At 41.7% G+C, this 288358-nt stretch overlaps 4 protein-coding genes, 1 long non-coding RNA gene and 3 pseudogenes across 9 annotated transcripts; 4 read left to right on the forward strand and 4 right to left on the reverse strand.

Moving 5' to 3' along the window:
* Nucleotides 1-21218: 21218 nt before the first annotated feature.
* Nucleotides 21219-102488, forward strand: PPP2R2A (protein phosphatase 2 regulatory subunit Balpha). Of its 5 annotated transcripts, none has more exons than XM_015145008.3 (10): nt 21219-21536; nt 23385-23459; nt 70528-70625; nt 86293-86458; nt 91922-92034; nt 92726-92903; nt 94243-94407; nt 95295-95464; nt 97886-97977; nt 101488-102488. In XM_015145008.3, the coding sequence occupies exons 1-10, from the start codon at nt 21530-21532 to the stop codon at nt 101765-101767; spliced, it is 1344 nt and encodes a 447-aa protein (XP_015000494.1). In that variant the 5' UTR covers nt 21219-21529; the 3' UTR covers nt 101768-102488. The 5 variants fall into 5 exon arrangements, with proteins under 5 accessions (XP_015000494.1, XP_015000495.1, XP_077799408.1 ...); XM_015145009.3 differs by having other exon boundaries at nt 70531-70625; XM_077943282.1 differs by lacking the exon at nt 21219-21536 and adding an exon at nt 22925-22996.
* A 7441-nt stretch (nt 102489-109929) lies between these two features.
* LOC717921 (protein SDA1 homolog) lies at nt 109930-112371 on the reverse strand (annotated as a pseudogene).
* Nucleotides 112372-112453: 82 nt separating this feature from the next.
* LOC144330758 (uncharacterized) lies at nt 112454-113234 on the reverse strand. The gene is made up of 2 exons (XR_013397209.1): nt 113108-113234; nt 112454-112591 (listed from the first exon to the last, which is right to left on the reverse strand). It is a non-coding gene; the product is annotated as an uncharacterized LOC144330758 (long non-coding RNA).
* Nucleotides 113235-113796: 562 nt separating this feature from the next.
* Nucleotides 113797-148692, forward strand: BNIP3L (BCL2 interacting protein 3 like; the record flags this gene model as incomplete). Its single annotated transcript, NM_001037284.1, is given in 7 exon segments — nt 113797-113953; nt 121899-122082; nt 125877-125949; nt 132347-132450; nt 132572-132721; nt 134710-135032; nt 148673-148692. Coding segments are annotated over 6 exon segments (660 nt in total).
* An 8196-nt stretch (nt 148693-156888) lies between these two features.
* On the reverse strand, nt 156889-157723 carry LOC100424561 (dnaJ homolog subfamily B member 6 pseudogene; annotated as a pseudogene).
* Nucleotides 157724-234920: 77197 nt separating this feature from the next.
* On the reverse strand, nt 234921-241272 carry PNMA2 (PNMA family member 2). Its single transcript, NM_001257697.3, is given in 3 exon segments — nt 234921-236543; nt 236849-236982; nt 241118-241272. A coding segment is annotated over 1 exon segment (1095 nt). The 5' UTR covers nt 236056-236543; nt 236849-236982; nt 241118-241272; the 3' UTR covers nt 234921-234960.
* A 60-nt stretch (nt 241273-241332) lies between these two features.
* On the forward strand, nt 241333-242491 carry LOC144330573 (uncharacterized). The gene is made up of 2 exons (XM_077942766.1): nt 241333-242173; nt 242366-242491. Exons 1-2 carry the CDS (start codon nt 241628-241630, stop codon nt 242489-242491), a joined length of 672 nt encoding a protein of 223 aa, XP_077798892.1. The 5' UTR covers nt 241333-241627.
* Nucleotides 242492-275050: 32559 nt separating this feature from the next.
* On the forward strand, nt 275051-275866 carry LOC712431 (proteasome activator complex subunit 2 pseudogene; annotated as a pseudogene).
* The last annotated feature ends 12492 nt before the right edge of the window (nt 275867-288358 follow it).

Here is a 288358-nt window from a genome sequence, read left to right on the forward strand (position 1 = left end):
TCCAAATAAAGAACACGGTGTCATCCATTATTCAGGTAACTGTCAGCTAGCTGCCTTCAAGGCAGGACCTGAATGAAGCTGCACCTGGATCCTACATACATGTGTCACAAAATGCTAAAGGGCAGGGGGGTGGGGGTGGGGGATGCCGGGGGACGCACCCCCCCCACAGGGTTTTGTTTTTATTCAAGGGTAATCTCTACTTTGGTGATAATAGGACCAATTTAGATTCACAAATTAGGTAAGAAACCTGAATTAACTCCCTGGGGTTGTTTGACTTTATTCCAGTGCTGGTTTTGTTTGTTTGAAGACAGGGTGTCACTCTGTCGCCCAGGCTGGAGTGCAGTGGCACGATCACAGCTCACTACAACCTCGACCTCCTAGGCTCAATAGAGTCTCCCACCTCAGCCTCCTGAGTAGCTGGGACTACAGACATGCTCCACCACGCCCAGCTAACTTTTGTATTTTTTGTAGGGTTTCACCATGTTGGCCAGGCTGGTCTGCAACTCCTGGGCTCAAGCGATCCTCCTGCCTCAACCTCCCAGTGCTGGGATTACAAGTGTGAGCCACCGCATTCAGCTCCAGCAATGGCTTAACACATCTTTTAGACTGATGTCCCAGGTGGCCACTGGCCTGCCTCTTTGCACCTCAAGTGCTAACTAGATAACAAAAGGTCACTTCTGCACCCTCATAGATATATTTTCTCACTCTCCCAGGTCAGTGTTTTAGACTTGATTGTACAACTGTGCAGGCTGGGGAAGAGGTTAGGGATGGAGGAGGGAAGTGGGTCTATTTTGAACTGCATCAAATTCCCTCCCAAGTGACTGGGGGAGGAGCCCAATGGAAAGCTCTAGAGAGTCTGCTTCTCTTAGTGGGGAGGGTGGGGGCCAAGGGAGAGTCCGAAATATGTGCACAAAGGACGACAAAGCCTGCAGGCGGACGCACCGCCAAAGACGTGGATGACAGCCAGGCACAACACCGGCCAAGTCGGAACGGGACAAAGGAGGCGTTGTGCTCATCTGTTGAATTATCCCAGCGTGTTCATAGCTATTCTTTGTTTTTCTTTTCTATTTTGATGGAAAATGTTGCAGTTTTTTACCTTGTCACTGAACAATAACAAACTTGTGACATTTTATAACACACAGGCGATTTAGTAAATTTGTGACCATTCTAGGGTGTTTCTGACACTTACAGAAACATGTTTTGGTCTTGTGGGGCAGCAGGGTATTGCTTGTCTGCCTTTCCGTGTCCCCATGCTTTGTTTATGTCACTGTGTGGCTTCCGGTGCCAACATGGCCAGATAAGATCAGTTACATGGCTGCAAGATCCCCAAGGATGGTCTCTTTGATGGCAGTGGAGGGCATAGACTTCAATACTGCTGCCCACAGGGCTTCCCGAGAGCAGCTTCCTAGCAAGTCACTGGCAGAGCAATTGCCTGCCACCCAGTTGCAGGAGAAAGCTCAGGATTTAACAGTGCACTAAGTTACAAAACTTTGGCTGAGGGAAACAATGAGACAGGCACAGATACCATGCTTTCCGTCCCTTTTTAGATGCTGGAGTGATAGGATGGAGATCACAGATATTTTGAATGTGTCCACAGAGTTTATTTCTCTGGAACGGCCAGACATTTGCCCTGAAGGACATCCAAGTGCCTTCCACTTTGAGATCCAAAGCTGCAAAGCGCATTTCCACACGTGGCCTAGAGGAGATGGCTCCTTCTGTAACAAGGAGGACTCAAATTTAGATGGAACTATTTCTGCAGGGCCCACGGATGGGGATGGTATAAAAGGACACAGGTTTCATGATGGTACTTGCAGACTTTCTTCAGAGGGATTCAGTCCAATCACAAGAAGACTGGGGGTGAGACTGGGCATGGTGGCTCACATCTGTATTCCCAACACTTTAGGAGACCAAGGCAGGTGGATCACTTGAGGTCAAGAGTTCAAGACAAGCCTGGCCAACATGATGAAACACCATCTCTACTAAAAATACAAAAATTAGCTGGGTGTGGTGGTGGGCACCTATAGTCCCAGTTTCTCAGGAGGCTGAGACAGGAGAATCTCTTGAACCCAGGAGGTAGAGGCTGCAGTGAGCCAAGATCACACCACCGCACTCCAGCCTGTGTGACAAAATGAGACTCTGTCTCAAAAAAAGAAAAAAAAAAAAAAAGACTGGAGGTGAGTTAGTCTTCCAGGTAAAACAAAAGCTGATTGCTTGTCATCATCAACGTGTAAACCAAAAATAAAATTCTAAGCGGCTCAACTAACAGACTCCTCTCGGCCAATGGCATTCGAAAGTTAACCTGAAACACTGGTTCAGGCCATAACGGGATAGGCCGGGGTGTCGAACTTGCCTCATACCCTGTTCCCTTTTGGAATTCAGGCACAGTTGACCAGCATTAATATTAACACAGAGATCTTAAGACTGACAAGACACACTCTTTATAGCACTAAGATACCCCCAACATGAAAGAGAGCAGGCCCTGAAATAAATCGAAGCATTTTACCTCAAGATATATTTCTTTAATACATTTAGAAATGACCCTGCCAAGCTGTCTCATGGGGAAAACCTGCATTCTGTAGAGAATTCCTTTCCCTTTCTGGGTCATTTTCCTGGTCCGGGAGAAAATTAACTGAGTCTGGCACCTTCTAAAGTCTGATTAGAGACATTTACTGGCCGGGCGCGGTGGCTCAAGCCTGTAATCCCAGCACTTTGGGAGGCCGAGACGGGCGGATCACGAGGTCAGGAGATCGAGTCCATCGGCTAACACGGTGAAACCCCGTCTCTACTAAAAAATACAAAAAAAACTAGCTGGGCGATGTGGCGGGCGCCTGTAGTCCCAGCTACTCGGGCGGCTGAGGCAGGAGAATGGCGTAAACCCAGGAGGGGGAGCTTACAGTGAGCTGAGATCCGGCCACTGCACTCCAGCCTGGGCGACAAAGCGAGACTCCGTCTCACCAAAAAAAAAAAAAAAAAAAAAAAAAAGAGACATTTACTATCGGTTCCCTCTGAAGCCTGCTACCTCGAGGCTTCATCTGCATAATAAGATGCATAATAAGAACCTTGGTCTCTAAATCCTTTATCTTTTTTTTTTTTTTTTTTTGAGACAGAGTTTCCTCTTGTTGCCCAGGCTGAAGTGCAATGGCACGATGTCGGCTCACTGCAACCTCCCCCTCCTGGGTTCAAGTGATTCTCCTGCCTCAGCCTCCCGAGTAACTGGGATTACAGGCATGCACCACCATGCTTGGCTAATTTTGTATTTTTAGTAGAGATGGGGTTTCTCCATGTTGGTCAGGCTGGTCTCGAACTCCTGAACCTCAGCTGATCTGCCCACCTCGGCCTCCCAAAGTGCTGGGATTACAGGTGTGAGCCACCTCGCCCAGGCTTACAACCCCTAATCTTAACCCAGGCACTCCCTTGTATTGATTCCAAGGTCTTTAGGTAATAACTTAACCCTTTCAACTAACTGTCAATCAGAAAATCTTTGAATCCACCTATGATCTGGAAGCCCCCCTCCTCCCACCACCCCTTCTTCCTACTTCAAGTTGTCCCACCTCTCCGGACTGAACTGCGAACCAATGTACTTCTTACGTGTATTGGTTGATATCTTACGTCTCCCCAAAATGTATAAAACCAAAAGCTGTAGCCTGACCACCTCGACCATGTTCTCAGGATCTCCTGGGGCTATGTCACAGGCCACAGTCACTCATATTTGGCTCAGAAAAAATCTCTTGAAACATTTTACAGTTTGACTCTTTTCATCAACAAAGGTTTGGAGTAACAGTATCACTTTTCTTCAAAATCATGTCATCCTTGGCCACTTAGGAAATTGTTCATGTTCTCAGCAGCAGCTTTGCAGTGGTGTGATCATGGCTCACTGCAGCCTCAAACTCCTGGGCATAAGTGAGCCTCCTGCCCCAGCCTCCTGAGCAGCTAGGACTACAGGTGCACACCGTCATGCCAAGCTAATTTTTTGAATTTTTTTTTTTTAATAGTAATGAGGTCTTGCTATGTGGCAGAGGTTGGTCTTGAACTCCTGGACTCAGCGATTTCTACCACCTCAGCCTCCCAAAGTGCTGGGATGACAAGCATGGGCCACCACATCTGGCCTGGCAGTAACTTTTAAGTGAGGGGAAAGAAGCCCTTTGTAAATAAACAGAACACATTTCATTGCATCTTATTCCAGTTCTCTCAGCTGGAGTGTTGTCACCTTAATTTATCCAATTGTATTGTCATCCTAAATTTCTAGCCCAGTAATAATGGTAAGGAGGATGAAAGGTGGCACTTCCTCTGCAGCAGTGACATTTTTTCAAAACATTCATTACCCTTTGGCCAGCCTGTCATCTCACTTTTGTGATGTTTAGTTAAGGATGGACCCTGGAGTCAGACTATCCAGGTTTGTATCTGATGTATCTGGATTTGTATTTGATGTCTATTACTTGAGGGACCTTGTAGAGTGCCTTACACTCTCTGTGCTGGTTTCATATTCTTCCCAGGAAAATGAGGGTGATAGTACCTACCTCATAGGGTTGTTTTGAGGCACAAGTGAGAATGTGCGCGAAGGGTTAGATGTGCTAGCACCGTTAGAAAATGCAAGGGAGTTTTTTGCTGCTTGTGTTGCTGCTGCTGTGATTCCCAATCCACCTAGTGAGCACCAGGAGCAAAAACTGGCCATGCTGGGCCAGTCACGGTGGCTCATACCTGTACTCCCAACACTTTGGGAGGCCGAGGTGGGTGGGTCCCTTGAGGCCAGGAGTTCGAGACCTGCCTGGCCAACGTGGTGAAACCCCGTCTCTACTAAAAATACAAAAATTAGCCAGGTGTGATGGTACGTGCCTGTAATCCCAGCTACTTGGGAGGTTGAGGAACGAGAATCTCTTGAACCTGGGAGGCAGAGTTTGCAGTGAGCCGAGATTACACCACTGCCCTCCAGCCTGAACAACCGAGCAAGACTGTCTAAAAAAAAAAAAAAGAAAAAACTGGCCATGCTGATGCTTTACATAGCCCACCTGTGGGATAGGATGGACATATTAATCCTATTTAATTAGGGAACAAAGTCTAAGAAAAATGCAACACTTTACTGCAAGTGAACTTTTAACAAGGAGGACTGATTCACAGGGACTAACCTTAAAGGGCCAGTATTCTACCAATACAAGGGTATTTGCCATCCCAAATACATTATCTTATATGATTTTTCTCTTTCCAGTAAATCAGTGGTTCCTAATATTTTAGGTCATGGACTCCTTTAAAAAAATCTGATGAAGCCAGGCATGGTGGCTTATACCTCTAGTCCTAGCTACTTGGAAGGCTGAGGTGGGAGGATTGCTTGTGCCCAGGAGTTCAAGACCAGCCTGGGCAACACAGTGAGAAGTGAGACTCTCATCTATTACCCACCCCCTCTCAAAAAAAAGTTGATGAAAACTATGAACTATGTGCCCTCTGCTCAGAACAGTGCATATTCACATATGCACAGATTATTTTGCATGCAATAGCATGAGGTTCACTGACCTCAAGTTAAGATCCCACCGCTATGGACATGGGAGAAGTAGAAAAAGAAAGTTCAGGAATGGACCTTCTTTCCAAAATTCTTTGAGGCACATCTCCATGGTGGTTGTTTCAAATGTCAAGTTCTAGGGCCACACTTTCATAAGATGAACCTTGGGATTCAATTATTTTTTCCATTACTTTTAACTTACTCTCTTGCAGTGGTTCTCAGCCTTAGTTCTATGTTAGAATCACACATAGAGATTTTTTTTAAAAACCCCAATACCCAAGCCACACCCTAGATCAATTAAGTCAGAATATCTGGAGGATGGGACCAAGGCATCAGTAATGTTTAAAGCTCCTCAGATGATTTGAGTGTTCAGACAAGGTTGAGAAACACAGCTCTACTGCCTCTCCTTAATTAAGAGAATAATTCAGTGGATCTGGGCCTTCCAGCCCCCTACAAATCCCCGTTTTTCTTTCCAAATCTTTTCTGTGTGGGGTATGCCATATTTCTCTTTAAGCTAATAACTGGCTTTCATCTCCTGTTATTTAGTATGTCACAAAGACGTGTATTGTTCAACTACCACTTAAGAAAGACTTCGTTTAACTCCGAGCTTATGATGGGGAGAAAAAGAAGCAAAAGGAAAAGCACATGCTGCTCAGGATTGTTAAACCCCATCCAATCTCATAAGTATGCTTTACCAAAAGAGCCGAAGACAGAGAGGAGGTGGTGGCAAAAATAAATAAATAAATAAAGATGATTTTGAAGAGGTAGATGACCCAATGAAAGCCGCACGAGTGGAGAAGTCCAGAGAGACGAGGCAGAAATATCTAAGGAGTGATGTTCCTTTCATCATAGGAGGTGAAGATTGAATAGGTGGGATTTGAGTAGCCCCCAAATCAATTCTTTTTTCTGGTAGAGTCATAATTTTAGAGGCAGAAGAGACCACTGAGATACACGAGTCCTGTTTCTTTCGGTCCTCTTTATCCCTGCCCTAACCAGCTGAGGCCTCAGACAAAGACATCACCAACCTGAGAAAGCAATCCAGGTTGGTGATATCTCTGAGGTCTCGGCTGATTGGGGCAGGGATAGCGGCAGGCATAGTTAGGTCTCCTGAATTTAGGGTGTTCTCCCACCTTCCACAGTGATAGGCTGACAGAGGCTCCTATGGCTAAGAGACACTAGGTGAGCAGAGAAAGCTAATAGAACATATTAATAAGTTGACCATAATTTTTTGTGTCTAAACCTAGACACTTTTAAAGGTAAAGGAGATGTGTTAGTTCATTGGGATGCTATAACAAAACACCATAAGCTGGCCAGCTTATACGCAATAGAAATTTATTTCTCACAGTTCTAGATGCTGGGAAGTCCAAGATCAAGCACTGGCCAATGTGCCATCTGGTGAGGGCCTACTTTCAGGCTTATAGATGGCACCTTCTGTGTCCTCATATGTAGGAAAGGGCTAGCTAGCTCTCGGGGGTTTCTTTCATAAGGGCATTAATCCCCTACATGAGAGCTCCACCCTCATGACCTAGTCATCTCCCAAAGGCCTCACCTCATCATACCATCATTTTGAAGGTTAGGATTTCTGCATATGAAGTTGGTTCTGGGTTGGGGTGCAGAGAAGGGACACAAACATTTGGACCATAGCAGGAGACAACAGGTAAACCTGGACTTATTTCTCTCTAAAATCCATTTGCTGTCTTTCTTCATTTTTACATAATCGGTCACCTCACTGATACTTCTACCATCAATACTACTTCTATGAAAGAGTGACTCTTAGTAGCTGTACAGTGACCTTGAACTCACCTGTGGGTTCTTCCAGGGGAGAATTCTGAGCTGTCAATCAAAATAAAAGTGTCCTGGTTCTGACTCCCGTTACTTTCCTCTCCATTTCCTTGCTTCCATCTGGATCCAAGCATTCTTATATGGTAGCAATATGGACTCTTGGGAGAAGGGCTTCACAAACATACTTGCAGTGGTATTAAGGTCTCAGATGTGTGTGTTCTGCCCCCTCTCCACTTTCTTCCTTGTGGAAGCTTTCTGCTTGTGAACCTCCATTCTGCCTGGGGCCTCTCTGAGCTGACTTCCCTCTTTCCCAGACAAGCGGTGTTGCTTCCCAGGTGAGCACAATATTTCTCCTTTCCGCAATAGATTTTTCCTTGTTGAAAAGGCAGTGCTTTGATTTCTGTGACTTTTTTGCTTGTTAAAAGACAGGTCTGTCCTCTTTTCACACAGGGTCCAGTTTAGCTCTGACTGGATTTAGTATCCACCAAACGTTGATCACCAGCAACAATGGCACCTCTAGTCAGTTTTCTGTAGGTGCTGTTCTTAAGTTCTTGTGTTAACAATGTACTCTTCTGGAACCTTCTAAGAACAGAGTATCATTTCTTTTTCTTTTTCTTTTTTCCTTTTTGAGGCAGGGTCTTGCTCTGTCACCCAGACTGGAGTGCAGTGGTGCAATCATGGCTCACTTGACCTCTGGGCTCAAGCAGTTGTCCCACCTCAGCCTCTCAAGTAGCTGGGACTATAGATGCACACTACCACGCCCAGTTAATGTTTATATTTTTTGTGTAGAGGGGGGTCTCACTTTGTTGCCTAGGTTGTTCTCAAACTCCAGGGCTCAAGTGATCTGCCCGCCTCTGCCTCCCAGAGTGCTAGCATTACGGCTATAAGCCACCGCACCTGGCCTGAGTAGCATTTTCTTAAATGAAAGGAATGCTGTTTCCAAATGGGCTAGTTAAACATCTCTCCTGTAGCACCTGTTTTTTTCCCCAAGGAGTGCAAGGTAGTTACCAGACTCCAAGATACTTGGTAAGCCCTTTTATGATTCTTCTGATATGAAGTGAATTCCTGCTATAAAACTCTTGAGATAGTGGTTTTGGCGACTCCATTTCCAAATCAAAATAGGGACCAATCAGGAACAGGATTCAATTAAGGTTACACAATCCCTATGACATGTATATATTTCAGTTATCAATACTTTCCTATTCACTTAAGCGATGGCTACTTCATCTTCAGCTCTCCTAACATGGCAGCTAACTAACTCAATCATCTGAGTTCTTTGTGGCTTACTCACCATTGGCACTCCTCGGTCTGCTGTCACTGTAGGCTCTTGTGATGTGGAAGTACCTTATGCCCATTTATTCTTGGACGTGTCGGTACCTGAGCTACAGTACTGTCTCCCCACTTCAGTGGAAATGTTACTGCCTTATCATGTGGTCTTGATGTTTATTAATCTCCCGTCCCTTACACAAAGCAGTATTTTCCCCTGGATAACTTTCTTGAGGCCACGAAACCTGTTGTGATAAAAGAGGTTACATTATGGAAGTGGGTACCCGTGTCAGAGGGAAATCTTAGCTTTGGAAAGAACTCTGGCAGGAACATAGATGGGACACTCTAGAGAATCCTCATATGACCTTCAAAAAGAAATCGTACATTTTTCCCTCTGCAACTTGGTAGGGACTGAGAACTTTGCTGTGGTGGAGGAGGTTAGCTTGTGGAGGTGGGTGCTTCAAATAGCATTTGCAAGGTGGTGTCTCATCTAATTTCCCTTGCTGAAAGCAACTTGAAGTCTAACTTTTGTTATAGCTTTATTGTCTTCCAAATTAAGAGGTTATTACATTTAAATTTTTATTGCAAAGCTACCATGTCAGAGAGGTTTCTGCAGATCTGTTAGGCGTAAGCTGGATTTGATTCATTAAGCTTTCAATTTTCTCTAAGGCCGTGTTCAAGTGTTTCTGGAAGCATTCATAACCTTTTTTTCGGGGAGGGTGGGGGAGTCTGTTCTAAAGATGAGGGTACAGTAAAGTCATACTAAGACATTTGGGGTCCTCATGGGTGAGTTTACATATTTCACCCCCAAGGAATTTTTACTTTGCCAGTTATGGTTTATTTTTAAAATGTGTTTGAAGACACGTCTTCTGGATCAGAGTACAGTACAAAGATAAACGGTATGGAATAAGCAGCTTGGTGGGATAATGTAAGAAGCATTAGATTGAGTGGATTGAGAGCCAAAGACTGGCTCCCAGCTCCCAGCCTCTCCTCCATTTAGCTGAATGAACTGCATGCAAGCTACCAGCCTTTAATAACAAATGCCTTAATCTCTTAAAACCCCCATTTCCTCGTTTCTCTTATGAAGGTCTTTGAGATCATGCACATGACAAACAAAGTTAATATACTGGCCAAATGCAGATTATTATTGTTGATTTTGTTGTAATAATATAATATTTGAAACCTGAATTATGGTAGAAATGGAAGTGGGCAGGGCTTTGGCTCACTCCAGAATTTGGAAGACGAACTGAGGAAGCTCTGCATTGACATCCCTTTTCTCCATATGTCCAGGGGCTTCCAGTGCTCAAGGCAGCCTCAGTCAACGTTGGACCAGGCTTGGTATTCACAAGTGCTGTGGTTGAGATAGGCCTTTGTGAAGTGTATGCCAACATCAAAGGCTAATTCCCAGACGGTTAAGTGGCCATTGAATTTTTGTTGCTCTGAGGGGTCTAGAAGCAACATGGGCTGAACTTGGATATGATGGAACAAGATGCAGTAATCCATATTAAAGAACTCATAGGTTCTTGAGTTTATCAGATCCAATAGCTAGTGCAAAACTGATTTAGAAGGTCAGCAGAAGCACATCATAGAATCTAGTATTTAGGATTGAATGCCCCATAGCTAAGACTGTGTGTACATAAGGTATTGGGGGTCATGGAAGTATTGTTTCATCAGTGTTGTCAATGAGTCCAGTGGAATAATGAAGGACAGTGCAGAATCTCCAGTCATGGGGCACTGAGGAATTGCCCATGACTTGCCACAGAATGCCCTGAGCTAGACATAAGTGAATAATGGCAAGATACAATAAACCTAATGTAATGGATGTCCAAAATGAGGTCAAAGCACAGAAACAATAGTTTAAGTAAGTCCCAAAGTGCATTATCAAGCATTGGGGCAGAGCTGTGGGCCAACTTCTAGGGGAAATATGGGAGCAAATACTAGCTGGCAGTACAGTTAGAAATGCAAGGAACAGTCTGTAGCATGTCCAAATAGATCTTCATTGCAGCTCAAAAGCAACCTTTATTTGAAATCATAGATTTGTTTTGATGTCGGTTGGTTGGTCTTCATTCATGACTACACATATTCTAACATCACTATTTCAACATCTCAATAGGAAAAAGGTTCACAACCAATATACAAGCATATTTCAGGGAACATCCTAAAATTGAAATTTTAAAATAAAATGGTTAGAGTTATCATGGAAAGGAAGGTCATTGTACATGGAACATGTCAATGAGAGGAAATGCTTTAGGGTAAAAATACACTAATTAGAGAGGAAGGCTGATATAACTGTGGGCAGAGATTTATGTATGTGGAAGTCAGTGAATCCACAGGTGGTAGTGTGCTGGTAAATGTTTGATAACCAGCTTTCTGGGAGTGTGGGGGACCCCCAATTTCTAGTATTTGTTGATTTCTGAGATATAAATGTTCCCTTTGTAACCAATTTCCATCATACAGATATAATAGATGTGAATAACCCAAGAGCATAGATAACAGTAAAATATAGTAAAATAATTAGTGATGAGTTTTGAATATTTATTACCTTTGTTTATAATATAATTTAATTATAAATTTATATAATTTAATCTGTATTAATGTCTTTTTTTTTCTCTTTTTTTTTTTTTTGAGACAGAGTCTCGCTCTGTCGCCCAGGCTGGAGTGCAGTGGCCGGATCTCAGCTCACTGCAAGCTCCACCTCCTGGGTTCACGCCATTCTCCTGCCTCAGCCGCCCGAGTAGCTGGGACTACAGGCGCCTGCCACCATGCCCGGCTAATTTTTTGCATTTTTAGTAGAGACGGGGTTTCACCATGTTAGCCAGGATGGTCTCGATCTTCTGACCTCGTGATCCACCCACCTCGGCCTCCCAAAGTGCTGGAATTACAGGCGTGAGCCACCGTGCCCAGCCTAATGTCTGTTTTTAACAACAAACTCACAAAATTCCTAAAAATTTCACAACCATCTCTTTTGAGCTAGTATGAACTAGCTCCAGCACACGACTGCCTGTGAGTGAAAGGACATCGGAGCATCTTTAGGGAAAGATGGAAAGGGAAAGGGACCAGGTGTGGTGGCTCACGCCTATAATCCCAACACTTTAGGAGGCCAAGGTGGGTGGATCACTTGGGTTCAGGAGTTCAAGACCTTCCTGGGCAACATGGTGAAAACCTAGCTCTATCAAAAATATTTAAAAAATTAGCCAGGCATGGTGGTGCTGGCCCGTGGTCCCAGCTACTCAGGAGGCTGAGGTGGGAGGAGAAGTTGAGCCTGGGAGGCAGAGGTGGCAGTGAGCTGATATCGCAGCACTGCACTCCAGCCTGGGTGACAGAGTGAGATTCTGTCTCAAAAAGAAAAAAAAAAAAAGATAGAGAGAAAGGAATAGCCATGAAATATTTTGTTACTTACAAGGAAGAACCAGAGAAAGGTGGGTTCAGATTCTTCTTCATATAAGTTAATGCATAACTGTAGAATGATTTTACTTAAATAATGCTCATTAATGATCAATGTCTTTTGTCCCACAGGCATGGGAAATGCTTCATATTATAGCTCATCTGCCGCAGATTTACCATGTACATTAAAAAATCACATAGTGAAGAATCTGTTACGCCTAGTGTTGCCCAACTTTTTTGACTGTAAAACCCTTTATTCCCCACAGAATACTTAGTATCTCGGCCGGGCGCGGTGGCTCAAGCCTGTAATCCCAGCACTTTGGGAGGACGAGACGGGCGGATCACGAGGTCAGGAGATTGAGACCATCCTGGCTAACACGGTGAAACCCCGTCTCTATTAAGAAATACAAAAAAAACTAGCCGGGCGAGGTGGCGGGCGCCTGTAGTCCCAGCTACTCGGGAGGCTGAGGCAGGAGAATGGCGTGAACCCGGGAGGCGGAGCTTGCAGTGAGCTGAGATCCGGCCACTGCACTCCAGCCTGGGTGACAGAGCGAGACTCCGTCTCAAAAAAAAAAAAAAAAAAGACTTAATGAATCAGAATCTTCAGAGTTGGGGCCCAAAAAGATCTCTCTTTAAAAAGTTCTTCCCATTATTCAGCTGTGAATATAAAATAAAATATGTTAAAAAAAATTCTTCCCATCAGACAAGGGTGCTACTACCCATAACATTTTTGGCAATACTTTTTTCTAATAATTTGTCAATGTGTTCTGAAAGAGTGCAAATTGATTGATTGATCGATTGAGACAGAGTCTTGCTCTGTAGTCCAGGCTGGAGTGCAGTAATGCAATCACAGCTTACTACAGCCTTTACCTCCCTGGCTCAAACTATCCACCCACCCCAGCGTCCCAAGTAGCTGGGACTACAGGCACATGCCACCATACTAATTTTTAAAAATTTTTTGTAGAGATGCGGTCTCCCTATGTTTTCCTGGTTGGTCTTGAATTCCTGGGCTCAAGAGATCCTCCTGCCTCTGCTTCCCAAGTTGCTGAGATTACAGGCATGTGCCACCGCACCTGGCTGCCTATAAATTTTTCAGCATGTAGTGTGACTGATATTAAATTGGGAATTCAGGAAACTTTAAATATAAGACCTTATCAATATTTTAAGATTACATATTTGAAATCCTCTTTTTTTTAATAATTTTTTTTTTTTTTTTTTTGAGACGGAGATGGAGTCTCACTCTGTCGCCCAGGCTGGAATGCAGTGGAGCGATCTCGGCTCACTGCAAGCTCTGCCTTCCGAGTTCATGTCATTCCCCTGCCTCAGCCTCTCCAGTAGCTGGGACTACAGGGGCCTGCCACCACGCCCAGCTGATTTTTTTATTTTTAGTAGAGACGGGGTTTTACCGTGTAGGCCAGGATGGTCTTGACCTCCTGACTTTGTGATCTGCCTACCTCAGCCTCCCAAAGTGCTGGGACTACAGGCATGAGCCATTACACCCGGACTTAAATAATAATTTTTTAAATTTTATCATAAAGACAGGGGTCTCACTATATTGTCCAAACTGGTCTTGAACTCCTGGGCTCGAGTGATCCTCCTGCCGTGGCCTCCTAAAATGCTACAATTACAGGCATGAGCCACCACGCCCGGCCAGAAATTCTCTCTCAAAAAACATTTTGCCACTAAATTTTAAACTGAAGTCATTAATTCTCTAGAAAGAATTACAACTACATGGCTTTTTAGATATTCTGTACAAATTGTTTATATTGAATAATAAAATCTCAGTGATGAAGGAAATAATACAGAATAACATAAAACTTTATCTGTGTTTGTTCAAGTATTTACCAAGTTCCTACTATGTTCTGGGGACTATGTATCCATAAAAAAAAAAAATATGACCTATTGGGAAAAAGATTAGAGAGATGTGTGTTAACAGATGTGCATGGGAAAAGACTCGATCGAAATATAGGGAGGTGCAGTCTGTGTGTCAAATCCAAGGAAGTCTGGTTTGTAGAAGAGAACAGGTATAATCATCAGGCCTGCATCATTATATTTAGTTCTGGGTATCACTATTTGAGGCATTTGGAACAAGTACACTATATGTAGAGGGTATGAGATACAGATGAGATACAGAGATTAAAGATGGGCTGATAAACAAGCTTGGAAAAAGCTCATTGATTATTGTAAAGAAGAGAAAACTTGGGAGATGTAGTTATATTCCAAGATCTAAATGACCTTCATGTTTACACTGAAGAGGGCTCAGATGGGAGAGCCAGGGTCTGCTGTTTAAAGTTGCAATGAACATTCATACCATGATATTCAAGGTATTCATTTCTGTACAATGTACAATGTAAGGCAGAATTACTCTGTGATTATAGCTCTCTAAGAACAGAATGTGTCTTAGTTCTCAGTTACTTGCAAGTTTTAAGCCTAGGCTGAATGAGCACTGAAGGACATGTTAAATAAGGAATTTAAGTATCCATTATGACAATTGGGTTAGTTAACGCCTGAACTACCTCCCAACCTTAAGCCTGTGTGTTTCTGTTATACATGCATAAAACACACACTTGTGTCATGGCTAATAAACTCAAATGCCACCTAAAAAATCTGCAGCATGGGCCTAGTGTGGTGGCTCATACCTGTAATTCCAGCACTTGGGGAGGCCGAGGCAGGTGGATCACATGAGCTCAGGAATTTGAGGCCAGTCTGGGCAACATGGCAAAACCCAACATTTATGAAAAATACAAAAATTAGCTGGGTGTGGTAGTGCACACCTTTGGCCCCAGCTACTTGGAAGGCTCAGATAGAAGGATCTCTTGAGCCTGGAAGGTCAAGGCTGCAGTGAGCCATGATTGTGTCACTGCACTCCAGCCTGGGGGACACAGTGAGATCCTATCTCAACAACGACAAAAAATCTGCAGCATGGACATACACTCATTCTTCAAACAAATAGGCTATTTCGATAATAGTTTAAAATTATAGGACATTTATGATCATTCAGTAAGCAACACTGAAAATACATTTCAGAGATAATGTTTACTTTCACAAAGTTTGCATTTTATACCAAAGACATATTCAGGTTATATATTTACAGGATGTACCTGCCACAAAAGTATAATACAACATTTTTGGTTGCAATTTACAAACAGAAGGTAATTGCATGAACTTACTAATGTTTCCTTCGTTAAAAGACACTGTTGCAATGTACATTGCAATGTAATCATGAAGTAATTCTGCCTTACATTATACACTGCACAGAAATGAATACCTTGAATATCATGGTATGAATGTTCATTGCAACACTGCACACTGTTAAAAGACAAAGACAAAATGTTTCTCTATTTTATACTAAAACCATGGATTAAGTCACATCTGTGCATACAGTTATAATGGACTACAACTTTCACTTTAAGGTAGAAAATCGGTAGCATAGATGTTATCAAGCTCTAATACCAGCATTAGAATGAATTTTCATAATTAAGTTTATTCTTTCCCTTTAATATATATTAATTATAGAATATTTAGAGAAACGCAAGTGTCAAAGGAGAAAAAATTACCCATTGTGTCACTTTACTGAGAACACCTTGGTGTATTTCCTTCCTGTCGCTTTCAGCTGTGCATATTTTGTGTTTGTTTGTTGTACATACTTGTGATCGTATTGTATCTATATTTTGTAGCCTGCTTCTAAGGCACAAGCAATGTCCTCTGTTTTTACAAACATTTTACTACATGGTAATCCACCTGGTAGATTCTTCGTTATTTTATAATGAGTTCTATACCTTGAATATCATGGTATGGATTGTCTTTATTGTCTATTGGGAAACTGACTTCCAGGCCAAATGTGTAGCTATTAAAAAAGTAGGCCAAGAACGGTGGCTCACGCCTGTAATTCCAGCACTTTGGGAGGCTGAGGCTGGTGGATCACTTGAGGCCAGAAGTTCGAGACCGGCTTGGCCAACATGGTGAAATCTGTCTCTACTAAAAATACAAAAATTAGCCAGGCGTGGTGGCACATGCCTGTAATCCCAGCTACGCAGGAGGCTGAGGCAGGCAAATCGCTTGAACCCCAGAGGCAGAGGTTGCAGTGAGTCAAGATTGCGCCACTGCACTGGGCAACAGAGCAAAAACTTCATCTCAAAAAAAAAAAAAAGTATATAAAAAACTGACAAGTGCTTATAACTTTCCCTGTAAAGCCCTTGCAATTGCTTCAGGTGAGAAGGCATAGCTATGGTGGGTTTGTCAAAATTCTAAACTGCAACCATTTTTAATCAGGGACCTCTCCTCTTTCTCTTGAATTCATGGACTTTCCTGGATACCCCTCGGTCTAACTACCTAGAGGAGAAAAGCAGCTGAAAAGTGCCACTTCTCATTTAGTGTGTGTGGGGGTGGGATGGGGGCGTGGGTTGCGTTCCTCTCAACTCCAAACATGCTTCATCGAGGAAAAGAGTAACTTTCAAATGTTTCTTCTTTGGTCATCTACTATACTTTAAAAAGCTGTCTTGCAGTAACCCATGGCTAAGTCCTGCTGGCTCCATCCTGCTGGTGAGATTGTGAGGGTCTTTAGTACCTTTCAGCTCAGACCCAAAGCAGAGCACTTCCAAGACAAACAGTCTGTCTAGAACCTCACCAGGAAATTCCAGAGGGAGTTTTCCACCTGTTTGTGCCTAACCTGAACTCAGTTCTGCAGGAAACTTGAGTTTGTGCATCTTCTATGTGGCCAGGTGTTGAAGTTCTGGCTAGAGGCTCACATGAAAGAAAACTGGGATAATAGCACGTGGATGAGGGAATGGTGTCCTATGGGATCCTCTTGGATAATATGTATTCAGGAGACAAAGGACCAGGTGGAAGTAGTTGGGATGAATCTATCGGTAAGCAACTTACATATTTGAACAACTGTTGCCTGACAAATGTAGATCGGGATGACTGAGATCACTGTAAAACATCTTTCTTCCAGAGTTGAGGGTGAGTGACAACATTTATGATATGGCAAGCATCGAGGAGTCAACATTTCAGTGCTTTTCTTTAAGCCAGAGAGATTTATTCATTCATGCATTAATCCCACAAATTATGTGGCTGGTGATATGGGAATGAATGGCATACTTCCTACGCTCAAAGAACTCAGTGTAGTAACAGACAAATATTTAGATAATTTGAGTGTGGTCCAGAAAGACAGAAGTGCATTGGATTTTATAAGAATATTGAGTAAGGGTGCCCAGCCCAGCTTAAGGTGGGTAGGAAATGGAGAACAATGTCAGAGAAGCCTTCCTGGAGGAAGTTACATTGGAATTGTTTTTTAAAGAACAGTAGTTTTACTGGCTGAGAAAGGAAGAAAGATGGCTGCGTGGGAGTGTTGGGGCGGGGGTGGCGGGATGTGTGGGAGTGTTGGGGTGGAGGTGGTGGGGTGAGTGGATAATGGTGCCCAGGAAAGGGACAGCATCAACCATGGTATGGAGGGGATATGGAATCAAGACTTGTGCCTGGCAGCACTATGTTTGAAACGCTAAATGGACATCTAGAAATGTCACATAGGCATGTAGAGGTGTGTGTCTGCAGTTCTGGGGTGAAGGCGCAGCTGGAGATCTAAATTTAGCAGTCCCTGGTATATACATGGTATTACATGGTATTTACGTAAGACTAAATGAGGTTGCTCAAAGAATGCGTAGTTACACAAGGGACCCCAGTTTGGAGGCTGAGGAGACAGATCACCCTAATATTTATTTATTTATTTATTTATTTATTTAGAGACAGGGTCTTGCTGGGCTGCCCAGGCTGCAGTACAGTGGTGCGATGATGGCTCACTGCAGCCTCGACCTCCTGGGCTCAGGTAATCCAGGTAGCTGGGACTACAGTCACGTGCTACCACACCTGACTAATTTTTTGTACTTTTTTTTTTGTAGAGATAGGGTCTCCTTTTGTTGCCCTGGTTAGTCTCAAAATCCTGGGCTCAAGTGGTCCTCCCACCTCAGATTCCCAAAGTGTTGAGGTTACAGGTGTGAGCTACTACTCCTGGCCACTACTCTAATATTTAGAGGGTAGTCTAGGAGGAGCCAGCAAAAGAAACTACAAGGAATGACTAGACAGGTGGATGGGTTGGGGGGGTGACAACAAAGTGTCAAGGGGAAAAAAGAGTCTCAAGAAGGAGGGATTGATGGATAGTTTCAAATGCTGCTGGGAAATAGAGAAAAATTAAAACAGAGAAGTGACTATTGTAGTAACGTAGAGATCATTAATGACCTTGACAGAGGCTATTTAAGTGCAGTGGTAAGGTCAGAGGACAGAGTGGAAGGTAGAGCTGCGTGTGGTGGCACATGACTATAGTCCCAGCTACTAGGGAGGCAGAGGCAGGAGGATCACTTGAGCCCAGGATTTTGAGGCTGCAGTGAGATATGATCATGCCACTGCACTCCAGACTGGGCGACAGAGCTAGACTGTCTTTAAAAAAAAAAAGTTTTTTTTTTTTTTTGAGAGGGAGTTTTGCTTTTTGTTGCCCAGGCTGGAGTGCAATGGCTTGATATCAGCTCACCACAATCTCTGCCTCCCTGGTTCAAGTGATTCTCCTGCCTTAGCCTCCCAAGTAGCTGGGATTACAGGCATGCACCACCACACCCGGCTAATTTTTTTATATTTTTAGTAGAGACGGGGTTTCTCCGTGTTGGTCAGGCTGGTCTTGAACTCCCAACTTCAGGTGATCCACCTGCCTTGGTCTCCCAAAGTGTTCGGATTACAGGCGTGAGCCACCGTGCCCAGAAAAAAAATGTTTTTTTAAGTGGAAGACAGATAAGGAAGTGAGATGGACAAGAGCAACCCCTGACTCTGGGCTAGCGGGTGTTCTGGCCCCTCCTCCTAAAGGTCATTCTGATGAAAGGGAGGTGGCTTATGGTCCTCTGAAAGGGCTGGCCAGGGCCCAAAAAGAGCCAGGTCACTTATACCAGGGTGCCAGGGTGCACTGGCCCTTGATTATCAGACTCATGTCAGCCCATTCCACAGGCATGCAGTACCCTCAAGGCTCCACATAATGTTCTTAAAACAGCACCTGGCACATAGTTGGTGCTATATAAATTTCTGTTATAATTATACCAGTTTCTAGGCAAGCTTTATCGGCTTCTAAGAACAAATCATTTATGTAAACCAAATCATTTTCAGGGTATGTAAAGTCTATATTCTCTTTTTCTGTCTTCCTTTCTCTCTCTCTCCTTTCTGGGTTCTGGTTAAGATGGAGAGCTCTCCCTGGAGAGTCTGGGATTGAACCACCAAAGAAGGGTAGAGCAAACAAAAAGGGAAATAAATGAAGGCATATCCAGAGAAATACATTTATGGAAAACACCAGCATTGAAGAAAATACAGCATGCAGTGCATTGAAATTTTGTACCTGTTGTACAGGTAGCAAAAGATAACAGATAGAGGGTGGATTTTTAGTTTTGGTTAATTCATTGGTAAAGTGGGAAATATTCATGCAGAAATGGAGGAATGATCATGCAGTACTGCAGTGGTTCCTTTGGAGGAATTTTGAACGTTGCATTACAGTTCAACTGTCCTGGAAATAAAAAATATGGTAGAAAGCAGAGATGGTGGGGAGGATGTGTAAATATCTTTAACTCCCCCTTCTTGGTCTCCAAACACCTTTATCATTCCATTCAGCCTTAGGCCAAATTCTGGATGCTTTTACAGGTGTTTTTCATGTGTAAAACGTGCATATCTATCTCCTAGGAGCATCGTGGAGATGGAATGAGATATGTAAATTATGCTGTATATAGCAACTGCATCATTAGAGCATCTTTCAACAGAAGTGCACATCCCCTCATGGCTGATGACTGGCATTTCCTGTTCATTTTTTTCCTTCTACCTCTTAACCTTACTGACGATGCTTTCAATACAAATCTAATAACAACGGCAGCTAACATTTATCATGTGCTCAAATTAAGTCATTTCATCTCCCCAACAATCCTATCAGGTAGGACTGTCATCTTCATCTCCTGAGCTTTGGAATCACATTAGGCAGCCTGGCTTCAGAGTCCAGCACTTTTTGTGTTTTTGTTTTTGTTTGGACAGGATTGCATTCTGTCTCCCAAGCTGGAGTGCAGTGGTGTGATCACACAGCCCACTGCAGCCTTGACCTACTGGGCTCAAGCAATCCTCCAGCTGCAGCCTCCTAGTAGCACTATAGGCACGCCATCATACCTGGCTAATTTAAAAAAACTTTTTTTTTTGTAGAGATGGGTCTCCCTATGTTCTCTAGGCTTAACTCGGAACTCCTGGCCTCAAGCGATCCTCCCACCCCGGCTTCCCAAACTGCTGGGACTGCAGACGTGAGCCACTGCTCTTAAACGCCCAGCTCTTAAGCACGCAGTACACCACGTTTAGCTGGAGAGACGCCAGGTCACTTCTTGGGCCATACCCTTCTCATCACAAACTCAGGTTTCTCTTACAAACCACCCTTAGTGCCTGCAGTGCCCAGGACTCCTGCCTTGGTTCCTGGGGCCCACGCGAAGGTGACTTAACTTACCTAGATGGAACCAGCCCAATGGTGTCCCTCTGAACACCGTGAACTTTCACCCCGGCTGAGCAGTAAGTCTGCACCGCTCTCCCTTTCTTTGCGGCCTCAGGGCTGACCCAAAGTGACAGCCCTTTTTACTTACTTTCCTAAGTAGTAGTGCGAGTATTTTTTTTTTTTTTTTGACGCGGAGTCTTGCTCTGTTGCCCAGGCTGGAGTGCAGTGGCGCGATCTCGGCTTACTGCGACCTCTGCCTCCCGGGTTCAAGCAATTCTCACACCTCAGCCTCCCTCGTGGCTGGGATTACAGGCGCACACCACCACACCTGGCTAATTTTGTATGTTTTTTTAGTAGAGATGGGGAGTCACCATGTTGGCCAGGCTGGTCTCGAACTCCTGACCTTGTGATCCGCCCGCCTCAGCCTTCCAAAGTGCTGGGATTACAGGCGTGACCCACGGTCCCCGGCCCTGGTATTCCTAAAAGACGTAGGACCCCACGAATCCCTGCAGGCGAGGACGTAAACTGGACTGCTGAGCCCGCCCCAGAGCTCCCGCGCTAGTGCGAGAGGCTGGGACACTGCCAGGTGCATACAGCCGCGGCCTGGCGCAGGCGGAGCGGGCAGATGGGGTGCCGTGGACAGACGCGGGAGCGGCGCAGGCCCCGCCGGTCCGGACGCGGAGGGCGGGGCACGAGCGCAGCAGGAAGGGGGCGTGGCCAGGAGCAGGCCCGGCCGCTCCCCCGCCCCTCCCCCTCCGCTCTCCGCCCCAGCCTGGCAGCTCCGCCCTCTGCGTGACGTCACTGGCCAGGCCAGCCGGCGCCATTTTGAAAGTGGAGTCGCCTACCCCTGCCGCTGCCGCCGCCGCCGTCGCTGTCGTAGCCGCCGCTGCCGCTGCCGGAGAAAGAGCACGAGCGGGGAAGCCCCAGAGTGAAATCTAGCATCCTGCCGGCTGGTCTGCCCGCCCCTCCTTCCTTTTCCCCCGGCCCCCGTCCCCTCCCCCCGCAGGTGCCATCCGCCGCCATCCGCCCTCTCTACCCCCCCATCCCCAGGTGAGGGGGGTGAGTTCAGGAAGCGGAGACCCCGAGGAACCCAGCAGGGTCACCATTTGCAGCGCAACATGGCAGGTAAAGGAGAAATCCCCCTCGCCCCCTGACAAGGCACCGCTTCCTCCTTTTTCCCTCCATCACCCCCTAGCGACCGCCCGCGCCTCGCGCGGAGCCATAGGACGCCCCTCGGGTTTGAGGGAGTAGGGTCCAGAGGGGTGGGGTGGGGGCGGGGAGGGCTCCCAGGAGGCAAGTGGTCACAGTGAGAGTCACTGGGCTTGGAGAACGGGGCTGGCGCCGTGGCGGTGGTGGGGGTGGGGTGTGCCGGCGAGCTTGGGGTGAGGCGTGGGTGGGGCGGGGTGGGGGCGCGTGCAGATTTGTCCCTCTCGCTCGGGAGCCTGGTGGATCCTCTCCCACCTCCCCACCTCGCCCCTCGCCTTTATTTTTTTTTTCCTGCAGGTCTTCATTTAATTTGTATTTTTTCCCCTGCTGCAAGTCTTCTTGGGTGTATATACACATTTATTTTGCACCGAGAAGGAAGAGCGCTTTACAAGTTAAAATACAATGGGGGCATATGTGTATTTTTCCCCCCACTGTGGATGCCAGTATTTTTGAGACTGGAAGCCTAAATTTTTTGTTTCGAACCATTTCGTTTCCGTTTCTTCCCTCTTACCGCCGAAGAGTGCAAGGCCTTTCATGTACAGCAAGTTGCATGAAAATAATTTAAACTTTCCGTTTAGTATGTTAGCTTTTTTGCAGATGTCCTTTTCCCAAAAGGGTTTGGTAGAGTTAGTTAAAATAGTTGCGGAGTTCAGAGATATAAATAGCAAGGAGGAGAGAGATTTAGGTAGAAGCTTTGAAAGGGAGGGGAAAGGATGTAGAGAGAAAATCAGTTTAGGAATAAATTTAGCAAGGAATAGGGGTGATAGGGGAGAGAGAAGTAATGTAATTGCTTTGAGAATTCTTTTTGTACATGTTGGTGTTGCTAAATCTTTTCCTTCATGTAGTAGAATCAATTCCGGATTTAGATTCAGTTTCTTTCTCCCTAGAGCCCCAGGACATTTTCACGATTTCGACCTCAGTACTTGCACGTGAAATAGAAACATTCCGCGATGAGACCAGTTTTCCGTGCTATTATATTCATTATTTAGATAATTAAACCTTTTGAAAAAGTTAACGTGTCGGATTGACTTGTTTGCTATAAATAAGTTGCTTGTTGGCCTTGTTGAATAATGAAATGAGATTAAAATTGTTTTGCACGAGATGACATGTTAGCGAAATGAATTCTTTGCCAGGTCCTTTGGAGTCGAGAGATGAGGTGAAGGGAGGCAGAACAAGCTTCCTTTGACAGTCTCTTTAGCAGCATTCATTTCGGTTTCTTTTCCTCTCTGTCTGGAGCCAGTGATTTGCTGGTAATGAATGCAAAGAAATGGGTGTAGTGTTTGCTGTGTGTGCACTTTGGTGATAGGGTTCATATGAATCATTACTTCTTACCCAGGCAGTAATGTTCCCGAAGTTTTCTCTTCGTTCTATGTTTCATGGTAGTTAACCTTATTAATTCTTCTGCAGGCTTTTTGTACACTTAAAAAGAAAACTCTTTAACTCTTGGTATTTACTTTTTTTCTGGTAGGTCTTGGCTGAATGTAAGGCTTTTACTGTATTTGAGAGGAGGTTTGTGAACAGATGTATAATGACCGTAGATCATGTGCCTTTAAATAATTTCATACCTGGAATGTTTGTTTTTTTCTTTTTAGTACAGTACCAACTATTGGGGTCTCATCTTTTTCCAAACTGGTGCTCTTGGTGGTAGTTGTATGTGTGGGCAGAACTAGGCTGTTAGTATCATGCCAACCATGGATACCATCTCTGTGTTTACGAGAGTCAACATAAGCAGAACTCGGTTTTAATTGGTATGTTTTCTTTTTCCAGGAGCTGGAGGAGGGAATGATATTCAGTGGTGTTTTTCTCAGGTGAAAGGAGCAGTAGATGATGATGTAGCAGAAGGTAAGAAAGCGTTTAATAATGCAAATTTTGGATATATAATTTTTTCAGAAATGTTTCCTACTGAGGGATTTCCTTGAAGCCGAAACTACTATAAATTCAAGATGATTTTGTGTTTATTGTCCAAGAAATGTAAGAACAGTTTTAAAAGTTACCTTTCTGAGAAACAGCCTTAAATTTCATTTATTTATGCCTTGTTTTTATTATTTTTTCCTCTGAATTTATATGAAAGGTGATGAGACATACAAAATCCTCACGTGAAAGCTGTGAGCTGCATTTAAGGGTTTCTTTGTTATGTAAATTCCACATACAAATAAATGGCGATGCGTTTTTATGTTTGTACATTGTTTTAGATAAGTAAATTGAAATAGGTGCCATCAGCATTTGGTTCAGAAACATTCTTAACAGCGTCTTTGATTTTTATGGGAAGATTTTTAACTACTTTTGAATTTGTCCACTTTGGGAGTGTGATGCTGATTGGCATATTCTGTGAAGAAATGATAGCTCAGGTTATTCGTTTTGTTGTCTTTCTAGTATTTAGGTGGATAAGACAGTAACAATGCTATGCATATATTGCTTGTCTTCTAGGAAGCGTTATTCTTGTGCAGGTAGAAACTGTGTTTGATCAGTTGAAGTGCTTAACGTCTAATTTTCTCCCCATATTTGTTTACTAATGTGTTTCAGAAGTTTAAGTTTTGGAACTTCAAGGTTTTGCATTCATTTGAGATGGTCTTAGGCAGCAGAGGCATTTCCCACAAAGTTGTTGCATTGTTTCATTCCTCAGAAATGTTGACGTTTTTTAATGGTATTGTGTGTCTTGAATTACAGTAGGAATTTTCCAAACAAAACTCATAAATTTAAACATGTACTTTTGAATTTTAAAAATTTGGTGAAAATTCATAAACCTTTTTTCCCTAGATTGTGTTGTCCTCATATTTCTGACCTGTCTGTAGGGTACTCTTTTGGAGGTTTTTTTTCAGTTGGTGGGTGGTAGCCGAATGCTTTTATTTGCTGTGTCAGTGTCATTCTTAATGAAGTGTCTGTTTTAGAGTGTGGTGAATCCTATGGGAAGCCAACTGGCACAGGTTATACTTGTCATATTTTACAGAGCTCGCTCACGTTCCTTTTCTTTTGAATCCTTATCTGTTTCTTAGATGAGAAACCAGAGACAAAAGAGACTGACTGATGGTCATGCAAATAGTGTAAATCAAGGTTTTCTGATGAAGTCAGTAGTGTTTGACTTGTTTAGAGAAATAAGTCCTAACTTCAAGGGAGGAGTTGTGTATTACTCATGTTGTAACTATATTACCTGTTGAATAGTAGACACTCCAGTATTGGATCATTAGTTCTGTGCAGTTGTGTAACACTCACCAAGTTATGAAGGTGCTGTATACTTGGAAAATATTCTTTGGTTGAATTCCATTTATTCCCTTAGGAAAGTTCCCCTAAATGCTGAGCACTGAGGGTGCTTGGTGTCTAGAACATAAACTCTGCCCACAAGGAGCTCATAGTCTGCTTGTTAAACATTAGGCAGAAAGACCACATGGCTTTATTTAATGAGAAGAAATTGATATTTCAAACTGAAGATCATTTACCTAACTAAACCAAATAGCTTGTGATATACATTAAGTCCTCCCTTAATGTTCTGTGACTTTAAGCAAAGAAAGCAAGTTCTATAACAAAAGATGCTGAGCAGAAAAAAAAGTCAAAGTTTTCAAGAACATATTGAGGTGAAGTTAGGAGATAAATCAGTTATAGTTCCCCTTTGCTGATACTTAGTAGGTGCATTTTTCTACTGATTCATTAAATAATTTTCTTTAGAGGTTAAATATTTTAACGTAAGCATATTCTTAGCATCCTAAAACGCTGATCCTTTGTATATATATTTTAGTAAAATAACATATAGTAAAAATATGACCTGTTCTAATAGGTATCATTATACAAATGTATTAAGTATAAAAATCCAATTTTCAAGTGACACCACTTTAATTTGGGCTTTTCTGCATACTAGAGTTTGAATATTATAGTCTTGTTTGTTTTACTAAGGGAAGATTTGCTTTTCTGAAGTAAAATAAGATTATTAACACATTGCCTACCACCCTACGTTTAGACTGATTTCTTAAACAGGTTACATGTAGCTCAACTTTTACTTGCCTGTTTTCTGTTAATGATACATCTTGATTGTCTCCATATTGCCTACCTTTCTCCCGTCTACATGCGGTCAGCTGCCAGGGCATACCATTTTTACTCTGTAATGCCTTAATATTCTTTGCATACCTGCTTTCACCTCTGTTCAGGTTTCCACTCTCCCTCATCCGAGTTGCAGTAAGTTCCTAAATTATTCCCTGCTTCTTCATCCTATGTTTTGCTTGAGAGTTAATCTTAAATGCAGTCCTAGTTTTGTCGTTTTCCTCATAAGTCCACGGTGGATCACTGTATCCACTGGATTAGGAATTAAGTTCAAACATCTCAGTCTAGAATGTGTGACCTTTGTCCAATATGGCCTCTCCTTCTCTCAGTTTATTTGCTGCTATGGCTGATGACCCAGCTAAACAGATACTGTTCTTCAAAGGCGTTCTATGCTGTCTTACTTTAGGGTCTTTGTTTTTGCTGCTTCCACCTTGCAATGCCTGACAGTCCTCCCACAGTTCTCTTACCAGGATCCTGTTCATCCCTCAAATCATGCCTTTAACCTTTTTGCTAATTCTGTCTTTTGGAAATACCTGTTTTTAAAATCTTCCTTTATGGCACTTTATTACATAGATATCATATAGTACCCCACATCTCTACTGTTACGTACTACAAAGTTTAGTGCAGGACTGATTTATCTTCGTACCTTATGCAGGCATGAAACTGCTCTGTCTAGAACAATGCCTGGCACACAGTAGTTGAATATTTGTTTGAATGAAGGAACATAAATATTACTGTTCTTAGGTTTTGAAAGGGGATGAGAAGTGGTAAGAGGATGATTGAGATGTACTTCTAGCAGTCATGGATTTAGTTATTTGGTAGGCTTTTTAAAATAAAAATTTAAAACGCTGTCTGCAGAATCATTGGTAGGCTTTTTATAACCAGATTGATGATATACAACCGTATAATACAAAGAAATCAGGAGACCTTGGGTTTTTACCCTAGCTCCAGCACAAACTAGTGTGTGTCACTGGGGATAAGTACTCCCCTGGGTTTCTGTGTGTTTAGTAATGGAATAATAAGAATGGATTAGGTGATTTCTGCTTTTCCTTGTACTTTAATCTTGTTAATTTCCAAAAGCATCTAAAAACAGCCCAAATTCTTTTTTTTTTTTTTTTTTTTTTGGTGAGACAGAGTCTCACTCTGTTAGGCTGGATAGCAGTGGCGCAATCTCGACTCACGCATCCTCCGCCTCCCGGGTTCAAGTGATTCTCCTGCCTCAGCCTCTTGAGAAGCTGGGACTACAGGCGCACGCCACCATGTCCGGCTCATTTTTGTATTTTTATTAGAGATAATTTTGCCATGTTGGCCAGGCTTGTTTTGAACTCCTGACCTCAAGTGATCCACCTGCCTCGGCCTCCCAAAGTGCTGAGATTACAGGTGTGAACCACCAGCCACAGAATTATTACTACTGATAATTAATACTACTGGTATTATTTGAGATGCTGGACTCTCTAGAGGCCTTAAAAATAAATTATTGCTAGTAATGTATTTTATATTTTTAATTTTTCTTTTATTGAAAACTTTCTGTCATGAGACAGTAGGTAAAAGCACAGACTCAGGTGCTAGGCTACATGGTTTGAATCTTGCTCAGTCATTTATCAGTTGTGTGGTCCTCTCTTTGTGCCTGGCTGCCCTCTGTAAAATGAGGATAACAATGAAACCTGTCTTTTTTACAGTGTTGTTTTGATGATTAAATGAGTTTATACACATAAAACAGAACAGTACCCAGCACAAAAGAGCCTTATGAGGATTTAGATATTATTACTTGAACCTTCATATTATTGTTACTTTGGAGGAAGAGTCTTTGGAGTATGAGTAAATTGGGGATTTGTCTTTAAAGCCTACTAAAAATTTCTCAAAGTGAAGGAAATAGCATGTATGTGTGTTTTATACATACTCTTTGATTCCACTAATAAATTACCAAATACATTCAAAACTAACCTATAGATTTAGAGACACATATGAAGCTGGTAAAACTATGAAGAAAAGCTATGAAGTAAAAGGAAAAAAAGTACTGTAAAAAGTACTATGAAAGTCAGTATAGTGGCTACCTTTAAGCTGTTGGAAGGGGGTTGTGATTGGGAAGGGTAGGGGAGGCCCTTGGGTGCCATCTTGACTGGAATGGTGGTTGTACAGATGTTTGTAAAGACTAACGTGGGCATTTTTGTTTCAATTTTTGTTTTTCTTTATCTGTTAAATTTTACAATAAGAGGATTTTAGAAATCTAATACAGTACTAAAGGGTTTAGGATGGAAAATGGCAGTCCCCTACCTCCCCACTCCCTAATCCCTAGTCCATCTCCTAAGAGCAGTTGTTCAGCTCATCTGCTGGATTCCTTGGTGCATCATTTCCTTTTTGGGTATAAAATGATATTTCTGTATCTTGTCAATTTTAGCATTTCCAGCTGACTTGCTCATCTAGTAGGTGATAACTAAGCTGTTCACATTATCACCCCCATTTCTGTCCCTATTGTGCCCCAATGTTACATCACACACTATGATTAAATTGGACGTCAGTGCTTAAGTTGTTATGACCGTGCACACGTTCTCTACTGAACCAGTAGTGCTCTGCAATGTTTATTTCATCCTGAAGGTAATACAGTAATTGCTTGTTTGTTAAGTTGGCTACTATTTGTTTTTTTAAAAAACTTAATCTGGAAAGTATGTGGAATAGTATAATGAACTCCTGTCACCCATCATTGTCAACGGCCAGTGCTGCCCCATTTATGCTTCCATCACTTGACCCTTTCCCATCCTTTTGTTATTTAATAATGTAATATTTGTTTTTAAAATCTGGATTTAACAAAATAGAAAGCAAGTTCATTTTTTAAAGTCAAGCAGTAAGAAATTTTTTCTAATGATTTTGATAATGTGTTTAAATTTTGCTTGTGGAAATATTAAAGATTCAGATACATGTGGATAATCTGAAGTGTGTAATATTTGGTCAAAATAATGGAACAGGCCAGGTGCAGTGGATCACGCCTGGAATCCCAGCACTTTGGGAGGCCAGGCAAGAGGATCTCTTGAATCCAGGAGTTTGAGACCAGTCTAGACAACGTAGTGAGACCTTGTCTCTACAAAAAATAAAATATTAGCAGGGTATGGCGGCGTGCAACTGTAGTCCCAGCTACTCAGGAGACTGAGGCTTGAGCCTGAGAGGTGCGCTATAGTTAGGCTGTGATTGTGCCACTAGACTCCAGCCTGGACAATAGAGTAAGACTCTGTTTCAAAAAAAAAAAAAAAAGGAACAACTTAACCATTCAAGATAGTTATTTTAATTATTTTAATATACATTTTGATTGTTTAGTAATCTTAAAATATCAGATGTTATTAAATATTTAATAATGAACCTCATCTCCATATTTGATAGTCTTAAACTTTCATAGGAAATTATTTTAGGATGTTATCTTATAAAGTCTGATTTTATGAAACTTGGATCCAAGTGCATTGTGTGTTTTCAACTGTTTGCTTTCTGTTTACTGTTGGTAGGATTTAGCCTTGTGGACTGGGTCTTGAAAAATATTTTTTAAATGGTAGAGGCTAAAATATGCCCAAATAAGGACATAAGTAAAAATTTGAGAAATAGTCCATATTTTGATATCACACACAATTTAATGGTTTTAGTCCATACCATATGTTTAATGCTATAATATGAACAGAATTTAAAATCATGTCTCTTCTGCATCTTTTTTGTTAAAGACAAAGTCTTGCTATGTTGCCCAGGCCGTCTTCTGTGTTTCTTAGAGTAGTATGCATGTTAGATTTAGGCAGTAAGGTAAGTTAGTAGAAAAAAATAGTAGAACCCTGTTGTTTTGTGGATTTAAAAATAGTGGCACATTAGCTGTATTCCGAAACCTAATGACCTGTGGTGAAGGTCTTAGTTAATATCCTTACCTTGTATGACATGTGACACTTCTTTTTCTTAACACTAGCATTACTACTGACTGAAGTCTAGTAGACCTCACTCAGTACAGTCACTTAAAGTAGTAGTGTCAATTTACCCATTAAATACCATGAATGATAGTATCTGTTTAGCATAAAATAGTTTTCTTGCTTTATTTTAAAATACTAAGTTTTTTCACATTCATTTGACAAAAGATTATGAGAGATAAAGGCCATTGAAAACATACTGCTGAAATTTTGTCTTGTTATTAAAATAAACCAAAAATTAGTCTTGGATGTTTCTTAGTACTCTGTAATAGTGAATGACATATTAAAGTCAAGTTATTGAAAATTGTAGAATAAGCAGAATGATGAGAGGTTGAAGCAAAAATTCATAAAATCAGTGAAGAGGTTACAATATGTTACATATTTACATATAAATGTTTGCCTAGTTTATCTTAAAGTTGAGTTGTAGGAAGAAAGGTAAGTTTCTTAATGCTGTTAAATAGGAAAACTGAAGGACTGGAAATAGCTAAAAAATTTTAGCTAATATCCTCAACTATAATCTTGTTGCCCTTTAAGGCGATGATGGAAATTATAATTAAGTAATCAAGTATCCATAAGGTGCTTCCTCAGCAGACAGAAAGAAAAGTAAAAGCTGGCCGGCCGTGGTTGCTCACGCCTGTAATCCCAGCATTTTGGGAGATGGAGGCAGGTGAATCACAAGGTCAGGAGTTTGAGAGCAGCCTGGCCAATGTAGTGAAACCTAAAAATACAAAAATTAGCCAGGTGTGGTGTCGTGTGCCTGTAGTCCCAGCTACTCAGGCTGAGGCAGAAGAATGGCTTGAATCTGGGAGGTGGAGGTTGCAGTGAGCCGAGATCGTGCCACTTGCGCTCTAGCTTGGACAACAGAGCAAGACTCCATCTCAGAAAAGAAAAAGCCTGGGTGCAAATTAGATTTTCTATAAATACACTGCTGTATAGTCATTGTAAGGAAGGCATGGCCATCTTGAGTAACCTAAATCTTTTGAGTGCTTAACTATGTACCAGGCATTGTTTTAGGTGCTTTACATCTATTAATTTACTGTTCTTCACAAAAACCTTGTGAAATAAGTAGACTGGTGGGAAAGTTAATTAACAGTATAATCTTGAGCAGGTGATGAAGCTGGGATTCTTACCTCAGACCTTTCACTTTTCCTAATATAATTTTATTTCAAAACTTGATCTCCTTTTAGTTCAGGTGAAAGTGTTTGATGTTGTTGAACTGCAGCTCTTGTTTATAACAAGGTTTATTTGTAATGCCTAGTAGATAATTTTTATTTTGAAGTAATCAAATATAATTTGGAGATTTATTGAATTTTCTGCTAATGGCATTCTTTTGAGACAGGGTCTTGCTGTGTCACCCTGGCTGGAGTGCAATGGCATGATCACAGCTCACTGCAGCCTCAACCTCCCAGTATCAAGTGATCCTCCTGCCCCAGCCTCCTGAGTAGCTGGGACTACAGGCACAGGCCACAACGCCTGGCTAGTGTTTAAAAATTTTTTGGTAGAGACAGGTCTCAACATGTTGCCCAGGCTGGTCTGCTAATGGCATTTGTTAGCTGAGATGTGCTGTCTATAGATCGGTTATAAGGGCTTTGTTAACCCTCTGATGTGTGTGAAATTGTATAATTGTACATATGTGCATTTCTCTGGTCAGAGTCCATAGCTGCCATCAAAATTGATATCATGTAGTCCAGTGGTTCTCTAAGTGTGGTCTGGCAACCCCTGAACTCATTCAAACTGTCTGTGAAGTCAAAACTATTTTCACAGTAGTACTCAGATGATACTTGCCTTTTTCAGTACACTTTGCAGTAGTGGTACAGAAGCCATCTTAGCATGAGATCAAGACAGTGGCACAAAAGGGTACTTGTAGAGGTAATCATCATCACCATGTACTAGCAGTTTAAAAAACTGTCAGTTTTAAGAATGTCCTTGAAGCAGTAAAAACTTAATTTTATTAAATTCTTCTTGAACACATATCTGTTCAACGTTCTGCATGACAGAATGGGAGGTATACCTAGAGCACTTCTGCAAGGGGGCAAAGTACAGTGGTTGTCTGGAGGAACAGCATTGGTGCAGCTGTTTGAGTTTCAACTGCTGTTTTCATGGAACATCATTTTTATTTGAAATAACTGGTAAACTATGGTTATTCGGACTTGGATATTTGGTGGACGTTTTCTCAAAAGAACAGTGAAACTGTTGCTTCAGTAGACAGTGTTTGTTGCCCATGATGAAATTTGAGCTTTCAAGCAAAAATTAGAATTTTGGAAAACACGTATCTGTAATTGTGAGCTCGACAGCCTCCCAGTACTTAAAAGATTTTTTCAAGTAAAATCAGTAGTCATATTAATGAATGTGATTTTTTGATAAATATGTCAACATTTGGAAGATCTGTGGAACTCAGTGAATCAGTCTTTTACGAGTGACCAATGCATGTGATGTTAAACAGTCATATATCAGTAAAAGTGCATGCTAGAGCATTGAATTTTAATGTGACAGACTACCGATATGTTTTCACATTCCACAAACCTTTAAGAATCTACCACTGAGGAGTTTTGGTGTCGTATCAAAGGTATATCCATAACTACCTGAAAAACCTATTAAAATGTTCCTCCCTTTGTAACTACATTGTCTGAGTGAGGCTGGATTTTCTTCACATATTTAATCGACAAAGCATATTGTGGTACAGTATATTGAATACAGAAACAGTTAAGAGAATCTTCATTCTGTTAGGCCAGATATTAAAGAGATTTGCAGCAGTGTAAAGCAGTGTCATTAATTTTGTTGGTGGGGAGGTGGGGGGTATAGTCATTTTTCATAAAATTTTTGTTAATGTGTGAGGTTTATTGCTATTTTACAATGAAGAAATATTTTAAAGTTTAAAAGCTCTTTGTTGTTCTAAGATTGTAAGAGTTAAGGGGATCTATCATTCAGAAAATTTGACAGTTGTTGGTTTAGTCTGTTCATAGATTTCATTTTAGTAATAATGCTTTACAAGTCTCATGAACCACAAGATAAGTGATCAGAACAGTGTACTGCTTTTGTGCATGAATGTCTTAAAAAATTGCATATGAAAGTAGTTTCTGTGACTTGAAATTGTTTCAGTCCCCTCCCTCCCTGTTCTTTTAGATACCAAATTAGATCTGCCTTAAGCTCTTTCAGCTGGTGATCTTGGTGAAGGAAGAATACCTTCAGGACGTTAAAGTATCTATTTTTAAACTTACTCTCCCTTACAGAGATTAAATACCAGTAACAGATTTGCCAGAATAAAATAATTTTTTACGGTTTTCCTCACAGTGTCTGCTCAGGTTCAACTATCAGGAACACTGAAATTCTCACAGCCTAATTTAGTGCCATCCTGGGTTGCCTGCCTCGTCATTAGAAGTGAGTTGGTGACCTTGACATTGTGTTTATTTTGAGCCCAACATGTAGCAGTTTGGTGATGTGTGGTCTGTTCTAGGAAAGAAGGCATAAAATGGGCTTGGTAACTGTTTCCCAACTTAACATTAAAGGGAAGTGAGAGAGGGAACAATGTTTTTCTGAAAATCCTAAAGTGAACAACATAATTCCATTTTAAATAGTTAAATTTCCCATTCTAAAGATGTAATATCAACTATTGCTTAATATTTTCAGTATTTTTGTGGCTGTTTTCTATGCTTGAATGCCAGAGCTTGTAGACTTTAACAGTTTTCTGTCCAGTTTTAAACACAATGTAATTTTAAAAAACTCAGCAAATTTTAAAAAATTAATGTGAATGTTTTTAGTTAATGTTGGCAGTAGTTGATTACAATATTATCTAGATCTTTGCTCTTGGCAAATGTGGAATCCTTGGCAAGTCGTTGAATACTTCTATATAGCACATTGCCGGGAGTTACACACTTGCAGCTTTTAGTTTCTATTGGTTAAATCCTCTCTGTATGTTCAAATACCAGATGGAGTTTTCTCTTCTGGAATCTTTGAATGATCTCTTTTTATCCAGTTCACAGGGTCTGTGGACCAGTGATCTGGTTTAAGAACTTCTGCTCTAATCTTATAGTTATGCCTATGTTTACACACTTACTGAAACTTATTTATTGGACTCTAAATTTGGAAGAATCAAGGATATTTGTATGGTAATAATGGTGTTTAGACTATTCAGGAGGGTATTTTTTCTTATCAATCCTCTTATTACTTTTTCCTGAGATGATATGGGAGGGATTAATCTTCTCTAAAATACTGGACTTGACAGATTTAGTGCATTCTCATCTTTTTTTTTTTCCCACCCTTTATTAAAAACTGTCTCTCATTGGTAAAAACATTAGAGGGATATATTGGATTTTGAACCAGTTGCTTATTTTATACTTTAATCAGAAGGAAATTTAAGTTCTTCAGTAGCTTGTGTTAAGAGAGAAATCAAAGTAGGTAAAAAGGATTGGGGGCAACATTTTAAAAATTTTCTAAAGATCCAGAAGAACATGGTTAGATCTGAAACAGTGTTACTTTTCATAACCTGCCATTGCAGGCTCGTCGTAGGTCTGCTCTGCATGAAAGTAGAAATAGTACCTTTTTTTGGTGTTACCCTGTGTGTCTGTTTTTTCCTGCTTACCGCAAGGTAAGATTCTTAAGGGTAGATGACTTTCTAAGGTAACATAAGAGGAATCTTTCCTTTTGGCTAATAGAGTGGGAAGACTCTAATTCAAGAGAAACAGGCTATTGTAGGCAATAAATAGTTCTGAACAAATTTCTTATCAAGGCATGCAACATGCAAAAATGGTTGTTAAAGGAATTGGTAGTAGCAAAGGCATTGCTTGTTCTGTCTTTTTTCTCCTTGACATAAAGTGAGCATTATTTTTTTTTCTAGCAACAGAACCAATTTTTAGTGAAAATTTTTAGCTACCTAATGTTTTTATGCATATTATAGAAAACACATAACATAATAAAATTTACCATTTTAACTGTTTTCAAATACACCATTCAGTAGTGTTAACTCTAGTCATACTGTGAAACAGATCCTCAGAACTTTTTCATCTTGCAAAACTGAAACTCTATACCCATTAAACAACTCCCTTCTTCCCCTCCCCTCAGCTCTTGGCAGCTATCATTCTACTTTCTGTTTCTGCAAATTTGACTACTTTAGATTCCTCCTCCAAGTGGAATTATACAGTCTTTTTGTGACTGGCTTATTTCATAATGTCTTTAGGGTTCATCCCTGTTGTAGTATGTGACAGGATTTCCTTCCTTTTTAAGGCTGAATAATAGACCATTGTGTGTATATATCCCTTTTGTTTATTCATTCATCCTTTGATGGACATGTTGGTTGCTTTCATGCTTTAGCTCTTGCTTAAAGCGAGCTCCTAGTCTTTTTATATATATCGGGTTCTGTGGGAAGGAACAAAGTAGGTACTTTCTGTAATTAATTTGAGTAGTCTAGGTAGAACATTGAAAGTGTCAGTTTAAAGGATTTGGACATTAGTGTAGTTTTATTTTTAAAACTCCTGTTTGATTGAGTCTGCATCTCTGATTTTTATGGGGAGGGGATAGAGCTAAGGTGAGACTTTGTTCAGCCGCAAGTCAACAGGTTTCTGTTGAGTTCCCAGTGCTGTGGAGAATGTGAAGGAGATAGAAGATATTGTTCCTTCTAGGTACACTGGAGGTCCATTTTATTGAAATAAACATTTCCCATAGCACTTGGCTTTTGGTATTACTCCTATTTATGGTACTGTGAAAACCTCTAATCCCATGTAAAAATTTTATGGATAATACTAGAGTCTGAGTAGTAAATTACTCTCCCTTTTCTAAGTTGATTTTATGCTGCTTGATATTGAGATGGGGATTTAGTACAAATATTTACTTGTTTCTTGGAGTTAAATTTTTAAAAGTCCCATATTGCAGGTCTAAGACCGTAAATTTGTCTTTTTCTGCTTTCGAATAGACATGAGTTGGAGTTTTCTAATTAATATTTTTAGAGACTTCTTTAGGTGAATGTTTATGGTAGCCTCCAAGCTACCATACTGTGATTTTTACTGTTCTATTAGTACCTTAAACACTGAATTACTTTGCAACCCAGCAGTTCTACTCCCAGGTGTGTATCTAAGAGAATTGAAAACATATCCACCCAAAACCTGGTATATGAATGTTGCTAGGACCCTTCCTCACTCATGATAGCCAAAAAGTGGAAACAGTGCCAAGTCTCCATCAACTGATGAATGGATAAAGGTGGTGTATCCATACAATGGTATGTTACTCAGACACTAAAAGGAATGAAGTGCTGGTGATATGTTTCAACATGGATAGATTTTAAAAACATCCTAAGTAAAGGAGCCAGTTACAAAAGACCATAGAGTTTATGATTCCATTTACATGAAATGTCCAGAATAGGCAAACCTGTAGAGACAGAAAGTAGATTAGTGTTTGCCAGGAGCGGTGTGAGGGAAAGGGAGTTGAGAATAAGGGCAGTGATTGCCATTGGGTGCAGAGTTTCTCTAAGGGGTGATGGAAATGTTCTGGAATTAAATAGTAGTGATGAATATATTAAAAAGCCACTGAATCATGCACTGATTTTGGAAAAAATACTAGTAAAACAAAAATTAAATGGGAGAAAAGTGGTAGGATTTACTCTTTTCTTAAAAATGAATTTCTAGGCTGGGCACGGTGGCTCACGCCTGTAATCCCAGCACTTTGGGAGGCCGAAGTAGGTGGATCACCTGAGGTCAGGAGTTCGAAACCAGCCTGGCCAACATGGAGAAACGCTGTCTCTAGAAAAAATACAAAAATTAGCTGGGCATGGTGGCACGCGCCTGTAATCCCAGCCACTCAGGAGACTGAGACAGGAGAATTTCTTGAACCCGGGAGGTGGAGGTTGCAGTGAGCCGAGATCATGTTACTGCCCTCCAGCCTGGGCAACAGAGCAAGACTCTGTCTCAGAAAAAAAAAAAAAGAGTTTCTAGCCTGGGCATGGTGATTCACATCTGTAATCCCAACACTTTGGGAGGCCAAGGTGGGTGGATCGCTTGAGGTCAGGTGTTCGAGACTAGCCTGGCCAGCATGGTGAAACGCCATCTCTACTAAAAATACAAAAATTAGCTGGGCTTTGTGGCGCTTGCCTGTAATCCCAGCTGCTCAGAAAGTTGAGGCACAAGAATTGCTTGAACCCAGGAGGCGAAGGTTGCAGTGAGCCAAGATCGCACCACTGTACTCCAGCCAGCCTGGGTGACAGAGCTAGACTCTGTCTCAAAAAAAAAAAAAAGGTTTTCTACAGCCAATAAACTGCATTTACAAAAGAAAAACATTCATTTTGCAGCACTATACTTCTAAGTCACACACAGACTACATTTACATCTAACTTTCCCCACTGTATTAATCAAATCTAGTTTGTACATCTGTTTTACAAACCAAATATAGGTAAAGGTTTTTGTTTTAATAACTAGGTTTAAAAAATCTAATAAAGGATGGACATGATGATGCACGCCTATAGTCCCATCTACTCAGGAGGCCAAGGCAGAAGGATTGCTTGAACCCAGGAGTTCGAGGTTACAGTAAGCCATGATCGTGCCACTACACGCCAGCCTGGGTGACAGAAAAAAAAAATTAATACATATATAGAATGGTAAATCAAGAGGAATACAGCAAATGTATGCTTCCCTCTTCTTTGTCCCAGTTTCTTTGTCCTCTCACCAGAGATGCCATCACAGGTTTCTTATATATCATCCAGAAGTGTTTTATTTTGTATTTGCATATGTTTTTAACAGCACATCTTTATCATTTTGGACTTGAAAGTAGGAAAATGTATTCTAGGAATCCATGAATTATTAGGCAAGGTCTATAGGCCCCACCTTAAAGAGGATCTGATGAGTTGCCTGAGAAATTAGCATTTTCTTTTAACCAGTAGATTAAAACCATACAGATTTCTATGTGGAGAGTTACTGAGAAGGTTGTACACATTTGAAATTTACATCTAGATGTGCAATTAGTGGACTCTAAACAAAGCTAAGTAAAATCTATAATGTCTAAGATATCCAAGTCTTTAAAAATAACAGTTTGGGTTCATAGATAACAGTTCATAGATAACTTTAAAAATAACAGTTTGGAGTCTTTGGGTTGTAGACCTCAAGTCTTTCTTCTTTCTCCACTTGAATCTGATTGTTCCTGGCAGTATGTAAAGTGACCGGTTCATTTTGGTGATTTATTTGATTAAGACTATACTACACATTATAGAATAGGCTAGATCCTAAAAATATAATGTGTGTTCTTAACTGTTCAGTTAACACGTAGGCCTTTTTGGTCACTTGTCCACCATGTCTAATTCTCAACCTAATTTCTTGGGAGTTTTGTTAATATTCCTTAAAATGCCAAAACATCATGATTTGTATACTGCTCAGATTGTATACTGCTCAGATTGATTAGAATAAAGCTTTGTTAAATTTTTGCTCTGCAAAAGTTTTTTAATCTTTAAGAATTTTTATTTGTTAAAGGAAAAATAACTGATTATAAATGAGAAATTTAAAAAATAAGTGCTCAAGAAACTGAGCTGCCTATGTGTATAAGTGCTTTATATGTATTATCTCATTTAATCTTCTCACTGTAAGGATAAATTATTACTTTCATTTTATAGATGAGGAAATCAAGGCTTAGATAATGTAACTTGCCCAAGGTCACGTAGTTGGAAAGTGGGGGAGTGAGGTGTTGAACGTTGTTGGTTCTTCTCACAGCCCATGTACTATATGTAAATGAAAAAATCAAATCAAATACAGGCGTACCTCAGAGATATTGCTGCTTTGGTTCCAGATCACTGTAATAAAGCAAATATTGCAGTAAGATGAGTCACAAATTTTTGGTTTCCCAGAGCACATAAAAGTTATGCTTACACTATCCTGTAGTCTGTTAAGTGTACAGTAGCATGTCTGAAACAGTGTACATGACAATTAAAAAGTACATTATTGCTAAAAAATGTTAATAGTTGTCTGAGCCTTCAGCAAGTTGTACATTTTTTGCCCCTGGAGGATCTTGTCTTAATGTTGATGGCTGTTGACTGATCAGGGTGGTGTCTGCCGAAGGTTGGAGTGACTGTGGCACTTCTTAATGAGTGCCAAATGAAGTTTGCTGCATCAGTTGACAAAATATTTCTCTGTAGCATGCAATGCTCTTTAATAGCATTTTACCTGCAGTACAAGGTCTTCTAAAATTGGAGACAATTCTTTAACCCTACTGCTGCTTTATCGACTAAGTTTATATAATATTCTAAATTTTGTTTGTTTCATTTCAACAGTGTTCACAGCGTCATCACCAGCAGTAGATTCCATCTCAAGAAACCATTTTGTTTAATTAAAAAGAAACTGGTCATCTATTGATGGTATCATGAAATTGGAACAATATATCTTTAGGCTCCATTTCTAATTCTAGTTCTCTTGCTATTTCCATTACATCTGCAGTTAACTTCCTACGTGGAAGTCTTGAGCCCCTCAGAGTTATCCATGAGGACTGGAATCAGCTCCTTTCAACTCCTGTTTGTATTGATATTTTGACATCCTGACATGAATCATGGATGTTCTTAATGGCATCTAGAATGTTGAATTCTTTCCAGGAGGTTTTCAGTTGGCTTTGCCCAGATTTAAGAGGAATCACTGTCTATGGCAGTTATAGCCTTACAGAAGGAATCAATGTCTATGGCAGTTACAGCCTTACAAAAATATATTTCTTTTTGTTTGTTTTGGAGACAGTGTCTCACTCTGTTGCCCAGGCTGGAGTACAGTGGTGTGATCATGGCTCACTGCAGTCTTGACCTCCTGGGCTTGGGTGATTCTCCCGCCTCAGCCTTCCAGGTAGTTGGGGCTTTAGGTGTGCACCACTGGCTCATTTTTTAATTTTTTGTAGAGTCGGGGTTTCAACATGTTGCCCAGGCTGGGCTTGAGCTCCTGAGCTCAAACGATCCACTCACCTTGGCCTCCCAAAGTGCTGGGATTACAGGAGTGAGCCACTACGTGCAGCCTGTATTTCTTTAATAATGCTCACAATTGTCTTGTAAGTCAGAATCACACCTTGATCCGTGGGCTGCGGAATGGATATTGTGTTAGCAAGCATGTAAACAACACCTCCTTGTCCCTCTCTATCAGAGTCCTTGGGTGAGCAGCAATATTTGGAAATGAGTCGTCTTTCTGAGCAGTAGGTCTCAACAGTGGGCTTAAAATGTTTAGTAAACAGTGCTGTAAACAGATGTGCTCTCAACTAGGCTTTTTTCTAGAGTGCAGGCAGAGTAGATTTGGGCCCTAGAATTCAGAATGGTCAATGAGCATTGGCCTCAACTTAAAGTCACCCAGTTGCATTAGCCCCTGACAGAAGAGTCAGCCTGTTCTTTGAAGCTTTGCAGCCAGGCATCAGCTTCTCCTTTCCAGCTATGAGAGTCCTAGGTGGTATCTTCTTCGAATACAGGACTGTTTAGTCTACTTTGAAAATCCATTGTTTAGGGTAGTCACCTTTATCAATTAAATTATCTTCCTTTCACTTGAACACTTAGAGGCCCGTAGGGTAATTGGCCTGATTTCAATATTGTATCTCCAGGAGGCCGGAGGAGGGGGAGAGATAGGGATAGGGGAACTGCCAGTAGGTGGAGCAGTCAGAACATACAGCATTTTTAAGAATTACATTTGCTGTCTTATGGAGGTGCTTCATGGCATTCCAAAACAATTACAATAGTAATATCAAAGATCATTGATCACAGATGACCATAACCAGTATAGTAATGATGGAAAATTTGAAGTTTTGCAAGAATTACGAAAGTGTGACACAGAGACACAAAGTGAGCACTTACTGGAAAAATGGTGCATTTCCGCTGGGCGCAGTGACTCACGCCTGTAATCCCACCTCTTTGGGAGGCTGAGGCGGGTGGATCACGAGATCAAGAGATCTAGACCATCCTGGCCATCATGATGAAACCCCACCTCTACTAAAAGTACAAAAATTAGCTGGGCATGGTGACACATGCCCGTAGTCCCAGCTACTCAGGAGGCTGAGGCAGGAGAATCATTTGAACCCGGGAGGGGGAGGTTGCAGTGAGCCGAGATTGCGCCACTGTACTCCAAGCCTGTGTAACAGGGCAAGACTCTGTCTCAAAACAAAACAAAAAAAAGTTCCTTTCTAGCAAGGTTGCCTCAGACTGTCTTCTTTTTTTTTTTTTTTTTTGAGACATAGTCCCACTGTGTTGCCCAGGCTGTAGTGCTGTGGCGTGATCTCGCCTCACTGCAACCTCTGCCTCCGAGGTTCAAGTGATTCTTCTGCCTCAGCCTCCTGAGTAGCTGAGATTACAGGTGCCGACCACCACGCCTGGCTAATTTTTTTATATGTTTAATGGAGACGGGGCTTCATCATGTTGGCCAGGTTGGTCTGGAACTCCTGATCTCAGGTTATCCGCCCACCTCAGCCTCCCAAAGTGCTAGGATTACAGGCGTGAGCCCCTGTGCCTGACAACAAACTTTCAGTTTATAAGAAACAGTGTCGGCTGGGTGCGGTGGCTTGCGCCTGTAATCCCAGCACTTGGGGAGGCCGAGGAGGGTGGCTCACGAGGTCAGATTGAGACCATTCTGGCTAACATGATGAAACCCTGTCTCTACTAAAAATACAAAAAAAATTAGCCGGGTGTTGTGGCAGGCACCTGTAGTCCCAGCTACTCGGGAGACTGAGGCAGGAGAATGGCGTGAAGCCAGGAGACGGAGCTTGCAGTGAGCCGAGATCGCGCCATTGCACTCCAGCCTGGGCGACTGAGCAAGACTCCACCTCAAAGAAAAAAAAACACAGTGTCTCTGAAGCACAATAAAAGTATGCCTTTATAATCTCACCATTTTTATGTCACATCTGTTAATATTTGGGTATAGATCTTTCCAGCATATAGTTCTTTTTCCACTGCAAATATATATTTTCAAAATTGTTATCAGACATACAGTTTTGTGTTATGTTTTTTTGCAGTTAACATATGTGAGAAGAAGATAAATGGCTGTATATTTAATTGGATCTCTAGTGTATTTCATTTAGACATTTTGGTTGTTTATAATGTTTGCTATTATAAAGATCATGATGAACATCCCTGTGAGAATCTTACTGCTTTAGGATACATTTCTGGAAATGGGATTGCTGGGTCGAAAGGTGTGATTTTTTTTTTCTTTTTTTTTTTAAATGGCTTATGGTATTTATTGCCAAATCACCATAGAAAGTTGGTGTTGATTTTTCACTTCCTCCAATAGTGAATGGGAGTGGCCATTTCCTGACCTCTTGACAATACCTGGCACAATATTCACCATTCAGAAAAATCTTTTCCAGTTATTTGTTTGAGCAAATAACTGTGTTGGAGCCTTTTTGTGTTCTTTGTCTAGTTTTCTTTGGTGATGCTTTTTAAAATTTATTTATTTGTAGTATCACAGCCCTTTTCCTCTTTTGAATCATACATCGTAGTGGAGGAACGTTGGAGGGAAGCTCAAAGAAGAAATAATTTGGATCTGCATTACATGGGAAAGACTTCCTAAATGAAGTGGATTTTTTTTTTCCTTTTTCTTTTTTAGACAAGCAAAGGAAACCAGAGAGTAAGGAAACAAACATTTGAGAATTGCTGTGTTTTAGTTTTCTTATCTGTAAATGGGAATAATAGTACTTGCCTTTTTGTTTAGAGGATTAAATGTACATGAATGCTTAGTTTTGGCACATAGTAAGCCTCAGAAAATTTAATTGATATAGTTATTTTGCTGTCTGATGCCCGATTAACAGAATTAACAGTTTGACAGCAGAAGAATAAAAGCCTGTTCCAGTCCACAAATTGAGATCAACTAGTTTTTGAGGTTTGGGGCACATTTTAGGCACTTCCAATAAATATACGTTACATTAATGACTAACAGTTCAGCTTGGTTGGGTTAGGCATTTGGCAAAAGCTAGGGAGAGATTAGTTTCCCAGCTTCGTCAGAATTGGGATTAGTTTAGGGTCTGGCACTTTGACTATTAATTTGACTAATTTAAAATTATTGTGCTGAGCCGGGCACGGTGGTGCGAGCATGTAATCCCAGTTAATTGGGAGGCTGAGGTGGGAGGAGCGCTTGAAACCAAGAGTTCAAAGCTATTGTGCACAGTGATGCCTGTGAACAGCCACTGCACTCCAGTCTGGGCAGCGTGGCATGACCCTGTCTCTGAAACAATGAACGAAAATTAATGTGTGGCAACAGAAGTTCAAGCTTCTTTTTTTTTTTTTTGTCTTATTTTCCCTTTTTTCTCAAGTTCCTCCAGTGTTTTATTCTTCCCTATAGTTATATATTCTGCATCTTCTCCCAAGAGTAATATAATTGGGTGGGGTGGGGTGCACCTAGAACATGCAGGAGGGTCCAAAGCACCCTTCCCTGTTGGTGTCTGTTTCTCATAGCAGGAGGGATGGAGTCTGAGAACATCTGAAGGGATGGTGTCAGGCACACTGAAGGCTCTAAAGCATCCTGTTATTGGCTACCCTTGCTACCTAGGGCCACGTTGTAAATAGTATATTCTTTATGTTATAAATATTTTCTCTTTCTCCTCGTTCTTTTACTCAGTTGTTTGTATCATGATCTGAGTCTTTTATCAGAGTCTCAGGTAGGCTGACAAATATATTTAGAGCCCTTGGAAAATTCTACAGAAGTCTGAATAGAAATAGAAAGCAAATGTTATTGTACCAGTGAACACGCTTAATTCCCCTCAATTCCTTATTCAGAAGTATGCTGTTTTGTTAAAGAAGAGTTGTATTGGCCTGATATCAGCACTTATCTAGCTTTATGTGCATATGAATGTCCTGGGCGTCTGGTTAAAATACAGATGATGATGGTGCATTTGGGTCTTGTGGGGGAGCCCGTGATTTTTGCATTTCTGATAAGCTCCCAGTGATGCTGATGTTGCTGCTGCTGGTCCCCAGACTACACTTTGAGCGGCAAGGCAGCTTATAGCCTCTTTTTAAGGGTAAGAGAGACCTAGTATCTTGATTTTTTTACTCAGCATTTTTGACAGAATAGATAGATCTATTGTGCTGTTCTCACATCAGTTAACGTTTGTTCTGTAAATGAATTAAAACACCTCCTTGGGAGTTTTGCACTAGCTCTTAAAAGAGCAGTTTGCGTCATACTGCTACATGTTAGCCCTCTCTAGTTGTTATTTTAAATTTGTATTTGAATTTCAAGTTTGGCTCAGGCTAAGACCTTACTATACTTAGCAAAGGTGTGCTTTTTGCTAGTAATTTGCCTTTAAATTTTTATCTTTGTCATTTTTCTGTTTGGTTCCTTAGCCTTGAGGCACCTGTTCATCTCAGATCAGGATTTCTCTCCCTTACCAGCTATCTAAGTTTAACGTTGTTTTAGGTTGATTTTTATTTTATCCATGTAGCTCATGTATATAGTTTTTTAAAAGTCCGTATTTCAAAATACTTGTAAGGAAAATGAATTTTCTGTTTCTGTCACCTGTCCTCATCTTGAATCCACTTTAGCTATTTCTTCTGGTATTTTTTCATATTTCTTTTTTGAGACGAAGTCTTGCTCTGTCCCCCAGGCTGGAATGCAGTGGCACCATCTCGGCTCACTGCACCTCCTGGGTTCAAGTGATTCTCCTGCCTCAGCCTCCCAAGTAGCTGGGACTACAGCTGTGTGCCACCATGCCTGGCTAATTTTATGTATTTTTAGTAGAGATGTAGTCTCATTATGTTGGCCAGGCTGATCTCGAACTCCTGACCTCAGGCGGCTTGCCCGCCTTGGCCTCCCACAGTGCTGGGATTACAGGGATGAGCCACCATGCCCGGCCTATTTTCATATTTCTAAACTAAGTGCTCATACAGCTCTTTTTAAAAGCAATCCACAGATGGTAGCTAAGAACTAACATCCCCTAGGCTCTTCCTACTGCTCCTCCCAGCGTTCTCAGTATTGTTACACTGTGTTGATTGTTTAAGCCAGTGTTCAGAGTTGTAGTAGACTGGATTATGGCCCCAAAAGAAATCCGCGTCCTAATCTCTGGAACCTGTGACTGTTACCTTATATGGCAAAAGGACTTGCAGATGTGAGTAAATTAAGGATTTTGAGATAGGGCGATCATCCTAGGTTATCCTGGTAGGCTGTAAATCTGTAAGCACAAGGATGCTATAAAAGGGAGGCAAGAAAATCAAAGGGAGGAAACAAGAGATAGGAGTGATTGCAAGGAAAGGGTCACAAGCCAAGAAGTGCAGGTGGCCTCCAGAAGCGAGGAAAGGCAAGAAAATGGATTCTTCCCTTAAAGCTTCTAGAAGGAACCATCCCAGCTGACGACTTCACCTTAGCCCAGTGAAACTGATTTTTGACTCCTGGCATCCAGAACTGTAAGAAAAAAAAAATTAATGATGTTTTAAGCCACCACATGTGCACTAGTTTGTTACAACAGCGATAGGAAATGAACGCAGGAGTGGACATTGTGCATATGGCTGCTGTATAATAAATTCTGATTTTTTTTTCTATTATAACATTGTTTTCTTTAGGGTTAATAATTACTTTATTCATTTGACTTTTAATCTCCCATCACTGTTTTCTCTCTGCACCTTTCAAAAGCCTTCTAATGTAGTTTTCCACATGATCAGGAAGAATCAGATTATGTTCTTCATGGAGTTCTCCATCATGTTTCAGTCTGGAGTACTTCGTTTCGTTTTCTGTGAATCTATCACTAAATCATCCTCAAATCCTCTTCGGAGAGTAAATCCCCTCTTAATATATTGAAGCACATCAGATGTTCTATCAGTTTTACTTTTGCCTTAAGCTATATCCCTCCAGCCTCTTGCCTCAGTCTGGGCAGTCTGTAAGTCTGGTGCACAGCTGTTGTCCTGGGATTTTCCTTCATCATCATCATCGTGATCATCATCATTGTGGGAATTCCTTTTGCCTCTCCTATGTTGGAGCTCCTTGTTCTTGGATCCCACATCTTTTTCTTTCTTGTTTCATGCTGTTATTTTGGGATGGTCCACAGTGTCCTGTGCTTTATGGGAAAGATTTCATAGGAGGTAAAATTTTTGAGATCTTACCTGCCTGGAAAAGATGTCTTTATTCTACTTCACACTTTCAGGTTTGGCTGGTTAACATTTTCCCTTAGAATTTGGGAGGTGTTTCTTTTGTCTGTTACTTCCGGTGTTGCATTTGAGAACACTAATGCCCTTCTGTTAACTGATTTTTCCTTTCTGGATGATGTGCTTTGGTGTGGGTCTTTTTTATTAATTGGACTTGTACTGATTGGACCCTTGCAGCTTGTAGATTCATTTCCTTCCGTTTTTTTCCTTCTCTGTTTTATTTGTTCTTTCTGGAACTTATCTGGATCTTGAACTTTTTGTGCTGGTCCTCTTCCCCGCCCACCCCTCCCCCACTATTTTCCATTTCCTTTTTGTTTTACTTTCTGGGGGAGTTCCTCAGTTTTGTTCTCAACTCTTTCATTTATTTTTACTATTGTATTTTTAAGAGCTCTTTTGCCCTTTGGAAATAGTGTGGATGGTGGTAGTTTTAAGCAGCCCTGGTTTTATAAATGGAGTATCTTGTCTTTGAGAAGATAAATAGGTTTTTGGGTTTGTTTTCCTTTTCTAATCTGAGCATCTATTTCCTTTGAGTTTCTTTTTTCTTATTCATATTGGTAGACTTTGGTATCTGGTGATCCTTGGTTGTCTGTCTTAGTTCTTAAGAATGAGGTACTAAAAGTAAATTAGAAGCTTTGTGTCCACTGGCAGAGATATTCAGCTTCTCTGTAGGGTGATGAGCCAGGAACCCACAGGTCAATATCTCAAGATGAGAAGGAACTTCTAGTGTCTTATCTCAGGGGGAGGTGGGGAGGTGGGATGGGTCACATCTTAAGCCTGGCTGCTGACATTCTGGGAGCCAGTAAGATCACCGAGCAACACATGGATTAATATGCAGCCTTTCACTTAATCTTATTTTTAATTTGACCCCTCACCACCAGCTTCCTCTGAAATTGATACCTTTCCTAGGTCAGGTTCAGTTTCTCCAGGAGGTAGTCTTGTTCTCTATTTTAGAGTCTAGCTTCTCTGCATCTTGCATAGATATTTCACCCAATAGCTGTTTTGAATTTCATGCCTCACTGCAGCCCTCCAAGGTGCCTGGTGCTTCTGTGTCCTGACTTGGCAACCACTTTTGCATGCTCAGAGGTTTCACTTTATTTTGCTGAGTTTTTTGTTTTTCAGCACATTGTTGTTACCTTCCTTCTGCTGTTCCCTTGCATTTTCTTTGTTCTTATTTTAGACTGTTTTTATTAGTTTAGTGTCATTTTAGTGCAATTTAGAAGATAAATGCATGTTTTACATCTACATGTTTAACAAGTGTATCAATAAAATGTTTATAGTTTCTTTTCATTCATGTCTAGAACACTCGGTAATCACTTTCTATACAATAGAAAAGGGGAATTCACAGAATTTATATAAAAGTAGATTTGTTTTCTTAAATCTAAATTCTGATATTGTGTACTTTTCTTTTTTTTTTTTTTTTGAGACTGAGTCTGGCTGTTGTTGTCCAGGCTGGAGTACAGTGGTATGACCTCAGTTCACTGCAGCCTCCGCCTCCTGGGTTAAAGCAGTTCTCCTGCCTCAGCCTCCTGAGTAGCTAGGATTGCAGATGGCTGCCACCATGCCTGGCTAATTTTTTTTTGTATATCTAGTAGAGACGGGGTTTCACCATGTTGGCCAAGGTGGTCTTGAACTCGTGACCTCAGGTGATCGACCCGCCTCAGCCTCTGCGCTGGGATTACAGGCTTGAACCACTGTGCCCAGCTTGTGGACTGTTTTTAATGGCCTTTCCTTTCTTCAATTAATAGCAAAAAATGATAAAAATTAAAATAGCTTTTGTCTAAGATACTAACCTGCATTTTTAGACCTAAATTTCAGGCAGGAAGCAGTCAGCCAAAAGCAGTGAGGTTTTAAACAACTTAATATATCAGAGAAAACTTTAGCTTTCTTAGATAAAAATCAGTTTATATTTTTTTACTCCTGAAATAATTTTAATTAATACATACGTTTGTCTTAGAATGAAGACATTTGTCATAGACCTTTTGGGCTGCTGTTAACAGAATACCACAGACTGGGTGGCTTACAAACAAACAACAGACATTTGTTTCTCACAGTTCTGGAGGCTGGGAAGTCCTAGATCAAGGTACCTGCAGATCTGGTGAGGACCTGCTTTCTGGTTCAGATGTAGATGTAAAACAGCTGTGTCTTGACATGGCAGAAGGGACAAGGACTTTCTCTTAGGTCTCTTTTATAGGGACACACTTATCCCATTCATGAGGGCTCTACCCTTATTACCGGATCACTTGCCAAAGACCTCCCCTCCAAATACATCATATTAGGTATTAACGTGTGAATTTTGTGGGGGACGAACATTTAGTCCATAGCAACATAAGGTAGAACATAAGATTATAGTCAGTTACTGATTGCAGGGCAACTAAAATATCAATTTTCTATTGGGAAGATCATTTGTCTTGAAACTAAAACACAGGATTAAGGAAGTAAGCTTTCTTTGTTTTTCATCAGGAATACTCAGACCCTGTTACTAGTAATATAACATTTGTATTGTAGATTTAGTACTATGCTCCCTCTGCCTACCCCGCAGGTCCTTCCTGTCATTCTCCCCTTGCTCGCTGGTAGGTCTAGCCACAGGAGCTTTCTTGAGGGCTTTGAACTTGCCCCTTTTATTCTGAAATAGACCTTCCTTCGTAATCTTGACTACCCTGTGTAAATTAACTCATTTCCATTCCAACCCCAAAAGAGATGTACATTTAATGTTACCTGTTTTTAAAATATCTTTACTATTATTTGAAATGATCTTATTTATTGTTTGCTTGCTTATTGTATGTAGGCTTCTTTCTCTCCAGTTTGTGAGTTTCACATATGAGGAAATCCTGATTTTTTGTTCTGAGATTTTCATTCTTAGCATCTGTAACATTTTTAGGCACATGACAGTATCTGGCATTTAGTGGGCATTTGTTGAATGGATAAATTCTGCAGTGTGTCATTTCATTTTAAAATATATGATAACTTAGTTTTTTATTTCACTAAATGTACACTTTGTTGTTTAAAATAGGGAAATGGATTAAGCTAACAATTAGTAGCGCTTCCCAGTTTTTTGAACCAGTAAAAGGAGATCCAGACAAATCCCTACAGTCACACAAGCTAGTATATGTATTATAGACCAAACTACTTTAAAGACCCGCATACATAGTGGTTCAAAAAATTAGCTTGTTTCTTTCTCATGTGACCATCAGTGGTAGAGAGGGGTCTGAAGTGGATAAGCTGCTTTTGCCAGAGATCACCCAGGATTGCAGGTTTGTTCTGCTCAGGGTCTGGGTGTATTGCTCTTGTGTGCATGGTCAGATCTGGCTCAAATCTGTGTTCTAGCCCATGGGGCAGAAAAAAGAGAGAAGGGCAAGTAGCTACTTTTTAAGGATGTGACAGAAATTTTATTCACAACCCATTGTTTAGAACTTGGTATTAAAGAACCATGCAGCCTCTAATTTCCTGTTAAAACTCTGTGTATGTGTGGTTTTTTGGGTTCTGAGGGTGAAGGTGCCAGGATGTACCATTACTAAAGGAGACAGGGGGAAATGGCCACTCTTAGGGACGATTAGTCTCTGCTACAGCTAATAATTCTTAGAACTTATACTCAGGACTTTGTTCGATCCTCTTTCCTTCCTCCTCCCAATGTTATTATAAAAGCCTTATAGGATCCTAATTCAAATAGTTTAATGTTTTTTTATGACATGAGACAATTGGAAATTTGAACAGTTACTGGATATTTCATATTAAGGGAGTGCTTTTGAATTTTTCAAGGTATGGTAAGGGTGTTTGGTTATATTGAAAATGGTGGTCTTTTAGAAATCTTTCCTGAAATATTTATGGGTGAAATAATTTGATGTCTGGATGTACATGAAATAATGTGGCATGGGTTTATAGATGAAACAAGACTGGCTGTGAATGTATAATTGTGGAAGCTGCATGATAGGTACACAGGAATTCCTATGATGCTCTTCTACCTACTTTTGTATATGACTGAAATACTCTGTAGTGAAACTTTTAAAATATCAATTTATGCTGATACCTCCAATTTAAATTGATACCACGGGGTTATTCCTTACTTCCCTCATTCTGTATTTGTGCCTTTTGGCTCTCACGGTGAGAACCTTAGTTCCCAGCCCTGTAACTATTTTTTGTCAGAATATTAAGATGGACAGAACCTGGATATTTGATAACATTAAGCCAGTGAATTAACTAACCCTGGGTTTATTTGCCATACCTTGGGACTTTTTATGTGAGATGGCAGTTTTTTTTATTGTGGTAAAATACATATAAGGTTTACCTTTTTAAAGTGTATAGTTCTGTGTCATTAAGTGCATACAAATATGTTGTGCAGCCATCACCACCATCTATCTCCAGGACTCTCTTCATCTTCCCGTACTAAAACTGTATACCCACCAAAACATTAACTCCTCATTCCTGTCTCCCCAGCACCTAGCAACCCCCATTCTACTTTGTGTCTCTATGAATTTGACTCCTAAATATTTTATATCAGGAGAATCCTATGGTATTTGTCTTTTGTGGCTGTTACAGCGTATGTCAGAATTTTTTTCCTTAAGGCTGCATAATCTTATGTATGTACCACATTTTGTTCACTCATCTGTTGATGGACTTTTGGATTGCCTTCACCTTTTGGCTGTTTGAATAGTGCTGCTATGAACACTGATCCTCAAGTATCTGTTCAAGTCCCCGCTTTGAATTATTTTTGGTATATACCTAAGAAGTGCATTTAGTGTAGCATATAGTATTTCTATGTTTAACTTTTTGGGAACAATCATACTGCTTTGCATAGTGGCGGCACCATTTTACATTTTCACTAGCAATACACAAGGGTTTTAATTTCTCATTAACACTTTCTACTTTTTTGTAAGAATTTTATGCTTCTAGGTCTTTAGCTCTTTGATCCACTTTGAGCTAATTTTTAGTATGATGTAAGACAAGGGTCCATTTTTTTTTTCTTTTGTGTGTGGATAACCAGTTTTCCTAACACCTATGTTTTGAAAAGACTGCTTTCCCCATTTGTTGGTCTTGGCAGCCTTGTCCAAAATCATTTGACCATATGTGCAGGGGTTTACTGAGCTCTCTATTCCTTTGATAGAACCCATTAGGGGGGATTTTTTTTATTTATACAAAAAGTGCTTTAGGGATTTTGTTAGGAATTAAGTCTTCCAATCCATGAACATGGAATGTCTTTTCATTTATTTATGTCTTTATTTTAGCTGTGTTTTATAGTTTTAAGTGTAGAAGTCTTTTGTCTCCTTGGATTAATTTATTCCTTAGTATTTTATTCATTTGAATGCTACTGTAGATGGAATTGTTCTCTTAATTTCCTTTTTGGATTGTTCATTGTTAGTGTATAGAAACAACCGATTTTTGTGTGTTGATTTTATATCCTGTATCTTTGCCAAGCTAAGTGATTTTATTAAATAAGTGCAGTGCTAAAATGTTTTGAAAATTGCCTTTCTTTCAACACCTCACCTGGAAATCTGGTGAGATCAGGTTTGACCCTTAGGCACTGTGTCTTACATGTGCTGTACAGGATAGCTGTTTGTGTTGGTTATATCCTGTACAGTCATATGTGGTAGACGTATGTGTGTGTCAACTCTCTTGTTCTCTTGAGTATTCGTCAGCAGAAGACAAAAAAACAGAATCCTGATTATTTGGCAGAGTCTACACTTTGTACTCCAGGGTATCAGATCAGAAAATATGTTGCTGCCTGATTCAGTTTTGGTTGATTCTTCCACTCCAATATCATCATTATATGTTCTCAGGAGATAGAGTGAATAAGCTATTGGGAGACGGTAAAAGAGATACATGATGTAGGGTAAGTTTTTTTAATTGTTAAACCAGGAGTGGGTATATTTTGGTTTGTGAGTTAAAATACTGCTGGTATTCTAACTTATGATTAGTCTTTAAGTATTATGTATGTTCCACAGTGCCAGGTGCCCACTGCTGGGCATGCAGTTGTAGGTACTTCTTTATAATTCTTGTTAGTTTATCCTCTCTGTGCGATTAGTTCCTACTGCTGAGCAGCTGTGTCTCCCTGCCTTTTGAGATTGTAGGTATATTGTTAGTGTTGCTGTGCTTACTAAGTTTTCTAATGTTTTAAACGGTACCAAGTTTGGTGGCATTATTACTTTTTTTTTTTTTTTTTTTTAAAGAAAGCAGCAGTTACTTAAATTAACATGGTAGAAAATATCCTGGGGATTGATGGTGTAGATTAAAATATCTTTGTTTTACCCAACAATAGAATTGAATTATATGGCTAGAATGCCAACAAGCACTTCCTGTCACGTTTATCAAAACAGTCTTTTAAAGAATGTGTAGAGGGCCTTACTTAAACAAATAGCTTGTATTGACTTTGGGAGGAGGATGGTTACCTAAGCCCATGTGTTAAAACAGACAGATGACACACTGAAATGACCAACGAGCATAATAAGGAGAATTCAGTATCCTTGGAAACCCTGGAAGGGTGCCATAACTAAACTAAAAAAATTTAGCAGGAAACAGTACAAACAAGAAACATTGTGAGGGAGGTCCTTAGTGTTCATTTCTGTGGTTGTGAAGCACGGGTAGGAGTAAGTGACAGGACCTACTTTGAATAGCCAGAGTTAGAATTGAAGGGGGAGCCACTGGACAGTTTTTTCATGTATTCTGTACTTCGAAACTGGGATTAAAAACTAAATGACTCTTACCAAGAGAAGTATGACCAGCATAGAAGGAAGAGACTGGACCATGAAGCACAAAGTTGAAACTGCCCCCAAGCTGCCTTCTTTGTCAGGCAGCCTCTTAAGGTGGCCCCAGTGATCCCTGGCTTCTGGTGTTTATGTCTCTGTGTAACCTCCTCTCTCTGAGTGTTTCTGGACCTCTCGTGACTTGCTTCCACAAGTGGGGCAAGATGCTGGGATGCTGCTTCAGAGGTTAGGTTACAGAAAGGTTTTGGCATCCATGTTGGGCTGCCCTGTTTCACTTGCTGAGGGAAGCCAGCTACCATGTTTGTGTGGTTCCCTGTGGAGCTCACGTGTCAAGGATCTGTTGTCTCTGGCCAACAGCTAGTGACCTGACATCTGTCAGCAGCCAGGTGCACGAGCTTGGAAGTAGATTCTCCTCCTCCAGTCAGGCTTTAGGATACCTGCAACTTTGTGAGAGACCTTGAACTCAAGGCCCCCTGGCTGAGTCACACCCAGATTCCCAACCTGTTGTGAGATAATAAGTGTTTGTTGTTTTAAGCTGCTAACTTTGGGACAATTTTTAAGGCAGCAGTAGAGAACTTATATAGAAAGTAACAATGTCAACATTTCCCCTCCTAGGTCTGAGATTTGAACTTGGTTCTAAATGTGTTTTCTGGTTGAACTCAACACAGTTCCCAACATTACATAAACAGGCCTTTTTCTTTAAAGATGCATACAGAAAATGATAGACACATACAGACTCAGTAGGTACTGTAAAAGAAGTTGACCAGTGTGAGCAATAACTTCCCATGAAATAGACTTAGTGCAGGAAACAAGAGAAACTGTTGAAGTTTAAAGAGCAACTAATTAGTTGCTCTGGGAAACTGATGAGCATTTGAAAGAATCAGAGAGCAGGAAGGAGTTCTTAAGTGAAATCTGTGACTCTTTGGAGTGAAGTAGCAGCAGGGTTTTAGAAATATTCCCTCAATGCAATGGGGAAAAGAAGTTGAAAATTGTAACAAAAATACAAGGAACACAGCATTTGTTTTCATTCATTTTCTCAGTTGCATTGTGCACATTTCAGGTGCTCAGTAGCTGTGTGTGACTAGTGGCTACTGCACTAGACAGTGCAGAATGGAACATTTCTATCATAGGAAGTTTTGATGGACAGTGCTGTGGTAGAGTGTCTTCCAGAGAACTCTGAGGAAAAAACTATGATAAACTAAGAATCCTAAATGGATGAAGTTATCCTTTACATAGGCAGTGAAACAAGATGACTTTTTATAGGTGTGCAGGAACTCAAAGTATATCACTCTGACTACTTGAGGGGGGAAAAAAAAGACTTAAACACACCTAGCTGAGTAGTTAGCATCTCAAAAGCATGATAAGTCAACTTCAGCATTGTGTAACTCTGTATCCTATTTCCCAGAATAACCCAACAGTTACGTATAAAAGTAGGGGAACATCTTCATCTTTGGTATCTGTTGAGAGGATGCCCTTCATAAGCCAAACTTCACACTGTCAGAACGGTGGTTTCAACTTAGTTCAACTCCAGAGCTTCTCCTCTCCTTTTGACAACGATAAAGCCACAGGAAGCAGCAGTTTTTAAAGACATTAATCCATTGAAACCACTTTTGCTGAAATCACTAAAAAGTCTCCAAGTCACCAAAACCAAGTTTCATTCTCAGCCCTCACTTTACTTGATCTTTAAGTACCTTTGGATGCAATTCATCACTGCCTCCTTTTAAAAACACAGTCTTTGCCTAGCTTCCAGAAAACTTCTTCCTACTCACCAGTAGTTCCTGTGCAATCTCCTTTTTTACCTGGTCTCAAGGCTTAATCCTTAGCCCAGACCTCCGGCTTTCTTTATCTATACTTATTCACTAGGAAATCACATTTAAGTGTCATGTGACTTTAAATGTCTTCTCTGAGCTGATGATACCCTAATTATATCTCCTTTTCCCTAATCTGCTGTCAGATCAATCTAGCTGACTATGTAGAAAACACACACAGTTTCTTGCACAACACACTTCTGACAACATATATTAATACGTAAGTTTTTCTCTGTACATCGAGCAAGCAATCAGTTTTGCAGCAGACACTGGCTGGATGTCCTCCAATTCAGTTCCAACACTGTCTACCTGGAAATAGCATCATATTCCCCAGGTTGAGGGGGTTCAGTCCCACAAGACTGCCCCCACTTTTTCCAGTGCCAGTTGGAAGCCCCAGGTTGTTTACCTGTGCTTCTGACCAAGTGGCCATACATAGAGGTTACCAAGACCTCCTTCTTGGGTTCGATTAATTTGCTAGAGTGGCTCACAGAACTCAGGGCAAACATTTACCACTTTATTATGAAGGGCGTTTTAAAGGATGCAAATGAACAGCTACATGAAGAGATATGTAAGACAAGGTCTGGAAGGGTCCTGAATGCAGGAGCTTCCATCCCCGTGGAGTTGGGGTGCACCACCTACCCAGCTCCTGGATGTGTTCTAGTTTACCTTCCTGGAAGCCCTCCAAACTCCGTGGAGACTTCATTATGATTAAGTCATTGGCCATTTGTGATCTGCTCTGTCTTCAGCCCCACTCCCTTCCGCTTCTCTATGGCTACCACCTGAGTTTTGACTCTACTTTTTCTTAGGCTACTGCAGTAACATAGGCACCATTTCTTCTTTCTTCCAGTTTTCATACAACAGATGTAGAACCTCTCCAGTGACTTCTTATCACATGTTAGGACAAGTCCACTGCCCTTCTACCGTGGCCTACGAGGCCAGTGCCACCATTTTTCTTACAGATTCTACATTAATCTTACTGACTTTCTTGTTTGCATCAAGTTTGCCAGCCTCTTTTCTCATTAGACCAGGCCCTCTGGGATGCTTTCCTTCAACAAGTTTGGATGGCTTATTCCTATATCTTCATTTTGGTTTCTGCCTGAGTCACCACCTCAGAGAGGCTTCTTTGACCACCCTACCTGAAATAGTATTCGCCACTCCATTACTTTTTATTCTCTTTTAGGGCTTCATAGTTTTAGACCACTGAGCACCACCATATATATATATATATAAAAATATATATATATATATATATATATATATATATTTTTTTTTTTTTTTTTTTTTTTGAGACGGAGTCTCGCTCTGTCGCCCAGGCTGGAGTGCAGTGGCCAGATCTCAGCTCACTGCAAGCTCCGCCTCCCGGGTTCACGCCATTCTCCTGCCTCAGCCTCCCGAGTAGCTGGGACTACAGGCGCCCGCCACCTTGCCCGGCTAGTTTTTTGTACTTTTTTTAGTAGAGACGGGGTTTCACCATGTTAACCAGGATGGTCTCGATCTCCTGACCTCGTGATCCGCCGGCCTCGGCCTCCCAAAGTGCTGGGATTACAGGCTTGAGCCACCGCGCCTGGCCCACCAGATATATTTTATTTATTTGTTTATAGTATATGTTCATCATAAGAATGTAACATCCATGGGGGCAGGGATTTTTGTTTGTCTTACTCTTCTTGTACCTAGAAATAGTGTCTAATACAGCTTCCACATGGTGTTGAGCCTGTGGGTGCACAGAAGTCAAGAATTGAAGTTTGGGAACCTCTGCCTAGATGTCTGATGTGTGGAAATGCCTGGATGCCCAGAGAGAAGTTCGCTGCAGGGGCAGGGCCCTCATGAAGAACCTCTGCTAGGACAATGCCGAAGGGAAATGTGGGGTCGGAGTCCCCACACACAGTCCCTACTGGGGCACTGCCTCACCGAGCTGTGAGAAGAGGGCTACCGTCCTCCAGACTCCAGAATGGTAGATCCACCAACAGCTTGCACCATGCACCTGGAAAAGCTGCAGACAGTCAACGCCAGCCTGTGAACGCAGCCAGGAGGGAGGCTGTACCCTGCAAAGCCACAGGAGCAGAGCTGCCCAAGACCATGGGAACCCACCTCTTGCATCAGCATGACCTGAATGTGAGATCTGGAGCCAAAGGAGATCATTTTGGAGCTTTAAAATTTGACCGCGCTGCTGGATTTCAGACTTGCATGGGCCCTATAACCCCTTTGTTTTGGCCATTTTATCCCACTTGGAATAGCTATATTTACTCAATACCTGTACCCCCACTGTATCTAGGAAGTAACTAGCTTGCTTTTGATTTTACAGGCGTGTCATAGGCAAGAGAGACTTGCCTTGTCTCAGATGAAACTTTGTACTGTGGACTTTTGAGTGAATGCTGAAATGAGTTAAGACGTTGGGGGACTGTTGGGAAGGCATGATTGGTTTTAAAATGTGAGGACATGAGATTTGGAGGAGTTGGGGCAGAATGATAAATGGTTTCGCTGTGTCCCCATTCAAATCTCAACTCGAATTGTATCTCCCAGAATTCCCACATGTTGGGGGGTACCCATGGGGAGGTAATTGAATCATGGAGGCTGGTCTTTGCTGTGCTATTCTCGTGATAGTGAATAAGTCTCATGAGATTTGATGGGTTTATCAGGTGTTTCCACTTTTGCTTCTTCCTCATTTTTCTCTTGCCGCCACCATATAAGAAGTAACTTTCACTTCCCACCACGATTCTGAGGCCTTCCCAGCCATGTGGAACTGTAAGTTCAAGTAAACCTCTTTTTCTTCCCAATCTTGGGTCTGTCTTTAACAGCGGCGTGAAAACGGGCTAATACAGTTGTATTCCCTGTTTAGATGCTGTTCAATAATATTTCATGTAAGATAAATATCTGCCTATTAATGATATTATGTGCATTCAGCTGCGTAAGTACCTGGACATTATTCTTGGCTATCGTCTGTAGCTGTCCACACTTTATCAATTATCAAGCCTTGTTTTATGTACTTTGGAAATGTATCTTAAAGTTTGTTCATGTATGACCCTCTTTGGCCTTGGCACTTTTCTTTATTTATTACATGGGTATATTGATACAGCCAACTTAATAGGTTTGTTGTGATGATTAAATAACTTACATATAGTATGTAAATTTTACTAATTTTTATTTTTATTATTATTTTTTGAGACAGGGCCTCACCTTGTCACCCAGGCTGGAGTGTGGTGGCATGATCTTGGCTCACTGCAGTCTCAGTTTTCTGGGCTCAAGCCATGGTCTCATCTCAGCCCCACAAGTAGCTGAGACTACAGGTGTGCACCACCAGTGCCTGGCTAATACTTTGTATTTTTTGTAGAGATGGGGTTTCGCCATGTTGCCCAGGCTGGTCTTGAACTTCTGAGCTCAAGTGATCCTCCCGCCTTGGCCCCCCAAAATGCTGGGATTACAGGTGTGAGCCACCATGTTGGCTTGTTATGTAAATGTTACATGTTGCTGTCTAATAATAACCATATTTTACTATTACTGGCTCGGGTCACTATCGTTGCTAAATCGGGATTTCTGGAGTAACTCCAGATTGGTCTCCAGTTTTCCCTTTGCTTAGGTTCCTCCCAGTTCTCAGTCTCCTTCACTTCAGTTTGAGCCGTCTAAGGTGTATGTCTGACTAGATTGCTTTTACTTAAAATTCCCAAGTGGACTCCTTTTTGACATTGGAATAAAATCTGTAAAATGTTTTGTAACATACCTTGAAGACTCCAACCATTTTCTCTAAATATTCTGCCTCTTTGTTTTCAGTTTGTGGGTGCACTGGAACAGTTCTGGTAGGAAATAAACTGTATTGGATGTGACTCTACCAAGACAGATGGACAGTGAAGTGCTTTCTGATTCTTATAGCATGGCCATAATAATCATACTTTGTAATGATTTTAGGGAGATACTGATAGCCAGATACCCATTCTAATTATAAAAATACCTTAATCAGGCATACATAGATGCAAGAGTTTCATGCTGTACTACATGTTTGTATAATCTCCTTGAGAAACTGTTTACATTATACTTAATAAGACCACTGAATGAGGTGGTTTGCTTTTGTGAAGTTAGTTAGCCAGTTGGGGAACATCTAATGAAGATGATAACTAATTTGAAGTCCAGAATGCTCAATGTAGAGCTCTTCTTTCTAACATATATAACAGTTATATACCAAGGCTTATTGTCTGTTTAAAAAACCACAATTCTAGACTAAATGTATTAGCAACTGTTTATCTTTTTGTTCTTGGTTACAGTAGGATATGGTTCCCTTCCATTTTATGCAAACAGGATATCAGATTATCCAGGAACAAGTTACAAAGAAGGGAAACTGGTTCCAGTACACGTCTTTGGAAGTTACCTTGTGGACCCTGAGAATGTGTTACAGGTGTGCCAAGATCCCTCAGCCCTTGTTAGCTGGTGCCTGAGTGGGGTGTTAGGTGACTAGAGTGCCTGGGCAGACAAGAGCAGCTCCGTCTTCTCTTTAGAGTGTGTTACGTAAACATGAAATCGAGGGTGTGCCGTGACGTGAGGAAAGTAGAAGCTCACCTGCCTACTGCACTCACGTAATAAGCGAGAGGGAGCATTTGCTACTCCGTGTCTACTGCCTCCCTGCCCTTCAGCCTCAGGTTACAGAAATAAATAAGTTAATTAATCCCAAGTGGGGAGAGAGCGTTTGAAGAGTATTGAAGGGAGAGGAAGGAGTGGTTGGAACCTGTTCAGTCAGGAACAGATGAGTAGGTCAAGCCTTATTCACTTTTAAGGAGGAAGGGATTCCTAAAGGACAAACTGCACTTGCTCTTCAGGGCGTTACAGTGAAACGTTCTTAAATCCTGAATATCACACATTGCTGGGAGGAGTGTCCTGCCCTTTGGGAAAAATAGCAAGAACTTCAAGCTCCCTCTAGAGGCCAGCGGTGATAAAAGAGCGTCATAGTGGTCTGTAGGGAAATGATTGTACCTAAAGCTAAGCTACCTTTCAGCAAGAAACTATCATTTTATAGATGTATTATCCAGTAAAATGTTTTCTTGTATTGGGAAGAAATTGGTACCTTTGCAAAGAAATTTGGGTTAATCATATTCTAATTAGCTATGGGGGACCAATTGTAAAGTTCATTTACTGTGTAGAAATACAGCTGAGAAGATCATGAAGATGGGTCATGTAACCTAACAAAATAGTATATTCTAACCATTGAAACAAACCAGATCAAGATGAGAACCTGATTGCTGTGCTGTTTTGGGCCAGAATGTTTTACAGTAGACCCTTGAATTGAACAGAGGTAAAGGTGATCTGTAGTACCAGCTGTGTTCTCACCTACTCCTCCCCTTCATCTGAACAAAACCAGTGAGTACCAGAAGATTAATATTAGGAAATGCAAGATGCAGGCATATGTTAAAACCTCTGAGTAAGCTGACATATACAGTTTCTTAACTTTTTTAGAGCCTCAGTTTACCAAATGATTCATCTATTATTGCAGGATAGACATTTTAGTCATAACCATGTATGTCAAGGAGTTAGTTATGGGTTTAACCCTTTGTTGTATTTAGTCCTTTTGTTCTCAATATATTTATACTTCTTTATAGAACTCACTGAGAGAGTTCAATTCTAAAAACTTAGTATGAACTATAGAATGACAGAGAAGTGATTTTGTGGTAATATTAATATGTAAGAGTTGCATTCCCAGCAGAAATATGTGAAAGTAATTGCCTAATACCTGCACTAAGTATTGCCTCTTTCTAAAAAATCTTAATCATTGCAGTGGTGTGTAGTGGCATATCATTTTTCCACCTCGTAGAAATCCATCTATTATCAAAGTTTCCATGGTTACTTTTATGCATATGGCTATCACATATCTGTTACCTGGTTTCTCTTTCCAAGTTCTGGTAACTATTCCGTAATTCCTTGATTGTTTTATTTAATTTATACAAACGGGATCAAACGTGCTTTGTAACTTTTTAAAAACTCGGTGATACATCGTGGACTGTGTTCTTAGAGATCTGTTATTTTTTTTGTACTAGGCATGTGCAAGCACACATGGCCGGACAGCAGAGGAATATTTACTAAAATAATAGTGATTCCCTCAGAAGTGGGGCTAAGAGTGATGATTATCCTTTTTCTACAAAGTAGTTTGTGAGATTAAAAAATGAAGTTAATTTTAATTAAAAACCTATGTTACGATAATCTCATTACAACAAGTGATCTTTAAAAATCATATTGTATATAAACACATCTGATACATAATTTGCAATTTGCATGAGTCTGCTAAATGACTCTTCCAGTGGTGGGATTTCAGGGTTTCTTGCACTTTATTTTTTGTGAGTTGGTTAGTTTATAGTGATCATCATATCATTTTTTATGAACGTAATGCTATCTTATTTACATATTTAGATTCCTATAAAACTTTTTAAAGTACCTTTATTGCAGTACTAATTTTAAGGTTACTAAGTGGTTGATTTAATCATTGGCTGTTAATCTTTAGCTATTTTATTGTGGTTAGACAGTATGGTGTTTATAATTTGATTTCTTAGAGTTTCTCTGTGACTCGGTGTATGTATTTAATTGCATACCTTTTTAGAAGAAGTTTATACTTTTAATTTGGTATAATTTTCCTGTGTATTTGTCAGTTATATTTTTTAGATGTTTATCCCTTCTCCCTCCCAGCTCCCATCCCTGTTCCTATCCTGTCTTCTACTACATTTTTATCAGCTCCTTATTCCTAGTAACCCTGAAATTGTTAAAATCTGCGTTGGGCATTGGGCATAAAAATTTATGACTGTTACATTTTCACCATACCTTTTATCTACCTACCTACATAATATAAAACCCCTTTTCCTGTTTAATTCTTTTTTAAAAAATTGGACCAGACACTAGGGACATCATCTGTATCTATTAGGCATGGGCCAAGTATGCTAGCTATTTGGCAGTTTGCAGGACAGTTTTGAACAAGAAAAATTGTTCCATGGTCTGCATAGCTTAGAATATACTGCCAAATATTCATGATGCTGGAAAAAAGCTTGGTTTTTTTCAGGGGATAGAGGCCACAACTTTTTGTACCAAGGGTTACTATGTAAATCAAGGGAAAGTTATACTTCGAAGTTTTGGGATTTTTTAAAAGAATTCTTCAAATTTTGCAAAATCACATCACTACTGCAATGCTGCTAATGGATTTTGAGTTGTGGGTACTATATAACCGAGTAAGTCTACATTTATCACTGAACCCTTCGTGTTGAGTACTCTGCATACAGTGTCATCATGTCTTGAGTATTTACATTTAGTCATCATGTTTTCAAGTAGTCCCGCCCTGCCCCTTCCCAGGACTGCAGTGATAGTTACGTTAGAACACTTGATGTTATCCCACAAGTTAGGTCCTGGTTACTTTTTTCCTCCCTCTCTTTGCTTTATTTTGTTTTGATTATAGGGTAGTTCTTCAACTTCTTGATACTTTCCACTACAGTATTTAATCTGTTAGTCCTAGCCAATGTATCTTTCACTTCAAATAATGTTTTTTATTTTTAGTCACATTTTTGTCTTTCGTTTTTTATTTCTCATCATGTTGATTTATTCTTTTTTCTTTTTTTGAGACATAGTCTGGTTCTGTCGCCCAGGCTGGAGTGCAGTGGCACAATCTTGGCTTACTGCAACTTCCTCCTCCCGGGTTCAAGCGACCCTCCCACGTTCAGGCAATCCTCCCACCTCAGCCTCCTGAGTAGCTGGGACTACAGGAGCACACTACTGCGTCTGGCTAATTTTTTTTTTTTTTTTTTTTTTAGTAGAGACAGGGTTTCACCACGTTGGCCAGGCTGCTGGTCTCAAACTCTTGACTTCAAGTGATCCACTCACCTCAATGCTGGGACTGCTGGCGTGAGCCACCGTGCCTGGCCGATGATTTATTCTTGATTATACGGAGCATATTTACAAAAGCTGTTTTTGGTCCGTGTCTGCTAGGAGCTTAATTCTTTCATTTTTGTCACTTCTGGCTCTGTTTCCATTGGTTTTTCTTCTGATTATGGGTTGTATTTTCCTGCTTGTTTATATTCCTGGTAATTTCAGATTGGAAACCAGACAGTGTGAATTTACATTGTAGAGTGTTGGATTTTGTTCTAGCACATAGTTAAGATACTTGGGGTAGATTTGATCCTTTCTAAGGATCAAATGTTTGTTTTTAAATGTTGTTAGGACAAGTTTAGTCTTTAGTGCTGATTTAGCCTGATTACTAAGGTGTGACACTCCTGAGAACTCTGCCTGCTGGTGGGGATTTCTCTTCTATGGCTGGTGGGGACCCTAATTTTTCAGAGCCCTCATATGTCACTTCATAGATGCCCAGATCAGTATTCAGCCAAAGATTCTAAGTGAGCTGCCTGTGGATGCCTTTTTTGGGGTACTCTGCCTTTACCTTTTAGCTGCTTTAACTTTCTGGCCTCTGGATTCCTCATAACTCTCACTATGCTGTCTTGGTCCTTCCAGTCAGTAAGCAAGAGCTATACAGGGATCACTTTCTTTTCCTTTTCTAAGAGTTAACAGTTCTCCACCCCACACATCATCATTGTCCGTTGTCTGAAAACCAGTTTCATATACTCTTTTCAGTTTTCTAGTCTTTCAGAGCAGGACAATAAATTCAGGTTATCTTAACTCCTTCGTGGCCAGAAACAAGACCAGTTACCAGATTTTTAATTTTGATTTTTGTCTTTAACCTCTTGAAAGTAGTAGTAGTAAAAATTACACTTTTTAATTGGGTACTTTTTCTGTGTACCTTTGTTTATATAGTCTTAGTGTTCTTTGTTAATTTTTGTCTTTTTACTGAAATATGACAAAAAGTAGAGGAGACTGATTACCTCGTAGAGCTTTTTGGGAAGTCAGATGTTATTTGTGGAAAGATAAGATACATTATAGCCAACTTGATAAGAGCATTTCCTTCCAGGTATGAACATTTAATTTCTTCTTAGAATACTACATTGGCAGCCCCGTTTGTTTGCAGATACTTGCTCTTTACACAAATGCAGCACTTTGTGACTGTATTTGGAATACAGAAATTTAAGAGATAGTGGTTACTCATAGAATTTTCGCGAACCTCATGGTTATCTTAAGATTTATGCTATTTTGTGTTGCATGAAACAGATGTTTCTGGATTTTCAGTGTTCTTTATTTGCTACAGCAATGTTTAGAGTGTTTTATGAGTTTTAACCTTTTAAATTGTTACTGTTTCACTGTAAAGCCTAATCATATTGAGGGAAATAACAGAATAGGGTTTGTCAGCATCTTAAGGAATGGAGCCTAGATCAGCTGTTTCAAATGGCGCTTTCGGGAATCTGTAAATCAATAAATCAAATGGTTAAAAATACTTAAAACAGGTCAGACGCAGTGGCTCATGCCTGTAGTCCCAATACTTTGGAAGGCTGAGGCGGGAGGATCACTTGAGGCCAGGAGTTCAAGAGCAAGCTGGCCAACATAGTGAAACCCTGTCTCTACTGAAAATACAAAAAAATTAGCTGAGTGTGGTGGTGCACACCTATAATCCCAACTACTCAAGAGACTGAGGCAGGGAGAATTGTTTCAACCCGGGAGGCAGAGGTTGCAGTGAGCTGAGATCCTGCCACTGCATTCCAGCCTGGGTGACAGAACAAGACTGTCTCAAAAAAAAAAAAAGGTACAAATTGATATCAAAGTATCTTTTGAAAAAAGAAAAAAATACTCAAGCAATTCCTCTCAGTTGTTTCCTCCCCTCCTTTATTTTTATTTTTTAAAAACAGGCATTTACATATTGACTTGGTCTTTATGTCTTGTAATTCATGCTGTAATTGTTTATTTTGCCTTAGGATACTCTTTGGTTTTCTTAAACATTTACTCAATCCTTTATTGGTTAATGCTTCATCTGTAGGGGTTACAATGTTTTCTCTTAGCCACATTAGGGGTGGAATTTAGAATGTGTATCACCCAGTGCCTTGAATGTAGCAGGTGCTGAATAAATATTTAAAAGTTTGGTTATAGGGACAAGCAGTAACTGTAATGTGGTCATTAATAAGTAGTATAAAGTTGATGTTGTTTGGCTCTAAATATTTTACTTGACACAGACATTTTGACAATGAAAAAGAGGCAATAAACTGAATACTTACACATTATCCCTTTTATTCATCATCCAGAGATTTATAGAATTCTGTGCTTCCACCTTATCCCTATGGTGCTAAATTTGAACCCCGAGTCTGACAGTTGATCACTGTGTGATTTTTCTTGGGCAGGTTAATCACTCTAATTTGTTCTTCTATACATTCAAAATGATACGCATATTACAGTGATGTTATAAGGATTAAGAGAATAAATGCCCACTTAGCACCGTGTTCGGCACATTTTGGTTGTAACCTCTGTATATGCTTTGGCATTAGTTTGATATGACTTTGTGTTATTTTAATGCCGGTATCCAGTTAATATAAAGCAGAGTTTGGCAAACATTTTCTGCAAAGGGCCAGATAGTAAATATTTTCAGTCTGTGCCGTCTCTTCAACTTATGGGCATGGCTGAGTTCCAGTAAAGCATTATTTACAAAAACAGGTGGTGGGCCATAGTTTTCCAACCTGTGACTAGAGGTTACTTTTGTATTTCTTTGTCTTTTTTGTGTGTTTTTGTTGCTGTTTTCATTTGGCAGCTTTGGTACAATGTATTTCTTAACTAGAGTATTTCAAATACCTTCAGCTGTATTTAAAAAAATATAGGTAATGCAGTTATAACCCTCTTTGCACTAACTTTAATTTCTTTCAAATCACTTGAGACATAGTCCTCAAGCGGAATTATGAAATCAAAGAGAGACTCCATAAAGTACCTCACAACACAAGAGCTGAGGTATTTAGAGAATGCCAAGGCTACTAAAATTATTAATTACATCCATTTATATATACTATTTGAATTTCCCCTTGCTAATTTTTATCCTGAGAGTTACATTTTTGAACCTTTGGCTGTATGTGTTCTGTTCTGTTTATTATAGTACATAAGAAACAGAAGAGAGGTGACAATAAGGAAACGGCCTTATGAAGTGAAAACCGACCAATGACACTGTTGTCATTCCCACTACCAATTGCTCTTCCACTCACAAAAGAAAGCAATTATTTCACCTTCTGAGAGTGAAACCTGCCTGGTTGCTGACAGTTTAGAAAGAGGAGGTGGAAAAAGTCAGAATTTCATGCTGTATAATTACCAATCCCTTGATTTGCATTAGTAGTGTATAAATAAAATTTAAGAACATTACAGTACTTTTTTTTTAACAAAAAATATTCTTATGCGTTTTAAATACTGCCTTTATGTTGCACAATTTGGAAATCAATGTGTGTCTAAAATTGCTGGGTTGACTTAATGCATAGTAGGGCAGTGGACTAATATTCTGAAAGGTCATTCTTTTTATTAACTATCAGAATTTCTTTTGTAAGATTAATACAGGCATTTTTCATTGTAAAATAACATTGTAATTGGTTATAGGACAGATTCTTTTCCTTTTAAAGAAGTGGTTTGTTCTTTGGCGTTTTTGTGGTGGTGGTTTGTGAGAATATAACTCAACTGAGGTACTATATACTAAGCCATGTACAAATTCAGTATGATAGCTCTGACAATGATGTCAGTTTTTACTTTTAAAAAACATGATAGAGTGCATTGTTTAAAGGTGCAGAATTCTCTTAGTTCCAGCATTCTTGGGGTTGCAATAAAAGTCAGTATCCAGCTGGGCGCGGTGGCTCACGCCTGTAATCCCAGCACTTTGGGAGGCCGAGGCAGGCGGATCACGAGGTCAGGAGATGGAGACCATCCTGGCGAACACTGTGAAACCCTGTCTCTACTAAAAATACAAAAAAATTAGCTGGGCATGATGGCGGGTGCCTGTAGTCCCAGCTACTCAGGAGGCTGAGGCAGGAGAATGGCATGAACCCGGGAGGTAGAGATTGCAGTGAGCCGAGATCGTGCCACTGCACTCCAGCCTAAGCAGAAGAGCGAGACTCCATCTCAAAAAAAAAAAAAAAAAAAAAAGGCAGTATCCACTCTGTAATGTTTTAGACTTGTGCTGTCCAGTCTGGTAGCCGCTAGCTACATATGGGTATCAGAACATGAGAAGAATATTTTCTAAGAGTAGATTATTTTCTAAAACCTGGATACCAGTATTTAGCCAGCCCTCTTTGGGTATAGCATGAAATGGTACCCCTGTTTGCAGGACTATGCTTCCTCACTTTTTGCATGTCATGGCATTCCTAAAAAGCAGTGATGTTTGTGTGGCACACTGGGATACACAGCGGAGGGTGCTTATAACTAGGGCTTACAGATCTGGGTGCTCTGCAGCACCAGGTAAGACCGTACCTCATTCTTGGCACGCCAGTATGCAGTGGCACATATGGTACAAAGCTGCTTCAGAGTGCTCCCTGTAACTCATTCCTGGATGTTTTTCTTGGTCTATGAGCGGAATTTGAATGCATTCTCCCTTCTTATTTCATCATTTTTATATGTCATATTCCCATTGAGACTGTGAGACAATGGCATTTCACAACTTAGAAAACCTTTCAAAGCATCATCTATAAACTTAGAGATTTAGTGAGTAGCTGTATATATGAGCTTTCTTTTCTTCTCTTTTGTTTAAGGGAGAAAGGAGGAAGGAACACCATGATGTGGTGACATATTTAAATTCTGTTTTACAAACCAGGAAAATACTTTTCCTACCAGAAATATGGTTACATTAAATATATGCAGTATAAAAATCTCAGCAAGGAGACCATGAATCTGTCCATCTACCCCTCCCCGAAATAAAATTACACTGTTCAGATAAAAAGTGACTTGGTTGGCTGTTTCTAAAACTTTCTGTTTATTGGCTTTTGGCAAGATAAATAGTAACAAACACCAGTGTCTTAAGAAAATCTAAAAATTGGTAATCCATTCACCCAGTATTTATTTCCCTCAAGGATTTTATAGTGAGTTGACTTTTATTGTGTAAATCTTTGGTTCTTGTCCCTTTCCTGATGTCCAGCCACTTGCTGTTTGGGCCAGTTGTTTCTAGGATTCCGCACCCTTACACAAGGGCCCCTCTTAAAATTCTTTACCCTTGCTACAAAACTAGTTCGCTGCTAAACACATACCACATCACTTTACGCTAAAAATGTCATCATAAAATAATTGTTCCTGCCATAAGAAGTGATACATTATTGGAGCAAATGTCTTGTTTCTGTTGCATCTTGCAATCAAGTCTTTTTCTTCTCCCCATACACCCTTCACCTTTCTCTTCCATTCGCATGTTCAGTGATTACATTATAACTGGTTGTGTGAGTCCTGTCTTCAGTTTGGAATATTGTACCTACTGCTTTATTACTTGATTCTTGTTCTGTCTTATAATAAAATTGTTAAGGGCAGGGTGTTGTGTTTTGTGGTTCATACCTGTAATCCCAGCACTTTGGGAGGTCAAGGCAGGAGGATCGCTTGACGCCAAGAGTTCAAAACCAGCCTGGGCAACGTGGCAACACCCTGTCTATAAAAAATTAAAAAAATTAGACTGGCATGGTGGTCCACACCTGTAGTCCCACCTACTTGGGGAGCTGATATGGGAAGATTGCTTGAACCCGGGAGGTCAAGGCTGCAGTGAGATATGATTGAACCACTGCATTCCAGCCAGGGCAACAAAGCAAAACCCCATCTAAAAAAATAATAAATTGGCATGGGATGTGCCTTCCCACCCCACCCTTCAGTCTGAAATCTCAGTTGTTTTACTGTAATGCTGTCCTTACTGACTTAATCATCTCTAGGTTTTCTGTATTCAGTTCACTTAAGGAATATTAAGATTTCTTCCTTAGTAGAAATTGAGCCCAGCTAGGTATGGTGGCTCTTACAAACTTCCCGCAGTTTGGAAGGCTGAGGTGGGAGATCACTGGAAGCCATAAACTGAGACTACCCTGAGCAACATAGCAAGACCCTGTCTCTACAAAAAAATTTTTAAAATTAGCCAGGCATGGTGGTGCAGGCCTGTAGTACCAGCTATTCAAGAGACTGAGGTGGGAGGATCACTTGAGCCCAGGAGTTCGACTTGATTGTGCCACTGCACTCCAGCCTGGTGAACAGGCCTTTTTTTTTTTTTTTTTTTTTAAAATCCTGCACCAAACCTACCCATCTAACTTTACTGCTTAGCAGAGAGCATAGTCAGGCTAGTCATGCCATGGTCATTGACATTTCCCTTACTAAGTGATAGTTGTAACAGCTCATCAGCCTGATGAGGAGTTGAGGTTAATTTAAGTGGATGCAACAACTTGGACCTGGGAAAGAGATAAAATAAGTAATGGGCAACTCGGCCCATTATTCCACTGAGTTGAACAGGAGAATGAGTCTGGTATTGGTTTCAGATGTGAGCATTTCACCAAGCTGAGAGCATATTCTAGAGATCAAAGATAGGTATTTTTGGTACAGCATGGTTTTATATTCAAATTAACTAGTTCATTTGATGGTTAGGCTGAAAAACAGCAAATTATCAATGCTGTAGGGAAAATTGTCTGAGCTGTACTTACGGGAAAGAATTTGTGTCTTCAGAGTGTCTGTGTGAGGGATTTGAATTTAAAGATAATCTTGACTCTGTATGTTTGTATTCTTTGATTTTTTTAATTTATTTATTATTATTATACTTTAAGTTGTAGGGTACATGTGCATAACGTGCAGGTTTGTTACATATGTATACTTGTGCCATGTTGGTGTGCTGCACCCATCAACTTGTCATTTACATCAGGTATAACTCCCAATGCAATCCCTCCCCCCTCCCCCCTCCCCATGATAGGCCCCGGTGTGTGATGTTCCCCTTCCTGAGTCCAAGTGATCTCATTGTTCAGTTCCCACCTATGACTGAGAACATGCGGTGTTTGGTTTTCTGTTCTTGTGATAGTTTGCTAAGAATGATGGTTTCCAGCTGCATCCATGTCGCCTAACACTCAAATAAAATTTGATTCAGTATTTTTTGTCTGCTACTCTTTGCTCCTACTTATCTCCCCAAGTTGTACTCTAATGTGCTTTAAGTGCAGGGAGTTTGTATATTTTTAATCCTTTATTTGCTGTAGAAGTCAGTAGTACAGTACAGAACTCCTAATCAAACGACTTCTCAGTACTTACTGGTGTTTGCTTTACTTACTAGCCTGGTATATTCAGTTTTACGCCTTGTGCGTTAGGTAAGCAGTGAACACATTAAGTTTATTCTTTCCTGGTAACCACTGTGATGTAGCCAGGGGTTTTTTAACCTGGTGGTGAGGTATTGTCCAAACAGTCTGAGATAATATGCACATTTTTATGAGCACTTAAATATGTGCAGTTTCGTGGGAGAGCATTTGTAACTTTTGGTAGATTCTGAAAGAGTTCAAAAAGATTAAATGCCTTGGACCTAAACAATGGAGGAAGCAAAGAAACCTTTTCAAAATCTGAACTTTAAAAAATTGCTAAAAGAAAATTATGAAATGCAGTGCTGGATAGGTTATTGGTAAAATACATGTCAGTAAATTTAAAATTTTAAAGTATATATATCGTCAGATTCTTAAATTCTTAACAGTAAGCTACTGTAGACCAAAGGATGGCTGTTCTCTTATAAAACTGACTTATTTTAAATGTATATGATAGGAGCTTTTCTAATTCAGCTTAAAGCTTTGTAGTGAAGAACTTGTTAATAACACAGTGATGAATTGTACCGTGTTATTGCTTTATCTTATGCCCATTTCTGTAATTTAGACTTTTTTTCCTTAGGAAAAGGGCTCTAGTGTGAAAAAGCAAGAAAAAAACCTGACAGTTTTATTTGATTGTGACTGTGAAGTCAGCACCGAGTTGGTAGAATCCATGTGACATGCCTGATCCTAGTGGCCCTGTAGTGTGGTGGAGCTGGAGGAGCCGTGCACATTGCAGGCACATAGCACGAAGCATTTCTGCTATCAAAAAGCGGGATCCATTTGCAAACATTTGTTTGAAGCCACGATTTTGAATTTATGACTTAAAATTCCATCTGAAAGTATTTATACATTTAAAATTCCTTCCCCTTGTTAGTAATATGTGCCTTTATTATAGATGATTATTTGCATTTGCATAAACAAGCTTATCAAAAGTATTTAAGAAAATTAGGATGATGTTTAAGGGTGCTATCAGAATGTTTCACAAATTGTTGATTTCTTTGCATTCACAAATTTAGTGAAATATTAATAAGCTATTATTATTTGTTGTATTCTCTGCTAAAATAGTTTCATACTGGTTTATTCTGAGGAGAATTTTTTTAGTGGATCAAAATATGAAAGAACTTTAGATTCATGTTATTTCTGATGGGTGGTTGATGTACTTCAAAGATACACTTCATAGACTTGGAATGTTTGGAAAACATGCTAAGTTCTGAAACTAGTGAGTCAGGAAAAAAACTAATATCTTTTTTGTTTTGTCTCAATTATACAGCAGATATAATTTCCACAGTAGAATTTAATCATTCTGGAGAATTACTAGCAACAGGAGATAAAGGTGGTAGAGTCGTCATCTTTCAACAGGAGCAGGAGGTAAGTGTTTAAAGTTTATTGTCTAAATTTCGGTTTGATCGTGGGACTAGAGCTTGGGTTGCACTGGAGAATCTCATCAGAGGATGTTGGAATTTTTAAAGAAGTGTGTGTTTATTGAATACAATGTCCAATATATAGACAGCTCTGGTTCTCTTAGCTTTGTATGTGTGCATGTGTGTACATGAGCGTATGTTGTTTTGGTTTAAAAACATAACACTAATTGTAAAAATACTTGATTAGAGAAGGGGGTGGAAAGTGATGGAATAATCCAAGATTTTAACGGTTTTGAAGTCTTGGCCCTTCATTATAATTTTTCCTTTAAAACTCCGTAAAGCAAAGTTGCTTTGACTTCTTCTCAATGCTTGGTTTACTTTGTACAATTGAGGGGTGAGAGGCTAGTTTAAAGAAAAAGCAGCTCAATTTTTTTGATGTCAGTTCATACTAATACTGTTACAATGATTGAAATGTAAAGGTTTAAGTGACAGTTGCATGTACATGCATGTAAAGTAATTTAAAAATGCAGTGTTATCTTTTTGAAGAAAGAGAAAATTGCAGAATATGTAATTAAAGTGGGCTTTTGTTTTGTTTTTCTTACAACTTAGGCACACTTCTAAATTTAATTGACCAGATTTCTCACTAAAAATTTTTTGCTAAACAAAATTTGTCACACTTGGTTTTTTCTTATTCATTCTCTCCTTCCATTTGTAGATCAGAGTTTAACCATTAAAATCAGTTGTTTTGAAACATTCTGCCCCTATTTATAATATATTTTAAAAGTTTAAAGTAATGTGGATAAATTGCAGGGTTTTACAAATACATGTCTAAATCATAACACGGAGTTAGGTTTTAAAGGATTGTGAAATTCCTTAAATAAGCAAAGAATCTAGTAATAATACTACTACTTTGCACTTCTATAGCGCCTTTGACCTGAGGATCTCAAAGTGCTTTACAAACACTAATGAATTAATCCTCACAACACCCCAGTGAGGTAGGTAATTTAATTTTAAAAGAAATGGTTAATAGTGTCTGATTAGAAGATGCACAAACACTAAATATGTCTTTTATTATTTTTTATTTTTATTTTTTGGTTGGAAGAAAATATGAAAATAAGACTCAAGCTTTGCTTGACAAAGAATGGTCTCGTGGGAAGGGGGGGCTAAATCAGTTTTCTGTTTTTAAGTAGCCAAAAACTTGACCATAAGAATCTTGACATACTTAGAGTTGACATGGAAGCTTACATTAGAATTTCATTATAATTTCCCTTTATTTACTAACGGGAAAGCCAAGATATAAATAGATTATTACTTAGTGGCAGAACTAACAAGCAGCACCCAGAACTTTTGACATGTCGTTTTTCAGTGTTCTTTGCTGTTTTTCATGCTGGATAACCAAAATGTGAATGTTTTTATCTGGAGTTTAGCACAGACCTTCCCATAGGTGTTCTCTGCCCTTGAATGTATTTTTTCCTGAAAGTTAATGACTCTCCACACTTTACTTTTATTTTAAAGAAAAGTATTTGAGAAAAACTTGTAAAAATTGATTTTGCCCTAGGCATAACATTCTGAGGCTTTCAGAAAGTCTTCATTTTTAATGAGGGCATTGTATCATTGTCACAAATACAAGTGTGTCAACTAAAAGCTAATTTGGAAGTATTTTACCTGAGAATGAAGTCATTTTCTTTTTTTTTTTGAGACGGAGTCTCGCTCTGTCGCCCAGGCTGGAGTGCAGTGGCGCGATCTCGGCTCACTGCAAGCTCCGCCTCCTGGGTTCACGCCATTCTCCTGCCTCAGCCTCCCGAGTAGCTGGGACTACAGGCGCCCACAACCGCGCCCGGCTAATTTTTTGTATTTTTAGTAGAGACGGGGTTTCACCGTGGTCTCGATCTCCTGACCTTGTGATCCGCCCGCCTCGGCCTCCCAAAGTGGTGGGATTACAGGCGTGAGCCACCGCGCCCGGCCATGAAGTCATTTTCATCTCCTGTGGTCGTTGTTGTCCAAGTCAAAATCAAGTGTGGGAAAAAATGGCTGAAAATTTTTTTAATTGAGGGAAATGTTTGCTTTAATATGGGTTTGGTAATGTAGTCAGAGTATTAGTATTTAGTATTTTCCTAAAGGCTGTTAGTAATACATTAATTTGGAATTAAAGGTCTAACATATAGTTACTGAATTGCTCATTTTACTTGTATTAGAAAATAAGACAAAATTATTTTAAAGATAATCATTTCCCATGATTCTTTTCTGAAATCCCACTGAAGATTCTAAAGTGCTAGTATTTTAAATACATATTCTTGTAAGGAGAAATGAGCAGAATAACTGTTTGAGAAGGGCCATTGGTAGGAAAAAACAGGACCTCCTTTTCATGTGTCATTCTTCTTAACCATATTTAAGAATTCAAAACGGAGAATTTTGTAAAAACTCAGTAACATGTCTTTTGAGAATTACTTAGTGGTGTAAATATCAGTATGTTTTTAAGTGATAAAGTAAGAATGATGGTGGTGATTGACTTTTCACTCCTGAAACCTGATCTTGACTATGAATTTGGTGTGTTTTGCCTATTTAATTTTCTACATTTTAAAGCCCTGTCTTACATTAGAGCTTCTGATATAGTGTTGTCTTCAGGATCTATGTCACTGGTCATAAATATGTATACTTTACACTTAGAGGCACCTTTATTTCAATACCTAATGTAATTGGATGAGATTTTATGAATTCACATCTATGTATCTATAAGATAGTGTTACAGTTTGAAAAGTGAAAAATAGTCTTTTCCTAATTTGTAGATAAAATCTCAGAAAAAATTATTTAACAAAGTTATATTACTTCATTTAGTAGCAAAAATCAGATTAGGATTTGGGTCTCTGATTTTCAATCCAACTATTATATGTTCATTCCAGAGTACACTGGTGCCTAATGTTTCTTAGACTCTGATAATGGTGCTAGCCTTGTTTGCAGAACACACTGGCATTTGATCTATTGTAGCTTTATTCTCTTACATAGTGGCAGGGTTTCTTCTTAAACTTGACTTTACTGGGGACCAAAATATCTCCACCCACTCGTTTTTATTGTCTTTACTTGGAAGAAGAAAAGATCATATAACAGCAGGAGAGAACTTGGTACGTCAGACTTTGACATCTGTAAACCCTCATGTCTGCTTCATTTATTTTACCCTTCAGAAGTAGCTAGTCTCCTTGCTGGGATCCAGGCGGGTATCTGTGTCCTCTTGCTGCCTGTCCATTTATTCCCCAATCATAACATGAAGAAACTGAGTAGTCATTCAGAGGCTCTTCATTTGGTTTGAGTATATTTGAGACTGATAATTGTTGAATATTTTTAGCATCATTTAATAGCATTTTTTATAACTAATATATTTGTATAGGTATTCTGCTACACAGAATCTCTGTTGTAGAATCAGGGCACCTAAAGAACTTGAGGCACAAAAGTAAAGTGATTTTCCTGATGTAATCACAGCTATCATGTGGTCAGTAAGACTCTAAAATTCTGATAACAAATCCAGTGTTCTTTATAGCATGACCTGCTATAAGTGACCCATGTTATTTTTACAGCTTCTAATAGCTTTCGACCGCAAAGTGAATGATAGGGTATATTCTTTTTGTTAATGAAAATATTAATACAGGGTTTTGAGGGGAAGTCCGAACAGCTATTAAAGAGGATAATGATGTTCTCTAGGTTTTAGGGTCTTTTGTTGTTCCCATGGGTGCTCAAATCAGGTGATTAGTGGTTGTCAAAGTAGCTGGTTTTCTACTGACTTTGGGTTGTTCAGACCTTCAGTTTCTCTGAGACTTTGTGATGTACCCTGTAAGGTAGTGTGGGGGCATGGGTGCTCCGTTAAAGGGACAGCTAAAGCGTAAGGTGAGGAGGGAGGTTGTACCTCTTTCCACTTCTTCTTATAATCTTTCTAGATTGGTATGGGGCCTTTGATTTTTGTTTTCTAGGGCTGCTGGTAAGTTTCTTGGATTTCAAACCCTCGGGTTTTTTTTATTCTTAATGTGGTATTCCCAAAACTCCTTAACAGGATACAGAAGAAACCTTAAAAAGCATGCTTTTCACAAAAGAATGGATAGTATTGCTAATATGATGGTATTCTCTTTCTAAATTATATAGGGTTCAAAATGTTTGCATGTATTTAAAATGCAGATTCTGGGTTGGGGGCCACAGCTGATGCCTGTAATCCCAACACTTTGGGAGGCTGAGGCGGGTAGATCACTTGAGGGCAGGCTGGCCAACATGGTGAAACCCTGTATCTAATAAAAATACAAAAATTATCTGAGCCTGGTGACACATGCCTGTAATCCCAGCTGCGTGACTGAAGTATGAGGATCACTTGAACCCGGGAGGCAGAGGTTGCAGTGAGCCGAGATGGTGCCTTTGCACTCCAGCCTGGGAGACAGAGTGAGATTCTGTCTCAAAAAATAATAAAAATAAATAAAATGCAGATTTCTATCCTGCTCCTCAAGAATGTGTATGTATATGGTGCATTCATAGAATGTAAGAGCTAAAATTTATAGGGCTTTCTAGGGATTCTTAACTTTTTTTGTTGTTGTTGTCCCACGAATTCCTTTGATAGCCTGGCAAATCCTGTAGACTTCTCTGAATGTTTTTTGTTTTGTTTTGTTTTGTTTTTGAGATGGAGTCTTGCTCTGTCGCCCAGGCTGGAGTGCAGTGGTGTGATCTCAGCTCACTGCAACCTCCGCCGCCAGGGTTCAAGCAGTTCTCCTGCCTCAGCCTCCTAAGTAGCTGGGACTACAGGTGCACACCACCACACCTGGCTAATTTTTGTATTTTTAGTAGAAATGGGTTTTCACCATGTTGGCCAGGATGGTCTCGATCTCCTGACCTCATGATCCACCCACCTCAGCCTCCCAAAGTGCTGGGATTACAGGCATGAGCCACCGTGCCCTGCCAGAATGTTTTAATTGCATAAAATATTTGAGATCATAAAGGTTGAAATAATTTACCAAAATATTCATAATTGAGTAATGTATGTTTTAAGCGGATAACAGCTGGATTATGATATTAAAATGTCATTTATGTGTGACAAAGTCACAAGAATTGCTAATACTGTATGCAGTTTGTTACCTGTGCCCATAATCAAAAGAAATGCTGAAATTTAACTGGAAGTTAGTGAAAATACATGTGTACATTCTCTGCCCTCCCCCATCCCCCACCTCCATCCAGGCTTACAACATCCCTGGGTTCTGTCGTTGGACCCTTGTGTCCATGAGCCCCCAAGTTATAACCCCTGGCAGTGCAGTTTCCTTTTGCCAGCTGGGGGCCCAGGTACCAGATTACCCATCCAAAGTCATACAGTTAGTAGGGAAGTGATCCCCTACTGCAGAAGCCACATATCCTGATATCCACCCCATGGCTTTGCGCACTCTGACCTGGATATAGTAGCAGCAATTTTATGTGCTAGACCCTCTGCCAAAATCCCTTAATCTTACTTGTCACAGCAAAATAACAAAGATGTTTGTATGTTTACTATATCCTGATGTATTACAAATTTATAAATAAAATGAGACTTAGAGAGGATACATAACATTTCCAAGATCACCCTGCTAGGTAAGTGGGTAAAAGCTAATTTTGTATAAATTGAGATGAGTATCACAGTGCTGGCTATTGATTTTAAAATGAAAAAATCTTTAATCCTGTTTGGTGTAATGAGTCTAATTGTTAAAAATCACCCAGGAAAATCAGTCTCATTACTTTATACCTAATGAGGAAAGTACATGATCTTTAGACTTTTTAACATGAGCTATTAATGAGTGATCTGTTTTCTGTCATAGGCATTAGAGGGGGAAATGGACTGAGAGTTGAACGAACCGCCTTGGTTCTAGTCTTGGTATTCATTCATGCATTTGCCCAGCCATCTCTTCTTGTTCAGCCTAATTTTAGTGTCCAGATTTCTGTCCAGACTGCCATCAGATTCTTGTCAGCTACCTGTTAATCTTTTGGGGCTCCTTAGGGTATTACATTTTCCAAAAGCAAAATGTCATGTATTTTAAATATTTAAAATACCTGCTCAGTGGGTACCTTTTACCCGTTGAGCAGAAATCCGAATTAACCGTGTTTCTTGTACAGGTTGAGTATCCCTTATCTGAAATGCTTGGAACCAGAAGTGTTTTAAATTTCAGTTGTTTTTGGATTTTGGAATTTGCGCATGTACATAATGAGATATATTTGGGGTGGGAACTAAGTCCTGAACACAAAATTCATTTGTTTCATATACACCTTATACACATGACCTGCAGGTAATTATACAACATTTTAAATAATTTGTGCGTGAAACAGTTTGGACTGTGACCTATCACATGAGGCCAGGTGTGAAATTTTCCACTTTTGGTGTCATGTTGACAGTAAAAAGTTTCGAATTGTGGAGCATTTTGGGTTTCAGATTTTCAGATTAGGTATGCTCAACCTGTCCCCAAGAAATTCTCCACCAAAAACAACTCCAAATCTATGAAATTAATAATGGCCAGTGATTTTGGAATTAATTATTAAATTAATTAATAAATTTGGAATTTATTTACCTTTCCTCCTTCTTCCCCTGCTCTCCCTAGCCTCACCCATATAAAACATTTCATTGTATTCTTCTTCTTCTTAATTTTTCCCTCTTAATTATAAATTCATTATGCTTGATGTGGATAAATTAGTAAATATGGATAAGTGGCAAAGAATGCATGTATAACTCTGCCAAACAAAAATAAGAACTTTTGATATATACCAAAGGCGTATCTTTCTAAATATCTGATTATAAATTTAGGGTTGTATGATTTTTTTCTCACATACTGTATAGTGAATACCTTTTCATGTCATTAAATTTTCTGTATCATCATCTGTGCAATGAAATGACATGACGTAGTTGTTTATTTGATCTCATCTCTGTTGTTAGATTCCTAGATTGTTTATTTCTGCTTCTTTTTTCAGGGTCGGGAGGTGAGAGACTGCCCCTTGCCGTTACTGTGTTTTTCCCTCTTTCTAAAGAAATAAAAGTAGCAACTTGGTGATTGAAAATACATTATTTCATTGGATTTTGGTTTTACTTTACCCTTTAATACTCCCAATAATTAAAGCATCTTGTTCTATTCCCTTTTTTTCTAGTGGTATATTTATTGAATTTGGATGGGCCACATGTTGTGAGAGAGAGCGTCAGCTCTTCTTCTCAGGCATTATGTTTTTCAGCTTTTTTGATTGGCTGCCTTTAAATTTTATTTTACTTTTTGTTTTTCTGCCCACAGGTTATTTAAACATTCTTTTGTTCCCTTTTAAATTTATTATTTAGTTAGACTTTATTACCCTAAGTCATGTGATGAAGTGATTTTCTTCTCTTCCACCTTCCCCACCCATTCTCAGATTGCCAGGCAGGTTATTGTTAGTAGTAGTAGTAGTAGTAGTAGTAGTAGTAGTAGTAGTAGTAGTATTTTATTTTTAGAGAGTCTCGCTCTGTCACCCTGTCTGGAGTGCAGTGGCACGATCTCAGCTCACTGCAACCTCCGCCACCCTGGTTCAAGTCATCCTTATGCCTCAGCCTCCCGAGTAGCTGGGATTACAGATGTGCACCACCATGCCTGGTTAATTTTTGTGTTTTTAGTAGAGGCAGGGTTTTGCCATGTTGACCGGACTGGTCTCAAACTTCTGGCCTAAAATTATCTGCCCGCCTTGACCTCCCAAAGTGCTGGGATTATAGGCTTGAGCCACTGCACCCAGCTGGTTATTACATTATTTATTTAAATTTTTTCACACAGATTTAAAATGCTCATTAGATCAGTCTCTGCAGAGTTGTGTCTAGACTTCACTGTGTTTTAGCTTTTCAAAGTCTTATTCAAGGATAATGAACTCTACTAGTCTTTCTACTTTATTTGTCCCTTCTTACAGTTGAGTTGTAGATAAGTTTTGAAATGTATTGAAATTGGGTTCTTTCTCAAATATGTCTCTATACCCGTTCAAAGTAAATACTTGATCAGAGTAGAGGTTGTTGCAGGTTTCTTAGTATCTAGTTATCAAGGATTTGACTTGTGCCTTTGCAAAGGGGAATTTTCTAGCGAACTTCATCTGTAGTCAATTTATCGGGGGTAGGAAGGCCTTTCTTATTAGAATGTTAACCAGTGGAAAGGACATTGAAGACCATCTGGTCCAATCTTATTTGTTATTTCTCCAATTTGAGGCACAGAAAAGAGTCTGAAATCGGGCGCCTCAAATGCCAGGGCGTCATGCATTTACCTGCATCATGTTGTTTCTAAATGATAGAATGTGCACTGATTGGGCTTGATCCTTGTCTGAAAGAGAAATTAATATTTGAACTTTACTTGCTTTTGCATTAAATTCCCAAAACTATCCTGTCCTGAGAGAATAAATTGTATTTAACGCATGAAGAAAACAGGATCCAGGGGATTGTTATATTTTATGAACTTCAAAAGGAAAGAGACACAAGTAGTAAAAAGACTTTTTGTTGTTGTTGTTGTTACATCTAATACCATTTGGGGTTCATCTGAATCTTCTGTCAGAGAGAAACCAACTCCTTAAGGGTCCAAGTTACATTGAAATTCCATTTTGAGAGAAACAAGGTTGGAGAGCCTTGAGATCTGCCTCCATTCCTTGGTTGCTGATAGAACTGGGAAGAGCACCAGCATCTGAGCAAGGCAGTTTTCGTGTGGGGTGTTTGTGTGTGTTCACGCGCATGTGCATGGAGGGTTTGTTTTTTTTTTCCATTCCTTTCAGTAATGTGTAAAATGTAGAATAAGCATTCCTCCTATGTAACTTTATCACTTAATCTGTAGCATTGTCTGAAACAGACATTCTAGCTAGTTTGATAATCTGAGTGAAAGCACATTAACAACTTTAGGTTTTAAAACATTATATTAGTTGTATTTTATGCATTTCCTTTAAATTTTATTTGACTGTCTTGTAGACAAATAATAATGCTGTTGATTTGATTCAACCAGGTATCCTTCATTCAGATTTCTCTCCCACTATATTGTTTTTTTGATAGGGTATTGTGACTGATATGCTTCCAAATTGCACTTAGTATATAATACATAGTAGGCACTCAGTGAATGAGTATTAGCTTACTGAATATAATTTATAATAAGGCCTTGCAAAATCTTGAAGTGCTCCATGACTATCATTAGTTTAGAGAAAGTTTTGAGATTTCTTTTCCGTTTATTTCATCGAATGACTTGTGTTTTGCTTTATTCTAGAAAGTTCCCCATATTTTCTGAATGTGTTGAGAGTAGTTATCAGCTATCATTTAATTTTGTTTTGTACCATTTCTGCCACTATCCCTGAATGGCCATTTCACAAAACACTGACTCTTTTAAAATACTTTTATACTGCTGTAAAATATAAAACAAATGACTGCTTACACTACATAGAAGATGAACATTAATAAACAGTAAGTTTTAGTAGGGTTCTATTTGGAGGCTTAAAAATATTCATTTATTTTCTGTTATATGAGATCAAAGTAAAATACATTTAATATTTTCTTAAATTTTTAAATTTTTTTCATGGAGCAAAGTAAATATGTCCTACATTTTTGCAGAGTTTCATTTAAGGAAGGAGAAAGTTAGGACAGGTTGAACATTCCTAACCCCAAATCCAAAGTATTCCAAAATTGGAGACTTACTGAGTGCTGACGTGATACCACGAGTGGAAAATTCCCCTGGCCTCATGTGATGGGTCACAGTCAAAACTTTGTTTCATGCACAAAATTAATTAAAATGCTGTATAAAATTACCTTCAGGCTATAATGTATAAGGTGTATACAAAACAACTGAATTTCATATTTAGACTTGGGTCCCCTCCCTAAGATAATATCATGTATATGTAAATATTCTAAAATATGGAAGAAAATGTGAAATCTGAAACACTTCTGGTCCCAAGCCTGTAAAAGCACAGTGGAGTTACTTACATTTAGAAGTAGCTGTTGCAAAATGTTAAGTGAAATTTTTTCAGAAGTTGCCTTTAACTCTTGACTATTCTTAGTATGTTTAATGTAGAAAATATGAAAAATGTGTATCATTTTCCACAAAGAATAAAATCAAAATCATCCCATAACAGGAATGAAGAATGAACACCTGTGTGTGTGTGTGTGTGTGTGTGTGTGTGTGTGTGTGTGTGTGGTTTTCTCAGGGATTTTTGTTTTGTTTTACAGAATGAGACTCATGTTGTACATATCACTTTGTAATGTTTAGTTTTATGTACTGTCTATGTTTTCTCAGGTTGAAATATTGCCTCCCAGTCAGGGAGATGAAGAGACTATTGGAACCACTGAGTAGAAAGGGTTACTTGAATAGTTGGGAAGAACATATTCCATCTTATAACTTAGGTGACAAGGTTCAGTAAACTTTTGGCTTGTGGGAATAGCTTATACTTCTACCAGCAGTATGTGACTTTGTCTTTTTGTCACTAAAACAGTGGTCATTATCACATTTTTAATTTTTTGTTCATTTAAGAGGAAATATTATTGCTTAGTTTTGGTGGTGGGGGGGGAATGTATGTATGTGTGTGTGTGTGGTTTTCTCAGGGATTTTTGTTTTACAGAAGGAGACTCATGTTGTACATATCACTTTGTAATGTTTAGTTTTATGTATTGTCAGTGTTTTCTCAGGTTGAAATACTACCTCCCAGTTAGGGAGATGAAGAGACTGTTGGAACCATTGATTGGGTTACTTCCACCTTTTGGCTCTTGAGAATAAAGCTGTAATGGACGTTGCTGTACAGACACCTCTCTGAGGTCCCATTTTTCAGTTCTTTGGGATAAAATCTGGAAGTGGGATTGCTGGATTATATGGTAGTTCTATTTTTAGCTTTTTTGAGCAATCTCCACATTGTTTTCCGTAGGGGCTGCAACATATGTGTGGTATATAGTTTTAAATCTTTATTTAAATATACACAGAATAGTACATAAAACACTAGCAGATTATTACATAGCACACATTTATTTAGGTCAAGAAATAGAACTTCCCACGCTTCCACAAACCCTTCTCTTTTCCCTTCCTCTCCTTTATGAGCCTGTCTTCTTAAAATTATTTTGGCCTGTAGTTTTAGAACTTTGAATAAATGGAATCCACAGTTTATCCATTATGAATAATGCTGCTGTGAACATTCTTACTCATGTTTTTTGCTGTACAGTCATGAGTAGAATTATTGTGCCATAGGATAGGCATTCACTGTTAGCAGACATCACAGTAAAAAGTTCTGCTAATTTTATTCTTGTGAACAGTATATAAATTTTATGGCTGTTCTACATCTTTGCCGGTGCTTTGTGTTGTATTATCGGTCTTTTAAAATTTAACACTTTGTGGGTGTGAATTAAGTTTGTATTTACTGTTTCTTTTTTTGAGACTAAGTCTTTTTACTTTGTCACCCAGGCTGGAATGCAGTTGGTGCAATCTTCGCTCACTGCAACCTCCTCCTGCGATCAAGCGATTCTCCTGACTCAGCCTCCCTAGTAGCTGGGATTACAGGCATGCACCACCATGCCCAGCTAAATTTTTGTATTTTTAGTAGAGACAGAGTTTCACTATGTTAGCCAGGCTGGTCTCGAACTCCTCACCTCAGGTGATCTGCCCGCTTCGGCCTCCCAAAGTGCTGGGATCACAGGTGTGAGACACCACATCCGGCCTCATGCTTACTTTCATGATTCACATTGAGATTGAGTTGTTGTTGTGTTGTTTTGAGACAGGGTGTTTCCGTGTTGCCCAGGTTGGAGTGTGCAGTGGTACGCTTACAGCTCACGGCAGCCTCAAACTACTGGACTCAAGTGGTCCTTCCCACTTCAGCCTCCCCAGTAGCTGAGACTACAAGCATGCACTGCCACACTTTGACTAATTTTTTTTTTCTCTTTTTTTGGTAGAGATGGTCTCACTGTGTTGCTGATCTTGAACTCCTGGCCTCAAGCAATCCTCTGTCTTGGCCTCCCAAAGTGTTGGGTTACAGGCACTCGTGGCCAGAGCTGCTTTTTATATTGGCTATTTGGATATTGTCTTTTGGAAGTGACTGTCGAAATCTCTTATAATTTTCTACTGTGTTGTGTGTCATTTTTCTTACTGATTTGTAGACTTTCTTCACACTTTTTGCAGATGAACTCTTTTTCAGTTACATTTGTTGGAGGAGCCAGGGGCAGTGGCTCACTGTAATCCTAGCACTTTTGGAGGCTGAGTTGGGCGGATCACTTGAGCCCAGGAAGTCGAGACCAGGCTGGGCAATAGAGCAAGACCCCATTTTTTTTAAAAAAAAACACACACATTTTTTTAGAAGTATTTTTCATTCTGTGACTTGCCTTCTCATTTTTTTGAATAGTATATTTTTATAAATAGAGATTATTAATATAATACAGTTGATCAGTATTTTTCTTAGGGTTACTGGTTTTTCTGTCCTGTATAAGAAATACTTTTCAACTCCAAGGTCCGGGAAATTATTCCCATTACGTTTTAGAACTGGATGATTCGTACTGTAGCCACTAGATCCATGTGGCTATTTAAATTAATGGGGAATCGAGTCTGTTCTCTCTCCCCCGCTGCAAGACCCTGTTGCAGTGGTCCCTGTCTCCATGGCCCTCTTTAAATAAAGTCAGCCTTACCACCTTATAAATAAATAAATACATTTAAATTGTTAAAAATAAATTGTAGAATTAACTTCCTTAGTTGCAGTAGCCACATTTTCAGTGCTCAGTGTGTGCCTAGTGCTCAACTTGACTAGTGGCAAAACCATACTGGACAACACAGATACAGACGATTTCTATCATTACAGAAAAGTTCTCTTGGGTTGTGTTATCCTAGGACTTGATTATTGTACCTTCACATTTATATCTCTTATTCATCTGTAATCACTTTACGTGAGTGGTTTAGGGAAGGGGTCGAGCTTCATTTTATTTCCTATGAATAGTCAACCTATTCACTAGTCAACACCATTTAGTGAAAAGACCATCCTTTCCCCATTGCCCAGCAAGGCAACCTTTGTCATCATTTAGGCCTGTTTCTGGGCCATCTGTTCTGTTTCATTGGCACATTGGTCTATCCTCGTGCCAGTACACAGTCTTTATGACTTTGCTTTAAAACTTGGTTATGATGCCCTTTAGTGAATTCTCTTTGCATCTGTGTTGAAAATGTGTGATACTGGTTTTGTGTCCTGTGTTTGTAATGTATGTAAAGTATGTGACATACCTCATTCTAAGTCCTGCTTTGAAAATCTTTATTGAATGCCTGTTACATGTGCCAGGTACTGTTATAGGTGCTGGGGAATAAAGCACATCTAAACTTACCGTAGAAACTTTCATGCAAATAGATTGTATGGTTAGGAAGATGATTCTCATAGTGATCATAAAGGCAAGCAAGAAAAGAGAGGGAGATGAAAATGCTGTGCAGGTAAAGCCAGTATACATTGTTGAAGGATGTGTCACAATTCTGTATGACTGTAGGAGAGGTTTTTAAAACAAAAACGTTGTTTGATTTTGATGCATTCTCATTTGAGTGGCTCAGTGTTGAGTATCTGGTTATGTTTCTTTTATTTCAGGCTTGCTCACTGTCCTTTGTTCGTGTGGGGAACAATGCTATCATGGTCATTATAATCTAAACATCCCCTCCCAAAGTGTTAGGGAAAATCTGTTGCAGCTTTCTGCAGTCTACTGTCAGTTACCACTTGTACCCATGTTTTATAGCCTCTTCTGTTTTGTTACTGCTGCTGTCATTTCTGCCATTACTCTTTGTCCTGTGGACTTGTTTTTAAAAGTTCTGTTATGATAATTTTAGTAAAGTTTCAGAGGAGAGGGGAGGCTAGTGCATGTGCTTAGCCTGGCATCTTGAGCTTTTTAGACAGAATTTTCTCCTTTTATGATACATATATTTATTTCCTGTTGCAAAGAGATGGAACTTCTTGCAGTCTATTGAAACTGCCATATATCTCTATGATTTTGTTTTTGGATTCTGTAAGAGATCATGTTTAGTAGACTCATGTTGTTGTCCATGAGTCTACAGGAAGATGTTCATGTTCTGTTTCAGAAAATATTTCTGTAGTTTTGTGCTTTTCTTAACTCATCAAATACAATGTGTGGCTTGCCCTTGGCCCTTCATACTGCTTACCTTAATTGTGTAGACCGTAACCAGTTTCCACTTTGACTGAAGTTTGACGTACACAGGTCACTTGAATGTGGGGATTCTGTCTATCCCTCTACGCCCTAGTGTACAAGGTGCTATATACTATAGTCTCTTTAAGTGTTAGATGAAAAACCAGTCTAAAACGCAGGGTTTATATTAAAAATCGAGTTGCCTGCTTAATGGTATTGTGTTTTCCTTGTAAAGTGTAATGATAAACTTTGTGAGACTGGGTGAGTCATTTTAGGTAGAAGATATGTGGAGCTTTCAGGTGACACTGGAGTATTTATATATGTTAATGGAATAGGCTGTCTAATTTGGTGTGTGGGTATGGTGATGAGACCAAGGCTCTGAGTCTGATTTTTACCCCTTGTGTGTCCCCAGTATGTGGATCGTTTTGTGGGACACTGCATTCTTAACACTGGCAGACTTGCCCTCTAATAACTGATACTGCTGTCCAAAGGTTTAAATACAACCATCCATGAATGAACAACCCAGATCGTCAGGCTGCTGGAAAAAACAACCCAAAACGTAGACTTTCAAGATGATTCGGTGAAGTTTCCTTTTGATATGGAGAATAGTAATAGGCTAAGAAGTCGTAAACATTTCACTGGATAACTCACTTTTACTTAAAATAGTTGACAATAATAATCTCATTCTTTTATTTAAACTTTTTCCATAGGTGGTTCTCTGAACTAGTTTTAAATTTTTTTATGAAAATGTTTTTAATCGTGTGCTAAAAGATGAAATTCTGAATATTATAATTCTCACTTTTGCTGAGATATTAATGCTAACCAAAGTAGTTCATAAGTAGTCCCTTTACGAGATAGCTTAAATTATGTTCTTTCAAAGTAATACTAAATGAAATTAATCATCAGTGTGTGCCAGGTTCATAAGATGAGAAAGCATATTAAAGGCGAGTAAGTAGTAGTTGATGGGGTGCATGGGGCTATTGCTGGGTGGTGCTGAATATGGACTTGATTGGTGACAAAGCTGTCTGGAACAGCAGTCTTGGGGTGGGAGGCAGGGGTCAAATGGGATCCCTTCATTTATAAGAGCCCTTTTTTTAAGCTTTCAGCAGCGAAATAACCAAAAGGCAGGCATCAGAAAGGAAAAGGAGACAGTACATCATATTAAGTAACAGATTGGGGAGTTGACCCTAAAGTGGGCAGAGAAAGAAGGTGTGCCTCATCTAGCTCTTTCTGGGCAAGCCTTTCTTTAGTCATTACTCTTTAGATGAACTCCCTTATTATGGGTGCTCAGTTTTTTTCATTGGTATGCCTCTATACCATCAAAGCAATCAGTTGATCCATATTTAACATCATTATTTCCCTAATGAATCGAGCTTATTTATTCAGTGTTATTTAGCCTTTTTTCCCCTTTAAGTTTTCTCATTTAATCCTTGAAGGCCTTTAGAAATATAAAAAATAGAATATAATTGTATAAAGACACAGCTAATGGGCTATCGAGAATTTGCAGGGTCCTTTGGAATTGATTACATATTTGATTATTTTGAAATATTTTTCAACAATGGTCCATATATTTTTGTTTTCATTTTAGAACAAAATCCAGTCTCATAGCAGAGGAGAATATAATGTTTACAGCACCTTCCAGAGCCATGAACCAGAGTTTGACTACTTGAAAAGTTTAGAAATAGAAGAAAAGATCAACAAAATTAGGTGGTTACCCCAGAAAAATGCTGCTCAGTTTTTATTGTCTACCAATGGTAAGTATATGTATTTTCTTTCCATGTGCCCACTGTGTGTACTTGTTGCACATAATCCTGTAGACTAGGAGAGGAATCATTTAACAGAGATAATTTTAAAAAGGACTTTTTTTCTATACAGAATATAAACTCTACTTTTTTACTGTTCACTTGCAGTTTTTAGATTCTCTGAAAGATTCTCAGATAGCAATTTTTTGTTTACTACACCCCCAATTTGTAGCGAAAAGAATGGGCTGCTATACCATTGGATTTAGGTCAGGTACTATTTCTGCTATTTCTCAGTCTCCTAATCTTGGGCAGGTTACTAACACTGAATTGAATTTTCCTCAGCAGCGAAGTAGAGATAGTAATTTTTTATTATAGTATTATGAATATTAAGTAACTCTTCACATATGTCGTGAGTGCAAGTGCTCAATAAATGTTAATTTATTCCTCCTTTTTAAGTGTTCCTGAACTCTACACAGAGTATTTCTAACTGCAGATACAAAATAATACTCAAAGGATGGTCTCCATTCAGAGCACTCTTCTTACTTGACTACCTATTAGCATATTGCCTTCTTCCCAGCAATCCACATCGCTGGAAGGAGATTCCTCTCCTACTGTTTTACTTGCCCAGGGAGAGGTTTTTGTTGTTTTTTGAGACAATGTCTGTCGCCTAGGCTGGAGTGCAGTGGTGTAATCACAGCTCACTGCAACCTCGATCTCCCCACCTCAGTCTCCTGAGTAGCTGGGACCCACAGGTGCATGCCACCACACCAGGCTAATTTTTTTAAAACATTTTTTGTAGAGATTGGGTCTCCCGATGTTGCTCAGGCTGGTCTTGAACTCCTGGGCTCAAGCAGTCTGTCCCCCTCCTCAGTCTCCCAAAGTACTGGGATTACAGGTGTGAGCCACCATGCCTGGCCCAAGAAAAGTTAAGTGAGGATTAAAAGTTAGTAATGACTCTACCAGAATTTGAAATCCTTTATGATAAGTTGGGTTCTTTTTCTTTGTTCTTATAAAAAACTTTTCCCATGAATTGTTTGGACTTCGTTGGAGTCTTGAGTCTGAAGGGAATCATTAGAGTGACTGAGGAGATACTTTAGTTTCTTGGTAGCTGTAGTCTATAAAAATGTGTGATTAAAACTTTTTTGAGGTTGGTGCTAGGGTGAGGGGAAACCTCCTCCTATTTTCTCATTCCCTCACTATTAATTTAAAAAGCAAATTTTAACACCTAGACCATAACCATTTGCAGAATATAAACTTAAATGACTTTGGGGATGAAATAGGGGAAGAAATTCAGCACTTCCTCCATCTAATTGATGCCCTTGGTCCACAGTATGAGTTCTTAAAAATGCTGTTCACAAATGTCTGATGCCATCAGTGTTGGCCGCCTCTTGGATGCCCAGTTTTCTGATCATGAAAGCTCTCCCCAGCCAGTCCATTGGGATTCGTACCCTCTGCCTTCTCTCTTTCCACAATAAACTGCATTCCCCTCTCTTGTCCTTATTAGAAGAACAATAAACAGAAGTAACTATTTAAAGCCTGTAACTCAGCAGCATGGGTGGAGGGAACAGTTTACTCCTATCATGTGCTAGCTTCTAGTCTGGGGTCAGTTTTAATTTATATGGTAAACTAAGTTATTTCAAATAGCTTCAAATATTTTGTTCTTTGACATCAGATGATACATAACTAAACCATTTATATAATTTCTACTTATAGAATAAATGTTCCTAGGGAAGTGTGTTGTTAACATTTTATATATTGGAATGTTTCATGGCAGTTTATTTCTTACAGGGCTATGTCAGCTTTTTTATAAAGAGGACTTTTTAAATGTAGGCTGAGGTCAAGAGAATAGTATAGTGAAGCCCTGCATGCTCATCATCCACTTCCGATGCTCCTCAGTTCACGGTCAATTTGTGTCTCAAATCCTTCTCCTCCTTCTTCTCCTCGGTGTTATTTGGAAGCAAATCCCATTTCAACTTGTGTGGATTAAATCTTATTTAAAGACATTAGAGAATGCATTGTAGATTTTTGTCTTTTGTTTCTTAACACTAAGTAAAATACAACTAACTGGGGGCTGCATTTTTTAATGCTAAAAATAGTGCTTAATAATAGGGTCCAATGTGGAAGGATAGAGCAGATTATGACAATCGTAGGAACTGTTGTGTCTGGGTATGATGGGAAAAGGATGGGAGGAGTAGGACTTTAACTATATTTGAAAAACTAGAAGGAAATTTAGAGAAAAATGTCAACATCTGTTGATTCTGAGTGATATCTTTTATATTTTGTGTATTTTTCTCTGTGAGTTTTTTCTTTTCTTTTTTTTTTTTTTTTTTTTTTTTGAGACGGAGTCTTGCTCTGTTGCCCAGGCTGGAGTGCAGTGGCGCGATCTCGGCTCACTGCAAGCTCTGCCTCCCGGGTTCACGCCATTCTCCTGCCTCAGCCTCCCGAGTAGCTGGGACTACAGGCGCCCACAACCGCGCCCGGCTAATTTTTTTTTTTGTATTTTTAGTAGAGACGGGGTTTCACCGTGGTCTCGATCTCCTGACCTTGTGATCCGCCCGCCTCGGCCTCCCAAAGTGCTGGGATTACAGGCGTGAGCCACCGCGCCCGGCCTCTGTGAGTTTTTTCTGTAAGCATAGTACCAGCACCACCCTCCGCTCCGCGTCCCGCACCTCCCCCCTCCACCAGTGTAATGGGGTCTATATAAAAACTACGACTACCAAACTTTCCAGGTTTGATTAACCAAAATTAATCTTATAAAAATCTTTGCATTGGCAATATAAAGTACACTCATAAATAGGATGTGTCTTAACTGCTTGATAAGAAGTTTTCAGGGTCTTACATAAAGCTGCATTCCCACAAAGGAAACGGCAGCGTGGTTTTCCCTGCTCATACCCTCTGCTTGTGGTGAGAGGAACTCTCTTCTGCAGCTTCTCCAATGCCTTTAGTTATTATTGTTGATAATTCAGGGGAACACCACAGAGTGGTCGTTTTGGAAGGAACAGATCTTGAGAATCTAATAACCCCTCCACTGAAAACTGTGTTTTTACATAATCTTACATACAGTTTTATGGAGTTTGATTATTCTCACATACGTTGTCTTACGAGCCAGTAAAACATCACTGCTATAGAACATAAGGATTCAGATTTTTTTTTTTTTTTTTTGAGACGGAGTCTTGCTCTGTTGCCCAGGCTGGAGTGCAGTGGCGCTATCTCAGCTCACTGCAAGCTCCGCCTCCCGGGTTCACGCCATTCCCCTGCCTCAGTCTCCCGAGTAGCTGGGACTACAGGCGCCCACCACCACATCCGGCTAATTTTTTGTATTTTTAGTAGAGACGGGGTTTCACCGTGGTAACCAGGATGGTCTTGATCTCCTGACCTCGTAATCCGCCCGCCTCGGCTTCCCAAAGTGCTGGAAATACAGGCATGAGCCACTGCGCCCAGCCTTAGGATTCTGATTTAAAATTTATGTCATATTTGTTAACATACTAATTTATTTCCTGCCTGCTTTGTCCCCCCTGTACTGAAAAATGTATCCTAATTCGTTATGTGTCCTGTGTTTGTGTTAATGGAAAAAATATTTTTTAAAGAGCTTTCTTCCTGTAAACAATATTAGGTACCACAAACCAATTTCATCTCATCTGAAAGTTTCATAAGTACATTGTGGTTTCTTTATTTGGATCTTTAATAAGGAGGATGGATTTAAACAGGCCACAAGACAACTGGACGAGGGGGTGGGGGTGTTGTCATCCTCATCACAAATACTTTGCAAGTCTTTAGAACAAATACTTCTCAAAATACAGATTTAGGCTAGGCTCATATCTATCTATAAATTGTATACATATATAAACTAACACATAGAACATGTATGACTGAAGTACAAGAAAATTATAAGCAAGATCACATAGGGCTTAGAAGAAATAGTAGATTACAGATTATTAAAGTTAGCAGCTTTTCTCTGTTTACATTTCAACATTGGGAAGGGCATCCTTAGGGGCAACTATCATTCTTCTCTACGATACAGAGACTACCAGGCTAGAGTCACTGGCATCTCTCTGAGTTGTTTTTAACTGTTTTTATAAAATGGCTTTATATACTGTTTTAAACAATTATGTTATACCATTTTGCTTATGAAAGATCATTAGGAATATGATACTTTTCTATAAGAATGTTATTTTACGATTATAACAGTTTTAAATCAACGTGCATGAGCTTATAGTGATACAAATAAACAATTGAATGGATAAATGGAGAGAAGGGATGCTTCCTGCAGGAGAATTCTAAATAAGACGTGGATACATACTCTTCCCTACAGGGAGTATAACTTACTTCTCCCTTTAAGTACAGGATGGATTTAGTGACTTACTTCTAAAGAATAGAATATGGCAAGGGTGAAAGAGTCATTGTATAGTGGAGAAGCCTGGCAAACATTGTCTTAACCAAATGACCAAAGTTAACACCACCAGCTGTAAGTCATGTTGATACTGCTGTATCCCCTTGAACAGTGCTGTGAGAAGTCACTTCACCTCTGTGTTCTTTTCCTGAAAACCCATGGTCTCAATCTGATCATGAGGAAACAGCAGGCAAATCCAGTTGAGGGATATGCTTTCTAGAAAGTACCTCACCGCCAATACTCAAAACTGTCAAGATCAAGAAAAACAAGGAGAGCCTGAGAAACGTAAAGGCAGAGAGACTGAGGAAACTTGATGACTAAATGCGGTGTGGTTTCAATTCTGGAACAGAAAAGGAATGTTAGTGGAAAACCTGGTTAAATCTCCAAATGAAGTCTGTAGTTGAGTTAATAGTAATATACAAAGTTGATGTCTTAGTTTTGACACACGTACCACGGTTGCGTAAGATGTTGACAGAAGAAACTGGGTAAAGGATATATGGAACACTACAATTCTTGTAACTTTTCTGTAAATCTAAACTTAATTGTAAAACAAAAGTTTGTTTTTAAACAGATGCCATTTTATATATCCTTGATACCTAGGAATTTGGTTTCTTCTTGAAGGACTTGGGGATATATGCTTTTAATCAATTTTCTTCAGGCCCTGTTTCCTACTTCTGAACCCTGATACGAAATTCAATACTGAGCGTATATGGAGTGTATGTGTACATGTATCTACAGACATACATGTGTTTGCATACACCACACATGCATATCAAGTTTTTCCTTCTAGCTTTAATTACTTTTAAGGGATAGGGATAGAGACCTGTGACTTGATTTGACTATCACATGGAATTTATATGAGTGCCACTAATGTATAAATTTGTGATCTTTGTACTTTATGTGTGTGTGGTATTCAGCTGTTAATAGGAAATTTTTTAGTAAGTCAGCTTAGGGTTTTTTTGTTTTTTTTTTCCATGGAATCCTTTTAGATGAAATGTGAAATAGCATATTTTAAATGCCTTAAAATGTTTTTCTTCTTCAGTATTACCCTTTTATTTTAAGGGCTTGCTTTATTTTCTTCCCAGATAAAACAATAAAATTATGGAAAATCAGTGAAAGGGACAAAAGACCAGAAGGGTATAACCTGAAAGAGGAAGATGGAAGGTATAGAGATCCTACTACAGTTACTACACTACGAGTAAGTACATAAGAATAAAATGTCACAGATAGTGTTTGTATTCATATTATATAGCCCAAATCCTGAGCAGAGCTTGAATAGGAATAATTATAGTCTGTCTCCCCTTTCCCAATAATTCTGTAATCAGGTAGAATATTGAGTAACTCATTTAAACATAGAAACTGACTTACATAGAGGTCTCACTTTGGCCAGGGACAGAAGCAGGACTCAAACACAAGACAGTGTTTCATGCCATCAGACTTCATCTCTGGTTTGTCATGTTAGCTACTACAAGGTCAAGTTTCAAGATAAATTTTCTTTGGAAATCAAAAAAGTAGATATAGATCAAATCTTCTAGTTGTAGCTAAAAAATACCCAAAGTTAGATGTTATGGGTTAATTTTTTTTTAGCCTCTTTAATTTGAACCATAAACATTTATTAACTTGGCATGTCTTTCAAGCAAAATATTGGAACTAAGAACTGCAAATTGTAATAGTATTGCTACCAGTAAAAGAAGATATATTATCCACATTGTTCATTTTTCTTCAGCATTTTGAAAGGATCAACATCAGTTCCTTTTTAAAACTAAATCTATGTAATATTGTTCTATTTTATGTTCTCAAAAACTAAAATAATGAAGTTTTGTGAATCTTAATTGCTATTTGAAACTGAACCTTTTGTAACTTCTTTTTTTCATGTGTCTTATTGACAGGTGCCAGTCTTTAGGCCTATGGATCTAATGGTTGAGGCCAGTCCACGAAGAATATTTGCCAATGCTCATACATATCACATCAACTCAATTTCTATTAATAGTGATTATGAAACATATTTATCTGCAGATGATTTGCGGATTAATCTTTGGCATCTGGAAATTACAGACAGGAGTTTTAGTATCCATTTGGTTTTCTTTGGTGTTTGGTGAAGAGGCATGTTGTGCCCATATTGGATTTATTTCATCTCTCCTTAATGAATGTGATTCCTTCTTTTTATAGTCTGTATACATATATGTATGGCAACTTACTTTTTCTTTGTATATGAGTAGTGAAATACTGGAAAGAGTTATTTGCTAAACATAAAGGGCATAATGTATTATTTTAAAATTGGATTCATGGAATTTTAAGGAATTTGTCTTGTATCTATGGAAATAGGAATTTTTAAAAATCAAATTTGTGAGGTCTGTGCATGGTAGCTCATGCCTGTAATCCCAGCGGTTTGGGAGGCTGAGGTGGGAAGATCACTTGAGGCCAGGAGTTCAAGGTTACAGTGAGCTTGATCTTGCTTCTACACTCCAGCTTGGATGACAGAGTAACACCCTGTCTCTAAAAAAATTTTTTTTTCTTGTAATCAAATTTATGGAGTATTGTGTTTGAATTTTTTATTGTAAAAATAGTCTCGGCCAACCGCGGTGACTCAGCCTGTAATCCCAGCACTTTGGGAGGTCAAGGCAGGTGGATCACCTAAGGTCAGTAGTTCAGAACCAGCCTGGCCAACATGGTGAAACCCCATCTCTACTAAAAATACAAAACATTAGCTGGGCGTGGTGGCGCATGCCTATGATCTCAGTTGAGTTAGGAGAATTGCTTCAACCTGGGAGACAGGTTGCAGTGAGCTGAGATTGTGTCATTACACTCCAGCCTGGGCAACAAGAGTGAAACTCTGTCTCAAAAAAAAAAAAAAAAAATATATATATATATATATATATATATATATATAGTCTCATTAAGATTAGAAAAAGAAATTCACTCAAGTCATGATGCATGATTGGGTCAATAAAAATACTCTATTGAGGCCGGGCACAGTGACTTTGGGAGGCCGAGGCGAGGCTGGTGGATCATGAGGTCAGCAGTTCGAGACCAGCCTGGTCAATATAGTGAAACACCGTCTCTACCAAAAATAGAAAAAAAAATTAAAAATTAGCTGGGTGTGGTGGTGTGCGCCTGTAATCCCAGTTTCTCAGGAGGCTGATGCAGGAGAGTCGCTTGAACCTGGGAGTCGGAGGCTACAGTGACCCGAGATTGTGCCACTGTACTCCACCCTGGGTGACAGAGTGAGACTCCGTCTAAAAAAAAGGTTTTAATCCCTTTGGAATTTATACTCATAAAAACAGTGGAGTACAATTCAGAATTAATACTTTTGCTTAGGTCCGTGAATGGGTTTTAGGTTTGAGAAATGTAGAATTATATTTGCCCTTTTTTCTAAGTGGAAATTCCTTAATAAAATGTTATCTAGACATTGTGGATATCAAGCCTGCCAATATGGAAGAGCTGACAGAGGTGATTACAGCAGCAGAATTTCATCCAAACAGCTGTAACACATTTGTATACAGCAGCAGTAAAGGAACTATTCGGCTATGTGACATGAGGGCATCTGCCCTCTGTGATAGACATTCTAAATGTAAGTTTATTGTATCTTTCCTTAAAATGATTACATATTCTGTTTGTCTGAAATAAGCCTCAGATGTGATAAGTACAATTACAGAGGTTTACAAGTCTTAAACCTGTGTGTCCAGAGCCACTTGTACCCTTGGTAATCTGCCTACCTCCTCATGAGGCCTTCCAGGTTATTCCCTGGAAGCACGTATAGTCAAGCTCTCTTGGGGGGCATGTCTGTTGATAATATAGACAAGGAATGTATTTCTCGTGGAATGCTGCTGTTCTTTGGTAACTTGTGGTTGGGCTCTCTAACCTTGTGTTCAAGTAGAGCTGCTCCTTTCTTTCCCATTCTCCCTTCCTGTTTTGAGCTTCCTAGGAAGATTTCTTCTGAGAAGAGGTTTCCTTGGCTTAAAAGAACAAAAACAACTTTGGTTTAAAAACTTCAGGATACAGTATTCTTGTCTTGTTGAATATTAACTCATGAAAATTGATACATGCCTGTTAGCAAAATAATTTTACCTGGCTACTAGAAAATAAAATCCTGGTATGAATTTGGGATGGGCAAGGATGGTGTGTTTCTCATGGTGAATATAGGCAGTGAGTGAGGCATATTGCAGGAATATACCAATAAACCTGGTGCACTGAAGTCAGAAGTCCCAGGTGAGTCTGGTTCTAAATTAGTCATGACTGGAAGTATACTGAATACTTATACATCTTCAACTTCAATATTCAATTATCCTAAGAAGCTTTCAGGAGAAAACTAGCCAGAGAGATGTTTTTCAGTTCTTTATTAGCCTGGTATTTTACCTCACTTGTAGGGAGTTTGTGAATGGTTGTTTAGGAAATGCTTTGTCCAAGCCAGAATATTGTACACCTTGCCCTTTTTGTGTTGTTTTGTTTTGTTTTTAGTGTTTGAAGAACCTGAAGATCCCAGTAACAGGTCATTTTTTTCCGAAATCATCTCCTCTATTTCGGATGTAAAATTCAGCCATAGTGGTCGATATATGATGACTAGAGACTATTTGTCAGTCAAAATTTGGGACTTAAATATGGAAAACAGGCCTGTGGAAACATACCAGGTATTTGCAGTTTTTTCTTTCAATGAGCATATACCCTGTTTACTTTGAAGTGTTTATAGAGAAGGATTTTGTTACTAGGTTTTAATCCCTGTATGGTGTTGGTTCACCATTAGGCCTTTTCCCTCAGAGATCTATGAGTATGTTGCTTTTCCTTATGTTAAATGTATGTATACTTACATAGGTTGTGTCTTCTCTTGAGTTTGCAGTTAAAGTGTGATTTACCCATTTGGTTCAGTATTGACATTTTTTTTTTTCCTGCCGCTATGTACATTTAAAGTGAGAAAGGAAGAGCACCCCTCATTAAGGTCTGGGCAGGAAGAGGATTGGGGAAAATGACCAGTCCTAGTAGAGGTGCATCTGCTCAGGTTGTGGGAGTAGTTCAACTAGAGATTAAACTTGGTGTGCCAAGTCAAATGGACTGGTGTTCTGCCTTTTGGCAGATAACTGTTGTCTTCAGCTAAAGGAGAAGGGCTTGAAAGCCTTAGCAGGTGGCTTTAGGAGTTGCCTATCCGTTGTTGGGTATCAGTTCTTGATTCTCTTATCAGCCAGCCACTACTATTTATCTGTGTCCACTACATCAAACAAAAGAGAATGAAGTACGCAGTCTGGAACAGGGTGAGGGCCAGCACAAACCTGTACTAGGCCCTAGACTGCAGTGTTGAAATCACTTAACTCTATTTTATACATACACTTTCTTTATGTTATATATTCTCAATAGACTTGGAAGTATGTTTCTCAAACTTTTAAATCCTCTGACAAACATAAACCAAGATTGTTTTTGATATGTGAAATTTCAAAATAAATACTGCACTGAAACAAAAGCCAAAAAGACAAAATCCTGCTTTGCTTTTCAAAATACAGTTCACTATTGAGCAACACGGATTTGAACTGCATGGGTTCACTCGAACAGATTTTTTTGTTTTTTTCAACCAATGCACATTTGAAAATACAGTATTTGAGGGATGCAGACCCCTCAAATATATGGAGAGCCAAAACTTCATGTGTGGATTCCGCAGGGCTAACTGCAGATTTGGGCATCCCTGGGGTTCCTGGAACCAATCCCTCGTGTATACTGAAAAAAGACTTATGTTTGTGTAACTGCCAAGATTGATACATCTCCTAGTTACCCTCACCACCATTTCATTCCCATTGAGAATTGATTTGAACCTTAGCTTCATACTGATGTATAGGGAGAAACCCTGTAACATGCATTCTAAAATGTTGCTAAATTATGATCTACCTAATTTTACCTGATTTGCTACTTTTCTACCTATAATCAATTTGAGTGATTAAAAGTAGTCACATTATAGGCAAACGTATCTTATATAGATAAAACTATTTTTATTGAATTTGTACCAGCGTCTTCCCAAGTTTTGTGTGATTGAAGGGTATTTTTTTCTTACTGATTTTTTTGTGTTACATGCTCAGTTTTGGTCCTGACCCCACGTGAGTTGCTATTCCTCTGTATTACAGATTTTCACTTGATGTCACAGAGACATGGCCTGAATCATTCCTCTATATTTAAAGTTAAAATGGACACTGAAATAAGTTTAGATTGTTTCATATAGAATAGAGAATTTTAAGCATTTAGAAAGTACCTACTCATTTCTGTCATTTCTCGTTAAGTAGCTCCTTAAAAAAAGAGGGTGAAATATAGACATTTCTTTTTTCCTTTGAGTTACAACAAATACTTGGGAACTTTTCTTTGTAATTAATATTAATGTTTAAATATGTCATATTTCTCAGGCTACTTTTTAAATATGAGATTTATTTCTAGTTTATCCTTTTTTGACATTAGTAAATACAGAATTGTATAATTCAAAAAACAGAGGCACAGCTTTGCTTTTGACATTGTATAAGTAATATATGATACTATCAAATTTTTAATAATATATGCCCAGGATAACCATATAATTTATCATCAAACCAAGGCATGGTTACACTATGCATACATGTGCATTTATAATTGGAAATAGAGGCTTCAGTCAAATTTATGCCCAGAAAATGGTATTTAAGAAAGAAATAGGCACAGTTTCAGTGTTGTTATCAGTAGTTAATGGACTGAAAGCCAAGAATAGTGATATTGAGATATTGCTGTAATGTTCTTTTATTAGTCTCTTAACTGTGCCATTTTCAAGTGTTTTTGGCCTGAATGTTTTACTCAGGCTTATAAAGGTTATGTGTGCCGTGCCCAGAATGGAGTTTTCCTTTGTCATACCAGTAGGAAAATGTGCCTCCCTGAAGGGCTTGTGTGTTTTGTAAAAGGACAAAATGCCTTTATTGTTACTGAGAAGATTGAGATAAATAGGTTTAAAAGGTTTGTTTGTGTGTCTGTATATGCCCATTTTTTCTTTTTAAAAAGACGGACTTGTTAAATCATTTTCCTAATTTCAGTGTAGTATATTTGTATTTTTTCCCCAGGTGCATGAATACCTCAGAAGTAAACTCTGTTCACTGTATGAAAATGACTGCATATTTGACAAATTTGAATGTTGTTGGAATGGATCTGACAGGTAATTGATTTTAAGTCAAACCTCTCAAATATGAATTTTATAAAGAAAAGAAACTTAATTATTTCATTCCAGGTCCTAACTTCATTTGTCTCTAGGGATTCCTTGAAATACATTTACTAATCTTAGATATAGCACGGCAGTACTGGCAGATAAAAATTAAGCATTGTATTTCACTATTAAATATAAAAGTACACAAATTCTAGGTAATCTAAATTATTTAAACGTCTAGAATTTTTTTTCTTACATGAACCAGATCACATTTCTGACATGCTAACCATTAAAACCGTGAAGCTTCAGCTTGGTTGTTATTCTGCCATTAAACTGTTTTAGAAACATTCGGGCGGCAGATAATTCATTTGAATTGTTAGAGACACCAGGTTTTCCAGATGCTACATTAACACCTCATAGAAGTGGTCTTTCATATGTATGTTATGTATGATGTTAACCATAATATATATGGTTAAAATATTAGGAGTAGTTTTCCTTTGCTTTTTGTAATTTCCAGTTTTGCTGTAGTGTAATTCCTTTTTAGTATACATTTTTAGTAAAATGTTACCGTTATTTAAAGATAAAGTAAGTCTTTGAGTCTTTTAGTTGTCTATTTGCCACTATGTTCCAGTAGAACATAAAGTAGTAAAACATAATTTTTGGAATTAAACTGACATTTAAAGTAATTAGAGATGCTTTAGCAACAGTTTTATCACAGAGCTTAATATGATTCCGATTTCATGGTGTTACGTGTTACAAAGGATAATAGAACTTACAGAATGTCTTTCTTTCGTCTGGCTTTTAAAATTACCTGATTTTTGACATGATGAGAGGACTAGTAAACTATTACTACTAGTAAACTAGTAGAGCTCTATTGGTAGCAAACATTGCCTTTGAGTGCCACTACTAAACCTGAGGCATCAAGAAAGAAGGAAAGGGAAGAAGAAAGAAGGAAAAGGAAGAAGAAAAAAAAAACATTAACAAATTTGAAGAGTAAAGAGATACTGAACTAGGGTGTGGCACACAGCTACAACTAGTTCTTCCTTGTATTGTTTAAGCAGATTATTAGCAGTTGTATGTTCTATTATCAGAAAGAAACTATTTGTTTTCCTTAATATTAAAAAATTTTTTTAAATTATTTCAAACTTGGAGAAAATTTGTTAGAATAACACAAAGAACTCTTGGCCAGCCTTGACCCAAGTTCCACTGTTGCTGTTTGCTGTATCACGTGGTCTATCCTCTGTTTGTTTATAGCTATATTTGTCCACATAGGTACATGCGCACGTGCTCACACACACAACTTGTGTGCTACATGGGAAAATACCCCGTTTACTCTAGATGTGATGCCCATAACCCTAAATTCTTGAATGAGTATTTCCTGACAAAAACACTTCCCAACATAGTGCAGCATCCAAAGCAACATTCACAGCGATGCAGTACTGCCCTCTAATCCGCAGACCCACTAAAACTCACCAGTTACTGTAACTGTGTCTTTTATGGCACAGAACAAAGTCAGTCTGGTTCAGTATCCAACATTTAGTTGTCATCTCTTGTTAGGCTCCTTTATTCTGAAACAGTTCCTCAGTCTCTCCTTGTCTTTTGTGATCTTGGCATTTTGAAGAACACAGGCCAATTATTTTACAGAATGTTTCCTCGTTATTAGATTCAGGCTATACATTTTTGGCAGGAATACCACAGAAATGCTGACCTAATGATACCTTTTTAAAGTTTCAAATAGCCACAGACTAAATGTCCTAACCCATTAAAACACACAGATGATATGGGGATGTCAATCTAAATTACATGAGCCATTTTTAAAGAAATACAGTTTTATCATGTTCAGGGGCATGCATTACCTTGAGTTTGATTAAAGTTGTCGTCAAGTGTTCTTTGGGAATTGACGTTACTAAATAGATAATCATTTGTACTCAGTAGGTGGCCTTTGTATGTAAGTATTACTTTGAACAATTCCCCAGTATCCTGTAATCCTTATTTACAATAATAATTTGAACCATGTGATAAGCAGTGGTAGCAGACCCTTTCCAAATTATTAAGAGCTTCAAACTTAGGAAGTTTTGTTTGTGAGGATACTTAATAAATGTCGAGCAGTAATGGCTGGCAAATAGAACTGACAGGGAAGTGTCTTGGGCAGCTTAAAAATTTTGCCACCCCTTTAAACTGATACTTCTACAAATATTTGCTTAAAATGTTTTTAGTGGTGAAAGTAAAATGATGTTCTGTTAATAAAATATTACAGCCTGGGCAATGTAGCAAGACCCTATCTCTACAAATTATTTAAAAATTATCTGGACATGGCAGCGTATGCCTGTAGTCACAGCTACTCAGGAGACTAAAGTGCAAGGACTGCTTAGCCCAGGAGGTCTAGGTTGTGGTTGCGGTGAGCTGTGATTGTGCCACCACATTCCAAACTGGGTGACAGAGTGAAACCCTGTCTCAAAAAATATATATATATATATACACACACACACACACACACACATATTATGTACCACTTCTCAGGAGCAGATTATAAGCCTTTATTAAATGTGATTATCTGAACCAGACAACACCCTGAGAAGATAATTGTTTATTTATTTATTTACTTATTTATTTATGAGACAGTGTCTCACTCTCACCCAGGCTGGAGTGCAGTGGTGCGATCTTGGCTCACTGCATCTCCGCCTCCCAGGTTCAAACGATTCCCCGGCCTCAGCCTCCTGAGTAGCTGGGACTACAGGCACGTGCCACCACGCCTGGCTAATTTTTGTATTTTTTTGTCGTCGTCGTTTTGTTTTGAGATGGAGTCTTACTCTGTCGCCCAGGCTGGAGTGCAGTGGTGAGATCTCGGCTCACTGCAAGCTCTGCCTCCCGGGTTCATGCCATTCTCCTGCCTCAGCCTCCCGAGTAGTTGGGACTACAGGCACCCGCCACCACGCCCAGCTACTTTTTTTGTATTTTTAGTAGAGGCAGGGTTTCACTGTGTTAGCCAGGATGGTCTCAATCTCCTGACCTCGTGATCCGCCGGCCTCGGCCTCCCAAAGTGCTGGGATTACAGGCATGAGCCACCGTGCCTGACCCAAAAAATGTAAATCATAAGATAAAGCATTGGTTTCTTGTGAACAGCTACAGCTACTTCATGCGGGGTTCTTTCATTTTAGAACCTGTGAGTTCCACGGATAGTTGCTCCTTTGAGAAGCTGCCTGACCTGGTTGATCACATAACCTGTAGTTGCAAAACTATTCAACAAAGATAATTCTGCACTACTAAGAAGTTTTACTTGAGGATGCTGTCAACTTCGGTGATAGTTTTGGTAGCCATGAAAAGGAATAATAAGCAGAAAACTCAGTTAATTAGTACCATATTTTGGTTTATTCCGGTGATTGAGTTGATGTCAACAGCCCTGTCCCTTACTTTAAATCTGCTTGAAGTAGCTGTTTCCTATGGTTTAATCACTGAATCATTTTACTTAAAAACAATTTCTTGTTCTGCTTGTTTGACTGAGTGTACTGTCTATTTTCACAGCGTTGTCATGACTGGATCTTACAATAATTTCTTCAGAATGTTTGACAGAAACACAAAGCGAGACATAACCCTAGAAGCATCGCGGGAAAACAATAAGCCTCGCACGGTTCTGAAGCCTCGCAAAGTCTGTGCAAGTGGCAAGCGAAAGAAAGATGAAATAAGTGTTGACAGCCTAGACTTCAATAAGAAAATCCTTCACACAGCCTGGCACCCCAAGGAAAATATCATTGCCGTAGCTACTACAAACAATCTGTATATATTTCAAGACAAAGTGAATTAGGGTTGGCATTCCTAGCAGAAGAACCCACTTCCTGCTTAGTTGAGATAGTTGAATCTAGCATTCGTTCCTATAAAAGAGAGAGGTCCATTGTGGCGCCCCTTTCCAGTGTTTGACAGTGTGCCATTCGACAACACATTGTTATAGCTACATGGAGAAAGCTCTGTGGATTCATCACTGTGGTGTTCTCCATGTCTGCTAGCCATTTAGGTAAGGGTAGGGCACTTTTAATTTAAATGACTTCTTGCACCATCTTGCCTAATGGACTAGATTGGACTGTATCAACATTGATTTACTCCACTTTTTATGCCTTCCATTGTGATGACGTCAAACACAGTGAAAGCCTTCAGTCATGCTATGGGATTTAATTGTGTATCCTCATTACTGTATCATTTGTGGGGTACACCCCTTCCCCCTTTTTTTAAATTAAATACAGCTCATTCTTACTGTGGCTTGTAGCATTCCTCCTCTTCTGGCCTCCTGGACTCCTCCCCTTCATCTCTCTTACCCTTGCCCCCTCCACCCGGTCTTGGTGGTGGTATATTAAAAAAAGAAAGAATGAAAGCACACAAAATGAGTCAGTTTGGGGTCAGTGGTATAAAGGGGGTATATGTTGCGAACAAATGTTTTAATAACAGTTGGCTGTAATCACTCCTCGCCGTGTCTGGCACTGAAAATAAGGAAAAAAAAAACCTACTACTGAATAAAAGTGACAAAGAATGGAGAATCTGGTTTTCTTTTTCTTTTTAACCTACCTCTTGTAGCCAATATTTTGTGTCATACCTTTGGGCACAGTGAAACAAAATGGGTTTTCATTGTTTTATTGGTATTTTTGTTAATTATTTTTAACAAGTGTTCTTTTACATGCAGGAGGAGAGGTATTGGTTCTCTATGAACATGTTTTGAATATATATTGGTTTTATTAAGGATTTCACAATCTATAAATGCTACTAGTTGTTTTTTTTCTATTTACCGTCATCATGAGGGTATTGGATACGTTGTATCTCTATTTAACTCATTATCTGTTAATGAAATTGTTGTAAATGGGAACCAAATTTGTAGAACTTAATTTCTACTTTTTACAGTGCTTAATTTCATTTTTGCCTTACTAGTCAAAGACTTATACAACATTTTTAACAAGTTAGAACTTTTTTTGTCATTCAGTCATATAAAATAGCAGAAAACTAACATCAAGTGACGACAATGCACTAAATACTTTTTTTGTATTTTACTGCTATCAAATCAGAATGAAATATACTTTACCATAGATATTTTTCTTCTATTTTTGGTTTTCCAAAGCTATATTAAAGACAAATTTTTAAAGGTACAGCATTCAAAAAGTGCTTAATGAACTCCAACAGCTGCCTCAAAAATCTGTATATGAGTACATTTTCCCTAAGCAGTGATACATTATCCAAAGATGAAGAGTGCTCCTATTTTTAATAGGTAGAATGTACCTTTGTCAGTCTTGCAGAAGCTTTAATGGAGAAGAAATGGACTTTATTTTTGAAAGGTGAAATGAACAGGCATTTATATTATTAGAGAATGGTAGTTTTATTTTGGTTGAACGTAATGTAACAACCTTGAATTTCAGAGGACTCTGAGTGCTTCTATGTCCACTACCTATTGTTCTATTCTTCAGTAATGAAAAAGAATTCAACGAGCCGACCGTGATTCCCTCTATTACAAATATTATGTCTTGTAAGTTAGCATTTTTAGCACACAGGAGAAATTTTATGTAATAAAATTACTGTATCTCTTGGATTTAACAAATTTGTATTTGAACACATTCTATGTCTGATAATTCTTAATGGCACTTTTACTAATTTATTTGGGGATCTTGGGTACATTCTTAATTTGTGTTATTTATTCTTCACACTTGACTTGGAAGTGGGATATTCCCCTGTCACAAGTGTCCGACAGTGATAGACTTCCTGTGTTGTGACTGGACAGTTTTCCAGATCTTTTTTGGGAGATTTTCCTACAGTTTGGTTGTATGTCTTGAGATAACACCACTAAACAGCTCTCAAATTCTTTTTTGATTGATCAGTAGCTATGATGATTCTCCTCCATGACACTAAGGATTAGTTTATATATTTAAGAGAAATAATTGCTAAAATTAAAATGCCTCTATCAAGGAATGCTATTATAAATTATTGTTAACATTCTCAAGTATTAATTTTTTAATCTCATTGGTGTAGCAAACTCTAAGCCCAGCCACTCATTTTACATGGCCATGGTTAATCTTTTTATTAATAAAAATTATACTTAGAATAAACTTAGTCTTGTCAAGTTGCTTGTATTTCCTATTCTCTTGCCACTAATACATGCACATACTCCATCTCTTAACCTTTTAGAAGAGATTGTGGTAGGAAAAGGACTTTCATTCTATTAACCTCTTTCGATCTTTACTTAGTGGCTGGGCAAGAAGAAGAATTATTTTATAAACCTATCTAAATACATGTTTATGCAACCATTAACTGCTGGATGGTAAGCTTCTGTGCAGCCCTCTGTCTCTTGGGATTTAAGAAAAAAAAAAAAAAAATGCGTCCAGTCTGGCGCGGTGGCTCACGCCTGTAATCCCAACACTTTGGGAGGCCAAGGTGGGTGAATCACCTAAGGTCAGGAGTTCGAGACCAGCCTGGCCAACATGGTGAAACCCTGTCTCTACTAAAAATATAAAAAATCAGCCAGATGGTAGCACGTGTCTAATCCCAGCTACTCCGGAAGGTGAGGCAGGAGAATTGGCTTGAACCCGGGAGGCGGAGGTTACAGTGAGCCGGGATTGCGCGACTGCACTCCAGCCTGGGCGACACAACAAGACACCGTCTCAAAAATACATCCATGCACTCTTTTCAAAATGAAGAGAATTTTAAAGCCTTAAATGTGAGTTATGCTGGTTAGAGAAATGTCTACAGAAAGCCAGAGATAGGAAAGCAGCTTCTTTGATTCAGTGTGTGACTATTTTTTGAGTAAGGTGTTAAGAAATTGCACATAGGAAAGCTATGCAGTACTGATAAAGAATTTTTAGTGATACTTAAACCCTTCTAAGGGAATATTGCTTGAGCATCTTTACCACACATAAATTCAAATGTAGATAGTATTGTGCACTTCCAGAAGAACAAACCCATCTCCCCCTGCCCAAAAGATGGAAAAGATAGGCATATGCAGTGTAGTCAAGAATCAAGTCAGTTTACTTGTGCATTTGAGAGCACCTGTATTTTGGTATCTTATCGGTTCAGATGGTGATAGTTTAAGCTCTGCATGTATGTCTTACTGTGGTTAAAAAGGGGGTTTGACGCACCTCCTCTTCCCCCCAAAAAAGCCTTGAAAAATGACCCTGCTTCATTTTGTAATTATGCGTGAGGTCAAAACATTACAACTCTTTTAGTATTAATCAAATGCTTAGTGATTCTGCGGTCTTGAGGTGTTTTCAGATGCCAAAGATACTGTTTGTAACTGAGATTGTCTCAACATTTTATTCCATAGTGGTATTAGACTGGAACCTCTTACCTCTGTATTAGAATGAAGAAACACCCACTTTACAGGCTTAACGTTAATAAGTCTCTTGCTAGCTCAGTGTATCAAAGAGAAGGCACTACAAAGCTTAGTTTCCTCTAAAAGGAATTTGGCAAACAAACTGGCATAAGGGGAAAAGCTAACATTTGTGTTTTTTCAAATGTTCTACTCATGCTCCTTTGTAATCTGAATAGCAACAAGTTCTTCGAGGACTTTCCCACTAGAGGGCAATGGTGGGGAGCATTGGGTCATGCCTGTAATCCCAGCACTTTGGGAGGCTGAGGTGGGAGGATCACTTGAGACCAGCCTGGGCAACAAACCAAGACCCCATCTCTACAAATAAAAGATGTATTTTAAGAAATATATTTTAAGAAACCACTAGGGGGTGATCGTTAAGTTTTGAGCAGCAATGATGGGGTATTTTTAAGAATGTAAAAACGGGAATCTTTCTGTACTGGAAGAGCTTCATTATTAAAAATAAAATCAGGGACCAAATACAGGATATTGTGTGCCCCAAACCACTGTTCACTATGACCCTCGAGTAAATATTTGAGAAATCAATGATGGAGGGGAACACAAATGCCAACTGTGAAGTCATTACTTACATTGTACTACAATAAAGTCATACAATATACAATAAAGTAGTACAACATAAGTAATGACATCACAGTTGGCATTTGGGTACGCCCAGCTAAGTTTTGCATTTTGCAAGTGTTTTGTTGAGTAGTTTGCATCAATGTTCATGAAGGATACTGATCTACAATTTTTTTATATTTTAATGTCTAGTGTAACGCTGATCTCATAAAATGAATTTTCCTCTCCTGTATTATTGAAGAATATGGACAAAATTGGTATAATTTCTTCCTTCAGTGTTTGGTAGAATTCACTAGTGACAAATTATTAAATACCATTCTATCAAAGGTCACATCACTGAGTCACTCTGTAAGGAGAACAACATTTGTCTCTTCAGAATTGAAATGTATTTCTGCTCTATTCACTAAATCGATTGCCTAGCAGTTAACAGAATGAAGCATCGTAATTTGAGTTTGTCAAACACCATTTTGCTTTCTTACAGTATCTTTGAAAATGTTAATTTGTTAGCCCAAATCTGTATCAAACTTTTGTTGCCCAACACTTGACTTATCAATGCCTAAAAAGGTTCACTGATCAGGTAATACAGTTGTTAAGTAACACAGAGCAAAGTGGTTAGGATGTGCTGGACTGCCACACTAGGAATCCTGTGAGTTTAAGAAAATACAATGATGATAATCGCTTTTTTAGTCAGGGTCTCACTCTGTCACCCAGGCTGTAATGCAGTGGCCTGATCATGGCTCGCTGCAGCCTCAACCTCTTGGGCCCAGTCCTCTCATCTCAGCCTCCCAAGTAGCTGGGACTACAGGTACCTGCTACCATGCCCAGCTAACTTTTTAAAAAAGTTTTTGTAGAGATGTTGCCCAAGCTAAGCTTGAATTCCTGGGCTCAAGCGATCCTCGCGTGTCCACCTCCCAAAATGTTGGGATTAGAGGCATGAGCCACCCCTGTGCCCAGCCTAGAAAACAGAAACCTCTCTCCTCGTCTCCCCTTCTTCCCTCCTCTCATCCTTACTTCTTTCTGTCCACTGGCAGCCAAGTGCTGACCTATTGGTAGACAAGTTTATCTGGTCATTGGATGACAATGCCTCTCAACAGTCACTCCACAACTCAACTACACTAACTCCCCTTCCTTCTGTAACCATTAGAGTTTGTGCCTCTTCTTTTGCTTTAAAATTACGACCAAACCAGGCAAAACTACTTGTAATTGGATGTGGTATTATGGAATCAATGCTCAAAAATTTAATATAATTAATAGTAAAACATATTGCAGAGCACAGCATCGTTCCTGTTTTTCTTTTTTCTTTTTCTTTTATTTTATTTTTGAGACAGTCTTACTCCATCACCCAGGCTGAAGGGCAGTAGGCAGTGGTGCAATCACAGTTCACTGCCACCTTAATCCCTGAGCTCAGGTGGTCCTCCCACCTCAGCCTCCCGGGTAGCTGGGACTACAGACGTGCACCACCACGCCCTTTTGTATTTTTTGTAGAGATGGTGTTTCACTGTGTTGCCCAGGCTGGTCTCCAATGCCACTGCACTCCAGCCTGGGCGACAGAACAAGACTCTGTCTCTAAATAAATAAATAAATAATTGGTAGGGCAAGTATATTACCTTATTTCTTATCAAAATTAATCATCTTAATAAATCAAGAAATAGTATTTGTATCCAGTAGCTATTGCCACAATCAAGTAAGAGAAGTACAACTATATCTAAAATGAGAAAAGTAAATATTAAGTGGGGATATCAGCTGGGCATGGTGGCTCATGTCTGTAAGCCCAATACTGGGGGAGGCCAAGGTAGGTGGATCACGTGAGGTCGGGAGTTAAGACCAGCCTGGCCAACATGGTGAGACCCTGTCTTTATTATTAAAAATACAAAAAAGCTGGGCATGGTGGTACATACCTGTAATCCCAGCTACTCAGGAGGCTGAGGCACAAGAATCACTTGAACCCAGGAGGTGGAGGTTGCAGTGAGCTGGGATCCTGCCACTGCACTCCAGCCTGGGTGACAGAGTGAGAACCTATAAAAAAAAAAAAAAAGGATATGATCAACTAAAAAATGGGTAGTAGAGGTAAAGGTGGAAGAAGAGGAATTATACTAATTTCATTACTGTTCCTTGCTGGGCATTAAAAGAAACTAAGGAAGAGAAGGATTAGGAGGATTATACAAATATATAAAGGTAACTAACTGAACAAAAATTAAAATTTCATCAGGCGAATACAACTAAGCAACAATAATAATAGTAAAAACCCAAACCATGATCTTAGTATTGAGATTGAACTGACGACAAAATTATGACCACTTTATAGTGATAAACAGGGATAATTATGAATATCTGTGCATCAACTATAAGGAATGAAGATACAAGAAGAAAGAAACAGGAGTAGCAGATATTAATTTACCTCTTGAAATCCATGACATGTAAAGGGAGGAAAATAATTAACTATATGAAAACTTAAATGACATTAAGGTGGTTCCAGTAGATACATCAAACCTGATTTTGTGAACACAAACTACACCTTCTTTTCAAATATGGAATAGTCACCAAAAGGAATCATAAGTTAGGCCCCAGAGAACACCTTAAAAAAAAAAAAATCCCAAACTAGAAATGGTACAAAAACCAAATCTGACCAGGGAAAAATTCTTAAATACCCAAATTAATAAAGAATGAAATAAGTATCAAAGATACAAGAAGCTAGGAAAGGATGAGGGTGACTGCAGTGAGTACAGGGTTTCACTGGGGGGGATGGGGGGCAGTGTGACAAAAGTGTTCCAAAGTTAGACTGTGATGGTTATGTAACTCTGAATATATAAAAAACATTAAATTGAACTTTAAATGGATGAATTGTATAGTATGTGAATTATATTTCAATGGGGCTATTAAAAAACAAGAATTAGGAATAATACAACTAGGAAGCAGGAATTCAATTTAAGAGTCAATAAAATAAATGATTAGGTAATATAATCAAGAAAAAAACAGAGGACAAACAACATAAAATAAGAAATAAAGGTAACATCCTATAGAAATAATCTTCCTAAAAGCACCAGGCCCCAATGTTTCCATAGGGAATTACAACATCTCCTTAAAGAAAGTAATTTCAATGTCATCTACGTAAGACCAGAGAAAAGGAAACCTAACTATTTTCAGTAAAATGAGTATAGTAAGCTGGGCGAGGTGGCTCATGCCTGTAATCCCAGCAGTTTGGGAGGCTGAGGCAGGGGGATCCCGTAAGACCAGGAGTTGGGGACTTGCCTGAGCAACACAGGAAGACTCGGTCTCTACAAAAAATACAAAAAAATAGCTGGACGTGATGGCAGGCACCTGTAGTTCCACCAACTGGGAAAGCTGAGGTGGGACAATCACTTGAGCCTCGGAGGCTAAGGCTGCAGTGAGCCGTGATTGTACCACTGCACTCCAGCCTGGGTGATAGCGTGAGACCTTGTCTCAAAAAAATAAAAAATAAAAAAAATAAAATAAAATAAAATAGCATATGATTAATAAAAAACTTTTTTTTGAAAGTTTAAAACCTTTTAAAAGGAGCACCTAAAAGGAAAATAGAACAAAGTGGGATCTCGTAGTCCTGACTGGGAAGACAATTCTATAAATATGTCAATAATCCCCTCAAGATTTTTTTATTTGGCGTTAGAAACCTTTTATTGAGACAAGGTAAACAGTGGGCTGAAAATAATACAGGGTGAAGGAAGGTTGAGGAAACCAGTATGAAGTCATCTCAAATGATGAACTAAATACATTCCAAAAAGTGAGGTCTTAACCAAAAAGCTTTTAAATGGCATTCCAAAAAGAAAAAAAAGGGGGGGGTGTCATTTAAATCTCTTGAATTGACTAAAAGAGCTAAATTATGTACCCAAATTCTGTACAGCAGGGGCCTGTTTCCAGCAGGTAAGCCTGCATACAAGTAAGAACCTCTTACTCTTGTTACAATTGTCCTGTTTTGTTTTGTTTTACAGGAATATATAACCCCCATCCCCACAGTGTTAGTCCATAAGGCCTCAGTGACTGCATAGAAATGTGGACCTACCTCTACTAGAGAACTAGTTACACTGCATTGTAAATACATATGTATGTGTTCACCCCCATAACTAAGCTGTCAAGCCTTGAGTGAAGGGGTAGTTACAACTCATTCATTTTGTATCTACAGGGACAACAGGCATTCAATACTTTTGCATGAATAATAGTGACACAAATTAGCATTCTTCTTGGAATGGAAAACTTTCTGGGAAGTTCATTCTTTTTCTCTTTTTCAAAAGTGCATCTCACGGCGCCAACTATTTTTCTCGGAAGGAACGCTTATTGTTTGACCAGACATTCTGGCTATACAGCATCATCATAAAGTTCTGTTTTTTCTTCTCTTTATTTTTTGAACTGGAAAATGGATTCATTTTGGTTTTCTTCCTCACAAATCCTTTTCAGTCTGTCTTTCTAGAAATTGCAGTTGCTATTCTTGTCTCTTTGTCAGACTTTGGCTTTGGCTTTTTATGAAGGCGTTCAACGTCCCGAAGAGAAAGTAATTCACCCCTGGGCTCTTCGTCACTGTCGATTTCAATATATTTCCTCTTCTGGGATTTCTCAGGGGCCAGCATCAAGTTCTTTTCTCATTTAGGCAATGCGGATTTTCTGGAAGTCTTCCTGACTTAAAACTCGACTGGTGCTGATGGCTGCTGCTTTGGCTTTCTGCTCTTCCATGGGCATGCTGTTCAGCTTCTTGGAAATTTCTTGCTGTTCTTCATCGGAAGAGTGTTGAACATCAACCCATTCCCCATCGGCATCCTCCTCCTCACTGAGACTGGTACTTCCCCATCCATCTTCATCATTTTCAGCATTCTCCTCTTTCTCAACTTCCAGAACTTCTGCTCCTGGAATGTAATCTTTAGCATCTAATTCTCCATATTACTGTACTCTTGCTTCTACAGAGGCTTCTGTAGGCTTACCCCAGAATTTCTTCTGCAGCATCTGAGGATTCAGTGTTCGGAAGAGCTGAATCAAAGTTCTACCAGACATCATTACATTCTTATTCTTGTGTGGTTTATACTGAGCCAGGCCAGGTCTTGGAGAAGCTCTTCAGTCATGGCCAGAGGACACTGAGCTGTTATCTCTTTTATAGCATTGATTCCTACTGTCATGGCTTCTCCAGAGTTCTTGTCAGTAACAAAATTGTTGGCCACAGTCATAAGCAATGATTGAATAATCGCTGGGTGTACTAGGTGATGAGATGCTTGTGCAGCAAACAAGGATCTTTGTTACTTCTCTTTGGTGGGCTGCAGAAACCTTTGCAAAAAGTGACAGAAGTTGAAGAGGAAGAGCTCATGAATTCCCACCAATCTGGAGATGAGGTTCATGAGCATCATCTTCACTACCAACCTCTCCTTACAGCATTCAAGCTGCTTTAGTAGTTTTTCTGCAAAATCTTGGGGATCATGAATCAAGTGAATAGCTAGAAGTTAAACACCTCTGGTTTTTTCTTCTTCTTTTGTTTCTTGAGCACTTTTATTGCCTTTTCCAATGTTTTCTTGTTTTGGGAACTTTTCTTCCCTATAGCATATTGTGCTAGCAGGTCTCTTGCTGTTGGTCCGTCATCCTCAGATTCGGAGTCACTGTCCTGTATTTCATCTTCATCTTTCCCAAGAAAGAATGTCATAGCAGCAACTAATATCCTGGTGACCTTAGAGAAACAGGCAGTTGTGATAACACTGACAGTTTTGGTATCATTCCAGATGTTCCTTCTGTAGTGTTCAGTCATAACATCTAAAGACATCTTGGCTGTGGTTGCATTGCTATCTCTTAACATGGTGTACATGAAATTTTGCAACACTACATCCACTTTATTCTTGTGTTTTGTGTTTGCATTCTTGATATCAGTCACGATATGTGTGTATAAAGTCTTTTGCAGAAGCTTATCATGGCAACATAGAAGTTCAAAGAAGAGCTCTGGTAGGCTTGATGGATTGATGAGATTCTTATTTCTCAGCAAGATCAAAGCTTTGCAAAACGTCATTCGAAGATCTGGATCCAATACGGTATGATTACAGGACAGAAGATCTTTCACCACTTGAGGAAAATTACTTAGATACCCTGTGTAGCAGAGACTAATCTGTAACAAAGCACAGGCTCTTCTGAAGTTTCTTTCTCTCCTATTATTCAGATGCACATATCTAGGATGTTCTGTGCCATAAACATTACCAGTTCTGCTAGTTCTTTGCTGGGTTTATTTGGTTGCAATTTGAAAATCTCCACACTGGATGTGTAGTGATTATACTGCTGTAGAAACTCCTCGATGTAGGGCGGTGGGTCTCGCTTGATCAGACTCTGTAACTGCGGCAGGTTGCTGGGCAGCTTGTTGTTGTTTCTGCTGGACATTTTGGCTGCAGACTAGCTTCACGGCAAGCAGTTTTTTAAAAACTCAGATGGCCAGCAGCCGCCAATCCCTACCAGCTGAGGCTTGAACTCCTGCTTCCAGGTATGACTGGAAACAGCACTCAATCTATTAATAGAGTTCATTTCTGACCAAAATCTTAAAATAATTTGCAAAGGGATTTGACAAATCAATCCTTAGAAAAAACCTTTTAGCATGGAATTTTTCAAATATATTTAAAAATTAGAAGAATAATGCATTACATGGCTTCAATAATTGCCAATACATGGTCAATCTTGGACAAGTCCATTTTTAAGTTCATCTGAAGAGTAACTAGTCATTAACATCTGAAAAAGACAAACGAAGAGAAACTTTAATAGTTACCTAACAGAGGTATTGTAGATAGCCCTGAAACAGACTCACAATTTTGTGGGCATTCAGAGAGTGACAAAGGTACAATTTCAAATCAGGGTAGAAAGGATGGCTTAAAATTAATATTATTGGGTCAATGGGCTACAAAATTGAGAATTGAATTTAAATCATTTACAGCATATGGAAAATAAATTTCGGATGGATTAGAGCTCTGAATGTAAATTTAAGCCTATAAGAAAATTAGAAAAAGTTATAAGGGAATTATAGATTAATTATTTTGGTGCGAAAGTCTCCCCAAGTCATGTAAGAATGATAAATCTGATTACATGAAAACCTTACGCTTCTACACAGTGAAAAAAAAATTAAAAGACAAGTCAGAGACTGAGAGAAACATATGTGACTCATAAATCAGACCAAGGAGACAGGGCGAAGACATGGAGACGTGAAGTAGGAGGTGTGCTCAGGAAAATAGTTAAATGTCATCCACGTACAGGATAAACGGCTTCCCACGTCATGTCCCAGAAATCGATTAGTCGATGGGATTTGGGTGATTGCTTTCTTCTGTTTTTCCTGAATTTTTCTCTTTTTTATTTCTTTCCCTTTCTTCTTTCTCTCTTTCTTTTTTACAATGATGGTGTGTTTGTAATCGACATTTTAAAAATTCTATAACAATTAAATTTGGGGGCGGCCTTCCCTTGTTTCCCGTATGGAGTGTTGATGTTTCAGCAGCTTTATTTGGAGTTTACAAGTGGAAGCACCTGGGTTTGGGGCTTCCTTTGTGTCCCCAAGACACCTATTGCAGGAGTGAGTCCTAAGCAGTAGAAAACAGATGCATGTGCAGGGCTGGATGAAGCACTATGGAGCCTGTGTGAGAGGAGGCACGGGCGCTAACACAGGAGCGCACTTCCTCATTCCGCTTCTTCTCATCCTCTCTCGCAGTGCCATTGTCATCACTCATCCCATCCGGTCATCCCAAGTCACACGCAAGAGTTCGTTCCCGGCGCGCGCGTCAGCTTGACTCGCGCGTCTCCACGTCCGGGACCCGCAGGGGAACGCCGCCGCCCCGTCCGGTCGCTTGTTGTGTTGTCATCACGTGGCCTGGGCGGACCCTGACGTCAGTGGCAGGGGAGGGACAGCGCAGGCGCAGAAAAGGGGGCGGGGGACTCGGCTTGTTGTGTTGCTGCCTGAGAGCCTGAGACGGTCCTGCTGCTGCCGGAGCCCTGCCAGCTGTCCGACGATGTCGTCCCACCTAGTCGAGCCGCCGCCGCCCCTGCACAACAACAACAACAACTGCGAGGAAAGTGGCCAGTCTCTGCCGCAGCCGGCCGGCCTCAATAGTGAGTGAGGGGCCGAGGGCTTGGTGAAGGGGATGGGGGAGGAGGAGCCGCCCCGGCCGCCGCCACCGGCGCGGCGCGGGAGGCGGGAGGAGAAGGCAGCTCATTGGCCCAGGCCGGTGATGTCCGGGTGACTGACAGCTCCCGTCACCTGTCAGGAGGATGGGCGCCTGCCTTGCTCCGGGCCTCTCTGTTGCCTCCTGGGGTCATGGGCCGGGGCCGTTTGGGTTCGCGGTCCGGGAGCGGCGCGGGTAGCGCGGATCCCACTGGTGCTGGGGGTGGTCCCCAGCAGCGGAGCCGGGCGGGGCGGGGGCGGGCCTGGGGGGCGGGGAGGCCAGGTGGGCGGAGCGGGCCGCGGAGGGGACGTGGGCCGGAATGGGGACGTGCGGCGGGGACGCCGGGGGATGGACGCGCGGGAGCGGGGCGGGGCGGGCGGATGCCGCGGGACGTGTCTGGGATCAGGTGTGCGGGGCCCGCGGGCGGGCAGCGTCTGGCGGGCTCGGGAGCCCCCAGCGAGCATTCCTTTGTTGCCACATGTTTGTCAGGAAAATTCATTTGCTGGTCTAGGGGCTTCAGTCACGTGTGGGGTGAGAGGCTGTGCCTTGCTTCTCCTTTTTCCTTTTTTAATTTTTTTTTATTAGCTTTCTCGAAGTTGCCCAAGTGATTTTTTTTAAGCGATGAGGTTGTGCGCCCAGTAAACCTGAGAGCAGCCTCCTGAACCACCCGGGACTGCACACGTCAGGGAGTCTGGGGCCATGCATTTAAAGAAACGGAATTAAAAACGCACTCGGGCAATTGAAAGTTAACGGGCAAGGCTGATGGACAACCCAGGCCAGGGTCTTTTCATAACATTCCACTGCCCAGACATCTTGTCCTCAGATTGTTCCTGGTCGTGAGAACCGGGAGCCTTCTTGGAAGGGTTCTTGCCTAACCTTTCTTTAATTCAACTCTTGGGAAAGAGATAATGGGGGTAGCGAGCATATGGCCAGATGAAGGCTTTTCAAAACCGCTTGGATGCTTAAAGGTCATGCAGTATCTTTCGTAAGAGGGAGATGCTTCCAGCGTGGCCTGAAGATTATTCTAGGGAAGAGAGTTTCAGCCGTCACCAGGTAGCAACGGAGTTTGGAGATTTTAAGACGGATGCTGCTGCTCCAGGTTTTTTGATGGGTTAATACCCAAAACCTTTAAGTGTCCTACATTCCAGAATGTAAGACGGTTATGTTATTTCCCACAGTAAATTAGGATGAATGTCTGAGTCATTAAACGTTACTCGTATCACATATTCCTATGCAATTTTAAGTTATTTGCCCATGTTTAGCATACTGTCTTAGGTTTGAGAATGGGAAAAACTTCAGAGCTAGCTAACTGCCTCCTGTTGTTTACCTGTAGAGAAACAGGTCTAGAGTTAAGAGCCTGGTCCAAGTTCACAACTGGCTGGGAGCAAAGCGGAGGTTGTCATGTTCAGCCTGTCTACTGCTGTTTTCAGGGAGGGCTTTTTTTTTTTTTTTTTTTTTTTGAGATGGAGTCTCGCTCTGTCTACAACCTCCACCTCCCAGGTTCAAGCGATTCTTCTGCCTCGGCCTCCTGAGTAGCTGGGACTACAGATGCTTGCCACCCGCCCAGCTAATTTTTATATTTTTAGTGGAGACGAAGTTTCGCCATGTAGTTGGGATTACAGGCGCCCGACACCAACCCAGACTAATTTTTGTATTTTCAGTAGTGAGGGGGTTGGTCTCTCACCATGTTGGCCAGGCTGGTCTCAAACTGCTGACCTCACGTGATTAGCCCGCCTGGGCCTCCCAAAGTGCTGGGATTACAGGCTTGAGCCATCACACCCGGCCTCTTTTCAGGACTTCTTTTCAGTGGTCCAGAACCTCCTGCTGGTCTGTGTGTCTTATTTTGTCAGTGTGTTATTCTACCTAATTCACAAAGGTGGCCCACCTTTCTGTTTCTTTTTAGTATTCTGTTTCTTAATTGTGCAATTTTCTTATGAGTGAAGATACTTGGTAGGTGTACATGATTTCACTGAAATCTAAGGGATTTTCATCTTCCTTTGACCCTTTAACAACAACAACAATAAGGGCTGAGCCAGGCAGGGCGTGGTGGCTCATACCTGTCATCCCAGCACTTTGGGAGGCCGAAGCGGGTGGATCACTTGAGGTCAGGAATTCGAGACCAGCCTGGCCAACATGGTGAGAGACCAACCCCCTCTCTACTGAAAATACAAAAATTAGCTGGCCTGTCGGGCGCCTGTAATCCCAGCTACTCAGGAGGCTGAGGCAGGAGAATCGCTTGAATCCGGGAGGCAGAGGTTGCAGTGAGCTGAAATCGGGCCACTGCACTCCAGCCTGGGTGACAGAACGAGACTCTGTCTCAAAAAAAAAAAAAAAAAAAAAAAGGGCTGAGCCATATGTCATTGTTTATCTTGGAGTCTGACAGACCTATGAGGAGTTTGATGTCTTTGGCCAGTCGGTTCCTGCTTGGTTGACATCAACTCTTACAGAGGTGGAAGTACTCAGCCTGCATGGGATATCAAAATGTTGCTTTGGGAAATCTAGATAGAAAATATTTTACGTGGGATAGGGTGAGCTTTCTGAAAAGCTTTTAGATAATGCCATATTTAATTACTCCCCTCTTTCCTCTTAACTCTGTTCGTTTTTTTAGCTCATTACACAACACTGCACTGAACAAAACAAGAAGCCTCATTGATTCCTTGAAGTGATTTTTGGGCATTGGGCAAAACAACTTATTCAGGCGCCTAGTACTATCCAAATTGCGATAAGTTGAAGGACTTTGTTGGGTAAAGTTGCACAACTGAAAAACAGGAGATGAAATGTACAGATTTTCTTGGGTTTGGGACTTTTTATCTTTGGTTCAGGGAACAAAGCAGAGTTTCAATGGCAAATTATTGAAATATTTGAATAATGAAGTATTTCTGTGATTTTTTTTAACTTTACCGCTGTGGAGAGACTGTTCACTTTCATTAAAAATTACAGGGCAAATACCCAAACTCCTTCCAAGTCAAAAGGATGTTGTCCAGTTTGTTTTATTGTTAAGAAAACTATCAACTTCCTTAAGAATATTTGAATAAGAGTCAATTGGTCGAATAAGGAAAATCAAAGTAGTAGTATAAGTCGTAGTGTAATTCTTGTTATTGAGAAATACAGCCTTTTTTTTCTTTTCAAATTTTTTGTTTGTTTGTTTGTTTGTGTTTTTGAGACAGGGTCTTGCTCTGTCACCCAAACTAGAGTGCAGTGGTGCAGTCATAGCTCATGGCAGCTTCGACCTCCTGGGCTTAAGTGATCCTCCTGCCTCAGTCTCCTAAGTAGCTAGGAGTGCAGGTGCACGCCCCCACACCCAGCTAATTATTTTATTTCTTGTAGAGTTGGAGTTTCACCTCGTTGCCCAGGCTGGTCACTAGCTAACTTATTTTTTGTAGAGATGGAGTTTCACTTTGTTGCCCAAGCTGGTCACAAACCTTTTTTTTTTTTTTTTTAAATAGAAACGTCTTCAAGCACGATGTCCTTGCTTTCCGGTTTATGAAGAGTGCTGTTAAGACCTTCATGTATTGTCACTGCCTCATAATGTTTTGAATACCTATGTAATTTGTGTGTAAATACATACTTCTCTGCAAAAAGACCAACTTTTTTTTTTTTTTTTTTTAAGAAGAATGCCAGTGACTCTTGTTGGCCTGGTCTGGATTCCTTTCAATAATGAATGAAAAGCTTTGAGGAAAGAATGTAAACATAATGAAATTTGAAAAGAGTTACATGTGGGCCTTTAAAAGTTAGGGGGAAAAATGAGGAGAAATACTCTTCATTCTCTCTTCCCCTTGTCCCAAAGCTCCTCTCCTCTTCTTCTTGAGAGAGGATTGAACTAGTGATTATAAAACTGTAAAGATTATGCAACATACAGCAATGAGTATAATCACAATTATTGGACCACCCTTCACGATCTATTATATTAGAGAATGGAGAAGCTTTCACAGAAGTTTCTCTGAATCTCTTAGTCATTCCCAAAAACCCAAACCAGAAAATACCTCATGTCATTGCATATTATGTACAAATTGGCGTAAGGAACGGCTCTTAGTTTGTAAAGTCTTTTAAATAATAGAGAAAGCTTTCCAGCTTTTAGTTTGCAAGCTTGATTATTAGGAAGAGAATTCACTCTGTGGTTGTTTTCTACTTTGTGTTGCTTGGACAGCACAAACCTCTTATCTAGCCTTGTTTCCTTTGCAAGTAAAAAGGGACTTTGTGAGGATTGGTAGAGTTAGAACACTAAGAAATTCTGAGGCTGTAAATCAGGAATGAATCAGGTGATGGGAAACGGATGTGTTTTTCATCTGTTGAGGAAGACATATTTGTTTTTTTGTATGTTACTCAAAAGATTAATATGTAGCCTCTTAATTAATGCCTATGTACATAACTTTCTCTGCACCCACTATGTATTTCCATAGATGATATTTTTGAAAGAGAATTACTGAGTTAAAGGAAATCTACCCTTTTAAGGCTGTTAATACATATTGTCAAATTATTCTCTAGAATGTTCACTGAAGCCCTGATTGTAATAACAAAGTATTAGAAACAACCATCTGAGTAGTGGTTAACCATTGCCATTTAGATAATGGTTAAAGTATGGTATATCTTTATAAAAGATGAGATGCAATGCAGTTGTTCGAAAGAATGTCAGTATATATTGAGAGGGAAGACATCTGAAAAACGACTTACAGAATATGTCAGTATGTGTGTATGGTACAGTTCTATTTCTTTATAAAAACAAAAGCAAAAACAGACCTATATTTCATTGGAAAAAACTCTGCAAGTCTCCATGTGAAACTGTGAAAAGTGGCTCTTTTGGGAGAAGGAATGGGAGGTTGGGAGAGATGTTAATTTTTAATTTCATGTACTGATCTTTACGTTTTCTAGCAACACATTTTTCCAGTAAGGAATGCTTTTTCTATGATACAGAATATAGTTATAGTAGCTAAAACTTTCTTAGGGACCTTTCTCATTGTTCTGGGTGCTTTATTCATTTAATCCTCCTAACAAAGTCTTCGAGGTAGATACAGTTATTATCTCTGTTTTATAGATGAGAAAACTGAGGCACAAAGTGGTTAAGTACCCTGTGCGAGGGTAACAGCTGTAACTGAGAGTGGGAGCCTGGCTTCAGTCTCAGCCCCTGACCAAACTATACCAGTGTATGCCAAGTACAAATTGTCTGCCTTAAGTAGAAGTGCTTTCAGTTATGCTACAGGGTGTGGAGGCCACAGCATAGATCACTTTTACTAAGCTCTTCTAGGTATGTCTCTTTCAAGTTCCTAAAGTATATATTAGATTATGATTGCTTATGTGTTTTTAATGAAGAAAATAGGATCCAGACATTGATTTGAAAGTCCTTCAAAAAAGTAAACACCAGGCTGGGAGCAGTGGCTCATACCTGTAAGCCCAGCACTTTGGGAGGCTGAGGTGGGAGGATTGCTGAAACCCAGGAGTTTGAGACCAACCTGGGCAATGTAGGGAGACCCCGTCTCTACAAAATAAATAAATAAATAAGTCGGGCATGGTGGCATGTGCCCTGTAGTCCCAACTACTTGGGAGACTGAGGTGGGAGGATTGCTTGGGCCCAGGAATCAAGGCTGCAGTGAGCTGTGATTTTGCCACTGTACTCCAACCTGGGTGACAATGCAAGACTGTCTCAAAAGAAAGACAAAAGTAAGGAACAGAAAACCTGATACTGTTTGTTACACCCTTTTTTCTCTTTGATCAGCTACTTCAAGTGAACATTAATTGTATTTTAGGGAAGACTGGCTTCCACAGAGACCCATCTGGAACTCCTGGTTCCTTAGCTCTGCTTCTGTCAGAGCAGCTCTGGGTTTTGGTTTGTTACTATTGTACGCATTAGGCTTCTATACAAGAAGAACTGGTTCCATTGGTTTAAAAATAAGTTTGAAAATCCTAGAAACAGTGAGAGTCAGAAAAAAACTGTTTTTATATACATATTATCTCCCCCACCCCCTTTCTCTCCAGTTGAAATATTTTGTAGAGCTCTAAATTTAGGGATGCTTTTGGCATATTTCTTATACACTCCAGAGGCACTCTAGATAATTTATCTTCAATGTTAGATCTCTCTTAGCTTTGCTAGTTGTATTTGTTAATCCATTTTGAGTTATCTTTAGTCTACGTCCATTTTATGTGTGTGTAAAATGAGGCCATGGAGATGTACAGCTCTGTCGTTTGGCAGTAGAGTCCTAAGGAATTGGTGGTGATTATGGGATGGTGGTAGCCACTGGGGCTGCCTCAAACGGAAAGAAAAGGGTTCTAAGGACTTATAAATGTAAATTCTAGTGTATAACTGAGCATCTTCCGTTTACCAGCACTTGATACTACTAAATCCTCACAGCACCCCGGTGTTGTTATTATCTCTGTTTACAGATGAGGAAGCTGAAGCTCAGGTCACAAAGGTAGACAGGAAGTGATGGGGTCAGATTCCCGGCTGCATCTGCCTTGGAGCTTTCCTTCTTGTGAGGGTGATGTTGAATTCACTGTGGAACTGGTGTAGCCATCGCCACATTTAGAGTGCATTTTAGAGTTTGAGCCAGTTTTGATGATTTTACTTCAACTTACTGACGGAACTCCCTGTTCATCCCTGGAACTCTCGAACACTTCTGCTGGGAGTTTAGAGGGATGACCACACCAGGCCGCTTGGTTACATTTTCTAAAACAAAATTTATTGTAAGGAATGGAAATTATGAACAAAGTATACAACTATCTCTTTTTACTGTGAAGTTAGTTTATTGGCTACTGTTAACAATTTATTTATTTATTTACTTACTATTCTTTTGTAGAGACAGGGTCTTACCTTGTTGCTCAGGCTAGTGTCAAACTCCTGGACTCAAGCAATCCTGGTCCCTCAGCCTTCCAAAGTGCTGGGATTACATGTGTGAGCCACTGTACCTGGCCTCAACTCTTACTAAAATTAAAGCACCTTAATATGTTTAGCAAACTCATTGGACCAATAAATATTTTTAAGACCTATGCAGAATTACCAGTGGTACATCCCCTTTTTCTGTGGCTCCACCCCTTCAACTTTGTGTCCAAGAAAACTTTTCATGTTTGCCTGTAGCTGATGTGCAGTTGTTTCTGCCCCCAAATCAACAGGGTTTAGTGAAAACCCTGGAAAGTAGAAACTTGTGGGAGAGAAGAGAAAAAAGACAAGTTCACAAGGTATGCTTAGTGTATAAAAAAGGAGAAAGACTAGAAAGCGAGAGATACAAAGGAAGTGAAGAAACTAATCAGTGAGATAGAGCTAAAGCTTTTTTCTGAATTTTTAGCATTATCACCTGATTTAGTTAACCAGCCGCATTAATTTTATGCTCCTGATTTGTGTACAAATTGAAATTTTTGCTATTGGATTTAGGTTCCCTCTCTAGGAGTTTCTCAGTTGTTTGCACTAAGTAGGATATAGTTGCTAACTTACTTAGATGACCTTTTATGAAATTTGTAAGTGATGTATATATTTCATTTCTGGAGCAGATACAGCTGAGTAGCTTAGGTAGACTATGAAGAAAGTGTGTGTGTATATATACACCAACTAAAATATGAAAGGTAAGTTGACTAAAAGTAGCAATTTTTTTTTTGAAAAGCAACCTCAGAGTTTTCAGTAAAGTGTTATCATAAATTAAACTTTACCCAGAGAGAATATTGACTGGAAAACACATTTTCTGAGTTGTTTTAGAGTTCGAGCTGCTTCTCAGTTGATGGCATGAGCTGTTTCAGGAACAGAACTATATAGATATTTAGACTTTTATTCTTACTTATTTTCTTCAGAATACTTTTGCCTTTGGTTTGAGGAGAGTCAGAATTCTTATCTGGATTCACCATGTTCACATCTGTGTGCACATGACAGATTTCAGTTCTGCTGTGGTTAACTTATCTGACTTGTCCAACAGGTTCCTGGGTGGAGCTCCCCATGAGCAACAGCAATGGCAATGATAATGGCAATGGGAAAAATGGGGGGCTGGAACACGTACCGTCCTCATCCTCCATCCACAATGGAGACATGGAGAAGATTCTATTGGATGCACAACATGAATCAGGACAGAGTAGTTCAAGAGGCAGTTCTCACTGTGACAGGTAAGTGAGACGCATGTTTTGGTGGAATTCAGGAAACGAATGGGTTATAGGGCTCATTCTCTCTAGGAAAAATGTATTTGCCTAAATCTTCACTTAGCAAAATATGCCTTCTGATACATTGCAGTGTAATATATATTGCACAGATATATATTGTGTTTATATGAGACAGCTAATGAACAGGTGCTTCAGTGCCCACTGTTTTTCCCCAGATTGTCATTTTTCTTACCCAGATTATATTGTTTTTAGCAGTTTATCAGTTTAAAAATTCAGTGGCGTAAATGCTAATTTATAGAATTAATATAATTTTCCCCCATTTTCTTTTGTATCCCTGTTTTACAGATAACAGACTGCCTTGAATTAGTTACCTTGGTATATATCTGTCTTCCCTTCTAGATCTTGACGTTTCAAAGGGCAATAGCCATGTTTCATTTTTATTAGCTTCATAGTAATGATGCTGGCCCATAGTAGACACTCAGTAAATGTTTGACTCATGGGACCTGCAGGTCGTTGCACGTTATAGCAATATTTGCACAGTTGGAAGCACCAACCAAGGTCTGTGAAGATAGTTTTGAAGGCTCTTCTGCTTTCTCAGATGATGTTTTGTTTCAGACCTCATTTTTCTGTGTTTGACCTGAAGAAACTAATTCCATGGATTAAGGACTGCTTATGGTGAAAGAGTAAGAATACAACGAGATATGTGTGTGGAATGAAACCAGGTCATTATTTTTTAGTAAAAACTTTTCTGTTTTTTTCCAAAAGGGCTAGATATTAAATGACATTTAAAAAATTCTTGTTTCAGTGACAGCTCCACTGTTAGCGTTATGGGTCACTGGATGACCTTCTGGGTGGTTGTTAACTGATGTTAACCATTTAGAAAATGCAAACGCACAGGAAGCAGATTAAGGAAATGTAAACAGTGACTATCTTTAGGAATGCAGTATGGATATTTTTCTTCTTAACATTTTTGTATTTTCTAAAAATTGTGTATATTGCACATATTATTACTTATCAGAAGAAGTGAAAAAAAGGAGAAATGAGTTAAATCATGTCCAGCTTCCTGAGTGGCTTATGATCCACTCATGTTGCCAAGGCAGCGGGGGGACTGGCTTGTTGGCTCTGTGGCACACTGTGCACCCCCGCCACCCCCGTGTCATCCCTTACTTGTCCCTGTGTTTCTTAGAGCCTGGGATGGCTCTTGTCATAAGCGGAACCAGAACAGATGGCTCTCTTCTGAACAGCTTGCCCTTGATTCTAGTAGCTACAGCATTAGTCTGCCTTTCCGAATGAAGATTTGTATTTATATTATGGAACTCGCTGATGGGTTTCTCAAGTTTTCTGCTTGTTATGGCCTGTCAACAAGGCTTTCACTCTAAGGTCAAGTGTGTGGGCCTTGATCATTGATACCACGGTGCCCATGAGCCTGTTGTTCACATGGTGCTGTCAATGAGCAGAGAAAAGTCACCTGCTTACCTGTCTGTTCATCTTATTACATGTGACTGAATATGCCTTCACCCTCCCATGATCATGTTTCAGTTTAGGTTGTGAGAAGGAGGCATGGCAAGTGCTTTTGAACACTTTCCTACCCCTCATCTTATGTATCTCCAGGCCCTAGATTAGTGATCATCTTTCAGAGAATGCCTAGAACCTGAGTGTGCAACAGTACTCTTCTGGGATATCCGACTAACACGCTTTACCATTAAGGAATGTCTTCAAAACTCACGTCATTTGAATTGCCATGCGTCTCTGTATTTGAAAAGTCACCGGGAAGTGTTTTTTGTAGGGGGAAAAGTTTTGGGGTTGTTGGGTATCAGTCCTAGAGCTGATTTATGTATATTTTCAACTTAAAAATTATTGCATAGAAATATTTGTGTCGCTGCAGGCATTGTTAGCTGGGAACCCCAGTGTGCTCTGCTTTGCCTTCCATCCTGTCACAGGGGTTTTCACCTTGACGGCACATGAGATTCACCCAGGAGCTTTTAAAAATGCCAGCACACGGACTGCATCTCAAGAACTTCTCATTTTGGTTGACAGGGGCAGGGTAGAGACATCACAATATTTTAAAAGCTCCCTAGCCGATTCTAATATGTGCCATGGGTGAAGCGCTAATGCATTCCAAATTGTTAGGAGGAAATAAACAGTTTAGAGAAGAGGTTGGTGCCAGTGTGAAGAAGCATATAGAAGCAGAGCGATGCTTCCATAGGATTCTTGACTTTGTCACCCTGACTGCCTTGACCTGGTCAAGGCTGTGTAAGGCTGACCCTTAACTGGATGTGTAGCTGTGAACCCAACAGTGTTATGAGCACAAAGATAGTAAACTGAGGCCACCAGGAGTGCCCAGTTCTGGTTGACTCCTGTGCTAGTTCAAGACAAAAATTTTCTAAATATATATGATGTTTGTTTGATACAGAACCAGCTTTTCTCTTTTCCTGTCCCCATTTAAGAATCTTCTATGTCAGTTATACCAGTCTAAAAGACTCCTAGGCCTCATCTGTCTGATAAATTTCTGACGATCTTATTTCTGAGTCAGTCTCACCAACATTTCTGTACATTAATTAACATTGTATACATACTCTTGATAACTTTTATAGTTAATATCTATTCCTTTCAGCAAGTTAAGCCTCAAATATTTTTTATTTCTATTTTAGATTTTGGGGGAGGGTTTGTGTATGTAGTGAAGGATCCCCAGTGACTTTCAGTTTTTACACAAGGAATCATTGATAAAGCTGAGAAATTAACTTAACACATTCTGTTCATCTCTTGCATCAAGTGCAGTTTGTGACCATGTTGTTTTTGTCTAAAAACTTATTTGTAAATTTTTACAGTTCTAAGAATGTATTTTGTGCAATTATAAAGGTTTTATATTAATTTATAAGCTTATATAATTCACTCTGAAATATCTCAAAGCAAATATTTCTGAAATAAGTAAAATAGTGGTTCTCAAAGTTTTCGGTCATTATATACCTTTACATTCCTAAAAATCATTAGGGACCCCGAAGGACTTGTTTGTGGGTTCATATATTTTGATATTTACTATATTAGAAATTAAAGCTGAGAAAATACATATTCAAAAATAATACATTTTAACATAAGTAACTTTTTTTAGTGAAAGTACCTATTTTCTATAAACCCTCCAAGTTAATAAGAATAGTGGCATTGTTTTACACGTTTACAAATCTCTAACACCCAGCTTAATACAAAACAGCTGGTTCTCATCCACGCTTGCATTCTAACTGTTGTACTATCACACATCACGTAGCCTTTGGAAAACTCCACTATACACATGGGAGAATGAGAATGAAAAAGGCAAATAAATCCTACTAGTATTAAGAAAGGAACTTTAACCTCAAAGACCGTCTGAAAGTATCTTTGAAAACTACCTTATGCACTTTGAGAACTACTGGTGAATTATTTAATGATGAGGGAACTTTGAGAAAAAGAACTCTGAACTAAAGTTCCTGAATTTGAAGATTTTTTTACCTTTAATGGACAAAAGAGTAAATATAAGAAAATGTGACAGTTTGTGTCTGTAGGTAGTATTTCCTTTGCAAATTTATCATTTTGAAGGAATTTATTACTACTGAAAAAGTACAGAACATTTTGGGAGTAAGAATGCTCAATTTCATTTAGCCATTTAATATCACATACATTTTTCTTGTATGGGGTTATGATATATTTTCTGATTTGCTTTTTCAAAGCCATACTGCTGTAACTTCTAATTTTCTAATTTCTAGTAGAGACTAAGTCATTTGACAAAGTGAGAATTAAAACTGATAGCTAAATTCCTTCTCTTCTAGCCCTTCGCCACAAGAAGATGGGCAGATCATGTTTGATGTGGAAATGCACACAAGCAGGGACCATAGCTCTCAGGTGTGTGGGGGGGATTCTGATTTATAGTAAACAAGAAAGATGGAAATTCTGTAACTATATTTTGCTAAAATAAAGAACATGAAGACTTTTAGGAATAGTTTGAAGCTATTACTGAATTTCTGATTTTGGAATTTATTTAGGACGGTATAGTTCATGTTGCACTCCTTTACAATTAAGGATTTGGGGCCCTGTCTCTCTAAAAGAATTGGAAAATTATTGCCCATAATGAATCATGCCAATACTCCAGGCTAGTTTCTTGAGTTTGTAAGTAGAAAAAACTGAGATAGATGCTTTAAGACCACAGAAAAAATGAAGATGAAGAACTAGACGTGAAGACTTTTTTTTTTTTTTTTTTTTTGCATCTGAAATCAAAGCAGTGACTTTTGAGATAAATTTCAAGAGGTAGACATAAAATTTATCTAAATTATGCAGGATTCCTTGAAGATAAATATTGTTTACTAGGAGTTGACAATGTTGGAAACAGGGATATAGTATTAAAATCTTACAAATGTTTGTGTTATAAAACTTAAAATATGGTAAGTATGTAATTGTTGCTAATGATTTAGAATACTTATAGCCAGCCTTTAACTTTATTGATATGTAAGATCACCTGAAAGTGTCGTTAGAGTACAAATTCTTGAGGATGGGAACCATTTTCTTTTTCTCCTGTATTTAGGGTGCTTGAAAAATATTGAATGAACCTTTGAATGAGTTGCAACTAAAACCTTGTTTTGTAGGGTTTTCAATATGCTGTGTCCTGAGCACTAGAAATATTTTGCGTATCTTAGACCCACCCAGTATTCTTTCTGTTTCCGAAGGCCACAGCGTTCCTCCATACTTTACTATGCTCTATTTTTGCTTTTCTCTGAAATGTTGAAAATCTATGGATTCAGCACAAATTTATTTTATGATGATGAGCTTTATACTGTAGAGAAGCTCATAATAGCAGGCTCTCATGTAGTAAGATGATCTGACTGGAGCATTTGAGTTGCTGGCTTATGTATGTCAGTTTGGCCACATGCAGTAAGTGATAGCTGATGTAGAAGAAAGCATACAAAGTCTCCATAGCAGAAAGCGTACCAAGGAATCCAAGAGAGAAATCAAATTCTTTGCTGTGGTCTTTCCTGAGGAGGATTTCTTCAATCTATATCACCTTTTATACAGAAAGCTTAAAGTTTAGATTAGCATTTCCCAAAATGTGTTTTCAAGAATGTTTGTTCAAAGGGAATTTCCATAAGATAGTCCTGAAGTCAAATAAATGGAAAGTAATGCAGCCCCAGGCTCCCCCACACTCTCACCCTAGTAGTCGCATGAGTAGTTCTGACCAGTTCCTGCAGTAAAGAAATGATTATAGTTTAAGCTGGACATGGTGGCACTCGCCCGAGTCTCAGCTACTTGGGAGGTGGAGGCGGGAGGATCCCTTGAGCCCCAGGAGTTTTGAGTCCAGCCTGGGCAACATAGCAAGACTCTGTCTCTTAAAAAAAAAAAAGAAATGAGTTTAATTAAACCAAATGTTTCCCAAGCTTATTTGACCTTAGACTTTCTTCCTCTTCTCTGCATACATTTTTCCCTTAAGAACTTAATAACTCCGTGGAGCACTTTGGTAAGTGCTTTCCTGGCTCACAGAGTTGCAGACGTGCAATTAGGCTTAACTGAATATTGAATTTACACGGAATTCTAGAGCCGAATGCATCTCTCCTGGAATTCCAAAGGAATTCTTGAAATTCAGGAAAGAAAATGTCAGATTTTTGGCCTTTGGTAGGTTTGCCAGTGTTGATCCCTTTGCAGGACCAAATCCCTAAGAGAGCACAGGCTGTCATCAAGAGGAGGTACTTTATGTTGACAATCAGATCGGTCAGTTTCAACCAAGGGAAGAGTTTAGAAAGACAGTAACTCCTATGAGAGATAATTTAACGGTTGAGTAAGACTTAATAAGGGAGCTGTCAGTAGGTATAGTTTAAACTTTCAAAAACCTTTTACATTGCCTTTTTTTTTAATGGAAGAAACAATAATTTAAAAATTAATTTATTTAGGATTTGGGAACATTGATTTTCTTCCTGAATAAGAAGAAAGTTGAGGGTTAAGAAACTTAAAAAAACAGGTTAAGGACTGTTATTATACTTCATCTTATAGAATATTTTTATATGTGTTTATAAGGACTATATATCATTTTCAAGCTTTTCTAAGATGAGGAAGGAAAGTCACTAGCATTAACTAGATATGTTCTAGTTGCTCAATTTCTTTCTTTTTTTTTTTTTTTTTTTTTTTTTGAGACAGTGTCTCAGGGTCTTGCTTTGTCACCCAGGCTGGAGTGCGGTGGTGCAGTTATAGCTCACCACAGACTCCGATTCCTGGATCAAGCACTCTCTCTGCCTCAGCCTCCCTAGTAGCTGGGACTACAGGAACACACTGCCATACCTGGCTAATTTTTTATTTTGTTTGTATAGACAGAGTCTCGCTATATTGCCCAGGCCGGTTTCAAACTCCTGGCCTCAAATGATCCTCCCACGTCGGCCTCCCAAAGTGCTGGAATTACAGACATGAGTTACTACTCCCACCTCTCTTTTAATGTTCTCAATCCAGTGAAAGCAGTGATATTATCCCCATGGACAAATGGAAAAAGTGAGGCTTTGTACTAATTACTTATCTAAGATCACAAAGCAAGTCAGTGTTAGAGCCAGGATTCAAAGCAGGTCTCAGTCTGTGGCCCTTGTTCTTTCTACTGAACTAAGTAAATGAATTCGATTAACAGGAGAGCTCACAAAGCCACGAGAATGAACTGAAAAATGTCTGCTGAGTTATAGTGTGGGGAATTTCCGCCTAAGGCAGTGTGCACTTAGGAAAAAGACCAGGAAACTGCTTTTGGGATGATCATCCTCAAGAGTCTCAGTTTTGTATCAGAAAACAGACCATAGATTGTTTTTTCACTTGATCTTAGCCAAAAGTCCGAGAAGCAATATAGATTATTTATTGAAGACATTTTTGCGTTGTGTTTCTGGGACCAAAAAATGCCAGCACAGTGTTGAGTGTTACTGAAAAATGATCCAAACGGAAAGTGTCCTCCTTTTTCTCTCTTGTGAAACTGTGATTTTTATCTGTACGTGAATCATGGTATACAGCTTAATATCCATATTTAGAGGACAGAGTGACCTTGAGGTGGACCAGAGAAGGAAAACATAAGTGATTAGAAAATAAAGAACTCCATGTGAGAGAACAGGCTAGAATGATCAGAATCTTCTTTGTTTTTGTTTCTTGTTTTTGAGACGGACCTCACTCTGTCACCCAGGCTGGAGTGCAGTGGCTTTGGCTCACTGCAGCCTCTGTTTCCAGGCAGTTCTACTGCCTTAGCCGCCCAAGAAGCTGGGATTACAGGTGTGCACTACAACGTCCAGCTAATTTTTGTATTCTTAGTAGAGACGGGGTTTTGCCCTGTTGTCCAGGCTCGTCTCAAACTCCTGGCCTCAAGTGATCCATCCGCCTCAGCCTCCCTAAGTGTTGGGATTACAGGCAGGAGCCACAGTGCCCGGCCAGAATCTTCTTTGAATAGAATAGATGTAGGTATAGAGAGAGGATTATTGATTTTAAGAGCACAAATCTTACATAATTAGATTAAGTACATTTTTACCATATTCTGGAATTCTAAGAATTGGAAGGCAGTTTAAAACCTGAAAGTGGCAAATTTAAGACTAATAAAAGGAAGCACAGAGCGGTAGTAAATGGGGAAAGCTTACCACTCTTAAAGTGTTAGAATAAGTTGAGAAACTTATCTGGAGTTCTTTTTTGTTTTGTTTTCTTTTTAAAACACTTGTCCAGAGATAACTTTGCTTCACTCAACTGAGAAAATTCCATCCTCTTGAAAACAAAAATTAGAGCGTAAAATCTTACTGCGTTTTCATTCTGTCAGGAATTATGAAATACTAACTTGTTAAATCTTTGAGCAGGTTTAAAGAGAGACCTGTGAGGCCAAAGCAGGAAACTAAACAGAAACCACCTGCAGTATGTTGAGTGTAGTCAGATATTGTGTGCACAGCAACTGATCTGCAAGTAAATTGTAACCGTTTATTGTTTTTGATTTGGGATGATTTCAGTGTTACTCCAAAGAGCCAACTCATGATTCTGAGTAATCTCAATAGCCAATGGAAAGAGCTTAATCCTAAATGCTACATTGTGTCATTCAGCGGAATTTGCCAAGTTCAGCAGAACTAGATAAGAATGGTACTATCAAGAGCAGTAGACAACGCACAGGGGTTTGACTTTGCGCCGTCTGAAGCTCCTGTCCTGGGGTAGCTATTTCACAGAGAACTAGACCTGTCAAAAAAGAGTCATGTGAATATGTCAGACTCTGCATTTCTTAGCTACCTACTGAAAAGAATGACAGCTTTGGTCAAAGAGTGAATCGTAGTCAAACAAAATAAAATGTCAAAATGCTTCTTAGTTTTGAGGCCCTTGGGTTTGGGGACATTCCTTAAAACTGAATATGGCCGGGCGCAGTGGCTCACGCCTGTAATCCCAGCACTTTGGGAGGCCGAGGTGCGTGTATCACTTGAGGTCAGGAGTTCGAGACCAGCCTGGCCAACATGGTGAACCCCTATCTCTACAAACAATATAAAAATTTGCCAGGTGTGGTGCCAGGTACCTGTAATCCCAGCTACTCTGGAAGCTGAGGCAGGAGAATTGCTAGAACCCAGGAGGCGGAGGTTGCAGTGAGCCAAGCTCACGCCACTGCACTCCAGCCTGGGCGACAGAGCGAGACTCCGTCTCAAAAAGAAAACTGAATAAATAATACTGAATCAATAAAACTGAATAAATAAATATTTTTAGGACTTTTTCCCTCCTTTTGGGTCTATTAAAAGGGGAGCTATTGGAAATGTTAATTGTTCTTGGTCTGAAACTTTAGATTATCATTAGCAATTTTTTAAAATCACATTTTTTATTTTATGTGATATGACAGATGTTAAATTCTGACTCAACTTATTATGAATTATTCCAGAAAACTTTTGACTAACATAGTTTCAAAACCTTGGAAAATGTTTGCGTAGCAATTTGTTCTAAAAATATAATCTCCTTCCGGAGCGTCAACCCTGGTGCTTAACAGTAGGACCTCTCTATACAGTGTTCTTGGGTTTGAATACTGGCCCTGCTATGTACTGATTGTGGAACTTTAGGCCAATTATTTAATCTATGTCTCAGTCTCTTCATCTGTAAAATGGGATTTTAATAATTCCTATTTTTATAGGGTTGTTTTTTGCAAGGTGAAAGTTAATGCATGTGGCTGGGTGCAGAGTGTCTCACACCTGTAATCCTAGCACTTGGGGAGGCTGAGGCGGGGGAGATCCCTTGGGCCTGGGAGTTCAAGACCAGGCTGGGCAACGTAGTGAAACATTGTCTCTTTAAAAAATACAAAAATTAGCTGGGTGTGGTGGCACAGACCTATAGTCCCAGCTACTTGGGAGGCTAAGGTAGAATTAATTGAGCCCAGGAGTTCAAGGTTGCAGTAAGCTATGATTGCACTCTGGCCTGGGTGACACAGGAGACCCTGTCTCCAGGAAAAAAAAAAAAAAGTTAATGCATGTAACATGCTTGGAATAATATTTGCCCCTTTAAGTGCTCAGTAAATACTATTATTTATTTCCTCTTCATATCTCTCACTTATTTTTGTTTTACTTCGCATCATTTTTTTTTAGCATATCCTTTTATTTCCTTTTATTTTTTTAATTATGAATTTTTTTTTGAGACAGAATCTCACCCTGTTGCCCAGGCTAGAGTGTAGTGGCTGGATCTCAGCTCACTGCAACCTCCACCTCCAAAACTCAAGTGATTCTTCTGCCTCAGCCTCCCAAGTAGCTGGGATTACAGGCACCCGCCACCATGCCCAGCTAATTTTTTTTTGTTTTGTATTTTTTTAGTAAAGACGGGGTTTTACCATGTTGGCCAGGCTGATCTCCAGCTTCTGACCTCAAGTGATTCACCCGCCTCAGCCTCCCAAAGTGCTGGGATTACAGGCAGGAGCCACCACACCCGGCCTAATTACAAAAATTTTAAGTGCATACAAAAGAGAATAATATAATGGACCTCCTTACAAGTATCGCCCAGATTTAACTCTTACCAAGGTTTTTCGTACTTCAGTTAGCATTACATCCCAAAATACAGTCTTTTTCCAGTTCCTGTGCTGTGCTTAGATATCTCAACAGTAAAGCTTACTCAGGTTGTTCGGAAGATATTACATACTCTGATCTTAGATTATTTTTCAGCATTTTTTAGAAAAACAGCTTGTTTCTTATCTAAAATTGCTGAGACGCAACCTTATGAGTTTGGTATATTTCCTGTCCAGACTTGTCTTTGTATTAGGAGGAATTGGTCTTCCTTTTTTTCTTAAAGTTTGAATTATTCTTTACAGTCAGAAGAAGAAGTTGTAGAAGGAGAGAAGGAAGTTGAGGCTTTGAAGAAAAGTGCGGACTGGGTGTCAGACTGGTCCAGTAGACCCGAAAACATTCCACCCAAGTGAGTTTTCACATGTTTCTTGTCAGTGGACACAGTTGATCTGTACCCACTTATAGGCAATGGTTGGTAATCCCCGCGATATTTTCAGCAAATGACATCTGTCTCTGAATTTCTTTCTCAGGGAGTTCCACTTCAGACACCCTAAACGTTCTGTGTCTTTAAGCATGAGGAAAAGTGGAGCCATGAAGAAAGGGGGTATTTTCTCCGCAGAGTTTCTGAAGGTCTTCATTCCATCTCTCTTCCTTTCTCATGTTTTGGCTTTGGGACTAGGGTAAGTACTGGTCAACTCTTGAAGTTTTTTCCATTCATTTTATCCTATTTTATTTTCAGATTGAAGAAATGTATGTGAAAGCAGTTTTTACTGCTTTACTTTTAATGTTTCAGTGCAAATAAGGCTAACTTAAGAATGATTAAAGTGGGTACACAATTGTTCTACAAATAAGCATTTTTAATAATAGTAGAGGTTTTTTTTCTTACTTGAAAATAAGATGTTTGGCCTGGCGTGGTGGCTAATGCCTGTAATCCCAGCACTTTGGGAGGCCAAGGTGGGTAGATGACCTGAGGCCAGGAGTTCGAGGCCAGCCTGACCAACATGTTGAAACCCGGTTTCTACTAAAAATACAAAAATTAGCTGGCCGTGGTCGTGCACATCTGTAGTCCCAGCTACTTGGGAGGCTGAGGCAGGATAGAATCGCTTGAACTTGGGAGGCAGAAGTTGCAGTGAGCAGAGATCATGCCACTGCACTCCAGCCTGGTGGATAGAACAAGACTCCATCTCGAAAAAAAAAGAAAAGATGTTCATATTAATCCCCTAAATGATCATTTTTAACTGGACTCTTCTGTGGTTGATTTTTCTTTTTGGGTTTTGTTGTTTAATATTTAATCTTGAGTAATTTATGAACTAAACTAATCTTTAACATGTATATTTTGTGGTCAATGCAAAGACTTTTTTTCATATGGGAAAATACATGATTACATTGAATGGTTTTTTTAAATGAAACTGGTAGGTTGACTGGTGCTCATTTTTTCCTTTTTTAACTTGGTAGTATTTTCATTTATTTTGCTAAAATCGACCTCATATTTACGTATGATTCATTAGTTTTTCAGCCACATCTTTTAAATAAATTGCTTTTTTTCCTTGATTTAAACAATTAAGGAATTACACTTCTGAAAGATTTTAGGAGTTAAACAGTAGCTGTTAATTTTTTTCAAGACATATGTTGTGCTGTAAGCATGCCCAATGGGTCGTTTTCATATAAGATATGCAGAAGGTGGGTCATCATTTTCTTCCCTTTAAGGAGCTCAGCATATTGGAGAGAGATTCTCAGTCACGAGCTCAGAAACTTGCATACAGCTTTCCACACGCCCCTCTTGTCTCTCTTGGGTGCTTGATCTGCTTTTGTGAGGGTGAGGACAGTAATCACAAACAGCAACCTAGAAGAGGTTTGTGCAGAAGGGCAGCGTGTGACCGTTGCATGGGGGTTGATGTGGGGCAGGTATAGGAGTTTAATACGTTGCTATCTATACAGCAGTTCATTGCCCTTAAGCGGTTGGTTTCTGTACCTTGCCGTCTCTCTTTCAGTCATCTTCAGATTGTTTGTCTTGGCTGTAAGTGTAACTATTGCTATAGATAAATGTAAAAAGAGGGTTTAAAAAGTTGGTTGCTTTAGTTGCACTGGAGGTGAAGCTTGTTACATATTTTCCTCAACTTCCCTTCTGCTTTTGCTGTTGAAGAGGCCAAATACTTGGTTGGCCTGAAAAAGTATTGTAAGGCCCCTAATCCTTAAGAGTTATTAGTAAGAGCTGTCTTTAAAGCACTGACAGCTTTTAAGGGTTTTTTTTTTTGTTTTTTTTTTTTTTTGTCCTACATAGAGCACCAAAATAATTTCACATATTACTATATTTTTGTGTCAGTAGAACCTTCTGTCCACCAAAGAGGAACATATTGAAGGAGTTGGGCTGCTTTATTTACTCTGTGGAGGGATCTGTTCTCTCTGGCTTTACTTTGTCTAATCACTACCCCTTTGCTGTGGAGCCCCAATTTAAAGAGTAAACAGAATCATATAAAACCAGTTTGGCTGGGCTGGTGACTGGTTTTAAGAAAGTCAGCGATGATTTCATGGTGTTTGGGGAGCGGTGCCCACAAATTTTTAGAGCCTTTTACAAAGACTGAAGAGTTTTAAGTAGAGTTCAGACTATGGACAGGTTGGTACAGAACTGTTGAAACAGGTGAAACATGATACCTCTGCTTCCTTTCAGCATCTATATTGGAAAGCGACTGAGCACACCCTCTGCCAGCACCTACTGAGGGAAAGGAAAAGCCCCTGGAAATGCGTGTGACCTGTGAAGTGGTGTATTGTCACAGTAGCTTATTTGAACTTGAGACCATTGTAAGCATGACCCAACCTACCACCCTGTTTTTACATATCCAATTCCAGTAACTCTCAAATCCAGTATTTTATTCAAACTCTGTTGAGGCATTTTACTAACCTTATACCCTTTTTGGCCTGTAAGACATTTTAGAATTTCCTAACAGAGTTTACTGTTGTTTAGAAATTTGCAAGGGCTTCTTTTCCGCAAATGCCACCAGCAGATTATAATTTTGTCAACAAGGCTATTATCCCTAATTAGTACCACCAGAGTAGACCTGTATCATTCATGGTATAAATTTTACTCTTGCAACATAACTACCATCTCTCTCTTAAAACGAGATCAGGTTAGCAAATGATGTAAAAGAAGCTTATTGTCTAGTTGTTTTTTTCCCCCAAGACAAAGGCAAGCTTTCCTAAGTTTGAGTTGATAGTTATTAAAAAGAAAAAAAAAAAAAAAAAAGCAAGACATAAGAAAAAAATATCCTGGGCAATAAAAAAATTATTTTAAACCAGCTTTGGAGCCACTTTTTTGTCTAAGCCTCCTAATAGCGCCTTTTAATTTATAGGAGGCAAGCTGTATAATGATAGGTATGAAATAGGATAAGAACTGAAATACATCAGCAGATTTTCATACTAGTCTGTTGTAATGCTGTCTTTTCTATGGTGTAGAATCTTTCTTTCTGATAAGGAACGTCTCAGGCCTAGAAATATATGAAATTGCTTTTCGAGATTTTTGTGTGTGTGTTTGATATTTTTTATGTTAATTAGCTGCATGTGAATTTTTCATGACTTTAAATTTTTTATTTTTTATTCCTTTTTTTTTTTCTCTAAGAAGAGGCTTTGGAATGAATTCCAATTTGTGATGTTAATACAGGCTTCTTGTTTTAGGAAGCATCACCTATACTCTGAAGCCTTTAAACTCTGAAGAGAATTGTTTCAGAGTTATTCCAAGCAGTTGTGCAACTTGGAAAAACAGACTTGGGTTGTGGGAACAGTTGACAGCGTTCTGAAAAGATGCCATTTGTTTCCTTCTGATCTCTCACTGATTAATGTTTACTGTACAGTCTTCCCAAGGTGATTCCTGCGACTGCAGGCACTGGTCATTTTCTCATGTAGCCGTCTTTTCAGTTATGGTAAAACTCTTGAAGTTCAGAACACTCAACAGATTCCTTCAATGATATACTTGTTCGTTCATTTCTAAAATGTGAAGCTTTAGGACCAAATTGTTAGAAAGCATCAGGATGACCAGTTATCTCTAGTAGATTTTCTTGGATTTCAGAACATCTAGTATGACTCTGAAGGATACCACATGTTTTATATATAAATAATTACTGTTTATGATATAGACATTGATATTGACTATTTAGAGAACCATTGTTAATTTTAAAACTAGCAATCTATAAAGTGCATCAGGTCAACTTGAATAAAAACACTATGACAGCCAGGTTTGCCAGTTTGCAGAAACTATCTAACTCTCTCTGTCACATCAACATTTGTAAAATTGATGTGTTATAGTGGAAAATAACATACAGATTAAACAAGAAAATTTTTATCTTTTTTCAAGAATATAGCTGGCTATCTTTAAGAAAGATGATATATCCTAAATAGTTTTGCAAGTAATTTTCTTTTTTCTTTCTAGCATTTGATGTCTAAATAATTTTGGACATCTTTTTATTAGACTGTGTTTCTGTCTTACTCTTAAACCTGGTAACACTTGATTTGCCTTCTATAACCTATTTATTTCAAGTGTTCATATTTGAATTTCTTTGGGAAGAAAGTAAATCTGATGGCTCACTGATTTTTGAAAAGCCTGAATAAAATTGGAAAGGCCGGAAAGTTAGGAGAACTGACTAGCCAAACTGCTACAGTATGCAATTTCTCTTACAATTGGTATTACTGGGGGAAAGTAAAATTATACTTTACCTGAAAGTGACTTCTTACAGCTGGTGCACTGCGCTCTTTCCACGTTCAGCAGCAGTTCTGTCAGTAGTGCCATTGAACCTCGGTATATTTATGATTTCTTTCAATGTTAAAAATAGACATAGTGTTGCCCTTTTTCTTAAAGCCTCAATGAAATTATGGAAAATTGCTTAAAACATGAATACATCATCACAGTAGAATGTATTATGAGAGCATGTGGTATGTATCTATAGCCCTAACACACGGGATGAACGTTTTACTGCTACCCCCAGATTTGTGTTGAACGAAAACATTGTGGATTGGAAAGGAGAATTCAGCAATTAACAGTTGAAGTTGTGAGATTAATGTTTTAAAAGCTTTACACCTGTTTACAATTTGGAGACAAAAAGGCAGGCTTCATTTTTCATATGTTTAATGAAAACTGGCTTAAGATATTTGTAAATAGAATCAAGAGCAAAACTGCACAAACTTGCACATTGGAAAGTGCAACAACTTCCCGTGATTGCAGTAAAAATACTTACTATTCTAAAAAAATGAGAATTGAAGACTTAGCCAGGCAGATAAGTTTTTTCATGAACCCGTGTGGAAATTATTGGAATTAACTGAGCCAAAGTGATTATGCATTCTTCATCTATTTTAGTTAGCACTTTGTACCGTTATATACAGTTTACAATACATGCATAACTTGTAGCTATAAACATTTTGTGCCATTAAAGCTCTCACAAAACTTTCCCTGTCAGTATATCATTTTTCTGTCGTATGTGTTGTCTGGGAGTTTCGGGCGATGAGGCCTCCTCGCCTGCACACAGCCTTCCAGTCATCTGGCTCCTCAGCAGTGGAGTTGCTGACAGTGCTCAGGGTGTGAATGGTGTTCTCAGGATGGGGACGGTCACCGCAGTGTGAGCATTTGTGAGTGCCTCGGGACTGTGGCATTCAGAGCGTTTGCCTCCAGGTGGTGGCAGGAGGGTGCTCACGGGGGGAGTGCTCAGGATGTACAGGAGGGATGGGAGTGTGCCCTGATGGGAATGGTGGTGGGGACACCTGCGAAAGTGGATCCAGAAGGAACTGGAAGTTCCATGTGCCTGGAAAACAGGATGGATACAGAGAAAACTGAAAAATGTAGGTTAGTATTGAACCCAATTGAAATGTGTGTGCCCTCCCAGGGGTCACACTTCATCAGGGATACCTTTGGGGGTTTACTTCTTTCAAACAGGGAGGTGATTTAAGATGTATATTTTAGACAGTCAAGCCATCTGGTGAGAGTACCAGAGGAGATCAATCAGTTCTCTAGGTGAGGAGCTAGGGCCTGCCCTGGGCTGTCACCCTGGGGTTGGCAGTGGTGGGCCAGGATACGTATGAGAAACAAAGCAGAAGCAAACTGGTCAGAAGGTGACTTAGAGAGGAAGGCATGTGTATTCCTTTGTGTGTGTGTGTGGCCTGAAAACATGGGTTGATCCCATTAGTTAAAGGAGGACGGGAGAAGAAATGGGGTGGTAGGAGCAAAGAGGGAGGATTTCAGTTTTGAGTGCATTGAACATGAAATGTCTGAGGGACTTCCGATTGGACACTTATTAGATAGAACTATAAGCCAGGAGAAGGGTCTGGAGTGGAAGTAAAACACAGACCCGTGCATTATGTATTTATATGATGTTTAAAGATTGGACAATGGACAAGGAAGAAAGGTTTTCAAATAACGGGAAAGCCCAACATTTGAAGGCAGAGCAGAAGAGAAGTTCGAGGTGAATGATATTGTTGGTATCACAGAACCCCCAAAGTAGGAGGTGACCATGTTTTGTGGTGAAGTAAGAGGAATCGAGAAGCTTTGGAATAAGGCAGTTGGATCTGTGCTGATCTTTGCAAGAGCGTTTTCTGTAGGAGTGAAAGAGGGATCCTGGATAAGATTGCGTCAGGTCAGTGAATGAATAGCAAGAAGTGTTGGCTTTTCTGGAAAAACTTCATGATTAAGAAAACAAGGGGGGAGTTTCTGAGGAGGAGACAGAATTGTAGGATTGTTGGCTTAGGTTGGGAATAGAGAGGGGTCAATGTGTAGGCTAAGGAGAGAGAGCAGAGGCAAATATTAGAGTTGTGGAGGGAGCAGATCGATAATGGAATAGTGGGACCTACTCCCTCCCAGAGTGAGAGGAAGGAAATGTAATTAAGTACTCAGTGGGGAGTGAGCCTTGGAAAGGTGGAGTTTACACAACCCAGACACTGATGACAGGAAATGAAGATGTGAGAAGGGGTGAGGAGAGATCAGTTAGAAATGAAAAGTGAGGAAACCCGCATCTGGTGGCTCCAGTTTCTCCATGTTTGAAGAGGAGGCAGAGGTCGATGATGAAGGAAGACAGAGTTGTTTCCCATCAGTATCTCCTTCTCTGGAAGGAGACGGGAACTAATGCTGAAATACTCAAAGCCTTTCAATGGCTTCTGCCTTCATTCCCCAGTGCAGCCAGAAGCACGGGGCAGGTGGACTGGGCTCTGCTGCTTCACAGCCTGGGCGACATGTTTTGAGCTTCAGCTGTCTCATGAGTCAAGCCAACGGGCTTCCCAAGGTGCTCTCTGTGGACCTTTTAATTCTACAGTTGCTGTTAGTAAATTATGGCTCAGGGTAAAAAGCAGGATTAGGAATGGATGAATGATCGCTTGAGCCCAGGAATTTGAGACCAACCTGGGCAATATAGCAAGACCCCATCTCTACTAAAAATTAAAAATATTAACCAGGCATGGTAGCACACACCTGTAGTTCCAGCTATTCGGAAACTGATGGAGGGAGGATTGCTTGAGCCCAGGAGGTCAAGTCTGCAGTGAGCTAGGATTGCACCACTGCGTTCCAGCCTGGGTGACAGAGCGACACCGTGTCTAAAAACAAAAAGGCAGGAGCCAGGTGCAATGGCTCATGCTTGTAATCCCAGCACTTTGGGAGGCCAACGCGGGAGGATTGCTTGAGCTCAGGAGTTTAAGACCAGCCTGGGCAACATGGCAAAACCCCATCTTTACAAAAAAATACAAAAAATTGGTTGGGCATGGTGGCATACAACTGTGGTCCTAGCTACTCAGGAGGCTGAGGTGGGAGGATTGCTTGAACCCAGGAGGTTGAGGCTGCAATGAGCTGTGATTGTGCCATTGCACTCCAGCCTGGGCAACAGCGAAATCCTGTCTCAAAAAAAAAAAAAAAAAAAAAAAGAATAGGTGAATGAGGAATAGACACTATGGACATTTTATAAATATTACTTTGGTAGTGGATCAAAAATGTAAATGGTCAAGATAATGGAACAGAATGCAGAGAAAAAAATGTAAATTCTGGGTTTAGGTGAGCTGAGAGTCCACATCACAAAAGCTTGATCTTCAGGAAGCCAGTGGGCCGCATTATTGATGTTTTTGCTTTTACGTATTTTAGCCCTTGAATTATTTCTTGTACCACTGCTTCATGTGAAGTTCATAGTATTATGTAAAGTTCATAGTGTTACCACATTTATAAACTAATTGTAAAATGTAACGAAATCTTTAGAGGGGGAGGAAAGCGTTTGTAAAGATTACCACAGTCCTTTACTTCATCTATTACTATTTCTGACCTAGTGGTAAAAATACAAACTTTAAGGTCATGAAATTAGCCCATTTATAAATTCAAGTCAAGAGAAAATCAGTCTTGCCAAAGAGCTTGTTTCTTCAGTTGGGACAACAGAGTCATCAGAAGTGAATGGACTATATAGCAAGTCCTATAAATAACTGAAATAACAGTCAAAGGGTTTTGAATAAGCAGTAATTGATTGTTAAGCTGCTGGTCAGTTCTTAGACTTTGAAATGCCAGTTTGAAGTTTGTCCCAACGAAATGGGCTTGGAAACTTGGTATGAGAGAAGAGGGGCTACAAATCCTACCAGAAATTATTTGGTTGCCGCTCAGGAAAAGATACACCTCCTCTGGGGCTTACGTCATTCTTCAAAATGCTCTGCAAAAACAAAAGCTCAATCTCAGTGAACTTGACCTCTACCCCATTTACACAATGTCCTGTCCGCTACTCCCACTCCTAGTAGAAGTAAGGAAAAATCATGGACATACTTGGTAAGGAAAGAAACACAGTTTTTAATAAAAGCTCCAAAAGTGATTGATGCACAGCCAAGACGTAGTTCACTGGTCCTCAGGTGTGGGAGAAATGATGCCCATGACTGTAGTCAACTCTGATCTCTCCTCAACTCCAGACCCATGTGTCCAGCTACCTGTTAGACATGGCCATTCAAACGTCCATGGGCATTTCAAACTGTGCGCCCAGAACTCCCTACCTCTTGCTTCCTCTTTTCTTCCAGGTGCCCATCTTTTTATGGTGTCTGTGAATGGCGCAAGGGTGCCTTCAATTGCTCAAACCAGAAACTTGCCAATTACTCTTTTCCTTTCCTTCTACATCAGCTCAGTCACCATGACCTGTTAATTCCACCTTCAAAACACCACTGAGTGTCACCGACCTTTCCTACCTTGCACTACCTAATCCAGGCCCCAAAGCCCTTGATTGCCTCCTTCCCAGGGCTTCCTAGCTGAGTTCTGTGGCTCTGTACTTTTCTCTCAGCAGCCACAGTCATTGTCCTAAATTACAAATCTGATCATGGTGTCACTTGAAATCCTTACATGGTTCCCCGTTGTCTTGGGGACCAAGTTCAAGTTCCCATAGTGGCTGCCAGACCTGCTGATCTCCAGCTTCATTGGACCGTGGCTGACGTCGACTTCCACCCCACTGAAGTCAGCCTAACTTCATGTTCCTGTAACCCTGTTTCCCCTAAGTGCTGTTTTCCCTGCCAGGGATAGCCCTCCCCACCGCTTCATTTTTTCAGGGCTCAGCTTGGCAGTCACTTCCTCTGAGAAAACTTCCTTGACATCTGCCACACATCCCTCCCCTACCTGGGCTCGGTGCCTGTCCTCTGATCTCCCGGAACACCCGGCACTTCCCCCGTTGCGGCACCAGTCACCCTGAATGAGAATTGTCTTTGGCTCTTCGGTAGTTCCTCTAGATAAGTGCTGTGTCTTGCCCACTGTACCCCAGAATTGGCCCCAGACTTGTGACATAATGCATGCTAAAAATACCTATTGAAAATTAATGGCTGCACACAGTGGCTCACGACCGTAATCCCAGCACTTTGGGAGGCCGAGGCGGGAGGATTGCTTGAGGCCAGGAGTTTGAGACCAGCCTGGGCAACATGGTGAGACCCCATCTCTACAAAAGGTAAAAAAACTAGTCTCAGTGGCGCATGCCGGTAGTCCCAGGTACAGGAGGCTGAGGCAGGAGGATCACAGCCTGCCTGGGAAGTCAAAGGTGCAGTGAGCTATGGATTTCGGAGCATTTTGGATTTCAGATTTTCAGATTTGGGATGCTCAAATGGTAAGTATAATGCAAATATTAAAAAATTCAAAAAAATTTTGAAATCCAACGCACTTCGGGTCCCAAGGGATATACCCAGCCTGTACTACAGGGCTGGCTGGCATGACATCAAACATGGAATGGTGATTAATTTTAGCCATATAACATTGTCTACAGGCTGGGATTGCCTTCAATGACCTGAAATGAGATGGCTGGACATCGGAGGGGTTAGACTAAAATTCAGCCTTCAGAGAAAGGTGTGGAGAGCCTGAGGCTTTTTATCAGTGTTCCTGAGGAGTTATCTCCGCTGCCTGTTGAGAAAAACTGCATCTGTTGAAAACTTTGTGCTGAGCCTCAAAAGTGGCTATTAGTTACTAGCAGTCCTAAAGGATAGTTCCTGATGAAGGAACCTGGGCTCAGTGATATTAAACAATTCACCCCTATCACAGCATTAATAAATTCGAGTCAGGATGCCAATTCAAAGCGAAAGCACTTTTCAGGAACCAGCCTTTCGTTTTAAATCAAGCATTTCTTTTTAAATCAAGCATTTCTTTTTAAATTTTAATTCTTAATATTTCCAAAGGAGTACCTTAGAATCAGTTTATATCATGAAAATCACAGCTTCTAACCAAATCATTAACTACTGCAATAATTAGTAGTCTTAAAAATACTGGGCCAGGTGCAGTGGCTCACGCCTGTAATCCCAGCACTTTGGGAGGCCAAAGTGGGTGGATCACTTGAGGTCAAGAGTTCAAAACCAGCCTGGCCAACCTTGCGAAACCCCTTATCTACTAAAAATACAAAAATTAGCCGGGTGTGGTGGTGGCACGCACCTGTAATCCCAGCTACTCGGGAATCTGAGGTAGGGAGAATTGCCTGAATCCGGGAGGCAGACGTTGCAGTGCGCTGAGATCACGCACTGGACTCCAGCCTGGGCAACAGAGTAAGACTCCATCTCAAAAAAAAATATATATATATCAGTTCTAATGGCAGATTTGAGAAATAAAAGAACTGAATCAAACACTAGACAGTGTTGTCAGTGTGGCCTATTTTGTTCTATGTGTATTTGGCAATTCTAATAATCCTTGTGTGAAGATAGATTTTGAGCTTTAAAGTATCCATTTGGGCATCCCTAGGTTCAGCATTATGAATAAATCTGTAAAAGAAAAATCCATATGCATTTCAACCATTTCCAAAAGTTAATTTTCATATCATCTGTGCTTTTTTATAAGTGCTATAAATGTTCCTGCCAAAGAATCCATATTTTGGGGGCTGTAAGCCAGGGTGAGAATATATTGCGTGGAAAAAACTGTCAGTATCACTGGTTTCTTAAACATTGCTGTGTTCGACATGTGAGTTAATAAACAAATCACTGTTTCAAGTGAGAAGGAGAAGAGGGAGGAAGGAAATACGGAAATGTTCAGGGAGCCCTTACCATGAGGCAGACCTTGAATTTTGAGCTCTTACATTCTTTAATCTCACCATGCCCATTTGCAGTAGGAGCTGTTTCAGTTTTACAGATGAGAAAATTAGTGTTCAATAAAGGAACCAGGTCTCTGTTCTGCATTCTTACAGGGCAGGTTTTGTTTTGTTTTGTTTTTGTTTTGAGACAGAGTCTTGCTCTGTGGCCCAGGCTGGAGTGCAGTGGCGCGGTCTCGGCTCACCATCGGCTCCGCCTCCCGGGTTCATGCCATTCTCCTGCCTCAGCCTCCTGAGTAGCTGGGATTACAGGCGCCCACCACCACGCCCAGCTAATTTTTTGTATTTTTAGTAGAGACAGGGTTTCACGTTAGCCAAGATGGTGTCGATCTCCTGACCTTGTGATCCACCCACCTCAGCCTCCCAAAGTGCTGGGATTACAGGCATGAGCCACCTCGCCTGGCCAGAGCAACTTTTGAATTCCTTTGGGTTTGTGTCTGTAGCGAGGTAGCCCTCCCCTCAAAGTGAACCAGACTTCACATAACGCACTGTCCCTGGTTGCCAGGCCACCTTTTTGTTCTTTGGTGGATGTGGTTTTCTTTTTTATTAGGAAAACAAATCATATATTAATGCAGTGAACACAATCTTAAAGGCATTTCCAACATCAACTAATAGTGTTTTCTTTGGTTTCACATTTGTGATTTTTGTCATTTAAATGGAAGATGGGTGTGAGTTTCAAAAATTCGTGTAAGAATAATGAATCTTCTTCAGTCCACAAAAGCACCTAAGAACCCGTCGTTCAGTGCATTCTTTTAATCAGCAGATATTCATTGTGTACCCACTACATGTCAGGACTCCACTGTGGTTTATAGCCTGCTATTCTGTTATAGCGTGACCCTGATGCACATAAAGGTCTATTAAAAACTGTATTACAAGCCGATGGAATCATCGAGGGCTGTAGAGCCACTCTACTGAAGGATACAGACCCCCAGACACCAGTTGCTACATTTTCCACTTTCTACTCCCAGGACCTCACTGTGCGGCCACTGCTGCTGCCAGCACCAAAGCACTTCTCCCCAGGAGCTCACCCTTGAAGCACCCCCCTCCTCCTTCCGCCCGAAGGAAGGGAGTTTCCCAACCCTTTCCTCTTGTGTCACTGGTTCTCGAGCCCACATCTCTCTGGATGTGCCTGATTGGGGGCTTGCTGGTGTCCTGCCTGCAAGAGAGGCTGAAAAATGAGTGGAGCTGGGGGTGCTCCTTTGCCCTCCTGCCCTCCACCTCCACCAAGACTCATAAAGTGGTCGATTCTTCCAGCCTAGAAAGAAGTTCATATGCTCGGTTGCCAAAAGGAAAGATAAATGTCATCTGTGGCTGAACCAAACATGGACATGGAACTTTCTGGCTAGCAGGGAAAGTAAACAGATAAATAATTGCATACATTATTAGGGTTAGTGTTAAGGAGAGACAGAATAATGAGAACCTGTGAAATGGGGATTTAGCTGAAGTAGCCTTTAAACCAAGCCCTGAAATCTGAGAAGCTGAGAGCTGCCAGGAGAAAGGGTGGAGAAGAACTTCCCGAGAACAGGGAACAGCAAATGCTCTGAAAGTCAAAAAGAACAGGAGCATCGCTGAAAGACAGTCGGTGATGACACCGAGAGCTGGGAGAACTTGGAGAGACAACATACGGATTAGGAAGGGCCTTGGAGGCCACACTGACAATTATAGACTTTATTCGAAGGGTTTTGGGAAGTCATTGGAGAGTTTTAAATAGGGGAACAACAGGCTTAGGTTTTTAGGTTTGCATTATTAAAAGACCACTCTTTCTTTTTCTTTTTTTTCTTTGAGATATGGTCTTGCTCTGTCATCCAGGCTAGAGTACAGTGGCGTGATCTCGGCTCACTGCAACCTCTGCCTCTTGGGGTTCAAGCGATTCTCCTGCCTCAGCCTCCTGAGTAGCTGGGATTACAGGCACCCGCCACCACATGGGCTAAGTTTTGGTGGAGACGGGGTTTCGCCCTGTTGCCAGGCTGATCTCAAACTCCTGACCTCAGGTGATCTGCCTGCCTCGCTTGGCCTCCAAACGTGCTGGGATTACAGGCGTGAGCCACCGCACCTGGCCACTCTTTTAAGCTTAGAGAATGAACTTGAGACAGACAAGCATAGGTATGAGATGGCAAGTTAGGAGGAAGAAATTACAGTGGCTTAAAACTAAATCTGTGGTGGAGATGGGGGGAAAAAGATGGATTTGAGAAATATCCAGGAAGTACAATCAGTAAGATGGGATGAATGACGGGATATGTCACCCTAAAGTGTCAAAGGACACAAACCTAGCTTGCTTTGGAATTACAGCTGCATTTCTTAAGGGACAGCATCTTGTGGTCCAGAAGGAGTGTGGGAGTGGCGTGTCAGGCAGTCATGCAGAAGCATTGACTGCGCCGTTGGATACAAGAGTCGGGAACTCAGAAGAGAGACCTGGCTGAGACAGAGAACAGAGACTTTGGACTTAATCAGCAACCAGTGGTAGGTGAAGCCACAGAATGGATAACATGACCTGGGGCTGGAGGAGGGGGTGGAGAGAAAAAGGAAGGTCTAGGAAGAGCCCAGAGAACTCCAATATTGAAAGATTTGCAGAGGAGAAGCTAAAAGGAGGTGGAAAAGGCCAGACAGCAAGAGGAAAACCAGGCCCTGAGAAGAGCGTATTTCAAGAGCTGTAAAGCCACATGTTTCAAGATCAATGGAAAGGAGGGACTGTCTGGCATATATTGGTTTCATCAACATGGAAATCATTCATTTTAACAGCCACTGTTTTGGAAGCGTGCTGGAGATGGGAGTTAGACTAGGGTGCTCTGAGAGTGTGAAGAGGTAAAATAATAGGAAAACAGCAGCCGTTTCTGCAAAATGTGGCCCTGAAGGGGAAGGAAGAGAGATGATGATAAGCAGAGGGAATAGGGGCTTGAGGAAGGATTTTTTTAAGGGGGACAGATTTGAGCATATTTAAATACTAGAGGGAAGGCTCTGTATTGGGGTTCTCAAGAAACAGAGCCAATAGGATGTGTGTAAATAGAGAAATGTATTGCAAAGGCTTGGCTCACTGGTTATGGAGGCTGGAGACCCAGGGAAGACGCGACGGTGCAGTTCCAACCCGAAGGGCAACTGCTGCAGATTCCCTCTTGCTCCAGGGACCTTGGGCTTTTATTCCAGTGAGGCCTTCAACAAAATGGATGAGGCCCACTCCACCCATACTATGGAGGGCAAGGGGCTTTACCCAAATTCCACCAATTTAAGTGTTAATCACAATCGCATCCAAAAACACCCTCGCGAAAGTGACCAAATATTGCCACCATGGCCCAGCGAAGTTGACCCATAAATTCATCATCACCGAGAGACGTGGAGGATACAGAAGAGGGAGGGAAGGGGCAGGGTTTGGTTTTGTTTTTGACACAGAGAAGCACCAATCCTCCAGAAGCTCCCTCCGTACCCAGATGGCTCCATAAGGAACAACGAACGTGTCCCGTTTCAATACCATTCAGACCAACAAAGATGGCTTGTAACATGATTTTTAAAGCCATATTCGCGACCACATTTAACACTTGCAATTACGACCCGGCCTGGTATGTGAGTTTGAGAACACATCGCCAAGGGGGCTAAACTGTTCTTTATAGTCAAGGGAGAGGAATTTGAGGTTGAGTGTCAGATCAGGTTCCTGGGGAACTAGGAAGGAGACAGGGAGAGGAAGCAGGCAACAGACACTCTCTTTCTGAAAAGGCTCTGGAATGGAAATCTCTCCTCCTCTTTCTTCCAAACAAAAAATCCTGTCGCAGAGACGGTGGATTATGTGGGGGGGCCCTCAAAGAAACTTGAGTTTCACACCCGGGTCAGAATTGTAACTTGGAGATAGCACATGAGAAAACTATTATTTTTCTCCGCTTTTTATTTATTGATTGTGTGTGTAGAGGGGGTGGAGGGTAGACACAGGATCTTGCCATGTTTGCCAGGCTGATCTCAAACTTCTGAGCACAGGCAATCCTCCTGCCTCGGCCTCCCAAAGTGCCAGGATTACAGGCGTGAGCCACAGTGCCAGGCCCTCATTTTTTAAAATTTAATTTACATAAGGAAAAACGTACTGTTTTTAGTGGACCGTTCTGCAGATTTTGACAGGTGGGTACAATTGCATAATCCCTACCAAAATCAAGATGCAGAACAGTTCCGTGCCCCGAAAATTCTCACATCTTCATTTTATTTTTATTTCTTAATTGACAAATAATAATGATACATATTCATGGGGTACATGGTGATATTTTGAAACATTTAATGTATGGTGATCCTATCAGGGTAATTAGCATATCCACCATCTCAAACATCTGTCATTTCTTTGTGTTGGGAACATTTGATATCCTCCTTCTAGCTACTTGAAACTATGTATTATTGTTAAATATAGTCATCCACAGTGCTATAGAATAGTAGAACTTATTCTTTCATCTAGCTGTAATTCTGCATCCTATCTCCCCTTCTTCTACCCTTCCCATCCTCTAATTATCCTCTGTTCTACTTTCCTCACATCCTCATTTAAAAAACAAAATACTGATTGGAGAACTGAAAACAACCTCGATGGTTGTTTTGGATGCTCACAGCAGTCATCTGACGAACTTGTTTAAAAAGGGGGTGAGGCAGACAAAGAAACTTAACATATATTTACTAATTATACCTGCAGTGTGACATCATAATTGCACATATTGCATAAATGCTGGATGTATGCAGTTGTAAATATGCCTTCAAAATTCATTTTACTGGCTGGGCATGGTGACTCATGTCTGTAATCCCAACACTTTAGGAGGCCAAGGCAGGAGGACTGCTTAAGGCCAGGAGTTAAAGACCAGCCTGAGCAACATAGAAAGACTCTGTCTCTACAAGAAAAAAAAAAAGCCAGGTATGGTGGGGCGCACCTGTAGTCCCAGCTACTCTGGAGGCTAAGATGGGAAGATCACTTGAGCCCAGAAGTTGGAAGCTGCAGTGAGCTGTGATCGCACCACTGCACTCCAGCCTGAGTGAAAGAGCAAGACCCTGTCTCTTTTTAAAAAAAACACACACACACACTTTACAGGCAATATTTATTGGTTGAAACAGTGGTGTAAGAAGCTCTCTCCAGCCTGTTCTAAGCAAAAGCAAAAAAATTAAAAATTTTTTTTAATTTGGGGAAAGTCATAGTCACACTTGGAACAGGATAAACATCTTCATAGAACAGAAGCAACAGGAACCTAGAACCATGGGGTGAGGCGAACGCAATGGCATGCACAGCCTTCTGTGCTCCTATCAGAGAGCCAGTGGTACAGCTGGAAAATCAGGGCTCTCGGTGCCCACATGAGGTGGGCGCGGAGTCAGAGAGTGTTGATTCAACCCTGCCACCTGCCTGGAGCCTCCAGGCCTGGGCGAACACGTGGACCACAAACGGAGTGTCTGGCTTTTTCCATGTGACATTGTGTTTGTGAGGTTCACCCACACTGCAACACGCCGTCAGTTCCAACATGCTCAGTTCTTCATTCCTTTTTATGGCAGTAGAACGCTCCAGCGTATGGATATACACTCCCCAGACTTTTTACAATGAAATATTTTAGACACATAAAAAGATCCACAAAATAATACAACGAATAGCATGCGAGGAGTCCACAGCTTAGGGAGTAAAGCCTATTTGTCAATTACTCTCTGCCTGTGGGAAACACAGGCTTGCTGTCACGTTAAATAAGGAGGCAGCAGAAGTAGATGGGTGGGTTTGAGCTGCCCTCTTCACTCAGAAGTCCTTGTTTGACCTTGTCGTACTGTAGGGATGTAGAACTTTGACAAAAATAACACTAAGTAAAAATAAAATAAGCTCAAATTTAGAAGCAATCAGGATGGTTCCAATTGAAGTGAGCATGAGTTATTACTTGGTACGCATCAGAATGGCAACATTTATTTATTTATTTATTTATTTAGAGATGGTTTTGCTGTGTCACTCTGTGTCACTCAGGCTGGAGTGCAGTGACATGATCTTGGCTCACTGCAACCTCTGCCTCCTGGGGCTCAAGCAATCCTTCCTTCTCAGCCTCCTGAGTGTTTGGGACTACAAGCACATGCCACCATGCCCAGCTACTTTTGGTACACATATAGTTTTTGGTAGAGATGAAATTTCACCATGTTTCCCAGGCTGGTCTCAAATTCCTGGGCTCAAGTGATCCATCTACTTTGGCCTCCCAAAGTGCTGGGATTTACAAGCGTGAATCACTGCGCCCAGCCAAAAATGTTTTAAAAATCCTGTCACTACAGGTGGGGGTGACAAGAAAGGCGGACTCCTATAAGTGCTGGTGGAAATGGGAAGCAGAAGCATCTTTTTGGAGACAGTTTGCAGCATTTGTGAACAGTCGACATATACTCTGGTCTTCGAATCTGACTCTTAGGAATCTATCCCATGGGAAAAAAACATACCACACTACCAAGTTTGTAATCATGAGTGAAAGAATGTTTGCCTGTAAAGGCCTCACATGGAAATGAGCGAAGCCTATGAGGTCTGGTTCCTCCACATCAATGAATAGTGAACAGCTATTTAAGAGAATATGTGAGTCACATTAGATATCTTGCAGTGAATTTCATTTTAAAAAAGCATGATGCAAGGAAGTCTGTAAAATATTATTCATTTATATTAAATAGGGTCTACCCTCATTTATACTTTAATATATGTATGTGCACATAGTTGTGTATGGCATTGTATGACTGTGGAGAGAAATGACTAATGGGAAGTGTGGGGATGGGGCCCTCATATGGTGGTGGTGGTGGGGAGGGTAGTTGAGGTGCCCAAAATAGTACGTACGATATGGTCCCGTTTACGTCAACTTACGTACATGGGTGTGTCTATTTAAAAAGAAAAGGATTTTGTCAGGGTCAGGTGTGCTGGCTCAAGCCTATAGTCCCAGCGCTATGGGAGGTGGAGGCAGGAGGATCACTTGAACCCCGGAGGTTGAGGTACAATGAGCAGTGATTGTGCCACTGCACTCCAGCCTGGGCGACAGAATGAGATCCTGTCTCAAAAAAAAAAAAAGTCATTAATGAGCTGTGACCTATGTTGAATACCTTTCCTGCATCTGTTGAGATGAGGTGATATTTTTTTCTTGTATATGTTAATGTCATGAATTACATTAAGAGATTTAATGCAAAATCATTCTTGCTTTCCTGGGATGGACAAAACCTATCCAGGGCTTGTACAGTTCGCACAGCCGGACTCAGTGGTACTGAGTGGGGTGCTGGTCTCTGACGTCTGACGACTGACCTGCCTTGCCTGCCCCAAGGCTCGGGGACCCAAGTCTCCCCGGGTCCGGCCACTCCTCCCTACCCACCGAAGGACCAACATCTGCCACCTCATGGACAATCCGCTCTAATTGCAATGTTGGGTTTTCACCATTAAAACGCAGAGTTTCTCAGCGACTTCCGAGACAATTCACTTGCTTATCAAATGAGGCTCTTATCCTGAAATACACTCCGGACACACACACATATACACACGTGCGCGCGCAGACACAGAGCATCAAAGAGAACCAGATCTTTAGAAAAAGCAGAGTTCTGAACACTCATCTCCTCTCCCTCTTGAGACCCTGCCAAAATTATGGTAACGGAACTTAAAAAGAGAATAAACTGATCCTTATAAAGACAATGGGAGAGGAGCAGCAGCAGATTTCAGCACATCATGCAAGAAGAATGCCAAGAAGTGTAGGATCTCACCATCTCCTCACATTGCAGTGAGAGCTGGAGCCCAGCAGCTGGTCGGCTCACTTTCTCCTGATGGGCTCTGCTTAAAACGAGGCTGCTTTGGGCCAGGCATGGTGGTACATACCTGTAATCCTAGCACTTTGGGAGGCCGAGGCACGCGGATTGCCTGAGTGGAGGAGTTTGAGACTAGCCTGGGCAACATGGAGAAACCCCTTCTCTACTACAATTAAAAAAAAAATTAGCGGGGCGTGCTGGCGGGCGCCTGTAATCCCAGCTACGCGGGAGGCTGAGGCAGGAGAATTTCTGGAACCCGGAAGGTGGAGGTTGCAGTGAGCCGAGATGGCGCCACTGCACTCCACCCTGGGCGACAGAGCGAGACTCCATCTCCAAAACAAACAAACAAACAAACAAACAAAAACAAAACCAAAAACACCAAGGCTGCTTTGATGTCAACTCTTGCTGCGATCCTCAACACCCCCCCCTCCCCCCGCACAAGAAGCCTCCCTGTATCTTCCTGTGCCTGGCAGGAGGTTCGTTTGACTCTGGCTCAGCATGATGGCCAAAGGCGGGCAGGGGCAAAGTGAAGGGTGAGGGCAGGGTGAGGCCCTTCACAGAAAGAGAGACAGACAGACAGCAGACAGGACAAATGATCATTTCAAAGCTTAATGTCTCAGGCAAACTGACAAAGCTACTGCATAAAGTCAGTTTTTAAAATTAGGATCTAACTCATCAGGATTTAAATTTATTTTACTCTAATATGTGGTTTTATTGAAATTAATTGCAAACAATTTATAAATCTTTTCTCATGAAAGTCTAATTCTGAGTGTCTCAAATTAATGCATTGATTAGTCTGTCTGTGACTGTAGAAGTGTTTTGTTTTGTTTGTGTTTTTAAAATGGTGGTAAAACAAGCAGAACATGCAATTTGCCATCTTAAGCATTTTTCGTGTACAGATCAGTAGTGTTAACTATAAGCACACTGTTGTAAAATAGGTCTCTAGCATTTTTTCATCTTGCAAAACTGCACTCGTTAAATGACAAATCCCTGTTCCCCTTCCCCAGCCTCTATTCTACGACCACTCTTGTACTTTGTTTGACTATTTTAACATCTCATATAAGTGGAGTCATGCAGTGTTTTTGTCTTTTTGTGACTGGCTTCTTTTACTTTGCATCATGTCTTCAAAGTTTATCCATGTTCTAGCATAGGAGAAGATTTCTGTCTTTTTTTGAAGACTGAATAACATCCCATTGTATGGATAGACCACATTTTATTCATTGGAACAGGGGTGGGCATTTAGGTAGCTTCCACCTCTTGGCTATTGTGAATAATGCTGCTATGAACATGGTGTACAAATATCTCTGAGATCCTGCTTTAAATTTTTTTGAATATATAGTCAGAAGTAGGATGACTACAGAACCATTACAATAATTCTGTTTGATTTTTTAGGAACCTCCGAACTGTTTTCCATAGCAGCTGCGCTATTTTACGTTCCCAGCAATAGGGCACAAAGGTTCAATTTCTCCAACAAAGGTTCAATTTACCAACAATTGTCATTTTGTTTTTGTTTATAGGGCCCATCCTAATGGGTGTGAGATGATCAAGATTTAAATTTGTAATTTTGACCTTGAGATGATTTATGCCTAGTAAGATAAACATCATAGTTAAAAGCCACGTGTGTGTGTGCATGCGTGTGTGTGCGCATAAGAAGGAGGAGGAGGGAGAGAGGAGAAATGAGGGAGACTGTGCAGGTATAAAGTGCATATTTTTGCTAATTAGTCCTGAGAATATAACTGGAATTCTTTGGGAATGAAGGATTCAGTGCGACATAGTGGCAGACACCCAGGGAGTGGAGACAGACATTTTTTACTTTGCCATTGACTTGGGTTACTCTGGGGAATCATGTAAATTATCTGAGTCTCAGTCTCTTCCTAGTGAGGATTAAAAGAAATATACACATAAAAGAAGGGGGCCTGGCGTGTATCAAACACTTGATTTTAAAATGCCAGCTAGAATAAATAAAGCAAGACAGCAAGCGGGGCGGGGCTAGATCATTGCCAAGTTCAGCAGGTAGCTGAGTTCTTCGCTTTGCAGATATTGCTGAATGGTTTTCTTTATTCTAAAATACAGATAAAGTTCACTTTACACAGTAGATGAGTTGAGATACTGTGCTTGCGGGGAATGCTTGGTAATAAAGCAAATAAAATGTTTTCTGGGAACTCTACATCAAGGAACCCCATGGTGAAGTTAAATGCGATTTTTTAATATAAATAATGTATCTGATTGCTAACTGCACGTTTCGATAGTTAGCTACTTTCTTTCTCTCTCTCTGTCTTTCTCTTCCACCATTTCTCCATCTTTTTCTTTCCCATCCCCTTTCAAAAAGGACTTCATATTGCCATATCAAAGATAAGATTAAAAGATACAGCAACCCCATTACTGGGTCTATACCCAAAGGAAAATAAATCATTCTACCAAAAAGACACATGCACTTGTATGTTCATCACTGAGATATTCACAATAGCAAACACATGGAATCAACCCAGGTACCCATCAATGGTAGACTGGATAAAGGAAATGTGGCACATATACACCATGGAATACTATGCAGCCATAAAAAGAATGAGATCATGTCCTTTGCAGCAACATGGATGGCACTGAAGGTCATAATCCTAAGCAAATCAGTGTAGGAACAGAAAACTACATGCTGCATGGTCACGCTTATAAGTGAGAGCTAAACATTGAGCACACATGGACATAAATATGGAAACAACAGACACTGTGGACTACTAAAGGAAGTCGTTGGGTTAAAAAACTACCTATCAGGTACTATGCTCACTCCCTGGGTGATGAGATTCATACTTCAAACCTCAGCATTGTATAATATTCCCATGTAACAAATCTGCACATGTACTCCTGTATCTAAAATAAAGGTTGAATTTTTAAAAAGAGATTTAAAGATAAATTGGAAGGAAAGGCAAAAAAGTATAGAAGAAAAATGTAACGTTTGAGCAAATATTAATTCCCCAAACACAAATGTTATGACAGAGCTTTTGTTAAAGGAAGGGTTAAAAAAAAAACTTTGACCTGAGCATCCTGGTGTCCAGTGCAAAGAGGCAAACATGATTCAATCCATCAAAGCCCAAAAAACAGAAAGAAAACACACACACACACACACACACACACACACACACAGAGCCCAAAAAACTAAAAGCAAGCTGACTGCATAGTTTTGATCAGTGATGCCTGAAAAATTTTTTTTCCTTAAAAGTGTTAAAAAATAAAAAAAAGGGCACATCCTCATTAATATCCGTAAAGTAAATATAACACTGAATTAAAAAAAAATCAGTGAAGGCAGCAAACCATAGCCTAGCTAGTGCAGAAAATAGAATATTTTGCCTAAGTTATTGTTGATCCCATCTTGTCCTTGTGAGTTCAAGATCTTGTGTGATTCTTAGAACTGACTCATAAAAAAACAAAGACAAAGGGGGCCTTATTGAACATTAGGAGCCCCATGCTTAACCTCAGAAATCCTACGGAAAATATTTGATTATTTAAATTTGATTACCACCTATAATCCCAGCACTTTGGGAGGCAGAGGCAGGAGGATGGCCTCAGGCCAGGAGTTCAAGACCAGCCTGGACAACATAGCTAGACTCCATCTCTATTTTAAAAAAATAAGTAAGTAAAAAATAAAAATAAATTTGATTACCAAAAACATTAAACTTATGTATAAGAAATACCATAAACAAAGTCAAAAGATAAATGATAAATTGTGAAAGGTTTTGCCAGCACCTATGGTAAAGAGAAAAATTGTGTCTTCTGAGAAGACACCCTCCCCCGACTCTAATTTGCAGGTAAGTGTTGACAGTGTGGGGAAGACCCTCTACGGAAGATATAATGCTATAATTTTTGGATCTTATAAAATGTCTATGAAAATCTTTCTCCCAGAATCAGCTTTATCTAGAGACAGGGCTCTACTTCCAAGCTGTTGGGACACCCTGGAGCCTGTAACATGTCCATGTTCAGGCAGGCCTATGGCCTCTACCTTGGTTCCTGATGCTTTAGTACCAAACTGATGCAATAGTAGTTGGTCACGGCTATGAGGCTGGGGCTGGGTGGACCGGTCCTGGGCACCCCACTTGGGCAATGTCTTCCTAACATAGGTTTTGGCTTCCCGTTTTGACTTATAGATAATACCCTTATTTGCTTATTGCCTGCTGGGACTTCCCGAGGATCTCTCACAGGACTTCAGTCTCATCATGTCTAGGATAAGACATGCCAGTCTTTTCCCCTGAAGCCCCTCCTCCTGTTCCCTATCTCCCCTGGTAAGAGTTGCCACCACTCACCTGCTCAAGCCCCAAACTGGGCGGGACCCATACTTCCTTCTCTTTTCCTTCCCTGCAGGTCTGTTGTGTCACCGGTCTGTTGATTCTGACTCCATTGTTTTTCCAGTGTCCCATGACTTTCTTTTCTTCCTGCTGCTCCTCCCTTGGTTTGGTCACTATACTCTTTCTGAAACGCAAATCTGATCAGACCACATTATGAATAGTGCTGTGATAAACATACAAGGGCAGGGTTTTTTATTTTTTTGGTTGTTTGTTTGTTTTTTGAGACATAGTCTCGCTCTGTCACCTAGGCTGGAGTACAGTGGCATGATCTTGGCTCACTGCAACCTCCGCTTCCTGGGTTCAAGTGATTCTCCTGCCTCAGCCTCCCGAGTAGCTGGGACTACAGGCACTCGCCACCACGCCTGGCTAACTTTTGTATTTTTAGTAGAGACGGGATTTCACCATATTAGCCAGGCTGGTCTCGAACTCCTGACCTCAAATAATCTGCCCGCCTTGGCCTCCCAAAGTGCTGGGATTACAGGTGTGAGCCACCGCACTTGGCCACTTTTAACCAGAATGTATTACATTAAACCAGAATGTATTACCATTAATGTGTTAATATCTTTCACTACTAAATACTGAAAATAAATTGAAATTATTTCTGTAGAAGATTTGTCCTGGCAATGTTAACTTCACAGCAGACTGACACCACGTGGCTCACATTTCAGACACAATGGAAAAGCAGATCCATGCTGGTGTTAGTGTGCAGTCTTGTCCTACACTAAACAGTCAGGGTCACCTTGGAGTACATTTAATAAAAAAGCAAAGAGCATACAGAGATTTACAAGAATTAAAAAAAAAAAAAAAAGGTCGTCTTATGTTGTCCCAACAATAAACTCAAAAGTCTATGACAAATAGAGGTTCTGATGAGTTGTTTGTAAATTCTTTAGATTTGGTATAATTATACTGAAAGTGGAGTTCATTTGAAGTCTTCAAAAAAAAGTGCCTGTTAATCCTCAAATGATGCTTGTTACAGTTTAACATTTCTATTAAGTGCCTGCATTGAATTACTCGTTACCCAAGCACAGCAGCTGCTCCTTACCACTTATTGTTAAGGGCTTTAACTGGCCGTCTTCAACTTCTAGCCTTTCTTGACCATTCTCAACAATTCTCTTTGTAGTCTCTTGAAGTCAAATTTAAGTGCAAATATATTACATAAACGAGGTAATGCTATGAAACTTTGTTAATAGCTAGACATAAATTTGTTTCCAAAATGAAACCTAGGGATTCTGGAGCTGGGAGAAAGAGCCAGAGGCTTGGTAAGCGTGGGTCCTGCCGTGGGACCTGTGTGAGAATCCCTGTTCCTTGGGAGGGGATTAGGGGAGCTGTGAGGGATAAAGGGGAGGTGAAAAAGAAAGGAGAGTGTATTCGTTCATTTTCACACTACTATAAAGAAATGCTTGAGACTGTGTAATTTCTAAAGGAAAGAGGTTTCATTGACTTACAGTCCCGCATGGCTGGGAAGGCCTTAGGAAACGTAGTGGTTTTTCTGTCATTAACCATTTTCGTAGAAGTTGATATCGATTTGATATCCCAACTCATCCTACTACCACCAAATGATGTAGAAGAGAATGAAGTGAGGTCCCCCTGGCCTAGTGACCCAAATGAAGTAAATCCTGTATCAAAAGAAGAAAATCCATTTCCAAAAGATGGAAATCCACTGAATGTGGAGAAAAACAACCCCGTCCCTCAGCTTCCGCTTCTTCAGGGACCCCTTCGATTCCCAAAAAAGTCCTCAAAAGGGTCTTCAAAGAAGTCAAATGAAAATGGGTCTCTTTCACCAAAAAATTCCCTGAAGACACCATCTGGGTTACGGAATGTGAAGCCAAAATCAAATGGACCATCAAAATGACTTCCACCTCCCCCTCCACCAATTCATCCTTCTTTGCCATATTTGTCATTGAGGTCCCGTTTCTTAGCATCTGACAGCACCTCATAACGTCTGTGCTACTTGTTTGGATTTTCTCTCTGCTTCTTCTTTATTCTAAGGATTTTGATCAGGGTGCCACTTCAGAGCCAGTTTCTCATATGCCTTTTTAATATCCTCGGGTGAGGCATGTCTCTACACACCTAGAACTTCCTACTAATCCACCATGTTTTTTTGTTTTTTTGTTTTTTTTTTTTTTTGAGACGGAGTCTCGCTCTGTCGCCCAGGCTGGAGTGCAGTAGCCGGATCTCTGCTCACTGCAAGCTCCGCCTCCCGGGTTCATGCCAGTCTCCTGCCTCAGCCTCCCGAGTAGCTGGGACTACAGGCGCCCGCCACCTCGCCCGGCTAGTTTTTTTGTATTTTTTAGTAGAGACGGGGTTTCACCGTGTTAGCCAGGATGGTGTCGATCTCCTGACCTCGTGATCCACCTGTCTCGGCCTCCCAAAGTGCTGGGATTACAGGCTTGAGCCACCGCGCCCGGCCTAATCCACCATGTTTTAAGAGATTGTTGGAATAGGTCCGAGGACAGAGGCGGCTGGTGGCGGGATGCAGGGGAGGCCGCATGGCGGCCCGGATCTCCTCCCGGCTCCAGGCACTGTTATGCTGGCAGCGGCAGCTCCTTGTGCTTTCCTTTCCCTCATTTTTGAAATTTTAATTTTGAAAAAATGAGATGGGGTCTTGCTATATTGCCCAGGCTGATCTCAGACTGCTGGCCTCAAGCGATCTTCCCAGCTCAGCATCTCAATCATGCTGGGATTATAGGCATGGGCCACCACGCCCAGCCAGAAATGCCACTGATTTTTGTATATTGGTTTTGCATCCTGCAACTGTATTCAATTCATTTATCAAATCTAAGATTTTTGGTGGAGTCTTTAGGTTTTTCTAGATGTAAAATCATGTCATCTGCAAACCGGGACAATTTGACTTTCTCTTTTTCAATTTGGATGCCTTTGATCTCTTTCTCTTGCCTGATTGCCCTGGCTAGGACTTCCAGTACTATGTTGAATAGGGCTCTCCTACCTCTTTGAAGGCACTGTACTTTGTGGCTTAGAGGCTTTTAATGAGACTGTTCTTTCTGCCTCATTTGTTCCTCTCTCTCTCTTCACTTGACTAAGAATTACCTTCAGGTCACTTCTTTAAGGGAGACCGCCCATCCCATGGAACTCTGTACTTTGTGCTTCATGCCAAGTTGTTTTGCAGAAGGCGTGCACCACCTCTGCACTCCTACAAGCAACTATTGTCCACTTTTAAATCTCAGCCATTTTGTTAGGCAAGTGATAGTGTCTCATTGTTACCTTAATATGTATTTTCTTTGAGTCTAGTGAGATTGGACATATTTTTATGTGTTTTCTGTCCATGTGAGTTTTTCTTTTGCGGCTTTCCAACTTCCCTCTTCCATTTATGTTTCTGTTGGTGTGATCACAGCATTAGCATTCACCTAACAGCACAGCTGCCACATGCCCACCATTAACATATGTGAGGTGGTTATTGGGGGCTGGATCGCGCCTCCCCAAATTCACCATTGTTGAAGCTCTGGGATTAGATTTGGAGACAGGACTTTTAAAGAGGTGATTAAGTTAGAAGGAAGTGATTAGCCTGGCCCTTAATCCAATCTGACTGATGTCCTCACGAGAAGAGATTAGGACGCTCAGAAAGAGACACCACAGATGCACACGAACGGAGGCCATGCGAGGACACGGCCAGAAAGCTACTCCTCTGCAAGCCAAGGGAAGAGGCTGCAGAAGAAACCAAATCCACTGATACCTTGATCTTGGACTTCTTCTATTTTATTTATTTATTTATTTTGAGACAGAGTCTCACTCTGTGGCCCAGGCTGGAGTGAAGTGGCACAATCTCAGCTCACTGCAACCTCCGTCTCCAGGGTTCAAGCAATTCTCCTGCCTCAGCCTCCTGAGTAGCTGGGACTACAGGCATGTGCCACCATGCCCAGCTAATTTTTTTGTATTTTTAGTAAAGACGGAGTTTCACCATGTTGGCCAGGCTGGTCTCGAACTCCTGACCTCGAGGGATCCACCCCACCTTGGCCTCCCAAAGTGTTGGGATTACAGGTGTGAGCCACTACACCCGGTTGTAGTTTTTGTAATTTTAGTAAAGACGGGGTTTCGCCATGTTGGCCAGGCTGATCTCAAACTCTTGGTTTCAAGTGACCTACTGCCTCAACCTCCCAAGGTGCTAGGATTACAGGTGTGAGCCACCACCCCCGGCCATAGACTTCTAGCCTCTTGAACTTTGAGAAGTTAACTTTCCATGGTTGAAGCCGTCTAGTCTGTGTGGTACTTTGTTATGGTATCCTTAGCAAACACAGCAGTGTTCCAGGCACTGGGGTTTCAGCATCAAAGAAGACAGAGACAGTCCCTGCTCTGATGGATTAGAGCAGGAGGCAAAAAATAAGATCTAATATAAACCTCTGCATCTTATTATATTTACGTCGAATTAGAAATGCCTGTTTATAGTAAGACATAAATAAGACAGAAGGAAATAAATAATAGTAGTGATAGGGTAGGAATAAAATAAATAGGGTGAGGTCATGGAGTGTGATGGGAGCTTGCTAGGGAGGTCTGGAAGGCGGAAACGCTCTCTCCAAGGGGGCAAGACCTAAACTTGTGCTGAGGTGTGAAGACAGGAAGAAGCCAGCCATGCAGAGGTAGAGACGGGCAGGTATGCAGTGCAGAGGCCCTGAGGTAGCCATTGTGGTTCCAGGAGTTCAGAGCTTGTAGCTGCATCGCTGTGACCTCAGCCTTGGTCTTCACATAGCCTTTTCCTCTGTGTGTCTGGTCTCCCTCTGCTTCTCTCTTATAAGGACACTTGTGGTGGCATTTGGGGCCCTCCCAGATAATCCAGGACAAGCACCTCATCTCAAAATCCTTACCCTAATCACACCTGCAAAGGCCCTTTTTCCTTATTAGGTAGTATGAGGTTGGTGCAAAAGTCATTGAGGTTTTTGCCATTGAAAGTAATGACAAAAACCGCAATGACTTTTGCACCACATTAATATTTACATGTTCCAGGGATTAGGCCCTGATATCTTTGGGTGGCCATTAGTCAGTCTATGATCATGTGGCTGAGGATAGGAAGAAGGTGGGCTCTGATGGAAACATATGAATGTCAGGGAGAAGCAAAGATGGGGTAGAGAAGCAGCAGGATCACACCAGGGCGGACCATAATAATCTTAGAGATTTTGATCTCTAAGAGCAATGGGACACAATGACAGGTTTGGCAGGGGAGGGAGTGAACCAATTTCTGTTTTACAGCTGTGTGGAGGGAAGTGGAATATCCAGTCTCTAAAGGACATTTATTTTCTTTTTTTTGAGACAGTCTCGCTCTGTTGCCCAGGCTGGAGTTCAGTGGCGTGATCTCGGCTCACGGCAACCTCCACTTCCCAGGTTCAAGGGATTCTTTTGCCTCAGCCTCCCAAGTAGCTGGGACTACAGGCATTTGCCACCATGCCCGGCTAATTTTTTTTTTTTTTTTTTTTTTTTTTTTTTTTTTTTTTTTAGTAGAGATGAGGTTTCGCCACATTGGCTAGGCTGCTCTTGAACTCTTGGCCTCAAGTGATCCACCCACTTTGGCCTCCCAAAGTGCTTGGGTGACAGGCGTGAGCTGCTGCACCCGGCCATGAGCTGCTGCGCCCGGCCCTTCTAAAGGATATTTCTTCATGTCAGCTTGTGGTCTCTGTAAGCCGCAGATGTGGAGGGCAGAGAAGATGGGGGACCCGGTGAGAGGCCAAGGCATGCCCTCTGCTGGTCAGCATGGCCACTCTTTGTAACCTTCCAGGTGTGGTCATCTCAGAAAGTGAGAGGCACAGGTGAGAAGCAGTGAGCCCGGTGGTCCGGAGCCAGGACCTTGGAGCCAGTCTGCTTGGGAGAAATCCTGGTTCTGACACTTAGTCACACAGACTTAGGCAAGTCGCCTAATCTCCTGCACCTGATTTCTCCTTCTTCTGTAAATAATATCAGCAGTTGCACTTCTGGCTACCCCCAAAGAATGAAAGCAGGGGCTGGAAGGGATGCTTGCCCACCCACGTTCACAGCAGCACTATTCAGAATAGCCAGAAGGTAGAAGCAATTCAAGTGCCCATCGAAGGACGAATGGATAAACAATGGGGGCTGAATGTACAAGCGAATATTATCTAGCTTTAAAAAGAAACGAAATTTGGACACATGCTACTTACAACATGGGTGACACTTGAGCACATTATGCTAAGTGAAATAAACCAGACACAAAAAGACAAGTACTGTGTGATTTCACTTATATGAGGTACCTAGGGGAGACAAGTTCATAGAGACAGAAAGTAGATGGCGTTGCCAGAGGCGGGGGAAGGGGAGGGAGGAATTATTGCTTCATGGGCATAGCGTTATGGTTTTGCAAGATGAAACCGTTCTGGAGGTGGATGGTGGTGATTATTGCACAACAATTCGTGTGCATTTAATTGGCACTGGACTGTATACTTACAAAGATGGCAAATGTAATGTAGATTTTACCACAATAAAAAAGGAGGGGGATGATAATAGTATCTGTTTATTGTGGATTAGTATCTTTATCTGTTTATTGAGGATTAACTGAGCTGATACGTGTAGAGTATGCTTCTGGGCAAAAATTCCACCTTTTGCCCAGAAGCACCAGGTGCTCAGTGAACGTCAGTTATGATGGTTCTCTAAACACATTCAACTTAGTGAGATGCAGGCTTATTTTATTTCTATGTTTATTATTTTTTTGAGACAGGGTCTTACTCTGTCGCTCAGGCTGGAGTGCAGTCGTGTGATCACCACTCACCATAGCCTCAACCTCCTGGGCTCAGGTGATCTCCCACCTCAACCTTCTGAGCAGCTGGGACTACAGGCATGTGCCACTATGCCCCACCAATTTTGTTGTGGTTTTTTGTAGAGGTGGGATTTCGCCATGTTTCCCAAGCTGGTCTTGGATTCCTGGTGTCAAGTGATCCTCCTGCCTTGGCCTCCCAGAGTGGTGGGATTATAGGGGTGAGCCACCATGCTGGGCTCATTTTATAAACAGTTTTCCTTAAGAGTCCACCATCTGGGCTTGTCCCCACATGATCCCTCATGTGACCCCCCAGTAGCCATGATAGTTGCTCCTGAGGCGTCTCTCATTCTCTCCTGAAAATGGGCCGAATCAGTTAACTTTCACTTAAGAGTTTTTAACCTTAGTTATAAATTAATCCGTGTTGTCGACAAAACTTGAGCCAAGACTCAGCTGACAATAGTCAGAAGTGCCTCAAGTGCTTAGGTATTATTTGGTCTGAGGACGGTTGGGTAATCCAGGTCTCCCATCAGGGAGCAAACTCCAGCCAGCCCTTAGAGGCAGGAGGTGCTTGGACTGAACTTGGGGCTGGGTGCCAGTGCCAGGCACCCTGGGTCTGGGCAGCACCCTTTTCCTGGCTTGCTGATCTGGTGATGACCCCAGTGCTGTTATTTATTTATTTATTTATTTTTCTTTTTTTTTTTTGGGATAAGGTCTTGCTCTTTTAGCCCAGGCTGGAGTGCAATGGTAAGACCTCAGCTCATTGCAACTTCCACCTGCCAGCTCAAACGATCCTCCCTACCTCAGTGTCCTGAGTAGCTGGGACTACAGTTGTGTGTGATCATGCTTAGCTAATTTTTGTATTTTTTGTAGAGATGGAGTTTTGCCATATTGCCCAGGCTGGTTTCGAACTCCTGGACTCAAGTGATCCACCCGCCTCTGCCTCCCAAAGTGCTGGGATTACATACAGGTGTGAGCCACTGCACCCAGTCAGGCAGCTTTTTATTAGACTTTCACTAGGTCCTTGTAGGTGGAACCTTAGTGGTCACAGTTGGGCCAGGAGGGTTTGGCTAGTTTCGGCCTTTATAGCCATCTTTGAATTACACTATTAGTAGATCAGTCTGGTCTCTAAAAGGAAAAAGACCACATTCATTATTGGAGTTTGACCATTCCCTTTATAATGTAGCTTTTAAGTGAGGTACATCATAAAGGATCTACTGGCTGGGCACGGTGGCTCACACCTGTAATCCCAGCACTTTGGGAGGCCGAGAAGGGTAGATCACTTGCGGCCAGGATTTTGAGACCAGCCTGGGCAACATGGTGAAACCCCATCTCTACTAAACATATAAAAATTAGCTGGGCGTGGTGGTATGTGCCTGTAATCCCAGCTACTCAGGAGGCTGAGGCAGGAGAATCACTTGAACCCGGGAGACGGAGGTTTCGGTGAGCCGAGATCACTGCACTGCATTCCAGCCTGAGTGACAGAGCAAGACTCTGTTAAAAAAAAAAAAAAAAAAAAAAAAAAAAAAAAAGCAAAAACCGAAAAACAAAACAGGTGGAGTCTACTGAATTGCGTGAGTTGACCGGGGCTGGTCAAAAAGATGGATTTCTCCTTACTGTGGAACCTCTCAGCTGCCCTGCAATACTTTGGAAATAAACCAGGCAAAACACTGCTCAGTGTACTGCACTCCAGGCACAAACAGGAAGCTGCTCTTTCTCTGCTTCTCTGCCCCACAATCAGACTCTTGTAACTCTCCTTTCTTCTTTTTCTAAAATGAATCTGGGAGTTTCCTTTAGCCCCTGTTTTGTGGTCGCCTCCCATACATGTTTCATCCATCGGTGGCATTTTCTCACGGCGTCTTAGATCAAGTGTTTAGGAACAGACCCTGAGACAAACATGAATGTGGTTGATTGAACGAGGGCTGTGCAAGAAAAGCTGTACTGGAGAGAGGTAAGTGGGCAGATATGGGGAAGGGCTGGGCCCAGCAAAGATGAGGTTTCAAGTAAAGCTTATGTTTGGCTTAATCCACCGGGGACGGTTCTGGAACATAAGCCACACCACAAAGCTGTGATGTCATACCTTGAGGCGAGGGCCTTGCCTCCTCTTCTCAGTCAGTCCTGGCTGTGGGGAGCAAGATGACTCCACTCAGTGCAAGGCCATCCTGGGCAAGGGGCAGCCCCCTCAATGCAGTGACCTGGCAGCGGGGCCCTGGGTCCGGCACAGCTCCTCTTTTGCACAGTGCTGTCTGCTCGCCTGGTGTCTTTCATGCCATTTCCCAACAACTTCCCTCCTCTACATCCCCCTCTGCATTGCACAGTGCAGAGAGGTTGCCAATTCCACAGGTGTAGCAGCTGTGGGTGAAGGGGCAGGCGGGACAGGGGAGGCAGCCATCTAACTTTTGTCCTGACTCATGCAGACCTGGCCTGGTGTTCAGAACATGAATGTGAAAAATCAGACCAGGAAGATCACGGGAGGGAGCTCAGGAAGCATCTGGTTTGCAGGTAGGAAGTGACAGACCCCGCGGATGCCATGCACACGGGCATACAGTGGAGTGGGGACGAAATCAGGGTGGGAGTTGCAGGTCTCCTGAGCCCGGGACCGGGGCTGTTTCCCCAGCTGTCCACTGCCTCTGCTGCCTCCTGAGATCGTCTCCTTCTGGTGTCTGCCTGCTGGAACTTATTTTTAGTTTTAATGTTTTCGAGACAGGGTTTTAATCTGTCACCTGGGCTGGAGTGTAGTGTGGTGATCACGGCTCACTGCAGCCTCAACCTCTCAGGCCCAAGTAATCCTCCTACCCTTGCTTCTTCCCAAACAACCTGTACTACAGATGCATGCCACCAAGCCTAATTTATTTTTTTATTTTTCAATTTTTAGTAGAAATTTAAAAATCCCCCAGTGTGGCTGATTGGCTGACAGCCACACTGAAGCTTCATTCCTGCCTCTGCTCACTCAGCAATCCTCATTCCTCAAATACCTCTTCTTCCTGTTGTCCAAATGTCCCCTGTACTTCAAGGCCCATAGGTCACATCCTCCAAGAAATCTTCCCGGTCCACACTTATCCTTCTTTTAAATCAGGGATGCACACCCTGGTTATATGTTACAATCACCTAGGAAGCTTTAAAAAAATAAGATTAGGCATTAGGGAGAGGGGACCAGACCAGCTGAATCAGACTCTCTGAAGACAGCACCTGGGCATTTGTAGTTTTTAAAGCTCCCAGGTCATTCTAACATAGCCAGGATTGAGAACTACCGTTCTAAGCAAATATTACAAATATGTCTTGCTTCCACACCCATGGCTATGTTTTGTTGGTTTGTTTGTTTTTGTTTTTGAGAAAGAGTCACTCTGTCACCCAGGCTGGAGTGCAGTGGTATGATCTCAGCTGACTGCAACCTCCACCTCCCAAGTTCAAGAGATTCTTCTGCGTCAGCCTCCCACGTAGCTGGGACTACAGGTGTATGTCACCACACCTGGCTAATTTTCTTATTTTTAGTGGAGAATGGGTTTCACTGTGTTGGCCGGGCTGGCCTTGAAATCCTGACCGCAAGTGATCTGCCCACCTCGACCTCCCAAAGTGCTGGGATTATAGGAATGAGCCACCACGCCTGGCCACCCTTGGCTATGTTATTTAAGACATGCAAGGGAAACATTAACTTCCATATTAAAATATTCCCTTTCTTTTTTTATCCTGTACAGAGCATAGCACAGCAGCTTGTACCTGAGACTTCGACAAATATCTGGTGGATAGATTGGCTTGCAGAGCACATTCTGCCTGTAGAGATGAGTTAGCAAGGTGAGTCAGTCACTGTAGATTTCAAAGGGTGAGAAGCCTAGCCAGAGGTTATAACATAGCATGATATCCTTCTGGAAATGGAATTCTTCACTTGCAATGCATTTTAGGAGCCACCGCTCTGTGTGAGCCACTCTGCTAGGTCCCAGCATGCATGATATTGTTCTATACAAAGAATAGTATCAGAGCTCACAGCCTATGCAGGAAGTAAGCAATTAGTTATAGCATGTGTACTGCAACCCAGGTAAGTACACAGTGTCGTGGATGCTTCCAGAAGGAAGTCATAGTCTGACCAGGAAATTTGGGAATACTTCTCATAGGAAGCAACAATCTGCCTAGAAAGATCTAGAAAGATGAACAGTATCAGTGTATTGGTTAGAAATGCGTTCAGTAGCAAGTCACAGAACACATGACCAGTAAGGTTTAAACAAATAGAAGGTTATTTTCTCATATAATAAGCCCAGAGGTAGGCACTAAAGGTGGTACATTGGCTCAGTAGTGTTGAGACTAAGGTTTCTAGAATTCTCTTGTCCTCTGAGTCATGGCTGCAGATTGGCTGCAGCAGCTCCAGGCATCGTGTCCACATTGAAAGGAGAAAGACAGGGGGAGGCCAGCTATGATATCCCCTTTTATCAGGAAAGCAGAAACCTTCCTGTGGATTTCCTCTTACATCCTACTAGCCAGAACTGGGTCATGTGGCTATCCTTAGCAGCAAGGGAGCCGGAAAAGACAGGATTTCACTTTTCCAGCTTCTTCTATATGGGAGGGCAGGTAGGTGAAGGGGGCTACACTGAATCCTGTGTGAGCCAACTAACAGGCAGAACATTTTGCGCAGAACTGCATTTGCAAAAACATGGAACTGTGAAAGTGTGTGGAATATTTACAGTCTATTTATTTATTGATTTATTTATTTAGAGACAGAGTCTTGCTTTGTCACCCAGGCTAGAGTGCAATGGCATGATCTCGGCTCACTGTAACCCCGCTTCCTGAGTTCAAGCAATTCTCCTGCCTCAGCATCCCCAGTAGCTGGGATTATAGGCGCCTGCCAACATGCCTGGCTAATTTTTGTATTTTTAGTAGAGACAGGGTTTCACCATGTGGGCCAAGATGATCTTGAACTCCTGACCTCAAGTGATCCACCTGCCTCCACCTCCCAAAGTGCTGGGATTACAGGCATGAGCCACCGCTCTCAGCTACAATAAAAAAATTTAATATAATCAAAGTACAGGGCATGTGGCAGAGGAGTGAGGGCAGACAAGACAGAGAGAAGTGAGTATGAGACTCTTTAGACCCTTGAGTGACATGTTGAAGAGCTTGGAATTTTCTTATAGAACATAGGCAATCAATAGAGAGGTTTCATCCGAGGAATGATAAAAATCCATTTGGGAAACAGAGGTGGTGTGGAGGATGGGTCAAGAGAGAATCAGAAGGCAGATGATTTACATCAATCCAGGCCAGATATCAGGAGGGCCTACTCTAAGATTGCTTTTAGCATAGCTACTGGGGAAAGAGTCGGGCAGGAGAGTCCAGAGGCCATGCATGTGATGGAAACAGCTGCCCAAACTGCATCTTCAGGGAAATATGGCGGACTACAGTTTCCCCTTCATAAAGGCCTCTCAGGCGTGTTTCCTGGAAGGAAGAGGTGGGACATGTTGCCACGCTCAGCACATCCGTGAGGTGTTGCATTAGTCTCCTGGGGCTGCCGTAACAAGGTACCGCAAAGCAGATGGAAACGACATGCATTTTTCCCCCCACGGTTCTGGAAGATGGAAGGCCAGGATCAGGTGTCGGGAGGGTTGTTTTTTTCTGGGAGTTCTGAGAGAATCTGAGGGGGAATTCCATGGCTTTCTCCCAGCTTCTGGTAGTTGCTGGCAACTCCTGGTGTTCCTGGGCCTGTAGACACGTCACCCTCATCTCCGCCTCTGTCTTCATGTGGCATCCTCCCCGGTGTGTGTCTGTGCACCCCAACCCCTTTGTCTTATGAGGCCCACTCTAATTCAGTACGACCTCATCTTTACATAATCAGATCTGCTAAGATCCTATTTCCAAATAAGGCCATGTTCACAGATACCTGGGGTTAGGACTTGGACATATCTTTTAGGGGGACCCAATTCAACTCACAACAGGTGTTTGAAGGCAGCTCTAGTTGAGAGTGTCAGAGAACCTCTGGCTTAAAGGAGGAACAAGGAGTCTCCTTGCAAAGTCTGAAGTAGAGTGGAGTGACTTTAATGTCCTCAGTAGAGAGCATCCTTCTCAGGAAGGATCTCACTGTGAGGTGGCTACGATTACCCTCTGGCCACCCTGGTTGCATCTGGCTTACAGAAGACAATCCCAGAAGAAACAGTCTCCCCCAAAGTCCGCAGCAACCCTTCTACTAGGAGTCTATACTCCTGCTTACACAGGCCCATGCTCACGCCTCACCCCACTGCTGTGTCCAGGGCTTTGTGGTATCCTGATGGGCCCGCGTGGATCACAGGCCCACCCTTTAAGCCACGGGTCCACCTGGTCCAAATCATAAAAACTGAACAGGATGATCACGGGTTGTGGAGATGAACCTGCCAAAGTGATGCTAGGCAGTGCTCTTTCTTTTTTATTTTTAAAATATTTTATGTATGTATGTAAGTATGTATGCATGTATGTATGCATTTGAGACAGAGTCTCCCTCTGTCACCTAGGCTGGAGTGCAGTGGTGAAATCTCGGCTCACTACAACCTCTGCCTCCTGGGTTCAAGCAATTCTCTTGCCTCAGTTCCCCAAGCAGTCATTACAGGCATGTGCCACCATGCCTGGGTAATTTTTGTATTTCTGTTAGAGACAAGGATTCACCATGTTGGCCAGGCTGGTCTCCTGACCTCAAGTGATCCGCCTGCCTCAGCCTCCCAAAGTGCTGGGATTACAGGCGTGATCCACCATGTGTAGCCGGCAGTGCTCCTTCTTTACCTCTGCCCAAATGAGGGCAAGGAGACAAAACGTGGCTGGAAGCATCAGCCTTTTCCCGGCCGTTCTGATTGCGTGGGCCGCTTGTCCACTGGACAGGTACTGCTCCTGCTGGGTCCGCTCGTGTGATTTGGACAGATGCCCAACTGTCAGGCTCACTCTGTTCTGTTCAGGGAACTGGCATTTGCTCCAGTTTCTTCACCTGCCCACAGGACAGGTGTGTGTCTGTGCGCCCAATCCCCTTGTCTTATGAGGCCCACTCTGATCCAATAGGACCTCATCTTTACATAATCAGATCTGCTAAGACCCTGTTTCCAAATAAGGCCATGTTCACAGATATGTGAATGGTAAGAGCCAGTGGGCCAGATTGCCCATGTGAGGGAACCGGGCTCTGCACCTTGAATTTCTCTACTGTTCTGGCCTCCGGGGCCATGACATTGAGGACGGCTGGCTACTGGGCATTGCTCCTTGCACCATTTTCTCTGGGACTCCCTGATACATGCGAGGTTCTTCTTTCTCAGGCCTCCTTAAGGTGCAGGGACCTCCCCCTCATTGCCTAGTACTCCAAACTGGCGTAGGTCTACCTTTCCCAGCCCAAATGTCCTGAGGTCCATAACTGGATTATGACTTCATAAACACCCTTCCCCCACCCTCACCACCACCACTTCCAGCATCTGAACTGGAAGACTGCCCGCGTCCTTCCAAGCCACTTCCCTTCCCTGTTGTTCATCCTCACATTTCCCTAACCACAGGCCAGCAGAGCTAGAAAAAACCCTAGGACAACTAGTCCAGGCCCCTCTCCATAGCGACGGCGAGACGTTCATTTTAACCTTTAGTTCACATGGTGCAGCCGCTACAGAAAACAGTATGCGAGTTCCTCAAAAAATGAAATGTATGATCCAGCAGTTTCACTTCTGGGTTTCTGGGTATATTCCCAAAAAAACTGAAAGCAGAAACTTGAATAGCTGTTTGTACCCCCATGCTTATAGCAGCATTAGACACAATAGCCAAAAGGTAGAAGCAACCCGTGTGTGTATCAACAGATGCATGGAGAAACAAATGTGTATATATACAATGGGTTATTATTCAGCTATAAAAAAGGAATGAGGCCAGGCTTGGGTAACCTGTAATCCCAGTACTTTGGGAGGCCAAGGTGGGCAGATAACCTGAGGTCAGGAGTTCAAGACCGGCCTGGCCAACTTGGTGAAACCCCATCTCTACAAAAATACAAAAATTAGCCAGTCATGAAGGTGGGTGCCTGTAATTCCAGCTACTTGGGAGACTGAGGCAGAAGAATTGCTTGAACCTCAGAGGCGGAGGTTGCAGTGAGCTGAGATCGCATCATGACACTCCAGCCTGGTTGACAGAGCGAGACTTGGTCTCAAAAAAAAAAAAAAAAAGAAAAAGAAAAAAGGGAATGAAATTCAGATACATGCTACAACATGGATGAACCTTGAAGACATCATACTAAGTAATATAAGCCAGTCACAAAAGGATAAGTAGTATATGATTCCACTTATACGAGGTACCTAAAGTAGTCTAATTCAGAGACAAAAATTATAATAGTGATTACCAGGTGTTGGAGGGTTTAATCGGTATAGAATTTGGGAAGATGAAAAAGTCCTGGAGATGGACAGTGGTGATGGTTGTACAATAATGTGGATGTACTTTGCCACTGAACGGCACACTTAAAATGGTTAACATGGTAAATTTTATGTTATATATATTTACAACAATAAACTAGTAAATACACAGGTCCTGTTTATCCTTTTTTTTTTTTTTTTTTGAGACAGTCTCACTCTGTTGCCCAGGTTGGAGTGAAGTGGCACAATCTCAGCTCACTGCAACCTCTGCCTCCCAGGTTCAACAGATTCTTTTGCCTCAGCCTCCTGAGTAGCTGGGATTACAGGTGCCTGACACCACGCCCAGCGAATTTTTGCGTTTTTAATGGAGATGGGGTTACCCCATGTTGCCCAGGCTGGTCTTAAACTCCTGACATCAAGTGATCCGCCCACCTCGGCCTCATTACAGGCATGAGCCACCACGCCTGGCCATTAATTTCTTTACTCAAGTCTTCTACGTCACTTTTTGCTTCTGAGATGTGACCAAGATAGGAGTTAACCTTTCTAAAATCAATGTAGTATTTGCAATTTCCCTTTTTTGGGGAGACAGTTTTTACTTTAGGACCTAAGGGCTTGTGACTGTTATTTCTCCCTTTTAAAAAATGAGTGTAAAACCTTTGTTTCTTTCATAATTTGCCCCTTGACTTTCACTTTGTATAATGTTAGGTTTATCACCTCTGCTGGCTTTTCTGGTTTGTATTTCATTCACTCCTTCCTTCTGAAAATAACGTAGTGCTCCTACTATGTGCCAGGCCTGTTCCAGGTACTGAGAATATAGCAGCAAACACAGCAGACCAGAGCTCTATCCTGGTGGAACTCACATTCCAGTTCGGGAGATAGTAAACCAAAATACATAGGAAAAATAAACTATTCTATATTATCTGCATGTTGGACCCTTTGTAAGTCAAAGGCCCTCGCAGATCCACCGGCAGGTGGGGAGCAGCAGAGTATCACAGACGCTCGTTAGAAACTTGGGAACCCACCCTGGACCAAGTGAATTCGCATCTGTGTTGTAGCAAGGTCCTCAGGTGATTCACAAACGCATTCAAGTTTGACTGCGACAAGGGCTAAGGAAAAGAAAAAAAAACTAGGCAGTGAAGGGACTAAGGAGGGACTGTGAATTGCAGGGGGTGGGGGGTGCTGTGATTTAAAAACCAGTTGCCAGGGAACAGGGAAGGCCTGGTTTGGAAGGAGGCCCTTCTGTAAGATCTGAAGGGGGTCGGGGAGCGAAGCTCTGCAGGTATCTGCGAGAAGCCACAGCAGCAAATGCGAACACCCTCGGGCTTTGAGGCAGGGGCCTGCTGTTCAGAGAGACTGGGGCAGAGCCAGCTAGGGGCAGCGTGGTCCCAGGTGCAGCCTGCTCATTCTAACTTCGTCTGTGCTCTGTGTTTGGGGTGTGTCCTGCGGCGCCGTCCCTGAGCCCCTGAGCGCTGGAACGTGCGCGGCCCTGCAGGGCAGCCAGGCTGGGGAATGCACCGAGCTGCGCGCTTCTAGCGCTGTCGTTCTGGGGTTTCTGCCATTCTGGCTCCCAAGGCTTTTCTATTTTGGGCTTAAAAAAACAAAACAAAACGCAGATTCACCTTTTATCGGCCAGGCATGTAGCAGAAGGTTCAGGTCCAAGGGGACCCTTTGGATTTAGTCCTTTCTGTCCGCTCCCGCAGTCAAAACCCCCTTCCCTTAAACTCCGCCTGCACTCGAGCCGTCTCTCTACACCATGGAACCTGCACAGAGGAGTCCAGGCCAGTGCACCCGAGCCAGGGCAGACGGAGAACGCCCCTATGCTCACCCTGCCTTCGGCCTTGCTTGGGGAGGACGCTCTGGGTCTGACCCTGGCGAGTCACTGCGTCTCCCGACGCGCGCCGCTCCCTCTGCGAAAGGGGGAAATACCAGCTGCTCGGCTGGGTGGTTCTGACCCAAGTGGGGTCACTTCTAGGGAAGCTGCTGTGGCCAGAAAGCACTGCACACGGGACTAAGTGTAGCGCGCCGACCTCGGCTAAACCACGGCTGTGCGGACCACCTTGGACCCGCGCCCAGATCTTCTGGTTTCTTCTGCACGGGGAGTTGTGAGGTTGCTACACCCCGGGTCTGGATTCTGCACCCGCAGCGGCCCCCGCACAGTGACCACATACCCGCGACTCGACCGAGCATCTCCGGCCACAGGATTCCCCGGGGAAGCGTCCCCGAGCGGAGGAGAAGAGCGATTGGCTGGGAGGGAGGTGGGACGAGCGGTTACGCCGGCGCCAGGAGACGGCGGGGCGGGGACGAGGGGACTGGCGGGGTGCGGAGGAGTGGGGAGGACGACGCTGGGCGGGAGAGGGGAGAGGAGAGGGAGGGAGGGGCGGAAGAGGGGGGAAGAGGGGGACTGGGACAGGGTGACCCGAATGGGGAGGCGGAGCAGGGGGGACCGGGGAGGCGAGAGGGACGGTGGGGAGTGGAGAGGGGAGGTTGTAGGGGAGAGGAAAGGGGGAGAGGGACCCACTGGGGAGGGAAGAAGGAAAGTGGGGTGGAGTGAGCGAAGAGGGGACAAGGGACTGGGTGTGGAGAGGAAAAAGGGCTGAGTGAAGAGGAGAAGAAAAGGGAGAGAAACTGAGAGGGGCGAGGAGGAGGGGGGAGGGCGGGGCGCCTCCCCGCAGCCGGGCGCAGGCCTGGGGTCCTCCCCTTCCCCGGGGGCCAACGTCCTTGGGGCGTGATTAGTAGCTCCTTGGGGAAGAGGACGGAGCCTGAGCTCGGGGCTCGGAGGTCTGGGAGGGGCGGCGACCCGCGGCGCTGCGCGTGGCCGCGGCGATGGCGCGGGGCCCGGGGAGGTTTGTCCAGGAGGGCGCTGGTCACACCGCGTTTCTGAGCCTTTCGGTTCCTCCTCGGCTCTGCTCTCTGCAGCCGCCCTGCCTTCCCTCCGCGCGTCTGAGCCGAGTCCCGGGCGCCCAGTGGCGGGGCGGCGGGGTGGGGACACTCATGGACGCCCCAGCAAGGAGTTGCTGGGTGCGATCCCGGGCGTACGGGATGTGGAGCTGCAGTGACTACATGATCACCCGAAGAACCCTGAGAGAGGGGCAGCTGTAGGGGGTCCTTGAAGAGGGTCTGACCGCAGGGTTTGTGGGCGTCAGCGCGGGGGAGGCCTGGGCCTGGAAAGATAGGGGAGATCTGGCCGGTAGAGACGTGAGTGCCCCAGAAAGGGGGGCCGAGGTGGTGGAGACGGGGGTGCGGCTTGCTGGGCTCCAGGACAGGAGGGGCGGGAGAGAGCCGGGAAGGCCTCAGGCCGGGCCAGCGAGCAGCACCCCCTGCAGCCTGCCAAGTGCAGGTGCGAGCCCACCCCTCCCCTCACCTATGTGAGAACCGTCGAGGTAACCTTTCTGAGCCTTGACTTGTCCACATATGCTAGTGGGGCAATCTCTGAGGTTGGTGAACATGCATAACATATGGGAAGCTGTAGAGTGGCCTTCCCAGCCTGACTGCTTCATAAACTTAGTCCTTCCCTCCTGGAGGAAGGAAGTCAACCCAGAGGCTTCTCACTGCTGGGCACTTTCCTGGCACAGGTAAGTGCCAAATAGAATCAAACAGAAGAGGCATCTCAGAGTTCAACAGAACAGATGCCTGGCCTAGCGGGCCTCCTGTAAGAATCCCCTTACAGGCCAGATGCGGTGGCTTACCCCTGTAATCCCAACATTTTGCTAGGCCGAGGCAGAGGAATCACGAGGTCAGGAGTTTGAGAACAGCCTAAACAACATGGTGAAACCCCGTCTGTACTAAACATACAAATATTAGCCTGATTGGTGGCGCACGCCTGTAATTCCAGCTACTTGGGAGGCTGAGGCAGGAGAATCGCTTGAACCCGGGAGGCGGCGGTTGCAGTGAGCCGAGATGGTGCCACTGCATTCCAGCCTGGGTGACAAAGCAAGACTCCATCTCCAAAAAAAAAAAAAAAAAAAAAATCCCCTCACAGATTGCACCTGCATTAAGACTTAAGTCCTCAACTTGTTGATTCTTTGCTAGAGATTCTTATCACAGTGCAAAGAATTTACTGCCATTGATTGCATCCGAATGGACAGACACACACAAAGATGCACATTGTTGGGAGTGTCTCTATCATAAGCAGAGAGAATCCTACTCAGCCAGAATTCCTTGACTTGCAAGTCTATGTGGGATTCAGTATTACAGATTCAATGACCAAAACATAATAGGGTCTGAGAGGCGGGATCCATAGCAGAGCTGTGGGCAAAACTGCTGGAACCAGGCAGGTCCTACCTCCACGATACAGCATAGAGGGTGACATGCCTGAGGGCACACAGGCTCTGGTTAGGCTTTGTGGAATTCTGAACTCAATGAGTCACTGAATCGTTGAGATTGCCCTGGTAAGTCAGATCTTGATTCAGTTTCTCCATAAGTAAATTGGGAGCAAACATACTGGCTGTTTAACTTCCCTTAGGGTAGGTGTGGTCTTAAAATAGCTTCTCCAAGTTGAGGCAGTTGGTGGGTGTGACTGTCATTTCTGTAGGATGGAGGAGGTGCAGCCTCCCGGTGAGATCAGTGCCCTGGCATGGCTGAAGTGACATGGAGAGGCCAGAGGCAGCCTGGCAGGAAGGGTGGCATCCCCCAGAGGGAGGGAAGAGGGAAGCTAGAGAGGTGTGGCCGACCCTTCCCAGAGAGACTTCATGACACTGGCATTCCCCAGGGGCAGTGTGTGGCTCTGTGAATGTTCCAGACATTAGCCAGGGCAGGTGAAGCCGCCCTTTATGCCATACGTGGAACTGTGATTTCGGAAGTGGCTTAGTTGGTGGAATAATCATTGCTGAGCCACAGTGTGACCACAAATGCAAACAAGTGTGCACCTTCTTTCCTGGTGAGTGCAATAGTCAGCCAAGTCCTTCTGGATCGGCCTGGCCTTGTTTCCTAACTGGGTGGACCCTGCTTTGATGACAGGTGCATTCCTAGAGGTACTGTCTTCCTGCAGAGCTTTACACAATGCAACGCCAAGAAGAAGGTTCTGATGGTGTGGGCTGTTACTGTCATTGAAACATCCCAACGAACTCTCAGGGCAGCACTGAGTGAGAGCAATGGCTTGGGAGACGCTTCTTCGTCTGGTTGGGCTGGTGTGTTTGCTGCCCTTGGAAATTCTCTCGGCATTCCAGCTGTCTCTCTCCTCAGCAAGGCTCTCCTTATGTATGTCTTTATACCTACACTCAGGGGACCCAAAAATAATGTTTATGATTTCAGTCAATCTTCCTCATCCTCAATGTCTCTTTCAAGCCACACCTTCATCTTCTGTCCTCCCCAATAGCTCCAGAATTTTTCTCTGAGCTCATAGCATTCAGAGTCATTTCACACACATAATGATCTTGAGTTGCCTGGCATTTTTAAGTTCTGAGTCTTTTTTGTTTTTTTCTTTTTTAAGCAGGGTGTTGTTCTGTTGAGCATCCTGGAGTGCAGTGGTGTAATCAATCATAGGTAACTTCAGCTTCAAACTCCTGGGTCCAAGCAATCCTCCTGCCTTGGCACCCCAAGTAGCTAAGACTATACCACCATGCCCAGCTAATTAAAAAAAATTTTTTTTAGAGATGGGGTCTCACTATATTGCCCAGGCTGGTCTCAAACTTTCGGCCTCAAGTGATCCTCCCACCTTGGCCTCCCAAAGCACTGAGATTACAGACATGAGCTACTGAGCCCAGTGGTTTATGAGTCTTAACTCCTCTTCTGAAACCTAAGTTTCCTGATGGCAGATATGCTATCTTTGTACTTCTGATGAATCCAAAACAATGCGGAAGGTATTTCAGGCTCTCGCTCAATACTTAGAGATATAACTGGTAGGCTGAATTACTTCCGCTAATTCAGTGTGCTGGGTTGAGCTCATTTCGTTCTTCTCTCACCCTATTCCGGAGATGGGACATTTATCTCCACCCATTCCTGGGGCCCTGGCTCATGCCAAGCTAAGATGATAAGACAAGTTTCTGGTAAGATGGAGAAGGGGGATTAGTATAATAACACATTAGAGTTGGGCTAAAGGAGTCACTTTAGCAAGTGTTTGAATGATCTTGCAGGTAACAACCCCCAGCCCCCAAGACCTAGTGACTTAAAACGACAGCCATTTATTTGCTCATAAGTCTGCCGTCTGGACTGGGCTCATGTGGATGGTTTTGCTGCAGTTCTCGCCTGGGCCACTTGCAGGTTGCAGTCAGATGGCACCTCAGCCAGGAGGTCTAAGCCAGCCTCCTTCAGGTGGGCAGCATGCTGGTAGCAGTGGGAGGCCCCCAGGTCTCCTCCATGGAGTGGCCTCTCAGTCATTTTCATGGGACAGATTTTTTTTTCTTTTTTAGACAAGGTCTTACTCTGTCACCCAGGCTGGAGTGCAGTGGTGCAACCTCGGCTCACTGCAGCCTCGACCTCCCTGGCTCAGATTATTCTACCACCTCAGTCTCCAAAGTAGCTGGGATTACAGGTGCGCATCACCATGTCCAGCTGCTTTTTTGTATTTTGTTGTAGAGACAGGTTTCACCATGTTGCCCAGGCTGGTCTCGAATTCCTAGGCTCAAGTGATCTGCCCGCCCTAGCCTCCCAAAGTGCTGGGATTACGGGCATGAGCCACTGTGCTGGGCCAACACTGTTTCTAAACAGCAGGGCAGCTGGGTTCCAGCAAGACAAAACCTTTACTTGTCAAGGCCTGAGAGTCACACACTGTCACTTCTGCTATGTTCCGTTGACTAAAGCAAGTCACTAGGCCAGCCGGGGCCCCATAGGAGGACCATGGGGTCCATGGATTTAGAGGAAGAGTGGCAAAGTCATACTGCACCAAGGCTTGCAGGATCGGAAGGATTGTTGTGGGTGTTTTTTGAGCCAGCCTACCTCACTGAGAGAGGCCTGAAGTATCCCAGAAAGGTCCTTTACACAAGGTCCTGTTCCTTTACACAATCCCCCGACCCTCAGCTTCCCAGGTCCGCACCTCCTCCAGCTCCTCGGCCTGAAGACCAGGTGGAACTGACTGACTCGAGCCAGGGCTCATGATTCCTACTGGTTTGTGGAGAGATTGAGGGTCCATGGGAGGACAAGAGGGAGAAGGAAGATGAGATGAGAGAGGTGAGGCTGCCTGATGCCCTGGAGGAGGCTGGGTGTGGACCAAGAGGTGAGTCCAGAGGAAAAGTCAGCAACTATTTGGTGCCATCCTGTGGTTTTTGTGTCAGGCTATAATGCTTTTATTTCTGATTAAATAGCATTTACCTTCTCAATTTCTATCCAATAGGGGCATAGGTTAGACAATTGTCTGTTTTTTTCTTTTTTCTTTTTTTTGGTAGAGATGGGGTCTTGCTATTTTGTCCCGGCTGGTCTTGAACTCCTGGCCTCAAGCAACCTTCCCTCCTTGGCCTCCCAAAGTGCTGAGACTACGGGCATAAGTCACTGCATCCAGTCTAGTGCCCTGATAGAGATTAAGAATTTCCTTATAGCTGGAAAATTTTAGAGACCTTGTCTCTAAAAAAAATTTTTTTTAATTAAAAAAAAAAAAAGAATTTTCTTCTAATAGAAAATCCTGTCAGAGAGCTGTTTAGATGTGTAATGAAAACACATGTAATAGCCAGGCATGGTGGCTCACACCCGTAATTCCAACACTTCGGGAGGCTGAGGTGGGAGGATTGTTTGAGGCCAGGAGTTTGAGACCAACTAGGGCAACAAAGCAAGACCCTGTCTCTACAAAACATTTATTTTTTTAATTAGTCGAGTAAGGTGGTGTGCGCCTGTAGTTCAGCTACTGGGGAGGCTGAGATAGGAGGATCACTTGAGCCCACCCGTTCGAGGCTGCTGCAAGCCATGATTATACCAATGCACTCCTGCTAGGTGACAGAGGGAGCCCCTAACTCAAAACAAAACTAAACACAGGGGAAGAAAATTCCCACACACCTAATGATTTTCTCTGTACTCTCAACTACTCTCAATTTCACTTCTGACACCAGATGTGTGAATTTTTTCCCCACATTGACCAATTTTCCAACCCCAGCTGGAAGTCCTGAAATTCAATCCAATTCTGACACTACCTGGATTGGGCACAGCCCCTACCAGTTGAAGTCTGATGGGACTGCCATTAGACTGCCCCCACTTCAGATACCAGTCGCAAGCCTGTGCTGTCACCTGTGCTTCTCATGGGCCGGCTACAAATCAGAGGTTCCCATGACCCCATCCTCAGGTTCTATCATTGCTGGAATGGCTCATAGAACTCAGGGAAACACCTCATTACGTTTACATGTTTATTATAAAGGGCACCACTCAGGGACAGATGAAGGGAAGACAGCACAGGGCAAGTGATGGGGAAGGGCATGGAGACCCCATACTCCCTACCGGCCTGCCGCCCTCCCAGCACCTCTGTGTGCTCAGCATCCCATAGCTCTCTGAACCCCACCTGTTTGGTGAGGCTGCATGATGCAGGCATGACTGATGAAATCATTGGCCATTGGCCATTCAACTCAATCTCCAGCCCCTCAGTCTCCTCCAGCCTCCCCAGGGAGTGGGAATTGGGGGACAGTTCTGAAAGTTCCCATCCTCTCATCACATGGTTGATTCCTCTGGTAACCAGCACCCCCATCCTCCAAGAGCCGCTTCATCAGCAGAAACTCAGGTTGAAAGGGGCTTGTTATGAATCACTTAGGAAATTCCAAGCATTTTACGAGCTCTATGCCCAGTGCAGGGTTGAAGACCAAGTGTGTATCTCTTATTATAAATCACAATACTGTATCACAAAATGGTTAACTGACACTCTTTAGGACCAATGACAACAAAAACTTTCTCTCTCATCCAAATACCTGAGAATCAGAAAGTTAAACTCTCAGATGCAACCGAGGGTGCTCAGCCCTTCTCTCTCCTGTGCAGCCTGGTCCCTCCATCTTTGGCCCGTCTTGTGGGAGGAGACAAACTCTCTCCAGCATACCTCGCAGACACAATGTAGCTATCTCCAGATTCAACTCTGGAGGGACCTCAGGGAGCTAGAACATCACACAGTGCCAGAAATTTCTCTTCCTGGCCCAGGAAACCAAGGCCATGATACCCTCAGTTTCAGCGACTGGAGAGGTATGTGAACTTTAGGGGGCTCCCCGGGTGAAAACACAGATCTGCATGTATTGAGCTGGACATGGAGGCTCATGCCTACAATCCCAGCACCCCACTCTAGAGGCCCCCACGTGGACATCTACCTTTTTAGGCCTCACAAAATGACTTTAGAACTAAGTTGTTCAGGAAGGGAAGAGGAAGAGCAATGTATTACATCTGAAGTCTCAGTTTCTTTATCATAAAATGAATGTCATCACCGTTCCTGCATAATATGGTTGCCGTGAGAACTATGTGAGATAATGTATCTCTGGCACATGGTGGCCATGCAGTGTCAACTGCCATCACCATTATTGTAAACCAATGCCTGCATTGCCTTTATTTATTTATTTATTTGTTTATTTATTTATTTATTTATTTTTAGTATAGATGAGATCTTGCTATGTTGCCCAGGCTGGTCTTGAACTCCTGAACTCAGGAGATCCTTCCACTTAGGACCTGCAAAGTGTTGAGTGAGCCACACGCTCAGCCCAACACTTGCCTTTTTTTTTTTTTTTTTTTTTTTGAGATGCAGTCTCCCTCTGTTGCCCAGGCAGTAGTGCAATCTTGGCTCACTGCAAGCTCCGCCTCCCGGGTTCACACTGTTCTCCTGCCTCAGCCTCCTGAGCAGCTGGGACTACAGGCGCCCGCCACCATGCCCGGCTAATTTTTTGTATTTTTTAGTAGAGACAGGGTTTCACCGTGTTAGCCAGGATGGTCTCAATCTCCTGACCTCATGATCCACCCACCTTGGCCTCCCGAAGTGCTGGGATTACAAGCGTGAGCCACCGCACCTGGCCCTTAACACCTGCATTTTTATTGTGCCATTTGGCAGAAATGCATCAGAGACCCAGGGACCAGAGTAATCCAGGAGGAGTGGGTGAGAGTGGTAGATATATCGAGATGGGAGGCTAGGCTGGGTGCAGTGGCTCACGCTTGTGATCCCAGCACTTTGGGAGGCAAAGGTGGGTAGATCATCTGAGGTCAGGAGTTCAAGACCAGCCTGGCCAACATGGTGAAACCCCATCTCTACTAAAAATACAAAAAGTTAGCTGGGTGTGGTGGTGCGCACCTGTAACTGCAGCTACCAGAGAGGCTGAGGTATGAGAATTGCTTGAACACAGGAGGCGGGGGTTGCAGTGAGCCGAGATCGTGCCATTACACTCTGGCCTGGGTGACAGGGTGAGACTCTGTCTTAAATAATTAAAAAAAAAAAAAAAAAAGATGGGATGCTGATGCCTCTTTCTTAAGAGAATGAAGACACTCATCATTATATTGGCTAAGTTAAAATATATAAGTATAGAGAAGCAGCTAGAAGGAAGCACTCTAATATGTTAACAGTGGTTATCTCTTTTGGTGGGATTATGTGATTTTAAAAAAATTATGTTTTCCAAAATTTATGAAATGAATATTTATTATTCAAATTTGGGGAAAAAATTTTGTTTTAGAAGGTCCCTGGTTAAATTCAGTATAACTCACTGAAAACTGCTCTGTGCCTTGGCAGTTGGTGGTGCCTTTTTCTCCTGCCTGGATTCAAACCCTGGTTCTGCCTTTTACCAACTGGGGTGATCAGGGACAAGTTAATTAACTTCTCTGTGCCTTTGCTTTTTGTTTTGTAAAATGGGGGCTTACAATGCCGAATTCAGGCTAATTTAGCCATTAAATGAGATACTGCTTATAAAGTACCTGGCACACATAAGTACACAAAAATGTTAGCCAGGCGCGGTGGCTCACGCCTGTAATCCCAGCACTTTGGAAGGCTGAGACGGGCGGATCACGAGGTCAGGAGATGGAGACCATCCTGGCTAACACGGTGAAACCCCGTCTCTACTAAAAATACAAAAAATTAGCCGGATGTGGTGGCGGGCACCTGTAGTCCCAGCTACTCGGGAGGCTGAGGCAGGAGAATGGCGTGAACCTGGGAGGCGGAGCTTGCAGTGAGCCAAGATCGCGCCACTGCACTCCAGCCTGGGGGACAGAGCAAGACTCCGTCTCAAAATAAATAAATAAACAAACAAACAAATAAATAAAATATTAGCTACACCAGATGCAGTGGCTCACACCTGTAATCTCAGCACTTTTGGAGGCTGAGGTGGGTGGGTCATTGGAGGTCAGGAATTCGGGACCAGACTGGCCAACATGGTGAAACCCTGTCTCTACTAAAAGTACAAAAAATTAGCCAGGCGTGGTGGTGCATGCCTGTAGTCTCAGCTACCCTGGAGACTGAGGCAAGAGAATCACTTGAACCTGAGAGATAGAGGTTGTAGTGAGCCGAGATTGCTCCACTGCCCTCCAGCCTGGGCGACAGAGTGAGACTCTGTCCCCCTGCCCAAAAAAAAAGAAAAAAGAAAAAAGAAAAAAAAAGAAATGTTAGCTACAATAGTATTGTTATTGCATGGGAAGGTCTGGAATATAGTGAGTGTTCCAGACCTTTCTCAGGTGTCTCAGAGGAAGAATTCCTCCTTCTCTGAATGGCCTCAGCTATGTCGCCTCCTGGATTACTATCCTGTTATTCACCCAAAGATTGCAGGCAGCTGGGCCTCTCATGGGACAACAATCTGAGGCAAGGGTGACAAACCAGGCAGAGGAAGTATTTGTTTTCCTAACTTCTTGAGCGGGATCCAAAGACATCAGTTTCTTAGCTGACTCAGCCTCTTTGCATTAGGAGACCATGACTGGCACCCACAGGGCAAACGATATAGCTCTGTGTCTGAGTTGGTATCCAGTTTGGGATTTGTTCTTTCATTCATTTGGTTGTTAAATTCACACGCAAGTATTAGATGCCTGCTATATGTCAGGCACTGATGTAGGCAATGAGAGACAATCAATTAAAATGCAATGCATTAAAACTTAACAAGAGACTTGAACAAATATTTGTACACTTATGTTCACAGCGACATTATTCATAATAGCCAAAAGGCAGAAGCCACCCACGTGTCCACGGACAAATAAGTTAATAAACAGAATGCAATCTAGACATACAATGAAATAGTATTTAGCCCAACAAAGAAAGGAAATTCTGGCCAGGTGCGGTGGCTCACACCTGTAATCCCAGCACTTTGGGAGGCCGAAGCAGGGGATCGCTTGAGGCCAGGAGTTTGAAACCGGCCTGGTCAACATAGCCGGCCCATGGCTGTACAAAAGTTAAAAACAGATTAACCAGGCATGGTAGTGTGCATCTGTGGTCCCAGCAATTCAGGAGGCTTAAGTGGGAGGATTGCTTAAGCCCAGGAGTTCAAGGTTGCAGTGATTGCACTCAAGCCTGGGCAACAGAGCAAGACTGTCTAAAAAAATTAATAAATAAAAAAAGAAATGAAATTCTGACACGTGCTACTTAGAACATGGATGAACATTGAGGACATTATGTTAGGTGAAATCAGCCAGTCACAAAAAGACAAATAACTGTGAAATTCCCCTTATATGAAGTGCCTAGGGGAGTTACATTTATGAAGACAGAAAGTAGAAAGGTGGTTGCTGGTAGCAATGGGAAGTAATGGAGAATGACTGTTTAATGTTTACAGAGTTTCGGTGGGGAGATGATAAAAGTTCTGGAGATGGGTGGGAGTGATAATTGCATGATGTGGGTGTATGATAGGAGACCAGAATGTGCTATCCCAAAATATGCCTCTTTGACATAAGGATTATTTTGAGCTGATTATTTTGAGAAACTGCAGACAGAGGAGAAATTCTGAAAACAGAGTGGAAGTTACTCTTTGTAAGGGGAATTTACATCTATAAAGGAAATCTTTATTGTGGGTGTCTCAGTATCCGGAAGAGACAGGTGATTCTAAATCACTAGGCTCTCATCAATGGACAAGATGTGGGTTTAAATCCGCATCACAAGTCTTATCCTTGTTTACTGTACTTTTCCTGGGCATCTTTTTTTGGGGGGAGCGAGGGTGATAGAGCCTTGCTCTGTCACCCAGGCTGGAGTGTAGTGGCATAATCTAGGCTCACTGCAACCTCTGCCTCCTGGGTTCAAGGGATTCTTCTGCCTCAACCTCCCAGGTAGCTGGGACTACTGGTGCATGCTACCACGCCTGGCTTTTTTATTTTTTTTTAGTAGAGACAGAGTTTCACCATGTTGGCCAGGCTGGTCTCAAACTCCTGAGCTCAAGTGATCGGCCTGCTTCAGCCTCCCAAAGTGCTGGGATTACAGGGATGAGCCAGGGCGCCTGGTCAACATCTTCTTCTAATGGGCCTTCTCCACACCCTTCTTTCTTTGTTTCAGTTGAAGATGGTAATCTCAGCCTGATTTTCTAAGCCATCTCTTTGATATTCACTCATTTCTTTGTGTATCTTCCATATATACAGGAAGTACACGTTATTAAACTTCTGTTTGCTTTTCTCTTAATAATCTTTTTTTCAGGGGTCAGCCTCAACTAAGAAGTATGAAGGGTAGAGAAAAATTTCTTTTCCTCTCCTACAGTGCTTAATTGCCACTGATCTGTACACTTAGCCAAGGTTAAAATGATAAAGTTTATGATATATATATACACACACATATATATCACCATGATTTTTTTAATGTGAAAAAAATCATAATAGCTTTAGATAGTGAAATCAAGCGTAGATATTAAGCTCATGGAAAAGTTTACAGAACAGATTTAGCTTTTGCAATTTGTTTTTTTTTTTAAACTTCTTTTGAAGAGACAATTTATGAACAAGATACACGGATAACAAACAAGCACAAGAAAAGATGTTCAGCGTCCTTAGTCATGAAACCACCAGAAGGTGTCATGACACACCTCTCACGATGGCTGAAATGAAGAAAGATTGACCTTACCAGCTGATGACAAAGATGCAGAGCAAATAGAACTCTCATGCACTGCTGGTGAGAATGTAAAAGGGTACAACCACTTTGGAAAATAATTCGGCACTTTCTTGAAAAGTTAAACAGTACTACCCTATGATCCAGCATTGCATTCCTAGATATTTACCCAGGAGAAATGGAAGTGTGTGTTCCTACCAAGAGGAACACAATGTCCATCAACAGGTAACTGAAAAAAAACACACTGTGGTATATGCATACAGCACCATGTCATTCAACAATTAAAAAAAAAAAAAAGAACTGGCCAACCGCGGTGGCTCATGCCTGTAATCCCAGCACTTTGGGAAACTGAGGCAGGCGGATCACTTGAGGTCAGGAGTTTGAGAGCAGCCTGGCCAACATGGTGAAACCCTATCTCTACTAAAAATACAAAAATTAGCGGGGTGTGGTGGCACGCACCTGTAGTCTCAGCAACTCGGGAGGCTGAGGCACGAGAAGTGCTTGAACCCAGGAGGCAGAGGTTGCGGTGAGCTGAGATGGCACCACTGCACTTCAGCCTGGGTGACAGAGTGAGACTCTGTCTCAAAAACAAACAAACAAACAAACAAAAAACAGGTAAACTCTGGTATATGCATACAGCACCATGCCACATTTAATGATTAAAAAAATGAACTGTTACCACTCTATGGATGAATCCCAAAATAATTATGCTGAATGAAAAAAGGCAGGCAAAAAAGAGTGTATGCTGTATAATTACATTTAATGCAGACTATTATATGGTGACAGAGAGCCAGTCATTAGTTGCCTGAGAAGGAGAGGGAGGGGAATGAAGGAGGAAGAGATTACCAAGGGGCACAAGGAAGTTTTGGGGGGGTGATCGATAAATTCATTATCTTGATTGTGATTTTTTTTCCATGGGTGTGTGCCTGTGTCACAATGTATACAACTTTACACTTATGTGCAGTTTACTGTATGTCAATTATACATTAATAAATCTGCTAAAACCAAGATGAAAAAAAATGTAAATGCACACACAAAAAGTGCAATTAGGCTGGGCATGGTGGCTTATGCCTATAATCTTGGCACTTTGGGAGGCTGAGGTGGGAGGATCGCTTGAGGCCAGGAGTTCAGTACCAGCCCCACAAGATATTGAGATGTCGTCTCTACTAAAAATGTTAAAAAATTAGCCAGGTGTAATGACATGTGCCTGTAGTCCCAGCTACTTGGGAGGCTGAGGCAGGAGAATTGCTTGAACCCGGGAGGTCAAGACTTCAGTGAGCCATGATGGTGCCATTGCACTTCAGACGGGGAGACAGAGCAAAACTCTGTCCCAGAAAACTTCAGAAAGCTTTAAAGAAAGCTTTTAGAAAGTCAACCTGGGTGTTAGGAAATGACGTGGAGAAAAAGTAGGGCACATGTAAGAACTGGAGGGTCTAAGTAAGAAGAAGGGAGACGTTAACTGGTGGGGGAGTGGCTGGAGTCCAAAGCCACATGGATATGGTCTGTCCCTATGCCAGCCACTTCCCTCCAGCTTTTCAAGACCCTGGAGAGGTAGGAAATTTGATCCCAGCTTTACAGAGAGGAGGGTGACTAGCAGCAGTGAACCAACTTGCTCAAGGGCACGCAGCTGCCGGAGAGCTGGGGTTTCCAGTCCTGTGGGTTCTGAGTCCAAAGCCCATGCTCACAAGCCCCTCTCTAATGTAGATAAAAGCCATCGGGGAAGACTCTTCCTTGTCTTGCTGTCTGAAATTTCTCACCCTTACGGGGGTTTGTTGCATGACCGTGTTTCCTTGGGAGGAGGCAGGGTGCCATGGGAGTGTGAATAGAGGAAGTAATGTCATCTCGGCAGTCAGGAAGGGAAGGCTTCCTGGAGGAAGGGACATTCCAGCTGAGCCGCAAAGAATGTGCAGGAAGGGGAGGAGCTCAAAAATGAGCAAGGTTGAGGGTGGGTATGAGAAGGGGGAGAAGGCGTTCTAGAATGGAGAGGAGGGGAGGGGGTGAGGTGTGACTGCCTGGAAATAAACCAGGGCAGGGCCCACTTGAAGATCTGAGCTGAATTCAGCATCGCAAAGTGGTGGCGTGAGATGCAGAGAGAGGCACCAGATGCTGATGTTTGTTCTCTGTGTGGCAGCTTAGAGAATGGAGTGGATGGGAGGGAGGCCAGGTGAGATCCTGCCTGCCAGGCAGCTGCCTATTGTGGTTACCATGGAAACATTAGACTGCAGACCCAGCAGCCTCTAGTTCAGCCCCTCTTATTAAAGATGACGAGACTAAGGACCAGACAGGGGGAGAGATTTGCTCTTTCCTGCTGGTGGCCTGGAAACCTCTGTCAAAAAATACTGCAGTAAAACACACTTAAGATAAAAGCCACTATTTACTTTGCAACCATTTTTATTTATTATTATTTAGACAGAATCTCTCTCTGTCGCCCAGGCTAGAATGCCATCTTGGCTCACTGCAACCTCTGCCTGCCGGGCTCAAGCGATCCTCCCTTCTCAGAATCCCGAGTAGCTAGGACCACAGGCACACACCACCTCGCCTGGCTAATTTTTGTAATTTTTGTAGAGACGGAGTTTCACCATGTTGCCCAGGCAGGTCTCGAACTCCTGGGCTCAAGCGATCCTCCCACCTCAGTCTTCCAAAGTGCTGGAATTACAAGTATGAGCCACTATGCCTGGATAACCATTTTTAAACATCTCTAGAACTCTTCTCATCATTCTAAACTGAAACTCTGTACCCATTAAATAATACCCACCTCCCTTCCCCCTAGCTTCTGGCAACCATCACTTTACTTTCTCCTCCTCCTCCCTCCTCCTCCCTTCTCCTCTCTCCTCCTCCCTCCTCCTCCTCCTCCTCTTCTTCTTCTTCTTCTTCTTCTTCTTCTTCTTCTTCGAGAGAGAGAGAGAGAGAGATTGAGAGTCTTGCTGTGTTGCCCAGTCTGGAGTATAGTGGTGTAATTATAGTTCACTGCAACCTTGAACACCTGGGCTCAAGCACTCCTCCCACCTGGGCTAACCAAGTAGCTAGGACTGCAGGTGTGTGTCACCACACATGGCTAACTTTTAAATTTTTTTTGTGTGTGTGGAGACAGGGTCTCACTATGTTGCCCAGGCTGGTCTCAAACCTCTGGCTTCAGGTGATCCTCCCACTTTGGCCTCCCAAAGTTCTGGGATTACAGATGTGAGCCACCATACCCAGCCTCTACTTTTTGCCTCTATGAATTTGACTCCTCTAAGGACCTCATGTAAGTAGAATCATGATATTCATCCTCTTGTGTCTGGCTGACTTCACTTAGCATAATATCCTCAAAAGTTCACCCATGTTGTGGCATGGGTCAGAATTTCCTCCCTTTTTAAAGGCCAAATGCTATTCCATTGCGTAGGTAAACCACATTTTGCTTATCTGTTCGTCTGTTGATGGACCTAGGGTGGCTTTTGCCTTTTGGCTATTGTGAAGGAGGCTGCTATGGACATGGGTGTATTGGAAACCTCCTTCATAGACATCAATTGTTGGTACTTAGTGAAGAACAAAGACTTTTGTTAAGTTTTAAATATTAGGAAAAGAGCCCAGGGGTTCAAGATTAGCCCTGGTAACATAGTGAGACCCCACCTCTACACAAAATAAAAAATTAAGCCAGGCATGGTGGTGGGCACCTGTAGTCTCAGCTACTCAGGAGGCTAACACAGGAGAGTGGCGTGAACCCAGGAGGCAGAGCTTGCAGCGAACCGAGATCATGCCATTGCACTCCAGCCTGGGCAACAGAGCAAGACTCTGTCTCAAAAAAAAAAAAAAAAAAATTAGCCAGTGATAGTGGCACAGGCCTGTAATTCCAGCTATTAGGGAGGCTGAGGTGGGAGGATAGCTTGAGCCCAGGAGCTAAGATTACAGTGAGCTGTGATCATGCCACTGCACTCCAGCCGGGGCGACGGAGCAAGACTTTGTCTCAGAAAAAAAAAAAAAAAGAATTTGTCAAATGAGTGAATGACTAACTGGACCCTGCATGGGGTACAAGACAAACTTTCTTAGCTCAGGCAAGGAAGGACCCCATGGAGGGTCCAGTTAGTTATTCATTCATCCATTTGACAAATTCTTTTTTTTTTTTTTTTTGAGACAAAATGTTGCTCTGTCGCCCAGGCTGTAGTGCAGTGGCATGATCATGGCTCACTGGGTAAGTGACTCGGGCACTTTCTCATCCCCCAGCTAGTGGAAATGACACCTGCTTAGCCAACCTCACCAGGTGTCATAAGCAGGAGCATCCAGGGGACCAGTAAATGAGTGCTGTCCCAATGGATGTCATGATTGTCCCTTGCTGTGACCTCTCCTCGCAGCACCAGCCCTGCATCTACCAGTAACCTCCCAGCTTTGGGCCCCGCTCAGAGCTCAGAACCTCTCTGTGAGCAGCCCTCCTTTCTGCCTTCCCGTTTCCGTCCTCCTTATATCATTATTTTCTTAGTCTTTTGTGCTGGAAACTCAAGTCATGTCTAGCTTTTCTCTCTCCGTGGCCTCCCCTGTCCTGCCCCAAGTCTGGCTGCTGCTTTCCTTTCATGGCCCTCATTTCCTCGGCCATCACCTCTAGTCAGGAGTCCCTCCCTCCGGTGTGACCATTGTGAAAGCCTTGACCATCTTCTGCCTCTGGACTTTTCTGCCCCACCTCACCAATATGGCCAGAGAGATCTCCCAAAGTGCAGCTCTGACCTCATGCCTCTAATTCAAAAATAACTGATGTGCTGGGCGCGGTGGCTCGCGCTTGTAATCCCAGCAATTTGAGAGGCCAAGGCACATGGATCACCAGAGGTCAGGGGTTCGAGACCAGCCTGGCCAACACAGTGAAACCCCGTCTCTACTAAAAATACAAAAAATTAGCTCGGCATTGTAGTGTGTGCCTCTAATCCCAGCTACTCCCGAGGCTGAGACAGGAGAATTGCTTGAACCCGGGAGACAAAGGTTGCAGTGAGTCGAGATTGCACCACCGCACTCTAGCCTGGGTGACAGAACGAGACTCCATCTTTAATAAAAAGAAAAAAAATGACTGATGGATGAACCAACTGCACATAACCTCCTCTCTGGCTTTCCAGGGCCTCCCACCCCTGGTCCCTCTGACTGTCAAGAGGGACCCTCTTGGCCCCTGCATCTCTTCCCTACAGCTGCAGTCAGCCCCTGCCTCTCCTGAGCGTGTGCTGAGCGTCTGCCTCCCTGCCAGTGCACACTACTCTCCTCTGGCTGGAGCATCAATTCTCTCTCCTCCCTGCTCTGCTGAAATCCTTTCTGTGCTTTAAAATGCAGCCCAAATGCCCCACTGTGCTATTTCTATGCTAAATCCACACTCCTCTCACCGTACACACCGCATAGGCTCAGAAGTGTTTGTTTGCATTCCTTCCTTGGCTTCCCCACTAGACTGAATTCCTGAGGGTGGAGACGATGTGTCTTGTTTCCACTCCCAGCGCCGTCCAGTCCAACCAGTGAGAAGTGATTGCTGGTTTTGGGAGACTCCTTGCTCTCCTTCCTTCTTTGCCTGGGTCTTGAGTGCTGACCTTATCAAAGGGCAGTCTGGGGTTTTTCTTGGCATAACCAGCACATAGATGGTTTATACACACAGCACGTCGCCCGGTTCCTGGCTTGGAGGGAGTGTGCTCGTGTTTGATGGTTATAACAGTGGATGGGAACCCATAGCCAGTGGCTTCGATGCCTCTGTCCTGATGGGAAGCTGAGAAGGAATTGACAGAGCTCGTCTTTCTTTTGGGGTCACTACCGTCCTGCGGCTTCAGCATTTCTTTGTGCTGGAGTAAGTGCAGTTGCCAAGACCGCAGAGGAAGGGGGTGGAGGAATGGCCTCAACCGTCTCAGAGGACGGCACTTGTTGCCCCTGGTGCCACTGGCCAAAGACCTTTTCAATTACACCAGCCTCATTGGCTCTAGGCAGCCTCAGCTTCCTGTCACCACGGACTCTGTTTAGTGTCTCAGCTGGACTTGGCTGCATCAGAGATTGCAGGGAATATGGCTGGCCCACTTGGGTGGCTTTGCACATGGCCATCCTGTACATGTGCCCTTCTGCCAGCCTGGCAGCCTCTCCCTTCGTCTGCCTTTTCCTTGGAAGTGCATCAGCAGGGGGAGCTGGATCTATCCTCAACCTAATGGAAAGCAGACGTCCCCGCAGGCAGAGGAGCAGGCTGCCTTGCAGGGTTTTTCTGGAATAGCTCAGATGGTTGTTATTTTATTCATTGGAATGGAGATGAATTGCTAAATGTACCAGTTAAATGTGATTTGAATTGTATATCTTTGTCAAGTTTTTCACATAAATTCACTAATTAAAAAAAAGTCTTTGCACAGACATTTGCCTTTATTTTTGTGTTCCATGAGCTGGGGAGACAAAATGTTCTAGCTGGGAAGACCATTTTCTGTTACTAAAACTACATGAGGGGTTGCCTTTAAGACATTATATATAAGACACTAGAAGGCTAAAGTCAGCCTGTTTGGGGGCAGCCTTAAAGCATCCCCAAAGGTCCCCATTGAAGGACTAGTAGGTCCTCATATAACCGTTTATTTTATTTTATTTTTATAATTTATTTTTTAAAGGCAGGGTCTTGCTCTGTTGCCCAGGCTGGAGTGCGGTGGTATGATCATAGCTGACTGCAGCCTTGAGCTCCTGGGCCCAAGGTATCCTCCTGCCTGAGCTGCCATAGTACCTGGGACCACAGGTGTGTGCCACCATGTCTGACTAACTCCCATGTAACCATTTCTTCCCTTCCAATTGTCCAGCACCTTGACGATCCCTGTTTCACGATCCTCAGTTCCCATGTTGAACTGAAACTTTTGTATTCCTCATGTTGTTTTATTTTCTGTATTTCCTGATGAATTGGAATCCGGGGACTTGCTGATCTTGGAAAGACCACCCCATCCAGGGCCAGCTAATTCCTAGCTGCACTTGCCTGCAAGCGTGCCTTCCATATGGAAACCAGCCAATCCAAGGTCTACATCCCCACCTGTCTCTATGACAGAGGATGAAACTCCAGGCCTAACCACCCTAGGGCCGGATATGAGGAAACCAGGGGCAGCTCCTATGCTGCAGAGCCCACTGCCAGTCCTCAGCCTGCTGGCCCTGTCTTGCCTGGCCTTTCCCACGGAAACCACAATAAAGGCTCTTGCGCGTGTTTCCAGCCTCTCTCCCTCCGCCTCCTGACCCACCCTAGTGCCTCCCCATGTTGCCCTGTGTGGTGTGCCATACTTCCTCTTTCTAGGGGTCTGTGAATATAAAAAACTTCTTCTATCATGACAGCAATTTTCATGTTGCATGCTAAAACAAATCCTGAGTATAATTTACAACAACTTTTGACCTCTCTTCAGCTCAAATCTTGGTCATGCCCACTCAGACTCATAATGGGACTTGGCTTCTTGTCTGTGGCCCTGACTCTTTAGCCAGAAAGTGAAGCTCTCATCTTGTTAACAGAAAAAGAGGTCCCGATCCAGGCCCCAGGAGAGGGTTTTCAGATCTCACATAGGGAGGAATTCAAGGCGAGTCACAGAATGCAGTGAAAGAAGCAAGTTTATTAGAAATTCTCCATTGCAGAGCGGGGTGACCTCAGAGAGCAAGCGGAGGAACGCACCATCTTTAAGTTTTTCTCATAGAGGGGTCTGGTCTAAGTAAAGACTAAAGCTAAGCTGTGTTTAGGTGCAGATGGGCAGACAGCATGACAAAATGGATTCTTCTATTGATTTAAAGAAAAATACCCTTGACATTTAGAGTGTAAGTACATCAAAGCATAACTATAATTATCTTTTTTTTTTTTTTTGAGACAGAATCTTGCTCTGTTGCTCAGAGAGTGCAATGGTACAGTCTCAGCTCACTGCAACCTCCGCCTCCTGGGTTCAAACAATTCTCCTGCCTCAGCCTCCGGAATAGCTGGGACTATAGGGGCATGCCACCACACCCGGCTAGTTTTTGTATTTTTAGTAGAGACAGGGTTTCACGATGTTAGCCAGGCTGGTCTTGAACTCCTGACCTCGTGATCCACCCGCCTCAGCCTCCCACAGTGTTGGGACTACAGGCACGAGCCACTGTGCCCAGCCACATAACTGTAATTATCTCACAAGCACATATTGCTATGGGTACTGGGGTATCTGGACTTTCTGTCGTGTCGGGGTGTGTCCTTGCAGGTGTCTTTGACTTGTTTTCTCAGCTGTAAGCATCTTATGACTATGCGACTGGCAAGGATGTGCCTTGCTAGCTTTAAGATGGAGTTGATTGTAAAATGGTGTCTCTCCGGCTCTCCTAGACGCCTGCTTTCCTCACATCCTGACTCTGCAGGCTCCCTTCGTCCATTCCTCTCTGTCTAAGTGTCAAACCAGACACAACAAGCGGAGCTGAGCACATGCTTGGAAGAGAAGTTCACGTTTGTGGTGTAATTCAGTTGGCCTAAGAAGTCTCCAAGACCCCAAATAAACGGGACTCTGATGCCTGAAAACTTCCACAACAAAATTCCTTTTCCTTGAGTATGACCCTCACCCTCTCCTTTTACTTTATTTTTTTCGAGACAGGGTCTCACTCTGTTGCCTAGGCTGAAGTGCAATGGTGCAATCTCGGCTCACTGCAACCTCTGGCTCCCGGGCTCAAGTGATTCTCCTGCCTCAGCCTCCTGAGTTGCTGTGATTACAGGTGCGTGCCACCATGCCTGGCTAAGGTTTCACCATGTTGGCCAGGCTGGTCTTGAACTCCTGGCCTCAAGTGACCTGCCCACCTTAATCTCCCAAAATGACCCTCTCCTTTCTTCTCATCTTTTTGTTTTAAAATCAGCTTTTCCAGTTACTTTCCCCGTATAATAACAGAATCAAGATTGGATCAAAATGGCAACCAAGACGTCATGTACCTGTTTCTCCTCCCACCCCAAATCCCATAAAATGAAAGCAAATATATCTTTAACAAGGGGACCCTCCAAGCTCACAGTCATTAGTTCCCCACCACCCAGACTAAGAGTATTCAGTGGAATAATGCATATTCTGATTAGCACTAGATTTTAACAGATAAAAATGAATTTAAAGAATATCAGCAAAAAACAAAAAAAAAAGGATCATAATGTAGAATTTCCAAATCATTAGAAAAGAACTGCAATCCAATAGTTGGAAAAGAAAAAGAATAAGAAAGCATGGTAAAAAAAAATTAGGAATAAAAGATAATTAGAAATAAATCTAAGTATACCACTACTCACAATAAATAAAATGGGTTTAAATGTTCTATTAAATGTCCCTCAGATTGAGTTAAGAAAAAAAAAAACTCAAATCCAAGAATACACAGTATATAGGAGATCTTCCTAAACTAAAATGTTATAGGGGAGTTGAGAAAAAAAAATACATGAAAAAAGAATTCCAGCCGGGTGCGGTGGCTCATGCCTGTAATCCCAGTACTTTGAGAGGCTGAGGCAGGCAGATCACTTGAGACCAGGAGTTCGAGACCAGCCAGGCCAACAAGGTGAAACCCCATCTTTACTAAAAATAGAAAAAAATTAGGGGTGTGGTGGCGGGTGCCTATAATTCCAGCTACTAGGGAGGCTGAGGCAGGAGAATTGCTCAAACCCGGGAGGCAGAGGTTGCAGTGAGCCGAGATTGTACCACTGTACTCCAGCCTGGGAGACAGAGTGAAACCCTGTCTCAAAAAACAAACAAACAAACAAACAAAAAATGAAAACCAATTCCATGATTTGTACATGTATTGAAACATCACATTATATCCCATAAACATATACAATTACTATTTATCAATTAAATATAAAATAAAACTTTAAAAATTTAGAAAAAATATATTTTAAACAATAAGAACGTAGAGCATTATTTGTGTCAGAAAAAATAAAATTCAAAGTGAAAATTTTCATAAGATTGTGATTATTAGTTATAAAAGTGACAGTTCACCAAGGAGTTATAATACAGTTATGCATTGCTTAACGAAGGGGGTTCATTCCAGAAATGAGTTGTTAGGTGATTTTGTCATGCAAACATCATGGCATGTACTTACAAAACCTACATGGTATAGCCTACTTCACATCTAGGCCGTATGCTCCTAGGCTACAAACCTGTACAGCACATCACTGTACTGAATACTTCAGACAATCGTAACGTGATGGTATTTGTGTATTTGAATCTGTCTATATATAGAAGAGGTAATGGATTGTGCTACAACATTATGTTGGTTATGTCACTCAGCAGTAGAAATTTTTTAGCTCTGTTGTATTATCCATGATCATCTCATGAGATCTGCTCTGTGTATGCAGTCCGTCATTGGCCAAAATGTCCTTATGTGGTGCATGACTGTAGTTACAAATCTTTATGTGCCTAATAACAGTTTCAAAACAATAAGGCATAAACTGAGAGAAGTTCAAAGTCATGGTGGGAAGAGTTAAGAAATTCCCCTCTCTCAGATGTTGACAAATAAACAAAATTTAAGTGAGAATATGTAGGGTTCAAATCAATGAACACATTTTACGAATAACTCTATGTAGAGTTTTATAGCCCCCAAAAGAGACTACATTATTTTTACACACTTAAGGTACAAGAATAAAAATCAGAGACCAGGCCATAAAGAAAAGCCACATTCCAAAAACACAGAATGTTCACAACAAAAATGACTGCAAAAGAGGAAATAAAAAATGAAATTATGCATATGGTAACTTAAGAAAGAGAATCCAAAACTATTCATAGTGATTACTTCTGGAGAAGAGAGTGGGGGGTGAATATGGAATTTTTACATTTCTCCACATGTATGAAGTATTTGCTCGAAGATTTTATGTTATTGTATTTATTTATTTATTTATTTATTTTTGAGACAGGGTCTCACTCTGTTGCCCAGACTGGAGTGCAGTGGTGCAATCCCAGTTCACCGCAGCCTTGACCTCCCAAGTTCAGGTGATCCTCTCACCTCAGCCTCCCAAGTAGTTGAGACTACAGGCGTGTGCCACCATGCCTGGTTAATTTTTGTATTTTTTGTAGAGACAGGGTTTTGCCGTGTTGCCCAGGCTAGTTTTGAACTCCTAGGCTCAAGCAATCCACCTGCATTGGCCTCCCAATGTGGTGGGATTACAGGCACGAGCCATGGTGCCCAACCTGCTTGAGGTTTGTATTACTGAGTGTGTAATTTTCAATTGTTTAAGGTAACAGGTAGATAAAGTAACAAATGAGTATATAATAAGCTCCCTTTTCCAATTTACAAAAAAACACTGAAAAAAGAAGTAGTTTAGAAATAAAGTCATAAAAACCATTATGTAGCAAAATCTGTGGATGATGACAAAGCAGTAGCCTGGGTAAATGTGCAGCCTCAAAGGTTCTGATTAGACAATAATAAACACGAGTGAAATAAGCATTCAACTGAAAACAGCTTTTTAAAGTCCCCCCCAAATTAAAGAAAGGCCAATCCAAATAAAAGGTACAAACATCGAAAAGAGATAAGACTATTATTTGCAGTTACTACAGTTGCTACAGTTATCTACTACAAACACAACCTAGAGAATCGATGGAAACATCCAGTAATCCAGTAAATAAGAATAAAACAAAATGATACTTTTGCTCCTTATTTAGACAAAATTTAGATTTCCCACTGTTGCTAGGGATGTGGGAAAGAGGCACTTGAATATAATGTTGGTGGAGATACAAATCGGTCAACATTTTAAAAGTTTTAACGTTTATATATATATATATAATCGAGATGGGGGGTCTCACTAGGTTGCCCAGACTGGTCTCAAATTCTAAGGCTCAAGTGATCTTCCCACTTCAGTCTCCCAAATAGTTGTGGTTACAGGTATATGCAACCACGCCCAGCTAAATTGGTCTATTTTTGACAGCAATTCAGGAGAATCTACCAAAGTTTCAAACACACTTATCCTTGGACAAATAACTGCACTCGTGGTTATTCTGTTAATTCTAGAGCAACAGTTTCACATTCGCTTGAAGAAACCTGTGCAAGGAATTTGCTGCAGCATTGTTTGAAATCATAGAAAATTAGGAGCAATCTAAATATTTATCAACTTGTAAAATACATTCTCATCTGTTTATGCTATGGAATACCACGTAGAATGAAAAAGAATGATATCAATATACTGACAGAGACTCTGTAAGACATATTGTTAATTGAAAGCATATACAAATGAAAAAACAAACATTTGGTCAGATACAGCTGTTGGCTGTCCAAAAAGCAATTGTCAACTGCCTTCTTTGATGTCGTTCCCCCTGGTGGTTGAAAGAGTTAAACATCGGCCTTTCTAGCTTCCACTGCATCTAGAAGTGGCGTGTGACACACTTGGCAAATGAAATGTACAGAAGTCTGTCAGTGGGTTTCTGGGAAATATTTTCCTGATGAAAGGCTGGGTACAGCTGCCCTTTCCTTTTTTTTCCTACATTGAACACACGGGGATGTAGCAGGTGGACTGTGGGAGGGGCCATCTTGCAGCCACAAGGTCAACAACACAAAGGAAAGCCCCTGAGAATTATTAAGACAGGCTGGGCACAGTGGCTCATGCCTGTAATCCCAGCGCTTTTGGAGGCAGAGGTGGGAGAATCGTTTGAGGCCAGGAGTTTGAGACCAGCCTGAACAACATGGCAAAACCCCGTCTTTACAAAAAATACAAAAATTAGCTGGGCATGGTGGTATGTGCCTGTAGTCCCAGCTTCTTGGGGTAAACAGGCAGGAGGATCACTTGAGATCAGGAGGTCGAGGTTGCAATGAGCTGAGATTGCACCACTCCTCTCTAGCCTGGGCGACAAAGTGAGATCCTGTCTCAAAAAAACAGAATGACTAAGACAGTGGGGCCACCTAATGTCACCGAGCCACTGAGCTAACTCTCAGACCTACTTATGTACAGAATTCTTGGATTGTGAGTCAAATAAAAACACCATTTATTTAAGTCACTTTTAGTAAAAGATTCTAGATGAACGTATTTCTGACGGATACAACCCCATATTGGTATAGGTACATCCAGGTAAATGCATAGAGAAGATTTGTAACAATTCACACCAAATTGTATATGACTACAACTCAGGAATGACATGTGATTGCCTTTTCACGCTAAACACTTTTGTAGTATTCTGATTTTTTTTCTTTTTTCTTTTTCTTTTCTTTTCTTTTCTTTTTTTTTTTTTTTTTGAGATAGGGGCTTGCTCTGCCACCCAGGCTGGAGTGCAGGAGTGCAATCACCTCACTGCAGCCTCAAACCCCTGGGCTCTAGCAATGCTCCCACCTCAGCTTCCCCACTAGCTGGGACCACAGACATGTGCCACCATGCCTGGCTAATCTTTTTTTTTTTTTTTTTTGAGACGGAGTCTTGCTTTGACACCAGGCTGGATTGCAGTGCATAATCTCGGCTCACTGCAACCTCTGCCTCCCAGGTTCAAGCAATTCTCCTGCCTCAGCCTCCCAAGTAGCTGGGATTACAGGTGAGCACCACCATGTCCAGCTAATTTTTTTGTATTTTTAGCAAAGACAGGGTTTCACCATGTTGGCCAGGATGGTCTCGATCTCTTGACCTCGTGATCCACCCGCCTTGGCCTCCCAAAGTGCTGGGATTTCAGGCATAAGCCACCGTGCCTGGTCAGTATTTTTTCTTTTTTTAAAAATGGAGCCTTGTTATGTTGCCCTGGTTGGTCTTGAACTCCAGGGCTCAAGTGATGCTCTTGCCTCAGCCTCTCAAAATGCTGGGATTACAGGCTTGAGCCACTGCACAGAGCCCCTGAATTTTTTCAATAAGGAAGTTTTTATGTCTCAATCACATAATTCAAAAAAATGTAGAAAATACAAAAATAAAACCTCACTGTTGGAATTTTAGGATTATAGCCACATAGAAACAAAAAGAGTGTCAGTTATAGTTTCATCACCAAGAAAAAAAAGTCAATTTGCTCTCTCTTTTTTTTAATAAAATATGAAATAAAACAAAAAATTAATTTTAAAAAATGTCCAAAGCAGAAATAAGAGTTTCTTAAAGCTTTAGAACAGTAAGGAAAGGAAGGAAAGGAAAGGAAGGAAAGTACGCTTGGAAGAGGGCCAAGTGGGCAACTTGAGAAACCAAGCAACCAAGTGCGTGGCTTAACCTCTTGACTCGTGGTTTTCTCCGCTGGCATACTTCTGGGATCTCGCGTTACTTCTCCCCACTCCTGAGATCTTACTGGGAAGCTGCAGATCAGTTTCACGTGAGGATCAGGTATCTATTGGGAGACTGCCTTTCCCTGGGGCTGGCTGTGACCAGTCAATTAATAGATTTTATGTTTTGGGAGGTTTTGATTTATAGAAAAATTGAGCAGATAGTACAGATAGTTCCTATGTACTTCCTCCCACCAGTTTCCCTTGTTTATTAACATCTTGAATTAGTGTACTACATTTGTCACCATCAATGAGCCAATATTGATACACTATTATTAACTGAATTCTATGCTTTATACCAAGGTCACTTTGTGTTATACAGTTCATGGGTCTTGATAAATGCAGAATGTCATGCCTACCCCATACACCATACAGTATCACACCGAACAGTTTCACTGCCTTCAAATTCCTTGTGCTCTGTCTACTCATCCCTCCTTCTCCCCACCCTCCATCCCTGGCAACCACAGATAATTTTTATTTTTTTATTTTTATTTTTTAAGACGAAGTTTCACTCTTGTTGCCCAGGCTGGAGTGCAATGGCATGATCTTGGCTTACCGCAATCTCCACCTCCCAGGTTCAAGTGATTCTCCTGCCTCAGCCTCCCGAGTAGCTAGGATTATAGGCACGCGCCACCACGGCCAGCTAATTTTTGTATTTTCAGTAGAGACGGGGTTTCTCCATGTTGGTCAGGCTGGTCTCGAACTCCTGACTTCGTGATCTGCCTACGTCGGCCTCCCAAAGTGCTGGGATTACAGGCGTCAGCCATCGTGCCTGGCCAACCACAGATACTTTTATTGTCTCTATATTTTGCCTTTTTTTTAAGAATGTCATACAGTTGGAATCATGCAGTATGTCGCCTTTTCAGATAGGCTTCTTTCAATTAGCAACATGCACTTAAAGTTTTTCCGTGTCTTTTCATGGCTTGAGAGCTGACTTCTTTTTTTCTTTTTTTTTTTTTTTTTTGAGACAGTCTCTCTCTGTTGCCAGACTGGAGTGCAGTGGTGTGATCTCGGCTCACTGCAAACTCTGCCTCCCGGGTTCAAGCAATTCTCCTGCCTCAGCCTCCCGAGTAGCTGGGACTACAGGCGCCCGCCACTACGCCCAGCTAATTTTTTGTATTTCTTAGTAGAGATGGGGTTTCACCGTGTTAGCCAGGTTGGTCTTGATCTTTTGACCTCGTGATCCGCCCACCTTGGCCTCCCAAAGTGCTGGGATTACAGGTGTGAGCCACCGCGCCTGGCTAGAGTTCACTTATTTGTAGCACTGAATAATGTTGCATTGTCTGGATGTGCTACAGTTTACCCATTCACCTACTCAAGGACATCTTGGTTGTTTCCAGTTTGGGGGCATTACAGATGAAGCTGCTATAAACATCTGTGTGTAGCTTTTTCTATGGGCATACGTTTCATCTCAGTTGGGTATATATCTAGGAGCACAATTGCTGAATTGTACAGTCAGACTGTTTAAATTTGTAAGACGCTGCCAAACTGTCTTCCGAAGTAGCTGTACTATTTTGTACTCCTTGCCAGCAATGAATGAGAGTTCCTGTTGCTCTGTATACATTTGGTATTGTCAGATTTGGGGATGTTAGCATTTTGATACGTGTGCAGTGGTATCTCACTGTGGCTTTCATTTGCAACGATCTCCTGACATATGGCGTTGCACATCTGTTCATATGCTTATTTGCCATCTGTTGCTCTCTTTTCATAAAGTGTGTAACCTAGGTAACAGCTGGAGTCTTCCAGCCCCTTGAAAATCAGATAAGATTTATTAAATTCCTTATTCCAAGCTCTGTGAAGGCGCTAATGCCTATTCCAGATAAATGTAGACTAGATTAGACAAGGAAAGACACATAGCAGTGGATGAATTTATAATACTTAACATTCTTTACACGTGTTAAGTATTGAGTGTTTTACAAATGCCTTCCCTGCACTATCTCATTTACACTGGGCAGTAACCTTGTCTCAGATAGGCATGGCAGGTATTATCCCATTTTAAAAATCAGAATGGGGACCAGGTACAGTGGCTCATGCCTGTGATCCCAGCACTTCAGGAGGCAGAGGTGGGAGGATCGCTTGAGATCAGGAGTTTGAAACCAGCTTAAACAACATAGCAAGACCCCTTACCCCCACAAAAAAAATTAAAAAAATTAACTGGGCTCAGTGGTGTGCACCTGTAATCTCACTTATTTGGAAGGCTGAGATGGAAGGATTGCTTGAGCCCAGGAGCTGGAGGGTACATTGGGTATGACTGTGCCACTGCACTCCAGCCTGGGTGACAGAGTGGGACCTTGTCTCTTAAAAGAAAATCAGGGTGAATTTCTCTGAAAATTCAGTGAATTGTCCCAGCTTATAAAAGTCTAAGTGGCAAAGCTGGGACATGAACAAAGTCTTTTTCACTCTGAAGCTAAAGCTGTTTTCACTATGCCCCTAAATTCCTTCAGGAGGAAACCCGCTCTTATCCCAACAACCTGGGAGGGCAGTAGCAGTCATTATCTCCTGCGGCTGTGAGGGTCATTGACATTTCCAAGTCCACACAGCCGGGAAGTGGTGGGAAGTCTGAGTTCTTTACTATTGCATCTAGGAACTTGATCTGGGGTAGAGCTGGGGTGTGGGTTCTTAGTCCCTCCCAGAGGGGCTTTGATTGCATCCCGCTTTGTGTTGATCGGGAAGGCTGGACATTCAGAGCAGGGTGTGGGGTAAGGGGGAAGGAGTGCACTAAGCATGTTTTTCTTTCCTGATACTTTGACATCTTGGGGCCTTGCTGACACTTGGGGGACTGCCCCTCACAGAGCTAGCCAGTTCCCAGAGATAATAAAGGACTCCCGCCCGGAAGCAGGCCTTTCATGTGCAAACCAACCGATCCAGAGCCCACACCCCACCAAAACCCCAAAGCACAAATTTCAAGTGAACACACTGATGGATTTAAGCACATCAGAAATAAGATCTTTTTTTTAAGCAAAGGACAACATAGGTAGGCATTAGTGAAATAAGAGACTGAAAAGGGTATCTCCAACATTGAAAACATAAAGGCTAATATCCAGACTATATGAGCAAACTGCAGATCAAAGACAAATCAAATAGAAAAATAGGCAACATTTATGAAGAGAATAATCACTGAAAGAGAAAATGGAATGACTAACAAGTCTGTGAAGAGATGCATAAATTCATTAGTAATCAGAAATTCAAATTAAAACAACAGTGAATGCCTCTTCACAGTCATCAGACTGGTAAACTAGTAAATGGGATAATGCCAAGTGCAGAAGAAAATGTGGGAAAACAGAGGAGTGGAGACATGAACAGGCACTTCAGAGAGATTCCCACCAGTACGGGGCAATGGAATATGGGTATATACTGCTGCATGGCTAACTTTATGTGTCAACCTGATCAGGCTGTAGTACCCAGATATTGGTTCAACAGTTTATTCTACATATTGCAGTGAAGGCATTTTTTTTAGATGTGATGAATGTTTAAATCAGTGGACCTGAATAAAGCAGATGATCCTCCTTTAAGGTGGGTGATCTATTCAGTTGAAGGTCTTAAGACTAAGGACCTGGGGAAGAGGGAATTCTGCCTCCAGATGGCCTTTGGAATTGAGCTCCCATATCACCTCTTCCCTCGGCCTACAGCCTGCCAGCCTGCTGGCCTTCTGATATGATTTGGCTCTGTGTCCCCACCGAAATCTCATCTCAATTTGTAATCCCCACGTGTTGAGGGAGGGACCTGTAATCCCCACGCGTTGAGGGAGGGACCTGTAATCCCCACGCGTCAAGGGTGGGAGGTGATTGGATCATGCGGGTGGTTTCCCCCATGCTGTTCTTATGATAGTGAGTGAGTTCTCTTGAGGGCTGGTGGTTTTATAAGTGCTCAGAGGTTCGTCCTTCGCTCTTCTCTCTCCTGCTGCCTTGTGAAGAGGGTGACTGCTTCTTTTTCTGCCATGATTGTAAGTTTCCTGAGGCCTCCACAGCCATGCGGAACTGTGAGTAAATTAAACCTCCTTCCTTTGTAAATTACCCAGTCTCAGGGAAGTTCTCCATAGCAGTGTGAAAACGGACTAATACACCTTCCATGCAAATTTTAGTTTTGCTAGTCTTCACAATCATGTGAAGGAATTGCCATTCATTAAAATTGAAACACCTTCTCTCTCTCTCTCTACACACACACACACACACACACACACCATACACACACACAATAATTTGAATGTGTCCCCAAAGTTCATATGTTAGAAACTTAATCTCCAATGCGGCAGTGTTGAGAGAGGTGGGACATTTAAGAAGTGATTTATGTCAATATCTCAATAGTGCATTTATTACACAAGTGAGCTTAACCTCCTCTTGCTCTTACCCTCTCTTGTCTTCCACCCTCTGCTCTGTTACAACACAGCAAGAAGATCCTTGCCAGATGGTGGCACACTGATATTGAACTTCCCAAGTCCGGAACTGTGAGCCAAATACATTTTTCTTGTTTATAAATTATCCAGCCTGTGGTATTCTGTTATAGCAGCAGTAAGGCAACATCCAATTGGTTCTGTTTCTCTAGAGAGCCCTGACTAATAAACTTGTGTTGCTGAAATCTCCCTTCTCTGGCCTGGCTCCATCCCAAGGCAAGAGAGTAAAGGTTTTCTCTTTGGAGGAAGGGGGCAGTTTGAGGAAAAAGAACCCCAAATCCTGACACTGGCTGGGTTCCCTCTGTGTTCCACACGGTGAAGCCCGTCAGTCAACAGGTCTCGGCAGTGCACCAGAACATTCAGTCAGCGTTTTTGTGCCTCATTCTTAAATGGTACATACAGAAAGTCAAGATTTCCGGATATTTGCAGAATGCATCTGGCATGAAAAACAGGCCAAAACAAACAAAGAAAAGGGACTCAGAGGGAAAAGAAGCAATACTGGGAGGAAAAGACAAACAAATCAAAAATTACCCACCTCCTCAGATGACAAAAGGAATGATCAAATTCATGGAACAAAACCAGGAGGACTTAAAATAAATAAGAAGAGGTTTTGGAAATTCAAATATGACAATAGGAATTTTTTTAAATGCTAGAAGAGAAAGTTAAGGAAGTTTCCAGAAAGCATAACAAAAGCTAGAAAGGATAAGAAAATGAGAGGGCTAGTCCTGGAGAATAATTTGTGTTTGGTGGAAATTTCACAAATAAAGAACAAGAAAAATAACAGGGGACTGATTATCAAAGAAATAGCACCAGGCATGGTGGCTTACCCCTGTAATCCAGCACTTTGGGAGGACAAGAGAGGAGGATCACTTGAGCCCAGGAGTTCGAGACAAGCCTGGGCAGCTTGGTAAAACCCTGTCTCTACTAAAAAATGGAAAAATTAGTTGGGCGTGGTTGTGCACGCCTGTAGGCCCAGCTACTTGGGAGGCTGAGCTGGGAGGATTGCTTGAGCCTGGAAGGTCAAAGCTGCAGTGAACTGAGATTGCACCACTGCACTCCAGCCTGGGCCACAGAGCAAGACTCTGTCTCAGAAAACAAACAAACAAATAAAAAACCCACCAACAATGACAAAAAACCAGTCTGGGCCCAGGATAATGAATGAAGAGAAAGAGACTCATACCAGGGCACATCTTCGTGAACATTAGGGATTAAAGAAAAGATCCCAGAAGTTTCCTGAAAAAATATCAGCTCAGACAGCAAAGGATTTGGGAATCAGAAAAGCAACTGACTTCTCAACAACACTGGTAAGTATTAATGCCTTCAAATTCTGAAGGAAAATTATTTCAAACACAGTATTCGATAGGCGGGCAAACTATCAATCAAGTAGGAGAGGAAAATAAAGACACTTCGATACCCGCAAAGTTAAAAAAAAAAAAAAAAAGGGACTTCCCATTATCTTACCTCAGGAAGTAAATGAAAGATTTATTCTGTTAAAGGTGAAGAAAACAGAGACTATGTTACATGAATGAGGTAAGGGGACTTCCCAGGAGAATGAAGCAGGCCCAGAGGACAGCCAGGAGGAGGAGCTTGCAGGGCGTGTCTAGAGCAAGCAAAACAAACATGTGACAGGTTTGTAGATATCTTGGACCATAATGAGAGGAGTTTGAAAGTTGTATTGGTGAGTTTTGGGCCAAAATTAGGGAGCAGTACATATTTAGTAAAAAGCTAAGCCAAATTGGCCAGGCACAGTGGCTCACGCCTGTAATCCCAGCACTTTGGGAGGCCGAGGCAGGCAGATCATTTGAGGTCAAGAGGTCGAGACCAGCCTGGCCAACATGGCTAAACCCCGCCTCTACTAAAATATAAAATGTTAGCATCACTTACACTTTTTGTGTGTTTCCTTGTATTCCACACATTTCTCAACCAACTTCAGTCTAGCTTTCGGCTCCTCATGCCACTCAAACAGCTCCTGATAAATTAATCAGTGATCCTTACGTTGTTAATGGCAAAACATACTTGAGCCTCATCGGACTTGAATTCTTGGCTGCATTTAACTCTATGGACCACTTGGCCTCGCTTCTTGAGAGTCTCTTTCCCTTGACCTCAGTGATCCAGCACTTGGTATCCTGGACTGCCAGCCATGGAGATGTTCCTTCAGGCTTCGCTGCCTCTTCTTGGATACCACATGCTGCTTTTCCTGAAGGGGTGGGGGCCCTAGGCTCTCCTATCTCGCCATGCTCTCTCCTAAGCTCATCTTGTTCAGTCGAGTCTATAATCTGCCTACTACAGATGACTTAGAAATTGTCTCTGGCCCAACCTGTCCTCTGAACCTCAGGTTAGCATCGCCCTTTTGAACAGCTCAGAGTTTCCCTCAATGTGAACATGCTCCAAACCAAACTCCTGACTTTGACCCTAGTCCTAATCCTCTTCCAGCAGCCCCTGTCTCCATCACCATCCAGATGGGCAAGCCAGGCGCTCAGATCCACTCTCCACCACTCCTTTCCCTCATCCCCTTTCCCAAGTACCATCAGTGGTAGTTTGAAAATGTTTCTCAAATCCATTCACTTTCTTCTATGTCCACCACCACCACCAAAAACGGTAGCAACATTGTTCAGACTGTTTTGTCTCACCTGAACTACTGCAAGTGGGACAGCAGGCAGTGACCTTATCAACTTGCAAATCTCATGTCACTCTCCTGCTTCCAGAATAGGTAACGCCCCTAGCGTGGCCCCTGCACCGCCTCCACTCACTCTGCTCCACTCAACTTGGCCTTATTTGGCTCCTCCTACCTTCTGCGTCCCCTCACACCACAGATTTTTTTTTTTATTATTATACTTTAAGTTCTAGAGTACACGTGCACAACATGAAGGTTTGTTACATACGTATACATGTGCCATGTTGGTGTGCTGCACCCTTTAACTCGTCATTTACGTTAGGCATATCTCCTAATGCTATCCCTCCCCCCTCCCCCCACTCTACGATAGGCCCCAGTGTATGATATTCCCCATCCTGTGTCCACCTGTTCTCATTTTTCAATTCCCACCTATGAGTGAGAACATGTGGTGTTTGGTTTTCTGTCCTTGCAATAGTTTGCTCAGAATGATGGCTTCCAACTTCATCCATGTTCCCACAAAGGACATGAACTCATCCTTTTTTATGGCTGCATAGTATTGCATGGTGTATATGTGCCACATTTTCTTAATCCAGTCTATCACTGATGGACATTTGGGTTGGTTCCAAGTCTTTGCTATTGTGAATAGTGCCGCAATAAACATACATGTGCATGTGTCTTTATAGCAGCATAATTTATAATCATTTGGACATATGCCCAGTAATGGAATGACTGGGTCAAATGGTATTTCTAGTTCTAGATCCTTGAGGAATTGCCACACTGTCTTCCACAATGGTTGAACTAGTTTTCAGTCCCGCCAGCGGTGTAAAAGCATTCCTATTTCTCCACACCCTCTCCAGCACCTGTTGTTTCCTGACTTTTTAATGATCGCCATTCTAACTGGTGTGAGATGGTATCTCATTGTGGTTTTGATTTGCATTTCTCTGATGGCCAGTGATGATGAGCATTTTTTCATGTGTCTGTTGGCTGTATGAATGTCCTCTTTTGAGAAATGTCTGTTCATATCCTTTGCCCACTTTTTGATGGGGTTGTTTGATTTTTTCTTGTGAATTTGTTTAAGTTCTTTGTAGATTCTGGATATTAGCCCTTTGTCAGATGGGTAGATTGTAAAAATTTTCTCCCATTCCATAGGTTGCCTGTTCACTCTGATGGTAGTTTCTTTTGCTGTGCAGAAGCTCTTTAGTTTAATTAGATCCCATTTGTCAATTTTGGCTTTTGTTGCAATTGCTTTTGGTGTTTTAGTCATGAAGTCCTTGCCCATGCCTATGTCCTGACTGGTATTGCCTAGGTTTTCTTTTAGGGTTTTATAGTTTTAGGTCTAACATTTAAGTCTTTAATCCATCTTGAATTAATTTTTATAAGGTGTAAGGAAGGAATCCAGTTTCAGCTTTCTACATATGGCTAGCCAGTTTTCCCAGCACCATTTATTAAATAGGGATTCCTTTCCCCAGTTCTTGTTTTTGTCAGGTTTGTCAAAGATCAGGTGGTTGTAGATATGTGGTATTATTTCCGAGGGCTCTATTCTGTTCCATTGATCTATATCTCTGTTTTGGTATCAGTACCATGCTGTTTTTGTTACTGTAGCCTTGTAGTATAGTTTGAAGTCAGGTAACGTGATGCCTCCAGCTTTGTTCTTTTGGCTTAGGATTGTCTTGGCAATGTGGGCTCTTTTTTGGTTCCATATGAACTTTAAAGTAGTTTTTTCCAATTCTGTGAAGAAAGTCATTGGTAACTTGATGGGGATGGCATTGAATCTATAAGTTACCTTGGGCAGTATGGCCATTTTCACGATATTGATTCTTCCTATCCATGAGCATGGACTGTTCTTCCATTTGTTTATGTCCTCTTTTATTTCGCTGAGCAGTGGTTTGTAGTTCTCCTTGAAGAGGTCCTTCACATCCCTTGTAAGTTGGATTCCTAGGTGTTTTATTCTCTTTGAAGCAATCATGAATGGGAATTCACTCATGATTTGGCTCTCTGTCTGTTATTGGTGTATAGGAATGCTTGTGATTTTTGCACATTGATTTTGTATCCTGAGACTTTGCTGAAGTTGCTTATCAGCTTAAGGAGATTTTGGGGTGAGACGATGGGGTTTTCTAAATATACAATCATGTCATCTGTAAACAGGGACAATTTGACTTCTTCTTTTCCTAATTGAATATGCTTTATTTCTTTCTCTTGCCTGATTGCCCTGGTCAGAACTTCCAAGACTATGTTGAATAGGAGTGGTGAGAGAGGGCATCCCTGTCTTGTGCCAGTTTTCAGAGAGAATGCTTCCAGTTTTTGCCCATTCAGTATGATATTGGCTGTGGGTTTGTCATAAATAGAGCTTATTATTTTGAGATACGTCTCATCAATACCTAGTTTATTGGGAGTTTTTAGCATGAAGGGCTGTTGAATTTTGTCAAAGGTCTTTTCTGCATCTATTGAGATAATCATGTGGTTTTCATCTTTGGTTCTGTTTATATGATGGATTACATCTATTGATTTGTGTATGTTGAACAAGACTTGCATCCCAGAGATGAAGCCAACTTGATCATGGTGGATAAGCTTTTTGATGTGCTGCTGGATTCGGTTTGCTAATATTTTACTGAGGATTTTTGCATTGATGTTCATCAAGGATATGGGTCTAAAATTCTCTTTTTTTGTTGTGTCTCTTCCAGGCTTTGGTATCAGGATGATGTTGGCCTCATAAAATGAATTAGGGAGGATTCCCTCTTTTTCTATTGATTGGAATAGTTTCAGAAGGAATGGTACCAGCTCCTCCTTGTACCTCTGGTAGAATTCGGCTATGAATCGGTCTGGTCCTGGACATTTTTTGGTTGGTAGGCTATTAATTATTGCCTCAATTTCAGAGCCTGTTATTGGTCTATTCAGGGATTCAACTTCTTCCTGGTTTAGTCTTGGGAGGGTATGTGTGTCCAATAATTTATCTATTGCTTCTAGATTTTCTAGTTTATTTGCGTAGAGGTGTTCATAGTATTCTCTGATGTTAGTTTGTATTTCTGTGGGATTGGTGGTGATATCCCCTTTATCATTTTTTATTGTGTCTATTTGATTCTTCTCTCTTTTCTTCTTTATTAGTCTTACTAGCAGTCTACCAATTTTGTTGATCTTTTCAAAAAAACCAGCTCCTGGATTCATTGATTTTTTGAAGAGTTTTTTGTGTCTCTATCTCCTTCAGTTCTGCTCTGATCTTAGTTATTTCTTGCCTTCTGCTAGGTTTTGAATGTGTTTGCTCTTGCTTCTCTAGTTCTTTTAATTGTGATGTTAGGGTGTCCATTTTAGATCTTTGCTGCTTTCTCTTGTGGGCATTTAGTACTATAAATTTCCCTCTGCACACTGCTTTAAATGTGTCCCAGAGATTCTGGTATGTTGTGTCTTTGTTCTCATTGATTTCAAAGAACATCTTTATTTCTGCCTTCATTTCATTATGTACCCAGTAGTCATTCAGGAGCAGGTTGTTCAGTTTCCATGTAGCTGAGTGGTTTTCAGTGAGTTTCTTACTCCTGAATTCCAGTTTGATTGCACTGTAGTCTGAGAGACAGTTTGTTATAATTTCGGTTCTTTTACATTTGCTGACGAGTGCTTTACTTCCAACAATGTGGTCAATTTTGGAATAAGTGTGATGTACACCACAGACCTTTTGCACACTCTGTGTCCTCCTGCCAGAATCCTTCAACCTTGCCTCAATTCCTAGCAGTGCCTGCTCAGTCCTCATATCTGGACTCATGCATCACTTAGCAAGGAAGCTGTTCCTTGGCGGGGACAAAGCTCCTTATGACAGCACAGGCTCTTTCTCCTGTGAAACGTCTGTCACAGTCTCAATTTTATACAGCATGTGCCTTGCATTTAGTGCCCGCTTTCACCATTAAACTGCCAGCTCCATGAGGTTGGAGATTATACCTGCTTTTGCTCACCATTTATCCCCAGGACTTAAAACACTGTCAGACTTATAATAGGCACTCAATAAATATTTGTCAAATGAATTGGTGACTGTATAAATCACTTTCCTATGGGGTCATCAACACAGGATTGATCCTGCCCGTCGCCTTCTCCTGAGGCTGGCAAAATAATGCAGATGGAAGAAAAAAATAGCCTGAAAACCTAAGTGAGTCTAACGCAGATGAATCCTATTAGACTCGGCATAAAGAAAGGTTTTTGACTTTCTGGGAAAGGATCCAGTACAAGGAAGTAATGTTTCTTTCTGCCAGCACACAGCTGTGTCCGAAGTCCAGCTTGTATTTGACATCATCCCCATTTACTTAGAGCTCAAGCAAAGCTCTCGGTATTTCAGATGCCAAAGTCTGGACACTTTTGTGAGGTTTGAATTTCTGCACCTTACTTACCTGACTGGCAGGAGGAAAGGGCCTGGACTTGGCCATGTCAGCCTCCTCTCCCATGTGGATCAGGTTGCCATATGATGGGCTCAGATGGGGACCTCTGTTTCTCCCAGGAGCACACAGCCTCTCTCATCCAGGACAGGACATGCATTGGGAGCATGTTGAGACCCTCCTGCTGAGTCATCTGCCTCCAAGCTTTGGAACAAATCCATTAAGGGCAGCTTTGGGGAACCAAGGAATATTTTTAGGTGCCTGCTCACTTCATGCCCCCTTCTCCCGAGAATCCCTTCTGCAGAAGGGCAGGGCTCAGCTAGCACCAGTCTCAGGTCACAGTTGAAGGGACTATGGCGGGACAACTCATGGAGTGCGGGTAAATGAGATGATCCTCCTGGAACGGGCTGGCACGGAGACTCTTCTTTCTCGTAGACAAGTCAGGAGGCCACGTGGAGGCAGGGCTGGCATGACCTTTCCTTCCACATGCGCAGAGAGATGGGCAGGCTACAGTACAAGGAGACCACTGGGTCGCAGTAAGGTGAAGAGCATAATCTCAGTCCTTGGCCTTCCAGTTCCCGATTCCAGTCCTTTCTGAGGCCTGAACATGTTTCCCACCCTGATATTCCATGAGATACCCCTGAATCCTTCCAGCGAATTCTAATGTGTGCTGGAGCACGTTGCATGCAAACAGAGACAGAGATGGGGTGGGGCGGAGGGGTGCATTGAGGGACATTTCTTTTCTTTTCTGTTTTTGTGGACAGGATCTTGCTCTGTTGTCTGGCTGGAGTGCAGTTGTGCAATCATAGCTCACTGCAGCCTTGAACTCCTAGGCTCAATCTGTCCTCCCATCTCAGCCTTCCAAGTAGCTGGGACTATAGGTGTGTGCCACTATGCCTGGCTAATTCTTTTTTTTTTTTTTTTTCTCTTTTTTTTTATTTTTTAATTTTTTTTATTTTATTTTATTTATTATTATTATACTTTAAGTTGTAGGGTACATGTGCATGAGGTCTCACTATGTTGCCCAGGCTGGTCTTGAACTGCTGACCTCAAGCGATCCCCCTGCCTTGGTCTCCCAAGTCACTGGGCAGAGACATTTCTAAGGAAGAAATTGTCAGTTCTCTGACACACTGGAAGTCGGTGAGTAAATGGAAAGAGAAGCGGGCCCTGCCATTGGCTGAATTCTGCCTGGTACTGTGCTAGGAGCCTCCCATGGAGCACCTCTCTTTTGAATTATAAGAACTTTCTGTGGTGGATCTTATTATCCTGATTTGACAGACAGGAATCAGAGGCTCAGGAGGTCAGTCAATGTCTCTAGTTTCTAGGTCACACAGCTAGTAAGTGACATGGAAATGGATGTGGAGCTGGCACTGGAAGCAAACAGCAACTCCAGTGGCTCTGGTCCAGACTGACCAGCTGATGAGAAGTGGGGGGATGGCTGGAGTGGCCATCGTGTCCCTGTCCATGGAAGCAGCAGCATTTGTGTCTCCTGTCCTGGTTACACCTGGTCATTATTTGTCCACACTACAGAATGTATCAAAGACATTGCCCTGTGGAAAATTCCTCCTCTGCCCTTCAGCCTTGTATCATTTCCTTCTCTGACATGACAAGGCGAAATTAACATTCTAACCTCTGCAGGCAGATGCCAGTCTGACCAATCACTCAGAGCAGCAGAGGTCCGTGCTCAAGTGACTGCGGGGCTGACATATTTCCCATTATTGGTGGCGGCAGGGAGACGGGAGCAGGAGGGAGGAGGAGGATGCTGTGTGTTCTGGTTGTAGGGGGCAGGCATTTTGCTTTTCCCTCCTGACGCCTTGTCTGCAGGTTCCTACCTGAGGCCCCACATTCTCTCAGGAGCCAGGGCTGACTGTGCTACAAGCTGCCCTTTGGATGCGCAGCACAAGCCTGGTTTCCATGGGAACATCTCAGGAGGAGGATGTGGATTCCAGGCTCTGTGTGGCCTTGGATAAACAATGCATTGGATGTTTCTGAGAATCCCAGAACCTTCCCTCTACCTTCTCTAACACTGCTTACAAAAAGCAACTGAAATGAAAATTAGGTCCATGAGGCTTTTAATATGTAGAAGGAAAATCCCATGTGTTTATTTAATAAACCATGTGTGAGTGGGGGGTTTTAAAAGACTTATATCTGTCAACCTGCTTAGACAGACAAAGAATTCTAGGAAGGAATTCTAGTGAGGGGCTGCAGGGTTCCTCCAGGCTTCTATCTGACACCTGTCTGCTCAGTCACCACCCGACTTAGCAGCCTCTGAAGTGCAGCTCACGCCTGAGCTGGGGCAGTTTGCTCCTTAGCTAAGGGTTCATTCATTCATTCATTCATTCCCACATTCCACCACCATTTATGGAGCACTTACCTGGTACCAGGGACTGCACCACCAGTTGGGGACATGAAGAACATGAAAGGAATTCACAGCCCAGCAAAGAAGACAAATAGTGGGAGAAGTGTAAATTACAGATGGATTCAGATCCAAGGCTGAAAAGATTTAAGCTCCGACTGTTACGACTCAACCGTCAAGATGTTTTTGTTAATGGTCAGCCCTTTACTTCCTGCCCTGGTGATTCCTGAGTGCTTTGGTGCCATAGTAAGAGAACAGCCTTTCTCTTTTGATATGGTTTGGGTCTCTGTCCCCATCCAAATCTCATGTCAAATTGTAATCCCCCATGTTGGAGGTGCGGCCTTGTGGGAGGTGATTGGATCATGAGGGTGGATTTCCCCTTTGGTGCTGTTCTTGTGATTGTGAGTGAATTCTCATGAGATCTGGCTGTTTAAAAGTGTGTGGCACCTCCCTCTTCGCTCTCTGTCTTCCTCCTCTCTAGCCATGTGAAGATGTGCCTGCTTCCTCTTTGCCTTTTGCCATGATTGTAAGTTTCCTGAGGTCTCTCCAGCCATGCTTCCTGTACAACCTGCAGAACTGTGAGCCAATTAAACCTCTTTTCTTTATAAATTACCCAGTCTCAGGTACTTATTTACAGCAGTGCAAAAATGGACTAGTAGATCTTTCTACACCACCTGCTAAGGATTGGAGCCCTGTTGTGGAGCCCCTGTGGTTCCCAGGACCTTGTTTTCAGCTGCCTTTTGGATGCTTTAGTACGGTAGGGCAAGACTATAGGCTTTAAGTCCAAGATCTGGGGTCAAAACTATCCCTGTCATTTGCCATGGTGGGTGACGTCTGAATCTTGATGTCCTCGTCTGTAAATTAGAAACATCTCATAGGGCTGTTTGAGGGATAAATGAAATAATATGTGCAAAGTTGCTGGTACCGTGCTTTGGCCTATGGAAAGAGCTAACTGTTAGTCTCCTTCCCTTCCACTTCGTCTCCGATTCCCATCCCTTTCCATTTGTTGCCAACTGTTTGTTGCCTGTGACCTGGAACTGTTGCTACCCGGGGCCCAGGGTTACTTGCAAAATGGCACCTTCCTTCTATTGGACCCTGTAGTGGTTAATTTATGTGTTAACTTGACTGGGCCAAGGGGTACCCAGACTAAACATTATTTCTGGGTGTGTGGATGTTTCTAGGTGAGATTAGCATTTGAATCAGCAGACTCAGTGAAGGAGTGCCGTCTGCAATTAGGATGGGTACCATCCAATCTGTTGAGGGTCTGCATAGGAGAAAAGGAAAAAGAAGAAGGAATTCAATCCTGTCTTTTCTGCCTCACTCCTGGGAGCTGGAGCATCTCTTCTCTTCCTCTTCTGCCCTTGGAATGGGTTTTATGTCATCAGCTCCCATAGTTCTCAGGTCTTTGAACTTGGATTGAGCTGCACTACCAGCTTTCCTGAGTCTCTAGCTTTCCAATTGCAGATTGTGGGACTTTTTATCCTTCATAATCCCATGAGCCAATTTCTGTAATATATCTACACATCTCTGTATATATATCCTATTAGTTCTGTGTCCCTAGGGAATCCTGACTAATACAACTCCAAAGCAGAGTGAGATTCCCCCAGCTTCTGGCTGTTCCCATAGATAAATTGTTTTCTGCACCTTAAAACGTTCATGACTCCCCTGTGCTCTATTCAGTTGTAAGAGAATAGGCAACCACGAGGTTCCTATGGAGGAACTTAATGAAATAAAGTATGTGGGGAAAAGTATGTTGAAAAGACATGCCCACCCAGCAACAGTAAGGTGAAGTTCTCCTCCTCTGTGCATTTAATTGATAATTGATGTTTCTCTTATTCCCTGAATAATCTCACTGCTCCACTTCCCTGAGTCTCAGTGCACAGAAGGATAAAAGTATATACCATATAAATATAAAAGTATATACCATATAAATATAAACCATATAATTTTATCCATCCATGTTCACTGGGAGGCTCTGAAGAAAACAAGCATGAACTCTGGGTCAGAAGGAAAAGTAGGCGGGGACTCTGGCTCAGAAAGCTGGGGAAGGACGGGAACAAAGAAGGACCCTAGGCACACATCGGGCCATTCAGATGCTTCCTTCCTCAAAGACCCTTGCCAGGGATTGGATCTGAACACTTTCACTAGAAATTAATGAATTACTAGACCTCCTTCTATTCTCATTACTGCAGGCTTCTCTATGATTAATAATGTTGCGCTTGAACAGTGCTCTTTGGGCCTTGTTTTCTCTAAAAATGGCTTTTCATATTCAAAGTTCCTTACCACCTCATGAGAAAAATTCACTTCTTGCAATCCAAAGTCCCTTCATTCCCGAATGTTTGTTGTTGTTATTGTCTTTTTTGTTTTTGAGGCAGAGTCTCGCTCTGTTATCCAGGCTGGAGTGCAGTGGTGCTATCATAGCTTGCCGCAACCTCAAACTCCTGGGCTCAAACTCAGCCTCCCAGCCAGCTGGGACTACAGTCATGTGCCGCCACGCCCAGCTAATTTTTTCTTTTTTGTAAAGATGGGGTAGCTTTATGTTGCCCAGGTTGGTCTCAAACTTCTGACCTTAAGTGCTCCTCCTGCCTCAAACTCTTAGAGTGCTAGGATTGACGAGAGCCACCACATCTGGCCATTCCCAAATTATAGCAGGTTCTCAGTCATACAACAACAGGTACCATCTTGGGATAATTTCATAAGAAAGGGAATTGAGTACTGGAAAATGGGGAGCTCACTGACTCTCTAGGAAGGCTGGACAGCCAGGTTCAGAGGCTGTACATCCAGAAACAAATCATGCCACAGTCAGGAGGACTCCTGGGCTCAGATTTCCTTCTTTTTAAAGGCTGGATCATAGTCCATTGTGTATATACAATGCATTTTCTTTATTCATTCATCCATCTGTGGACATTTAGGTTGATTCCATAACTTGGCTATTGTGAATAGTGCTGCAATAAACACGAGAGTGCAGATATGTCTTTGACATACTGATTTTATTTCCTTTGGATAAATACTCAGAAGTGGGATTGTTGGATCTTATGGAAGTTCTATTTTTAATCTTTTGGAGAATCTCCGTACTGTTTTCCCTAGTGTCTGTCCTAATTTACATTTTCACCAGCAGTGTGGAAGCATTCCCTTTTCTCTACATCCTTGCCAACACTTGCTATTACTTTTCTTTTTGATAATGGCCATCCTAACAGGTGTGAGGTAGTATCTCATTATAATTTTGATTTGCATCTCCCTGATGATTAGTGATGTTGAGCATTTAAAAAGTACATCTGTTGGCCATTTGTCTGTCTTCTTTTGAAAAATATTTATTCCATTCCTCTGGCCATTTTTTATCTTCTTTTTTTGAGACGGGGTCTTGCTATCACCCAGGATACAGTGTAGTGTTGTGATCCTAGCTCACTGCAGCTTTGACCTCCCAAGCTCAGGCAATCCTCCTATCTCAGCCTCCCAAGTATCTGAGATTGCAGGTGCATGCCACCACACCTGGCTAATTAAAAAGATTTTTTTGAGATGGAGTCTTGCTATGTTGCCTGGGTTGGTCTTAAACTTCTGGGCTCAAGCGATCTTCCCGCCTCAGCCTCCCCAAGTGCTGAATTTACAGGTGTGAGTCACTGTGCCCAGTCCTTCTGTCCATTTTTAATGGGATTATTGCTTTATTGCTGTTGAGTTGTTTGAGTTCCTTATCTATTTTGGAAATTAAGCTTGGACCAAACCCTCTCAAGGAGAGTCTAAGCAGCGCCTCCCCATGCCTGCTGTGCTAGCTTTGTTCCCAAGCAAAGGGAAACGACCCCTCAAAAATGCAGAATATCTGCATGAGATTCTTAGTCTCCATCCATCCTAGGCAGGAGTGCACACGTAGACAAGGGCATCTTGACAGCAGCCGCACACATCCATATTGCACGTGGCTTGTGTGATTTGTCTCATTCGGTGTGTGTTGGTTCCACTTTCCCAAAGAGCTTGTTAGTTCTCCAAAGCTACAGATTATGTTGAACTTTAGCAAACCCACAGAACCTTGCACAGGGCCGAGCACATAGTAACAGCCTCGGGAATGCTGAGCACTGCATCTGAAGGCTCCATGAGCACAGACCATCCCTTAAGCCAGGGGCCCACTCTCAGGGCGAATTTCCAACAGACAGTGCTTTCCTCCCTGCCCCCACCTCTGATCATTCATTGTTCTTGTCACAGATTGAAGAGGAAAGCAAACAGTGCTTACAAAACCTGCAGCCCCGCTCTTGACACCTCCCCCGCAGAAAAGCGTTTGACAACTGGTTCCCATGGCAACAGTCTTTCTTTGAAAGAATGTCTTGTTTGGTCCACCAGACCCCCACCTCTCTCTCCTTGGGAGTAATGGCCAGTGTTGACAATAAGACACATGAGACAAGTAGAGAACATCCGAGAGGAAGCCAGCGGGTGGGCAGGGGGCTCTCCTTGGCTCAGGGGTGGGGACAGCACTCCAGAGCCCTCTCTGGAGGGGCACGCTGGTGCTCACCAAGGGGTTAAAATACACCAGAGAGAGGTCTGAGAAAAACTGACGGCTGCGTCAACAGGCGCTATTTAGAGCCATGCAGTAGAGCAGAGTGCGCTAATTTTGGAAAAGGGCCGTGTTCGCACATTCTGAGCGGCAGGGCCTGCCCTGGAGGCTGCCGGCTTCCTTCTCTCCTTTGGTGTCAGCTGTGACACATGGGCAGAGTTTTTCCCTCAGACAGGAGTGAACCTTGTCCCTTGCCTCTCATCCTTGTCCCCACTGTGGTAAGTAGTGGGAGCCCCAGGCTTGACTTCTGCTATGAGCAGAACTGTGCTCCTCAAATTTCTTTTCTTTTTCTTTTTTCTTTTTTTTTTTTCAGACGGAGTCTCGCTCTGTCGCCCAGGCTGGAGAGCAGTGGCGCAACCTCCGCTCACTACAACCTCCACCTCCTGGGTTCAAGTGATTCTCCTTCCTCAATCTCCCAAGTAGCTGGGACTACAGGCGCCTGCCATCACACCCGGATAATTTTTTGTATTTTTAGTAGAGACAGGGTTTCACCATGTTGGCCAGGTTGGCCTCAAACTCCTGACCTCAAGTGATCTGCCTGCCTCGGCCTCCCAAAGTGCTGGGATTACAGGCGTGAGCCACCGCGTCTGGCCTGTGCTCCTCAAATTTCTATGTTGAAGTCTTAACCCCCAGTCCCTCAGAATGGGACTGTATTTGGAGAAAAAGGCCTTTAAAGAGATAATTAAGTTAAAATTAGGTAGTTAAGGTAGGCTCTGCTCCAGTCTGATTAGTGTCTTTATAAGAAGGGCAGATGAAGACACACAGAAAGACACCAGGGGTGCACATGCTCAGAGGAAAGACCCTGTGATGACACAGCAAGGAGGGAGCTGTCTCAGTCTGTCCAGGCTGCTTTAACAAAATAGCATGAACTGGATAATATTATGCCTGTAATCCCAGCACTTTGGGAGGCTGAGGCAGGCAGATCACTTGATCTGTCAGTCAGGAGTTCAAGACCAGCCTGGCTAACATGGTGAAACCCCGTCTCTACTAAAAATATACTATAAACAACAGAAATTTATTTCTCGGGGTCCTAGAGGGTGGGAAGTCAAGATCAAGGTGCTGGCAGACTCAGTGTCTGGTGAGGCCCTGCTTTCTGGTTCATAGACAGAGCCTTCTTGATGTCCTCAAATGGTGGAAGGGTGATAAGCTCCCTTGGCGTCTTTTATAAGGACACTAATCCCATTCATCAGGGCTCCACTGTCATGACCGAATCACCTCTCAAAGGCTTCATCTCCTGATAGCATCATCTTGTGGATTAGATTTCAATTCATGAATTTTGAGAACGGGGCTTGGTGGATCCTGCTTGTAAGCCCAGCAACTCAGGTAGCTGAGGCAGGAGGATCACTTGAGGCCAGGAGTTTGAGACCAGCCTGGGCAACATAGCGAGTCCCTATCTCTAAAAAAATATTTAAAAATCTCAGCCGGGGATGCTGGAGTGCATCTGTAGTCCCAACTGAGGTGGGAAGATTGTTTGAGCCCAGGAATCTGAGAATTCAGTGTGCTATGAGCATGCCACTGTACTCCAGTCCAGATGACGGAGCAAGAGTTAGACCCCCTGTCTATAAAACAAAGGAACAGGTCGGGCACAGTGGCTCATGCCTGTAATCCCAGCACTTTGGAAGGCCGAGGCAGGCAGATCACTTAAGGTCAGGAGTTCAAGACCAGCCTGGCCAACATGGTGAAACCCCATCTTTACTAAAAATACAAAAAAATTAGCTGGGTGTGGTGGCGGGCACCTGTAGTCACAGCTCTTAGGGAGGCTGAGGCAGGAGAATCACTGGAACCCAGCAGGCAGAGGTTGCAGTGAGCCACGGTCACACCACTGTACTCCAGCCTGGGTGACAGAGTGAGATTTTGTCTCAAAATAAAACAAAAAGAAGGAACAAACTCCCCCTAAACACATGAGTTTTGGGAGAGACACAAACATTCAGTTATAGCAGCAGCCATTTACCAGGCAAGGAGAGAGGCCTCAGGAGAAAATTGCCAACATCTTGATTTCAGACTTTCAGCCTCCAGAAAAGTGAGGATACAAATTTCTGTTGTGTCTGCCACTGAGTCTGTGCTATTTTGTTACAGCAGCCTGACCTGGCTAATAGAGCTCCCCTCTGGGCTGCAGAGGCTCCCTTTGTCAGGCTGAGGCTCCAGAAAGACAGCCTGAAATGATGCTGTTCTATAGTCATATTCAGAGAGGGTTGGGCTTGGTGAACCAAGCATCCTGGCCAAACCCACTCCCCTCACGTCTTGCTGTGGGATGCCCTTGTGTCTGGACGTGCCTGGGGATCTGTTCTCTCACTGGATACTCACAGCATTCTGGGAAGTCACTGATGGAGGCCCAGTCATCCACCATTTACAGCAGAAAAAGACAAAGATAGATCTGAGGGATTCCCCTTCGTAAGGCGTGGGAGGCATCAGTGGATGCCTCCTTGCTTCTTCCACCAGCCCACTTTTATAACTAGAAAAGTAAATCAAATAACACTTCAAAAGATATTGAATATCAGGTATTTTTAATGTTGGTGCCATCCAATAACAGGGTTCCCTGAGGTTTAGGATGCTATCTTGGGTCTCTTTGTATTTCAGCCACTGGGAAGGTTCTTTTGTTAGTCCGTTTTCATGCTGCCGATAAAGACATACCCAAATCTCGGTGATGTAAAAAGAAAAAAAGGTTCAATGGACTCACAGTTCCACGTGACTGGGGAGTCCTCACAGTCGTGGTGGAAGGCAAAAGGCATGTCTTACATGGCGGCAGGCAAGAGAGCGCTTGGGCAGGGGAACTCCCCTTTATAAAACCATCAGATCTTGTGAGACTTACTCACTATCATGAGAACACCCATCCCTCATGATTCAATTACCTCCCACCGGATCCCTCCTACGACACATGGGAATTATGGGAGCTACAATTGAAGATGAGATTTGGGTGGGGACACAGCCAAACCATATCAGTGCTTAACATGAAGGTGCTTGATAAATGTTTCTAAATAAATTATGAATTTATTCTGGCCAAGATTCAGGAAGCTTCAGATTTAAAGTTAAAAGACAGCTTGCTGACCTTTGTTCCTAACATTCTTTTACAGAGGATGAGATAAAATCTCAGGGAAGTGAAGTGAGTTGCCTGAGGCATGCACGCTAAGACAAAACCAGGACCAAAACCAAGGTCTTCTGAATCCCTGTTCAGGATGCTTTTCCTCTGCCATTCAGTAAACTTAATATAGATGGCAACTGTGTATAGACCTGTGCCAGGAGAACAGAAAATTAAACATATTCTCTTAGAGACAGCAACAATAAAAAAAATCACATCAAAGAACATTATAATCTAATTGTTGAAAAAACTAAGAGAACATTTTAAAGAAACTACGAAGATACATTGTATATAAGAGAACAAAAATTAGAATTAACACAGAATTTTTGTCAGAAAAAGTGCAAGTCAGAAGGTAAAGGAATGACATTTAACATGCTGAAATTTTTAAAAATGCCAACCTAGAGCTCTACATCCAGTAGAAACATTCTTTAAAAGTAGAGATAAAATAAGGACATTTTTCATACAAACAAGCTAATTCATTGCCAGAAGACTAGAACTACCAGACAATATTTAAAGAGTTTCCTTAGACTGAAGGAAAATGATGCTAGATAGAAACTCAAATGTATACAAAAAATGAAAAGTGCAAGAAATAGTAAATATGTGAGTAAATATAAAAGATATTTGTTCTCATTTTTTAAATCTTTTTTAAAAAAATGCAAGACAGAGGACTTGTGGATTCAGCCAAGATGGAGTAACAAGGATTGAATATACATTTTTAGGGGGTTTGAAACAATTAGAAAAGTAAATTAAATAATGCTTCAAAAGATATTGAGTATTAAGCAACAAAGGCCAGTGATCTCTGAGAATCAGGAAACAATTCAAGCAACCCTCTGATTGCTCCACCTTACTGCCCAGGAAGAATTTCCAGACTGCAGTGCAGACAGAGGGAACTCCAGTAGAAATCAGAGGTCTCCCTGAGTTAAGGAGAGAATTTTAAAAGGCCAAGATAGTCAGAGTTCACAAGGTGGCTAGAGTTCCCAGCAGAGTACTGGAGATGAGAGAGGTTTTACTGAGAGAATTCTGGAGATCTGCAGAAGGTCCCGCCCGTCAGGTATTCAGCTAACTCCTGATTGGTTTCTATGTATGAAGAAGGTACATAATGCTGGGAAAAGAACCACTTAAAAGGATAGAGGGAACAGTCCTTGGTGCTATTAACATGAAGGTGCTTAATACATCTTTCTAAATAAATTATTGAATTTATTCTGGCCAAGATTTAGGAAGCTTGGAATAGTGGTCTAGGAACAGTGCCCGTTCCCATCAGCCAGAGTGGAAGCCTCATAATTCATGGAACATTGGCTAGAGTACTCAAAGATTGTGAGTCAGTATTGGGGCAAAATTTGGCCTAGATTAAATTCTGTTTTTGTGGTGTCTAACAATGCTTAAGAGCAAAAATCAAAAGGGTAAAGTTGTTATCAAGTAACTTGTCTGCATCACAGAACGAAACTCAAGAATATTTATAAGATTTTTTAAATCTAGCAGGCAAAATTCACAATGTCTGGCAAAAATCACCAGGCATGCACAGAAGTAGAAAAATATCACCCACAAAGAGGAGAAAAAGAATGAAAACTAAGCTAAAAACAACTCAGAAGACAGAATTAGTAGAAGAGGTCATTAAGACAATTATGACTGTATCCCACATGTTTAAGAAGCTAGAAAAAAGATTAACCAAGTAGAGACATGAAAGATGTAAAAAAAGACCCAAATGAAATTTCTTGAAATAAAAAACTATAGGGTGAGAATGAAAACATACACTGAATGAGATTAATAACAGATTAGCTGTTGTAGAATAAAATACTAACAAACCTCAGACATAGCAATAGAAATAAACCAAAAAGATAAAGAAAAATTAATTTAAAAAAGATAGAGCAACAGTGACTTGTGGGATAACTTTATGCAGCCTAATATACATGTCACTGGAGTCACCAAAGGAAAAAGGAAACAAAAAATATTTAAAGAAATAATGACCAAAATTTTTCAAACTACGATGAAAACTATACACCTGCAGATCCAAGACACACAACGAACTCCAAGCATGAGATAAGAAGAATCTACACCAAGGTACATAGTAATAAAATTGCTTAGAACCAGAGCTAATGAGAAAACTCTTAAAAGAAGCCAGAGATAAAAGACCCCCTATGTATGAAAGAACAAATAAAATAATGACAGCACATTTCTCACTAGAAACAATGCAAGCCAGAAGACAGGAGAGCAACATCTTTAAAACTCTAAAAGAAAAAAATTGTTAACCAAGAATTTTTTACCCAGCACAGATATCTTTCAGAAAAAGAGTGTGAAATAAATTTTTAGACATAGCTAATGGAACTCATCCAACAGAATTGCACTGCAAGAAATAATAAAGGAAGTCTTTAAAAGATTTAAAGCAGAAGGAAAATGATACTAGGTAAAAATATGGATTTATACAAATTAATAAAGGGTGCTGGAAAAGTGCCCTAACTACGTGAGTCCATATGTAGGATTTTAAAATTGTTTAAATTGTTTTCACAAGAACTGACTGTTTTCAGTTGTTTGTTTTTGAGACAGGGTTTCATTCTGTCACTGAGGCTGGAGTACAGTGGCACAACCATGGCTCATTGCACCGTTGGCTTCTCAGGCTCAGGTGATCCTGCTGCTTCCACCTCTCAAGTAGCTGGAACTACATGCACATGCCACCATACCCAGCTAATTTTTAAAATTATTTTTAGAGATGGGGTCTCCCTATGTTGCCCAGGCTGCTCTTGAACTCCTGGTCTCAAGGGATCTTCTCATCTTGGCTCCTGGCATTACAGGCACGAGCCACCACGCATGGACAATAATTGACTGTTTAAGTATTTTTTTAATTTTGAATTTAAGGTATTCTGTTATAGTACTAATAATTGACTGTTTAAACAACCACCACCACCACAAAACCCAACACATTTTGAGTTTATAACATATGTAGAAGTAAAACATATGACAACAATAACACAAAGGCTAGGAGGGAAAAATGGAAGCCCATTATTATTGCAAGATACTTTAGTTATATGTGAAATACTGTAATATTTTAAGGTAGAGGGTAGTAAGTTAAAGATGGATGCTATAGATCCTAAAGCAATTATTAAAATAATGCAACCGATAGTTGTACATTGTAAGCCAACAAAGGAGCTAAAATAGAATCATTAAAAAACCCAAAAGAAGGCAGAAAAAGAGTGAAAAGGAAACAGAAAACAGATGGGACAAATAAACACAAATAGCAATACCAATAATTACATTAAATGTGACAATCACATTAAATGTCTAAACACCTTAATTAAAAGGTAGAGATTGCTAGATAAGGTAAGATCCAACTATATCCTGTCTACTAGTAAGTAACGTACATTAAATAAAAAGATGCAATAGGTTAAAAGTGAAAGAATGGAGAAAGACATACATTAGCACTTATCAAAGGAAAACTGGAGCAAAGTAGATTTCGCAGAAAAGAATAATTCCAGAAATAAAGACAATAATTTTATAATGATTGAGCAGTCGATTAGTCAAGACAATCCTGTATGTGCATGAATCTAATAACAAAGCTTTAAACGTAGAGCAAAAACTGATAGAACTGTAAAGAGAAATAGATAAATGTACAATTTCAGTAAAATATTTTAAAAACTCTCTGCAAATTAATAGAAAGATAGACTGAAATTCAGCCAGGCTACAGATGTCTTGAACACTATCAACTAACTCACTTTAATTGACATCTATATAACACTTCCTCAAAAAGTGCAGAATTCACATTCTTTGCAGGAGCACATGGAACATGTACACGTGGTGGGACATAAAACTAATCTTAATAAATCTGAAACTATTTTAATCACATGACGTTCTTTTATTATAAAGAAATTCAATTGTAAACCCAAACCAGATGATACATAGAAACACCCATAATATTTGGAAATGAAAGAGCACACTTCTAAATATCCCATGAATCAAAGAAAAAAAAATCAGAAGGGAAACTAGGAAGATTTTGAACTGAATGAAAATAAAAATGCAACAAATCAACATTTATGAGATGCAGCTAAAGCAGTACTGAGATTAAATTTTATAGCACTAAGCACCTATATTATAAAAGATGACAAGTCTCAATGATTTTTCTGCCTCAAGAAACAGAAAAAAGAAGAGCAAAGAAAACTCAAGGTAAGCAGAAAAGAAAGAAAAAGTAAGAAAGATTAGAACAGAAGTTAATAAAAGGGGAAACAAAAAATAGCAAAATTAAAGATTTTTTTTGAGGAGAGTGACAAAATTGATAAGCCTCTTGCTAGATTGGTCAGGAAGAGAGAAAAGATACAAATTACCCAGGACAAACAGAGGAACAAGGAAGGTGATGCCACAGATTTTGCAGATATTAAAAAAACAATAAAGGAAATTACCAAAAAATTGTGCCAATAAATTAGGCAACTTCGATTAAGTGGAGAAAACCCTTAAAACCCCCAAACTTACTCAAGAAGGTATTGATAATCAATGTAGCCCTATATGTATTAAAGAAATTGAATTTATATTTAAAACTTTTCCCACAAAGAGAACTCCAGTCCCAGAAGGCTTAACAGGTGAATTCCAGGAAACATTTAAGAAAGAAATAATAACCAACCACTTCCAGAAAAATGAACAGGAGGGACTACTTGCCCTCATGCTGTGGGGTCTGTATTACCCTCATTCCAAGACCAGACAATGACGTTACAAAAGAGAAAACTAAATACCAATATTCCTCATATACTCATATACATAAATGAGAAAATTCACTTTTTTTTCTTTTTTTCTTTTTTTATGGCTGCATAGTATTCCATTTAAATATATTTATTGAAAAATCATGACACATAGAAAACAAGGAACTATCCTTGAGAAGCTAGAAATGAAATGGTATATTAATTCTAAACATGGTAAGAGGAAAGAAATAAAAATAAGAATAGAATTAATGAAATAATGATGCAGATGATTTAAAAACCTAAAAGCTGATTCTCTGAAAAACTAAATAAATAAAATGGCCAACTTTGGCCGGGCATGGTGGCTCACACCTGTAATCCCAGCACTTTGGGAGGCCGAGGCAGGTGGATCACCTGAGGTTGGGAGTTCAAGACCAGCCTGACCAACATGGAGAAACCCCATCTCTACTAAAAACACAAAAAATTAGCCAGGTGTGGTGGTACATGCCTGTAATCCCAGCTACTTGGGAGGCTGAGACAAGAGAATAGCTTGAACCTGGGAGGTGGAGGTTGCAGTGAGCAAAGATCATGCCATTGCACTCCAGCCTAGGCAACAAGAGTGAAACTCTGTCTCAAAAAAAAAAAAAAAAAAAAAAAAGGCCAACTTCTGAATATATTAACCCAGAAAAAAAGAAAGAGAAAAAAATGCAAAAAATTAATATTTAGAATGACAATGGAGCCATAACTACAGAAATATTAGTAATTTAAAACATCTGAAGAGAACACTGAAATTTTTGCCTATACATTTGAAAACTTAGATAAAATGAAAAAATTAGAATATCTGAGTTATTAAAATTGACTACAGAATAAGATAGGAAACCTAAATACTTCAACTACCAGTCCAGAAATTCAATCAGTAGTTAGAAGTTTCTCCCCAATTGCCCCAGCTCACATCCCACTTCCCTCTACCAACTACTTTCACATATTCCAGGTTCAGATAATTTTAATGGCACGTTTTTACTAAACCTTGACTGAACAAATAATCCCTACTTATCCAGTGGCATGAAGATGTTATTGCCCTGTCTTTTGGTCTCCATATTTCTCATTATATGTGAGCACTAATTCCTACTGTTATTCCTTAGTATGTAATATGTCATTTTCCTCTGGCTGCTTTCAAGGTTTTCTCTTCCACAAAAAGAATGCAACACCTAAGAATACAACTATCCATGGAGGTGAAAGATTTATACTCAAGAATTACAAAACACTCCTCAAAGAAATTGGGGATGGCACAAACAAATGGAAAAACATTCCATACTCATGGATAGAAAGTAAATGAAAGTGAAAACGGCCATACTGCACAAATCAATTTACAGATTCAATGCTATCTCTATCCAAGTACCAATGACATTCTTCACAGAATTAGAAAAAAGTATTTTAAAAATCACACGGAACCAAAACAGGGCTTGGATAGCCAAGGCAATCCTAAGCAAAAAGAATAAAGCTAGAGGCATCACATTCCCCAAACTATACTACAGGGCTACAGTAACCAAAACAGCATGGTACTGGTACGAAGACACATAGACCTATGGAACAGAATAGAGAGCCCAGAAATAAAGTCACATGCTTACAACCATCCAATTTTCGACAAAATCAACAAAAATAAGCAATAAAAAGTCCTTATTCAATAAATGCTGCTGGGATAACTGGCTAACCATACCCAGAAGACTGAAGCTGGACCCCTTCCTTACACCATACACCAAAATCAGCTCAAAATAGATTAAAGACTTAAATGTAAAACCTAAAACTATAAAAACCCTGGAAGATAGCCTAGGAAATACCATTCTGGACATAGGCCCTGACAAAGATTTCATGATGAAGATACTAAAAGTAATTGCAACACAAGCAAAAATTGACAAATGGGACCTAATTAAACTAAAGAGCTTCTGCACAGTGAAAGAAACTATCATCAGAGTAAACAGACAACCTACAGAATGAGAGAAAATTTTTGCAGACTATGCATCCAACAGAGTCTAATATCCAGAATTTATAAGGAACTTAAACAAATTAGTAAGCAAAAAACAAACAACCCCATAAAAAAGTGGGCAAAGGACATGAACAGACACTTTTCAGAAGAAGACATACATGCACCCAACAAGCATATGAAAAAATGCTCAACATCACTGATAAGTAGATACTTGCCAGTCAGAATGGCTATTATTAAAAAATAAAAAAATAAAAGATGCTGGCAGAGAAAAGGGAATACTTATATACTGTTGGTGGGAGTGTAAAATAGTTCAACCATTGTGGAAAGCAGTGTGGTGATTTCTCAATGAACTTAAACAGAAGTATCATTAGACCCAGCAATCCTATTATTGGGTATATACCCCAAAGAATATAAAGAATTCTACCATAAAGACACATACACAAGTATGTTCATTACAGCACTATTCACAATAGCAAAATTATGGAATCAACCTAAGTGCCCATCAGTGTAGACTGAATAAAGAAAATGTGGTACATATATACCATGGAAGACTATGCAGCCATAAAAAAGCACAAGATCATGTCCTTTGCAGCAAAAATAATGGAGCTGGAGGCCATAACACTAAGAGAACTAATGTAGGAACAGAAAACCAAATACTGCATGTTCCCACTTATAAGTGGGAGCTATACATTGAGTACACAAGAAGGGAACAACAGACTCTGTGGCCTTCTCGAGGGTGGGAGGAGGGACAGGATTGAAAAACTACCTATCAGGTACTATCTTATTACCTGGGTGACAAAATAATCTGTGCACCAAACTCCTGTGACATATAATTTACCCATATAACAAGCTAGCACATGTTCTCCTGAACCTCAAATAAAGATTAAACAAATTTTCTCCTTATCTTTGGCTTATAGGAGTTTGACTGTGCTATGCTTATATGTGATTTTCTTCATATTTATTCTGCTTCAAGTTGTCTGTTCCCTTCTTATGTCTTATTCCACTTCTGATTTAAGTTTTAATTTATTTCCTTTTTCTTTTTTTTTTTTTTGAGACAGAGTCTCACTCTGTTGCTCAGGCTGGAGTGCAGCAGTACGATCTTGGCTCACTGCATCCTCTGCCTCCTGGGTTCAAGCGATTCTCATGCTTCAGCCTCTCTCATTCTCCTGAGTATCTGGGATCATAGGCATGTGCCACCATGCCAGCTAATTTTTATATTTTTTTTAGTAGAGACAGGGTTTCACCATGTTGGCCAGGCTTGTCTAGAACTCCTGGACTCAAGTGATCCGCCCGCCTTGGCCTCCCAAAGTGTTGGGATTACAGGTGTGAGCCACCACGCCAGGCCGTAAGTTTTAATTTCTGTTGCTTGGTCTTTTGTTTCTGATGTAGGGTGGCAATGCCTACAGTGCGTGAGGGGGTACGGTGTTAGGTATGATCTCCTCTGCCTCTTTTATTCCTTCATCCGTATTAATTACCATCCTACCCCTGGGTCTGAGTGCTCTAATCACCTCCTAAGTAGATGTCCAGTTAGGGTATAACCTGCCCATTCCTGGAGAATGCTATATCCCCACGTTGGTAATAGAGGAAGTAGATGTGCCCAGCCTTACGCCTGCACTACAATTTTGATGGAGTCTTAAGTTGAACCAAAATATATTCTGGTTATGGGAGGAATACATTTCAGACCATGCCATTATGAATTCTGAAGCATCAGAGAACTTGTGGGCAAGGCTGGTGGAGGAGGAATAGCTCCTAAGTGGTTCAGCTACTGATAAACCTAGTGGTCCCAGTAGAAAAATATGACCTAGGGATTCCAGGGGGCTGCCAAGTAGCCCCTTTTGTAATTTACGAAAGCCCATACAAGGTCTTGGGAATAGCCTGTGAGACTCATACAGCTTTCCTTCTCATCCCACATTGCCACTTATAGGCCAAACAGACCAGTGACAGGGCTTGTGAATCCTAAGAATTACTACCTTAGCTTTAGACCCATAAATCACCTTGAACTTGGAAATGGCCTTGTCCATTCTGCATTGACAGATGTTATTCCTAAGATGGCAGCACACCTAGCTCTAGACATTTACAGTTACCTTAGGCTCATACAGAAGATTTTTATTTTGAACATAAAAATGTCCACTGACCAGTACTTGGAATAGTGAGCAGAGTCGCAAAGCTCCACAAATGTGATCAGAGGCTGACACTTTTGTATGGGATGCTGCCAGGCAGTGCAGTGCCACCGCTAGTCGGCAGAACCCAGCCTCCGGTACTCACCGGCCTGGTTTCCATAGCCTTGCTTATGCTCACTTACAATATAAAGTCTACTTTCGCGACAACTGCTTGTTAGTTCCAGAAAGCTTTTATTTTAGTTAATTGTGTTCATTGGGAAAGCTGTTGTGCCCAGAAGCCAGGAAAAGCATTCAATGGAACTTTCAGGCCACTGTAGAGCAGGGAGATCTGGTGGCATGGGATGGGGACCCCTTCCTGCCCCTTCCTTGCTGCCGTGGGACTACCTGCAGTGGCGCCCAGCCCCAGCACCCTGCACAGTCTGGTAACTCTTCCCCTTTGGTAAATTTTCCCTTCAAGTGGGAGGAGGGCAGATTGGGAAAAAGCCTCAGCTGCTGCTTCTGCTGCTTAAAGCAGTCCAGACGATTAATGGGCAGCTCCAGCTGCTATCCTGAAAGTGAGACTGAAATCTTACACCCTTTTTCCTTATGTTAAAATTGATTTCGGCATACACTTCTGTAATTTTTAAGACAGTGCCCATCTGGAAGGTCAGGGAACATTTGCATACAGCAAAGGAGTTGTGTCACACAGGTTAGGACCAGGACAGCTCCAGGGCCTGGTACCTAGGAAGGCTAGCTCCTTCCTCCCTCCCTCCCTCCCTCCCTCCCTCCCTTCCTTCCTTCCTTCCCTCCCTCCCTCCCTCCTTCCTTCCCTTTCTTTTTTCTTTCTTCTTTCTTTTTCTTTCTCTTTTTCTTTTCTTTCTTTCTTTCTTTTTTCTCTTTCTTTCTTTCTTTCTTCTTTCCTCTTCTTTCTTTCTTTTTCTTTCTTTCTTCTTTCTTTTTTTTTTTCCTTTTTTTCTTTTTGAGACAAGATCTTACTCTATCACCCAGGCTGTAGTCCAGTGGTGTGATCATGGCTCACTGCAGCCTCGATCTCCTGGGCTCAAGTAACCATCCTGCTTCAGCCTCCTAAGTAGCTGGGACCACAGGTGTGTGCCACCATGCATGACTAATTTATTTAAAATTTTTTTTTGTAGAGATAGGGTCTTGCTATGTTACCAAGGCTGGTTGTGAACTTCTGGCTCAAGCGACCTCCCTGCCTCAGCCTCCCAAAGTGCTGAGACTACAGGCGTGAGCCAACCACACCCCGCCTGGAAAGGCTAGCTTCAGAAAAGCCTACTTATGGGCACCAGCTTTCCTCCAGAAGAGCATCTCCATGAGTATAAGTCTTCTCTGGGCAAACTCAAGGAATTCCTGACCCACCCTGACAGAGAGGGGGTAAGCGAGATGTCTGCCCTAATCCTGGGCCTTCAGACCAAAGATTCAGCTGGTGGCTAACATAAAACAAGCCTGCAGCACGTTCGACAGCACTTGTCTCAGATCTTCTTACCTAGCTTCTCCATTTCATTTCAGGCTCCACTCCTTCAAAACACTAGCTTCCAACCCTCTTTCCTATTCCAGTCTTGTAGGACTTCCTTGGATATGTCTCACGGTCATTGTATTTTTCTTCCTAGTTTTTGTTGCTTTAGATAACACCAGGCCACATTCAGCCCTAAAGGGACCCCTCCCTGCCTTGGCTTGTTTTGTCTTTGCTTTGTCATTGCCATCATCCAGGCCTGTCAGGGACACTCCACAGCAGGTGGTGGGACAGAGCGGGTGAGCTTACGCCAGGAAGGAACAAATGTATTTGCAATGACAATGAGCTAGGAGGAATGCTACCACCACCTTCCAGCCTCTCTTGAGCTGGGGGAGACTGAGCCACTTCCCCTCCAGGGTTTCACAGGCCACAGAGCACTGGGAGGAGGACCAGAGTTGAGTGCAGGAAGATGGTGACAAGGTATTCAGTAAGGACTCTGGTGTTCCAGGCTGGTTTGTATAGATACCATGGAACGTCCAGAAGGTAAGTTGGAAGCATGGCATAGCGGGTAAAGGAGAGCAAAGCCGAGAGTTGCTGAGCAAAGTCTTGCATTTAGGATGGGCAGCAGAACACAAGAGGAGGGGTGGCCTGGTGGGCATGGCTGGTGCAGGTGCATGGCAGGTGACACCTAAGGCCTAAAGAGGCAGGAGTCTGATGGCCTAAGTCTTCACCAGACAGCCCTGGTGGAAAGTTATCCTCAGCTGTGATTCGAGAATCTTGGAGCCTGTATTTGAGAGTTAGGAATGGAGAAGTATGAAGTATAGGATGAGACCACCCCTTGGAGGGTTTGCTTGGGTGAGTATGAGATGGTGTTGGGCCCCCTCGGGATATTCCTCTTTAATGGACTGGTCTGCAGTGTGTATGGCCCAGTGAAAGATGCTCCCTCATTGTACTTTAGAAAAAAAGAGGAGAAGCAATTTCAAGAAGGCCAAAGGCAAGAGGAATTTCCCTCCATATACATCCATAGAATAAAAGGTGACTTCAGGTTGGGCACGGTGGCTCACGCCTGTAATCCCAGCACTTTGGGAGGCCAAGGCAGGTGGATAACCTGAGGCCAGGAGTTTGAGTCCAGCCTGATCAACAGAGTGAAACCCCATCTCTACTAAAAATACAAAAACTTAGCTGGACCGTGGTGGTACACCTCTGTAATCCCAGCTACTCGGGAGGCTGAGGCATGAGAATCACTTGAAGCCAGTAGGCAGAGTTTGCAGTGAGCCGAGATTGCACCACTGTACTCCAGCATGGGTGACACCTTGTCTCAAAAAAAAAGAAAAAAGAAAAAAGAAAAAAAGGGTTACTTCAGTCCAGAAAAGCAATATTCTACCTTCAGGGTCATTCACCCTTGGTAGAATAGAGCCTGGAAATTTATCTGTACGGTTACTTTCCTAAGCAAATGAGCTGGGGGGTCTCTGAGGCAACTGACCTCCATCTTTTGTTTCTGTATATTTTAAAAGAGAAATCGATGATGGGTGGATCAAGCTCTCTCTTGTCCCCAGAGACATAGTTCAAGTATTCTTATTCAAGCATTTTTTGCTTTCAGGTTTTCTTGCCTAGAGGATTCTAAGACCTTTTGACTTTAGCTTGATTTTCTCAAGTTATCTCTCAAAATTTTTCAGTAACAAAGCTCCTTCTTCAGGCAGTAGTTTATAGAGGCCACAATACAGGAATCAGAAAAACTTAGGATTTTATTAGCACACATTTATTTTATAACTTCACATTTATAACATTTTACTTTGTATACTGTCAATAAATGACAATGAAACCATTTTCATAAATACAAAAACACATGAAATTAGGGAGTCATGGTAACCACCGCATCACTTTGGTCGAACAGTATTAAAAATATAATTTAGAAAGATAAATGATCACAAGTGATACCTTTAAAAAAATGCTTTTCTTACAATCTCAGGATATTCTTCAGTTAAACTGAACCACAATCAGAAAAAATAAGTAATTATTTAAAAGTCAAACCTCTCACAATTGTCAACAACTGCTGGAAGAGTCATCACAAATATAAAAAACAACAAGCACTCAAATTTACAATAAGAGCTGAAACGGTTTCTAACACCACGGTAGACTGGAAGTCAACTGGAAGCATATTAACTTGTGACCGCACAACTGTCAGGACAATAAAGAAAGCATGCATTGAATTGAGCAGACAGCAACATCATGAAAATCCTAAGCGCTTCAATGTATTGAGGGCTTTCCGTGTTCCAGATGTCATGCAACGTGCTTTAAAAGCATTAAGTCATTTGTTCATAACAACTGTGTACTCTCATCTTCTTATTTTTCAGATGTGGAAACTGATGTCTAGAGAAGCTAAGCAATTTGCTTACAGTATGCACAAATCTACCACGAGACTACACATCAACTGTGTTGGAGCTTTGCCTAGCACATATAACTAAATGGTGCTCATCTGCACTGCACTCACACACTTATGTGATACACAGGTCTGACCTAAATACACAGGTCTGATCTAAACAGCCATGTGGTACTACCGCTTTTAAAATCTATGAACAATTAAAAGTTCAGATACGTACACAGACACCATAAAGGAAACTTTGCTCTAAGGTCTACACAAAATGAGCCCATCTGGAAATAAACGCAAACCTGGTGGTGAATGCTTCTGTGTTAAAATTTGGTTATCAGCCCATTTGAATCTAGCTGTTATTTACTAGAGATTTAAAGAGTTTAGGCCGGGCGTGGTGGCTCACACCTGTAATCCCAGCACTTTGGGAGGCTGAGGTGAGCGGATCACTTGAGGTCAGGAGTTTGAGACCAGCCTGGCCAACATGGCGAAACCCCGTTTCTACTAAAAATACAAAAATTAGTCGGGCATGGTGGTGGGCGCCTGTAATCCCAGCTACTTGGGAGGCTGAGGCATGAGAATCACTTGAACCTGGGAGGCAGAGGTTTCAGTGAGCTGAGATTGTGCCACTGTACTCCAGCCTGGGCGATAGAGCAAGACTCAGTCTCAAAATAATAATAATAACAATTAAAAAAAAATAAAGAGTTTAAAATACATTTTGGAGATGGAACTACTGGAAAATCTCTGCAGAACTGCAGAGCACAATGTGAAAGTCATCAAGATGGTGGAGGGTGGACTAGTGTGAGTCAAAGTTCTGGGTTTCTGTCTAGGCTCCATTACTTCTTAGCATTTTGGTGTTGAGGAGACCACTTAACCCATCTGAGCTTCAGTTTCTTTCTCTTTATAAAGAGCAAAATTATACCACAACAGGGTGGCTGTATACATTCAGTGAGATATACATGAAACACCTTGCACACAGTAGGCCCTCAATAAATGTGAGTTCCTTTTCTCTCCTCTTTGTCCTCTGTTGCCACTAAAAATCTTCTGTAAGCAAACCAGCCTGCTCACTAAATCCAAACCTGCCCTAAACACCTCTGCTCTTGAGCATGCTGTCCCCTTATGTCCCCCTTTCTCTGGGGACACCTCTCAGGCTGTGGACCTCTTGAAAGCAGAGCTTAGATTGAGTCATCTGTGTCTTCAGGGCCCGACACAGCACCTAGTTCTGGGACCATCTATCTGACACCTAGCAGAAAGGCAGGAAGAACACTTCCCAGGTTAAAACAACACAATAACGACAATATCAACAAAAACCTGCAAGCGGAGATGGTCCTATTCACTGGGTGATGACACTTTTATTGGGGTGATGAACTTAATTCACACAAAGGATTAGTTAGCCTTTTACCTGTCTAGATCATCTCCTCATCTAGACTGGAACCTGTCTGAGGGCAGGGCCCATTTTGTTGGTTTATAACTGCTCAACTGTAGGTTATAGCTGTAGTCTTGTAACTCCTTGAACTGTGTCTCACAAAGCCAGGTACTCAGGGAGAATTTGCTGATTTAAGGAAGCGAAACACCTGACAAGTCAAACAGCTTTATTTTTCAAACATATTACAAAAGGCATTTTTTTTTTTTTTGACTGCCAATTCTTTCTTCTATGGTATGGGCCAATTCTGGTCTACTTGGGATTATGTAAAGAAAATTGGAAGTACAAGTGTTTCAGATTCCTTCAGGCTTACTATCTAATATTTGGAGTTTAATCTTTTGTTCATTAATAATCTACAAAGGGTCTAAGAAACTCCTAGATATTTTTTCTTAAAAAGAAAAATCAAGGGCCAGGCATGGTGGTTCATGCCTATAATCCCAGCACTTCGGGAGGCCGAGTTGGGCACATCATTTGAGCCTAGGAGTTCCAGACCAGCCTGAGCAACACAAAACCCTGTCTCTACCAAGAAACAAAAGAATAGCTAGGCGTGGTGGTCCATGCCTGTAGTCCCAGGTACTTGGGAGGCTAAGGTGTGAGGATCACCTGAGCCTGAGCCTGGGAAGTCAAGGCTGCAGTGAGCCACTGCACTCCAGCCTGGGTGATGAGAGTGAGACCCACGAAATAAAGAAGAAAGAGAAAAAGAAAAATAGGAAGGAAGGCAGGAAGGAAGGAAGGAAGGAAGGAAGGAAGGAAGGAAGGAAGGAAGGAGAGAAGGAGAGGAGAGAAGGAGAGAGGGAGGGAGGGAGGGAGGGAGGCAGGGAAGGAAGGGAGGGAGGGAGGAAGGAAGGAAGGAAGGAAGGAACGAAGGAAGGAAGGAAGGAAAGGAAGGTCAATAATTGGCTGTCATGCTTTGATTTTAGTCCCAAACATTAAAAAAAAAAAAATTTAAAGGTCTTAGCCTAGTAAAGTGAATGTCCCTAGGCCCACTGGCTATGGGTCCTGCCCCCAGGTGGTTTTCAGTCGTCCCCTTCATGATTCCAGCCGCCATAGCCATCTCCTTCCTCTGGCTCTTCGATACTCTCATTCTCAAAGGAGGCCTCTTCCTCCTCTTCTTCCCGTATTACCTTCATTAGCTCAAGGAAGTTGGGGGGCGGGCCCTGATCCTTCAGCTCCCTAAGCCGGCACCACAGCATCTGGTTAAGAGTGGCCCCAGCCATGACCTGCTCCAGGCGGACCTGGTCCGCAATACGCCGAGGGATGGCGCGTTTCTCCACGGCTCTTCGGAGCAGGGTTTCTAACCGTAACACATAGGCTGAGACCTTCTCTCCTTCCTCCTGATAGGTCTTCAGATACCTCACCTGGGCTGTCCTGCGGCTCTCTAGGCTCCCAAACACCTGCTTAAAGGCCTCCAAACACTCTTCTACACTGATGGACGGGTTGTCTGCCTGCACTATGTGCATGAGGTCCAGGGCAGGGCCCCGCAGGCTTTCTGCCAGCCACCTTTTCTTTTCTGCCTCTGTTACTGGCCACTCTTTGACTATCTCCGTGGCCTGTTCCAACCAGACCTCAAAGGGCTCTTCCTCTGGGGCTGGGACAGCACTCCCAGAGAACACTCGCAGTTTCCGGTATCTCATAGGTAGCAGGGGCTGAGGTGCATGTGCCATTGCCTGTCCCAACAAATGGGCCAGTAATTCTGGTGAGATGCAGGGCACTGTGGCTGGAGACATGCCCTCGTGCCCCAGGGCTCGAAACATACCTGAGACCGTCTGCCCCTCTTTTTCTAGAAAGAGGTTCAGTCTTTCCAGAAACTCAGTGTCCTGATTAGGGGTCTTAAAGACCACCTTCCAGACACCCCCCTTTCCCTGGACCTCACTGGGAATGGCCGAGACATCAGTATCTTCCAGAAGCTCTAGTAAGACAGCATTGGCATTCTCCTGCTTCCGGAATATCTTGCCAAGCAGTCTATAACTGCCCAGAGACTTTAAAGTCTCCTGAAGGACCTCCTGAATGTCAGCCTCCTCATAGTCCACCGGTATCCCCGTAACCATCAGTGACTTCTGCTCATCCACACTCATTATCCTGCACCAGTCCTCTAACAGCGCCAGCGCCATTGTCCCAAGAACTGACCCGCTCTGACTCTACAGTCACCAATTTGTTAGTGGGGCAGCTATGCACTGACTTAGTATTGAAAATATCCTGAATGAGCGTCTAACCTTAGAACCCACCAGTGAATGGGTCCCAGACTAGGTCACTCAAAGACAGTCCCAAAGTTTTCTGGACAAATGACCCTGGCCTCCTCAGTGGCAAGAACTCAGGACTTCTTGTCTTTAGACCTGACCCAGGTGGGCAGGTTGTATCTCAGTTCTAATCACACCTCTGTCCGCAGCTCTGAAGTTTGGTTGCGGATGATTTTCTCAAAGATGCTGGCAGCCACGTGGCGCTGACCCTTCTGGGATAGTTGAGGCACCTGGGTCAACTGCTTTCTCCACAGCCTCCTGGTCTCCGATGTTTCGTCTCTCTCCAGTTGGTGGGAAAATGCCTTCCACTCTGGTACCCAGAATTCTTGGAGAGAAGCCTCCCAGCAGGGTGGCTTGGAACCCTGGTGAAACAATGTTCAGTTTTACTACATAGTGCTCTCTTTCCCTGGAAGCATCCATACTCTAGTCTGGAATGGAACTGGGGGCAGATAGGGGTTCTGCTTCACACTGTGCTTGCATTCATCCCACTCTTGTCACACCCCTTGTTTGCTTACTGTGACTTTTTTTCTCCTGAGGACTCCAGTGAAATCTGGCGTTCCCACCATATGCTCATCAGACCTGTTGATTAATGTCTGAGCCCCAGTTAAGGACAGGATTCAAGGTCTTTGCCATGTGAAAGATGAAATCAGGAGATGGGGCTAAATACCTGTTTATGTGTTCCCAAGTGTTCCGCAAGAGGTGAGGAGCTTATTTATTCATTCACCTTTTAGCACAGGAAGACGTCACCCACCTCCACACAATGGTGTGTCTGGCTCTTAGCTCCAGCCAAGCCAAGCTGCCCTGTTACACATAAATAAGAAGAACAGGTATTTATGCTTCATTAATATTCAGCAGGAAGACTGTTAATGCGCTTATTCAAAAATAGGACAATCTTTCACAATACTACTCAGTATTAAGTTGCTTTACCTCTTTGATTAACAAAACTAATTAGGAATCACTCAAACGTTTAAAAATAGTTTAATCTAGGTATAACAATTTGGGGGAAAAAAACCTCAGGGCCGACTAAGTTAAATTGGGAATTATGAATTAATTCTCTCTTGTTGTCTCTGGAAGGTTTTGCAAACACACATTTGGGCTTTGCTTTTGCTATGAACAGTAAGTGAAATAGTTTGAATGTTTGTCCCCTCCAAATCTCATGGTGAAATGTGATCCCCAGTGTTGGAGGTGGGGCCTGGTGGGATGTGTTTGTGTCATGAGAGTGGATCCCTTATGAATGGCCTGGTGCCATTCTTGGGGTAATGAGTGGGTTCTTGTTCTATTAGTTTCCTCGAGATCTGATTGTTAAAAACAGACTGGCACCTCCCTCCCCTCACTCTTGCTCCCTTTCTTGCCACATCTGCTCCCCCTTTGCCTTCTGCTATGACTAGAAGCTTCCTGAGGGGTCACCAGACGCAGATGCCAGCACCATACTTCTTGTACAGCCTGCCGAACTGTGACCCAAATAAGCCTCTTTATAAATTATCCAGCCTCAGGTATTCCTTTATAGAAACACAAAATAGACTTAAGACAGTAAGTTACTAACACAACACTCCCCAAGCATTTGTTTCTGTTTCTGTTTTTTGAGACAGGGTCTCACTCTGTTGCCTAGGCTGGAATGCAGTTGTGTAAACACGGCTCACTGTAGCCTTGACCTCTCCTGGGCTCAAGCAATCCTTCCACCTCAACCTCCTGACTACCTGGGACCACAGGCACATGCCACCATGCCTGGCTAGTTTTTAAATTTTGCATAGAGATGGAGTCTCCCTAAGTTGTCCAGCCTGGTCTCAAACTCCTGGGTTCAAGCAATCATCCCACCACAGCCTCTCACAGTGCTGAATTATACACATCAACCACCACACCCAGCCTTTCTTAACATTTGAACTTTAACCCATCATTTGAGAAAAAAGAAAAAAGGAGGAAGCACATCTATCAAGGAGTTTGTTCTGGAGAACATGTGGGGATTAGAGAACATAAAAAAGTTAGAGTTGTCCAGGCTCGGTGACTCACGCCTGTAATCCCAGCACTTTGGGAAGCCGAGGTGGGTAGATCACCTGAGGTTAGGAGTTTGAAACCAGCCTGGCCAACGTGGCCAGTAGAAACGCTGTCTCTACTAAAAATACATAATTTAGCTGGGTGTGGTGGTGCGCGCCTGTAATCCCAGCTACTTGGGAGGCTGAGGCAGGAGAATCGCTTGAACCTGGGAGGTGGAAGCTGCAGTGAGCCGAGATCGTACCACTGCACTCTAACCTGAGTAACAGAACGAGACTCTGTCTCGAAAAAAAAAAAAAAAAAGTTAGAGTTCCTAATACCTCCCAGTTACTGCTGCGGAGTATGTGTTAAGGGGCTACAACCATTTCCCCCTTGGCCTAAACATCTTCATCAACTCGAATGGGGGCCATACGCCACAGTGCTGTCCTGTAACTCTATCAGCAGTGCTCCTGCTGTGGGCACATCTCCTGAGTCTTCTAGGAGGTGCTGAAGGCACCAGCGGTGCCAGAGAGCCAGGAGGGCAAAATACTGCTTCACCCTGTGCCCAGGAGTCTCACAGACCTGAGACTGCTGACTTCTCCATGCCTGACATTTCCTTTCTAAAATGTGGGGGCTGTGGGGGAGGGGCAGGTACAGTGGCTCACACCTGTAAACCTAGCACTTTGGGAGGCCAAGGCGGGAGGATCACTTGAGCCCGGGAGTTTGAGACCAGCCTGGGCAACACAGTGAGACCCTGTCTCTACAAAAAGGAAAATAAAAAAATTAGCTGGGCGTGTGGCAGTCGCCTGTAGTCCCAACTACTTGGGAGGCTGAGGAGGGAGCCGAGCGGATAAAGGCTACAGTAAGCTGCGTTTGCACCATTGCATTCCAGCCTAGGTGACAGTGTGAGACTCTGTCTGAAAACAAAAACAAAAATAAAAAAACAACTGGGGGCAACCTTCCTCCCCACTGGGATATTTAGAGGAAACAGGGAATGTAAAAAGATACTGCCCAGGAAAAAGCATCTCTACGGTCTACAGAATGACTGCCATGCTGAAGTTAGGCTGTCTTCGGATGATTCTTCCTGCCAATGTGACCTGCAGTGTGACATTCAAATAAAAACATGGCAAAAAAACACCCTTGATATACAATAGGGCCATGGATGGAAATATCTGGATACGGTAGAAATAGAAGAACCTTGTATTTTCTCACATAAAGGGGGTCACAGGACAAGCTGGAAAAGAAGCCGGACTTTGAGGTGGAAGCCCTCACTGGAATTGTTGGATCATTTAACTAAATACCCAACCTTGGCGATGCGCCCCAAGCTCTCTTAATCTGTTTCTTAACCTGGAAAGCAGTGCTGATAAGGCACGCATCTCAGAGGGGCTGTGAGGAGGAAATGATATAATTCATTTCCTTGGAATGAAGACGGAAGCGCTTTTTTCAAATGCTTTATTCAAATGCAAAGCACATCTGGCGCTAAGTCCAAAATGCGCCCTCGGGTTCTCTCAGCCCCTCCACTCCTATATTCTTCCTCAGTCTCTCTTTCTCATCCGGAGACGCCTTTCCACCTATCACGGTGGGCTGATCTTCAAACTGCGACTGGTTGTCAACCAGATGTAACTCTATTCACCAAACTATCTCTCACAATTGGATGGTGGGGGTGGTTGGTAACCGCATTTAATCCTGGGCTGACAATGAGATTGGATTCCTGGTTACACGGCCCTGCGCGGTCGCCCTGCGGTAAATGGCCTCTCAGCCCAAACCCACCCTGGTTTACTGAGCATGCCCAGACCTCCCTCCCGGGCCACCAAAGGAGGGGCACCATTTCTGCAGGATTTTGCCACTGTGGAAAGAGAGGCGGAGCTGTCATCGCGCAGAGGCAGGGACTGATACGCGGAAAGGACGTGGAGATGGGAATAAGTAATGAAGGACCCGCATTGACCGTGTTAGCACACAAATCTAATTGCCCTCTGGTGCAAACTTACCACCCTGTGGCCGTGGCTCAGCTACCTGCACACACACACCAAGTTCCTACACACCTTTCCCCCGCTTGGCCCCACACAATTCATGGCACTCACAGCCCACATCCTACCTCCTTCTCCGCACCAGATACGCACCCGCACTCACTCCCCAAACACGTGGCATCTGGTAACCTGGGAAACGCCGCGGCTGTGGCGCAGTGCGCAACAGGGGCGGGGGAATCAGGCGGGGCACTGGGGCGAGGGAAGCTGGAGATTTGGGGAGGGGGTTTCTATTTGTTTTTTCGCCCACTTTTTGTTTTTTGTTTTTTTGGTGGGGGAAGCAGAATAAACCAAACCGCGACACGTTCCTGCGCCCTTCTTGGTGCAGTGGCGCAGACATGGTCCATGGCGCCTTGGGCAATAGAGCAGGTCTGCACCCCCTCTCTAAGTCGTGGCACTGGGCTGGAATTCCCGACTGCACCCTTTGCTACACCCCCATAGACCACAGACCTGCGTCTCTCTCTATGTTCCTCTCCCATCTGCTACGCCCCTCTGCATTTCTTCCCGCCATGTTGTGTGTCCCCCAACTCCCCCGTCACCCCAACCACACCAAAGTGGATGCACGAAGCGGGAACCTTCTCGTTTCAGTCTCTGCTCCGTGCAGCCTGCCAAGGCGAGTGGGCAAACTGAAGCTTGGGTGTCCAGCGTCTTGGCTGCCCCCCTCCTGTCCACCCTGCGTGTGCTACCCCTTGTTCATCTTCAGTGTCAACCCCCTTCTCATACCCTGAGTAGCCTGGCGCATGGCTTGTCCCCTTTTCCCATCCATCAGCTCACACCCAGGGTAACGCGGCGGGAGCCCTATCCGCAGTGCGCCCTCGCCCCCGGCCCACCTCCGCCATGCGACGGGGCAGAGGCGCCTGGACCAGGCAGGTGGAGGAGAGGGGCACTGGGGCAGAAGGCTGCGCCCTCGGGTCCTCACTCCGCGTGCCCTGCCCAATACTTACCCAGGCGCGGAGAGCGGTCAGCAGGCCCTCCGCTCCGCATCCATTAGCTGGTGGTCTGGCTGCTTCACTTCCGGAGCGCGGGGCTAGGGGCGGTGCCGCCCTCCCCTCTCTCTCTCCTTCCCTCCCCTCCAGCCCTCCCCTGCGCGCTGCTCCCCTCCCCGGCGCCGCGCCCCACCCGCGCCTCCCTCCTCCCCGCGCTGCCGGGAACTGGCAGCCTCTCGGCTCCCGCAGCCGCCGCGGACGCCCTCCCAGATCCAACTTTGCCGCTTCCCCGAGCTCGCGCTGTAGCCGCGGGGGGCGTGGGCAGGGAGGGGAGAAGCGGGGTCAGGGGGAGGGACCTGGAGGGTGGGTCGCCGGCTCGCCAGCCCTCCTTCCTTTCTGTGCACCTTGCGGTGGGCGGCGAGCGGCAGCCGCGGCAGCAGCTAGGGGGCTTGTGCACACAGCAAGGGAGAGTTAGGGACTGGCAGACGGACGGACGGACGGCGAGGACCCTCCCTGAGCCCCCGAGCCATGGCCGAGAGAAAGCAATCCGGGAAGGCGGCAGAGGACGAAGAGGTCCCTGCCTTTTTTAAAAACCTGGGCTCCGGCAGCCCCAAGCCCCGGCAGAAATTCTGTGGCATGTTCTGCCCGGTGGAAGGGTCCTCGGAGAACAAGACCATCGACTTCGACTCGCTGTCGGTGGGCCGGGGCTCGGGGCAAGTGGTGGCTCAGCAGCGGGACGTCGCCCACTTGGGTCCGGACCCGCAGCCGCCGTACTCGCGGCAGGGCCGGCGCGCCGGCGGGGAGCCATCTGTTGAATCGAGCCGGAAGGTGGAGATCCGGAGGGCCTCGGGCAAGGAAGCCCTGCAGAACATCTACGACCAGGTCGGTGTGGGGGTGGGGGGTGGAGACGGAGGACGGGGCTCGGGGATCGCCCCTCCCTCGCCCCTGAGCCCGGCGCGCCCGCCTTCATGCCCCGCCCTGTACCTCGCCTCCCGCATCTGCACGCGCACCCCGCCCTACCCGCCCCTTCTCCGCGCAGGGTGCGGCGAGGCTCGGGCTGGGCGGTGGGCGACCGTGAGCCCACAAAGGCTGCCCGAGTCTCCTTGAGCTTGGGAGGTGGGGGGTGGGCGTAGGGGATGGGCTGATCACTTGCTGGGGCGGGCGGTGGTCGCCTGGGAGGGGGTTGGCCGAGGTTCCATTCTTCTGAAATCCTCCCGGGCGGCTTCCGATGGCAGCTGCGACTGGGTGCCCCACCCTTTTTTTGAGGCGGCTCGGAGCGTGCGGTGGAGGCTTTGCGTGAAGGCCCGCGGCTCCCCGGTGGTCGAGAGGGGTGGGGGTTCCGACGGCCGCTCCCCGCAGCCTCCGCCGGCACCTTCTGCGCTCACGTCCTGAGCTCCGAGGCCAGGACCATGGTCAGCGCCCCCCGGACCGCCTCAGAGCACCGCACCGCCCTTGACTCCTGCTCGCAGCTTGAGAAGAGCCAGGGAGGCCGTGGAGTCGCCCGAGGAAACCGAGACGCTCCTAAATAGCCTATGTGGGGAACAAGTTCCAATAAGTGTCTCAGCCAGGGCTTCACGGAGCTCTCCCCAAACCGCTATGTGGGAGGCGCTTTAGGAACCGGGGAACTAAGTGGATTATGTTCAAAGGGTCAAAAAGACGAGAAAAGGGGGAAAACCCCTCGCATTCGAAATAGACTATCGAAGAAGACTAAACCCCCTCTTCCTGTGTTAATGGGGGAAACAAAGGCCGTTTTGGTCACTCTTGATTTTAAAAAATGTTTGTCACTTTCTGACAAATATGAACAGTGAGCATTTTCAGCGCAGTAATAATCTCACACCACAATTCTCTCTTTATCTGAGTGATCCTTACACTAGTGTAATTCTTTTCCACAGCCTTAATTTCTTAACTGATAATTTACAATGCAAAATGTTTTAACACGTTTTCTGTTTCTCTCCCATGTCTGGTGGTAAAAATGAGAAGTCAATCAATGAATGATTATTGATTGAATACCTATCGTGCGCCTTGCCTTGTAGGGCAGGGGGAAGGTTAGTTATACAAAGTGCAAGAGGTTTCTTCTTCTCAGAAGGCTTCCAGAGTAGTTGGGAGTGGTCTATACATATTCAGTGAGGGATCCCACAAGCATTTACATTTGTGTACTTACAGTGACAGCCTTTGAGAACAATGCAGAGTTGGTGATGATGGTTGGGGCATGATGTGACTGTTTGCTGATGTGACATAGAGTTTTGACTTTTGTAGGGTCAAGTCTAGGAAATATAAGCCACTTGCTGTCATTTGTAAAAGGTGTCACAACTAATAATTTATACCCACCCCCAGCCCTGCCCTCTAATTTGTTCATGTAAGGGAGTGTCTCATATCCATATTTCACTATGAGTCAACCAGAAGAACCTAAACCCAAAAAACTTGCTTTGTTCCAAGTGATCAGACAATTGAAGTAAAAGTTTCTAATAATTTAACTTATACTGAAAGCTGAGTGTGTGTGAAACACTTCCCTATGTGAATACATTGGGTGAGGGCCAAAATCATACAGCATCATGGTTGAGTGAGTAGCCTCATGCATGGCGAGTTGTGCTGGTGATTCTAATGTCCTAGACAAAGCAGAAAAAACAACTGGAGAATAAAAAAGAGATCATGTAAAAAATGGCAGATCAGAGGATAGGGGTTGAAAGTGGCCACCCCTATCATGATAGCAGTGAATTAAAACTCAAGTTTGAAAGGCATAGTTTCATCGGGTTGAATAACACTTCTTTTTTCTTGGCCATTTGGACTCTTAGATGTTTGAAATTCTAAATTGTAAATCTAAGGCACACAGAGGGGGAGATTTGAAGAGAAAAATACGCAAACGAACCACCAGGCAATTTTAGATTGCAATCCACATTGGCTTCAGTTGCCCAGTTATTACTAACAGAGGGCAATTCTAGCTTGGCCTTTCTGCAGCACCTTCCCCTGAATTTTCATGTTTAATCTTGCCTTATCATATAAGGTCTATTCAATGGGATTTTGTCATTCATGACTAAGAGCATTTATCTGGGTCAGTACTTGCAATGTTTCAATATTTCATGTCTGTACAAAAGGGGAAAGGCTGTGGCTATACATGTGTTTATATTTATAACAATAGCGACTTCTGAAAAGCTCAACTGGCCCACCGTTTTGACTGAGTTGACTTGTCATTAGTTAGTTTTCAATGAATGAGCCGGGTGAGTGCCAGCATCTCCATGCATTCTAATTGGAAGCCCTGGCGCAGAGAAAGGTAGGGGAGATTGAGAGTGGGTGGATCCTGGGACCCTGACTCACACCATCCCTCCTCTCTTGCAGCTTTATTTGTGTGTTATTAGTGTATGGTCAGACGTGGCTTTGCTCAGCTGTTGCACTAAGAGGCCTGCTGTTCCCCTAGCCAGGCTTTGGGAAGGGAGAGAACAGGCTTCCTTGACCCACATGCCACATAGCTCATGGAAGATTAGAGATGTTGGACATGTGCATTTGCAGGAACTAAATGAAATTATGTTCAGAGTGTGAGCCAGACAGCACCAGAAAGCGATGGGTGTGGCTTGACTTGGCATGTCAGATTTTAGCAGAGAGAAAGAGCTGGTATAGTGATTGTGAATGAGGAAAGCGTCTATCCTGTTATTCTCTTTTCCCTATAAGTCCACTTTGGGCTGCAGTGAGGTTACATTGATCACCACTGTGAAAGACTCTGAACCTCTTGGAAGAGAGAGAAGAAGGGCATCTCTGTTGGCCCAATCCTCCCTTGTCAGTGCCCAGGGGTCCTTCAGCCTCTTCCCTTCCTCCTAGGAACTCCCTCCATTTCACCCCAGACACAGTGTAGTGAGAATCAGTGGCTCCACCTGGGATACTGGACCATAAGAATGCTTTCCAAAGGGGCCTCTAGGCCCTTTTCCCAGCAGTAAACAACCTATACAGGCTGGGAGTGATTCTCTTCCTCTCCAGGGCAGGTGCCACTGAGTGAACTGCACAGTGCTGCTGAGCTTGACAACGTCAATGAGTCTGTGAAGTGCTTTCTGGTGCTCCCTTCCATCTGGGTCCCCATCCCTTCTCCCTGTGTTGAGTCTTTTCTGGCCCTGGGAGCCTAGTGCAGTGCTGCCCTCTAACTGTTCAACATCATCCCCACTCCATCCCCATAGGATGCCCCTTCTAGACCTTTCTTCTTCCAAAGGACAACAGGTTCTAAAATCACTCTTTGGCTGCCCTTCTCCCATTCAGAATTCTTAACTTGCATTAATCTTAGTTAAAGAGAAATTCCAATGATTAAAGCCATCTGCTCCTCAGGCGAATGACTGATGCCCAAGTTGTCCCCAGAGATCCGTGGTTTGGTAACAGACTAGACTATTAAACAAAACGAATGCGTAGTTAGTGGGGTGTGTGGTGGAGATTTGGAATAAAGGCAATACCTTGATACTTTACAGGTCATATTTGGTTCGAAACAGGAGATATGAGCATTTGTGTGTTCAAGATTCCAAAAAACCTAAGACCCACCTGGGTTCAAAAGGAGGAAAGTAGAGGTGGGGAGTACTTGGAGAGGGGAAGGAAATGATGAAAATCCATAATTATTGTTTGCTCTTGATTTCCCAGCTGATTATTTAACTAATCATATAATTAGTTAAATTAAAAAATAATTTTTATATAACATAAAATTTGCCACCTTAACCATTTTTAAGTGTACAGTCCAGTGGTGTTAAGTGTATTCACATTGTTGTGCAACCAATCTCCAGAACTTTTTCATCCCCCCAAGCTGAAGCTCTGTACCCATTAAACACCAGCTTCTCATTCCACCTCTTCCCAGCCCCTGGCAACCACCATTCTCTTTTCTGTCTTTGCCAGCTTGACTACTCTAGATTCCTCATATAAGTGAAATGACACTGTTTATGTTCTTTGTGACTGGCTTATTTCACTTAGCATAATGCCCTTAAGGTTCATCTATGTTGTAATATGTGACAGCATTTCCTTCCTTTTTATGGCTGAATAATATTTGTATACTTAGTTAAATTATAACAAGTCTTTAATGATTTAAAAAGTTGTTGCTCAATTAATTGGCCTGCAATAATTAATTGTGGGAGGAAGGAAGAAGGATTAGATTTGGGATGAAATAGGCTTCCCCAGGTCTGGGGCCTACAATCTAACCAGAAGAAAACTCCTGCCAGCTAACCAGCATCTACCATCTTTCCCCTTGGAGCTCAAGGATGGAGAGGAGAACTGCTGTCATTGAACCCCAGTGACAACTTCTGGCCATGACCTTTGCATGGTTGCATATGCAGTGTTGCATGGTTCACGAACTCATGGCTCTGTACCATGGAAATCAGGGTGAGGCTGGGGAGTTTTTCTAGCCTGGTAAAGACAGGCCACGTATTCCAGGGTCCTTTGTTGCTAGCATCCCTCTCTACTTTCTTGAGCAAGAAGGGGAAGTCAGAAATGATTATGGATTCAAATGTATACCCTCATTGAATGTCAGAACTTGCAAGAGACCTAATGATTGTTTAATTACCTCATTCTACAAGTGAAGAAAGTGATGTCCTGAAAACTACTTCATTCCTTGGAGCCCAGGTGATAGTCCCAGGACTGGGATAGAGGTCTCTTGTTTTCAGTCCCACTGTAGTCCTCTACCAATAAAGCTGTGTTATTTATGTAGCATTATATAACTCTGGAATGTGCTTTTAAATTCTAGATTCTACGTTTTAGAATGTTTAGAGTATATTGTTCTATTAATAAAACCTTGCCCCAACACTGGCTGATACAGGCATTATTTATTTTCTGTAAATAAGGAAACTGAGATTTAGTGATATTTACTTGCCTAATTCCTAAGGGCTTGCTATTTAGTAAGTATGTAAACTAGGATTTGAACTAATATTTCCTAATCTAGTATCATATTTCTTCCAATAGTCAATTCTGTGGCTCAGTTACACTGCCAGAGATATGTAGTAAACATAAGGGTACAATTTAATTTTGCAGGCAAAATATTTTACATCCCATTAAACTCCATATTTTCTACGGGGTAAGTCCTGTGTTAAATGCTTTGTATGGACTATTTTATTAATTCTAAGATGACTCTACTAAGTAGGTGTTACTCATTTTTATTTTGCAAATGAAATATATAAAGGTAAATGCAACTTGTAAAATGATATGGTTTGGCTGTGTCTCCACCCAAATCTCATCTTGAATTGTACTCCCATAATTCCCACATGTTGTAGGAGGGATCCGATGAGAGATAATTGAATCATGGGGGCGGTTTACCCCACACTGTTCTCATTGTAGTGAATAAGTCTCACAAGATCTGATGGTTTTGTAAGAGTTTTCCCCTTTTGCTTGGTTCTCATTCTCTCTTCCCTGCTGCCATGTAAGGCATGCCTTTCACCACCTGCCGTGATTGTGAGGCCTCCCCAGCCGTGTGCAACAGTGAGTCCATTACACCTGTTTTTCTCAATAAATTACCCAGTCTCAGGTATGTCTTTATTAGTAGGATGAGAACAGACTAATATATAAAGCAACTTACTAATGAAAAGCCAGAGGCAGGGCTTGAACCCCAGGGATATGTGACTAGAGAGCTTTTTATATATCACTCTGATATATACTGATTTGCTTTTGATATTAATTATTTTTTCTCATTTTATCTCCAAAGAATGTATTATTGCAAAAAAGTTCTGAATGCCGGTTTTTTTGTTTGTTTGTTTGTTTGTTTGTTTCAGTGTACTTTTTGGAGCCATTTATAAAATGGACTGTTGATTTGTCTTTATGAATGTGCTCTAAACTGCTGACATTCCATCTATCATTTTTTAAAATACAAGAAATGTCTTCAAATATCCCTGGGACACAAGTCAACCGTGACAGTATGAATGACATGCTTTTCTAAGATTAGAAATTAGAGCAATGTGATGACAGTGTAATTTTTCTACTTGATGTAAATCATTGTCTTAGTCAGGCTGTGATAACAAATTACTAGGACCAGGTGGCTTGAACAAGAAACACTTATTTCTCATGGTTCTGGAGGTTGGGAAGTCCAAGATCAATATGCTGGCAGATCTGGTATCTGGTGAGGGCCCACTTTATGGTTTCCAGATTGCCATCTTCTCCTTGTGTCCTTACATAGTGGAAGGGGCCAAGGGAGCTTTCTGGGGTCTCTTTTATAAGGTCACTAGTCCTGTTTATGAGGGCTCCACTCTCATGGCCTACGCACCTTGCAAAGGCCCTACCTGCTAATACCATTCCATTAGGGGTTAGGATTTCAACATAGGAATTTTGGAGAGGGGAACACAAACACAAAGTCCATAACAATCATGAAATACAAGCAAATGAAACTAATGAAAGAGTCATCAATAAAAGCATTGGCAGGTAGGACTGATGGACACTTGATTTAGTTGGTTGCAGCTGGTGGTAACCTAGTACCATAGGTACTGCACACTAATACTGTCTTGTGTGCAAGTGCCTGGTTTTAAAGGTGGTTTGTGTTTGTTTTTGAGAATATACAGATAAACTGCATGGGCTCTGATTCTGACGGCATCCTGCAGAAAGCACTGAGTAAAGCCAGCTGGTAGTCCTGGCTCTGCCATTGACTGGCCGTGTGACCTGCACAGTCGTCTAACCTCAGTGGTCATTGTGTTGTCCTAGGAATCTCTAATGCTCTTTCTATCCAATTCCACTGAAGGCTCTGAAAGAAAGCTATGCTGCCCATGGCTGTTTTTTGTTTTGTTTTGTTTTGTTTTGTTTTTTAATAATCGAGACAAAATTCACATAACATAAAATTCTCGTTTTGGCCGCTTTGAAGTGAACAGTTTAATGGCTTTTACTGCATTCACAATGTTGCATAACCATTTATGTTTAATTCCAGAACATTTTCATCACCCCTCCAAAAGAAAGGTTGTACCACTAAGCAGTCATTTTATTTTTCCCACTCCCCCCAGCCCCTAGCAATCACTAATCTGCTTTCTGCTTTTTTTTTCTGAGTGGATTTGCCTGTTTCGGACATTTCATAGACATGGAACCATACAGTACATGGTCTTTTATGTCTGGGTTTTTTTTTTTTTTCACTTAGTATAATGTTTTCAAGGTTCATCTATGTTGTAACATGTATGAGTACTTCCTTCCTTTTCAGGGCCGAATAATGTTCCATTGTTCTGTATGTATCCTATTCATTAGTTTTTCCAATTAGTTGATGGACATTTGGTTTGTTTCCACGTTTTGGCTGTTAGGAATAATATTGCTATTAACATTTTTTTACAAGTTTTTGTTTAAACATACGTTTTCAAGGCCGGGCACTGTGGCTCATGCCTGTAATCCCAGCCAAGGTGGGCGAATCACTTGAGGTCAGGAGTTCGAGATCAGCCTAGCCAACATGGTGAAACCCCATCTCTACCGAAAATACAAAAATTAGCCAGGCACGGTGGCACAAGCCTGTAATCCCAGCTATTCAGGAGACCGAGGCATGAGAATCGCTTGAACCCGGAAGCCGGAGGTTGCAGTGAGCCAAGATCGCGCCACTGCACTCCAGCCTGGGCAATAGAGTGAGACTGTCTCAAAACAAACAAACAAACAATTTCCAGTTTTCTTGTGTTCTGCCTAGGAGTAGAATTGCTGGTCATATAATAACTCTATGTTTAGCTCTTTGAGGAACTTCCACACTCTTTTCTATAGAAGCTGTACCATTCTACATTCCCACCAGCAGCATTTGAAGGTTCCAATTTCTGCACATCCTGGCCAACACTTGCTATTTTCCTTATTTTGGTTATAACCATCAGGTGGGTGGGAATTGGTATCTCATTGTGGCTTTAATTTGCATTCCCTAATAACTAACAATGATGAGCATCTTTTCTCATGCTTTTTTGGCCATTTGTGTGTCTTCCTTGGAGAAATGTCTATTCAAATCTTTGTCCATTTTTTTCAGCTGGGTTATTTCTCATATTGTTAAATTGTATGAATTATTTATGTATTCTAGACACTAAGCCCTTATCACATCTATGGTTTGCATATATTTTCTGCCATTCTGTGGATTATCTTTTTACTTTTTTGATGGTATACAAAAGTTTTAAATTTTGATGAAATCCAATTTACCTTTTTTTTTCTTTTGTTGCTTATGCTTTTGGTATTATACTGTCCCCAGTTGTTCATAAAACTGCTGGATCATCTGAAATCTAGCAAAGGAGTTCCAGTACCTAATTTCCTAGAATCATATTCATGTAGCTAAATCCTTGGGGAGGTTTGAAATTCATTTAGAATAGCATTTGTAGTAGCTCAGTATTCTTGAGAGTTTTGTGCACTGAATAAGCCTTGTTCTTCTATCTGAAGATCTTGTTCATATTTTAAAAACTCCTTCTTTGTGTGTGCATATATATGAATGTATACAGACATAGGGGTATATATGTGTGTGTATATATATATATAAATTTTTAATAAAGTTTTAAATTTGCTTTCTAATCCAATGATTTGGGAGTGGCAGGGATGGTGTTGAGGAAGGCAGCAACCAACAAACTGAGTTTTAAACTAATAAATTTAAACTAATAAATTTATTTTAAACTAATAAACTAATAAAATAAATGAGTTCAATTAAAAAATTATATTGTGATAGCATACACATAACATAAAATTTACTGTCTTAATGATTTTAAATGTACAGTTCGGTAATGTTAAGTATATTCACATTGTTGTGCAACCAGTCATCAGAATAATTTTCATTTTGCAAAACTGAAACTTTGTACCCATGAAGCAACAACTCTTCATTCCCCTCTCCTCCCAGCCCCTGGCAATCACCTTTTTACTTTGTGTCTCTGTTGATTTGACTACTTTAGGAACCTCATGTAAGCAGAAGCAAAGAGTAGGTGTCTTTTTTTGACGAGTTTATTTCACTTAGCATAATGTCCCCAAAATGTGTTCATGTTGTAGCATGTGTCAGAATTTCCTTACTTTTTTTTTTCTTTTTTTCCTTAAGAGACAGGGTCTTGCTCTGTCACCCAGGCTGGAGTGCAGTGGTGCCATCATAGCCCACTGTAACCTCGAACTCCTGGGCTCAAGCAATCCTCCTGTCTCAGCCTCCCAAAGCACTGGGATTACAGGCACAAGCCACTGCCCCTGGCCCAGAATTTCCTTTCTTTTTAAGGTTGAATTTAAAAAACAAGACTGAAGATATTCTATTGTATGTATAGACCACATTTTGTTTATTTGTTCATTTATTCATCAGTGAACAATTGGGTTGTCCATCTTTTAGCTCTTGTGAATAATGCTGCTATGAACATGGCTATGCAAATATCTATTTGGGACCTTGCTTTCAATTCTTTTGAGTGTGTACACGGAAGTGGAATTGCCAGATAATCTGATAACTATTTAATTTTTAAAGGAAACTACAGTTTTCCACAGTTGTTACACCATTTTACATTCCCAACAACAGTACCCAAGGTTTCCAGTGTCTCCACATTCTTGCCTATACTTATTTTTTGGTAGGTTTCTTGTTTGTTTGGATAGGCATCATCCTACTGAATGTGAGATGGTGTCTCATTGTGGTTTTGTTGAGCCTCTTTTCACAAAGGATTATGTCCTTTGCTGAACAGACATTCTGATTTCAATTTTTATTTTGTTCTTTTTTAAAGAAATAATAACGAAAGTACCATGTTTATTGTAGATGACCTTGATAAACACATTTTTGAAAAAAAAAAATCATCCATAGTCTTACTACGTAAAAATAACCACAGATAGTATTTTGTTGCATTATATTTTCCAGGCTTCAAATTTCCATTAAAAATGGATGAGGGCCGAGCGTGATCACTCACGCCTGTAATCTCAGCACTGTGGGAGGTCGACGTGGGTGGATCACCTGAGGTCAGTTCAAGATCAGCCTGGCCAACATGGCAAAACCCTGTCTCTACTAAACATACAAAAATTAGCCGAGCATGCATGGTGGCGTGCGCACCTGTAATCCCAGCTACTTGGGAGGCTGAGGCAGGAGAATCGCTTGAACCTGGGAGGCGGAGGTTGCAGTGAACTGAACTGAGATTGCACCACTGCACTCCAGCCTGGGCGACAGAGTGAGACTCCGTCTCAAAAAAGAGAGAGAGAGGGAGAGAGAAAATTACTGTTTTGCAATATTCCTGACATTACAGAATATTACAGTTCTTGGTGCTATTTCCCAAGTTTAGAGGTGTTGTTTGATGGTTTTCCTATCTGTGTTCATATTTCAGACTGTGATTTGTAAAAATTGCATGTTAAAAATGTATTCATTTTAATGTCATCTGCTACATATTTTTTCTTAGTTTTCCTCTAATTTTTAAATGGCTTTGATCTCTTGACATGCAAATTTAAAATTTACAAGTTGATCCATCTTTTCTGACATATTTTTTGCCTTTATAGTCATTCTGACTTTAAGATTATATAATTATTTACCTGTGCTTTCTCCTAAAATCTTTTTGAGTTTCGTGAGACTTAAAACAGTTTTTTGGGTTGTTTTTGAGACAGGATTTTACTCCGTCATCCAGGCTGGGGTGCAGTGGCATCATCATAAGCTCACTGCAGCCTCAACCTCCTAGGTTCAAGCAATCCTCCCATCTCAGCCTCCTGAGTAGCTGGGACTACAGGCACATGCCACCATGGCTGGCATGTTTTTGTAGAGATGGGATCTTACTATGTTGCCCAGGCTGGTCTTGAACTCCAGGTCTCAAGAGATTCTCTTGCCTTTGTCTCCCAAAGTACTGGGATTACAGGCATTAGTCACCACGCTCAGCCTGAATTTCATGTTTATTTACATTTTAATCTGACAATTAAGTTTGGTCTTTAACTTGAAGTAACATATAAGTTAATTTTTCAAGTAGATGGTTTTTCCAATGGCATTTATTGAACAATGGATGTTTTTTCCACTTATGTTTTTAATATACTGAACCTCTTATATACACCAGGATCAGTTTTTTAGCTTTCTATTCTGTTTCGTTGATCCAGTTTACTACACGGTGGTTCTTTAATATCTTTAATATCTTTACTTTTCATTTTCATTTTCCCCATCACTCAAATTTGCTTTCCATTACATATTTGTAGTTACAGAAATCTGATACGATTTTGTAACCAGAATTATTAATGTATATATTGAGTTATTTTAAGACACATTTATTTTTAAAATAGTAAGTCTTTCTATTTAAGTTTATATTATGTCTTACCTCTTATTCAGATATTTTGTTTTATTTCTGTGACATTTCTTGTTAGATTTATTTCTAGATGTTTTGTTACTATAATGAATGGGAAATTTCCCTGTTATATTTTGTAGTTTATGTTCTGGGAGACTCTGGGGTTTATTTTATTTTATTTTTTTGAGATGGAGTCTTGCTCCGTCACCCAGGCTGGAGTGCAGTGGCATGATCTCGGCCCACTGCAACCTCCACCTCCCAGGTTCAAGCGATTCTCCTGCCTCAGTCTCTTGAGTAGCTGGGATTACAGGCGCGTGCCACCACGCCCGGCTAATTTTTTGTATTTTTAGTAGAGACGGGGTTTCACTGCGTTAGCCAGGATTGTCTCCATCTCCTGACCTCATGATCTGCCCACGTTGGCCTCCGAAAGAGCTGGGATTACAGGCGTGAGCCACCGCACCAACTCTGGGGTTTTATATTAATTAGCAATAGGTCATGTTATTGAACTCCCTCTTGGCTCTAATAGTTTTCCATTGATTCTTTTTAGACAGTTTTATTATCTGTGGCTAATAATAGTCTTGTGCATTTTTTGCCAATGGCTTTATTCATTATTTCTCTTCCTTGTCTGATTACATTGACTATAACTTCTAGAACCATGGTGGTAATATTAGGGTTCCCTGTTTGATTTCTGACTTAGATGAAAAGGCCTCTTTTGTCATTGTTTGAAAGCGATGCTCTCTATCATGTTAAAGAATCATCTTTTAATTGCTACTTGAGCATATTGTCAATGTCCTTCAGTGAGTGACCACCAGGAACACACCTGTAGTTGAACCAGTTGGGTTTGTGCCTTGTTGCAGTGACCCCCCTTGGTATGTTCCATGGGGGATCCATGGGGCGCCTCTGTCCAAGGGTGTGAGAAGGATCTGGGCTTTGGTTGGGTGATTTTGGAAGCCCAAGGAAGTGAGGGTGGCCTCTGGGTTGGGTGATATCAGAAAGTGGGGACAATCCTATGACTGGGCGTCTCAGTGTGTCTTCTGCAGAGCAGGGCAGATGAGACTGAGGCTAATGCTGTAGTTGACAAAGAAGCAGTAATCACTGCTATTAGTTACAGTGGGGGAGTGTGGCATTTTGCAGCTTGAACCAATGTTCAGATTTTATTAAATATGACTGCGGAGTGGGCTAGTTCTGTCTTGGTCCATCCTGGACAAGAGTGGCCTGGCTGCTGCTGACGGGCCCCGAACTCATTTCTGTTCAACAGGAGCATGCCCAACCCTTGCTGTGAGTGGCAGATCAGCTCTTGGTGACTTTTTTGTTTCTCAATATGCTGTTAAAATCAGGGATTGATGTGATAAGTTATATTGTCTGGTGTTTTATTTTTGTTTTAGAGATACCTTCCAAGCCTCCATTGAAGATGCTAAATATTTTCTTGAAAGTTTTTTTTTTAAGGATGATCTCTCCTATCCCTTACTGTGTAGTAATTTTTCATAAGCTTAATTTTTTTCCTTTGTATTTACCTTCAATTCAGATGAAATCCCTTTGGAACCCATGTTTTCGGCAGAGAAGTGTGTAAATTGTCTTTGGCTCTACTCCGATGACATATATTGGTCATTTCAAGCACCAGGTCCTTGTCCAATTCTTATTTTCTGGTGCAGAGGTTTCAGGTTTGGATTTTTACGTGCACCTTTCAAAAATAAATTGGGAGGCAGTTGCCAACTTTTTATGTTGCCAAATAAGGACCTTAAAATTATCACAATATTATTTCATAAAATAAATAACATCTTAACACTGAAATCATAAAGGGAAATTAATCCCAGAATTAAAAAATATGTACGATTTGGGCTTTATAAAAAACTAAATGTATGGTTCTTATTTGTCTATTTTTTTTTTTTTTTGACGGAGTCTGGCTCTATTACCCAGGCTGGAGTGTAGTGTAGTGGTGGGATCTGGGCTCACTGCAACATCTGCTTCCCAGGCTCAAGCAAGTCTCGTGCCTCAGCCTCCCGAGTAGCTGGGATTACAGGCGTGCAACACAGCACCTCGCTAATTTTTGTAGTTTTTAGTAGAGATAAGGTTTCACCATGTTGGCCAGGCTTGTATTGAACTCCTGGCCTCAACTGATGCACCTGCCTCGACCTCCCAAAGTGCTGAGATTACAGGCATGAGCCTCCGCACCCAGTGTCTCATTGTGACCCAGATTTGTGAACACTGCCTCAGACAACCTAGCATCAGCTGCTAGAGCAGCACTGGTGAGGTGGCACCTCTGCCTCTCCTTGTCTGCCCCGTATCCCGCTTCCTGCACAGTCCCTTTCCAGGAGCTGTGACTTCTGTTGAAGAGAGAAACAGGGCCCCTGGCAGACCGGTATGTGCAATTGTTTCAAAATGCATCTGGGATCAGGTATGGTGAGACACACAGATATGTAAATGACTGCCATAAAGAAAGAAATGGGCCGGGCACAGTGGTTCACACCTGTAATCCCAGCACTTTTGGAGGCCGAGGCGGGTGGATCCCGAGGTCAAGAGATCAAGACTATCCTGGCCAACATGGTGAAACCCTGTCTCTACTAAAATTACAAAAATTAGCTGGGCATGGTGACCTGTGCCTGTAGTCCCAGCTACTCAGGAGACTGAGGCAGAAGAATCACTTGAACCCAGGAGGCGGAGGGTGCAGTGAGCCGAGATCGCGCTACTGCACTCCAGCCTGGCGACTAAGCAAGACTCCATCGAAAAAGAAAAAAAAGAAAGGAAAAAAAAGAAAGAAATGAATACTCACAGATCCCTGGAAACAGGAGGCACTGAACACAGTGCAGCGCCACTCGGGAAGCACCACATTGGCCAGGAGGCAGAGGTAGCCAGGGGAATAGGTGGCCAAGAGCCCTTATTGTGGTTTCTGGGAAGGAATAGGAGAGGAGGGGTAAACAGGTTTAGGGTGGCTAGTTTGGATAATGTTGATGGACCCTGGAGCATAGTGGCTGTCCCTGAATGTCTGGTTCCTGACCCTGGGGTGATTAGGGTAGGTGGATATTGGCCCTAAGTTAGAGTTTCCTGAAGGAGAAGGATGGAGTGTGAGCTCTGGATTAGTTGGTTTGCATATGAAAGACATGCCACCAGCAGAGTCATTTTATCATCTCTAGGAATTGGTTAGCTTGGGAGGTGCAGTCTCTCCAGGGTCAGCAAGGCCCCAGATGTCAAAGCATCAGAAAAACAGAATAGAAAGGCATGATTCATACGGCACTACTAGCTAGCAATAGTAGGCCTAAGATCAGTATAAGATTCTGGCCTTAGGTTGTCTGTTGGTCTAAGTTTTACAAAACGATTGGGCATGTTCCTGTTTTTATGATCTTCATTAATATTTTAGTTGGAATGTTGTACATGGAGCGGCTGGCCAAATTCCTTTTTCATTTATATTTATCAATTTAGAGACAGGATCTCTCTGTCTCCCAGGCTGCAGTGCAGTGATGTGATCATAGCTCGCTGCAGCCTTGAACTCCCGGGCTCATGTGATTTTCTTGAGTAGCTGGGATTATACGTGTGTGCCACCACACCCGGCTCGTTTTTAAATTTTTTTGTAGAGACAGGGTCTCGTTTTGCTCCCCAGGCTGGTCTCAAACTCCTGGGCTCAAGGGATCCTCTTGCCTCAGCCTACCAAAGGGCTGGGATTAGGCATGAGCCACTGTGCTGCCTATAATTTTTCTATTAAAAACTTGATGCATGTTCAGAGTTATAGTCACATCACTAAAACCAGTGGAGTCCAAAACTGTCCATTCAACTGCTGAATTTTTAAATTTTAACTTTAATTTTTTTTTTTTTTTTAGGAATGAATTAAATGTCTTACAGGGCATATGATTATGCCAAAGCTGGTAATGAAGATGACTAGAAAAGAATTAACTGGGGCCAGGTGCGGTGGCTTACGCCTGTAATCCCAGCACTTTGGGAGGCAGAGGTGAGGGGACCACCTGAGGTCAGGAGTTTGAGACCTGCCTGGCTAACATGGTGAAACGTTGTTTCTACTAAAAATACAAAAAAATTAGTTGGCCGTGGTGGCCTGTGCCTGTAATCCCAGCTTCTTGGAAGGCCGAGGCAGGAAAATCGCTTGAACCTGGAAGGTGGAGGTTGCAGTGAGCCAAGATCGTACCATTGCACTCCAGCTTGGGCAACAAGAGCGAAACTCTCTCTAAAAAAAAAAAAAAATTAACTGAAAAGGAAACAAACCCAACTATCATCTACAACTCTGTTCACTAAATCTCCTCCAATTTCAGTGACAGAATTAGCAAAGCAGGATTTCCAAGTAGGGTCAGCTTTACCTTCTTCCCATGAGATCATCCTGTAACACTGAGCATTGTAATCACTGTGTTGTCTTGGCTATCTTAGCTTCATCATAGCACACCAGCAAATGTATATCTTTGCCGTATTATTTCTTGTGATAACATTTGGTTGGTCCGTGACATTTTGGTCACATCTTAATTGGATGTGGACTTTGAAATTGTCATGAGGCATTCAGGAATTAAGTCTGCATGAAGTTACCCAGGCTTAGAACCAGAGAGAGAAATGTGCAGACGTTCTACAAATTCCTCAATTTCCAATAGGACTCTGGACTGTTTTTAGGACCCTTTAAAAAATTTAACATGATCACCAGTCATTTCTTTGTCCTTCCTTCTGGCCATTTAGTTAGGTAAGAAGATGTACTTCTGTGAGGAAACCGTTCCAGTGCTGTGTTTCAAACTTAATTCTTGAGATTTCCTGGAATGTCACTGGAGAATCTGGTGTGCAAAAGATTAGGATGAGTTTCACCAGTTACAGTGAGTTTTTTGTGGCATACCAGATGGTGGCTTTAGCAAATCACCTGTTTCTTTTAGATTTGCTTCCTCATTTGCAAAGTGGGTATCATGACCTGTTCCTTCTTATACACTAGGTCTAGACAGGGAGGTCTTGTTACTGAATGACTTCCCAGTTAGATGTGGTGGCTCAGGCCTGTGGTCCCAGCTACACAGGAGGCTGAGGTGGGAGGATGGTTTGAGCTCAGGAGTTTGAGGCTGTAGTGAGCCCTGATTGTGTCACTGCACTCCAGCCTGGGCGACAGAGCAAGACCTCATCTCAAAAACAAAAACACAAACAAACAAACAAAAAACAAAAAAAGTGATGAGGAAGCTCAACCGTTATGACCTAAGCACCTCCCCAAAGCCCCCACCTCTTAACACTATTGCATTGGGGATTAGGTTTCCAACACATGAATTTTGGGGGACACATTCAGACCGTAGGAAGGACAGAAAACAAAATAAGGAAATAGCAGAGGAAATCAAGGAGACCCACAATGGAGGTCTGAAGAGAACACAGGGGCATTAATCCCTGTGGAATGGCAGCTTGGGGGCTCATGGAAGTTCCCACAGGCCCAGCAGTAACACTCCTGGGTATGTAGAGATCACCTCTCAACCTCTGCAACCAGCTGGAAGTGAGATCAGAAGAGATTTGGGGGCTGGAGATAGAGATAGGGTGCCATTGGCAAGGAGGTGGTGTCTGAAGCCATGAGGTGGATGAGATCAGTCAGGGAGAATGTGTAAGGTGGTAGAAAGAACACAGATGTTGGAGCCATCTAGAACTGGGGTGAGTCATTTATTCTGGGCCTTGGGTGTAACTGATCTGGGCTCCGGTACCACGTAAGACAAATAGAGAGAACCTCTGTTCCACAGTACTGTTCAGACTGGCCCAGAGGACTGGTGAAAGTATAGGGTCTGGTATTAGCAGGTGCTTAATAAAGGGTGATTTTATATTAATGAATATTTAAAAGTCAAGCTAGGGAAGGGAGACAAGGGCATTTCAAGAGGTACAGGATGGTCAACAGTATTAAAGGCAGAAAAAAAATGAAATAGTTTGAAACCTGAAAGGACATCACTAGTTGGGCTTAGGTGTTGGTCTTGGTGGGAGCAGGCTGGCGGGTAAGTGGCAGCTGCTGTGCTGTGAGGTTGGGAGAGTGGTGGGTACTTGGGGAACCTCACCTTGGTGTCCTTTGGGAAGACAGGTGGTTTGCCAGGGATATGGGCACAGGGATGGCACTTGTGCCTTCTGAAGTTCTTTTGCTTTTGGTAAGATGTGGAAGCCATGATCATGTTTGTGTAGAGAGAGGAAGGCCCCAGAAGGGAGAGCAGGACTGATAGAGATAGGAGGCAGGCGTGGTTCCCTGACAGGAAAGGAGGGACTGGCTTCAAGTACAGAGGAGGACACAGTTGCTGGAGGATGGTCAGGGCTTTCTCTTGTGGCAGGAAACTTCTGTGAATCCAGGGATGAGGTCAGAGTTGGATTTGAGGGACTTTATGTCTGGTGGAGTTAATTTTTAGGTAAAAGAAGAGGGGCAGAGTTTATTGCAAGGGCAAGTGGTACCAGGGTCGACTTTAGGAGAGGAATGAGCTTTGGTACAAGTATTTACTATTGAAATATTTTTCACATACCATAAAATTTGCCCCTTTAAAGTGTATAATTCAGTGGCTTGTAGGATATTCAGAAGATGTGCACCCATTATCATTGCCCACTTTCAGAACATTTGCGTCATCCCCAAAAGAAACCCAGTAAACAGTCACTATCCATTTCCTCCACGCCTAGCCTCTGACAACCACTGATCTGCTTTCTGTCTGTATGGATTTGCCTATTTTCACATTTTATATACATGGAAACATGTACTATATGGTCTTTTGTGACTGGCTTCTTTCCCTCAGGACAATGTTTTCCAGGTTCATTGGTGTTGTAACATGTATCAGTACTTTGTTCATTTTCGTGGTGAATGAGGTTCCATTGTATGGATATAATACCTGGTTTTTAATTCATTCATCAGTTGACAGGTAGTTGGGTTGTTTCCACTTTTTAGCTGTTATGAATAACGCTGCTATGAATATTCATGGTAGAGTCTATGTGGACATATGTTTTCATTTCTCTTAATTATATACCAAGGAGTAAAATTGGTGGCTTATTTGGTAACTCTTTTTGAGAAACTGCCAAACTGTTTCCCAAAGTGGCTGCACTACTTTACATTCCCATCAGCAGTGTGTGAGAGTTAGTGTATGAGGTTTCCAACCTCGCCACATCCTTGTCAACACTTGTTATTGTCTGTCTTTTTGATTCCAGCCATCCTACTGGGTATGAGTCAGTATCTTTTGTGGCGTTGGTTTGTATTTCCCTGATGACTTGATGCCATTGAGCATCTTTTCATATGCTTATGTCATTTGTATCTCTTCTTTGGAGAACTGTCTATTGAAATCCTTTGCCCATTTTTAAGTTGGAATATTTGCCATTTTGTTGTTGAGTTGTAAGACTTCTTTATATATTCTGGATACTACATCTTTAATATATATATTTTTTTCTCCTGCTCTGTGGATTGTTTTTTCATTTTCCTGATAGTGTCTTTGATGTATGAATGCTTTTAATTTTCGACCAGTCTTGTTGCTAGCTCATTGAACTCCTCTGTTCCTAAGATCTTCAATATCCTTAACAGCCCACTACCGATTCATTCCTTGGACCTTCAAAGCCCGTGGACTTCCCAGCTTCGTCCCACTTCCTAACTCCTAAACTCTTCCATTCCTCTCCTCCCACATGGTTACTCATTTTCACCACACCTGCTTTTCAGTTGCATTAATTAAGACTCTCTTGTCACTAGGCTGTCACTGGGTTCCCCCATCAGTCCCTGCCACCTCAGCAGCACCTCACTTCCTGCAAGCCTCAGTTCTTCCACCATCCTTTCTCCATCTGGGATCTCCGGGAGTCCTCTCAACCTCTTCACCTGAGAACATTTGACAGCTGTGGTCATTGACTTCACTCCTGATGCAGCCTTTTCAGCACCAGTGGTTTCTCTAATGCTGTGTGGCAATGTTTTGTCTCTAGTTTCTTGCCATCTCCTAAAATGCTTTTGCTAATCAATAAATGGAGTTGAGACAACTGGACATCCACAGGCAAAATAATGAAGTTGGACCCCTACCTCATACCACATAGAAAAATTAACTCAAAATGGATCCAAAATCTACATGTAAAAGCAAAAACTATGAAACATTCAGGAGAAAACACAGGGGTAAGTCTTTATGACCTTGGATTAGGAAATACACTCTTAACCAGGACACAGGACTTTTATCAAATGAAAATATAGGACACACTGTATTTTTTATTTTTATTTGTTATTATTATTATTTAAGACAGGGTCTCACTCTCATCCAGGCTGGAGTGCAGTGGCGCAATCATAGCTCACAGCAACCTTGAACTCTTGGGCTCAAAGTCATCCTCCTGCCTTAGACTCCTAATTAGCTAGGACTACAGGCATGGGCCACCACACCAGGCTAATTTTTATTATTATGTTTTGTTGAGATGGGGTCTATGTTGTCCATGCTGGTCTCTAATTCATGGCCTCAAGTAATCTTCCCACCTCAGCCTCCCAAAGCACTGGAATTATAGGCATGAGCCACCACACGCATCCCAAATCTTGTATTTTATTATCTAGCTACAGCATTTCTATGACTGTTTCCTCATCACTTAAATTAGGGTTAGAACAGTGTCTACATCGTTATGTGTCTTAGTCCAAGCTGCTATAGCAAATCGGCATAGATTGGGTGACTTAAACAACTACTATTTATTTTTCACAGTTATGGAGGATGACAGTCTGAGATCAGGGTGCCAGCATGATTGGGATCTGCTGAAGGACTTCTTCCACATTGCAGACTTTGTACTTCTTTTCTCCTTGCATGGCAGAAGGAGTGTGAATTAGCTCTTTGTTCTCTTCTCACAGGGGAACTAACTGCAGTGTGAGGGCCCCACCCTCATGACCTGATCACCTCCCAAAGACCCTACCTCCAGATACCATCACAATAGGGATTAGATTTGGCTATGTGAATTTTAGGGGGACATGAAAATCCAGTCCATAACATGAGGATTGTTTAGGGAACTTAAATATGTCCTACATATAAAGTTTTGGAGTATGGACTGGCACATAAGAAAAACCCAACTAGAGGTTTTCCATAGAGGTCATACTCTGGTGTTGCATGACCTTTTTCTGCTCTCATTTGAAACCTGAATTCATTTCACAGAACATAAGTGCAGAGATGGTAGTGGGAACAATAAACAGAAAAGCGTGTTATGTTTGGGCCCATTTATACAAAACGGAATGCATATATATATATATGTGTGTGTATATATATATGTGTGTGTGTGTGTGTATATATATATATATATTTTTTTTCAGTGTAGGGAGCATGTGCAACAGTGTTATTAACTGGGATGCAAACTAGTTATCTACTTAGATGAGCTGGTCAAGATGATATTGTTAATTTGCTGACATTGCTTTGAAATGAACGTGCCAGGACATAGTGCAGTATATTCCGTGGCAACAACAGGAACTTCCTGTTAACACACAGTGGCGTTATCCTTGTAAAGTATTGGTACAAATTAATACAACTTTCTTCCCATCAAAATTATAAGCTCTCTATGGGTTGTGTGTGTGTGTTTGTTTGTGTGTGTGTGTGTGTGTTTGAGATGGGGTCTCACTCTGTCACCCAGGCTGGAGTGCAGTGGTATGATCATGGCTCACCACAACCCCAACCTCCCAGGCTCAGGTGATCCTCCAGCCTCAGCCTCCCAAGTGGCTGGGACTACAGGTATATGCCACCATGCCCAGCTAATTATTGTATATTTTTCCTTTTTTTTTTTTTTTAGAGACAGGGTCTCGCTAAGTTGCCCAGGCTAGTCTTGAACTCCTGGGCTCAAGCAATCCCCCTGCCTCGACCTCCCAAAGTGCTAGGATTACAGGTGTGAGCCAATGCACCCAACCTTAATTTTTGTATTTTTGGTATAGATGAGGTTTCACCATATTGCCCAGGCTTGTCTCAAACTCCTGGGCTCAAGCACTCCTCTGACCTCAGCCTCCCAAAGTGCTGTGATTACAGGCATGAGCCACTGTGTTTGGCTTATAATATGTTTTTTAAAAAGTAAATTATAGGCCAGGCGTGGTTGCTCATGCCTATAATCCCAGCACTTTGGGAGGCCAAGGCAGGTGGATCACCTGAGGTCAGGAGTTCAAGACCAGCCTGGTCAACATGGTGAAGCGCCGTCTCTACTAAAAATACAAAAATTAGCCAGGCGTGGTAGCACACACCTTATAATCCCAGCTGAGAAGGGAGAATCGCCTGAACCCAGGAGGCGGAGGTTGCAGTGAGCCGAGATTACACCACTGCACTCCAGCTTGGGCGACAGAAACTCCATCTCAAAAACAGACAAACAAAACTGTAAATTATTAGGTGGGCATGACATGAATAGTGAATTTACGAAAGGGAATAAATTGTGTTTAATGAAGAGGAATCTGTAAGTAAGTCTTAAGGAAGCATAACAGCGACAAAAGAGAGACATTTGCAAATTATAGAGAAATAATGAAGGGCAAGATTCTGAATTGCAGCTGCATTGATGGGAAAGGCAGTGAGAGAATGGGGAGGACAATGCAAATGAGCTACATCTTGACTCGGCCACCAAACAGACTCTATTTGGGAATAGGTGAGAAAATGTCTACTGAATCTGACACTTCCTTCCCAACTGACAGGTATATAAATGAAGGTAATGGTAAATAATAAGGATGTTTTTTAGTAGAAAGTCTTAAATATTTGATTTTCTGATGAGTGGCTTAAATAGATTGGCTTATGGCTAAATTAATGTCAAAGGACCATAGGAAGTACAGATAATTCCTACAGAGTTGGTTAGGTAATATTATTACTGCCATTGTCATTATTACTGCCTAAATATTTGGACAATGAAATCAAAGTCAAATGTTCTGGGAGAAGCTGAGGAATGGCTTTGAATCTCCATGTTCCTATTTAGTGGAGCCTATTCTGGGCAGGCTGCCTTCGCTTGTTGCAAAATCAAGACAAGTTCAGGAGCTGCAGGATGATTCAGCGTGGGGTCCAAAACTCCAGTCATTTGCTAGTTTTTGTCATATCTACCTATAACGTTTGCTATTATTTATCTAATGTTGTATAGAAAAAAATAGCTTGTGCTTTTAAAGCTTTTTAAAAACTATCTTTTGGAGAAAATTAAAATGTAAAGAAAAGTTACAAATATGTTGCAGAATTTTTGTATACCTTTCACCTAGTTTCCTTAATTGTTGGCATTTTACTGCATTGACCTTACTCTCATTCTCTCTCTTCTCACACACACACAAACATACACATACACACAACGGTATATTTTTTCTCATTCATTTGAGAGTAAGTTGCCGATATGATGCCCCATTTCCCCTTAATACTTCAGTGTATATTTCATAAAAGACAAGTTTACTTTTCCTCATGACCAAAGTGAAACCATCAAAATCAGAAAATTAACATTGATTCAATACTACCTTCTAATCCCCAGACTTTGTTGAAATTTCACCAATTATCCAATAACATTCTTTAGTAGATCCAACATTCAAGTCAGGATTATCATTTACTTGTCATGTATTTTTTTCGTTCTATCTGGAAGAGTTCATCTTTCCTTGGCTCATATAACCTTAACACTTAATGAAAACTACAGGCCAGTTATTTTGTAGACTGCCTCTCAGTTTGGAATCGTCTGGTATTGCTTCATGATTTATACATTTTTGTCATGACTATGTCTGAAGCAATGGTGGATCTTCTGGGAGAATCCTATCATGAGGTGCAGGATGTCAATTTATCCCATTACTTGTCATCTTAACTCTGGTCACTTGATAAAGGTGGTAGCTATCAGATCGATTCACTATAACGTCAATTAAGAAAATTTTATACTTATTGAGGAGGAGTGATATCAGCAAGATGGTGGACTAGGAGGCACCAGTGCTTATCTCCCCAACAAAAACAATGAACAAACAGCTACATGCCAATGAAAATAGTTCTGGGAGAGCTCTGGAATACAATAAAGGAACTATAGTAACCCAGTGGAGCATGAAAACTGAGGATGACCGCACAGAAAAGTGTAGGAAGCATTTTAACCCGTGCCACCTCTCCCTCAGTCTGGTATACGTAGGTGCCAAGAAGGATCCCTTGGCATGACCTATCCCTGTGGGGGAAAAAGGGAGCAGGAGGACCCCAGTGGTCCTCATCACTGCCAAGGAACACTAACAGCTTTCTCCACCAAAGACTCCTACAGTCTTCAATGATGTTGAGCTCATGTAATGACACTTCCTAGAGTCTACGAAGCTGTTCCTGCTTTGAGGAAGGAGCTGCTATTATGTTTCTACAGGAGTAAGAACCACCACTGTGTCCTGCCCTCCTTCAGGGCCAAAGCCACTACCTCCTTCCCACAATCACGTGCATCCTCCAGACCCCAGCTCCATGGCTACTGTGCATGTTCCCATGCCTCAGACACCAGCACAATCACTGCAGTGAGTATATTTACATGCCAGACCTGTTGCAAAGAGGAATTCTCTTGGGCATGACATCCCCCACTGAGATAAAAGAAGACCGCTGGGCCCCAGTAGCCTTTAACACCAAGGACCCCAACAACCCTCACCACAGCAACAGCCATCTGCAACCTTGGCCACTAAGGACCACTATAGTATCCAACAATGTTTTTCAGCTCTTGCTCCCCTCCATCCTTCCCCCTTCTAGTAGTTCCCAGTGTCTATTGTTCCCATGTTTATGTCCACGTGTACTCAGTGTTTAGCTCCCACTAATAAATGAGAACTCACAGAGTTTTGTTTTCTGTTTCTGTGTTATATTGCTTAACTACCTCTACTTTATTTATTTATTTTTTTTTTTGAGAAGGAGTCTTGCTCTGTCACCCAGGCTGGAGTCCAGTGGCACAATCTTGGCTCACTGCAAGCTCCGCCTCCTGGGTTCACACCATTCTCCTGCCTCAGCCTCCTGAGTAGCTGAGACTACAGGCACCCGCCACCATGCCTGGCTAATTTTTTTGTGTGTTTTCAGTAGAGACGGGGTTTCACCATGTTAGCCAGGATGGTCTCGATCTCCTGACTTCGTGACCTGCCTGCCTCGGCCTCCCAAAGTGCTGGGATTACAGGCATGAGCCACTGCGCCCGGCCAACTACCTCTACTTTTAACATATTTTAGGCATTAGGACTTGCTTAGCCTTTAATACACAGCAATATTAACTAAAATGCACATATAGAACAATGGTTAGACAATCTGAACTAATTTAGCTTATGGGCACAGAACCCTTCTTTCTGCGTGCTTCCTTCTCCCCCTGCCCACCACCACCCAGGGAACAGTCAGCATCAAAACATCCAGTTTCACAATTCCCTTCCCAACTGCAACCACTCCTGTGAGATAACAAAAAAATATTTAAACGGTGTTACTGTAGCCTTCTACTTTTAGCATATGTTGTGTACTTTTAAACATCTAGAAAGACTAGATGTTTCAAATAGGACATAAGTTTTCCACTACATACACAGTAACGTTGAATAAATGGTACACGTGTAATAAAAACTCTAATTTGAAAGTGTTATTATTTATTTATTTATAGACAGAGTCTCACTCTGTTGCCTAGGCTGGAGTGCGGTGATGTGATTTGGCTCACTGCAACCTCTGCCTCCTGGGTTCAAGCAATTCTCCTTCCTCAGCCTCCCGGGTAGCTGGGACCACAGGGATGCACCATCACATCCAGCTAATTTTTGTCTGACTTCAGCAGACAGAGCTCCATGGAAACTACACCACCGTGCCCTCCCTGAAGGCAGAACTGTTGCTACCTTCCCTGCCCTGCCAGAGTAGGATTGCCACACTCCACCCAGTCAATACCCTCACACCCACCTGTAGGTGCAGGTCTTTCCCCACTGAAGCCAGTCTGTTAAGTCTGGAAGAAGTGACTGTTTCCACAAGTGCATAGACACCAACACCAACATATGGCTATAAAAAACAAACAAACAAAAAATCAAGGAAACATGAAACCACCAAAAGATCACAATAATTTTTCAATAATTGACCCTAAAGCAATGAAAATCTACAAATTGCCTGACAAGGAAATCAAAATAATTGTTTTAAGGAAGCTTAGTGAGCTACAAGAGAACACAGGTAGACAACCCAATTAAGTCAGGGAAACAATGCACAGACATAATGGGAAGTTCAACAAAGAGATAAAATAATCTTAAAACCTCAGAAATTCTGGAGCTGAAGAGTGCAATGAATGAAATAGGAAATTCAGTAAACAGCCTCAACAGTAGACTTGATCAAGCATAAGAAAAAAAAAATTGGTGAACTTGAAGAGAAGCCATTTAATACTATTTAGTCAGAAGATGAAAAAAACGAAAAAAGAGTGAAGAAAGACTACAGGATTCATAGGACACCATTAAGTGAACCAATGCACATATTATGAGTTCTAGGCCAGGCGCAGTGGCTCATGCTGGTAATCCCAGCACTTTGGGAGGCTGAGGCAGCAGATCACAAGGTCAAGAGATTGACACCATCCTGGCTAACACAGTGAAACCCTGTTTCTACTAAGAATAGAAAAAATTAGCCAGGCATGGTGGTGGGCACCTGTAGTCCCAGCTACTTGGGAGGCTGAGGCAGGAGAATGGTGTGAATCCGGGAGGTGGAGCTGGCAGTGAGCCGAGATCACGCCACTGCACTCCAGCCTGGGCGACAGAGCAAGACTCCGCCTCAAAAAAAAAAAAAAAAAAAAAAAGAAAAAAGAGTTCTAGAAGGAGAAGAGAAAGGGGGTAGAAAGCTCACTTAAAGAAATAGTGGCTGAAGACTTTCCACAGACTGTGGGAGGGAAATGGACATCCAGATTTCTAAATCTCAAAGATCCCCAAATAGGATCAATCACAGAAGACTACAAGTGCTCCTTAACAATGGATGTCCTGATAAATCCATTGTAAGTTGAACATATTTTAAGTTGAAAATAAATTTAGGCCAGGCGTGGTGGCTCACACCTGTAATCCTAGCACTTTGGGAGGCCGAGGCAGGCAGATCACCTAAAGTTGGGAGTTTGAGACCAGCCTGGCTAACATGGTGAAACCCCGTCTCTACTAAAAATACAAAATTACCCGGGCATGGTGGAATGTGCCTGTAATCCCAGCTACTCAGGAGGCTGAGGCAGGAGAATCACTTGAACCTAGGAGGCAGAGGTTGCAGTGAGCTGAGATTGTGGCATTGCACTCCCGCTTTGGTGACAGAGTGAGACTCCATCTCAAAAAAAAAAAAAAAGAAAAGAAAATATATTTAATATCCCAATAAAGCCATTGGTAAGTTAAAAAATTATAAGTTGAACCATCATAAGTCCAGATTCTCCTCAACTTGTGATGGAGTTAAGTCCTGATAAACCCTAAAGTCAAAAAATCTTAAGTAAAAACACCATGTTGGGAATTTTCTGTACACAAGACACATTTTAATCAAGTTGTCGAAAGTTAAGGACAAATAATTTTTAAAGCAGCAAGAGAAAAGTGATTTGTCACTTTTAAGAGAATTTCTGTAAGAATATTCGTGGATTTCTTGGCAGAAACTTCGCAGACTAGGAGACAGTGGGATGATATGTTCTAAATATTGAACAAAACACAACTTTCTTTTTTTTTTTTTTGAGACGGAGTCTCGCTCTGTTGCCCAGGCTGGAGTGCAGTGGCACGATCTCAGCTCATTGCAAGCTCAGCCTCCCGGGTTCACGCCATTCTCCTGCCTCAGCTTCCCAAGTAGCTGGGACTACAGGCGCCTGCCACCACGCCTGGCTAATTTTTTGCATTTTTAGTACAGACGGGGTTTCACCGTGTTAGCCAGGATGGTCTCGATATTCTGACCTCGTGATCTGCCCGCCTCGGCTTCCCAAAGTGCTGCGATTACAGGCGTGAGCCACGGCGCCTGCCCGGCCAAAACACAACTTTCAATCAGGAGTACTATACCAGGTAAAATTATCCTTTAAAAGTGATGGAGAGATAGTTTTTCTCAAACAAACAAAAGTGAAGGGAGTTCATTACCAGTAGACCTAACTTACTTATCATTTACTTGTCATGTCTGTCTGTTTCTTCACCTGGAACAAAAAAAAATGCTTTAGAAACTTATTTAAATTGAAATAAAATTATCCTAAACAGCAACACACACACAAGCATATGAAAGCATAAATCACACAGGGAAAGGTAAATATATAGACGTAGACAGATTCATGTAACACTGTAAAGATGGTGTATAAATAACTTTTAATCCTAATATAAAAGTTAATAGAGAAAATGTCGCTAACGGATATATGATATAAAAAGATGCATTCTTTGTCTACAAGAGTACAAAGTGCTTGTGTGGGGGAGTAAAATGGTAGTGTTTTTGTATGCAATTGAACTTAAAATAGAAGGTTAAAAACTGTAAGATATTTTACACAAGCCTTTATCTAATAGCAAAGAAAAAAACCTGTAACAGATACACAAAAGATGAAAATTCAAAGCATATTACTACAAAAATCATCAAACAACAAAGGAAGACAGCAAGAAAACAAGAGTCAAAACAATGCAAGACAAATAGAAAATAATTAACAAAAATGGCAATGGTAAGTCCTCATCAATAATTACTTAAATGTAAATGGATTAAGTTCACCAATCAAAAGATATAGAGGCTGGGTGTGGTGGCTAATGCCTGTAATCCCAACAATTTGGGAGGCCCAGGTGGGAAGATTGCTTGAGCCCAGGAGTTTGAGACCAGCCTGGGTTCAAACTATGTCTTTAACATAGGGAAACCCCATATCTACAAAAAAATTTAAAAAATTAATCAGGTGTGGTTGCACATGTCTGCAGTCCTAGCTACTAGGAAGGCTGAGGTGGGAGGATCGCTTGAGGCTGGGAGGTTGAGGCTGCAGTGGGCTCGCCACCGAACTCTAGTCTGGGTGACAGTCTGAGTGACCTTGTCTCAAAAACAAAACAAAACAACAAAAACCCCACAAAAGGTATAGAGTGACTGAATGAATAAAAAACAATATCCAGTCATATGCTGTCTATAATAGGTACACTTTACTTATTGTTTCTAGGTTTTAAAAATTACGTTTATTAAAAAAACATTTTTTTTTTTTTTCTGAGGTGGCAGTCTTGCTCTGTTGCCCAGGCTGGAGTGTGGTGGCGTGATCATAGCTCACTGGAACCTCAATCTCCTGGGCTTCCTGCCTCTGCCTTCTGAGTATTTGGGGCTACAGGCATGTACCACTGTGCCAAACTATTATAATTTTAATTTTTTTTCTTTTGTAGAGATGGCGGTCTCGCTCTGTTTCTCAGGCATGTTTTAAACTCTGGCTTCAAGTTATCCTTCTGCCTCATCCTCGTAAAATGTTGGGATTACAGGAGTGAGCTACCACACTGGGCCTAACTTTTATTTTTAAAAAGTTAATACATGCATTATAGGAAAGTGAAAAACACAAGAAACAAAGAACGAAGTTGTCCACAATCACAGGCAGTTTACAGTTTGCTGTGTCCTTCTAGGTCCTGTGTGTGTTTAGACACAACATCCAGTTTTATTGGAGTGAGAGCATACAGTATGTATGTATCATGCTTTTTCACACATCATGAATATTTACCAATTTAAAATCCCAAAGTGATATGAATATTTTGATAACCAAGAATACACGACACCGACTCAATCTGTTAGAAAAAAGTATAATCCCACCTCTTTTGGGACAAAAATTTCATAGAAGACAAAAATGGCAACACTACTCTACATAAAGGTATTGGCGGAATTCCGATTAACATACTGCGCTTCCGTAGTGTTCAATTTAAAGTGAAACATAAAGCAACAGAGTACACCAAGTATAGTTTCTAAGATAATTCATTATCAGATCTATACCATTCAATGGTTAGCAAGGAGGTATATTTCCATTGAATTACTTTATTCCTGCAGTTCAGCCAAAGAGATGCACATACATCAGTTGGCTACAGTCAAAATGTAAATATGAACACATCTGCATACATCTCTCCCTTCACACTTCCTTCTGCTCCTCTGCTGCCTGCCTAACAAGTCCTGATACACACTGCTCAGGGAGGGGTTAACAATTCTGTATCCAAGGTGCATTTTTTTGTATCTATTATAATAAGATATTTACAAATTGGCTAACTCACTGGCGGTACCTTTTTTTTTTTTCAGATGGAGTTTCGCTCTTGTTGCCCAGGCTGGAGTGCAACGTTGGCACCTTGGCTCACCACAACCTCCGCCTCCAGGATTTAAGCGGTTCTCATGGCTCAGCCTCTCCAGTAGCTGGGATTACAGGCATGCGCCACCATGCCCAGCTAATTTTTATTTTTAGTAGAGACAGGGTTTCACCATTTTGGTCAGGCTGGTCTCCAACTCCCAACCTCAGGTGATCCGCCCACCTCGGCCCCCCAAAGTGCTGGGATTACAGGCGTGAGCCACCGCACCCGGTCCAGTAGCTCTACTTTTTATCATACATTGTTTGCTCAGGGTGTTCCAATTTAAAAGATAATTTCAGGCCGGGCTGGTCTTGAACTCCTGACCTCAGGTGATCCACCTGTCTTGGCCTTCCAAAGTGCTGGGATTACAGGCATGAGCCCCTGTACCCAGCCTGAAAGTATCTTTTAAATAGGAACATTCTAGACTAGAACCCTTTTGCTTCCTACTTCTGTCAACCCAATGGGCAGATGTAAGCATCTATAGTTCTTAGCAGGGATTTTCACAATTTCACTTCCATAAAGGTTACGAACAGTCTTTTCTATGAATTTTAACACAAAATAGACTCAATGTATTAGTTTACTAACCCTCCTTTTCTCATACGCTGGCGACCTCTTTAACATCTAGAAGGACTAGATGTTATAAATCAGGACTTGCTTGTCTTTTATGTATGGTATAAACACAGTCAAGTAAAAGACAATGCACGGACATAAGGGACAGTGGCCAATTGTGCCTCACCATACACACACTGGTATCAAACCCTTTGCAATTCCTTCTCCTCTTTTCTTCCTGAACCAGCATGAATATAGTAATGTGTACTGCTCAGAGAAATGGTATGATCATTCAGTTTCCAAAAGACAATATTTCATATGAATTTTACAAAAGGATATTTACACAATGTGTTCTTTATTACCTCTACATTTAATATACTTTGTGCACTTCTAAACACCTAGATGGACTAGATGTTTCAAATAAAGACTTAAGTTTGTCTTCTATATACACAGTAGTATTGAATAAGCTACACACATGTAACAATGGTTATATCTGAAAGTATCTTCTATATTGTTCTGGTCTAAAGTCCTTCATTTCTTCCAGTTCCTCTCCACCACCAACCCGATGGATATAAGTACACGTGTCACTTAGATGTGATGTTATCATTTTACTTCTAAAAGTCCTTTTGAGAAGACAGCTTTTCTGTGAATTGTACAAAATGTACAAAATTGTACACTTCTGTGAAGTGTACAAAATGAATAGGTACACTTTAGAATTAAAGATACATGTAAGTTGACAGTAAAGGGATAGAAAAAGATATTTTATAAAAATAGCAACCAAAAGAATCCAGAGGTGGCTATACTTATATCAGACAAAATAGACTTTAGGTCTAAAACTGTCTGTAGACACAAGGAAGATCATTTTATAATGATAAAAAGGTCAGTTCTACAGGAAAATATAACAATCGTGTACACAGCCAACATCAGAGCACCTAAATATATTAAGCAAATATTGACAGATCTGAGGATAGGAACTGACAGCAATACATTAATAGTAGGGGACTTCAATACCTCACTTAGGATAAGGGATAGAACATCCAGACAGAAAATCAATAAAGAAACAGCTGACTTGAACAACACTATGGAACAGATGGACCTAACCACCACATGCAGAACTTCTTATCCAACAGCAGAAGTATGCACGTTTTTCTCAGGCACACACAAAACGTTCTCTGGGATAGATCACATATTAGGCCACAAAATGAGTCTTAACAAATTTAAGACATTCAAAATGATTCTAAGTACCTTTTTCAACCACAGTGAAATGTAACTACTAATCTATAACAGCAAGAAAATGGGAAAATTCACAAATATGTGGAAACAAAACACACTCCAGAACAACCATTGGCTCAAAGAAGATATCAAAAGGGAATTTAAAAAGTGTCTTAGCAAGGCGCAGTGGCTCACGCCTGTAAGCTCAGTACTTTGGCAAGCAGGTGGGCAGATCACTTGAGGTCAGGAGTTCTAGACTAGCCTGGTTAACATGGTCAGGAGTTCAAGACTGTGCTGGCCAACATGGTGAAACCCCATCTCTACTAAAAATACAAAAAATTAGCTGGGCGTGGTGGCATGCACCTGTAATCCCAGCTACTCGGGAGGCTGAGGCAGGAGAATCGCTTGAACCCAGGAAGCGTAGGTTGCAGTGAGCTGAGATCATGCCACTGCACTTCAGCCTGAGCGACAGTGAGACTCTGTCTCAAAAAAAAAAAAAATTCTCAACATTGCATTTCCCTGCTCCTTTATCAAAGATAAGTTGACTGTATTTATGTGTGTCTCTGGGCTCTCTGCTTTCTTCCCTTGATCTGTTTGTCTTGACAACCATACCTTTATAGTAAGTCTTGAAGTCAGGAAGTATCTGACTAGTTCTGCTCCTTCAATTTCATGTTGCCTATTCTGGGTCTTTTGACTTTTCATATAAACTTTAGATTTCATTTGTTGAAATCCACAAACAATTTGCTGGCATTTTGACTGGGATTTTGATTGTGTTGAATGTATAGATCCAGTTGGGAAGAACTGGTATCTTGACAATATTGTCTTCCAATCAATGAACATGGGAATATTTCTCCATTTATTTAGTTCTTCTTTGATTTTGTTCATCAAAAAATTATAGGCTTCCTTATACAGATCTTGGATGTGCGTGTTAGGCTTATACCTAAAGATATCATTTCGTGGTTGCTCATGTAAATTGTATTGTGTTTTTAATTATAAATCCCACTTATTCATTGTTGGTATACAGGAAAGCAATGGACTTTTATATATTAAACTTGTATCTTGCAATTTTGCTACAACTGCTTATCAGTTCCAGTTTTTTGTTGATTCTTTTAGACCTATGTAGATTACACCATCTGCTCAACAGATATCAAAAATATTAGCATTTTGGTGTATGTCTTTATAGAGTCTTTTAAAAATAAATTAGACACATTTACATTTATTATGTGTATATACACATAATTGTATGTAACATAAATGTTACATAATTGGGATTCAGTGAGAAGGCTTTTAATTTCTTATCTGAGGTGCTAGGTACTTGTGAGTTATGACTTCTATTCTCACAACAAGAAAAATCCTGCAGAAACCAAAAATCAACAACTCTTTATCAGTCAGATGATTGAGGTCACAAGGCAAGACACTTCACCTACAATTGGCAAGAGAAGTTAATACACAGAATCAAAGCTTACTGGAGGCCAGGAGCGGTGGCTCATGCCTGTAATGCCAGAACTTTGGGAGGTCGAGGTGGGTAGATTGCTTGAGCCAAGGAGTTGGAGGCCAGCCTGGGCAACATGGCGAAATCCCGTCTCTACTAAAAATGCAAAAATTAGCCGGGTGTGGTGGCACACACCTGTAATCCCAGCTACTCGGGTGGCTGAGGCAAGATAACTGCTTGAACCCAGGAGGTGGAGGTTGCAGTGAGCCAAGATTGTGCCACTGCACTCCAGCCTGGGTGACAGAGAGAGACCCTGACTGAAAAAAAAAAAAAAAAAAAAAAGCTTACTGGAGCAGAAGCCCACTGCAGTAACAAGAACCAGATTCCTTTTACTCAGTACATTGTATCTGTCCTTCAACAAAAAATGACAGGGCAAATTGAAAGACGAAAAACAATCTGAGGAGACAGAACAAGCATCATAACAAGACCCAGATATTGTAGAGATTTTGGATAGCCTGACAGGGAATTTAAAATAACTATGGTTAATGTGTTAAGGCCTCTAATGGAAAAAGTGAAAAACATGCAAGAACAGATGCATAATATAAGCAGAGAGATGGTAACTTTAATAAAGAATCAGGACTAGCCGGGAGACCAGAGATCTAGCACCTGGAGCAGCATGGCCAAGCCTTGTGGAGTGCACCTGAGTGGGGATGCCTGAAAGCAGGTGGAGGTCTTCAGGCAAAATCTTTTCCAGGAGACTGAGGAATTCCCCTATAGATTCTTGCCACAGAAAATCGTATCTGAATCAGCTCTTGCAAGAGGACTCCCTCAATGTGGCTGATCTGACCTCCCTCTGAGCACCACTGGAATCCCCATCCCAGACCCTCTATCCAAGAATGATGAGTTGGAAACAGATAAGCAGGCAAAGAAAGAAGTCTCCCCTGGCATGAGAAGGTCCTGTTCCTGTTTCCCTGGTTAAGACGGAAGTCTGGACTCTCAAAGAGAAATGCATTCTGGTGATCACACAGATCCAGCATCTGATCCCCAAGATTGAGAATGGACATTATTTTGGGGTATCACTCCAGGAGAAGATGCTAGAAAGGATGAATGCAGTCAAGACCAAAGTGGAAACCTTCCAGTCAGCCACGTCTAAGTACTTCTCCGAACACGGAGATGCTGTGGCCAAGGCCTCCCAGGAAATTCATGTAATGGATTATTACCAGGCCTTGGTGCACAGGCAAGATGAGGCACCCTACGGGGAGATTGAGGACACCGCGCTTGACCTGAGGGCTTTCTATGCTGAGCTTTATCATAATTTCAGAAGCAACCTGGAGAAAATTGTCAACCCAAAGGGTGAAGAGAAGCCATCTGTGTACTGAGTCCAGGGCTAGAAGAGAAATAAATGACTTACACTTTGTGTGGATTAAAAAACAATAATCAAGGCCTTTTCCTCTCAGAAGTCCCCTCTCTCACACTAGAGAGAGAGCTGTTTTCCTTTCTCTTTCTTTTACCTATTAAACCTCTACTCCTAAACGCCTAACAGTAATAATAATAATAATAATCAGGCCATGTGTAGTGGCTTATGCCTGTAATCCCAGCACTTTGGGAGTCTGAGGCAGGAACATTGTTTGAGTTCAGGAGTTCAAGACCAGCCTAAGCACTATAGTAAGACCTCCTCTCTTAAAAAAAAAAAAAATCGCCAGACATGGTGGTGCATGCCTGTGGTCCCAGCTACTTGGGAGGCTGAAGCAGGAGAATCACTTGAGCCTGGTGGTCGAGGCTGCAGTGAGCTGTGATTGTGCCATTGCACTCCAACCTGGGTGACAGAGTGAGACCTCATCTCATAAACAAAACCAAACCAGACAAAAAATAGGCCAGGTGCAGTGACTCATGCCTATAATCCCAGCACTTTGGGAGGCTGAGGTGGGCAGATCATTTGAGGTCAGGAGTTTGAGACCAGCCTGACCAACATGGGGAAGCCCCGTCCCTACTAAAAATACAAAAATTAGCTAGGGGTGGTGGCAGGTGCCTATAATCCCAGCTATTTGGGAGGCTGAGGCAGGAGAGTCACTTGAACCTGGGAGGTGAGGCTGCAGTGAGCCGAGATCATGCCACAGCACTCCAGCCTGGGTGACAGAGTGAGACTCTGTCTCAAAATAATAATAATAATGATAATCATCATCATCATCAAAAGGATATGCTAGAAATAAAGAAAACACTATACTAGAAATGAAGAATGCCTTTTATTTGATTGATCAAGAGGCAGGACACAGCCAAAGAAAGAATCAGTGAGCTTGAAGAAATGTCGGCAGAAACTTCCAAAATGGAAATGCAGAGAGAGAAAATAATGAAAATGACAGAACATAATATCCAAGAAATACAGGAAAATTATCAAAGATTTAACATATGTATAAAGGTGATATTAGAGGGAGCAGAAAGAGAGAAAGGGACAGGGGACATACTGGAAGCCATAATGACTGAGAATTTCTCAAAATTAATGATAGACAGCATACCACAGGTACAGGAAGCTCAGAGAACACCAAGCAGGATCAGTACTACAAAATCTATCCCTGGGCATATCACATTCAAGCTGCAGAAAATCAAAGACAGCAAGAAAACCTTGAAAGAAGTCAGAAATAAAAAGCACTTTATAGATAGAGGAGCAAGGATAGTATCATACTGGATTTCTCTTGAGACCCATACAAGCAAGAAGAGAGTGAAGTGAAAGAAGTTGAAAGAAAAAAACCACCAACCTAGAATTTTGTATCCAGCAAGATTGTCCTTCAAAACTGAATGATAAATAAAGACTTTCCCAGACAAATAAATGTTGAGGGAATTTGTCACCAGACACTGCAATAAATGTTAAAAGAAATGCTTCAGAGAGAAGGAAAATGACATAAAAAGAGACTTGGATCTACTTAAAGAAAGGAAGAGTGTTAGAGAGAAATAAATGAAGGTAAAATAAAGTAAATAAAGTCTTTTTTTAATTCCTGATTGATCCAACAGATAACTGTTTGTCCAAAATAGCAACAGAAACAATAATAATGTATTTGGTAGTTACAGCTTATGGATAAATTAAATAATTAAATAAGGGAAAGTAACAATACAAGGGATGGGAGCATTGGGAATAGTCTGCTCTAAGGTATGTGCATCAGCTGTGATGAAGTGGTATAGTATAATTTGAACATGGACTTGGATTGGTTGTAAATGTATACTGCAAACTCAAGGGCAATGACCAGAAAAAGCTAAAAAGGGACATAATTGATTTTTTGAGAGGTGAGAAAATGCAGTTACATAAAGTAATCAATTAAAAAGACAGAAGGCAGAAAAAGAGTAAAAGACAAAAAAGAAACAAAGAACAAGGACAAAAATATAAAATAGTAACAAGCATAGAAGATACTAATCCAGCTATCAATAATCACTTAAATCTTAATCATAAATACACCAGTTAAAAGATAGAGATTATCAGAGTGAATTAAAGCAAAATAGAACTATATGCTGTGTACAAGAAACCCACCCTAAATATAAAAATACAGATAGATTAAAAGTAAAAGGATGGAGAAAGATATGTCATGTCTTTTAGTCAGGGTTCTCCAGAAAAGCAGACTGATGGGAGATAGATAGAGAGATAGATAGATAGATAGATAGATAGATAGATAGATAGATAGATGACAAGTGGCTTATTAGAGGAATTGGCTCACTCTGTTATGAAGGCTGAGAATTACCATGATAGACTGTCTGCAAGCTGGAGAACCAGGGAAGCTGGTAGGTGGCTCAGTGCAAGTCTGAAGGCCTCAGATGCAAGGATGCCTATGGTATAACTCTCAGTCTGAGCCAAAGGCCTGAGAGCTAGTGGGGAGAGGGGATCTGGTGTAAGTCCCAGAGCACAAGAGCTGGAGAACCCAGAGTTCTGACACCCAAGGGCAGGAGAAAATGGGCATCTTGACTCTGGAAGTGAGAGAGTTTACCCTTCCTCTGCCTTCCATCCAGGCCCCCAATCAATTGGATGGTGCCCACTCACATTACATCTGGATCTTCCTCACTTTGTCCACTGACTCACACACTAATCTCCCCCAGATACACCCACATAAACATACCTGGGGCAACACAATTATCCTAATCAAAAGCCAAACCCTTTCAGCAGAAGAGGGATGGTTTCAGTGCCTACTGACGCACTGAGAATAATTGATCCTTTACTAGCTATCTGGGTATCTTTTAATCCAGTCAAGTTGGCAGCCCCAATCTACCATCACACCATGCTAACACAAATCAAAGGAAAGTTAGAATAGCTATATTAATTTATGACAAAGTAGACTTCAGAGCTAGGAAAATTATCTGGGATAAAGAGGGGCACTACGTAATGATAAAGAAGTCAATTCTCCAAGAAGATATAGCAATCCTTACTGTATATGTGCCTAACAGCAGAGCATCAAAATATATGAGGCAAAAACTGATAGAACTTCAGGGAGATATAAACAAATCTGCTACTATAGTTGTAGACTTCAACACCCCTCTGTCAGTAGCTGACAGATCCAGCAGACAGAAAATCAGTAAGGACATAGTAGAACCAAATAACACTATCAGCTAAATGGATCTAACTGAAATTTATATAATACATCACCCAACAACAGCAGAATTCACATTCTTCTCAAACTCATATGGGACATGGAACATTCACCATTCCAGGCCGTAAAACACACCCTTAACACATTTTAAAGAATAGAAATCATACAAAGTAAGCTCTCGAACCACAATGAACTTAAACTAGAAATCAAAAAACAGGACTATAGCTGGAAAATCCCCAAATACTTTAAGAATATACTTTTATTGTATTTTATTTTTAGAAATGAGATCTTGCTCTGTCTCCTAAGTTAGAGTGTAGTGGCATAATCATAGTTTACTGCATCCTTGAACTGAGCTCAAGCAATTTTCCTGCCTCAGTCTCCAAGTAGCTGGGACTACAGATGCATGCTACCATGCCTGGCTAATTTTTAAATTTTTTGTAGAGATGGGGGTCTCACTATGTTGCCAATGCTAGTCTTAAACACTTGGGCTCAAGCAATCCTCCTGTCTCAGCCTCCCAAAACATTGGGATTACAGGTGTGAGCCACTGCACACAGCCTAAAAAATATATGCTTGAATATCACATGGGTCAAAGAAGAAATCTCAAGAGAAACTTTAAAAATATTTTTTAACTATGAGAAAATAAAAATACAACTTATCAAAGTTTGTGGGCTGCAGCTTAATGAGAGATTTATACCATTAAATGCGTATATTAGAAAAGAAGAAATATCTAATACCAATAATCTAAACTTCCACTTTAGGAGACTAGACAAGGAAGAGCAAATTAAATTCAAAGTAAACAGAAGAAAAGAAATAATAATAATTAGAGCAGAAATCAATGGCATTGAAAACAGGACATCAAAAGAGAAAATAAAACTAAAAGCTGATTCTTTGAAAAGATCAGTACAATTGATGTCTCAGTCCATTTACTGTTGCTATAAACGAATACCTGAGACTGGGTAATTTATAAAGAAAGGGAAGTTATTTCCTACAGGTCTGGAGGCTGGGAAGTCCAAGGTCCATGTGCTGTGTCTGGTGAGGGCCTTCCGGCTGGTGGACACTCTTCTCTGCAGAGTCCTGAGGAGGTGCAGGGCATCACAAGTGAGAGCACTTATGAGAGACTGCCAAACTGGCTTTTATAACAGACCCACCCTTGTGATAAGTAGCCCACTTCCTCAATAACCCATTAATTGATTAATCTGTGAATGAATTAATCCATTCATGAGTGCAGAGCCCTCATGACCCAGTCACCTCCCAAAGAGTCTACCTCTCAACACTGCTGCACTGGGGATGAAGTTTTAATGTCAGTTTTGAAGGGACAAACGTTCAACCCATAGCATTTGATATAACTCTATCTAGGCTAAGAAAATAAGAGAGAAGACGCAAGTTACTAATATTAGAAATGAAAGACAGGCCATCACTGCTGATCCCATGGACATTAAAAGGGTAATAAAGGAAGATTATGAACAACTCTATGTCCACAAATTTGATAATGTAAATGATATGGGCCAATTCTTTGAAAGACACAATCTACCTAAACTCACACAAGAAGAAATAGATAATCGGAATAGACCTATTGCTATTAAAGAAATAGAATTGAAAATAACATTCCAAAACAGAAAGCACCAGGCCCAGATGCATTCACTGGTGAATTCAATCAAATTTTTTTTAAACTTTTATTTTAGGTTCAGGGGTACATGTCCGGGTTTGTTATATAGGTAAACTTATGTCATGTGGGGTTTGTTGTACAGATTATTTCATCACCCAGGTACTAAGCCTAGTACCCAATACTTATTTTTTTCTGATCCTTTCCCCTCCTCCCACCCTCCATCCTCAAGCAGGCTACAGTGTCTGTGGTTCCCCTCTTTGTGTCCATGTATTTTCATCACTTAGCTCCCTCTTATATGTGAGAATATGCAATATTTGGTTTTCTGTTCCTGTGCTAGTTTGCGGAGGATGATGGCTTCCAGCTCCATCTATGTTCCTGCAAAGGACATGATCTCATTCTTCTTTATGACTGCATAATATTCCACGGTACATATATATATATATATACACCACATTGTCTTTATCCAATCTACAGTGGTCATTTAGGTTGATTCTAGGTCTTTGCTATTTTGAACAGTGCTGCAACGACTATACACATGCATGTGTCTTTATAGTAGAACAATTTATATTCCTTTGGGTATATACCCAGTAATTGGATTGCTGGGTCAAATGGTAGTTCTATTTTTAGTTCTTTGAGGAATTACCACACTACTTTCTACAATGATTAAACTAATGTATACTCCCACCAACAGTGCATAAGTGTTCCATTTTCTCTGCAACCTCATCAGTACCTGTTATTTTTTGCCTTTTTTTTTTTTTTTGAGACAGAGTCTCGCTGTGTAAACCATACTGGAGTGCAGTGGTGTGATCTCTGCAACCTCTGCTTCCTGGGTTCAAACAATTCTCTGCCTCAGCCTGTGAATAGCTGGGATTACAGATGCCTGCCACCATGCCCAGCTAATTTTTGTATTTTTAGTAGAGACGGGGTTTCACCATCTTGGCCAGGCTGGTCTTAAACTCCTGACCTTGTGACCCACCTGCCTCGGCCTCCCAAAGTGCTAGGATTACAGGCATGAGCTACTGTGCCCAGCCATTTTTTGGCTTTTTAATAATAGCTGTTCTGACTGATGTGAGATGGTATCTCACTGTGGTTTTAATTTGCATTTCTCTAGTGATCAGAGATACTGAGCTTTTTTTCATATGCTTGTTGGCTACATGTATGTCTTCTTTTGAAAAGTGTCTGTTCATGTCCTTTGCCTACTTTTTAATGGGGTTGTTTGTTTTTTTCTTGTGAATTTGTTTAAGTTCTTTGTAGATGCTGTATATGAGACCTTTGCCAGATGCATAGTTTGCAAATATTTTTTCCCATTCTGTAAGTTGTCTGTTTACTCTGTTGATAGTTTCTTTTGCTCTGCAGAAGCCCTTAAGTTTAATTCCATCTCATGTATCAATTTTTGCTTTTGTTGTGTTTGCTTTTGGCATCTTCGTCATGAAATCTTTGCCAGTTCGTATGTCCAGAATGGTGTTGCCTAGGTTGTCTTCCAAGGTTTTATAGTTTTGGATTTTACATTTAAGTCTTTTATCCATCTTGATCAACCAAATAATTAAGGAGTAAATTATACAAATTCTCCATAATCTCTTCCAGGAAACAGAAGCAGTGGGGAACCTCCTAATTCATTCTATGAGGCCAAAATTACCCTAATACCAAAACCAGACAAGGCATTATAAGAAAAGAAATCCATAGACCAGTATCTCTAATGAACATAAATGTAAAAATTCTCCAAAATATTAACAAATAAAATGCAACAATATATACAAAGAGTTTCTATATTAGAACCAGTGGGATTTATTCCAGGTTTACAAGAGTAGTTCAACATTCAAAATCAATTAGTACAATCACATCAGCAGGCTAAAGAAGAAAAAAAAAATCACATGATTATACCAGTAGATGCAGTAAAAATATCGACAAAATTCAACATCTGTTAGTGTATGTACTCTTGGAAAACTCAGTATATAAGGGAACTTTCTCAACTTGATAAAGATCTACACAAACGGCTAACATCATATCTAAGGTGAGAAGCCATAAATTTTCCTGCTAACAATAGGAAAAGGCCAATGATTTCCCTTCTTAGCACTTCCATTTAACATTGCACTGAAATCCTAGGTAATACAAGAAGCAAGAAAAGAAAAAAAAAGGTATATAGATTGGGAAGGAAGAAGTAAAACTTTGTTTGCATATGACATCACTGTCTATGTAATAAATCCCAAAGAATCAACTACAATAAAAACTCCTCGAACTATTAAATGATTATATCAAGATTGTAGGATATAAGGTTATTATACAAAAGTCAATTGGTTTTCTATATACCAGCAATGAACAATTAGAATTTACATTAAAAACATACTATTGTTTATGTTAATACCAAAAAAATAGATATAAATCTAACAGAATATGTATAAAATCTATATGAGGAAGCCTACAATTCCCTGTGCACAAAATCAAAGAAGATCTAAATATATGGAAAGGCTTGGTGCAGTGGCTCATGCCTGTAATCCCAGAGGCTGAGGCAGGTGGATAGCTTGAGTCAAGGAGTTTGAGACCAGCCTGGGCAACGTGGCGAAATCTCATCTCTACAAAAAAATACAAAAAATTAGCTGGGTTAGGGGGCATGCACCTGTAGTCCCAGCTGCAAAGGAGGCTGAGGTGGGAGGATTGCTTGAGTCTGGGAGACAGAGGTTGCAGTGAGCCATGATTGTCAGCCTGGGTGACAGAGTGAAAAAAAAAATTATATATATACTTGTATGTGTAGTTATATATATTAGCATATATACATATATAATATATACATATACATGTATTATATATATAAGATACATACACACATACATACACACATATATATATATAATTGTATATGTAATAAATCTCAAAGAATCATCAACATTAAAACCTCCTGGAACTATTAAATGATTATATCAAGATTGTAGGATATAAGATTATTATACAAAAGTCAGTTGCTTTTGTATATACCAGCAATGAACAATTAGAATTTACATGAAGAACATACTATTATGTACCAAAAATACTTAGGTATAAATCTAACTCTCTCTATATATATGTATGGAAAGATTTTCCATGTTCATAGATAGATTGTCAAGATCTTCCTGGTTTGATCTACACATTAGATACAATCAAAATGCCAGCAAGTTGTTAGTAGATATCAACAAACTGAATCTAAAGTTTATATGGAGAGGCAAAGGAGATTTAGAATAGGCAACATGAAATTGAAGGAGAAAAACAAATTAGATACCATCTGACTTCAAAACTTACTATAGAGCTACAGTTGCCAAGACAGTGTGGTAGATACACAGATCAAGGGAAGAGAGCAGAGAGCCCAGAAAGGAACCCACACAGATACAGTTGACATATCTTTGATAAAGGAGCAAGGACAATTCAATGTTGAAAATACAGCCTTTTCAACAAATGGTGCTGGAACAACTGGCCAACCACATGCAAAAACATAAATCTAGACACAGACCTCACATCTTTCAGAAAAATTAACCCATAATACATTGTAGACCTAAATGGAAAATGGAAAACTATAAAACTCTTTAGAATATACGTAGAAGATGACTTTTTAGATACAACACCAAAAGCATGATCCATGAAAAAGATTAATTGATAAGCTGGACTTCAAAAGTAGAAAACTTCTGCTCTGTGAAAGAGACAGTCAAGAGGATGAAAAGATAAGCCAGAGACTTGGAGGAAAAAAATTGCAAAAGACACACATATGGTAAAGAACTGTTATCCAAAATATACAAAGAACTCTTAAAACCCAACAACAAGACAACAAACAACCCAATTAAAAAGTGGGCCAAAGATCGTAAGAGACACCTCACCAAAGAAGATGTACCCATGGCAAATAAGCATGTGAAAAGGTGCTCCACATCATACGTCATCAGGGAATTGCAAATTAAAATAACAATCAGAACGGGCATGGTAGCTTATGCCTGTAATCCCAGAACTTTGGGAGGCGAGGTAGGCGGATCATCTGAGGCCAGGAGTTTGAGACCAGCCTGGCCAATATGGCAAAACCCTGTCTCTACTGAAAATACAAAAAAAAAAAAAAAAAAAAAAAAGAAAGAAAGAAAAGAAAAGAAATAACCAGGCATTGTGACACATGCCTGTAATCTCAGCTACTCAGGAGGCTGAGGCATGAGAATCATTTGAACCTGGGCAGTGGAGGTTGCAGTGAGCCAAGATCACACCACTGCACTCCAGTCTGGGTGACAAAGCAAGACTCTCTCTAAAACAAACAAACCCCACAACAATGAGATACCAGTACACACCTGTTAGGATGGCCAAAATTCATCCTGGATTTTCATGTGTAGTGACATCTCATTGCATCGTCACCAGCAATGAATGAGAGTTCCTGTTGCTCCACATCCTGACACCAAATGCTGGTGAGGATGTGAGCAACAGGAACTCATTCATTGCTGGTAGAAAAGCAAAATGGTGCAGCCACTTTGGAAGACAGTTTGGCAGTATATTACAAAACTAAATATTATCTTACCATATGATCCTGCAATCGTGCTCCTTGGTATTTATTCAAAGGACATGAACACTTATGTCTAACAAAAATCTCTACAGAAATGTTTATAGCAGCTTTATTCATGATTACATGAACTAGAAATCTACCAAGATGTCCTTGAGTAGGTGAATGGATAAACAACCTGTGGTACATTCAGACAATGGAATATTACTTGGTGATAAAAAGAAATGAGCTACAAGTCATGAAAAGAAATGAAGGAACCTTAAGTGTGTATTGCTGAGAGAAAGAAGCCAATCTGAAAAGGCTACATAATGTGATTCCAACTCTATGACATTCTGCTAAAGCAAAACTGTGGAGTCAGTAAAAAGATCAGTGTTTGCCATGGGCTTGGGGAAGGGGTGAGTGGAAGAGAGCAATAGTAGGTAGAGCACAGGTGATTTTTAGACAGTGAAACTCTTCTACAAGATACTGTGGTGGTGGATACGTCTTATTACCTTTTTAAAACCATAGAATAGACAAACACCCAAGAGTGAGCCCTAATGTAAACTGTGGACGTCAGTGAATAATGATGTAACTGTATTGCACTTTGGAAGGCCGAGGCGGGCGGATCACAAGGTCAGGAGATCGAGACCATGGTGAAACCCCGTCTCTACTAACAATAGAAAAAATTAGCCGGGCGCAGTGGCAGGCGCCTGTAGTCCCAGCTACTCGGGAGGCTGAGGCCGGAGAATGGCGTGAACCCGGGAGGCGGAGCTTGCAGTGAGCTGAGATTGCGCCACTGCACTCCAGCCTGGGCGACAGAGCGAGACTCCGTCTCAAAAAAAAAAAAAATAATAATAATGTAACTGTATTGGCTCATCACTTGTAACATATGTATCACACTAATGCAAGACGTTAATATATTAGTAATAGGAGAAACAGTGTTTGCCTTGTGGTGGGGGGAGAAAGGATATATGGGAATCTTGTTACTTTCTGCTCTTTTTCTGTAAACCTAAACTGCTCTAAAAAATAAAGTCTATTAATTTAAAAAGATGGGGTCCTAATGTATAAACTCTGTTGTATCTTGCTCTTTGTATTTAATAATATGTTGCACACATTAAAAAATAGTCATATGGTTAGATATACCATGAATTTAAGCAATTTTCCATTGTTTTTACTATTTTTAAAACTATTTATTTATTTATTTAGACAGAGTGTTGCCCTGTCTTCCAGGCTGGAGGGCAGTGGCGCCATCTCGGCTCACTGCAACCTCCGCCTCCTGGGTTCAAGAAATTCTCCAGCCTCAGCCTCCCGAGTAGCTGGGACTACAAGCGCATGCCGCCATGCCTGGCTAACTTTTTGTATTTTTGTAGAGTCGAGGTTTCACTGTGTTGCCCAGGCTGGTCTTGAACTCCTCAACTCAGGCAATCCGCTCGCCTCGGCCTCCCAAAGTGCTAGGATTACAGGTATGAGCCACTATGCCCAGTTTAAACTATTTCTAGTAGTGCTAGGAAGAACTTTCATAAACATGACTATTTGCCCATTATTTCCTTACAATAAATTTACAGAAAAGAAACTTCTGTATCAAGGGTTATGGACATTAAACATTTTAATCATATTTCCTTCCACAAAGATTGTACCAATTTACATTCCTGTGAAAGAAATGAAAGAGCTCATTGCTTCACACTTTGGTTAACATTTAGTACAGTATTTTCAATCTTTTCAGGCTCCATCTATTTAACATCTAAAATACAAGATCTCAATTTTTAAAAATTGTCCTTTAGTAAAGTTAAACCTATTTTCTTATATTTACTGAGCATTTAATTTCTTCTTTTATGAGTGGCTGGTTCATGTGCTTTTCTTAGTTCTTTAAGCAATTTGGAATATTCATCTTTATGATTCATAAAGAGTTATTCACTCATAGGTTTCAAATATTTATTTCTTAATTTATCTACTTTTAAATTTTATGTATATTAAGACATTTAAATTTTCTATATCATCGGCTCTATTGATCTTTTCCTTGATGGTTTCTTGCTTTGATGTCAAGGTTCCCTCTACCCACCCCAAGATCTTTTATACTCTAGCTTGTATTAAATTCAGCAAGTTTCAACAGGAGGTCAGGGTTGCAGGGAGGAGTCCCCTGGGATTGCAGTCCTTTGTGATGTCTCAGTAATCCCACTGCTCATTCCTAAATTCACCAACCACGCCTGGAGACCACGTTCCCATCTCAGCGTGCTGAGCTGAAACATTGCACAAAAGTCCTTCCTCCACTTTCCTTTGCGTCACATCCCAGCTCTGCCATGGCTAGTCCATGGGAGATAATCTGATATGCTAAGTAGAGTTGGTTCATCAAAAGACAGGGTGTAATCATTAATCAGGAGCAGACACAACCATGCCCGACGGCCTTGGCAGCTCACTCTGCCTGAACCTGGGTGGCAGGGGCTGTGTGTTTAGAACTTTCACAAAGCAGGGTATATTTCCATTCTCCAGGTCAGGCCTTCCGTGGATTATTTACAGATGAGGAATAAGACAAGCCTTAGGATACTTGTAGACAGAGCCCAATCAAAGGATTTATTTTCACTTTATTCTCTATCTAAGATTACATGTAGCTTTTATTCACAATGATTGCAGCCCTCTGCTGGTGGGATGCATCTATCTGCAGGCCTGGAAAGTTCTGGACCTCCATTTACTTGATGTTGAAGGCAGACATAAATGAGTCTGTGCACAGCTCACAGCTCACAGCTCACAGCCAGGCTCTGTGGGCTGCTCCCCATGAGAACTTTTAGGGGAAGGATTTGAGGGCTTCCTCTCTCCCAAGCAGCAAGAATGGGTCTTCGTGATACCCAATATCTCACTTGAGCCAGGTTCATCTCTATGCTTTAACAGAAACATTAAAACAGTAAGCAGCCATCATTTTTGGGCAGATGGAGATTTCCTACTGGTATTCTCCAAATATTAACATCCTCTGTCTCTGCAATACGTATAACTTTATCCTTTAATAAAGGTGCATGTGGACGTTAGTATGATCTATGTAAATATAATCACCAGCAGTTACAATGTGCTGATTCCACCCATTTTCCAACCAGAAAGGAAAGAAACATCATTAATCATATGATGAGTGTTTGTCAGGCCTCCAAGTCTAAAGAAGAATTTAAATTGAGCTAGAGGAAGGGAAGTTGTAAGAGAGCAGCTGTCCACAGTTATTAATGGTACCTTACACTACACAGT

This window comes from Macaca mulatta, chromosome 8 (genome assembly GCF_049350105.2).
Source record: "Macaca mulatta isolate MMU2019108-1 chromosome 8, T2T-MMU8v2.0, whole genome shotgun sequence".
NCBI classification, from domain to species: Eukaryota; Metazoa; Chordata; class Mammalia; order Primates; family Cercopithecidae; genus Macaca; species Macaca mulatta.

What these genes read in the sequence shown, in the direction of transcription:
- LOC144330573 (XM_077942766.1), top strand. Translation starts at nt 241,628, where the DNA reads ATGGCCGAGAGAAAGCAATCCGGGAAGGCGGCAGAGGACGAAGAGGTC. An exon ending in GGGCTGGGCGGTGGGCGACC is followed by an intron (nt 242,174 to 242,365) that starts GTGAGCCCACAA and finishes CCTTTTTTTGAG; the next exon opens with GCGGCTCGGAGCGTGCGGTG.
- PPP2R2A (XM_077943282.1), top strand. Translation starts at nt 22,960, where the DNA reads ATGTTCCCGAAGTTTTCTCTTCGTTCTATGTTTCATG. An exon ending in TCTTCGTTCTATGTTTCATG is followed by an intron (nt 22,997 to 23,384) that starts GTAGTTAACCTT and finishes TTCTTTTTCCAG; the next exon opens with GAGCTGGAGGAGGGAATGAT. An exon ending in TCTTTCAACAGGAGCAGGAG is followed by an intron (nt 70,626 to 86,292) that starts GTAAGTGTTTAA and finishes TTTTCATTTTAG; the next exon opens with AACAAAATCCAGTCTCATAG.